The following is a 288,358-nucleotide window of genomic DNA, read 5'->3' as shown; positions in this document are numbered from 1 at the left end:
GTCACAGAGTTCCCTTTGTAGTGTGAAAACTTGCAGTTTAGCAGTTCAACTTGAAGCATTGTGGTAACAAGTTTCAGAGCTCTCAGTATTTTGATGTTTTACATGTTGGATTGTTCTTTTCGTTTTTATATTGCGTATTTGTTTTCAAAAGTCGCAACCCTAAATTTGTTGACATTATTTTGTATTGTACAACCTATGTATACGTGTAAGTGATGTGCATTTATTTATTTATTTTTATTGATGTGCCGCGTTTCTCAACTATATCATATATTTTTTTTCATTTCAACCAATTGATTAGAATTGAAACTGTATTGCAATTGGTTCGGTTATTTGCCCGTCATCTTGGCGGTTTACAATTTTCGGTATTATTTACTTGTTTCTGTGTTCTACAAGAAAAACACAATATTGAAACAGTAGTGTTGTCTGAATCGTGCTTACTCAATGTCATCCAATTAAATATCGGATTATTTGTTTTTCACCATGTCGCTAAACACGTCTCACGGAATACCAGTGGCATACATGATGCAAAGGTATCCGACACCAGAACTCTCTTTATTCGCGTAATAAGTAATCTAAAAGCTCACCTAGTAATCCCGGATCAAGTCAATGTATGCCAGGAAATGAGACAAGGGCGCTTTGATATCTGATCCGAAATTCACGAAATTCGGGATAGAATCAGATAGAATAAGATCCACCCATACAGAATCCTCCTAATTTGCCATCGATTCTTTCTGCCGAATGAATGAAACCCGTCGAAGACTTAGCAGAGATGGATTGCAATCGTATTGTGCGGGCGGTGCCTAATCCGATACCAGATTTAAAAATAAGATAGGTGTTTATCGAACGGGGAACTTTGATGTTGTACAACTTATAAAGTTAGCGGATGGCACGCGACGTCGCCGGGTTGCTTATTACTGTTTGCACCCGTAATAGATTTTGCTGTTGTGGTGATATTAACAAACAATTGTGCGATGTGACTTTTGTGATGGGATTGGGAACGGCGTGGACGCATTTTCAGGCATACGATTCAAGTATGTCATTGGGTGCAGTTTAACTTATACGAGAAAGAAAGATATATGGCATTATTATAGCGCGATTTAACGAAATTATTATTGGGGCTCGCAGCAGACAACTCAAGGCATAGTTATGATAATAATTGTGCTATGCAACATAATTCAACGTTCCTATTCATAATTATAAATGTCACCCGAAGGTGTATTCACAAGTTTTATGGAAATATAAAACGCATCGAATAAAACAACATCAGAAATTAATAGTGCTTACGGCTAATAAGGAGAATTAAAGGACGGGCGCGACGCCGAGCCGAGCTACACTCGGTTAGGCTCGTTCAGTGACACCGGTAACGTGGATGAAATCGCTTTTATCGAACCCGAGCGCCGACTGATTACTTTTAACGAATGCCTCATGTTCTATCTAAAGCGAAAAAAAATGAAAAGTTACATTTATTTTAACCTAAAAAAGTATAAATAATTTCAACTGGGAAAAGGAACGATGCATATTAATACGGTAACATCATCGACGAGCTTTATATTCCTATGTAGGCGACGACTAATTACAATTTTTCATCTTTTCTTGAAATTACCTTCTTTCTACAATAATTACGGCCCAGAGGCGTCGATGTCGTCGACTATTTTCTGGCGGGATGATTTATCACCCATCCATGCGATGTGATGCTTATGAGGTGATCCGGTTCACACTTACGCAAGCAGTATCGAAAATAGTTCGCCAATCTATGAAATCTTTTTAATTCTTGGAAGTTGTGGTTGTTCTTTGTTGTTTTTGTCTTTTTTGTTGAGAATCGGATGCAACTTTTGATCGAAACCTAAAACGAGTTTAAAATCAACTTTGGAATAATTACACGAGCGTGGCAACCAAAACAACACGCATACGCTTGTGTCCGCGAAACGCATGTAAGAGGGAAACCGCAAGCTGGACACGTGACCCTGGTGACGAAACTAACTAAATACAGTGTTCTTCTTCTCGTTAATTTGACCCAAAACGGTTTAGTTAATATCTCCAATTACACGTCGATGAGCAGACAATTTGAGGATGATTACACCGCTAGCAGCGTTTTTCACCTTTCCCACCATATTTCGGATTATATGAGTTTTCTTTGAGTCACCGAATCTGATGCGATTTACAGTCGGTCCGTTTGACAACTATCGGTAAACGAATTGAGCTTTACATGCCACGATACGTCTAAAAACGAATCTATTTTCCTCAAGATTGTAGAAGTACAATTTACACACAACACAGGAGTCGTTTACGGCAAATCCAGTCAATTGACGAACATCTGAAATTGTACGGATTTATTACGTTGTACAGTACAATCCCTCCTAAATTACTAATATGATCACGTGGTTAAATGAAAAATGCCAATTATCACGATAGAAACTTATTTTTTTTCTCACAACAACGTAATCATAGTTAATGGAACTGATTACCTCCCGATACAGTGTTCGTGGTAGTTCGTTTAGAGTGTTGGACGGTTACCATGGATACACGCTTTGGTACAAATGTTTGTTGGGCGGCCTCAACATTATCCCGGTAATGCAACTTATTTATTTATTTATTTATTGTTTAGATTTGCACTGCTAGAAAGATGAATATAATCGTCAATAATCTATTAGATTCTTTGTATATTGAATAATGGATAATTATCGACACGTTCGCATTAATAGAAATCCGGAGATGTTTGAAGACGCCGCCAACGTTGTATAAAAATGTGTTGAGAATCGTGCGATTACTGCAATTTGTCAAGCTAGTAGTAGACTGCCAGTAAAACCATATAGAGAGTCGGCAAGGAGTATTTTCGTAAGCTGTAATTAATTGTGTTTTTTTTCGTAATAACTTAATTTAAATAAATAAAAAACGTAAATTCGAAGACATGGGCAAGGTATAAAATGTAATCAGCTATATAATTCGTCCGTAATTTGTACAAAGATATTATATTTTGTAAGCCTATAAAGCATTTTCCGAATTAAATGTAGTAATTCCTATGCAATTTCCAATTTTAATTCTAAAACACAAATTATCAAAAATATTATAAAAATGTAAAATGTAATTAGGAATTTGCTTTATCTGAAGAGTGTAAAAAACAATTTTTTACTGTAAATGGAACTTTCATTTTATTTCCTGTAAAAACGTAAAATGCCTTTTTTATTTTCTGTAACCTGTACCAGCTAACCCCCCTTGCCCAACTCCCATGTATCATCAAAATAAAACATACTGGAAATGTAGAGCTGCATCCGGGTTACATTTCTCATTCACCATCGTAACGTGGCGGCACATGAAGTATTTAAGGTTTCAATTAATTCATTTTTGAGCAGCTGAAAAAAAAGCAAAAAAAAAAAAAAAACAACAACAAAAAACGGAAACTGTCGGACTTGATGTCCGAACGGAACAACACCGTGCAGGCGGACGATGGACTTGATGAGACTTTTTAGTTTATTCATTTTGGCGGATTGTCTATACTGCTACATGCTAGTTCCATGATCTACCCTGGATCACGTGATCCAATAATTGATGATAATGGTGATGTCATCGTTCTCTTTGAGAGCTAGCTGCTAGGATGTTTGGCTCGAGTGGTTCGTAAAATGATCTTGTTAATTGGCTGACCAATTTCAATACATCAACGGAAAGCATCGTATCATTCATCATATCGACATGGAACAAATGATAGAAATGTCAAATATTAAATATGAGTGATGGATACCGCTGTTGAAACTTGGAAAGCATGTGATATCCCTTAAGAGTGGTGGTCGTCGCGCCGCGTCCTGTTCGATACGGGTCTCATAGCGATGTATACAAAGCGTGTAGAATACATTGTTTGTTTACATGAAATTCGAACACGCGCTGCGCGGCGACCACCGCGCTTTAAACCTACCACTGGCAGGCAGTAAGTCCGCAAATTTTGCGTTTGAAGTTCCTCCCTCTCAATATTTTGCACGGACATGCCAGGTGCAGATTCGTCGACAATTCCACATATTGGAGAATACTTTATATAAATACACCCCATTGTGTGTAACATTTGTATTGCACGCAGGCCACTTGCCCCGGGTGAGATATGGTATGTCGGACATTGCGTGCTGTCCTGTGCCACCCCAGATGACGTCCAGACATTAGCACTACATGCTACGCTCGTATCCAGCCTACTGGCCAGAGGTGAGGTAGTGTGTGTCAGATAGTGTTATCATTACATGGTGTACCTCATCTGTTTCCAGGTGGGGTATGGTGTCCTGAGATTTGTATTTCATGCTGTCCACGACACTGTCCCATATAAAGTATGCTACTATATTGCTGCAAACCCCTTGGTCGTATAAAATTGTTTGAAAGCGACCGCTTGACAATGGTCGCCATTCGAAGGCCATCGACCAATGAGACAATTCGTCTTATTCCGATTACAACCAATCAGCATTATGTAAATAACAGTACACCAATCAGAAATCTATATTCAAATTAGAAAGCCAAACATTTCACGAACATCTCTCTCTTAGACCTAGACCGTAATTGCATATTTCAGGTATGCACGTGACTCCCGGGCATCACCAGTTCTTGTGTTGAGTATTATTCATTAACGTAATAATCGTGTGAATACATTGTCAGAACATCAGACAGTAAAGTGAATATATTTTACATCCAATTACGGTATCACTTTTTCGGTGCATATTTTTGGACATATTTTCATTTTATGTCAGACCAAAGAGTGACATATGAACCCCGAACGCGTCCCCAGGGAAGGCAAATACCTTGAAAGGGGCTGACAACTTGAGTATTGTCAAACGGGTAAAAGGCGGTTAATCTGCATAATTGCGTTCTAATTTCAGCATGTTTCATTTCCCGCCAACAGAAATATATCATGTATATTTCATCAACGGTTATTAGAATTATGACCTGGTGATATGTATCGGATTTCGTCTCGGAAATGTACATCTTATTTAGCTAGAGTGTATTTCATAAATTAATTCCTTGTAATTGTTTAATGTAAATAACCAATCAATCATGCGTGTACTTTAGAAGTCAGTCGTCTAATTTACCATGATGCAACGCGTTACTCCAAAACTGATATATTATTCTCAGAGACTAAACATGAACATTTGATGCATTAGAGAAAGTTTCAAAATGAAGACATTGTTGGGATCGCCGAGTATCATAAGATTTATTCATATTGAGTATGCAAATACAACTGAAAAATAAAAATACTGGAATCAATAAATACCATGGAAAACAGAAAACAGAAACTGCTTTTGTTTTCAAAATTATGAAACAAAATATAGAAAAGAACTTAAATATATTTTCTATTTATTTTGAGTATCATTGAAATGTCAGGGCGAGCACTTAACTTAGCACGATATATAGATATGTACTCTAGGCCTAGGTGTAGATAATAGTGTATGGTTCTGGGTATTGTTGATAGCAATGTTCGTAACGGCGAAGTGCCAAGGTCTTGACGGTACAATATCGTATTGTTTGATCGTGACACAGAACAGGGTATTGTATAACAAGGCTATCAATTTTAGTCACACTTTATTATTTATATTTAATTGTTCATTTGCAGTCATTAATTATGCAAAACTTACGAAAATCGCGTGAAATCGCTAAAATTCAAACGATTGTCTGTGATGAGATGTGGTTTCAAATACTACTTTAATCTAAAGATTACGTACAAAAATTTAACAGATTTGATTTGATCGTCAAGTGAAATTGACAATTTATTGGCTTTGTTATGCTTGAGGTTTGGTAACACTCTTATATTATTAATCTCATTCCCATGTATTGCGATATCCCTCAGACAACTAATATTTTTTAGTTGTCTGAGGATATCCAGATGACCTAGTCCTACCATTGTAGTTTCTCACGGCAATACACCGTCTGAGAGGGGAGAGTGAGGGGTAGAACCAATATTTGGACTTGATTGATACATTTCGCCTTCATCAAGTTGAATCAGAGGGTCAATAAAGGGTAAAGAAAGTTTATGCCATGTGCTTTTCAACGAACTGGCCCGATCATGTTTTTTAAGAATCAGACGGCGGCATCATCTATAAAGTTACAGTGATGAATAAAACCCAATTTGGTTCCCAGCTAGGACGCTATTATTGTAAAGCCGCCCTTTTCCCCCGGAGGTCAAAGATCAAGAACGCTTTAATTTCGTTTAGTCACGGTTCCATTTGCTGGGATGCGGCATTTTAGACGTTTGATTTTCGACAGAGATTAAAAAACATTATTCCGTAGAAGCTTTATTAGGAAAAGCATGCCCTTATGATCGTTGCCAGAGTTAAAGAAATACCCCTGTAACGCCACACGGCATCAAAGTTATGCGAGTTATTTATAATTAGAATTGTTCCAACAATTAATTAAATACTGGCACTTTTCATCCAATATCTCCGTCCGTTTTAATTTATTCCGTATCGGCAATCTACGCGTTTTAATCATGCGATGTGAACGAAATTCGTGCATGCGAACACCACTCGTGCTGTCTGATGAGTCGGCCTGGTGGTTTGTATTTAACGCTAAGTGATGAGTGATTGCCAACAACTGAACCCATGGTGGCTTCAACCGATCGGCAGCCGGTTTCTCTCTGTGTGATCATTGATACTGTGAACATATTTACCACTTATTGTGTTTGAAAATCTGCTCGAATTGTTGCCATGTTAATACTAGTAAGTTGAGTCTTCTACTAGTAAGTTGAGTGAAAATATTTATTTTCACTTGCATTTTAATTTCACTATTTAGATGTTTTGATAAAGTACAATGGGTCGTACATGGCAGAGAAACAAAAGTCCTATTGTAAAATATTACATGTTCACGAAAATAGTGAAATTACAAACTAGCAAATAATTAATACATTTACAGTATACTTTATTTACATAAAAGTTTCCATAAATTGATTTGAAGCGCCCCCATCAGTTCTTGTGAACGTCGTATTATCGAAACGTTTCAACATATACATTGTAAGCCACAATGAGACGGTAAACAAACAAACAAACAAACAAATCAGGTTTTCGTAGCTTTTAGGAAGATTGTACAATATACCGGGATTTAGTGAGACATTAGGGGCGTGTAAACAAGCTTTGCGGACTCTTTTTATTTGCCACTTTCCTTTGCCAGCGTATTTATTATGTCCAATGTGGAATTAATTGTTTCTTGAACAAATCGAAAGAATATGCTTGAATGACCCCCCAAGGACAATAGTATACTGTGCGTATATAGAGAGATTTATAATAGCGATGACGTTGTACTACGCCATATAGTAATCATCCACAGGGCGGATCACTTATCCAATACTTGATTTCACGCAAACTATTGTACACATTGCGACGCACTATGAAGGACACTGCAGTGATCTGAAAAAAACAACGGAGTTGCCCCTTAATATTATATTGACTTCTATAACACGGGGCCCCGTCAACGTCAAGTCAAGTTGATGGCGAAATGGAGTTGATTACAAATCTTTACAAGTAGTCCTGTAGCACAGTACGTTTACACATAGAATGTGTTTTCCAAAATCAAAGGACAAAAGTTCAATATGTTGCATGGTCAGTGAGTCGGAAATTATAATGTTTTCAATTTAGAATTTATTTATATTATATGTATATTTATTTATGATAAACGTAACCTTAAAAACCAACGAGCAGGTAAAGCAGCCTTCTTGCAGTGCATTTCGATCAACTGGAAAAACGGTGTCTATTTCCAAAGGCAAACTGATATCTTAAACATAGTGCACTCGAGATCTAACCACGCCGCTTGATTTAATTCCGTCGCGGTTTTTCATTAACTCAATTATTTTGTTTTCTCTGTCCCACTGAGTAAGCATATTATCAGACATATATTCCACCGCTAATTAGTTTTCTTTTCTAATTTGAATTATTCTTGGATTTACCCAGTTTTCACAATTTCTCCAATTATCCAGATTTCAAATTTTGCCGACGATAATCGATAATTCAAGTGTTACATTTTCAATATTTCTGAGTCTACAAGAACATGAATTCCAGTGTCGATCGAACGGTTAGAATTACATGTTATTTGTGTCGAATTGTTTCGATTGTGCGAAGAATAATAAAGTTTACTTCAATTAAAGAAAAATATCAGCTTCATCTAAGACAGCGGCCAAACTTTGAATAATCACAATGCGGCGGAATAAAAAAAACGGAAAATTTGACAGATGAGAGGAAAGATGAAACGTGTCAGAGGGTCGACACGACAAAGGCCCCCTTTCGATCGTATGTTTTTTATCTGTACCCAGAATATCTGCTACTGTTATTTCACACTATTATTTACTCACAATTGTCTTACAGTACTGTAATTGGATTTCCTCTATCTCGTCCCGTTGCCAGGCAACCAATGGGATGATGCAGATTCGGTGGGATTTCGGTGCTAAGTAATCACCGTTTTGTCGGCAGTGTCATTACCTAGAACATCATTATGTTGACTCAAAAAGGTTAATAAGTAGTCCTAGGAGACATCCCAACCTTCCAAAGAGAGACAGAGGAACCGACGCGAAAAGGAAACGCCGTTCAGTCGGATGTAGGGTGAAGATGGAAATATATTTAACGACTGTTTTTTTTTTTTTACATTTCTGTATTTATACGTGATGGACCGTACCACAAGTGGTGGTTTTTATTTAACTGTCGTAGACTTTCGTTACATTTAATAGTATTGCCCATTTAATTGAATAAGTGATATGATATTGTTCTATCAAACAGCATGGGAACCGTGGCATGGGCAGTACGATTATAATTAACAGGGGTGTCAGGAGTAACCTAATACCTGCTTCACAAGTGTACTTCCGCGCGGGGGACTTTATTTCTCCAACTCATGTTTCACATATATTTCACGTATTTAATTGGATTGCTTTGGCGTCATTCCCTTTTTTAATGTTTGTCGTTTTAATGAAAATCATTACCGTGAATTGCGTGGCCTGCGTCAAAATGAGTGTCAGTTGGCTTGTATTTGACGTTGATGGAGTTGTTATGGTTTCTCTTCGCTTCAATGGGTCTCGCTGCGCAAATTGCAGTCTCTATTGCGCGCTTCTGGAGATCGGTGACACCTTTTATCAGCGGACCAGTTCCGTAATGCAACCTCTAGTAATACAACCTTGCGATGAAGTTGGACTTAACAAATGAAATTAGACTAGCTGCGCTCGGGTTTCCCCTCCAATTTGCGGCCAGTCATTGTAGACACATTCTGCTTTCTAGTGGTATACTAGTGTGGTGAATACCGAGAATGTATTCAAATGTCAAGGGGTTTGGGGCAGCAAGAAAATCCGTATGTAAATTCTCCGCCAATGTCATCACTACTAGTATATAATCAACACACTTTATTCGCTGGTTTAAAAAAAAAATCGAATTTTAAAGATGACATTGATGTTTAGAATAAACAAACTTGGGCAGCGTGATAGTCAATAAGCCATGACTAATGTTTTAAAGCAAATTACATACAATATACGCGACTCCCTGGCATCGGACGTTCGTCCTAGGCGTACTTTCTTTCAGATTTTCACACTAATAATGTTCCGGTGATATTTGAAACGAACACGTGACACGTTATCTGGTACTATCTAAGAATCACATTGCCCACGCAACTCGACATGTGTTCATACACGTGCCATCAACCATAAGACCTCCTTTATAGTTACGTCAATTTACCAGATTATGAAGCAGCGCCAAAGAAGGCCTCAGTGAGATTTAGTGCTCTGCTTTGCGTGACTGTCTGTCTGAGTACAAATAGATATGTGCATTTATCGCGTCTCCGTCTTTGTGATGTCAAGCCACTCAGCCCTAAAATTCTAAAAGTTCAGTTTATTCTTCGCATTTGTTTATTTTATCGGCTTTTATAAACTGTAGAATTATATTAACTTGAGCGGGCACAATTCCTGAAATATACAGCCAATATAAGTCAATATGTTGATATAAAATGCAAATTTGCGTTTCGTTAATATTCGCCAATTGTAAACTAAAATAACTAGTGCAACGTAATTAAAATAATTAAATGCATGAAATATATATTAATTAATGGGTAAATTATTAAATTAAAATATCAATCAATTAATTTGTAAATATTTTCTTGTGACGAGTTTTGTGATTTATAACCAAGAGTGAAAATTGTCGTTGGTGAGAGACTGAGACCTTGCTGTTTCATTAGTACGTTACTGTACTATCAGTGGTGTTATGCATTTACATTGACCCTGTAAACAGATTAATTAACGCACGATGAACACGTGACAAACGAGCTATGCTATGTGTCATCACGTGACTGGCGAAATATAATAGTAGTAGTCCCGCTAATCATCGTGTTTCCTTCGGTGTAGAACTCGTTTGCTGTAAACGAACATATAGCTACTACACATTCGCAAAAACGCAAAACAACCACTGCGTTGTTTGTAACTATAGTAATTAGGAATTGTTCATTCAAGTTAGAGAGGAGGTTGGAGTGGGTGCGAGCACAGGAGGGACTGTGGTGCGGGTAACGGTGTCCCGTTGGAGTGGGATCGGGGTCCCGAGAGCGACTGTATCTCTAGAGTTGAATACGTGTTATACAACTGAAAATTTGGTGTATGTTTGCGCACCGTATGCGCCGTAATAATTAATTACAACCTAAGTAGTACAGTACAATTTACAACTCGTTAAATTTTGGTGTATCATCATGATGGAAAAACGAGTTTTGTAAAAAAAAAATCACCCATCAGATATGATCCCACTAAAACTTCGCATCGCATCACCGTTGTGACGACACGGCTCGTGATAAAAATGGGTCCCATTACAATTCCACCCGCAGCGGGAACGAAAGCGATTAGTTATTAATGACGAAATACACGGCATGTAATACTATTAAAATGTGTGAAGAAAACAGTGTGTATAGCGTCAATGTACAAGATGGATACGTTTCACTGTTGGCGGGAAATCGTTAAAACGAATAATAAATGAATGTGGGAAAGGTAACGTTTTAATAATCGGTCGGTCAAAAAAAAAGTATCGGGGTGATGGGTGACCAGCTCCCTCTAGAGGGGGAGAAATGTCATTATACAATTTCAATTATTCTCGGTACTATTACAGTCTTCGCTACCAGGGCTTGGCCGCTGACAATGAAATATCGAGTGCACCTTTTTACATTTCCTGTGACTCTCTAGTAATTTCAACGATAACCTAACACTATTGAAATGATTTGATAGTTTTGGTCAACATTTGGAAACGTAAACATTTTTTTTAGGATTGTCGCGCAGTGAAGGCTCAAAGCTTAGATAGAGGAAACGGTCACTATATGAACGTGTTACTATTTGTACTAGTCCACCCAATAACAAACCCCAGCGACCCCCACAGCTGAATAGTTTAATCCTTAATAAATATAAAAAAAACACAGGTGTGGTCATTTTCGCTATTCCCACTATTTTCTTTCCATTCTCAATGATTTTAATTTCCTGTTTTACTTATTTGCTCTGTGTTTTTGCTTCTGCAATTACAGTGACTTTTAGTTTTATTTCATTGGCGTAATTCAAGCTTGCAGACGATAATTTGTGGTTTATAACATTTACATTTTCCCGCCAAGCTGGAAGACCGGGCGGTAGTTTTAGCACGTTTCTGGCGTTGACGTCGACGTTGCACAAGCTGTTTTAATATTGAACAATACGACTCCGTAGTCGCCTGTAACATTGCAAATAAAAGTAATGTTGGCAAAGAAGATGAAAGAAAATATATAAATATAGATCAACTACGCATGCGCGTGGTCAATATAACAATATGCCGATAGTTTTAGAGATGCGAAGAATAACTTTCGACCAAAGCCAAATCACGCGAGATACTACTACATCTCAGCATCTCTGTTAGTAAACAATCATATATTTTAAACGATTTGAGATTGGTATATGTCTTAATTTAGCTGAAGTGCAGTTATGATTAAAACTAAGACATGACGTTAAAGAAAATCAAAACAATAATGAGGCTACGAATATTCGAATCATTCGAGAATATTTTATTTTTTCAATGTCCGTTATTTTCCAGTGTATGACTTTAGAGACAAGTTGTGTAAAATTTGAATTGGTGTCTCCCCATTAAAAATAATGGCCCGTCCCTTAACAGTCATAAATTACACATGTATCATTACATGTACTACAACACCTTTTAAAAATATTAGTACTATTCCCACTACTGCGATATATTATAAACTCATTTTGTTCTGTTCATATCATTTTTATGAGAGTTTTACATAATATTAGGTGACGTCACACTTGTCATGATAATGCAGTGCATTTCATCTGTACGCTGATTCGCCCATACCATGGTCCTAAAAAGTACTCCACACCAAATCGAGTGTTGTATATGATGTCATTTACTTGTCTCCATTTTCAATGTTTTCCCTTCCCAGACTATGACAACAATTACATACTTTGTCATATACATTTATCATTTTCAAAATATGACGAATTGTTTCTTTTTTCTCGGATATTTTTTTTCTTCACATTTTCAATTTCCGTTGAATGTTTCATTTCCGCTATGGGCAGTGTAGGTATCTTGCGCGTATATAACTCGGGTGATGTTTCAGTATCGTTTTCAATGGCGGGAAACGCATATTTTGTTACCGACGTGTATATGACAGTATTTACTCCGCTGCGTCACATCTGTATAAATAAATTAGAAAACAACAACATTCACAAGACATTGAATGCAATACACATAGCAATGGTGCCTAGAGTAAATCACGTGATGTAAGACTGAGTGAAATTCGATATGATTGGCTGGCAAGAATTAGATCACTCCATTATTTTGTAGGAGTGAAAAGACACGCCGAATTTATGCTTTGCCGCAGTTGAATATATCGTTTGTTTGTCATTATACATATACAACAACGTATTGGATTATTAGACAACCCTGGTGATTACAATAGTATCCTGCGCAAGGTGTTGGCACGCATAGGTTTAGTTGGGGGTTGTGGTGATTACGTGGGTATACTAGACTTGCAAACAGTCTCTTGTTTATTTTTTGGTGTTTTTGGTGTGTTTTTTTTAAATAAAAAAAATATGGGTATAAACCTGACTTTTGGCATTTACATACTTCTATGATACATTATCTTATTGAAAAACACCCAAAAATAAAGAAGAGGCTGTATGCGAGCCCAGGAATTTATGTATACGGTCTGGCATGATGGGTCGATGAAACTAAAATATGGTTATAACCCCACGCTGGGCCACAAATCAACTTGATCTCTAGTATATGATGACGTCACAGAGTGAACTGACCACTAATCCGCAAACATAATTCGCGGCAATGATTTTATTTCATTTTTTTTTGTTAATCTGAATATTAATCCCCTATACGATTGATATATTAAAATTGCGAGTCAGTCCTTAATACAATGGCATACGTGAGACACCAATTGATAATACGCGGTGGAAATGATCATCTGAATGAAGCCCTGGAGTTGCCGAGTAGATAACATTACATCGGTCAAATACCAAAAAATTTGATTAAATACGCTTCGGGCTAAACGCGTCTTATGAAATCTATAAAATAAAGTTATTAAAGAATGTTAATATAGTCTCTCAGTCGATAACGCGGATACTAGCAAATAAAGAGAATTCGGCAAAGTGTCAGTTCTCGCCTTTTACGGTATATATCAACAGCACGGCGCATTAATCAGCAGTCACGCAGATTGCGTTAATTGGGCAGCTTGTTACGTGACGTCATTTCACTTCCGTGGTGCGATTTATCCGGTGTATGTGGAGTGATGATAAAGTGAAAGTAAAAGCAATGCCAACCAAATATTTTATTCATAATAAAGTATATTTATTTATCAAAAATGTATCATATATACACTTTAGCGATTGAGAAAGGAAGACATACCCAGTCTGAAACACCCTTAGAAAGTAGAATTTGTAAACAATGCTCGCTAAATTTGATTGGAGATGAATCACACTTGTTACTGCTTTGTCCAAAGTATCATTTAAACCAACAAAAAATTCTGACAGATATTGCATTCCCTGATAAAATCACTAATTCATTCCAGAAACTTGTATATCTACTTGAAAATAGAGATGATGAAATAATCAAAAGCATCGGAAGTTTTGTAAACAGAAGCTTCACAGGACGAAATGAGATTGTAAATTTTTTCTTGTGATATTGCTTTTTAGTTTGCGTTACCTATATATTTATTGCTAACAAATGTTGGAAATGTTTTTTTGTCAGAAGATGCATTAAAATGTTATTGTTACTGTTGTTCACATTCGTTTGACGAGCTAGCAGTCTATGAGGGCGCTGTTTCGAAAAACGCCACGAGTATTCACGCTGCATGGAGCTGTCGGCCGAGGAGGGGTGTTAACAACACCCTCTCCCATGCCACGGCGCACGCTTTGTCTATACTCAATTTAATTGGTCGCTAGGTGGCGCTGTAACCGCACGTGTCGGAACATTGACGAAGCCGAGTCGGTACCGATGGGAATACGTGACAAAGATGAATTAGATAACCCAGGCACAATTCATTCGAAATAAATTAATACGCATCGATTTGACCATTCAACTGGAAATTGTGGAGTTTTTTGTGAAATTACAATATGAAATGCTTCAAAGCTGCTCGCCGCCACGAGGTCCAGGCCATTTAGTGAGTCATAATTAAAAATACATGGAATAGTGCCCATAAGAATACCAAGTACCTATTAAATATATTTTTCATTTCTTGTTTCATTACAAATGTTAATAATTTCTCACTCTAATCATAACATCATCTTTTAAAATCACGTTTTACGGAAAATACTGGTCATCAAATTACATAAGTTGTATGGTCATGTGACTGAGTTTATTACTGTTTCCCGTGGGAATACATTCCGAAATAATACACTGGCGAGGAATGAAAACAAAAACGTAATATTTTAATATCGAAGAATGGCATTCCTTATGCTGTAATTGCAGAGTTTGAAATTCTAAAACCGGAGTCAAGGATGGATACGGGGGGCGGGATGACATTAAGACACAACTCAATGTCACTATCGTAAAGGTTTGCAAATAAAGTTGTAACTAAACTGTTCGCATTGCGCGTCGCTCGTCGATGTTTATCGCTTTGAAATGATTCACAGACTAGGATATTTAAATTAGAGATTCCTAGCTAACCTGGAAATGAACACGGGTTAATAGCTCGGCAACATGGTACGGTCAGCGTCTTTCCACTTTCATCACGTACCGAGTACATTTCAAAGGAAATGTCACATCAATAGGTAGTTGAATTCAGTCAAACGCTGTTATCTGATCGCGTCTGCAATATCCTACTTCATGTCCCCCTTGTTTGGCATATTTCACTTTTTCTCTCTCCCGTTATTTTCTCTTAATTACCACGGGCTCCCCGTGGCCTTGCCAACCAGCGACGAGCACGCTTTCAAGAACGCTTTCAGCCAGTCCGACGGCAATTTGAAAGCAGCGCACATGCAACCAGACACGGTTTCAAAGCTGTCCGTGGAAATTGGAATGATGTTGTTTTGGGGTCAATATTGCAATATTTCACAGATGTTTGTGTTTCAGACGCACTTATTACGCCTGACTACATTACTTCGGTAATTAGGTATTTATGTAATACAATAACCAGTGTAATGGTTCCTATTCACCGGCACAGTACGTCAGATCGTATTTATGTCAGCACCGATAACTTATTACCGACACAATGTCGATTTCGGCGCCATTCTTATAAACTCAAAGTTTTTTCCGTGGCATTCACTCAGACGGACTATTATTTAGAATCCCCGGGGCATTGGTATCGACCCACATATAAAACATTTAAACGTTATAGTTTCTCAACACCAGAAGTAGAATCCCACCACGTAGATACAATATATGTACAGTGCGATGTGCTTTATGAATGTTTTAAAAGATCAATGCCTCTTTGGAACACTTTGCATTTACTTTACATGGTAATTGTTTCTTTTATTCAAAATACGCGTGATTTATCATCTTTCTCACACACACACACAAACACATAATTCATAATGTTTATTTCACACTACATCCACTAGGATATAATGGATTATTTTATTTGCAGCCTGCACGTTATAGGTTGTATATAGTCCAATGAGCAGGAAGAAAATCAAAATAAATAAACTAAAAAAATTCTAAAATATTAAAAACAAACTGCACTCAATTATTATGTATTATTATATGTTGCTTCCACGGAGAACATATTGATCCCGCGATCACCAATATGATCATAAGCTCTGTCGTTATCACAGGCAATATTATTGTAATTACTAAAATTATGATACATTAAATTGTATGTTTGTTGTTGTTTAGCTCGTGGCATGACCTCATACCATCATGTAAGCCGTTTTGTCTCCGTGTGTCGCACTCTGAACCCCAGTGATCGACCTCTGACATACAAGATATCGTGTAAATGTATCTACTAGTATTCATACAAGGCACGTCCAAATTATCGATTACAACATTGTCCTTGGTAAAGCTAATTAAATAAACAACGATGTGCGCGTTAGTACTGTACAAAGTAAGTATACCCGGGTCAAGGTATGTACATGAGAGATGGGACGGGGAAAAAATGGAAGAAATAATTTGTTACTCAAAATTTTTACTTTGACTTTTGCCCTTGATAGTGAGTGACGTCAGTGTATATAGCAGTGTCATGATCAGACTACGGAAAGAACTTACGGATAATTTATCAGCAAAACAAAGCCTTGAATCATACTAGTAGTAGTCCCTGGACTAGCGCCCTCACACATAATAGTCTGAAAACGAATGTATGCATTGCCTCTTATTGACGGGAATTCAACTTCATTCACACACGGACCCCTCTCCTTACAGACAGTAGCACGCTCTCACATATATTACAACATTTGGGATAATGCAATTTGTAAATTGGAATACAGTGAATAGTCGGTATGACTTAAAAGAAAACAGCATCTAGTGACGGATGAGAGTTGGTAAGGTACATTTCAGTTCACGGCGTCTCGGGGGAAATTCCCGCCTTTATCGGACACTATCATTTAATTCCGTTGTAGAGAGTCGCAGTTGATTCACTTTTTTGGTTTAAGGGACGTTACAACAACTTTTCAGAGTCATGCTTTTGGTTTAAGGGACGCTACAATAATATTTCAGAGTCATGTTTTAAGTTTTTGAAAACAATGTACGTATTGGGAACTACTTTTATAATGCAATCTACTACATTTCCAGCTAAAATGTCGGCACACATACTGATAGATTTATTTTTTATTTTATCGAGTTTCAATGCTAATTTTTTTCTAATAAAATACACAGAATATGATATTTCTTAGAAATTCTGATCAAGGATTTTAAAACTGTAATCGACCTCTTGTATGTACAGAAGTACATTTGAAACAGACCTATTTGGCAGACGATTACAAAAATTGATGATTACATTAATATGAAGTAAACAAACAAGGCAGTTCACACACTTTGTATACATCACAAGGATTACCACGCGATGTTACACTTTAACAATGGTTTTACCCAATTAATAATTATGTTTTTAAAATTTCTGTGATAATTTTGAACCGACTAGACGTATTTTCTATTAACTATAGATTATGTTAACAATTAAAAATGGAAATACTTCTGCGGGCCCATTCTGTGAATGGCCACAAGTTATAACATTGGGATTCAAAGGGTACTAACGAGGGAGGGAGGAGGTCATTGCTTTTTTAGTTACTGCAGTCAGTACGGCATTGGGAAACACAAAGGTAAAATCACGATATCAATCACAATCACAGTCCATTGTGTAAGAAAAAAAATAATAGTCATTATTACATAACCGATACTCCCACAACCCTTTCTGCCTATTTTTTGCAATTTACATTATCTGTGGTTGGGGAATTAATTGATTGTGTGACAAACATTATCGTAAATTATCTGTTCGAAAAAGCGTCAGAGTGATTATTCGCGTCGCTACACTTTCCTTACCAGCGTCTTATTGACGTTTTAACGCACAGTTTCTCTATCAGATAGAGGGACTGTGGTTTAACTTACTAAATAAAACGGCACTCATACATGATAATAATGAATAAATCGTTGTGTTCATGGCAATTTCATTCAACTCGTACTATTGAACGTACTTGTGAAATAAAAAGAAATAGAAAGAGCTCAACAAACTTTCGCATGAGAAATATAACCCCAAACGCGTACGTAGATATACGGAATTTACCGAAAGACAAACATCTTCCATTGTTCAAAATTTCAGAAAAAAAAAAAACAGTTTGTTTTTACGTTTTATAGCGAAAACAATAAATGGTATTGCAGTTGACCTGCATGAAAGTGACATACTCGCCGCGCCGTATCTCGTACAACCGCGACATGCTGTTAACACTAATAGCAAAAAACGGGCATCGCATCGACTGCGGCGATTTAAAGCGCGGTGGTCGTCGTGCAACGCGTGTTTGAATTTCATGTAAATAAACATTGTATTTTACACGCGTTGTATACGTCGCTATGAGTCCCATATAACAGGACGCGGTACGACGACTGCCGCCCTTTAAACTTTATGGAAACTTAAAGCACATTTAATGAATTATTAAACAGCAATATATACCACTTATTGAAACATTTTTATCGTACATACAATTAAAACTGTCAGCTTTCAACATATAACACGAATCTAATCTTACCCATTCTGTGTAATATATTGTCCCTTCATTAGTACTTGCCACAATATTGCGATTGGAACGTCCCTACTATTCATCAGGGATCAGGCAAACGAGGTTGATTTTATCTGATTGCTGTATGTAAATGAGTTCACTTCCTAAAAGCTTTATGTTCTGTTTAATCTATTGACCCCGTACATTTAACGAATTTGAACTTGGGAGACAATTACATTAATTAGGCAAATAGCAACCAAGCCAGCAATGAATTGTATAGCAGATATTTTATTTATTTGTGACACTACCAATTTTACCGCAAAATAAGATTGACATTACCAGTGCAGAATGCGTTGGGTGCAAACCTTTTGGAACAGGGGATCACTACCGGTAATTCAAAGTCCATGTTCATAACATAAAATTAAAAAAAAAGAAAACATGATTATTTGGCTCAAAGCAATAACATGAGTCAATAAGAGAAGTCTTATGACTTCTTTGCACAGTAATCAATTGTGCTATCACTCTTTCAATCACTTTTTTTTATTTGCCTCGTTCAAACTCTTAATCACATGCTCAATCTTCTGTGGAAAATGCACTCAAGTCTCCGTCTTCCATCCAGTTTCCGTTTGTACAGTCCCTCTATCAGACAGAGGGACTGTGCCATCTGTAACAATCAAGGTATCAGGAGAGATATGACATCAGAGGCCAGTAACAAACAAAATGACATCATATGCAAGAAATACACAAGGAGTATTTATCACATGCATGTGACCATTTTTGACCAATCACGTTGTCTGTTGACAAAATATTGTCCTCAAAGTCGATGTTATTTCCCCAAGAAAGAACAATGATGCAGCAAGTGAGGTTTGCATGGTGTTGAATAATATTAATGGCACAATTTTTTACAGATGTACCAAATATGATCTGTTGTATCATTGGGTAATGATTGAAACACAGAGAATGATTAAAAGATATGTAAATGAGACAAGTGATATACATCAGGTCTGTAGATTGAGCAACAATTTTATTCATTAAAATCATAGAATCAATAAATATATTTCAAGCATAAATCATACAAGATTATTAAGTACATGCATACAGGTTATTTTATAGGTTACTTCATAACTCACTCCATAAACAAGTTGTTTTCTGATTGGCTAGCTGATTAAGATTGAATAGCCAATTAAAAGCCCCCTTGCAAGGTACTTCAAACTCACTCCATAAATGATGCATCACTCATGATACAAAGCAGGAGTGTCCTGATTGGCTAACAAGTTGAATCAAGTAGCCAATGAAGAGCCTTATTACAAGTCATGTCTAAGGACGATTAATTCTTGTAAAAGATGTTGTAAAAATCTAGTTTTATTCCTGTCCAGCTTTTACTCATGGCAGTAATTGTTTGGCAGTATTCAAACTTTTCATATTCAGTAATCTTTCACAAAACAGACTACCGTAAAAACCCGCAAATAAGCGCCACCCTCAATTAAGAGCCACTCAGTGAAAATTTGTTACATTTGACCCTCCATTAAGAGCCACCAAGAGTTGAGTGGTTTTGTCAATAAGAACCCTGAAATAAGCGCCAGCCGCCAGGTTGTTTACAATCAGGCAGACACCGAGCTTGTCGTGCCTCACTTCCACCCTGCATTGTTTATTGCCCCATAGAAGGTGTGAGACAAATAAAGATTATCCCCATAATTTGCCTGATGTCCTGTGTAATTGAGAACGGAAGAATGATAGACGAAAGAAATGAACTGAGAGCGTGAATGTGACTGTCAACTTGTCCATTTTATATTTCTGACACACAATCGACCAATTCACAAACTATTCTTAGTAACTACTAGTATGTTTTTTGCCGAAACACCGAAGGATCACGTTGAGATATTCCATGGAGCTAAAAAAAGATTTTTTTTTAGCTCCATGGATATTCATTGTCAATGTTGTCTTTATAACCAAGTAAAGAACGTCACGATTTTAGAACGCCTTTATCGGAAAATCGGAGGTATCGAAAATACATTCTCACAGACGGACCGGAACAGGAAGTCAGCAGAAAACAAAAGATTTTTTCCTTAGCGTGGGGGAAAACAGAGGTGTTAATCCGGTCCTGGCAACGTTTGAGGGATCGTGACGTAGCTCCGACCAGGGAGCTGTAATGCTCCGACTGTGAGAATGTAATGATTACGCAGCCCACTCTCGCTGATCGTGATTTTGGGTTATTTTTTGCATTTCATTTGAGACGTTCGTTTTGGGGTGATTCGAGACAAAAACTTCAGGGAAGTAACAAAATAACTGGCATTAGTTTGGAGAGGACTCTCTTGCCGAAAATAATCAAAATTGAAGTCGAATGGATTAGTTCCACAAACTTGCGCGATCAACTTGTCTTACAGCAAAGTGAAGTCTACGTGACCCGCTGACCCAAATATTTAAATTAGCTATTTGTGAGAATTGAAAATAATCTGAACTTGTACCAATCAGAAAATGCCTTGTAACAGGCCTGGGCTTTCGTGAATGATTTCGTCTCTCCGATTGGTCACAGGAAATTATTTTTAATACATGTAATTGTTACTTTCTCGGTATCGTTTCGTATTTGGTTATATATGGGTGGGGCTATAGTTTGACCCCGTTTGCGTGGACTGTGAAGTACGTGAATATCATTAACATATCATTATAAGCTGGCTTGATTATGAAACAGGAAATATAAACCAAAGCTGTACTGTCAGACGTCTAGCGCAATTAAAACAATGCCCAAGTACCCAAGCTGTAAAAATCTATAGAAAAACGTGTTTTTATTTATTGTTTTTGCCATAAATACAAGTGATTGGGCATCATTTTCTTCATTCATTCCATGCTTGCTTTGCAAGTATGTCTTCTCCTGTCGCTGCTGGTCAGATCAATTCTATCCGAAACTATTTTATATCGTCACCAAATCAACCACAACGCCAGCCACAGCCACCCAAGTTATTCCCAGTTTTCAAGAAAAAAGTTTGCCGTTCCAAACTTGGTAAACAATTGTACAACGGAGGTACAAGTGATCCGAGTGTAGGGTCAGACACTGAAAGTGCTACCAAATCCGACTTCAGGCATTGCTACACATTATCGATGAAACGTCGAATCGTCGTATTTATTTGACATTTGTTATTCCCATAACAGTATTTTTACAGAATAAATTAATTGCAATGATACATCATTAATAATTACTTGTCTATTTTGGTTGTGTGTGTGTGTTTGCCTATCCCTTTCCCTATTTCACAATGAACAAGTTTGATGACCCTGGTTTAAGAGCCACTGGCTACAAAGTTGTCAACATGTTACCTCAAATAAGCACCACCCAGAAATGAAAGTGTTACAAAGTGGCTCTTATTTGAGGGTTTTTACGGTACATTATTTTATTTAACAACAAAAGGTTTTAAAAATAAAAAAAAAAGTCAAAAATATATATTTTTTGTAACAAAAGTTTTCATTGAAAATAGAAAATTTTCATTATCATCACAAAATGAATAATTCTGTAGAGGTTCACCGAAGGCGTCTGCACAACAAACATCAGCACTATGTCAGAAAAAAAGTCATTTGACAAATTTTTCATAATTTTTGTTTGGTAACTTGTCATACACCAAAAACCAGGTCAAATAGTATTAATGTTTTTTGAGAAGTCATTCACAGATGGACACAGAGCCATCCCTATAGCAAATGCTCCAATGTTTTATATGTTTTTTTTTGCGAGCCAAACCTTAAACTGCGGCTCTGGGTGTATAATAGAAAAGACCATCTGGTCGGAGTGCTCCATGAAATCACTCTTCTTGATAATGAGAATGTGTGAAGTTTTTTTTTTCTTTTCTGTTGAAGACAATCAGGAAGTTTTGTAGGTTTTATCATTCCAAGTTTGACATGATTATAGAATAATTCTAGCCTAAATATTGATGAGAAGGCATGATTAAAACCGACAAGATAATCAACAAGAAATGATTATTCAAGTAAAAGTTTTTATCTAAACATGACAATTTCACAATAGTGTACATTATATGATAGTACATAGGTGTAACCAATCCAGTAACGTTTATATACATAGTAAACGATGAAGGGCCATTCAAGTTACATTTCCCATGATGCATTTGTGCAGAGCAAAATGTTTAGATCTTTAAGATTTAACAGAGAAAGAATTTCCACAGCAAAGAATTTTCATTTTCCTGACTAGGAAAATTATATTTCTCATGAACTGTTATCCCTGTGCAAATATAAGCCAAGGTCAATGTATTTTGTGCCTGTAATTAAAAAATACTGACACCAGCAAAAAGACAACTTAATTACATTGTTAAGTAGGTCTTCCAAATCCCTTACTGAATTTGACATAGATTGTTCAACTATAAAGGGAAAAGGCCATCAGAAAGAACGGTTTTGAAAAGCACTTGATGCCTTAATAGCTTGTATCGATGTGTTTCTGTAAAGTGGTTTCTACTTGAATTCTGAAGGTTTTTTTAGTGTTCTATTATATTTTCTTGGGCATAAAATCAACTCTGGAGCCTTAAAACATGCATTTAAATTTCTACGGCTGAAATTGTTTGCATGAAATATTTTAAAGATGTTTGACACTGATGGGATGTGACAGAAGGCAATGTAAATGAAATCGTGATATCACTGTTTGTTGTTTTTATTGCTTTTCACAAAACGGAGTACAATTTTTTTACTTTGATTATAACAAAATGTAATTTCGCATTTCAATAGTTGCGATTATAAATGCTGGGCTAAATTGATTTTTTTTTCATATGTAGTGAGATCTCATCACACAGTATTGGTATCAGTATAGAAATTGCAGGCCCTTTTTAATTTACCCTTGGCGATATCTCTAATGGACAATTAAGGTGTCTATAACTGACTGTTTCCGAAATTCCCTAAAATCAAAATATATTTAAGCTTTGGAAACTTGTATGATTGTACTGTACATAATTTGAACTATGACATTTGAACTATGACACTGAAGTGAGAGTCTTTGCCATTCCCAAATTAAATAGAATGGATTTGAGATTAAGAGAAAGGAAAGGATTGTCTGGACCGATGGTTCTCTGCATTTCCTGGATTATGTTGTTTAGAGAATAAACTTCAAAGTATCGTTTGTTGACTCTGAAGAAGTAAAAAGAAGCATAGGAGAAAATTAAAAAATTAATTATTTTATCAGAAAAAAAAAATAATTAAATTTTTTAACAGCACATTTGTAACTACTGCAAAAATAATGTAAAACATTTGTTTTGGTGAATTTCAACTGAAAAAAAAAAAAATTTACATAATTCTGGAGCAGTACGGCAAGTCACTGAGATTAATCCCTCAAAAGAATACAACTGTTCGATCATAAATGAAAACAAAACCAATTTCAAAAGAAAGAACATAATTTAATTATAGAGGGCAGTATATAATCAGAATAAAATCAGCATTATTCAACACCAGAGGGCAGCATATCGTCAAAGACTGCACTAAAGGCCGATAACATATTAGTGAAATCTATATGATTTCCTAAAATAAATATTTAGCAGCCAAGGTATGACTTTGTTGGGGAGTCACAGAACCATGTGATTTAGAAATTACTTACTTTAACTTGGAGAGTTTCTGCAGAATAATACTGAGTTTTTCCAGCATTTTGATATTCAAATTTGGAGTTTTCAACAACAGAGAGCATGTCCTAAACCATATTTCAGTGCTGCAGCTTTCAAGAAACTGCGGCAAAATAACTGAGGACAAAATAAAAAAAAAATTCTTGTGAAAACAACATTAAAGCTCAATTTTCAGTGAAATGTAATATGGATGATAATGATGACTCCTTTATTCATGTGATAACCATGGCACATAACCTTGGGTTTGACCTACCTGATTCCATAGACATCTGGAGGAAGGAATCTACAACGTTTCCAACCAATGCTTTGTTGGTGCCTTTCATATATGGCAAAATCACTGCTGTACCTTGGTAGTGGGTGAACAACTCCTTAGTTGTGTCATTTTTCAGATCATTCTTCAAGACATCAAATACGTGTGCTAGGTAGTCAACTGGTAAAAGAAAACAAAGAAATCGGCCATAGTCAGGGTTCTTCCTTTCTGGAAGCAGGGAGACCAGTGCAGTGCAAACAGAACACTTGATTTGGCAATGTTTTAAACCTGATTAGTATCTTCTTTTCTCCATATGGTATATTTAGCAACATTTATTTCTAATACTGTAGGTGAAAGAATCCCACTTAGCTTGGCTATGTTCATGATTGAGTCGTTTTGAAAAACTCAGATTACCATATAATAACAGAGTGATGATTACCTTGCGTTAATGTCTTGAGTATAATTAATGAAGACAGCAATCTTATATGTAAAATACTACTATTGAAAAATAATCCTGTTTTACTCTTCTCTGGCTGTGTGACTGTCTTCACACTACCCCCGGGACTCCTTTCAACTTCTACAAATTTAACAAGAGTTGGTTTGTAAAGTTCTTCACCGAGGTGCCGGTAAGTTGATGACATGGCAGTTTTCTGAAAGTAACCAGACAAACAAGTCATCAGACCCATCCATGGCATTGTAGAGGTTAAGTGTATTTGCTTCATGTGTGGAAGATTGAGAGCTACATTACATGCCCCAGGAAATAACCTTGCTGTACAATGGACTTGGACATAAATAATCTAAGACTTGTACTATTACTGTACCTGTGATCACTGTACATAATATAGACCAGTAGATATATTGTAGACATGGTAAATGTAATGAAAGACCCATGTTATTACTGTACCTGTGTTCCCTGTACATATTCTAATGATAATATAGACCAGTAGATATATTGTAGACATGGTAGATGTAATGAAAGACCCATGTTATTACTGTACCTGTGTTCCCTGTACATATTCTAATGATAATATAGACCAGTAGATATATTGTAGACATGGTAAATGTAATGAAAGACCCATGTTATTACTGTACCTGTGTTCCCTGTACATACTCTAATGATAATATAGACCAGTAGATATATTGTAGACATGGTAAATGTAATGAAAGACCTATGTTATTACTGTACCTGTGTTCCCTGTACATATTCTAATGATAATATAGACCAGTAGATATATTGTAGACATGGTAAATGTAATGAAAGACCCATGTTATTACTGTACCTGTGTTCCCTGTACATATTCTAATGATAATATAGACCAGTAGATATATTGTAGACATGGTAAATGTAATGAAAGACCCATGTTATTACTGTACCTGTGTTCCCTGTGTTCTCATGATAATATAGACCAGTAGATATATTGTAGACATGGTAGATGTAATGAATGACCCATGTTATTACTGTACCTGTGTTCCCTGTACATATTCTAATGATAATATAGACCAATAGATATATTGTAGACATGATAGATGTAATGAATGACCTATGTTAATACTGTACCTGTGTTTCTTGTACATATTCTAATGATAATATAGACCAGTAGATATATTGTAGACATAGTAGATGTAATGAAAGACCCATGTTATTACTGTACCTGTGTTCCCTGTACATATTCTAATGATAATATAGACCAGTAGATATATTGTAGACATGGTAGATGTAATGAAAGACCCATGTTATTACTGTACCTGTGTTCCTTGTACGTGTTCTAATGATAATATAGACCAGTAGATATATTGTAGACATGGTAGATATAATGAAAGACCCATGTTATTACTGTACCTGTGTTTCTTGTACGTGTTCTCATGATAATATAGACCAGTAGATATATTGTAGACATGGTAGATGTAATGAAAGACCCATGTTATTACTGTACCTGTGTTCCTTGTACATATTCTAATGATAATATAGACCAGTAGATGTATTGTAGACATGGTAGATGTAATGAAAGATCCATGTTATTACTGTACCTGTGTTCCCTGTACATATTCTAATGATAATATAGACCAGTAGATATATTGTCGACATGGTAGATGTAATAAAAGATCCATGTTATTACTGTACCTGTGATCACTGTACGTGTTCTAATGATAATATAGACCAGTAGATATATTGTAGACATGGTAGATGTAATGAATGACCCATGTTTATACTGTACCTGTGTTCCCTGTACATATTCTAATGATAATATAGACCAGTAGATATATTGTAGATGTGGTAGATGTAATGAAAGACCCATGTTATTACTGTACCTGTGATCCCTGTATGTGTTCCAATAATATAGACCAGTAGATATATTGTAGACGTGGTAGATGTAATGAAAGACCCATGTTATTACAGTACCTGTGTTCTCTGTACATGTTCTATTGATAATATAGACCAGTAGATATATTGTAGACGTGGTAGATGTAATGAAAGACCCATGTTATTACTGTACCTGTGTTCCCTGTACATATTCTAATGATAATATAGACCAGTAGATATATTGTAGACATGGTAAATGTAATGAAAGACCCATGTTATTACTGTACTTGTGTTCCTTGTACATGTTCTAATGATAATATAGACCAGTAGATATATTGTAGACATGATAGATGTAATGAATGACCCATGTTAATACTGTACCTATGTTCCCTGTACATATTCTAATGATAATATAGACCAGTAGATATATTGTAGACGTGGTAGATGTAATGAAAGACCCATGTTATTACTGTACCTGTGTTCCCTGTACATATTCTAATGATAATATAGACCAGTAGATATATTGTAGACGTGGTAGATGTAATGACAGACCCATGTTATTACTGTACCTGTGTTCCCTGTACATATTCTAATGATAATATAGACCAGTAGATATATTGTAGACGTGGTAGATGTAATGAAAGACCCATGTTAATAATAATACATGTGTTTCCTGTACATATTCTAATGATAATATAGACCAGTAGATATATTGTAGACGTGGTAGATGTAATGAAAGACCCATGTTAATACTGTACCTGTGTTCCCTGTACATATTCTAATGATAATATAGACCAGTAGACATATTGTAGACGTGGTAGATGTAATGAAAGACCCATGTTATTACTGTACCTGTGTTCCCTGTACGTGTTCCAATGATAATATAGACCAGTATATATATTGTAGACATGGTAGATGAATCTTTGTATGTGATGCTGGTAGACAATGTAGTATCTCAACTAGTGGTGGAAGTATCTATTTAAAAAAATAGTAAAAACTTATATTAACCATTATGGTTAACATGGTTAGTCTGAATCTAGCAAATTATATTCGGCACTAGAAGACCTGTGATCCCCTGGCCCCGAAACTGAATAAACTGGTTCAAATATTTAACTGAATATAGATCGCATGACAGTGAGCTCTGATCATAGTGCTGGTACAAGTACTAATACTAATTATTATTGCAAAAAATGATAATATATTGCATATTTAGTAGGGAAAACTCCCCATGAGGCATCGCTGCATAGCATCTGAATCAAACACATGACATCATCAATGATTTTTTAGAGTATTTTCTGTGCGAGCATGTTATAATGAGATTATAAATGATACGTTTGGGTGTTTGGTAGCAGATACAAGATCTCTCTGGGTAAAATTAGCATATTTGGTGGGAGATAATAACCTCACTTACATTCAGTTATTGTCTCTCATCAGTGTCAGAGATGTTAGAGAGCACACATCTGTTGACTGATAATTCCATGTTAGTACTTACTTTGAGACATCTTTCCTGAGTGACTGCTATATCAGCTGGCAGTGCGTCTAATGATTTTGTCAAATCGGTAGATACACGTCTGAGATGAACTTCACTGACCCACTCTAGTAAGATAGCAAGTACGTCATACGCTGCATTCGGGTACTATAAAATGACAAGGAATAATTGAATATTAATGCTTGCTATAAGGTGCACACTACAAGAATTGGTAACCTGACAGGAACTCAAACTATTTGTTTTCCTTGCTTGATTAGTATTTCCACAAATATATATCTGTCTCGCAAGATTTTATGAACACTGGGATTGTCAGCACATGTCAATTGTGTCACTGGCGTGATATATATTAGGAATGAAAGAAAAACTAGATTTTTATGAAAATCTTTGTGAGTTGTTTTGCCACTTTCTGAACTTAGCTTTCCAAGAATTCTGAAACAATTACAAAGTATCTATTACCTATTAAAATGACCATAAAGTACATGTACTAATATTTTCAATCACTGATTACAAACCTTTGGCTGTTTACCAGTTGTTGATTTACCAGAATCACTCAGAGTGTCCTTATCCTGTTTCCTAGGTTTTACAAGTGGAATATTTTCAATGTCTCTGTTTCTATCAGAGAATTCATGTTTCCGTTGTAGATTTAACAATCTGCTGTTAGCACTACTTGCTTGGCTTTCAAGTTTCTTGTTTTGTTCCTGCAGATCTGCAACCTTTGTAATAACATGAAAAGAATTAAAGACTGTACCCAACTGGGTTGTACTCTGCAGCCATATAATGAAGTCTGTACCCAAATGGGTTGTACTCTGCAGCCATATAATGAAGTCTGTACCCAAATGGGTTGTACTTTGCAGCCATATAATGGAGCCTGTACCCAAATGGGTTGTACTTTGCAGCCATATAATGGAGCCTGTACCCGAATGGGCTGTACTCTGCAGCCATACAATGAAGTCTGTACCCAATTTGGTTGTACTCTGCAGCCATATAATGGAGACTGTACCAAAATGGGTTGTACTTTGCAGCCATATAATGGAGACTGTACCCAAATGGGTTGTACTTTGCAGCCATATAATGGAGACTGTACCCAAATGGGTTGTACTTTGCAGCCATATAATGGAGACTGTACCAAAATGGGTTGTACTTTGCAGCCATATAATGGAGACTGTACCCAAATGGGTTGTACTTTGCAGCCATATAATGGAGCCTTTACCTAAATGGGTTGTACTTTGCAGCCATATAATGGAGCCTGTACCCAAATGGGTTGTACTTTGCAGCCATATAATGGAGACTGTACCCAAATAGGTTGTACTATGCAGCCATATAATGAAGTCTGTACCCAAATGGGTTGTACTCTGCAGCCATATAATGAAGTCTGTACCAAAATGGGTTGTACTTTACAGCCATATAATGGAGCCTGTACCCAAATGGGTTGTACTCTGCAGCCATACAATGAAGTTTGTACCCAAATGGGTTGTACTCTGCAGCCATATAATGGAGACTGTACCAAAATGGGTTGTACTCTGCAGCCATATAATGGAGACTGTACCAAAATGGGTTGTACTTTGCAGCCATATAATGGAGACTGTACCAAAATGGGTTGTACTTTGCAGCCATATAATGGAGACTGTACCCAAATGGGTTGTACTTTGCAGCCATATAATGGAGCCTGTACCTAAATGGGTTGTACTTTGCAGCCATATAATGGAGCCTGTACCCAACTGGGTTGTACTTTGCAGCCATATAATGGAGACTGTACCCAAATGGTTTGTACTATGCAGCCATATAATGGAGACTGTACCCAAATGGGTTGTACTTTGCAGCTATATAATGAAGACTGTACCCAAATGGGTTGTACTTTGCAGCCATATAATGGAGCCTGTACCCAAATAGGTTGTACTTTGCAGCCATATAATGGAGACTGTACCCAAATGGGTTGTACTCTGCAGCCATATAATGGAGACTGTACCCAAATGGGCTGTACTTTGCAGCCATATAATGGAGACTACCCAAATGGGTTGTACTCTGTAGCCATACAACAGAGTCTGAACTCTAATGGGTTGTACTCTGTAGCCATACAACATAGTCTGTACTTTAATGGGTTGTACTTTGCAGCCATATAATGGGGTCTGTACCCAAATGGGTTGTACATTGCAGCCATATAATGGAGACTGTACCAAAATGGGTTGTACTTTGCAGTCGTATAATGGAGCCATATACCGTACTAGACCGCGTAAGCGTCCAGGGGCCTCAACTCAAAAAATCACGATTTTTTAGGAGTGGGCGCTTACCCGAGCACCCCCCTCGAAAAAGAGTGCAAATGAAAAATTTGATTCATCAAGTGACAGATTACGTCTTTGAGGGAAAATCAAATTACGAAATTAGTTGAGTCGTCAATGATTTTCACAAGGAAGAAACAAAAATAATCACAAAAATATGCACATTTTATTACCAGAATTTATGAAATTAAAAACATTTGAGTCTGTTGGAACACAGTCGAAGTCAAAATTGTCATATTATCTCCACTGACGAAGGTGTTGGATCGTACGCAAACTCTCAATGAAAATCACTTTCCGCCATGATGCATTTGCATTTGACCTGCAGCAGCATCCTTTGACCTAATGAGTCAAGTTGGTTATTTACCAATCAGAATGCCGTGTTGCACTGACGCAATTCTTCGGAAATTCCCAAAGACTTTCCGGTAACGCAATGCGGAAGTGAATTATCGATGTCGAAGTACGATCTGTTGGAATTTATTTCAGCGAATAAACGACATGGTTTTTCAAAAAAACTAGTAGCTAGCCATTTTTGAGAGGTAAACTGAATATGGCATGAAATATTTACCGCATTTTACTTGTATTAACAGGTCATTGTCGAAGCGTAGTTTACGCACGGTTACCGTGTTCTACGCATTCACAACATGTTCACAGCGGTCGATATCCACGCTGTATCATATAAAAACGATTACCAAGATTCGTTACGCAAGACCAAGTTTTCAATTAGTTGCATTTTGAAGGGGTGGGCGCTTTGCCGAATGTGACCCCAAATATAAAAATTGTGCAAAAGTGGGGGGTGGGCGCTTGCCCGGGCATGGGCGCTAACGCGGTCGAGTACGGTAATAGGAAGTTGTCAATCCCAGGAATTTAACTATGGAATCATAGGACATCATTCTCTACATTTTTAATATGTCTTTCTATCGTAAGGGTGGTGATCATGCTTGTGAAACCATACAAATATAACAAATACATTTAACCTTATGTGACTACAGCTAATAACATGTTAAAAAATTAATATGGTACTGTGAATAAACAAATTGTTTCAACTTACTTGCTTCCTTAAAGAATCATTTGATTTTTTCACAATATCAAAATTACTTGTCACTCGTTTCGACTCTCGAATTTTATTTTTCAATACTTCTTCCATGTGTTCAATCTCGGCTTTATGCTCCTGAAATATGTACAATGATTATTAACAATTTGGACAGAGTAACAAAAAAACTTCAGTTTATAGTACACCAAGTTTGAAGTGATCAGTACCACACACACTGCATATAGCTTGTCAAAATGACCACCTCACTTTTTGAACTTTTTTCATCTAATCCTATTCAGTCATATTATTTGGATTCTCAATTTAAACCAAAAATAAGATTCACAGAAAAAAAAAATTGTTTTACAATTTTTTTGTTATCATGCACTGAAATTGTTTGATGTAATATACGATGGCTCAGCAAGTCATACATACACACAAACATCATTCAAAGAATCGATATATTGTTCGGAAGTACCTCTTCTAATATCATCCATCGTCTATTGACTTCTTGTTGTGCATTTTTCAACATTAAAGCTTGTTCTGTTTTACTAGATTGTTCTAACTCTTCAAGAGCCTGTTCCCGTTCGTCTAACTGTAGTTCTCGTTCACGCAAGACAGCACTTTCTCTCTGTGAAAGACAAAGACAACATGATTAGAAAATGTCCATCATAGCATAGTTTCCATGATTATATACATGGAGACATGAAAGCTAAATTAATAAAGTACTGGTATAAAAGATAGAAAAAAATAGATCCTAAATGTATAGGAGAACTTTAAGGTGGAAACCATACATTTGTTTGTTTGTAAATTTCTATGCCAATGAAAAGTGATACAATGACTACAATGCCACAGAATGCCAACCAGGAATGCCAACCAGGAATACCAACCAGGAATGCCAACCAGGAATGCCAACTATGTACTGAGTAATACTTAAGTTATCGACATCCAAACATATTTCTACATGCTCACTATACTTTTAAAAATGTGCAAAACCATTTACAGAATGTTTACGGGACTTTTGATTTGAAAATAAGTAAACATTAGCATCCATTGTATTTTCAGAAAAATGGAATAAGATCGTGATCAGAAAGAGTACATGATGTCCTCACATTATTCCTGACAAAAATGAGACATTCCCTGTAATGACAAGAGTCCAAAACAAAAATATATCTTACTTGTAACTTTTTATGGATATTCATCAACTCTGCATGTATCTCTTGTACTGGTACTTTAGGTTCATCTCTGTCAATGTTATTCCTTTTTAGTCTACCACTATGATCATCACTAAAATCATCTTCAATTTTCCTCCGACGATGTTTGCTACCGTACATCTCAATAAGTCTGGGTGAGATTCCTGTCAATTGGATATCACTCTCGTATTGCATGGTTTCACTGTCGTCTTCATTGTCGACTAAAGTGTCTTCAATATCTGCGATTAAACAAAGAAACTCTATCTGTCAACAGAAAATATATGCCACCATCTTGTTCTTGAGGTATTTATAAACAAAAACGTTGTTTCATTGGTAAAACTAGCTTTCATCATGTACCAGTGCTGTAGGTTCATTTTTCGGCCACAGGAAAGGTATTTATGAACGCTAGATTGAGATTGCATGAAAGACTCTCCGCCATAAATTTGTAGCTGGGTGTTCCCCGGTCTATACGACTTCTCAGGACTGTTGAGGCCGAATGATCAGCCGAAGGAGGCCAGCCTACTTGACTGTAATCAGGGCTACAACTCCACAGATTAGAACAAATGATTTCCAGATCAAATAGTGATGTGGAAGCATGGCACTCTACTGCATGAGCTAAGCGGGTGAATTGTGATGGAATGCAGTGATACACTATGATACATACATTGTATCGGGTGTGGCGTGTACATAGGAATGATCTTTCAATGACAGTATTATGACAGTTAAAATTCACATACATTCATCTAATTTTTTAATGCTTATTTCAAACTCCAAGTGCCTGTTTATTGAAAGATTATTTAATGGTTAACAATTTACAAAGTTATTTGGTAAAAATTGAAAAAGAATTTTGATTTTTACGTTCAGTATCCATGTTCCCTGTTCTAATTTATAGCTATAACTAAGTTGCATTTACTTTTACCCCAGGCTCTCAGTATCCGACATATTCTACATATACCGGCCGGGTTTTTCTGTCCCATGTATGCTGTGACAACACATAAACCACATTGGAACTGCAGAAAGGCCTCTAAAACTCATCAAATTCACAGGATAACTTTGTTAATGTTCCCCTCTACATACATTAACACATTGCCGTTTTCCCCAATTATTTTGGCTATCCATAGAGGCCTTCAGCAGGCGGTGTGTTAGTAGGAATTAATATCTACTTTCAGAGCCTTGGTCATGTAAACATTTGTTGTAATGAGTACCGTACATTGTAAATGCAACCAATGTGTAAAAGTCATTTGTACTGAAAAGTAGTTACAGGAAAATGTACATTACCTCCACTCAGGTCCAATTCAGTTGTTTTCAAGGATTTCAATCTCTTCTTCAACTGATGTTCGGAGATTTCTAATTTCTTGCTACTCAGCTGGACTATTTTATAAAGTTCTTTTAACGCTCTGTTATAATGTTTTCTTTCTTCATTATTCAGATCTTCAGACGGCGATATAGTCGATACCCTACTGGGAGAACTCTTTGGTGTATCGCTTACTGAAACAAGAAAGTTATCACAAATTTAAACAAAAATCCACAGCATGTACAACAATTGTAAACTGATATTTTGGAGATTTTCTATAGAAGATGATCAATTTGACTACAGGTCTGAACAATCTATTATTTATTCTGATAATCACAACAATAAAGATGGATAAAGCCTCAGGAATATAATTGTATTCTAGTAGATTATTTTCCCATGTCTGACCGCACTGTAAACCGCTTAATTTCCAGTGCTCGAAATGTTTGCGATTTCAAAATTGCCCAACACTGTCATTAAGAGACTGTCTTTGAAAGTCATTGAGACAACACATTGTAGGACCTCAGGGAAATTTTCAATGCTATTTAATTTTGTGATTTTCACTGACTCTCGAAAATTTGATTCTTGCGAAATTAGAGCGGTTCACAGTTTACAGTATTTACTCACTTGTTAGTGTTCAATATTACAACTGTCACTTACCCAACAAAATTTGACAGAAAACATCAGATAGGGAAAAAGATGTTAATATTGTCGGAATATTAAGCAGGTAATATTGCAAGTAGAAGGAAGAAAGAAAAAACAGAAGAAATTATTATCGCTTACTTACACTGAATACTTCTTGTTGCAGTAGGGAGATCTAAGGTGGCTGTTTCCAAACTAGAATGCTTTGTTGTTCCCTAAAAGTAAAACCAAAATACAGTGTTTACACACAATGTTGTGACTATTTTCAGAATTAAATTCAACCAAAGTATTTACTACAACATGATTATTTGATTGATCTATCAAAAGTGAATAGAAAATCGTCAAGCTTCGAAAGTACTAGTACCTCTGATATTTCAGGGCTGCCACTTGTATAGAGTGACATTTTGAGTATCTTCGGTGGGCTCCCCATGTCCATGACATCTCCGTCTTCCTGGTGCGGCGAATAAGCCTGAATTTCACGAATGAATTGTTCCATATTTTGGCGAATAACGCGACCGAAACTTTTCTACGTATCACGTAACTGGTTTCAATCGTTGATATATATACACGGTCAAATCAAACTTGAATTTTAAAAACTGAACCACGATCCAACGTGCCGAAACACGTCAATACGAAGCCGGCGGGCTTTTGTTTTCTAGTCAGTTTTAGATTTGAAAGAATACAAGAGAACTCACGTGTGAGTATTTGTTATTGTGTAGGACTTCATCGCTCATAGGTGTTCATAAAGCGGCAACTTAAAGACAATGGCGCAATGACTTACTAGTAGTTGATTCATTTACGTTAATTGTTGACGACAAATCATTGAACCAAATAGGTTGTGATATCTGACAGCAATCACGATCAGCAACCCCGGAACTTTGAAGTTGTAATAAAGTTGAGCGATATGCAATACAAGCACGAATTAACACTTACCAAAGAATATAATCCACGACTCGCAGTTTCAGATTCATCTCCGCTTGATCCGTACATGTTAAAAAAATGTCCGAAGATCAGAGGCTATCAAAATGCAGGCACCCAACTATTAGCACAACATAAACACTTCTCCAAAGTCCACCATTTTAAATTTTCGAGCCCCCCCCCCCCCCCGACACACAACTAAGTTCTCGCGAGAAGATGTGATATCCAGAAAATAAAAAGTTTTATAGTACAAAATATACTTATAACCATTTAGAATACATAAATTATCTGGGAGCCACTAATATTTATTTCAACATCTGAATGCCAGCTCTTGAATGTAAATAGCAGACAAGGAAATATATTTCTGGAGTAGAGACTTACTAAACTAACATCCATGTACGAACCGCGAGCGTGAAGCTGGGAAGGATTCAGTTTTACGTCAGATTCGCATCAGACTCGTGTCAGATTCATCTATGCATGAACCTACATGTCCGTGTTTGTGTGGCTCAGTTGTTATCTTGACATTAAAAAACAATAATTTTAACTCGTATAAATCAATGAAATTTTTTTTTGTATTTTACAGATGAGAAATAAAAACATTACAAAAAAACGACCACTGACAAACACCGAGACAAGGTTACAGGTTCTGGGCGAGGAAAAACACAAATATTTGTCAACAAGACAATGTTTACAACTTATCAACCTTAAAACAATTCCACTTTTTGTTAAATCGTGCAATGGTATCAGTGTTAAAAGCAATTTCTTTTTTTATTAAATAAGCATTTTTCATCTGGTATTTTACGCTTTAATATCACGTCTGCCTCACATTTTTTACTCCGAGCAAAATAAATATGCTGTTTGCACATCAAAATAAAATGATTCAGAAGAAGACAATCCTTTATTTTATAAAGACCCAAACTTCTATCTCTATCTGATAATAGTACATGTTTGTTTGTCCAGCTTTTCCATAATCACAAACATTTACCCTACAATTCTCTCGTTTTTTGACACGTGATGAAAAGATGTTCAACTGTTTCTGTATCCGCATTGCAAAAAGTACATAAAGAACAGTCTACTACTTGCCATAAACATAAAGTGTTGTTGGTATAAATGATTCTGTGCAAATACCTAAACTGAAAAGCACGTAGTCTCGTATCGACAGTACAATGGTTATACAAGTTATGTGGCAGATTTTAACCATGCGACCAGCCAAACGCTGCAGTCGTTGGTACGATCGCGTGATTACCAGGGATGTAAATACGTGATACAACACGTAAACAATCTACTTATAAAATTTCTGTAATATATGTTTATAATCTCCACCCTAAACATGCAATTTGCTGAAGTTGTTGATTCTAATTTTAAAGCGGGGGAGTCGTCACCTGCGCATGCGCCAGATGGCCATAGCGTGTCATTGTCGGTGCATTGTTTACAAACGAGCGTCTACCCACGAGCCTTTGCGTTTTTAGCGTGTGTTGTTATCGTCGCTTGGGACTCAATTCCCGCTCGTGAGCAGGCGACAACCCTCCCGCTTTAAACAATAGTCTAACAGCGTGTGAACCGAATGTGCGAACGTGTAGTCGCTATCATAACATTATACATGTGAACAAATTCTCTATATTTAATATACACATCGTCGGGGACGGCTGTATACCGACGATGTGTATATAATTGAAGCAGAATACCTTCCCGGACCAAAAACGCCGAAAAACCACTGCTATATTCAATCCACCCTGAATAATGAAATGTTAATATAATCATAAATATCGGTCATGATAATGTGCAGTTACAAAAAAAACAAAACAACATGTTTTGGCCAAATTGTGTAATAAAAATAGGGCAGTTGTACTACTACTACTACTACTACTATTAATAATAATAATATAAACGAGTGATGGTCTATAAATCGAATCTGTCCTGAGTCTGATACGAACATGACGTTAATCTTTTCACGCTCTTGTAGTATAGAAAGTAAACAGTCTAATCAATTTCCCAGGCAGAGTTCTATTACGAATATAACCGCAAGGAACTTTAGGAAGGAGAATGCAGGCTAATCTGTCGTGATTCTTACACGAATATGACGTGAATCTATCACCAACCTCACGCTCATGTAGTGCGCTACCGGCGGTCAAAAGTCGAGTGGTGTTTACCCAGAAGTTTGCCGGTTTCAAAACTAAGTTGATGTCACTGCTAAATTCGACCAATCTTTTGACCAGCCGATATATTGTCTTTTTCCTCCGTCGAGCAAACACCACTCTTGTTTATAAAAGAAACATGTTCTCTCTACAAAACATGTTTTTGTGGATGTCAGCGAGATCACGGATGGTTCCTATAGGTGAGAATAATGATAGTTTTATAATATTGTAGAATTGACATCAAGGGATAGACCATTTGAAATCATGGGGATGGCTGGAAGATCAGTTAAGTGAATTTGCAAGTTATACAAATGTGTTGGCACATCAAGATAACACTTTTACAAGTGATACACTGTCACAGGGAGGGGGTGCAGTCACCCTCCCATAATTTCAAATGTTTGACCCTTAAATTTCCAGATTTAGATGTGACCTGACATGACGCCAGACACAACTATTGTTTTATTTATCTGCAACATATACAATGGTTCTTCTAAGCATTAAATCACCCCTACACATTAATAGGAACGACCCAAGCCCACACAATTTCAGAATATAGTCATAATAGCACTACCAGAAACGTACCAACCATCACCATGTCTGGGGTATCACTTTTTTGTGCACAACATAAACTGCACATACCAGGTCAGTGTGGATCTTTTCATTATGCTATAAATTCCCATTGTTATTCTTGGAGTATGTTTTTTTTTATTAATCATCCCTGTATGTACATATTGAAAGTGGTTAAAATGCTGTACAACGTACCAGTAAAAAAATTATCAGTATTCGTGTAATGTCTGAAAATATCATTTGAGAAAAAATCATGGAAAATATTTGTAAAATAATAATTAACAGAATATGACATATTGCAAAGTCTGCTTCAAGATTATACAGTAAAAATTACATGGATTTCTGTGTGAAAAAATGTATAAATTATTGGAAAATAAGTATGTGCTGTAATAGAATACAATCCTAACATTTTATTGTGATCATTTTTCTATTTTTACAAAATGAGTCACTAAGCAACAGTGTTTCCTCTAATAGTCTAGGGGCTGATTCCTGATATGGCTCACATAAGCTATTTTGTGCAACCGTTATTACATTAAAATGGTTGAATAGGCCTTCTAAAACAACCCCAGTTAGTATGTGGTTCAAAAGTTATTTTCAATATTGGTAATTATACTTAAAATCTTAAATAAAAAAACTTGATCTCACTATTTCAAACCATATACTACATGGAGGTGTTTTAGTAGGCCATTTCAGTAAAGCCATAGATGGATGCGCTGGTGTCCTATGTTTAGGTTTGTAGTGTTCCTGGACTATAAGCTTTGTTTTTGCCTGATTTGTCCTAGTGAACTGCCCTTATTTATTCAGCATTCTTTCTATTTACCTCATCCATTTTCTATTCTAATACACCTATGTCAAATTTTTTTAAAGATGAAATGAAATGAAAATTTGCTAAAAGGGAACACTGGTGCGCAAGAATGTTTGCCATGTGTACATAGCAGGGAAAACCAACATTACATTGATAATTTTAGCAAACATGTGGGTATAGCTGAAATAATAATAATAATAATAAGTATGCACTTATATAGCGCCATATATCCAAAATAAATGTTCATAGGCGCTTTACAAGACAAAAAATAAATAAAAATATTAAATCATGAATAAAACATTAATAGCAACAACAAAGAAAAACTACTGAGTTTCAAAAGTCTGTTTAAAAAGATGAGTTTTAAGTTTCTTCTTAAAAATGTCAATATTGTCAGATAGTTTGATATGTAGAGGTAGTTCATTCCATAAGGCAGGTGCAGCATGGCAGATGGCGCGTTGACCGTAAAATTTAGTATTAATTTTCGGAACGTTCAGGAGAAGATTATTAGTGGAGCGTAGACTGCGGGTAGGTTTGTAAGATGCAAACAGTTCACAAATGTATGATGGTAGGGTGTTGTGAATTGCACGAAAGGCGATTAACATGATCTTGAAATTAATGCGTTGTTGAACAGGAAGCCAGTGTAAGTTGTAAAGAACTTCAGTGATATGGTCAAATTTCTTGGTCCTTGTGATGAGGCGTGCCGCAGTATTTTGAACGAGTTGGAGCTTACGAATGTTCGTCTGGGCAATGCCGAAGAGGAGACTGTTTCCATGGTCAATCCTTAATGTAACAAATGAATGTACTAAATGTTTTGTGGTTACATTAGTTAGGTACTTCCTGATGGAACTAATATTGCGTATATGAAAGTATGATGATTTACAAATACTATTCACACGATTTTCCATGGTCATATGCTTGTCGAACTCAATGCCAAGATCACGAGCAGAAATCAAAGAAATATCATCAACAATTTTGACTTTTAATTTATACACCATAAATGTACATAATTTATTGATTCAACACTATTTTTTGCTAAAGTTAAAGCTTCTTCCATTATCCACAGCTTACAAAAAAAAAAAAAATTAAAATGCAGTTTAGTGATCATTCAGTGATGGCATTTAAGCCATGTTTTATATATCTTTGGTATACCCTATTTTTGCTCTTTTACGCTGGGGTAATATGTTCACATTGGTTTTCCCTTACAAAATTAAGTTGTAACAGGATGCAAAAGACTAAATGTAAATAAGCTAAACAACAATGATTGATTAATTAAAGCACAACAAATAATTATTTTTCCTATAATTTTAACATTTTTTATTCAAAACGACACCATATTTATATTTCATTCTTATCAATAGGAAACCTTGGAAAAACTAGGTCTGCTACAACACTGACAGATCCAGGTGCTTTTACTGAGATGGTGAAGTCAGTCATACCACCATTAACCTTTGACAAACATAAAGGCCAAGCTGGAAGAGTTGCTACAATTGGTGGATCATCATCCTATACTGGTGCCCCATTTTTTTCGGCCATGTCAGCTCTTCGACTGGTTAGTATCTCAAGTCAAATAAATACACATACTGTATGTGTATGGTAACTCAGACTTACCCAAACTAATTAAAAATAAGATCATAATATTGGAATTTTTTAACCTTGATCTTGGACATGTTTTTATTCAGATCGGTAAGTGCTGTGCAAATGGTGAAAATCAAGGCATTCATACATTTATGTGAATTTTTTTTATACGGGGTAAACTACTCGTCTCCAACAGAATTATTGTTACATTTGAACACTTTTTTTGTTTATTTATATTTGATGCAGAAGCGCTAAACATGTCACATATGAAGGGAATAGTGCAATTGTTGTTGTTGCCATTTCAGGCTGTTGTTTTCTCTCATTAAAATACTACTAGCAATAAGATGTTTATTAATTAGGTTTTCGTGAGAATACCGCAAAATATGTACTTAAGCAGTACAATGTTGCAGGTTGCACGACCTCCACTACACATTTGTTCATACAATTGCCGTATTGTCTTTGTGCATTATTTGCGGTATTCTTATGATAACTCATATTACAACAGAAATAAATATTTTGATATTTGGTGTCTTCTATACTCATTATAATGGTATTCAATTCAATCTATTGTGAATTATCATCAATATTGTTTGTGTTCTGAATATAATACTAACCATTGTTTAAATTTGTTACAACTTTTATTTTTCATCCTATGTGAGTGACTTGTATGTGTGTACAGTTGATTGTTGATATACTCAACTACTAAGCCTATACACCCCTGTTCTTGAAATGGTTGAGACCTCATATTTGCTGCATATTGTTAGAAAAGAAAAAATAGTGATTATCAAATTTATACATAGTTTAATTTTAATGCATTTTTGTGATTTTCTAGGGTTGTGATTTATCCATTGTGTTCTGTACCCCGGACTCTTCTGTAGCAATAAAGTCGTACAGTCCTGAGATTATTGTGCATCCTTTTCTGTAAGTATCTTTCTCAAATCTAAGTGAAAGTTTATACTGAGTTTTGAAGACCCATGCCAACTGTGGCTGAAACAAACCATTATCTAAAAAATAACAAATTAACTATTGGGCACAGTGGCTAATAACAAATTAACTATTATCCATTGTGATTTAGGGGAGAGTAGGAAATCAAACGGGCGGTGTACCGCGGTCATTACCGCGGTGGTGGTGGGTACTCGCCGGTCGACCGCATTTTATGCAAATTTATGCATAGATTCCATGATGCCGGCTGACCGCGGTCTTCCGCGGTGGGCTCGCACAGCAATTCACACTTATTGTCAAGACCATAAAGGAACACAAAGAACTGGGAAATTAAAAGGATCACAAAGTTCTAATGAAAAATTAAGCCAATTTGACTGAGCCAAAAGCTAGGAAACTAGTCTATAATAGTTAACATTATTTTATTTGCCTGAGCCTTGGAATAAAATTACAAAACGACCCAGAAAGACGTAGGGATCAACATAGTATAAAATATGATCGCATTATTTTGTGAATATATATCAGCATGGTCTCAGAAATTGTTCAAAGTGTTTTAATACATTGGTGAGAGGTCGCATTTACGTGAACAAGAACATGCACTAAGAAGGAAAAGTAAGCCAAAGTCGAAACTGGGTGTATCATGGACTTGGTACAACATGCGCTGCGACAATTGAGTGATTGTCGACATCATTTTGGAACACAGTTGAACTTCAAGTACGTTGCGAAACTTGCTACGCGACGATGCTAACATCAAGTGTGTGTTGACCGAAGTTTGACCCCATGACACGCACTGGACTGGCGCATTACCTTAGCAACCCTTTTCTTTCTTGGTCCGCGCTTCGATCTCGTAAATTTGTTATTATATCCGGCGGTACTGTAATAACACAACTTGTATCCAACTCTATAATGGCTTTGAATATTTCAACATCGTTTACTTAGTGTGCTGCTTTTCTAATAACGCAAATCTGTTTACAGTATTGCACGGGCTCTAAATATTTCAACTTTGCAATGTATTGCTTTTATAATAATTACGCAAACTAAGTTATTTTTATTATTGTTGGGACACTAACCTGGGCTATTGGGTTCTGTGAATATTTCAATATTACCGACTTGATAATTCGTTGCATTCGTAATTATTACGCAAATATAGACATGGGTGCATTTAAATCATTGAAAAAGATAGTCAGGTCCAGGAGCCAGGTGTCTAACGAAAGTCGAGAAAATATTTTAAATACTTGTGACTCATCGGTGAATTATTTTATTCAAAATAAAGTGAATATGTAATATTAACCATACAATAACATACAATATCATGCGTAATGTTAAATTTTTCTATAATAAACTCACAGCGCACTTCGATCGCATTACTCGCGTACATTCGACTGAACTCTAATAACCATGTGTTTGAATTACGTGCGGCAATTGGCAATGACCTCAATGAGTTCACACACTGACATTTAAATTCGGGCCACCCAGTTTGACGCAAAACGATATAGTTACTTAACATTTGTTCAAAAAATCGGTAAACTCTCGCGAAGAGTTAACTGAAAGGCAACGTCGTTTTTGACCAAAAAAAAAACACGTCAATACAAGATTATGTGTGCAAGGTTAGATTTATAGAACGTACATGACCGCTTAACTCTGTTTTTTTTTTAATAATCATGTCGCACGTGAAACACAGGAGACATTTTAGTTCGTCCATTTCTTGTTTACCGATCTTGAACTTTTTGTCTGAAATGCGATACAAGTAAAGAATAAACATTTATGATACCCACCGTTGTAAAATCAACAAGAGGCTCGAATCAGGAAGGCTCGGCTATTTAAAACTTCGTAAATAACATTCTTTTCATGTGGTAGACTTTATTCAAGTGTAACAAACGTAAGTGAAATGTATGGACGAGTCATAATACTTGTACCTTCGAAAGTTACGACTTTTACTCTTGGAATTGGTGATAAATACATGCATAAAATACAACATTGTTTCACGCAACAACAATTCGTATACAGCATTGGACTTAGTATTTCCATGCCAGGGATGCTCGTAACCTGCTCGATTTAAAAACAGCTATTTGAAACAAAGACTCATTGAATCACAAAGGAAACTCTTAAGTATGTATTTCACACCTTTCCTACGACCGCGGTTGTAACCGGTACCGGTGGCCACCGCGATTGAGACCCCTAATTATAAGCAGTCCGCGGCTCTCCCCGGTGTATCGCGGAGAGCCGCGGTGATTACCGCGGTGAACCGCCCGTTTGATTTCCTACTCTCCCCTTATACAAAGTAAATAGTAACGAATTTGACTAATGACAAATTTATTATTATCCACTGTGCAAATTAAATATTAGCCACTGTGATTAATATAAGTTAAATATTATCCAATGTGGTTAATAATATAATAGCTATTATCCACTATAGCTAATAATAAATTAACAATTATCCACTATGGCTAAATTGGAAATGGTGAGTTTCTTTGAGCAGCAACACTCTGGGTTCATTGATTTCCAGATCAACAGGTTGCATGGCTGCAGGTGAGCTAAGTGAGCTTAGCAGAGGCAGCAATATCTACATGTCTTTGGCCAATTGTCCTATAAAAAATGAGTAACGTAACACATGTATGTGTAACAACATGCAGCCTGTGATGGCCATGCAGACGGAAAACACCGGAACTTTCCAAATTTGCAGTATATTTTATAACACAGTATAAGAGAGTAATATTACTCGGCTATAATCATTAATTATATTTAATTCTGTTTTATGCTGGTAAAATGATGGATGTTATAATATATAGAAAGTTTGTTAAATGAGAAAGTCACTGAGTAAAGGGAATCAGTACAAGCCAGTAGGCTGGTTGGCGATCCGCTCCGCTCAAAAACAAGCAACATGTTTTTTGGCTGTTTCCATGGTGACATAAACGTGAAGCTGACGTCGGTTTATAACTAATACGAAGTTCGCAAACACCATTCAGTCTTTAGAAGTCACTTAGTTTAGTAGTAGGACCACAGTTACTCTCTCCTAGTAGAGTGACTGTGCTAGGACGTATTCTGCTGTTACATTTATTATTTCCAACCGTTTTGCGATAGCATTTTTTTAGAATGAAGCGTTTCCCGGAAATGCTGGAAAGCGAAATAACGAAATGGTAAATATTTACCTAAATTGCAGTGTGTTGACCTTCATAACAATATACTTCATAATGCAAAACACTAGTCACAGTGAGTAATTTAAATATACGACTCCTAATCGAAAAATATGACCACAGTCCAGAATTTCAGACGGATATTAAGCAACCTAAGAGCATATCAGAAGCATTTACTCTAAAATATAAAAAAAGAACTGCAGTCAAAAGTCAAGAATGCCAGCAAATAAAGGACTCTGTCCCACAATCCTTTGTGCGCGTTATTACGGGCACGCGCAAAACTGTACCATGCTTGTCAAATCTGGGTCAAATATACAGTACGCTACTATCTTGCCACAGATTGTTTAGTAGTGGAGTGTTCGGTGACCATTGAATTAGCCCGTGATTCATATTTTATGTGTATTTTTTTATTCATCAATTTTCGTGACTGACAGTACTGCCCAAATTTTAGTCAAAAAACGCAACTGGTGAAACAGAAGAGCATCGCCAGGCGATGGACGCAGGGCTCTTTGGCAACGACCGCATAGAGGTCAAAATACGCGTTCTATTTTTACGCATTAAATTTGGCTCTTCCCTTTCACCCCCTCCGGAATGTTCTACTTTTGCAGCCTAATAGCAGGTTTTTCGAAAAACGTCTAAAAAACACAAGAATTAGTAGAAATGTTCCTGTTTTGGGCGGATTATTGATAGAGAATAATGTCTTTATTACAAAAATGCTGAAAAACCGTGAGTTGTTGCTTTAGTTATTTTTTTATTGGCGAAAAACTGCGAACTCGGCAAATTTGGTTGCACAACTTCCCTTTATCATATACATCCAGCGACACCGATGCCAGCTGACTGTGTACAAAACTGGTAGGAGGTAATACATTTGGGGCGAAAGTATTCAAAAATCAGTTTTTGGATGTTGCAATGGCAGTGGTGGGCCAGGATTTTTTTCCAATTAGTGACGGCACGACCTACCTGTGAAGTATGAACAAAACCAGCCGAGCCGTTGCTGGTGAAAAGTTACCCCAACTTTGGGGTCAAATTTCTCAGTAATGAAAACAGATATCAAAAATTCAAATGGTAACTTTGTGCCCACACTCAAGCTGAGTAGAATGAGCTATGTTTGAAGTATTTTATCCCAAATTTGTAGGAGGAGATACATTTGGCGCGAAGCTATCCAAAAATCAGTTTTTTGGCTGTTGCTATGGCAACGGTGGGCCAAAAAAATTTTCCAGATTTTTCCTTATAACTAGGGTTAAGGTGTGACCTACCTGCCAAGTTTGAACGAAATCGGCCAAGCCAAAAAAATCACAGAAGAAATAATACGTGAACACTGGAACACTGGAAATGTACACACACAGACACACACACACACACAAAACGACAAAAGTGATTATAAGGGCAATCCTAGCGGAGCGGATCGCCAATAATAGTCAGTCATCTACACTGGTTTGCTCTAATGAGCATCAATGCTGTCAACAAGTTCACTAAGCCTGTGTAATGTAGTGGTGCATAAAATGCTCTTTAGGTAACTGATATTTTCTAAAAATAGGTTTATTATGATAATATACTACTACTTTGTATTGCACAATTCACTTCACATATCTACTCACCTATGGTTCCTGCATGTATGTCATGAATTTTTCAATATCTTGTAGTATATGGTATCTTGTGGTATATCAGGGTTATTGCTTAATTGACTGTTTTGGTATGATTCCTTGGAACTGCACCCTTTCAAATTCTCACCAGACTTTGTATATGCTTTGTTTTATTTAGTAATACTAGTAATGGCTTAGAACAGATTACTAGTATGTTGAATAAATTCCATGCTACAATTATTGGTCCAGGACTTGGAAGAGATGACTCATTGTTACCAACAATCAAGGTAATGATTGCAACTATTGGTAAAAGTAAACAAATAAACAACAAACAAACAAACAGTTTTATTCTGTTCTGCCTAATTCTCAAAATTATGTCATATCATAATAAACTTATTATTATAAGACATCTTTACACTGGTCAAGGTGAAGAAAAATAGCGGAGAATATTTGCATTGTTTTTTTTTTACACATTTTCTATGTTGGAAATATTGCTTAATTTTTTTTCTTATTTGCATTTCCTACTAAGGTAGGCTGAAGACTACAAAATGATGGGAATACACTGCATAATAACTATTAATAATTTCATTTATTTCTTTTTTCAGAGCATAATTAATAAATGCAGAGATCTTGATATGCCATTAGTGATTGATGCAGTAAGTATGTACGTGATACATTGGTGATCCCTTACCATGTGGGATTAATAGTACATACTTATTATACTCGTCCAACTAGACAAACAAATTTGCGTAATTTTTAAAAGAATGGGCACTTAGTTGAGCAATGGTGCTAAGTCAGATGCATGTGGTATATGCTCACCAATCAATAACTAAAATAATGAGATTTCCATCAAGTTAGAATCGTGTATTGTAATTTATAGTCTACAAGGGCAATAGTTCCACTATGTTTTTTCCATAGGATGGTGTATTCTTTGTATCCCAAGATCCTGATATGATTAAAAATTATAACAAGGCCATCTTAACACCAAACGTGGTAGAATTCAAACATCTTTTCCAAAATGTGGTAAGTAGTGTTGTTTATCGCCATTAGGCGATGATTTATGAGTTTTATTTTGGGTTGTCACTGGATTGTTCATATTCATGATTTGCTGGTTTATAGAATTTTGTAAACGTCACTGACTCCCTGTTTAAGAGATTCTAAATTTAATGTCCACTGTACGTAACTTTCCTTCTTAAAGACCCATGTTCGTATTGTCCACTGCTACAATATTAAGCAGTGCTTGAATAGTATGTTTATGCACCAATCAAAGTTTTATTTTTCCAGGTCGGGGAGGATCCTAATCCAGATGAGCCAATTCACGATGTCATGGTGTTGGCACGTGCTCTAGGAAATGTTACAATTGTTAGGAAAGGTCTGAATGACATCATTGCAGATGGCAATAAAAGTAAGTGTTAGAACATCAAGTTACTGGCATCCATATAAATGACAGGTATGCAAGGACTTTATGAAAAAGAATAAGATGCAATATTTGCTCTGTCTACTGATTCAGCAAGTCCCGGCCACTCATCAAGTTTCAATGTACATAGATGCTTTTGGAAAACCTGCAAACCTGATATATGTTCCACACATATATCGAAAACATATTTAAAGGAAACTTACTTAATAGATGGTCTGGGATAATACCTGGTTGGAATTCTGGTTTGTAATCATCTATGACCACAGCCCTCATGCAAAAAATTAAAAAATTTGCATTAGTCCTCTTGTTTGACCACAATGATATATAAAAGCGCGGGCAAAAAATTCCAACTTTTAATGATTTGTTTACCACATTGGTGAAGTTTGACTTGTAGCTTCTATGATTAGATTAGAAATAAATTGGTTCACTTACATGGTGCAAAATTCAGTATTTTGCTCATCATATTATCATAGCAGCGACTTTACCTCGAAATCAAATGTAACAAACATTTTCAAAACCTGTGAGTTGACTGCAGTCTTGTTCTCATTATAATTGATCACTCACAGCTTTAATTTTGTTTATTTTTAAGTATTACCATTTTGTTATTCATTTATGTGTAATAGTTACTTTTTTGTCTGATCGCGAAAACTCTATAAAGAACTGACCAGCTTGAATAGGAAATATTCTAAACTATTTCAAAACCAGCTTTCAATCATATTGCTTCCGTGTTTACAAATCATTGTTTATCTTTACGTTAACAGTACTAGTGTGTTGTGGTGAGGGAAGTCCACGGCGATGCGGTGGTCAGGGCGATATTCTGTCAGGAACCATGGGAACCTTTACATGCTGGGCAAATATGGTATTTTCCAAGGAATCTCAAGTTCAAAAGTAAGGCTGATTCTTATCACTAATGAGATCATCTAATATGAAACGTCTTTGCAAAGACAGGACAACAATTAAACTAAGGCCATCAACATTCAATCAACATTTTAGATAAACTGAAAGGCAGTTCTAGTTTGATAATCATATTGACCAATGCCTAGGTTGATGCAATCCTGTAACTGCCTGAGTGTTTACTTTGCGGTATATTCTAATGATATTCTTATTATTGTAAAACTTTTGAATATAACAGCATGAAAGGCCAGCAAATTAAAGTAAAGTAATTTACTTCCACTCGTAATAATACAATAAATAATACATCTTTACATGAGTTTAACAAACTAAATACAGAGTGGGGGAAATCAAAAAGAGCAACATTGCCCCTGTCAACTAGATTCCCCTGTGAAAATAAAGTAATACAAAACTAATAGTCCTGAATAACAAAATCTATATTCTAACAGTATGAATCAATTCATTGATTTAAGAGTATTGGTTTAACAGTTATGTTTTAAATGCAGCTTTAAATCTCTCAACACTGCGCAGGTCTTTCACTGTGTTCTCAATTTCATTCCAAAGTTGTGGACCTGAGAATAATATACATTTTGCTCAGTTTAGGAAGTTTAAATTTATTTTTATTTCTTGTGTCATATAAATGACACTGTGAGTGCTTGGTAAATATATCATGGAAGACTGGGGGTAGGGAATCATTTACATATTTAGTAGCAAGTTCGTATTTGTACATATCAAAGATATTGAGTACTTTGAATTTTTTGAAAAGTATTCATGCCTATGCCATTGTTTGTGTTCAGTGATGTGACTATATTTCAGTTGTGTGCTACATTGTTTGCTGCATCTGATGAAACAAAGAAAATGTGACGTAAATGTGATGCACATTTTCCCAATAAAAAATATCTCTGTAGCACTCATGACTTTTAAGGACATGTGAATTCTATTGTTTTCGGTTTTGGATGTATAATAATGTGCAATTTCAAGCCAGTGACACTTGAATTACTGTAACAATAAAAGGACAATCTTTACTTTACTTTACCCCAGTACATATATATGGTAGGATTTATATAATGAAATTTTTTTTACTGTATGTATTTATATTTATATTTACTTAATATTCGCAGCACAATGCTACAGACGTATGGTCCTAATATATGTGCTGCATATGGGGCATGTTTGCTGACAAGACAGTGTGCAAAACAAGCATTTGCACAAATGGGTAGGCAGATGACAACTACTGATATGATGGCTGAACTTCATAGAGCATTTGTATATCTTTACGAATGACGCCAGATGGAAAGCAAGTTGTGACTAATACCCACATCAAAACCACAACCACAAACAACTACAACAGGTTTTTAGCCCCACCAGACACAGATGTGTCAGAACATGGGCCTATAACTTTAGTTCCATACAAACAAACAAACAAACAAACAAACATAATCTGGAGTTATTTTCAACCTTAATTAGCAGAACACAGCTAAATGTGTTTCTGTCTGTATGTATATTATTTCCCAGAGATAGCACACTAACTAATTAAAGGAGAAAATATTTATGAGTACAACAATTATTATATTTTGCCAAGTTAAAAACTACAAAAATTATATATTTGTAGTGTTTTTTTTTCATGAAATTATAGTAGTTTACACATGTTTACATTTACATATCTGTTGTAAATAATATTTCTTGTCTGTGTATCTGTAAACATCAGTAATTCATAGCTGTTGTACATTTCTTTGTGTCTGTTCATTCAATTGAGCTCCAATCTCAACATTTTCGTTGTTTTTTTGAAAATTTTGTTTAGGACTTGTAGGCAGTTGAAGATTCTGTCAATTTGGATAAAAATCAATAAATTTCAATAGGAAAAATATTCAAGAATTAAGAAAGTACTGATTTAAGGTAACCATGGCGACTCATGTTAGTGTATTTTGAGAGTGCTCTCTATAATATTCTATAATAATGTGCTCTAATTTTGATTGAAATTCAAAATAAAATTTTGAAGGTCAGCACGAGGTTAGTTAAAAACAAAAGATTTGGAAATATGAGCCATATCATTGCTGGCGCTTTTGAATACACAGCAGAATAATATTCTCAGTAGATCAATATTTACCCTCTTAAAATGTGTAGTCATGAGTCTCATTATTAGTTATCGTGAGTTTATCAATTCTTAAAGTGTGAAACAATATTTGTTGTTAAATCTGTAAATATAGATGTTTTATATAAATTTTATTGAATGTAATATTACAAAATTAATTTTTTTCATTGTAAGAGTAACTTTGTTACCAAACCAAAACACTTTTGTTGGGTGGTTAACCACATTTTGTCTTATAGGCATGCATTATGTGATTTGGTTATCACAATGTTTCTGTAGCAGAGCTATTTCATTTGGCTGATAAAGCAGAAACATGCTGACATTGACCTATGGATCAATGATATGATTGCAATTTTCAATAGATAAATGTATTAACCCTAAGTGTGTCAGCCCCATGTACTTGACATTGACTTTGACATTGACCATATACAGGTTATCATGAAATATTCTCTCAATTAATGGGTGATGTATCCCGTTTGAAAGTTCATGGTCAAATAATAAGGTCACATGAATAAGCGATGTTATTCGAATAATCATGACTAAACCTGTGAATGTAGATCAACAATTTTGATAGAAGACCTGTGACAAATGGGAAGTGATATCCATTTGGGTCAAAACTAACAAAAGAATTTCAAACTATTTTAAAATGCACAAATGTAACGGCAACATTCTGATTCCTTATGTGTAGATTGTAGTTTTCCAGTTAAGAGCTTCCATTGTATCTCCAATAGAATACTTATACATGTATAAGTCAAAGATTGAAAACAGGCTATACTACTGTAGGTATAGATTATAAATCGCAGAGAATCAAGTAGATCATATTATTTATCATGAAATATTTTTTTTTTAAAATATAAATCAAAGTTTTTAATTTCCACGAAGTTGTCATTACTGTATTTACATAACCAGTAGGCCAATAAAAGCGTTATCTACGAAAGATAAATAAACTTAACTAGCTGTGGTGGATAATACTACTGTAAAATGACTAATTTTCACTGGGTTTAAATTTCGTTGATTTACCATTTCAGGCATATTCAGTGGGTTTTAATTTCACTGTTTTATCATTTAGACAATGTGTTCTATGCTAAATTTTACATATTCACTGGGTTTTAATTTAGCGCATTTCTCAGTCAGCGAAATAAGCAAAATTAAAACCCAGTGAATAATTAACCCTTTTACAGTACATTGTATTTACAGACAATTGCCCTTTGCTGGCTAACAACTCATGGTAAGAGGTAGCCTACCATGCATCCTGTTGTGGTGTCTGGTCACCTGGCGGAGGACCCTACCATGCATCCTGTTGTGGTGTCTGGTCACCTGGCGGAGGGACCCTACCATGTGTCCTGTTGTGGTATCTGGTCACCTGGCAGAGGACCCTACCATGCATCCTGTTGTGGTGTCTGGTCACCTGGTATGTGACCCTACCATGCATCCTGTTGTGGTGTCTGGTCACCTGGTATGTGACCCTACCATGCATCCTGTTGTGGTGTCTGGTCACCTGGTATGTGACCCTACCATGCATCCTGTTGTGGTGTCTGGTCACCTGGCGGAGGACCCTTCCATGCATCCTGTTGTGGTGTCTGGTCACCTGGCGGAGGACCCTACCATGCATCCTGTTGTGGTGTCTGGTCACCTGGCAGAGGACCCTACCATGCATCCTGTTGTGGTGTCTGGTCACCTGGTATGTGACCCTACCATGCATCCTGTTGTGGTGTCTGGTCACCTGGTATGTGACCCTACCATGCATCCTGTTGTGGTGTCTGGTCACCTGGTATGTGACCCTACCATGCATCCTGTTGTGGTGTCTGGTCACCTGGTGTGTGACCCTCCTTTGTTTCATGTGGTGGTATCTGGTCACCTGGTGTGTGACCCTCCTATGCATTATGTGTGGTATCTGGTCACCTGGTGTGTGACCCTCCTATGCTTTATGTGTGGTATCTGGTCACTTGGTGTGTGACCCTCCTATGCTTTATGTGTGTCATCTGGTCACCTGGTGTGTGACCATCCTGTCATATCTGGTCACCTGATTCTACTATGCTTCATGTGGTGGTATCTGGTCACCTGGTGTATGACTCTCCTTTGCGTTATGTGTGGTATCTGGTCACCTGGCGTACGACCTTCCTATGCTTCATGTGGTGGTATCTGGTCACCTGGTGTGTGACCCTCCCATGCATCTTGTTGTATCTGGTCACCTGGTGTGTGACCCTCCCATGCATCTTGTTGTATCTGGTCACCTGGTGTGTGACCCTCCCATGCATCTTGTTGTATCTGGTCACCTGGTGTGTGACCCTCCCACACATCCTGTGGTGGTATCTGGTCATCTGGCATATGACCCTCCCATGCATCTTGTTGTATCTGGTCATCTGGTGCATGACCCTCTTACTCTTCATGTGATCGTGTCTGATCACCTGTTGTAGGACCCTCCCATGCTTTATGTGTGGTATATGGTTACCTGGTGTGTGACCCTCCCACACATCCTGTTGTGGTGTCTGGTCACCTGGTGCATGACCCTCCTACTCTTCATGTGATAGTGTCTGGTCACCTGGCATTTGACCCTCCTATGCTTCATGTGGTGGTACTGGTTTCTGGTCATATTGTGTATGACACTCGTATGCCTCATGAGTGATATACATACAGTACTAACATTTTAAGGTTGAACAGCAGGCCCATCATATTGTTTACAGTCAAATATCGCTGTTTAACTTTGTATAGTTGCTCTGTGCCAAATTTGCCAAGATACATTTGTGGATCTAAATTTGATTTTTTTAAATGCATTGTCAAATATGTTCAGTAATGTTAGTCTTATTCATTTAGATGCTAGACTCGTGTCACCAGATTTTAAGAACAGCGCCAACAATGATGTGGCTCATATTTCCAAATCGTTCGTTTTTAACTAACCTCGTGCTGACCTTCAAAGCTTATTGACAACACGATCAATTTTTATGGTGTGGAAAAATAACACTGGAAGACATCGCAATCTACATCAAAATGACAGTCATTACGTAATAGTGACTCAAGGATTAATTGCCTTGTCTTGAATCTAAGCTTGAATGTTGAAATAGATTAATGCGTCCTTGTCCAATGTATGTTCGACGTAATTGCCCCGAGTTTATTTCGAACGATCGTTGTATAATAGACCGTGTTTTAGGTTGTATTAAATTATGCCACACAGAGTAAATAATTCATGTGCGTGAATAATGACCTATGGCAGCCCGAATAACATAAACACATATTCTGGCCTGATTTTCTGTTTTGTAGATTTCAAAATTCGGCCAAGTAAATAAATTGTACAGACTTTCCTGCACATCGCGTTGCACACAACATACTTTGCGAAATATGATCGAGTTAGGGGGTCCAACATACATGTGTTAGAGGGCCATCCCATCTGTGGCGAGTAAACACCATCCATTGACTACACCACTGCGTACCTGGTTCCTCTGGTCTCATTGTCCCAAGTTACCGGTACGTATATACTGGGCAGATTTGTTTTATGATGTTTTGGTCTGTAATTGGGAACTGTGAGTTGCAATAGTTTGTCGATAATCTGAACGTAACTAAAATCGTGGATTTATTTGAGGTAAGTGTAAACGCGAACGCAAAAGTTAATGATTTACAGAAAATCGCTTGATCTCTCTTAAGTGAGTAAAATTATATTCAAAGGGTTAAATGTTATAACATAGTCAACATTTTCCTGCGTTTATTTTCAAAAATAAGATAAAATGTATATTTAGTTTTTGTCACAGCTTTTGTCACTTTAGAATTTGATGCACAATTTATGATCACGAGTTTGAACAAAATTGACACGATAATAATTATAAATTTAGTCTAGTTAGACTAACCACACTGTATGGTAACTGGTGTCTGTGGGATTTCAGAATCATCGTTATCCGGGCGAACGTCCCTGCTAACGACCCCGAATGCAACCAAGCTATTGAACACCAGGGATCATGTTTGTGTCAAACGAACTTTGACCCCGTGTTTGACTCCATTCTCTTCATCGTCCAACGTCACGATAAAAACAGCTTCAGTTCGTCGTCTGCTTTACTTTATGATTTATTGTTTGCCGCCTAAGTTAGTTAAACAAGATAACGCGAGGTCCGTAAACAATATTCAAATTAATAATTAACATATAAGCCATTGTTGGGTCGTGGCATTGTGATCCGTCCGTAACTCGAGATGCGTGGCGTGATGTGAACAACAAGAATTTACGAAAACAACCTTGAGTTCCCCCTTGTTTCACAAAAGTTCTCCCTCGTTTCATAAATATTTCTCCCTGCATGGTTAACTATGGAAACATTGTTGTTGTTTTGTTGTTTTTTTTTGTTTTTTTTTTTGTTTTTTTGGGGTGGGGGCTTTACTAAATAGTATCGATGAGAAACGTATCTTTGGTTTAAGTTGTATAAAACTCTGATTAAAAATGAAATTAGGGGAGTTATTTATAATTGACTACCAGAAAAATAAGATAATTATAAAACTGCTTTTCTTTCTCGACGTTTTCAGATTACCATATATAACTAGTAACCTATGACAACGTTATTGACCGGATCCGAAAATGTGGCGATATGCGTATAGGCGTCTCAATTGACATGATTAAACGTTACAGTGTTTCCAAAGCCTCCCAAAAAATTAAAATCAGGAAAGAAACCTCAAGGTTCTCACTAAAGTGCAAATGTTGCTCTATGAAAGAGAATATCTCTTCTGAAAACTTCTTGAAGGTTATGCCACGGACATGCGCACTGTATAGTAGTAATCTAGGCTTACTAAGTCCATCTTATTGTTCCCCCTTTTCTCGTTTCAGTTGGTCAGCTAAACAGTTTCACACACAATGGCAAGCAGAAAACTGGTAGTACGGGGGATGCGCCTTGTACTTGCGCTAATGGGGATTCTCGTCTTTGTACTTCTATTTCGGCACGTGATCAAACCGGATACCCCGGAGTTTGAAGAGGAGGAAACGCGCAAGGATTTTGTTGCCGGGGCACTGTCACGTAGTCGTCCAAAGGATGACAAGTTGAGTGATATGGTGATGCCACAGTCCGACACAATAGTTGTTCCGAAAGTAGTCCACTTTATTTGGTTGGAAGAGAGATCCTTTAAATTCCATCATCTGCTGTCGATCAAGTCGGCGTTTCGCCACATTCGCCCCAAAGAAATATGGTTTCACACCAACGTGAGGGATATGGAAAAACACACAGATGCAGATTCAGTTCAGTATTGGAAAGAAGCCAAGACCATCCCCAATTTCAAAATTGTGCCTTGGGATGGACCTAAATATCGCTCGGAACGAGACTACCAAAGTAAACACTATTTGAAACTCGCTGTCATGATGGAAATGCTTCGGGACCACGGTGGAATATATTTGGATCTTGACGTCATTGTTTTGAAATCATTCGAATTGTTGTGTCATTTTGAGTTTGTGATAGGAAGAGAAGACTACGGTCTTAGCACCGCAGTTGTCTTAGCTCGACCCAAAGCTCCGTTCTTGGAAAAATGGTATCAATGGTCTCACGAGCCGGACTCCAACCGATTTGAGCCAGAAGATGCGCTTTTCGACGTTGCCATGCAATATCCCGAACTTGTGCACGTCGAAGAGAACGGATTTCGTCGCAGAGATGCTTGGAAGGGTCCCGAAGATTACGGAAATCTGTTTCACGGGGAAATTGACCTTAGCGATAACTACGCGGTAAAGCTGCATTACGGTATGGTTGAGAAAGAATACAACCCAGAAGAGATCAAATCACTACGCTCATCGTTTGGGGCAATGGCACGCTTGTCTTACTACGCCAGCCCGACTCTCGGTGTAACGGATTGGCGGCCACCGCGCGGCGCTAAAAAAGTAGTACCGAATATAATCCACTATGTCTGGTTCACGCCTCACGAATTTCGCTACCACCACTTCTTAGGAGTGAAGAGCGTCGTTCACATCCAGAAAGCAGACCGGATACTGTTTCATACCGACGCCGAACCAGCTGGTCAGTTCTGGTGGGAGGAGATCAAACGAATCGCCGGTCCAATACTTGAAGTGGTCCACTGTGATCAGCCCAATGAAGTTTTTGGTCATGGCGTTGGAAACATCCCACATAAATCGGACATCTCCCGTATGCAAATTTTACTGCAGCATGGTGGTATATATCTTGATTCGGACACTATGATAGTTAAAAACATGGAGCCATTGTTGTACTACCCTTACTCCATGGGAATGGAAATCGTGGGACTCAACAACGGAATTATCCTCTCGGCTCCGAACTCGACGTTTTTGAACATTTACTACAACTCTTACAAGTTCTTCGACGACGCTCAATGGAACTGGAACTCCGTGATGGAGCCGTATCGTCTGGCAGCCGAACACCCCGATCACATCCATATTGAGACATCTGGGATATCGCGCCCCCATTGGACAGACTGGTGGGACATGAGAAGAGCCTGGCGACATGAGGGAAAACTCGATTGGTCACACGCTTTCGCGTTTCACTGGATTTACAGTTACCATGGAAATGAGCATAATCCAGAGGAAATTAGATGTTTCGATGACACTTTTGGCGAAGTTGCGAGATGGATTTACTATGGCTCGCCTGAATTAATGTGCGATCCATTGTTGACGTTTAATTCATAGCTATGGGCGTAGCTATACTGACAAATTTACCATGTATTTGTAGATAATAAATACCAAATTTAGCGACCAAGCAATTATGGCTGGCACGAGTACCAACTATTTATATCTCACCCCAAGAAAATATTGTTTCTGCTTTATGTGGGTCTCATAACAATCTACTCAACGCATGGAACGATGACGATGTAGATAAAAAAACATATATTTCGTAGGTTCTGAGATAGGTTTTACATTCCCTGGCCAGTCGGGACACGTAGTGTTAGTCAGGCCCGTATTACTGGAGAGGTTTCATGTTCACCAGTGAAACAGGAGTACCACTTGTTATCTGAACTGGTGGCGCGACCAGTGCTACTGTTTTTCCCATGGCAACGTCGGAATGCTTATCAGATCTATCATGACAAAAACGTAACCTACGACGATTTACATACACATGTACGTACATGACGTGGTAGTCCGCACAGTGATCGAACATTTTAGTATCAATGATTTATATTTAGTATAACTTTAGGAAACTGAAATATTTATTTTCAGTAAAAATCTAAGAGAGTGTTACCAGCAATAATTAAGATTAATTAATATGTTTTATCAATTAATTGATCTCATACTCTCAACGCTTTGAAAACATTTCCTTCATCTTCATCAATATTTATACATTTCAATTCAAACTAAAACGAGAAGTTTCAAATGGCTGATTGAATAACGTTGAAAGATTGTAATTTATAAATATTTATAAAGATGAAGGGATGCTTTTATTGCGTTGAGAGTAACTATTCTTGATGTTAATTATACGAATGGGATGATGTATTTGCTGTCCATGTTAGAAAATGATTTTTTAAAGATTATGTCGAACTGAGATTGTTACCCGATATTAAAATTAAATTTGTCAATGCGCATTGTGTTGTTTTTTGTCACTATATGCTATTGTGTGAAATGGAAACAACGATCATTAAAATGTTTGAAACCCAAGTGGTGTATAAATGATTAAACAAAATATACTGTAAGATTAATTTTTGTTGAGATTGAATATCACCATTTTTACCTATTTCGAGCATATTCACGGAGACTTTTAAATTACGCATTTGGAAATGAAACAAGGAGCGATATTACAATTGTACATAGGTTTATTTTAGCCAATATTTCCTGTTAATGAAAATAGCAAAATTAAAACCCATTGGATAATTAACGCATTTACAAAATTGAGGTTCGGTGATTTGATTTCATGCAAAGTCCCGGTCCCAGCCGCCCCGTGTATAAACGTGACACGTGCGTGATCACCGAATGGCTCGACTCTCTGACCTCAATGAGTATGTAAACACATGTACATGAAAACATGTTTGTCTTTTTTCCACTATACATTGCATCATCGTGAAGTCAACTTGTTTACCAGGAGAGTTTTCTGCTCTTTAACCCCATGTTTATGAAATTGTATTTTGTTATTCATAAAGAGAAATAACCCCCCCCTCCTCTATCTCATCCAAAGTTATGGATTATTTCATATTTCTACGTACGAGTCCAAATTTTGTTATGTTAAGCTGCCGTCCACGCAACAAAATATTCACGAAACCTGTGTCAATGTCTCGATTTTGCCTACCCAACCTCCGTGATAGACCTGTAGACCATTTCACCTAGGCCCCAGAGGATGAAGCCACCTTTCACATGCCGTGGACAATTATAGTTATACGTCATCTATCGTATACTATGGTCACCGTTGAGTCCCATAATCTGATGACCTGTTGCCCCACAGTCTGGCGACCTCTTGCCCCGACCCAGATTGTAATGGTCAGACATTGACGGCGTGTTCCACCTGAAATCATCCCCACTTGGAATCGCCAACCACGTGGTACAGTGAAAGTTACCGCTAACGTGTTACAAACACATTCCTAACCTTTTAGTTCCATAAACGTCGTCAATTCTGTAAAAGACTTTGAAATAGCTAAATACATTTTTAGCAAACTTGGTTCAATCAATGCATGTATCCACAGAATCTCAATTTAGCCAAGTTCCAACAATCTCATTGGGAGAATATACTTTATTTTAAATTAACGAAATCTTGAATTAGCGAAATTACATATACTAGTTAAAGTTATACCCATGGACATTATATGGGGCAGTCTGCGGTATAGCCATAGCGAATAATTTTGTCAAAAAGAGAAAGTAATCTTTTTATTAGCTCCGCTGTCGACTTTGTCGAGCGGAGCTTATCATATGAGTGATTGTCCGTCGTTGTCCGTCGTCGTCTGTCGTCCGTCGTCCTGCGTCCGTCATCCGTGTCAATGTTTTACCTTTTCGACTTCTTCTTGAAAACTACAAGCCTGAATGCTTTGATACTTGGTGTATATGTACCTTGGGTAGACCTCTCTCGGATTTGTTCATTTCATGATCTTATCTTCAATTCTCTAATTTTGGTGAATATTTTTGTTATTTTTGGTAAAAAGTGATATTTTCAATTTCTTGTTAAAAACCACAAGCCTGATTGCTTTTATATTACATATATAGGTACTACATGTGGACCTCTCTCAGATTTGTTCATTTTGTAATGATATCTTCAATTCTCTAATTTTGGTGAATATTTTTGTCATTTTTGGTAAAAAGTGTTATTTTCAACTTCTTGTTAAAAGCCGCAAGTCCAATTGCTTTGATATTACATATATACCCCCGGTAGGTACTACGTGTGTACCTATTTCAGATGTGTTCATTTCGTGATGATATCTTTAATTTTCTAATTTTAGTGAATATTTTTGTAATTTTTGGTAAAAGTGGTAAAAATTTTGGTAAAAATTTTCGACTTCTTGTTAAAAACCACAAGCCTGATTGCTTTTATATTACATATATAGGTACTACATGTGGACCTCTCTCAGATTTGTTCATTTCGTGATGATATCTTCAATTCTCTAATTTTGATGAATATTTTTGGTAAAAAGTGATATTTTCGACTTCTTGTTAAAAACCACAAGTCTGATTGCTTTTATATTACATATATAGATACTACATGTGGACCTCTTTCAGATTTGTTACTTTCGTAGTGATATCTTCAATTATCTAATTTTGATGATTATTTTTGTCATTTTTGGTGAGAAGTGATATTTTTCTTGTTGAAAATAGCAAGTCTACATATTGTTCATTTTCTTAATGATATCTTCTGTTTTTTAATTGAAATGTGCATTGCTAACAGCGGAGCTATCTCAGCCGACTGGCTGCTTGTGTTTTATTTATATCACAGTTTATCTTCTATATAGTTGCTTTGAATTTTTAATTTGGATGATTAATTAAATTAATTACTCTCCATTAAATAATTTACATTTTTGTGACGTTAATTTATTTTCTATCGAAGAAAAAATATTGTTATTCTGCGGTCTGTTTAATCAATTAAAAACCACTGCATACTTTTTCCTTTTTGTGTTTAATTGTTGCGTTGTTGAGAGTTGGTTTAGGCTAAATTGTAGGCCACTCTCTGATTACGAAAGGATAACAGTATCTATAGCATACAGAATGTTGGCAGGTTGCATGCATTTGAATTATCCAATTCTGGGATATCCTTTTTAAGGAGGTTAAAAAGTGTGTGACCTAGGTTACAGCCTTGTTCAACTCCTAAATTAGATTGAAAAGATTCTGTGTTATATAGCTTACCTGTAACTCCAAAATCCAGTTATTTTAATAGATGTAGACCTTCGTGTTCTACACTATCAAACGCATTTCCTTAGGACAAGAAAACAGTTTTTGTATATATTATATATTACTCTCCATTAACTAATTTACATTTTTGTGACGTTAATTTATTTTCTATCGACGAAAAAATATTGTTATTCTGCGGTCTGTTTAATCAATTAAAAACCACTGCATACTTTTTCCTTTTTGTGTTTAATTGTTGCGTTGTTGAGAGTTGGTTTAGGCTAAATTGTAGGCCACTCTCTGATTACGAAAGGATAACAGTATCTATAGCATACAGAATGTTGGCAGGTTGCATATATTTGAATTATCTAATTCTGGGATATCCTTTTTAAGGAGGTTAAAAAGTGTGTGACCTAGGTTACAGCCTTGTTCAACTCCTAAATTAGATTGAAAAGATTCTGTGTTATATAGCTTACCTGTAACTCCAAAATTCAGTTATTTTAATAGATGTAGACCTTCGTGTTCTACACTATCAAACGCATTTCCTTAGGACAAGAAAACAGTTTTTGTTTGTATATATATATATATATATATATATATATATATATATATATATATATATATATATATATATATATATATATATATATATATATATATATATATATATATATATATATATATATATATATATATATATATATATATATATATATATATATATATATATATATATATATATATATATATATATATATATATATATATATATATATATATATATATATATATAAATAAGTCGTTTCTCATTCTGTCGTCTGCTGGTGCCTCATTTTTTTGAGTGATCAAATTGATATTTTAATTTCATTTTAAATTTTGTCCAAGATTTGTTTCCTTCTCATTTATGGCTTCATTAATGTCAGAGTCATTTTGAGAATTGATTAAATTATTCAGAAATACGTATTAAGGTCACTTAAAATGTGTCAGTAGGACGATAGATCCTATTTTGAGATTTCAAGATCATTCAGTCCGAGTTTATTTATTCCGAACTGTTCTTGGGGGACGTTTAACGCACGCACGAACACATAATGGTATTTAGCCCATCATATTCAGAACACCCTTTATGGGAGGAAGGAACAGAGCAAAATTTCAACACCAGCTGTATTTGTTTTTTCCCAAAAGTACGTTTTGCTCCTTTTCGGGGATGAAAATTTTACATGTTTAGTCAACTTCCCCCTTCTGGTAGCAAAAAGTTATATTTATTTGTGTAGTCATAAAAACCAAAAGCCAGAATTAATGGCATACAAAAGATATGTAAAATATTTCCTGGACAGAATAGGTTGACCTCTCATAATAAAAAAATGGGGATATTTTGTGAAAAATGTTTTCAAGCCCACTTCACAATTATATGTAACGTAATTTGTAATGTACAAACCAGGTATGTAAGATGTTAATTTTAACGCAAATTTCAATGAAAGTTTATAAATACAAAACAAATAACGTTTTGCAATGTATGACCAGAATGTCAACTTAATTTACTTTTGGCGAAAAACAATTTATAGAGATGCTAAACTTGCTGTAAATTATTTAGGAATATAATCACTGACATTCAAGGTGATGGGGATTATATACTATGACTATATACTGTTGACAAAAAAACTACTATTCTTTTAAATTACTCCGCAATTTGGAGATTAAAGAAGAAAAATGAATACATAAAAGTCGAACATGTATTTGTTTGTACAAACCACATGATTTGGGTAATCTCTAAAGCGCAATGTGCTCTCTAATTGGTTGGCATTTTCCTGATTCACGCGTTCGTACGTACAAGCGTTCGTTCAATTTAAGATGGTCGAATGGCGGCCATTTTATTGCTAAAAAAATTCATCAAATTCAAGAATTTCTGCGATTCCGGTAGGTATTTTTTTCAGATTGGTTTGAAAATGACCGATTGGCGGCCCTTTTTTTATCAAATGCAATTCCACGCAAACATGCAAACAAGTGGGCATACTTGTTTACAAAATCGTCAACTTGAAACAACGTCACTTTATGTATATTCCACGTAAACTATTCTACACAGTTGTCACGGATTTGTAAACAATATTTGAGTTAATACAAAATTGATCATTAATAATTAATAATTGAATGTTCATTTCTGCATACGTAGACAGTGGTCACGGTAATTTTAAATTATTGCTACTATGGGCAGGCTACGCTATATTATTACTCCTCGTTCACCACACAGAAAGGTACAATGGCCGAATTAATTTTATAGTGTTTTCATATTTATTTATTTGTATAAACAACGTTGTATTCTCTAGAAGACATTATCTTTATATTATGAGCAAAACTTGCACGACAGTGTTAATATTTCTTATGCTAGAACCGGTACGGGTTCAACATAATACAACGAATTCAATATACATGTACCCGGGCCCGATCAAATCACTGCCGGAAAAAAATTTCAGTAATATATTTGTTGCTTCCTCATTACAAAACAATCGTCTTGACCTTCAATTTGACCTATACATGGTAGGGTACACAGTGCGTAACTTGATAAGATAGACCGTTTCAAGGACGTCCAGTTTACGGAAAAAAACACACAATCGATGGCATTTCAATGCACTTTAGGCCCCTCAACTTGCATTCGATTGTTACATTGTGGGAAGCAGTAAACACACCGAGGTCACGCCGTGGACTCAAGATTGGTTAATAGTTAACTCTATACGCCACATAACGTGCTGTCGTGTTACAAATGGCGGACGCAGTACGTAGCTAGCGATGTGAAGCTTTAAAACATTTCCATATCGACAAGAATTAGCTATAACAGCAGGTAAGACCACTGTTTATTTGAGATTTCTAACTTTTATAGTAGCCGCTACACTTTAACGAACCCCCCCCCCCCCCAACAATCAATATGCTTTATGTACGGTAATGTCGCTGCCTTTGGCCTCGCTGTTCAGTAGTGAAGTTTAAGCATCTAATTTGGGTGGTTGTGCATAGGTGGCGATACACGACCCTGGGGATGGCCGAAATTCAAGTTTATCAGTGCAGTTGAAACACCAGTTATATTTGCATCTCCCAGTGATTTACGTAAGCGACGGACACCGTACACGCCTCCTTGGAATCAAAGCACTGATTATGACCAACTTACGTCTATGGACTCAGTAATGTTGACTCAGTTCACACGATGGTTATACTGGTGCTGATAGTAACACATATAAAGCATCATTTTAATAAGCGGCGGACAGTTGTACCCTGTAGTTTAGATATAATTGTGGGGAGGGAGGATAAATATACACATATCCTAGCTCAAAAGTGTATTTAAGGCACGCGTAGACGTAGGGCCATTCACTGGCAGGATAGTTAGTGACAACATCCCGAAAACTAAACGACAGACTCATCGGGAGGGAGTCCTCTAAATCGGCTACGGTCGAGGAGATTACATTTTTACTGTCTCAACTTCTCAAGTGAGTTAAAGAAATATTTCCGCTAAATACCCCATTCGGCGCGACATCCCCAATCACCGTGATTTGTTTAAATTGAAAATTACACCAATGTTTTAAAAAGAATCGTCCCGACTGCTACTAGTCTTGGAGTCCTCACCAATCTTCTGTTTTAGACTTCTTACATAGTCAATAAACAACAGAACAACGACAGCTGACGCATGGGCCTGTGTGGACGTGAGTTGTCAGCAGAGGGCGCTGTTTGCATTAGTCGCAATTCGTTTCCCACTGTTCTATGCATGTCATCAATAGTAAATCTGACGCAGACTTATTAGCGCTAGCAATAACAGAATCATATAACGAGCTATGAAATTCAGTTTTACAAGAAAAAATTAAAACTATCTTGTTTTTATTATGTTATTCCATTGATAGACGTGTTTTAATGAGTGCTGTTGGGTAGTCATATTTGTAATGTTTGTCATGGAACTATATGCTAATATGACCTTACACTGAAAACGGACTGGGACTGTTTCATGCTTTGACTTGTATGATTAGAAATTTTCTTGAAAATCAATTATTTTAAAATCACATTTTACGAGTTATCAACAATCGTGTGTAGATTTCTGTTGAAATATGTATTCTTAATTTACCAGCTGTTATTTGTTTCCTCCACTCAGATAACCAAACATGTCGTCCCAGAGTTATGGACTATGGATGGGGTTGATTCTAATAACAGCGGCATTGGGGATGTACTTCACTTTCAGTGGAAGTGTTCCTCATCTCGGTAAGCTTGAGAAGGAAAAAATGAGCGAGACACAAAGAGACAATACTCGTCAACTCCAGCAGGCGGGACGTGAACGCGAGACGCAGTATGAAAACCACAAAAAAGGTGAATTCGCTGACGAGTTGCAGCCCTATCAAGAAAACGTTGTTCCTAACATAGTACATTATATTTGGATAGGACAAAGACCGTTTCAATTTCACAATTTAGTTAGTCTAGCGAGTGCTAAGAGATTTCTGAAACCAGAAAAGATCATGTTTCATACCAACGTACAATTAATGATCAATACTGATAATATGGATTTTCAGGAAGGAGTGGGAAGCGGCGGAATGTGGAAAGAGGCCAAAAGCATTCCAGGCCTGGAGGTTGTACATTTCACCCCTACTGAATCAATCAATAATCTGACGCTAGATCGAAAATCGCAACACTATTTGTCACGTATTCAAATACTCAAACAATACGGTGGCATCTACTTGGACGATGATGTCATCGTCATTGATTCGTTCGACCCGCTTCGTAAGTACGCGTGCGTGATTGGTCGGGAGAAAACCGGGCTCAACACAGGGGTAATGCTCGCCAAAGGCAAGACCGTGTTTCTGGATGAATGGGAGAAAACCTTTGAAAAGTACGGCTCGGATCGGAGATCTGCAGAAGATAATCTGTATTGGCTTATTTCTAAACACCCGGAAACTATTCATGTCGAAGCGCAAAAGTTTCGTCGCCATGACAACTTTCAGAATGACGACTATAGTAATAATATCTTCTTGGCAAAAATTGATCACTTCGGAAACTATGCAGTTAAACTTTACTATGAACTATACTATCATGAAAATACAGGACAAAACATAAAATACGTGAATTCGTCATATGGTGCATTGGCTCGATATGCTTACTATGGGGCACCAGAATTCAAACAAGACTGGCCACCCAAGGAAACAAAACCCTTAGTTGTTCCCAATATTGTTCATTACGTTTGGTTCTCTGATCACGATTTTCTGTTCCACCACTTCCTCAGTATAAAGAGCGCCCTTCACATACAGAAAGCAGAATCAATAATGTTTCACACGGATGCTGAACCACGTGGTAAATGGTGGGACAAGGCTAAAAAAATGGCGGGTGACAAACTCAGCGTCATGTACAAAGAACAGCCGACAGAGGCATTCGGCCGAGCACTGCCGAAGCTTCACCATCGTTCCGATATTGCCCGATTACACGCATTGCTCAAGTATGGCGGAATTTTCATAGAAGAGGATACTTTAATTGTGAAAAGCCTCGACACCATCCGTCATTTCCCGTTCACCATGGGGATGGATGTATATGGGTTGAATAATGGGGTGATTTTATCTGAACAGAATGCTGAATTTCTTCGATTTTATCACGACTCGTATCAGTTCTTTAATGATGCAGAAGAACACTTCAACTCGGCTATGGAACCTTACCACATCGGTGCTGATCACCCAGACAGTCTTAACGTCGAAGAAATCCGTCTAACTCGGCCTGATTGGACAGACTTTTTCGACATGGCTAGATTGTGGAGAGAGAACGGGAAGAGGGATTGGTCTCACTCCCTGACGATACAGCTTAAATGGATCTATCACGACAAGACATACGAGCCAGAAGATATATTGGACATGGATACAACGTTTGGAGAGATAGCGCGACTAGTGTACTTCGGTAGTCCGGAAATCATCACAGAGGGCGTTGACATAGAACAATTCGAGAAAGGATTCTACAAAGAAGATGGACATGAACATCGTCTTGAAAAGGATGGTGGGAAAAAAGAGAAGTTGGCAGATGAAGAAATGGCAGCTAGAAAAGATGAGAATTATATTCGTGAAGTGGGTCATCCACATGATAAGCATGCGAATAACGAAGTAGTTCAAGAAATAGATTTGGGTAGAAAAGGCGAAGAGAATGAAAAAGAAGACATTCGCGAGGTAGATGGAGAGAAAACTGAGGATGTGGAGGTTCGAGGAGAAGGGGAAACAGAGATTGCCAAGCAGAGATCCGAGGAGGAGGATGAACAAGCGAAAGGCGAAGAAGAAATAGCGATGGAAAAGAAATTAGCACAAGATGATGCAGAAATCAGAGATAAAGAGAAAAAAATGGACGAAGCAGCTCAAGCCGATCCAATAAAAGATGAAGAAAAAACGCACGATGATACAGACATCAGGGACAACGAGAAAATGGTGGATGAGGCAGATAAGCCGAATACAATTAATGACGTACAGGAGAAAATAGTCTAGGTGTATAGTCACGACAGATGTAGAAATGCACGACGAAGAGCAGGGGGTAAATTTGAAATAATGTTGAAATGATACATTTTAAACTACAACACCAACTTTCTGTAATAAGCATTCCGTTTGCCAACACTGTTCTCACGTTATATGCTCTTGATATTCAATAATTCAAGAAATTCTAATAAAAAACACAAATAGATAGTCACTAAGGTATCAGAAAAAGTGTAGATACTTACATCAGTTGTAGTAACTCCGTCCTGGTTGCTTTCAAGTCTGTTACAACTTTTGTATTTGCTACTTTGTGAATAACACAGTAGAACCACTGTCATTTGATCTTTGGATTTGTTTTATCAGGGCTCATGCGTTATGTTACATTTACACACTGCACTCGACACTTCCATTCGTCCTGATCTAAGACTTCCTGTAATCAAAACGGAGTTACCGCAATGAATGTATATATTAGTAGTACTCATTTTTATGACCTTCTTTGAATTGGCTGGAAATATTTAGACACCTGTAACTGGCCTATCAGCCAGGATCTTGTGATATTTATAAATACATACATTAGTTATAATGAAGCGTGGTTATATTCGAGTGGTCGTGTGTAAACTATTATCCATGGTAACATAACAAGTTCATATACCATTCTGTCCGGAGTGGTATATGAACATTTACAAATACTTTTGACTTGAATATTAGGATTATGTCAAATCAAAACATATGCACAAAGATAGCCATATTCAAGTCAAGAGTATTTGTAAATGTTTTAGACGTGTACAAAGTAGAATTAAATCAAGAGAAAACAACTATTCAAATTCGTTTCTAAAACCTGACCTACTGGGCATTTGTTTTCCTTTTATCTGATGTATTGCAGCATTTTAAAACTTTCACTCAAATGTATTTATTACAATATGGGAAATAATGAAACAATATTGTTAAAATTTTCATTTAATTTTGTGTGTGTATGTGACACACACAAAAATAAATAGAAATTTTAACATTTTAATTATTCTCAATCTTACAGAATATTCAGTGATGTCATGATTCAAAATTGTTTGCGCAATTGTCATTGTTTTCACTACTTAGTAGAGCTTCAAGAATGTGACTGAATATCGTTTTTTGTTTTATGTCATTTAACTGTCATTTAAGTGCGTCCGCTTTGGTGATGCAAGACATGACGTAAAGCGGCGTTTGTCTAAATATATATGGCAAATAAAACACTCCCAGTTGATAATACTTTTAGTGTGACGTCATGTTTTAATTAGTAGGTGCACGTAATTCAATATTCTTGATACAGGTTAGATAAATAAATGTTTTTGAAGAGTCAATAAGTGTTTTTAGACAAATAGACAATATATTTTTCAATTTTTTAGGAATTTCATCTTACTTCAGAAAATTTCAGAAGTTGATCTGTTCACACTGGCCTGTATTTTACAATACTGTTTGAAGAGGGGGGATTTGTTCGAAGGACCGAAAAGACGTTCTTTGAACTGGTAAAATGGTTGCACCAGTTTAACTTGTAAACTTACTGTACAATGATATGATGTAATCTCGTTTCGAATGTACAAATCTTACAAAGTACTGCTACCCGAGATAAACGATGAAGTGATTTTAAAAATAAATTATAATCTGATGACCTTTATTGTTCCGTCGTATCTTTGTATCTCATGTGTCGACGTGTAATGTTTGATAGTGTCCTTGGCAAATCCGTGACCCTCTAAAATATATATGCTGGCGCCACCTAGAGGTCTACTTGTAAAGTCACTATTACCAACAGAGGGCGTGCTCGAAGGTTTTTCATCGTGTGGCCACGTTTGCCTGCTTATCACTGGTGACAATAATTTCTGTGACACGGATTAAATGTAAAACGCCATTTCCACTTTAAAAACATACACGCGCGCAAAACAGAAATGTATTTGACAATGCATACGTTTTAGACAATTTTAGTTCATTGGTATAACTCCATGAACGACCAGTTGCCGGACACGCATACACAACATATAGGTGGCGCATGTCTAAAAAACGGTTTAAAGTCTAACGCCCGTTAGACCCAATGACCCAATGAATATTTAAACCCAAACCATGCCACTATCTGTACTGGGCAAAGATCAGTTCATCGGCCTATAATGGTGCTTGACCGCAAAAAAAGTTGCTAGAATCTTTTCTGTCGGAGGGAAAGATCGTAATATTTGGCGTCTTCTCAATGAGCTCATTGTGGTGCCCATGTGTCAAGGTTACTAAATCACAATGATGTGACACTCACTGTCCTAGTCGTCACTTTATGGACTTGCTCGCCACGTCAACAGATCTAGCTAAGTCAGCAACCCCCTGGTGAACTGGCTATGATATGTAAACCTATATATAGGACACATAACGACATTTTTTCACGGTTGACGTAATCCAGAGGTGAGTGTTGATATTTTCAATAATTAATACATTTTACTGACCGCTCTAGATACTATAAGTATATCCTAGTTTATTGCATCCCGAGGTTAACCATGAGGGCGTCATCGACAACGAATGACATGTCTTAAGGTAGAAGCCTACTCATGATTTCAAATACCCGGAATTTACCCATTTTCCAATAAATTTATAAGTTTCGGGCAATATAATGGTATTGGCTTAAAGAATGTTTGGGGTCACCAGCTCAATTTTCGAGAAAATGATGTTTGTATTTTAGTTAATAGTAGCTATTTTGTCAGTATTATAACGCTTTAACTATGGGTTCCTATGGCACAGATAATATGTCATGGTGACATCATACATTGTTTTTTCAATACACAAAATAGTTTTCATTAAAACACTAACACTCGTGCCTGTGTACCAATCATGATTGTTAGTGTACGTACAAATCAGCGTACGTGCGATTTAATCAGCATTTTCAACGTTTGAACGAGCAAATATTAAATAAAGTAACGCAAAACAACGATGTTTATTTCACTCAAACTATAATCCAATGTATTCACCAATAAACAGCATGAATCCATATTGCATGCGTAAACAACAATCATTGCAAATTTGTTTCTTTCTTTTTTTTCATTGGTCAGAGAAAGATGAAGATAACGTGTGGTGGGAGGAGATGTATCGTGTTGTCAGTGGTGATCTTACTGATGATTGTGGTACCACTCTGGTTTACCATCGACTACGCCATTATTGAGCTTCTACAGAAAAACGAAATGGCAGACATCCTACAGAGGGCGCAAATGATTAGGGAACGAGGGCGTTCAAAGATGGCCGCGATGGCAGAGCCCCGGGAATCTATGGTGGTTCCAAATGTCGTTCATTATATTTGGTACGGTGAGAAGGAGTTCAAACTTCACCATTTTCTTAGCTTGCTGAGTGTTAAGAGATTTATAAAACCCGATAAAATACTTCTTCATACCGACAAAGACAGGATTTCCGAACATTTAGGACCATTCTCTTACCAGTATTGGGATCAAGCAAAAGAGCTAACAGAATTCGAAATTGTAGAGTCCGATCCACCATCGGAAGTGTTCGGGAAAACGATAACACACCCAAGAGACCAAGCGATTCTCGCGAGAATCACAACTCTCCTGAAGTATGGCGGGATCTATCTGGACAGTGACGTCATTGTAATAAAAAACTTCGACTTTCTTCGTCGGTACGACTTCGTCATTGGTCGAGAAAACATGGGACTCAATCCCGGCATAATGTTGGCCCGGGAAAACGATGAATTTCTACAGAAATGGTGGGGAACCTTTGAAAATTATAACGAAACTACTGGCGTTAACCTAATGACGCTAGCGCAACTATGCAAAACACACTCAAAATTAGTTTATATAGAAAATAAGAAATTTCGTCGTCGGGACCAAATCGATGGTGACGAGACCTCGGAAAATATATTTTTTGGTCACGTGAACCATCGACATAATTTAGCAATTAAACTTTATTATGAATATTTTAATAAAGAATACAGCGAGTATGAAATTCAATATTTAAATACTACTTTTGGGGAATTAGCAAGAAACGCATATTTTGGAAGCCCAAAATTGCGAATTATGGATTGGCCGTCTAAACCCAATGCGACTAGAACTCTCATCGTGCCCAACATCGTGCACTACGTCTGGTTCACCAAAGAAGAATTCAAGTTTCACAATTTCTTGAGCGTGAAAAGCGCCATCACGGTTCAAAACGCGGAAAGTATAATTTTTCACTGCGATCCCGAACCGAATGGAAAGTGGTGGGAAATCACAAAAGAGATGGCCGAAACACGCGGGAAAACAATTCTCCGAGTGGTTCACCGAGAACAGCCAAAGGAAATTTTCGGAAACGCGATTGAAGATATTCACCATAGGTCTGATATCGCGAGAATACAAGTTTTACTGGAATATGGCGGGATTTATTTGAACCCAGACGCTATAGTAGTGAACAATTTGAACCCCCTACGAAGCGAGCAATGCACCATGGGATTGGATATATACGGCCTGAACAATGGTGTCGTGCTGGCAGCACCAAACTCGAAATTTATGAAACTTTACCATGATACCTACGAATTCTACGACGGCTCACAAATGTACTTGAACTCTAGAGAGATGCCGTATGAAATAGCAAGTGAAAATATTGACCTAATACACATTGAAGGGATTTGTTTGACACGACCAGAATGGACAGACTGGTGGGACATGGGTAAACTCTGGAAGAATGGTTGCCGACGCGACTGGTCACATATGCACGTTATACAGCTGGGGTATGGTTACCATAACAACGAATACGACGCGGAAAGCATCAAAACGCTGGACAACACATTCGGAGAAATTGCTAGATATATCTACTACGGCTCCACCGAGAAGATTAAGTGATTGTAGTAACAAAAAAAAGCAGATTTTAATTATACAATGTAACACATTTTTTCTACTGTTCTTGAGAAGCTAATTCGCAACAATAACGTCAGCTTGGCCAGATGTGACGTATGCGAGGAACCAATATTTCCATTCCAGAAAACGAAAAGACACAATTTGGAAAAAAGAAAATAGAATAAAAAAAGAAAGTGGTAGATAAGTAAATTGCGCAAGGCATTAGGCCTGCCCTAAAAACTTGGATAATGCAACTGAAATATTATACAAATTAATCATTCGTAGAAATTATATTTAATGAATTGCCAATCAACAACTTTACCTAACTACAGGGTAAATTCAACCAGGAAAATATCGTTGTGCATTCTGTGTAAGACTTTTCGTTGTTATGGCATTTATCGAATTAGGTCAAAGGGATTTGAAAACGAGGATGCACTGTTTAGTTTACAATTACTAAACCTCTTAATAGTTATTAATTGATGATCGACACAAATGTGCTCCCCATTGTGTTATTGTATACTGGGTGTACTGAGAATATTGTAAGACAGTCCCATAGTGTGACTGTAACTTATGTCATTTGTATTACTCAAACATTAATATTAAATGCAACATGTATTCACTTCTGATATTAAAACAACACTTCTTCCGAATAATAGCTGTAATAAAATGTTGTACATTATATCTTGATCTGAGATGACGGGATTAACCAACCATGTATTGTGGGTTGAGAGGCAAATCCAATGGGCACTGACGTGTAGTGGGTGGTTCACAATGTGTAACCAGTCACGTGTTGTGAGTTGACAGGCCAATCATAAATGGTTACCAAAACATACGTTGTGGTTAATAACAATGGTTGTGGAAGTTGTATCTACCAAACCACATAATGGATACAATATAGTATATGATTATGGAATCAATAAATGTCTTGGAGTGATCTAAAGTTTAAGAACGTTGACCCAGCATCTACATATCAATGGCGTGTAATATGCATTTTGTAAAATTGCTTGGTCAACCAAATATTGATGAAGTTCTAAAATTAGAAAGTTCACTGGTCAAATAAATATGGATGGGATTGGACCAGTTGGTAAATTAGGAAGTTCACTGGTCAAATAAATATGGATGGGATTGGACCAATTGGTAAAATAGAAAGTTCACTGGTCAACTATATATGGATGCGATTGGCTCCTGTTGGTAAATCAGAAGGTTCATTGGTCAAATAAATATGGATGGGATTGGGCCAGTTGGTAAATTAAAAAAATTCATTGGTCAAATAAATATGGATGGGATTGGACCAGTTGGTAAATTAGAAAGTTCATTGGTCAAGTAATTATGGATGGGATTGAACGAGTTGGTAAATTAGAAAGTTCATTGGTCAAATAAATATAGATGGGATTGGACCAGTTGGTAAATTAGAAAGTTCATTGGTCAAATAAATATGGATAGGATTGGACCAGTTGGTAAATTACAATGTTCACTGGTCAACTGAATATGGATGGAATTGGACCAGATGGTAAATTAGAAAGTTCATTGGTCAGCTAAATTTGGCTGCGATTGGACCAGTTGGTAAATTAGAATGTGCACTGGTCAAATAAATATGGATGGAATTGGACCAGTTTGTAAAATCAAAAAGTTCATTGGTCAAATAAATTTGGATGGGATTGGACCAGTTGGTAAATTAGAATGTGCACTGGTCAAATAAATATGGATGGAATTGGACCAGTTGGTAAAATAAAAAAGTTCATTGGTCAAATAAATATGGAATTGGACCAGTTGGTAAATTAGAAAGTTCATTGGTCAAATAAATATGGATAGGATTGGCTTTATTGGTAAATTAGAAAGTTCACTGGTTAACTAAATTTGGCTGCGATTGGACCAGTTGGTAAATTAGGAAGTTCATTGGTCAAATAAATATGGATGGGATTGGACGAGTTGGTAAATTAGAGAGTTCATTGGTCAAATAAATATGAATGGGATTGGACCAGTTGGTAAATTAGAAGGTTCATTGGTCAACTAAATATGGATAGGATTGGCCCAGTTGGTAAATTAGAAAGTTCACTGGTCAAATAAATTTGGAAGGGATTAGACCAGTTGGTAAATTAGAATGTGCACTGGTCAAATAAATATGGATGGAATTGGACCAGTTGGTAAAATCAAAAAGTTCATTGGTCAAATAAATATGGATGGGATTGGACCAATTGGTAAAATAAAAAAGTTCATTGGTCAAATAAATATGGATGGGATTGGACCAGTTGGTAAATTAGAAAGTTCATTGGTCAACTAAATATGGATAGGATTGGCCCAGTTGGTAAATTAGAAAGTTCACTGGTCAAATAAATTTGGAAGGGATTAGACCAGTTGGTAAATTAGAATGTGCACTGGTCAAATAAATAAATATGGATGGAATTGGACTAGTTGGTAAATTAGAAAGTTTATTGGTCAAATAAATATGGCTGGAATTGGACCAATTGGTAAAATCAAAAAGTTCATTGGTCAAATAAATATGGATGGGATTGGACCAGTTGGTAAATTAGAAAGTTCATTGGTCAAATAAATATGGATGGGATTGGACCAATTGGTAAAATCAAAAAGTTCATTGTTCAAATGAATATGGATGGAATTGGACCAGTTGGTAAATTAGAAAGTTCATTGGTCAAATAAATATGGATAGGATTAGACCAGTTGATAAATTAGAAAAGTTACTGGTCAACTAAATGTGGATGGAATTGGACCAGTTGGTAAATTACAATGTTCACTGGTCAACTGAATATGGATGGAATTGGACCAGATGGTAAATTAGAAAGTTCATTGGTCAAATAAATTTGGAAGGGATTAGACCAGTTGGTAAATTAGAATGTGCACTGGTCAAATAAATATGGATGGAATTGGACCAGTTGGTAAAATCAAAAAGTTCATTGGTCAAATACATTTGGATGGGATTGGACCAGTTGGTAAATTAGAATGTGCACTGGTCAAATAAATATGGAAGGGATTAGACCAGTTGGTAAATTAGAATGTGCACTGGTCAAATAAATATGGATGGAATTGGACCAGTTGGTAAAATCAAAAAGTTCATTGGTCAAATAAATATGGATGGGATTGGACCAATTGGTAAAATAAAAAAGTTCATTGGTCAAATAAATATGGATGGGATTGGACCAGTTGGTAAATTAGAAAGTTCATTGGTCAAATAAATATGGATAGGATTGGCTCTGTTATTAAATTAGAAAGTTCACCGGTTAACTAAATTTGGCTGCGATTGGACCAGTTGGTAAATTAGAAAGTTCATTGGTCAAATAAATATGGATGGGATTGGACGAGTTGGTAAATTAGAGAGTTCATTGGTCAAATAAATATGAATGGGATTGGACGAGTTGGTAAATTAGAGAGTTCATTGGTCAAATAAATATGAATGGGATTGGACCAGTTGGTAAATTAGAAGGTTCATTGGTCAACTAAATATGGATAGGATTGGCCCAGTTGGTAAATTAGAAAGTTCACTGGTCAACTAAATTTTGTTGCGATTGGACCAGTTGGTAAATTAGAAAGTTCATTGGTCAAATAAATATGGATGGGATTGGACCAGTTGGTAAATTAGAAAGTTCATTGGTCAAATTAATATGGATGCGATTGGACGAGTTGGTAAATTAGAAAGTTCATTGGTCAAATAAATATGGATAGGATTGGCTCTGTTTGTAAATTAGAAAGTTCACTGGTCAACTAAATTTGGCTACGATTGGGCCAGTTGTTAAATTAGAAAGTTCATTGGTCAAATAAGTATGGATGCGATTGGACGAGTTGGAAATTAGAAAGTTCATTGGTCAAATAAATATGGATGGGATTGGACCAGTTGGAGAACTAGGAAGTTCACTGGTCAAATAAATATGGATGGGATTGGACGAGTTGATAAATTAGAAAGTTCATTGGTCATCTAAAAATGGGTGCGATTGGACCAGTTGGTAAATTAGAAAGTTCATTGGTCAAATAAATATGGATGGGATTGGACGAGTTGGAAATTAGAAAGTTCATTGGTCAAATAAATATGGATGGGATTGGACCAGTTGGTGAACTAGAAAGTTCACTGGTCAAATAAATATAAATGGGATTGGACGAGTTGATAAATTAGAAAGTTCACTGGTCAACTAAATGTGGGTGTGATTGGACCAGTTGGTAAATTAGAAAGTTTATTGGTCATCTAAATATGGATGGGATTGGACCAGGTGGTAAATTAGAAAGTTCATTGGTCAAATAAATATGGATGGGATTGGAAGTGTTGGTAAATTAGAAAGTTCATTGGTCAAATAAAATTTGGATGGAATTACCCCAGTTGCATTGGTAAATTAGAAAGTTCACTGGTCAACTAAACGTGGATGGAATTGGACCATTTGGTAAATTACAAAGTTCAGTGGTGCACTGAATTTGGGTGCGATTGAACCAGTTGGTAAATTAGAAAGTTCATTGGTCATCTAAATATGGATAGGATTGGACCAGTTGGTAAATTAGAAAGTTCATTGATCAAATAAATATGGATGGGATTGGACCAGTTGGTAAATTAGAAAGTTCATTGGTCATCTAAATATGGATGGGATTAGACGAGTTGGTAAATTAGAAAGTTCACTGGTCAACTAAATTTGGGTGCGATTGGACCAGTTGGTAAATTAGAAAGTTCATTGGTCATATAAATATGGATAGGATTGGACCAGTTGGTAAATTAGAAGGTTCATTGGTCAACTAAATATGGATAGGATTGGCCCAGTTGGTAAATTAGAAAGTTCACTGGTCAACTAAATTTGGTTGCGATTAGACCAGTTGGTAAATTAGAAAGTTCACTGGTCATCTAAATTTGGGTGCGATTGAACCCGTTGGTAAATTAGAAAGTTCATTGGTCATCTAAATATGGATGGAATTGGACCAGTTGGTAAATTAGAAAGTCCATTGGTCATCTAAATATGGATCGGATTGGACCAGGTGGTAAATTAAAAAGTTCATTGGTCAAATACATTTGGACCAGTTGGTAAATTAGAAAGTTCATTGATCAAATAAATATGGATGGGATTGGACCAGTTGGTAAATTAGAAAGTTCATTGGTCATCTAAATATGGATGGGATTAGACGAGTTGGTAAATTAGAAAGTTCACTGGTCAACTAAATTTGGGTGCGATTGGACCAGTTGGTAAATTAGAAAGTTCATTGGTCATATAAATATGGATAGGATTGGACCAGTTGGTAAATTAGAAGGTTCATTGGTCAACTAAATATGGATAGGATTGGCCCAGTTGGTAAATTAGAAAGTTCACTGGTCAACTAAATTTGGTTGCGATTAGACCAGTTGGTAAATTAGAAAGTTCACTGGTCATCTAAATTTGGGTGCGATTGAACCAGTTGGTAAATTAGAAAGTTCATTGGTCATCTAAATATGGATGGAATTGGACCAGATGGTAAATTAGAAAGTTCATTGGTCATCTCAATATGGATCGGATTGGACCAGGTGGTAAATTAAAAAGTTCATTGGTCAAATACATTTGGACCAGTTGGTAAATTAGAAAGTTCATTGGTCAACTAAATGTGGATGGAATTGGACCAGTTGGTAAAGTAGAAAGTTCATTGGTCAAATAAATTTGGATGGGATTAGACCAGTTGGTAAATTAGAATGTGCACTGGTCAAATAAATATGGATAGAATTGGACCAGTTGGTAAAATCAAAAAGTTCATTGGTCAAATAAATATGGAATTGGACCAGTTGGTAAATTAGAAAGTTCATTGGTCAAATAAATATGGAAAGGATTGGCTCTGTTGGTAAATTAGAAAGTTCACTGGTCAGCTAAATTTGGCTGCGATTGGACCAGTTGGTAAATTAGAAAGTTCATTGGTCAAATAAATATGGATGGTATTGGACCAGTTCGTAAATTAGAGAGTTCATTGGTCAAATAAATATGGATAGGATTGGCTCTGTTGGTAAATTAGAAAGTTCACTGGTTAACTAAATTTGGCTGCGATTGGACCAGTTGGTAAATTAGAAAGTTCATTGGTCAAATAAATATGGATGGGATTGGACGAGTTGGTAAATTAGAGAGTTCATTGGTCAAATAAATATGAATGGGATTGGACCAGTTGGTAAATTAGAAAGTTCACTGGTCAACTAAATTTTGTTGCGATTGGACCAGTTGGTAAATTAGAAAGTTCATTGGTCAAATAAATATGGATGGGATTGGACCAGTTGGTAAATTAGAAAGTTCATTGGTCAAATTAATATGGATGCGATTGGACGAGTTGGTAAATTAGAAAGTTCATTGGTCAAATAAATATGGATAGGATTGGCTCTGTTTGTAAATTAGAAAGTTCACTGGTCAACTAAATTTGGCTACGATTGGGCCAGTTGTTAAATTAGAAAGTTCATTGGTCAAATAAGTATGGATGCGATTGGACGAGTTGGAAATTAGAAAGTTCATTGGTCAAATAAATATGGATGGGATTGGACCAGTTGGAGAACTAGGAAGTTCACTGGTCAAATAAATATGGATGGGATTGGACGAGTTGATAAATTAGAAAGTTCATTGGTCATCTAAAAATGGGTGCGATTGGACGAGTTGGAAATTAGAAAGTTCATTGGTCAAATAAATATGGATGGGATTGGACCAGTTGGTGAACTAGAAAGTTCACTGGTCAAATAAATATAAATGGGATTGGACGAGTTGATAAATTAGAAAGTTCACTGGTCAACTAAATGTGGGTGTGATTGGACCAGTTGGTAAATTAGAAAGTTTATTGGTCATCTAAATATGGATGGGATTGGACCAGGTGGTAAATTAGAAAGTTCATTGGTCAAATAAATATGGATGGGATTGGAAGTGTTGGTAAATTAGAAAGTTCATTGGTCAAATAAAATTTGGATGGAATTACCCCAGTTGCATTGGTAAATTAGAAAGTTCACTGGTCAACTAAACGTGGATGGAATTGGACCATTTGGTAAATTACAAAGTTCAGTGGTCCACTGAATTTGGGTGCGATTGAATCAGTTGGTAAATTAGAAAGTTCATTGGTCATCTAAATATGGATAGGATTGGACCAGTTGGTAAAATCAAAAAGTTCATTGGTAAAATAAATATGGCTGGGATTGGACCAGTTGGTAAATTAGAAAGTTCATTGATCAAATAAATATGGATGGGATTGGACCAGTTGGTAAATTAGAAAGTTCATTGGTCATCTAAATATGGATGGGATTAGACGAGTTGGTAAATTAGAAAGTTCACTGGTCAACTAAATTTGGGTGCGATTGGACCAGTTGGTAAATTAGAAAGTTCATTGGTCATATAAATATGGATAGGATTGGACCAGTTGGTAAATTAGAAGGTTCATTGGTCAACTAAATATGGATAGGATTGGCCCAGTTGGTAAATTAGAAAGTTCACTGGTCAACTAAATTTGGTTGCGATTAGACCAGTTGGTAAATTAGAAAGTTCACTGGTCATCTAAATTTGGGTGCGATTGAACCAGTTGGTAAATTAGAAAGTTCATTGGTCATCTAAATATGGATGGAATTGGACCAGTTGGTAAATTAGAAAGTCCATTGGTCAAATACATTTGGACCAGTTGGTAAATTAGAAAGTTCATTGATCAAAAATATGGATGGGATTGGACCAGTTGGTAAATTAGAAAGTTCATTGGTCATCTAAATATGGATGGGATTAGACGAGTTGGTAAATTAGAAAGTTCACTGGTCAACTAAATTTGGGTGCGATTGGACCAGTTGGTAAATTAGAAAGTTCATTGGTCATATAAATATGGATAGGATTGGACCAGTTGGTAAATTAGAAGGTTCATTGGTCAACTAAATATGGATAGGATTGGCCCAGTTGGTAAATTAGAAAGTTCACTGGTCAACTAAATTTGGTTGCGATTAGACCAGTTGGTAAATTAGAAAGTTCACTGGTCATCTAAATTTGGGTGCTATTGAACCAGTTGGTAAATTAGAAAGTTCATTGGTCATCTAAATATGGATGGAATTGGACCAGATGGTAAATTAGAAAGTTCATTGGTCATCTAAATATGGATCGGATTGGACCAGGTGGTAAATTAAAAAGTTCATTGGTCAAATACATTTGGACCAGTTGGTAAATTAGAAAGTTCATTGGTCAACTAAATGTGGATGGAATTGGACCAGTTGGTAAAGTAGAAAGTTCATTGGTCAAATAAATTTGGATGGGATTAGACCAGTTGGTAAATTAGAATGTGCACTGGTCAAATAAATATGGATAGAATTGGACCAGTTGGTAAAATCAAAAAGTTCATTGGTCAAATAAATATGGAATTGGACCAGTTGGTAAATTAGAAAGTTCATTGGTCAAATAAATATGGATAGGATTGGCTCTGTTGGTAAATTAGAAAGTTCACTGGTCAGCTAAATTTGGCTGCGATTGGACCAGTTGGTAAATTAGAAAGTTCATTGGTCAAATAAATATGGATGGTATTGGACGAGTTGGTAAATTAGAGAGTTCATTGGTCAAATAAATATGAATGGGATTGGACCAGTTGGTAAATTAGAAAGTTCATTGGTCAAATAAATATGGATGGGATTGGACGAGTTGGTAAATTAGAGAGTTCATTGGTCAAATAAATATGAATGGGATTGTACCAGTTGGTAAATTAGAAGGTTCATTGGTCAACTAAATATGGATAGGATTGGCCCAGTTGGTAAATTAGAAAGTTCACTGGTCAACTAAATTTTGTTGCGATTGGACCAGCTGGTAAATTAGAAAGTTCATTGGTCAAATAAATATGGATGGGATTGGACCAGTTGGTAAATTAGAAAGTTCATTGGTCAAATTAATATGGATGCGATTGGACGAGTTGGTAAATTAGAGAGTTCATTGGTCAAATAAATATGAATGGGATTGTACCAGTTGGTAAATTAGAAGGTTCATTGGTCAACTAAATATGGATAGGATTGGCCCAGTTGGTAAATTAGAAAGTTCACTGGTCAACTAAATTTTGTTGCGATTGGACCAGCTGGTAAATTAGAAAGTTCATTGGTCAAATAAATATGGATGGGATTGGACCAGTTGGTAAATTAGAAAGTTCATTGGTCAAATTAATATGGATGCGATTGGACGAGTTGGTAAATTAGAAAGTTCACCGGTCTTCTAAATTTGGGTGCGATTGGACCAGTTGGTAAATTAGAAAGTTCACTGGTCAACTAACTAAATTTGGGTGCGATTGAACCAGTTAGTAAATTAGAAAGTTCATTGGTCATCTAAATATGGATACGATTGGACCAGGTGGTAAATTAAAAAGTACATTGGTCAAATACATTTGGACGCGATTGGACTGGTTGGTAAATTAGAGAGTTCATTGGTCAAATAAATATGGATAGGATTGGCTCTGTTGGTAAATTAGAAAGTTCACTGGTTAACTAAATTTGGCTGCGATTGGACCAGTTGGTAAATTAGAAAGTTCATTGGTCAAATAAATATGAATGGGATTGGACGAGTTGGTAAATTAGAAAGTTCATTGGTCAACTAAATATGGATAGGATTGGCCCAGTTGGTAAATTAGAAAGTTCACTGGTCAACTAAATTTTGTTGCGATTGGACCAGTTGGTAAATTAGAAACTTCATTGGTCAAATAAATATGGATGGGATTGGACCAGTTGGTAAATTAGAAAGTTCATTGGTCAAATAAATATGGATGGGATTGGACGAGTTGGTAAATTAGAGTTCATTGGTCAAATAAATATGAATGCGATTGAACCAGTTGGTAAATTAGAAAGTTCATTGGTCATCTAAATATGGATACGATTGAACCAGGTGGTAAATTAAAAAGTTCATTGGTCAAATATATTTGGACCAGTTGGTAAATTAGAAAGTTCATTGGTCAAATAAATTTGGATGGGATTAGACCAGTTGGTAAATTAGAAAGTTTACTGATCAACTAGATGTGGATGGAATTGGACCAGTTGGTAAATTATAAAGTTCATTGGTCAAATAAATATGGATGGAATTGGACCAGTTGATAAATTAGAAAGTTTACTGGTCAACTAGATGTGGATGGAATTGAACCAGTTGGTAAATTAAAAAGTTCATTGGTCAAATACATTTGGACCAGTTGGTAAATTAGAAAGTTCATTGGTCAAATAAATTTGGATGGGATTAGACCAGTTGGTAAATTAGAAGGTTTACTGGTCAACTAGATGTGGATGGAATTGGACCAGTTGGTAAATTAGAAAGTTCATTGGTCAAATAAATATGGATGGGATTGGACCAATTAGTAAAATCAAAAAGTTCATTGGTCAAATAAATATGGATGGAATTGGACCAGTTGGTAAATTAGAAAGTTCATTGGTCAAATAAATATGGATAGGATTGGCTCTGTTGGTAAATTAGAAAGTTCACTGGTCAACTAAATTTGGCTGTTATTGGACCGGTTGGTAAATTAGAAAGTTCATTGGTCAAATAAATATGGATGGGACTGAACGAGTTGGTAAATTAGAAAGTTCACTGGTCAACTAAATGTGGGTGCGATTGGACCAGTTGGTAAATTAGAAAGTTCATTGGTCATCTAAATAGGGATTGGATTGGACCAGGTGGTAAATTACAAAATTAATTGGTCAAATAAATATGGATGGGATTGGACCAGGTGGTAAATTAGAGAGTTCATTGGTCAAATAAATATGGATAGGATTGGCCCAGTTTGTGAATTAGAAAGTTCACTGGTCAACTAAATGTGGGTGCGATTGGACCAGTTGGTAAATTAGAAAGTTCATTGGTCATCTAAATAGGGATTGGATTGGACCAGTTGGTGAATTAAAAAGTTCATTGGTCAAATAAATATGGATGGGATTGGACGAGTTGGTAAATTAGAAAGTTCATTAGTCAAATAAAATTTGGATGGAATTACCCCAGTTGGTAAATTAGAAAGTTTACTGGTCAACTAGATGTGGATGGAATTGAACCAGTTGGTAAATTAAAAAGTTCATTGGTCAAATACATTTGGACCAGTTGGTAAATTAGAAAGTTCATTGGTCAAATAAATATGGATAGGATTGGCCCAGTTTGTGAATTAGAAAGTTCACTGGTCAACTAAATGTGGGTGCGATTGGACCAGTTGGTAAATTAGAAAGTTCATTGGTCATCTAAATAGGGATGGGATTGGACCAGTTGGTAAATTAAAAAGTTTACTGATCAACTAGATGTGGATGGAATTGGACCAGTTGGTAAATTAGAAAGTTCATTGGTCATCTAAATAGGGATGGGATTGGACCAGTTGGTAAATTAGAAAGTTTACTGGTCAACTAGATGTGAATGGAATTGAACCAGTTGGTAAATTAAAAAGTTCATTGGTCAAATACATTTGGACCAGTTGGTAAATTAGAAAGTTCATTGGTCAAATAAATTTGGATGGGATTAGACCAGTTGGTAAATTAGAAGGTTTACTGGTCAACTAGATGTGGATGGAATTGGACCAGTTGGTAAATTAGAAAGTTCATTGGTCAAATAAATATGGATGGGATTGGACCAATTGGTAAAATCAAAAAGTTCATTGGTCAAATAAATATGGATGGAATTGGACCAGTTGGTAAATTAGAAAGTTCATTGGTCAAATAAATATGGATAGGATTGGCTCTGTTGGTAAATTAGAAAGTTCACTGGTCAACTAAATTTGGCTGTTATTGGACCGGTTGGTAAATTAGAAAGTTCATTGGTCAAATAAATATGGATGTGACTGGACGAGTTGGTAAATTAGAAAGTTCACTGGTGAACTAAATGTGGGTGCGATTGGACCAGTTGGTAAATTAGAAAGTTCATTGGTCATCTAAATAGGGATTGGATTGGACCAGGTGGTAAATTACAAAATTCATTGGTCAAATAAATTAGAAAGTTCATTGGTCATCTAAATAGGGATTGGATTGGACCAGTTGGTAAATTAAAAAGTTAATTGGTCAAATAAATATGGATGGGATTGGACGAGTTGGTAAATTAGAAAGTTCATTAGTCAAATAAAATTTGGATGGAATTACCCCAGTTGCATTGGTAAATTAGAAAGTTCACTGGTCAACTGAATGTGGATGGAATTGGACCAGTTGGTAAATTACAAAGTTCACTGGTCAACTGAATTTGGGTGCGATTGAACCAGTTGGTAAAGTAGAATGTTTATCGGTCAAATAAATTTGAATGCGATTGGACCAGTTTGTAAATTAGAAATTTCATTGGTCAAATAAATATGGATGGGATTGGACCAGTTGGTAAATTAGAAAGTTCATTGGTCATCTAAATATGGATGGGATTAGACGAGTTGGTAAATTAGAAAGTTCACTGGTCAACTAAATTTGGGTGCGATTGGACCAGTTGGTAAATTAGAAAGTTCATTGGTCATATAAATATGGATAGGATTGGACCAGTTGGTAAATTAGAAGGTTCATTGGTCAACTAAATATGGATAGGATTGGCCCAGTTGGTAAATTAGAAAGTTCACTAGTCAAGTAAATTTGGTTGCAATTGGACCAGTTGGTAAATTAGAAAGTTCATTGGTCAAATAAATATGGATGGGATTGGACCAGTTGGTGAATTAGAAAATTCATTGGTCAAATTAATATGGATGCGATTGAACGAGTTGGTAAATTAGAAAGTTCACTGGTCAAATAAATTTAGATGGGATTAGACCAGTTGGTAAATTAGAAAGTTAATTGTTGAATAAATATGGATAATATTGACCCAGTTGGTACAGTACAATATATATTGTTATCTTGGCATTTGACAATACAGTCCTTAAGATATTGTGTGCCAAGTCTAAAGGCAATGGTTATCTTTCCCTTGTAAATATATTGTACATACATACTAAAAAATTGTGACCTCTGGGCCGAACTTTGTGTAATGATAATGACTATTTTTTATCAGAACTGTGTATCAGAACAGACATACATGTATGCCAATTTTAAAGATACTAATTATTAACTGCATGTACAATGTAGTTACACACCCACACCCACACCCCAGCAAACCCCCACACCACGCCCCACACCCACCCACACGCTGAAATTGACCTTTTGTTCCTGAAATTGTCATGGCTTGTAGGTTACACATGTTCAACATAAGATTGCAATACCTAGATACTCTCCTTGCATTTAACTGTATACTGAACATACACAAAATGTACATAATGTGAGATGCATTAGGAACATGTTTGAAGGCTCTAGCTATTTCCCTTTTGTACAAGAAACATACATATATTCATAGTATAATCTGGAAAAAATGCATGTGTGATCTTGACCTTTGTTTCTGAAATATTATCATTTGGGTGACATTGAGAATGTGTGTGCCAAGTTTGAAGTTTCTACTCATTTTCCCCTTTGAGTTAATTATATTGTACAAACACATGCTGTGACCTTACTAAACCTGAATTATGTGTCCAGTTATCAAACGAACATACATATACCTGCATAGTGCTTTGTGATGGTGCATGTAATTAACTCACAATACAAAGAGTAAAAATGCAAGTTTATTTTTTAAGCACTTGTATATTATATCCCTTCCTCATATACATACATTAATTCTCTCCTCATATATTGAGGAGTATACTAAGTTTGGTGTAATAGGAAATATTACACTAAATAACATCATAAACCTTTAGAAAACCATTGTATTTCTATCTTTCATGTATGGACTACATTATTAAATTATCAAGTTGCTGCCATATTGTTTCCAACACCAAAACAACAACATTGCCAGCTGAGATGCTGGAAATCGTTATGTGATTGGAACAAGTTGGGTCAAATCAACAGCAAAAAGAGTAGGTAAAACTAATAGTATGGGACAGGGATATGTTGAATACAAATATTTTATGAATTGCTATATGACAATAGCAAAGTTATCCAAAAGTATACACTAGCAGAGTCACTGGTGTGTTTAGGGCTTGGCATAATGCTAGTCAATATGTACATTTAGCCAAATAGTGCACCCTTCTGAAAATGGTTTGATCTAACATGTTTTTATCACTTAACAATATTGAGACATGTTTTGCTAATTAGTCAGCAGCTCAGCTGGCAATGTTTTGGTGTTGGAAAAAATATAGAGATGACAATAAATATAAAAAAACAAACAAATATGTACATGTCCACACGTACAATAATACACTTGGTTTGTATTAGTATGGCTGCCTTTAGTCAGAATTTGTATGATCCAATTTTTTTATATTTAGACAATCATGATTGTATTTAAACAAAACAAAACTAGAAATTTAATGTTTTCTGATGAATAATTGTTGACAACTTAAGAATAATCTGTAATCCAAGTTGATATAAACTAATTTCAGATTAGCCATAACCAAAAAAAATATGTTATTTTACAATAAACCATCATTATATCATATCACATGAAATTACTGATATAGCTTCTAAAACGCATTTCTTCACAATAATGTTTGTGTAAAATGTTGCAAGTATTTATTTTATGCAACGTCTTTAATGATTTTGTTTGGCTGCAAGTTCTGATCAAAATAAAAATAAAATATGAGTTTTATTTGGTGAAAGGTAGCTTTCTCTGGATACATGTATATACAAATAGATATAGAGATGTATCTCCATGGAATATAATCTTAAAGAGCTGAAGTGTTACGCACATAAAATACTGTAATTTGGTATTCCAGCTCAGGGCAGTGATTAATAATCATGTGACAAAAAAAACAAGCAGCCTCTCGGCTGAGATAGCTCCGCTGTTAGCAATGCACATTTCAATTAAAGAACAGAAGATATCATTAGAAAATGAACAAGTCATTGTCAATGACACGTCCCCGTTCCGTTCATATTTGAGTGACATATACATTCAAAGCAGATCATGACCGAAATGCACCTGCATATGTACAACACATTGTGCTAAATCTGAACAAAATCCATCCATGCATGACTGAGATCCGGTTCTGGAATTGTGAAAATATGTGATTTTGATGCATTTTCGGCCTTAAAATGGCCATCATTCCGCTATTGTTAAGCAGATCATGAAACAAATGCACATATCTATTTGTGACATGATGTACCATGTGTGTGTGAAGTTTGAACTTGATCAATCCAGACATGTCTTGGATACGGATCCAGAACTGAATTCTTTAACAAAATGGCCGCCAGTCGGCCATTTCGAATTTGATCCGAAAAAAAAAAAGACGTGCATCAAGGTCCTATTATGTTTAATGTATGTACCAAATTTGAACAAAATCCATCCATGCATAACTGAGATACGGGTCCGGAATGGTGAAAATGTGCGATTTCAATGCATTTTCGGCCTTAAAGCGGCCCCCATTTGGCTATCGTTAATGAGATCATGAAACAAATGCACATACATATTTGTGACATGATGTACCTTGTGTGTGTGAAGTTTGAACTTGATCAATCCAGACATGTCTCGGATACGGATCCAGAACTGAATTCTTTAAAACAAAATGGCCGCCAGTCGGCTATTTCGAACTTGATCCGGAAAAAAAAATGACGTGCATCAAGGTCCTATTATGTTTAATGTATGTACCAAATTTGAATGAAATCCGTCCATGCATAACTGAGATCCGGGTCCGGAATGGTGAAAATGTGCGATTTCAATGCATTTTCGGCCTTAAAGCGACCGCCATTTGGCTATCGTTAATGAGATCATGAAACAAATGCACATACATATTTGTGACATGATGTACCTTGTGTGTGTGAAGTTTGAACTCGATCAATCCAAGCATGTCTCAGATACGGATCCAGAACTGAATTCTTTAAAACAAAATGGCCGCCAGTCGGCCATTTGGAACCCGATCCAAAAAAAAAAATGACGTGCATCAAGGTCCTATTATGTTTAATGTATGTACCAAATTTGAACAAAATCCGTCCATGCATAACTGAGATCCGGGTCCGGAATGGTGAAAATGTGCGATTTTGATGCATTTTCGGCCTTAAAATGGCCGCTATTCGGCTATCGTTAATGAGATCATGAAACAAATGCACATACATATTTGTGACATGATGTACCTTGTGTGTGTGAAGTTTGAACTTGATCAATCCAGACATGTCTCGGATACGGATCCAGAACTGAATTCTTTAAAACAAAATGGCCGCCAGTCGGCCATTTCGAACCCGATCCAAAAAAAAAAATGACGTGCATCAAGGTCCTATTATGTTTAATGTATGTACCAAATTTGAACAAAATCCGTCCATGCATAACTGAGATCCGGGTCCGGAATGGTGAAAATGTGCGATTTTGATGCATTTTCGGCCTTAAAATGGCCGCTATTCGGCTATCGTTAATCGGATCATGAAAAAAATGCATGTGCATATGTCCCATATAAGGTGTGATGTATGAGTGAAGTTTGAACTTAATCGGTCCATGCATGTTCAAGATACAGGTGATCACGGACGCACGGACGCACGGACGCACACAGGGCAAAACATAAGTCCCCGTTTTCGGACTGCGTCCGAACGGGGACTAATAATATGCATAGTATCAATGCAATGGGACTTGCTGTTTCAAAAATATCATTTTTCACCATAAATGATTGTGGTTTTTAACAAGAAGAAAATATCACTTTTTACCAAAAATGACAAAAATATTCACCAAAATTAGAGAACTAAAGATATCATTACAAAATGAACAAATCTGAGAGAGATCCACATGTAGTACCTATATATGTAATATCAAAGCAATTGGACTTGTGGTTTTTAACAAGAAGTTGAAAATATCACTTTTTACCAAAAATGACAAAAATATTCACCAAAATTAGAGAATTAAAGATACCATTGCAAAATGAACAAATCTGAGAGAGGTCCACACGTAGTACCTATATATGTAATATCAAAGCAATTGGACTTGCGGTTTTTAACAAGAAGTCGTAAATATCACTTTTTACCAAAAATGACAAAAGTATTCACCAAAATTAGAGAATTGAAGATATGATCATGAAATGAACAAATCTGAGAGAGGTCTACCCATAATACATATACACCAAGTATCAAAGCATTCAGGCTTGTAGTTTTCAAGAAAAAGTCGAAAAAGTAAAACATTGACACGGACGACGACGACGGACAATCACTCATATGATAAGCTCTGCTCGACAAAGTCGACAGCGGAGCTAAAAAGTGTATTTGAAAAATTAGTGAATGTTAGGCTATTGAAGTTGATTTGCATATTCATTATTGTGTTATTATATTTAATAAATACAGCTTAAACTGGAGAATGTGGCCTCTTATTCGTGAAATAAAACCTGTATATCAAAAATGAGGTTTAATATACAAGCACTGTAGTTAGAAGCAGTTCTATAATTACAGAACAGGTTACACTTGAGAGTTAGTCACACTATAGTACAAATCCCCTGATTGGTTCATTACAAGTAGAGTTAGTCACACTATAGTACAAATCCCCTGATTGGTTCATTACAAGTAGAGTTAGTCACACTATAGTACAAATCCCCTGATTGGTTCATTACAAGTAGAGTTAGTCACACTATAGTATCATTCCACTGATTGGTTCATTACAAGTGAGTGAATATACCATGTTGCACAGTGTATAGTATGTAATGCATTGAGATTTCTGGTACTTATAACTTTAAATAACTCTCATAAAATTTAATGGCACAGGTTGAATTTAATGACATAGAAACAAAAACTAGACACCAAGGAATTCACAGGAGCAAACATCCAACCATTTTCACTGCCGAGCTGGCAACTGTTGAAAATATGGTCAAAAACTCTCAGAAAACTGTATTTTGGGCTAGTTATTGAGACTCTCCTGAACAGTGTAACAAGAACACCCCTACATGTTTAAAAAAATTCAATTTGGTTATTCAGAATTGCCTCAAGTTGAGTTTGTGCTGTTTTCTCGACTTTAGCTTTTTTTTTGATCAACGTTCCACAGCAGCTTGCACACAGCCAATAGGAATACATAGTACAGAAATGCACATCCAAACAACATAAAACGATCTGTGATGATAGCTTCATCCACAAGAATAAATACCACAACTGTGTTATGTACAGGTTACATATATACATCAAGTAAAAGTGAACCATATATAATAGGCTAAGATTTCTTGTGTTATTTCAGTGTCAAAATATCTTAGATTTAGAGAAATATAAATATTTTGACAGTCTTATATTATAGTGTATCTATGCACATTCATTGAATGATCATATAAGCTGCAGACATACTTGTACTATCATGTTTCTATTCACCAAATGTTGTGCTACGAATATAGCATTGATACTAATACATAACTAATTTATACATGAAGTGTAGCCATTATGAGAAAAATTATGCAACTTTTTTTTATCAACATTTCCGATTTTTTGCAGAATTTTGATACGCAATTTCTTTAATATATACATATATATAAACAGTTCAGAAAAGTCATTTTTTCCTCTGCTGTCGTAATACAACTTCATTCCCTCTCCCCTTGCTGTTTTAATACAACAGTTTTTTCCTTCGCTGTCATAATACAACAGGTTTTTTCCAACAAAGTCTACTAACACTGCAGAGAAGAATACAAAATTTGTTTTCATACTAGGGTGAAAATACTACTGATTTTCCCTTCACTGATCTAATACAACAGCAGAAGTCTACTTCACTGCAGAGAAGAATACAACATTTTTTTTCATACTAGGGTGAAAAAAGCTAATGCTGTTATTTGGGCGTTCATGTTAAGTTTAATACTCCGTAGTTGTGGCCATAGAAATGGGCAGAGTACATGAAAGTAGATGAACTGTCAGAAACGAAGCTGTTGTCGCCATAGGAACAGTCAGAATCATGCAACTGCGTAAGTTTATGTAGGCCCTGCGATCAGAACATTATTAAGAAAGTGTAGCCCAGCAATATGGATTATATATTATTTGGTTTTCATAGCAGTACACCCTGCTGCACAGCACAGACAGCAACAACAGAATGCTAACATGATGTAAGTAGCATTGGTCAACCAGAAGGCAAATTTATAGAGCGGTTCATAGCAGTAATATGGAGAGGTGACATCCTCAAAGTTTGGTTGATATGATCTGTATATCCACACGTTACCTGAAAAAACAAAATGTACAGCATGAAGGGGATACTGAAACAGATATGCTTATACAGTAAAACTTGTCTCAGTGCCTTGGTGTTTTGTTTAGAAAGGTTTCACTGTAAGAACTCTAAAAACACCTCTGTAAAACGAACAATTTTCTCAGTCCATTTGGTGTTTGGTTTAGAAAGCTTTCACTGTAAAACCTCTGTAAACTGAATCAATCTGAAAACTGAACAATATTCTCTATATTTAATGGTGGAGAAGTTTTGCAGGTTTAATCAACTTATCAACAGAGGGCACTGTGCAGTGGTGAAATAAGTGAAAAATCTGCCCATTCTTTTACTGTTGGTGTGAATACTGACCAGAAACTTAATTTTTTCAGGCATAATACATTGAGTGATGTAAACATTAGTACAGTGCCCTCTATAACTCACCTGCTGTAAACAGTGTTCATATAGCGCCCTCTATATCTCACATGCGACTATAATTCCCCAGGAATAAACCCTTATTATACCATTTTCTGATACTGTTGAAATGACTATTATTCCAATAGTCCAACAGTGTTCTTACCTGCTATAAACCAGGCAAGGAGAAAGCAATTCAATAATGAATTGAAAGGATCGGATCTCACATTATCCTCTTGATCTCCGTCATCATCTTGATGTCGTTTAGCTCTCTGACCTAACGATACTAAATTCTTCAGTACGCCAAAGCAACCACCAACTATCAGATATATCGGTATATAAGGTTCTATTGTGCAGTCATGTAAATATAATGATCCTGAATAAAAACAAGAGAACAAAATAGTGAAAATAGCATGACAATTTAACTTTAAGTTGGAGCTCAATTGAGCACTATATTTTTCTGTACATTTTTCATTTTGATTCAAATGGACAAAAATGTTTAAATGACAAAAGTGGACTTTGGTGTATACAAACTCTAGTCATCATAAGAAGTTAAACAAGAGCAAATCCTTCTAGACAATAACAAATTTGCAACAAAATAAAACCTGACATTTTAGGAGCTCAAACTCGTTCAAAAATACAAATAAAAGATATGTTATGCAACCATATAAACCAGGGCAATTGAAGGCCAACCTGACTGCTTTGATTCCCTAATATGCTTTACTGCACAGTTTAAATGATACCCATTCTCCAAGCCTTGACTATTTACCATCATTGGTATCCAGAATCACGTTGATTTTTATATAAAAACATTTCCTCAAGCCAAATTTGATAACTAGCTATGGAAACGCTGACACACACAAGAAGTATGCCCACTCCTGGTTACAATGCCATGAAGGAGCAATAATTGTTCTTTCTGTGGAACGTTCAGCGTGAAAAATGTGTTAAAAAGTGATTAGTGGTGTATATTCAGTATAAACTTTGAGTTCATAATGATCTGTTCGTCTTTCTACTGTTTTGGGGTATCACTATACTGTAAAATACTTTATTTCAGCTGGAATTAATTTTCGCTGAAAAGACTTTTTGGGTGTTTTGAATGGAATTTATTTTTACTGATTTTTGATGAGTTGAATGTAAAATATAGGAAAAAAAAGGTATATTCGCTGGATTTTATTTCACTGAATCACTCCTTCAGCAAAAATTAATTACAAGCAAAAATAAAGTGTTTCACAGTATATAAATGTTCAACTGTTCATCATACGTTCATGCTGCTTGGCCCTTACTCTCATATAACAATACGCCACATCTTACATGTACAGGTTGATATTTTGGTTCAAAAATGAAGAATTTCAAGTCGAGCTGAAATGTGTACCTACAAGTGTCCATTTTCCAGTGTTGCCTTAAAACAGATACTGGGTCAGCCTGAAAAATCTAGGCAATGTCGAGTTACTAGAAACGTACATTTTAGCAGGTATTTTATGGGCTTATTAGAAACAATGTGCAATGACCATTTTAATACAAAAACTAGGTATATAAATGATACATTACGAGTGTCTGCGAGCACTCTCCTAGAAGACTATCTAATTGTGTCATTCCGACTGTCTGAGAATCAAACGGAATTAAAAAGTACATTAAATGGTAAATTATTGATAAAATCTTCAAAAAAACTTCAATATTCTCAGTCAACTTAACAGCAGGGATGAGTGAAGAAATCGATACATAATGTCAAAAAAACAACTCTTTGTAGCTTCAGATTTAAGATATGTAGATACTGAATCTAAGTCTTCAATTGAACATAATTTGTATAATGTAAGTTATGAATTCTTACTACTGTAAAATACTTTATTTTCGCTGAAATTAATTTTCGTTGAAAAGACTTTATTGGTGTTTTATATGGAATTTATTTTCACTGATTTTTGATGAGTTGAATGTAAAATATAGAAAAAAAGGTATATTTGCTGGATTTTATTTTCACTGAATCATTCCTTGAACGAAAATAGGGAAACTTATTTCCAAGCGAAAATAAAGTATTTTACAGTATTCTATCTCAACTACTGTGGAATTGCATGACAACTAAGTTTGAGCACCTTTGAGAACCATATGTTTTTGTACTTTTCTATTTTGATTCAATAAACATAATTTTCTAGAAAAATTATGAAAAAATGTACTTATAGTGACAAAAGTTGAATTTGGCGATCAGTCAAAAGGTTAAAGGTCACATAAATTTGAGAATTTACTTTCACTTAGTATTACTGTATTTGGCTACCCATTGCATTTTTTTTTATATTGGAACAATAAACTATGATTAAAGTGCTACTAATAATAGAACAAAAGCATTGTATGTTTTTTTTCTTTAAAAAGACATTGTGATAATATTCCCCCAAGCCCAGCATGGTGAACAAGAGATGTAATTTGGATAATTTTTCGTGGGTGGTAAAATATGGGTTCAATTTTAAGCCAAAAAAAAATCATCTTCTCTAAGGTAGTCCTTGAGTATAAGCCCAGAAGTGCGGAGAAGTATGGTACCTTATAAGACAAATATATAATCAATCAGACCAAAAACAAAAAAAATAGTGAAAAAAACATTACAGATTTATATCAAGAATAATAGTAAAAAACAATATAACAACCCGGTATATAGATTGTACCAGAATTTAATGGAAACGCGTCAGAGTTATCTAGAATATCTATCTACAAATTTGTAGTATCCAGATTCAGCAGCAACACATTTTTGTTCTACTCCTTATTTTTTTAGAAAGGCATTGTGAAAATTCCTCATAGATAATAACAGTAGTGAAGTTATGTCTGTACTGAACCAGATTTCAAAGTTTATTGTTGTTTTTGTTTTAATAAATGCAAATAATTCGTCATCTACGGTACATTTCTCTAAGGTGCAATGCATGAAAGGCGGTGAAACTGTTCCCAGAATTCTACATCTTACAAGAATCGTATAAAAAAGATTGCTTGTGGAGAAAATATCCCTAGGTATTGTGATAAAATTAAAGTTTTACTATTACATGACGACAGCACATACTAATTCTGCTGCAAATAACCAGCACTGAAACTAACTTCAGTCTTATTACCTATCACCTTTATAGAAAGCCTTTCCAAATAATATAAATTAAACAGATTTAATCAAGAAATCATTTCAAAAAAGCTCTCTGTCTTAACTGATGACAAATATAGTTATTAATAAATACTTACTTAGTATTTAATTTTATATTTTCTCACCAAGAGATTTATGCATTTTATTTTTATATTTACTACTTGCATATAGCTATAACTTAGATCACTGAAAATAATTTGGTCTGTATAATTTGCATACTGAACCAGATTAGTTAGTTCATAGTTCAAGATTTGATTTGAGTTCATGAACTCTGGTCATTACATTTGCCATGCCAGAATAGTTTTCAGTTTGCTACAACAATAGAGCAACAATTTTTTAACAATTACCAACATGTTATTTTTCTTCTATACCGTAGAATACTTTATTTTCGCTTGAAATTAATTTTCGCTGAAAGAATGATTCAGTGAAAATACCTCTATACCTTTTTCCTATATTTTACATTAAACTTGTTTATAATCAGTGAAAATAAAATTCCATACAAAACAGCCAAAAAGTCGTTTCAGTAAAAATTTATTCCAACTAAAATAAAGTATTTTACAGTACCGGTATATAAATTTATGACTGTAAATTATTAATTTTAAATTATATTATTATGACGTAGCTGAATTAGAAAAAAACATATAATACAAACAAAAACAATGCATAAATACTTTGTTGTAATAAAAAAAATTTTGAAATCATTTTCAATGTGGACTTCTCAGTTTTGGGCCAAATTTCACACTAAACCAAATATCTGCCATATATTCACTTTGAATGATATACTTACCCATCACGATCATGGCTATCGGTATCGCCATAACAACGCCAATGGCTATGGTACAACCCACTAGAAAATAGAACAGAAAAATTGATCATATAAAATCTTCAACAAGATTGACTGGTAATTACCAGACACACGCACTTCAAACTAAGGTCTACATGTGCTTGTGTTTAACAAGTTAATTATATTGTCATTATGACACAACCCTCTTCTTTTTTTCTACGAATTGCAGTTTTATGGTATATCCTCACTGAAAAGCAATAGCACTGTTTCTTAATGGAGCAGTGCAACATATGGCAAGCTCCAGAGGCTACCGGTAATTCTTGGTCCTTGTTATTCATACCGGTAATGTATCTACATGATATAACACTTAGTATTCCTGGTAAATCTTTAATGCATGCTTAATCAGTAAATTGTTTTAACTTACAGTCCGCTATTTATGAATTTGTATCATGGTCCTAGTGTTGGTGTATGGATCTGAATCCAACTATTAATATGCGTTAATCTTGAAGGGGTTAACGAATTGTGTACGGTTATCAAATTGTTGATGCAGCCTTGATGTGATTATGGATTCTAAACTGTCATTTAGTAATCAGATGTGATAACTCGCTTAGTTGGGCTCATTGACCGCAGTTTTTGCATAATCAATAATTTGTTCTCATCTATCTATTTGTGGCTTTAGTTTCTCCCATTGTGGAGTACAACACATTTATTTTTAATTCTATTGATGTAATGCTATCAAATCACATGAAATCAAAACAAGAAGACAATCTTAGTTACATTCATGTAATGCGTGGATTTCTTAAGAAGAGCGGTGTTTGGTGTGATTGCTATTATGTTGGTCTGTCTGTCTTAGTGCACTGTTGGCAAGTAAATACACCATACATGCAATCCGATTAAAATCTGATGTAGTGTACGGGCTTTAATTATTTTGGCTATAAACTTATTTTAATTTTATGTTTTATTACTTTTGTTATTAATGCCTTTTTATTTTATTATTTTACTTTGATTTTGATTTTGTGATTTTTTTTAAATTCCGCCCTACATACATCTGAGCCGATGCTGATGTAACGAGATTTCAACGAGACCCACTGTCGACGATTTTAGTCAACGAATCACAGACCTTCTTCTATAGCGCACATGATGACGTCACTGGGCAGAGTCAGGTGGCAAACACACTCAAATAAAATGGCGGATTATAGTGACGTTAGCGACCGAGAAGAACACGGCTTTTCGGTAAGTTTATCATTGTCAAATGCAACGAAAGTCATTTTTTTATGTTTATATTGTGGCTCGAATGGTTCGAGTTTAGATCGTTATTTTGCGTAGTTATTCTGGGAGTGACGATTTTGTTTCCACCGGTTCGACCGAACACGACGGGTGATGTTTTGTTGACGATCGGGTCAAAACCGTCTACGGTATTGAAGCCGTAGCTGTAAATAATCATCAAAATGTATCAACATTTTGTACATTATACAATAACTCTTTATTAAAGTAATTGAGCTGATTTGGACTGGAATAAAATATTTTTTATTTGGAACACATCGCAATTGATCAGGAAATATTTTTTTGCTCCAATTTTCTGCGTCGATGCCGTGGGCCGGTGACCGTTATACAATTTAAAATTTGCATTGTTTACTATAGCTGTTTACAGTGTTCTAATCATTACGATTTACTTATTTTTTTGCTTTCATTCTAGATAATTATGCTCAGTGATGTAAAATTGAAGCGATGACTGAATAAACGAACCTTGGCTGGCGAAGATGTATCAGGAAGTGTACACATTTGTTGGAAGTGAACAAAATATTCAATGTAATGACAAACATTGTAAAATGCTGTGGAATTTCTTTTGTAAATAAAAATATACTAGCAATTTTCTATTAATGGTTTATTCAAGTGGGCAAAATATAATGTACAGAAAGATTGCCTGTAGAGTATCGCTACACTGAAAAGTAAGCAACCGACAGCCTGTATAAAAGGGGGCCTGTGATTGGCTGTTACTTACGCAAGATTTGAACGGGACTTACGTAGGCGTCGGATCAGATGTATGTAGGGCGGAATTAAAAAAAATCAAAATCAAAGTAAAATAATAAAATAAAAAGGCATTAATAACAAAAGTAATAAAAAATAAAATTAAAATAAGTTTATAGCCAAAATAATTAAAGCTCGTACACTACATCAGATTTTAATCAGATTGACCATACATGGTACAATCCCTGATACTTATCAAATTTAGGATATATTATATTTTTGTTTATAATAATATACAATCATGTAGTTAGAACATAAACATGTCAGAGATATGGATCCAGAAGATGATGCTTAGATTATGGTGATTTGTTAACATTAAAATGATTGACATTCAGTCATCTTGTATCTGATCATCACATGTGTACTTGCCCATATTGAGAGATATTGCTCTGGAACAGCATTAATTTAAACAAAATGGCTACTTGTCTGCCATTTTGAATACATCTCTATATCTATGACGTGATGTATAATGAATACATAAACTTTGAATATAATCAGTCAAAGCATCTCAGATATGGCTGTAGAATCACATTTATTAAAACAAAATGGCGACCAGTTAGCCATTTTGAATCCGATCTGAAAAAACAAAATGACATACATCAAGGACCAATAATGTCTAATGCATTTACCCAAGTTTGAACAAGATCCATTTATAAACCACCAAGATTTGGTTCCTGAATGCCAGAAATGCTTGATTTTTGATGATTTTTACCCAAAACTAATCACATCTGTGTATTAGTCCAGAGCATCTATGTACTAAGTTTCATCAAAATCTAATGAATGGCTCTTTAGATATCAGTGGAACAGTCAAGGAACAGCTAAAAATTATCTAATTATCATGCAAATCAGGTAATTAATATGTATGGATTTCAACCAAAATCTAATCAAATCTGCGCATTAGCCCAGAGCATCTATACACCAAGTTTCATTAAAAAACAACATACGGTTCTTGAGATATCAGTGGTACGGACAACACACACACACACATACACATACAGACAGGGTAACTGCAAAAACTCCCATTGTGTGCTTCGCACACGGGAGTCAAAAAAGAAAAAAAAAATTTTTAAAATGTTTAGAAATTTCAGGAAGAGGCTCATGCAGATCTTTAGAATATCACATGACCTTATATGGAATACACCGACACATCTCTAGAATATCACATGACCTAATATGAACATGAAGTTCAGCAATTCAACTCAACACAAGATAAGACCACCTGCAACTTTATCAACCTGCACAGAAGTCCAGCAAAACACAAGACAAGACAACCTGTCACCTCATTGGCACTGCATGCAGAGACATACAACACAATACGAGACAAAGTGAGGTGCCATGCACCTAAACAACAGTGCATAGGAGTCCAGCAACAAAGTACAAGACAAGACAACCAGCCACCTAACCATACAACACTGCACAATAGCTTAATTAGATATGAACAGATCGTGCCATTACAGAAACTATCTAACCGGCAGCACTCTACTTAAATTGTAATTTAAATGCATGCTTTGACTCGCAACCCTAGGGGAGTATGCATGATCATAGAAATTGCCTTCATTTGCAGGAAATTTAGCTTTTTACATTTGGGCCAATTTATTTGCACTGTTTCTGTCTGATCCATTTATTTGCACTGTTTCTGTCTAATCCATTTATTAAATGCACTGCATCGTATGTATAAAAAGTAACAAACACTGAATATAGATGAGGAATGACTTGTAACCGTGTTTTATATGTACGAACTGTATAATTTCATATCAACTCTTGTCACTGTTAGATAGAGCTCTCTGGGGAAATCAGAGTGAAGTCAAATGACAGTGGACAATATCAATGACCTGATTTCAGCACACGCCATTGGGCATTCATTGCCTGATTTGAAGCGTACTTCCTCCGGTTCTCGGCACAGGAAACATCGCTGTTTAGAATTTACTCCATGGTAAATGTAACATGTAAGTTGGCACTTTGCGAGAGAATGGGACACTAACAAATGATGTAAATCAGCATTGCAGATGGTGTTGCCATGGCAACATCGCACAATTGTTTTTAGAATACGACTGAAAGGAGTTTAATTGTCAGTGACAGGTGCAAATGTTTTTTTTCTGTCAGCTTGCATTAATGGGTTGGGTTCCTCAATTTGTAAGGCTTTTTTTCGCAAGCAAAGTAACGCATTACCAACACAGACTCAACAAATTATTTATTTCAAAGTTATAGCTGCAAGGTTGAGTTTAATAGTGGAGTGATTTTCTCTCTCTAAAGAAGTGCATGATAGAATTATTATGAGAATAATCAATGAAGGCACATATATATATATATAGATACAGTGGCGGATCTAGGGGGGGGGGATTCTTGGGGTCCGGACCCCTCCATTGAAAAAATTATTCAATTTGTTTTTGTATAATATAAAAAAATCATTAACTTAGTCTGGCGATTTTAAAGTTTGGACCCACCCCCCCATAAAAAATTCCTGTATCCGTCCCCTGAAATAGCAGAGCAAATTACATGCGTGTACATGTATACTTTCCTATGCAACTTTACAGATTTCTCATATTTCAAAAGTGGTTTAAATGAATTGTCTAGATAGACGTTCAAGATAGAAATGATACACTAGATACAGCTTAGGACATAATGCAGACTTATTGACAGAAAAAAAAAAAATAGATTTTGCTTGACAGCTTGATTTAATCATCTGTAAAAACCCAATCTCTCAAAAGTAACACAGATGGCAATTAAAGTGTTTATCAATACAAACTTGGTCGATTGTGCTTTGTATTGACAGCCAATGCTAAATCTAGTCACACACAGTACAGTTCCATCATTCCAATAGAGTTACAAGCAAAGAATTAAGCTTAGAAAAGCACCTAAGTACCAAGTATAATTCAAAACCTAATGAGTGGAACTTCAGACATATGTGGAACAGCCAAAAATAGGCTATTTTATGCAAATTAGATAATTAATATTCACAGATTGCAACTAAAAACTCATGTGAATTATCCAGAAAATCTGTTTCTTATGGGTATTCTTGGGAAAAAAACTGAAAATTGGCTGAATAATATGCAAATGAGGTAGTTAATTAATAAGCATCGCAGCCAAATAACTAATCTAGTAGACACATTATTAAAGAGCATCTACACACCAAGTTGTATTAAAATCTGTCAGGTGGTTCCTGAGTAAACAAGAAAGGAAGTTTAAAATTGCTAAATATTATGCAAATTAGATAATTAATATGTACAGATTGCAAAAAAAAAAATAGTCAGGCTGGTACATTATCCCAGACCATTTATGTTCCTTATTATATTGAAATGTTATGATTGGTTTTGAGATAGTGGAGCAGACAGAAAATTAACATTAAGGTATCAAACATGTATTTCATAGCACATCACAAAATTTAAAGGTTATATAACAATAAACCTAACAAAATGTTCATATCATGTTTAATATGCAAAGTGTAAAATAACATGTGGTACACTGAAACAACCCAGTCAAATGTTACTATAGCAACCACCCAGTGTACTTAGAGAAGTCGTCCTTAATATGTTACCACAAAATATAAGTCGTGATGATAGACTTGATAAACATAATTCATTTCATAGAAACTTTTATTTGTAGCATAATTGATAGTTTCATACTAGTGTTTTAGAGAACACTAAAACATTGTCTAGCGCCCTCATGCGATTTACTTGGCTCTGAATAATTTAATGTGGGTTTATATCTGTAAACTCAAACCATCTCATGGTGTTTGTAATAAATATACAGTGGCTACAGTAATAGTTGGATAGAGTTGATGCTTGTGATGCACCAAACTCTGCATTCTGTCCGGTGACTCTGGTGATGTCTGGCTGTGCTATCGAGGACGTTGGTTGCTGCACACATCACGAATGGTCAAAGCAAGAAACAAGTCATTGTTAATGACACAGTTTCCATAGCAATTAGGAACATATTATTTTGGAGAAAGCTACCACTGACTCAGGTAGTCAAATGATCAGTGCTAGGAAAACACATTAAGACATAATACATTTAAGTTATGATCAAATGCAGATTAAATTTCCTTGGCAAGCACCACCTTTCATTGACTCAAGTGTAATTTGATACTGTAAAAGAATTAATTATTAAGTTTGAGTTTTAATTTTGCTTATTTCGCTGACTGGAAAATGCGCTAAATTAAAACCAGTGAATATGTAAAATTTAGCATAGAACACATTATCTAAATGATAAAACCGTGAATTTAAAACCCACTGATTATACCTGAAATGGTAAATCAGCGAAATTTAAAATCCAGTGAAAATTAGTCATTTTACAGTAATCAACTAGCGTACGTCTCTGCATGAATTAGTATGAATAGTTTCTCAAATAAACTCCCACAAAACAATAATTAAGTACAGGAATTATTTTTGTTCCTTTTTATGAGACAGGTGGCATGTGTTCCTTACATGGTTCACTCTACAAAAAATCCCAGTTTCATACTATGTGGATTTACCAAATGCATCAGGTATATCTACACTGTAGACCATCCACTATAGTCATCCACAACACGTACATTTCAATCATTTTCATTTCACTCTATTAGTGGTTGAGTAAGCAACTTGTCGCCTTGAGCAACTACGCAATTGACAAGGATAAAATTGACTTCACCATGTTGTAGATACTAGATTCCGACGATATCAAAACAAGAGAAGACGAATCATTAAAGAACACACAAATAGCATTTTAAACACCGCATCCATGTACTCAGTAAACACCTGAGGCCAAGACTGAAAACTATATATATTTATGAGTTTCGTACCCACAACTTTATTATCCAAGAAGTTGAACGGTTTTATGCGAGAGATACAAAGAATGCCGAAATCACAATTTTATAATTACACGCATGAGCCGAAGGGAAAACAGGAAGAGATTGAAAACTTTCTTTAATTGAGTTGAGAGATCATTTTTAATACCCACAATTTTGTTTATGACAAATGGGGATAAGGGACTGGAGAATACTGTCCATAATAATATTAAGGTGCACCTTGATATTGACCTAGCGTACATTTGTGAAATAACTCCCAGTAATAAATGGACTTATTAGCCAAACAATGTTTTTTTGGGTTGAAGACAGAAGACAAAATGGACAGACAATCTTGTCAACATAGCTAAACTGTAGTGCTTATTGACATCTTTCAGAGGTGCCCATTTGAAAAGAGGGGATAGCTGGAAAATCATGAAAAGATAAATTTACATAATTATTAGTAACGAACAAATCATTGTTAATGACACAGTCCCCGTTGCAATTAAGAGAAATGTTATTCATGCCTTGGTAAAGTAATATGGCCGCATGTATCACTACAATTCAGCCAGACAGCCACCTTTAATCAAATTACAATATGAACATCTATCTATTTACTGCACATGCTAAATATCAATGCAAACTGTAAATAGATGAAAAAGATATATAGTAGTATATTTTGACCCTTGCAAGGGTCCCCTTGCTATTAATATTAATAATGAGCATTAATTTCGATGATGTCACAAAGTTGATGGGCAAGATGGCTGTGAATAGTGGGCATACGATTGTTAGAACGCCAACAAAAAACAAGCTGTTGTATCACCAAGAACTGGGGAATGCATCTATATTGTATGTTGGGTCAAAGATAGAAAAATTGGATAACAGTAGAAGTCTGTTCAAAGCTGGCCAGAAGATACTTGGCTGTCAAGAAATTGAGTTGCCAGTTGGTGATTTGAAAATCGCGATCAGACGTGTATGCAACGGAGACCTCTCGGTATTTTCAAAGCCATGCATAGCCTTGTATCCTGGTAGTTTTGCAATGTCATCATACGAAAATCTCACAGAATAATGTGAAATGCAAGCTTGCAAAATTTCAGTTTCGGCATGGTTTCTAATAAACTAGACGAGTCTCACTCCAATTTTGACCTTAACACTGATTGGTGGAATATTAATGAGACCGCCAATCATTGCATCAAGCACTGAACCCAGATCGGTGACAATCATCACCGATGTCACAAGAGGGGTTCGACAAAGGTCACAAGTCCTTTGTTTATTTTGTGGTAACCTGGCATTTTATTTTAGTGAAAAACACAAAAAAGAGACTGCATGCAAGTCTATCCTAACATGTATAATTTGAAGAAAAAAACATGTCAATGATAAATTTTCAAAAAAACAAGCCATGCATGGCACAGTCCCCGTTTGTTATCAAATTTAAGATATAAAGTTTTGTTTATAGTAATATAGCTGGAATATAAACATGTCAGGAATATGATGATTGTTTAACATTTAAATGATTGACATTTGTATCTGATCGTCAAATGAGTATTGAGAGATATTGCTCTGGAACAGCATTAATTAAAACAAAATCAGCCATTATGAATATATGTATAATGAATATATAAAATTTGAACATAGTCAGTCAAAGCATGTCAGAGATATGGCTCTAGAAGCCCATTCATTAAAACAAAATGGCCACTAGTCAGCCATTCAGAATCCGATCTAAAAAATAAAACACGTTTTTTAGCACAAAAATAGCCACCATTAGGCCACTTTGAAAAGGATCGTCAAACCAATATATCCGTATATCTGTGACATGATGTATAATGAATATTAAAAATTTAAACATAATCAGTCAAAACAAGTCAGACATATGGGTCTGGAAACCCATTCATTAAAACAAAATGGCCACTGGACAGCCATTTTGAGTCTGATCTGAAAAATAAAATGACGTGCATCAGGAACCCGTAATGTCTAATGTATGTACCAAGTTTGAACAAAATCCATCCATAAATGCCAGAAATGCTTGATATTTGATGATGTGTTTTAGCACAAAAATGACCACCATTCGGCCACTTTGAAAAGGATCGTCAAACCAATATATCCGTATATCTGTGACATGATGTATAATGAATATTTAAAATTTGAACATAATCAGTCAAAACAAGTTGGAATTATGGGTCTAGAAGCCCATTCATTAAAACAAAATGGCCACCAGTCGGTCATTTTGAATGTTATCTGAAAAACAAAATTATTTGCATCAAGGTCCCATAATGTCTAATGTATATATCAAGTTTGAAAAAAATCCATCTGTAAACAGCTGAGAAATGCTTGATTTTTATGATTTGTTAGCACAAAAATGGCCGCCACTCGGCCATCTTGAATCAGATCGTAAAACAAAATGATGTTCATCAAGGTCCTATAATGTCCAACGTACAAATGTATATACAAGGTTTGAACAAAATCCATCTGTAAACAGCCGGGAAATGCTTGATTTTGATGATTTTTAGTACAAAAATGGCCGCCATTCGGCCATCTTGAATCAGATCGTGAAACAAAATGATGTTCATCAAGGTCCTATAATGTCCAACGTACAAATGTATATACAAGGTTTGAACAAAATCAATCTGTAAACAGCCGGGAAATGCTTGATTTTGATGATTTTTAGTACAAAAATGGCGGCCATTCGGCCATCTTGAATCATATCGTGAAACAAATTGACGTGCATATGTATGATATCATGTATGATGTATGTGTGAAGTTTGATTGTGATTGGTCCAGGCAGACGTCCGAAAACGGGGACTAAAAAACAAGATGGCTGCCAATCGGTCATTTGGACCAAATTGTTAAACAAATAATGATCAAAAAGTGACAAAGCATGTCCAAATATATCAAAATTAAAAAAAAACATGCTGCCAGCTGGCCATCTTTGATCTGATTATGAAACAAACTGACATGGACAAGTATCTTAACATGTATAATGTATAACTAAATTTGAATGAAAACTGACAAAGTACTGTATGTCAAAAAACAAAATGCCTGCCAGTCAGCCATCTTGTATCAAATAACTTGTATGTATGTGTCCCGCATAAAGTACTGTACAATACTAATTAAAAATATTTTAACTATTGCTGAAGGGATGACTAGGCAAAAATAAAATTCAAAGAATACTACCTTTTTTCCAGTAATTTACATTTAACTCGTTAGAAACCAGCGAAGTCACCCAACAAGTCATTTCATCAAAAATGTATTCCAGCTAACATACTTTACAGCACTAAACATATGCAAATAAATAAACAGATTCGACCCAGCATCCAGGTATGTGTGAGACTCTGTCCAGTGATTTCTGCAATATAACTCCGGTCAGACACGTGAATGGAGGATGAATTATAAGTCCCTGTTTTTGAACCTCATCAGAAACTCACTGGAAGAGCATTTATGAGAACATAATGATGTACACAATATACCATAATATCTATGTATGTACCAAGTGTAAATAACATTGTTCATGTTTCTATTCATGATCAAAATGCTTGATTTTTGGTGAATATTTACCACTGAAATGGCCACCAATCAGCCATCTTAAAACACGGTGGTCGTCGTGCAGCGTGTGTTTGAATTTCATATAAATAAACAATGTATTTTACACACGTTGTATCGGTCGCTATGAGTCCTATATACGCAGCACAAAGACTCTCGCCCTTTAAAATTAGAATAAGTAGATTAACTGGTCGTCAGTTTGAGTGAAATCAGTCCAGGATTGTCTAAGAAATGATTCAGAAAGAAGAACCCACAGTGCTTGAACTTCATTACGACTGAGAAGCTAATTAAAATAAACACATCTAAATTATACCTTTAAGGTTTTCAACAAGTTAGAAATAACATGACATTTTTGAAGACCGGTATAAAAATGATTCAACTGATACCGCTTTTGGCAGGTTATAAACTAAATAGAATTATGTGCTCTGTAAGTCTGCAGTATTAGATTGTTATCTAATTTGCCATACATCGAATATCTTCAAATTGAATATGCACTCACTCTGCACTGACCCTGATTGCTGATCAAAATACAAGATTGGGGTTGGTTGGAAATAAGATTAGAAGGCATATAACACAACCCCTGCCAAGGATATAAAACATAGTATAACTATCACAACCTTGCCCAGGCAGCAAATACTAGTAAGCCTATAACGGAGTAGTGAATTGACACAACCCCTGCCAAGGATATAAAACATAGTATAACTATCACAACCTTGCCCAGACAGCAAATACGAGTAAGCCTATAACGGAGTAGTGAATTGACACAACCCCTGCCAAGGATATAAAACATAGTATAACTATCACAACCTTGCCCAGGCAGCAAATACGAGTAAGCCTATAACGGAGTAGTGAATTGACACAACCCCTGCCAAGGATATAAAACATAGTATAACTATCACAACCTTGCCCAGACAGCAAATACGAGTAAGCCTATAACGGAGTAGTGAATTGACACAACCCCTGCCAAGGATATAAAACATAGTATAACTATCACAACCTTGCCCAGACAGCAAATACTAGTAAGCCTATAACGGAGTAGTGAATTGACACAACCCCTGCCAAGGATATAAAACATAGTATAACTATCACAACCTTGCCCAGGCAGCAAATACGAGTAAGCCTATAACGGAGTAGTGAATTGACACAACCCCTGCCAAGGATATAAAACATAGTATAACTATCACAACCTTGCCCAGACAGCAAATACTAGTAAGCCTTTACATAAAATGTCTTCCTTAATGAGAAAATCTACATTGGAAAATCTGCACAATGCAAAACGTTTTTTGTTGTTGCTATTTTGGACTCATTTTTCATTAAATTATTACTATTATAATAAAGTTATCACGAGAATACTGCAAAGTATGCATTCAGGCAGTACGGGATTGCATCGGCATACTGCCTTCAAGAATGTTTTACAGATGTATACACGTTGGTCACTTAGTGATGAACAACATGCTATTAATATAACTATATTTGACCCGCTAAGCCAACTGCATCTAGTTTTTGACCTTGCAGTGTTCAATTTTGAGTTTACAACAGCCCAATCGGGAAACTATTTTGTTCAGTTATAAGATCATACTTCTCAATGGCTCAAATTTGGTTGTCATACTTTGTTTAAATGAAGGTGATTTAATATGATTCCCTAACATCACCTGATGCTTGAAACCGCATTCACATTTCTGTGTTTAATTTGCTAATTACACGGAATCACTAAGAATCATGACATAATCTACTTCAGCCTACCTAGCATTGCTGTTAAATATAATAACATTTTGCTAATTTTGGAGACGTAGAGAAAATTACAAGTACCTCATGCGTTCATACATGAAAAAAACAGCGACATTAGTAAGCTAAACACGCACCTCACAACCATATCATATGCTACCTGCTTGTATACATGCATGATATCGATTTCATTACATTTACGTGCATTTTATAATCAACAGTAAAATGAATCAAAGTGAATGTGTATCACATTTTACACATACGGTTCGATGGATTAAATAGCTCTTATAACATTATGTGCGACAGTGTCTTGCATACATACACTGACAAGTCGATATCTCAGATCACCAAGTGGCCAATGCCTTGCATACAAACACATTTACATGTCCCGACTAATCACAACAAGAGATCTAATCACAAATACATGTAATCCTCTAGGTTTCCACATCATAAATTCTAATAATACTTTCTTGTGAATTAAAATCAATTCCTATCAAGAATTCTAGAGGACTGATATTAACTAACAAGATGACTTGGAGGATTTCGAAAAATATACTTTTCATTTGTTCTTATCACATCATGAGGAGACTTAATGGTTATCGCGCAGCGGTGATTTCATCAATTTTACATTTTTTCTCAAATATCTATAACACATATTCGAGAAATTAATTCAACGATGGAATTGTTTTCCACTTCAAAAACATTGATAGAAATTTATGTTCTGCATTTTGATTTGATATTTATTTTGGACGAAACAAACATTCTTTATAGGTTTAACAAATCATCTGCTGATGTTGTTTTCTCCAATTGTTTTTGGCATTCTGTTGAGGGTTTTAGTAAGCAATGTGTTAACATATCATACACAGTATTCACAGACAATTATTATTGTACGCACACACGTCTGCTATGTCTATTGCAATAAACATTGACTACAACAATCCAGGGTTAATATTGTAGTAATAAAAGTCTGCAAAATGCGTACGTTTCTCAGCAATAAAATAAATTCCCAAGTCCCTACAACATGAAATGTACAAACAGAGATAAATATAATTATAGTCCATTTGATGCCTTCTTGGCCGATAGTTTACAGTGTAGTATTTTAGGATCTTAAAGTCCCCCCAAAAAAACTGTCAAGTAGCTAAACTAATAGAAAAGTGATGTATATTTGCAAATATTCCAGATTAAAATACTGTCAACCGAGGGCAAAGAGTAAACGTGATTTTATTGAAGTTTTCAAACAAGTTATGAATTACGCATGAATAGATCAGTAAATATGACTCTTGGTTAAATATTGAAGCAAATAATTTTTTACAGTTGCTTCAGGCAATTCTCAGACTGCATAAAAGAGGACTATTACATTTGATGTTATTACTGAGAGTTAACTAGGTCTTGGATATTTTAAAACTGAGGTATATATGGAACATGTTAGAGAGAATCTTTCATCACCTTTTCGAATTATTTTTCTGAAAACTACTGCATTGATGTTTTTTTTTTTGTTCAAGAGAATGTACCTCGACTAGACTGTGTGAATAAACTTATAAATGGTTTCTTTGTAATGTTTTATAAAATGTGATTAATGTTGTTCGTTTTTACCATCAGTCATTTGGAAATTAAGTAATGATTTTGACTTGTGCATATATATGTCTTTTGTTATGTTAATTGTGTGACAAAACAAAAAGTGTATTGGATGTAAAAAGATGGTAAGACTGTCACAGACAAGACTGGTATGGTAATTTTATACACAAGATATGGTGTATGCTAACTGACACTTGCAGCCGACTTGTCAATTTCATGCAAGAAACAGGAATGACGCAATTATCTCATCAACGAGTCTAATCCCCGACCTAAACCTTCTGCATCTATGCAGGTACAATTAAGTGACAGAATGACTTTTCATTTACTTACAGGTTCCCAAAATGACAGCCAGAAGCTTCTTGAAGAAATCTGTGACTCCAGACGATTTTCTCTTAGCATCTTGCATTTGCCCAAATATGGACTGGTAGGAAGGAGGAGCATCTGGAAAACATGATTCATTAAAAAAAGGTTAAAGTCAATCAGCTATTAAAATAGAAACTGCTTTTGTTACAAGTCAACTTGCATATTTCCATATTTTTTTCAACAAATTTAATCAATATGAGTAAGCAATGTGCAATAAGGTCTACATTTGACCAAAATTAGTGTATTTATTGATGAAGACTTTGAGCATACAACCTTCTGTGGTTTGTTATAAAGTTAGTAATATATAAAATATACGAAATGTTTATCAGTGTTATTAATTTTAATATATAATTGGTCTGCTATGAGAAAGTTTGTGCCAAATTCAAATTGTGGCATCTACTAGCTGTACAGATGGAACATGGTTGACACGAAAGAATTTTTTTTGTATACAAGGGAAAGTACCATCTCATTCAAAACATTTATTCAATATTGCAGCAAAAAGATGCACCATGTCAAGGTTGTTCAAAACATATCAAAATACTTGATTTTAATACTAAAATGGCTGTCAGATGGCCTATTTAATCCTTACACTAAGTTTTGGGAAAATTGGACAACACATCCTGAGATTTGGTTCCAGACATGTCAAAAGTCCTTGTTTGGAACATCGTCTGAATGACCGGGAACTAAAAATCGTATACGAAATGATGCACCAAAAATTCAAAATGTTAACACTGTACGTGGAAGTGGTGACACTTAAAATCAGGACGAGGAGTGGTGACACTTTTACGATTCAAAATAAGATTAGCTTTTAATACCCAAACAGAAATAAAGTGAATAATGCAGCGATTAAGCAATCAAAGATTCTAAATATGTATAATAACGACAATATCTAGATAAAGATCAAGAAGCATGACGGCTAAGATCAATCCTTTCTGACGGGCTTGTATTTTCTACGCATTTTGTTTGTGATCTGTAGAAGTATGCAGGTAATGGACAAGGATAGATGTGTCACTGGAAGGTCACTGTAATCGATCACGTTGCGTTCATCAAACTTATTACGTGTATTTTTAGTGATCTTTGAATCATTTCACCAAATTCAATTAATACATATGCTTATCAAAACCTATATTTTAGTTATGAGAATAGACACATCTGGTGGTGATGCAATCATTCCCAAATCACTATTATTATAGTTTGTCCTTACTGCATAATTTTACGACAGACGCATTTTTACGCATCAAGGAACATGATGAAATTTTGTAGCAGTGAAGATTTCATTGAGGAAAAATTGATGGTTGTAGTAACTAATTAGAATTTTGATAAAGACTTACCATAGTTTTAATAATTTTTAGATATAACTAGGCTCATTTACCTACATGTATATGTATTTCATATTTACATTATGTTTCCATATAAAATAAAATGCAGCAGAAATATTGCAAAGAATGCAGTCTCGTATATTTGTAGATAATATTATTTCCAGTTTTGTAATTATCATACACATTTATACTGAGTGGCCTGCAGTACTTATTTGTTATCACTATGCACATTAAAAAACTCAACCACAGTGCATTTTGATGTTGTTCTCACAACTGTTTATTTCCAGTGATCAACAACTGTATATTTCATGTATTTGGCATATTCTTGCTGGCATTCCATGGTAGACTGAAAACCAGTAATGCAATGGAAAACACAGCAGTTTTACAGAGTTGAAGATTTGATAATGCAAAATACCACATATCGTTTGTAATGCAATGATACATCTAGCAGGGAATCTAATATTCTGAATGAATTAACATAATCCGCTACAAAAACATCATTTGTATATATTTGTCCCACACTACATATGGATGGATTGTTGTGTACATGTAACAACCTCCAAGTAATTCCCCAGTCTGATGTGGTATTGACATTTAATGCTATATAAAATTACTGAACACGAAGAAACAAAAGCCACTGTATTTCTACATGACGACAACACCTAATATGGCAGGACCCATAATGAACATGACAGTGACACTGAACATGATGGTGACACCAAACATGACGGTGACACCAAACATGACAGTGACACCAAATAAGATAGAACCATATGGAACATGAAAGTGACACCAAACATGATGGTGACATCAAACATGACGGTGACACCAAACATGACGGTGACACCAAATATGCCGGTGACACCAAACATGACAGTGACACCAAAATGCGTGAAACCAAACATAACGGTGACACCAAATATGAATTGAACCATATAGAACATGATAGTGACATTGAACATGACAGTGACACCAAACATGACAGTGACATTGACAGCAAACATGATATAATCATATGGAACATGACAGTGACACCAAACATGACAGTGACACCAAACATGATAGAATCATATAGAACTTGACAGTGACACCGAACATAATGGTGACACCAAACATGACAGTGACACCAAACATGATAGAACCATATGGAACATGAAGGTGACACCGAACATGATGGTGACATCAAACATGATGGCGATACCAAACATGATGGCGATACCAAACATGATGGCGATACCAAACATGACGGTGACACCAAACATGCCGGTGACACCAAACATGACAGTGACACCAAATATGACAGTCACACCAAACATGACAGTGACATTGACAGTGGCAGCATACATGATATAATCATATGGAACATGACAGTGACACCAAACATGATAGAATCATATAGAACATGACAGTGACACCGAACATAATGGTGACACCAAACATGACAGTGACACCAAACATGATAGAACCATATGGAACATGAAGGTGACACCGAACATGATGGTGACATCAAACATGACGGTGACACCAAACATGACGGTGACACCAAACATTCCAGTGACACCAAACATTCCGGTGACACCAAACATGACAGTGACACCAAAATGCGTGAAACCAAACATAACGGTGACACCAAATAGGAATCGAACCATATAGAACATGATAGTGACATTGAACATGACAGTGACACCAAACATGAGAGTGACACCAAACATGATAGAATCATATAGAACATGTCAGTGACACCGAACATAATGGTGACACCAAACATGACAGTGACACCTAACATGATAGAATCATATGGAACATGATAGTGACACTGAACATGACAGCGACATTAAACATGACAGTGACATCAAATATGATGGTGACATCAAATATGATGGTGAAATCAAACATGACGGTGACACCAAACATGACAGTGACACCAAAATGCGTGAAACCAAACATAACGGTGACACCAAATAGGAATCGAAATATATGGAACATGATAGTGACATTGAACATGACAGTGGCACCAAACATGACATTGACAGTGGCAGCAAACATGATATAATCATATGGTACATGACAGTGACACCAAACATGGTAGTGACACCAAACATGATAGAATCATATAGAACATGACAGTGACACCGAACATGACAGTGACACCAAACATGATAGAATCATATGGAACATGATAGTGACACTGAACATGACAGTGACATTGAACATGACAGTGACACCAAACATGATAGAATCATATGGAACATGACAGGGACACCAAACATGATAGAATCATATAGAACATAACAGTGACACCGAACATAACAGTGACACCAAACATGACAGTGACACCAAACATCATAGAATCATATGGAACATGACAGTGACACTGAACATGACAGTTACACCGAACATGATAGAATCATATAGAACATAACAGTGACACCAAACATAACAGTGACACCAAACATGACAGTGACACCAAACATCATAGAATCATATAGAACATGACAGTGACACTGAACATGACAGTGACACCGAACATGACAGTGACACCAAACATGACATTGGCACTGAATATGATAGAACCATATGGAATATGACAGTGACACCAAACATGACAGTGACACTGAACATGACATTGGCACTAAATGTGATAGAACCACATGAAATATGACTGTGGCACCAAATATGACAGTGACACCAAATATGACAGTGACACCAAATATGACAGTGACAGCAAACATGACAGTGACAGCAAACATGACAGTGACACCAAACATGACAGTAACACCAAACATGACAGTGACACCAAACATGATAGAATCATATGGAACATGATAGTGACACCAAACATGACAGTGACACCAAATATGACAGTGACACCAAACATGACAGTGACACCAAACATGACAGTGACACCAAACATGACAGTGACACCAAACATGACAGTGACACCAAATATGAGAGTCACACCAAACATGACAGTGACATTGACAGTGGCAGCATACATGATATAATCATATGGAACATGACAGTGACACCAAACATGACAGTGACACCAAACATGATAGAATCATATAGAACATGACAGTGACACCGAACATAATGGTGACACCAAACGTGACAGTGACACCAAACATGATAGAATCATATGGAACATGATAGTGACACTGAACATGACAGTGACATTGAACATGGCAGTGACACCAAACATGATGGTGACATCAAATATGATGGTGACATCAAATATGATGGTGACATCAAATATGATGGTGACATCAAACATGACGGTGACACCAAACATGACGGTGACACCAAACATGCCGGTGACACCAAACATGACAGTGACACGAAAATGCGTGAAACCAAACATAACTGTGACACCAAATAGGAATCGAACCATATGGAACATGATAGTGACATTGAACATGACAGTGACACCAAACATGACAATGACATTGACAGTGGCAGCAAACATGATATGATCATATGGAACATGACAGTGACACCAAACATGATAGAATCATATGGAACATGATAGTGACACTGAACATGACAGTGACACTGAACATGGCAGTGACACCAAACATGATGGTGACATCAAATATGATGGTGACATCAAATATGATGGTGACATCAAACATGACGGTGACACCAAACATGACGATAACACCAAACATGACAGTGACACGAAAATGCGTGAAACCAAACATAACGGTGACACCAAATAGGAATCGAACCATATGGAACATGATAGTGACATTGAACATGACAGTGACACCAAACATGACAGTGACATTGACAGTGGCAGCAAACATGATAGAATCATATGGAACATGACAGTGACACTGAACATGAGTGATACCAAACATGACATTGGCACTGAATATGATAGAACCATATGGAATATGACAGTGACACCAAACATGACAGTGACAGCAAACATGACAGTGACACCAAATATGACAGTGACACCAAATATGACAGTGACACCAAACATGACAGTGACACCAAACATGACAGACACCAAATATGACAGTGACACCAAACATGACAGTGACACCAAACATGACAGTGACACCAAATATGACAGTGACACCAAACATAACGGTGACACCAAACATGACAGTGACACCAAACATGACAGTGACACCAAATATGACAGTGACACCAAACATGACAGTGACACCAAACATGACAGTGACACCAAACATGACAGTGACACCAAACATGACAGTGACACCAAACATGACAGTGACACCAAATATGACAGTGACACCAAATATGACAGGACCCATACTGAACATGAGACTGTGAATGTGCACGGCGCTTTCAACAGATTCAGACCAGAATAAAAATAAACATTTAACATGAGTTTTCAATGAAATACTATGTCCAGTATATGCAATGGAAATTGTCTCCCATAATGCATTGCTGTATGCTATGATATTCACTTCAATTCAGCTTGGTGTATGAAAACAAAGAAGTGGAACCAATCAGGCTGCTGGAGAGTTAATGAGCACTGGTAACCCGATCCACTGCCTTATATCTGAATTGCATTTACTTTTACTTCAATTAGATGAGCCAAACAAGGCAGATGCCTTAATACTTTGGGCCAAGTTGGACAGGCTCAGCTTCATTTACATAATTCTTTTTAGTACTAATTATTAAATCATTAGTGTCTCAATTATCTAATTATTATCCAATCAGAAAGTCTGAGACATTCTGATTATCAAATCAAATCCATGGTTACATATTTTGCATCCAATCAAAACAGACATATACTAAAATACATCCCGTATTCCAGTGACACTTAACCAACCTCAAAGTCAATTTTAGCAGACCCACAAGTTCAGCACAGGTAAGCGGATTTCCAATATTCGTCAAAGTAAGGAATGAAGTTCACCTGTCGTCAATTTATCAAATCCTGAATTTCAATTTTCTTGACTGCAAATTAGATTAATTTGACATATTCCGTTAATTTAGAAATGACTTCCTTGCTATATAAATGCATGTCACACTGACATACATCCGATGACTAACCCATTTTGCATCAAGGATGATCACGTCAGTGCGTTGCCGGGTATTTACCGATCCTGATCAATAGCTGTATGTGGTTATAATCAGTGAAAAAGAGACAGGTTGACAGAGACCTGATATTGCACATAATATAGAATAATATCACTTGAAGACAAAAAAGATACAATTGATTATAACATTTTTTTTATATTTATTGGAGATGAACATTTTCTGTGTTCATGCAGAATGAATTCTATCCATACATGTACATTGTAGGTAAATTATCTTTATTAGATGGTTTTAAATTTAATTAGAAATAATTAATCAATGTCAACTATATTCAACTTGAATGCACCACTAGCTTCCAGTTTCACAGTAGAGAGCTCTAAGTCTTACACCAATTGCTGACTTAGTCACCGAGTAATCTAACCCAGGGGAAATAATTTATCATTACGCAGTGTAACTTTAATACTGTCTATTCTGTGATGAGGAATTAATTAAGCAAATTATTAAGTTGAGGATCGTGATAGGCACTTGAAATTTTAAAGGACACCAAATCCCGTCTCCTCTAAAAATTGGACCAACTAATTATTTGACAGATTCTCATAATTTATTGGACTTTAAAATTTTGAAAAATCACATGATTATGCATTTTTTGGTTCTCTAAAATCAAGAATTTTTTTCTTGGATGAGAATTGTAATTTTTCTTGGTTTGACTTGAATTTAGGCTTTACCAATTAATGAGAATTTATTAAACTCCATTGAGTGGTGGTACATGTGGGTAATCATATGAAATTTTTGCAACAAACAAACAAATATTTCATTGGTGTTTGTGAGCTCTTGTGTGATTGTTCAATGCATGGACAGCTCTTCCAATTCTGTGTTTTACTCCCTATCAATTTGGACCCTGTTTAACGCCCGGGTTGCGTCCAGACGCAACTCTCTTGACTGGAGATCTGTGTTGAAAAGTAATCTTTTGTTGTTACGATGAACAACTCGTGTTTTTTAACATCACTTCACCTATTAACAATTCACCCCTAGACGTGATAATTTCATTTCAATAGTAAAAATTCGTTGTCAAAAATCTGAATAATCACAACCTGATCGAAATCCATTTCTAGTCTTACCCACAAGCCACACCCAGACCATTCATCAAAACGAGTGGTCTGGGGCATACTAGTAGTAGTACTCTGACCCATGTCGAGGACTTCCTGTTTGCTATATGATAAATCAGACCATGGAGGTAGAAAAAAGAAGGAGTGAGGATGCTTATGTTTCTGCTGGTTTCATGATGCTTTGCATTTATTTACTCAGTACACATTGTAATTATTTGGCAAACACGCTGTCAAGTGTCACCGTTAATCGGTTTACGTGTCTCGGCTGTATTCGGAAGCTTCACAAAGATTCTCGACACACTGCGCATGCCCAAACAGATAACAATAATACAAAATGCAGCGAAAGACGTACACTGAGTGTACTCAATACCTCAAATCTATTGCAACAAAAGGCGCGATTTTCAACATCTGCACAGTTCTGCACACCGATGAAAAATGCCCAGTCAAAACATCTTGTTTTAAACTGATCATGTATCTTTAAATTTCACTGCGGAAATTTGCGGGATTTTTTTAATCAATGTCCAAAGTTGGAAGACTATTTCGATGAAAAATATCAGAAAAGAAGTAATCACACATCTTGGAAGCGTCTGTATGCAGAATTTCCAGTACCCACAAGTGTGAAATGACCTTTGTGACCCGATAAAGATCATTGCGCCTGCACAATTCTTTTATTTATGTTTTGCGCCTTCAATTTTATAGACGATGTTCAAACAGAATTCATTTTATTCAGTTCTACTCTCGTTTTCTTGTGTAAATAAGCGGCTATCATCATGTATATAAAACGACTTCTAAACAAAAACAATAAGTGGCTTAACCAGAGCGAAGACAAGTCCTCACTCCTTCTCTTTTCTACCTCCATGATCAGACTAAATATCATGTAAAACCAAATAAAAATCATTCTAAAATAACGTACTTTTACCCAAATGATTTTGGATTCATTGACCAGGAAGAAAGAAATGGCATTTGCAATAATAATCGTCGAGCAGGTCCGGGTTGTAACGTTTGGTTGAAGAAATAGACGATACAACATTACTGATTCAGTTGGACCTACATGAATGCTAATCAATTTCACATAACCAATTGTTGTTTTTTTTGCTTTTTCCGATTTTTAATATGTCAGACATTATCTTCGGTAATAACTCCGAAAGTGAAGTCTGGTATCTTCGACAGAACGTAGCCGTTAAAACTAGTCTGTTTTGATCAATCATCGCTTAAGCAGCATACATTTGGCTCATTTAAAAAATACGAACGGTGTCAATATTCAAAACTGCATTTTTTCTGTCTTTGGCATGCTTCAGAATGATAGATCTTGGCAGATCGTATTTATCACAAAGGACCTGAATGTACAGCATTAATTTCACCCAACCTCCTGCTCGCTTCTGCTTTTTGATCATTTGTTTTGCAACCACTTGTTCAATAATTTCCACTTTATTTTTCGACGGTGCAAACCCAGAAATATCGCCCATCTGCTCGCTCAAATTTTAAATACATGGTCGTGGCATCTTTTTTTTGGGGGGGGGGCACATCAATATTTTCCCGATTTCTCTGCTCTCTGACCTAAGGAGTTAGCATTGCCTGTATCACGTAAATGTCTCGATATTCATATTGTTGCCCTGGATTCAAATAGAACACAGTCCCGATCTATCAGTTTGTTGTGGAACATTCACGTAACAAGAGGTCATAAGTTGCATTCGTGAACGATACACAGTGTGATGGATTGGAAGTGTCGTTCGGAATTAAATAATGGTTAATACTCATTGAATCCTCAAACTTTAGCATTAAAACAACGATTTCAACAACTCATGTGCCAGTGATCAGTGTTTGTACAAGCGGCCAGTATTTTTAATACGAGAGTGAGAAAAGAAAGGGATAAAAATATGGTCGTTAGCGGTCGGAAATTAAGCGATATGCGGTTGATTGAAATGCAATAAAAGCGGGAGATTAGGTGAAATGAGTACTGTTGCCCGTTTATAGCTTGACCATCACCAGAAATGGATGGACAAGATGGCTGACTTCCACCCGTGGCCAGTGCTCCCCTGTCAAATAAACATCACAGGATGTGCCATAGAAAATGCATTGCATAAACATATATTAAAAAAAATTTAATTTTGAGTTATAATTTTAATTTTTTCACTTTTGTATGCTTTGTAATAGACAGGTGACGATATGTTATAGATGTTACCATTAAAACTCCACCATTAAATGTCCAACTTGCCGTAAATCCTACACTGGCACAGTGTATTACCAATGGACAATGTGTATTTGTGTGCCAGACTCTATTATTTTAAAACAGGAAAATTACGTAACGTATGTGACTCTTCAAGTTTGTTCGATGCGTCACCAAGTGAGGACATGGTAGGAGTTGGTAGTACTAGTATACGCGGGGAGGGAGTCCAGAGAAGGAACAGCCAGCATTCCTTTTTCGGGGAAAAACGTGAAATCTCAACGGATTGTTTTGTTCTTACATGTAATATTAGGTTTTGAGGGCTTCTGAGTTTAAAAATGATGACTAAATGAACCAAAAAGCATGCGTTTAAAGACAAACCTATGCAGAAGTTGGTTTGTCAGTACTTAATCCATTTTTAACACCAAGGCTACTCTATTGACATAGGCTGTTTATTTCATGGATTTGGCACTTGAGATAAGCCGTGTCGAAAACTGTGCACAGAATATACATTATATACATTACCTTTGAATATTTGTAAGAATATTTCTGATAATTTGACTAGTTTATAATTAGGGTAGGGACATGATGTTTTACTAGCTCTTTGTGAGATATTTATCATGTTCCACACCATAATGACAAAGGATTATGTATTTAGCAAGTACCCAATTGTATTTACTTTATGGTGAAATAAAATATACAAATACAAATATATACAAATGACCATTTTGTGCATGTTTTCGACACGGATTAAAAACCAGTTGTAAGCAGATATTCTCATATGAGTGTTAGGGATAGTCGAAAAATCCCAAATTCTCAAGATTGTTCAACTAGGCTAGGACGTACACACGTACATGTACCGTGGGTAAAGCAAAATACACACATAATTTGTGCATCTAACAGCAGTACCTATCATGTTTTGATACAAAAAATGTAATTATCTTTGGTTTACTATGAAATATTGTAAGCTCATTCTATAATGAGCAAATGTGATGGAGCGGTACAAAGTTGAGATTTGCTGTGTTGTTTTTAGGCAGGAGATGACCTGCCATAATGTTCATGACCTAATACTGTAAGTCAAGAATTTAATTAACCAATCACAACGGTGTGTGGTACTATGGACGGTTTCAGACATCCTCCGAATAATGGCAAACACATTTTGGAAGAAAATTTCATTATAAAAAAGAAGCAATTAAAACAAGTTTTGAAAAACTTTTCATAATGATAACCGATAAAATGTTTCTTACCTATTCGCACAATAAACATTGCAAGTATTGAGGTAGACTTTTCATAATGATAACCTGACAGTATATTTCAAGTGACTGTCTATTACATTTACATTGTTTTCTGTAACAAATGATGCTCTGTACAATGTTTTTATCATCTAACATTTTTATAACCACTAATTTTTACTCTGAAAAAAAAAATTGGCTAGTCAAGATTATAATGTATAGTTTTATAAATAATTATCAGCATAATCTTTTTTCTTGCATCAATTCTTCTAATGTATATGCTACAAGACTGGCATGACAAGAAAGAGAACATATTATCCCTTTCACCACCAGTTCCCTCTTTTCATCACAAACTCACAAAATAGTTCTGTTTATAGTCTGCACTCTCCTTCAGAAGATTGAGACAAAAATAGCCACATTTTTAAAATAAAATCTGAAAATTGACATAAATTTTGTTTGTTGGCTCCAAAATTTCCAGAAAAATTGAAGAATATAAGAAAAAAATGCAGAATAATTATGGTGAGAAAGTCTGTTGGTGAAATGGTTAAAATGTGCATTCTCATTACAGTACATGTACATGTAGAAATCAAAGGGTTTAAATCCAATCTAAGGAAACATGTTGATCGTTCCATATTGTGTATACGTATTAGTTGCTGCACAATTCTCAATGGGTCAAACATTTTCACATTAGACAAATGTATTGACAACCAATGAGGAATATATTTGCTGCACAATTCTCAATGGGTCAAACATTTTCACATTAGACAAATGTATTGACAACCAATGAGGAATATATTTGCTGCACAATTCTATATGGGTCAAACATTTTCACATTAGACAAATGTATTGACAACCAATGAGGAATATATTTGCTGCACAATTCTCAATGGGTCAAACATTTTCACATTAGACAAATGTATTGGCGACCAATGTGGAATATATTTGCTGCACAATTCTATATGGGTCAAACATTTTCACATTAGACAAATGTATTGACAACCAATGAGGAATATATTTGCTGCACAATTCTCAATGGGTCAAACATTTTCACATTAGACAAATGTATTGGCGACCAATGTGGAATATATTTGCTGCACAATTCTATATGGGTCAAACATTTTCACATTAGACAAATGTATTGACAACCAATGAGGAACATATTTGCTGCACAATTCTCAATGGGTCAAACATTTTCACATTAGAAAAATGTATTGGCGACCAATGAGGAATATATTTGCTGCACAATTCTCAATGGGTCAAACATTTTCACATTAGACAAATGTATTGACAACCAATGAGGAATATATTTGCTGCACAATTCTCAATGGGTCAAACATTTTCACATTAGACAAATGTATTGACAACCAATGAGGAATATATTTGCTGCACAATTCTCAATGGGTCAAACATTTTCACATTAGACAAATGTATTGGCGACCAATGAGGAATATATTTGCTGCACAATTCTCAATGGGTCAAACATTTTCACATTAGACAAATGTATTGGCAACCAATGAGGAATATATTTGCTGCACAATTCTCAATGGGTCAAACATTTTCACATTAGACAAATGTATTGACAACCAATGAGGAATATATTTGCTGCACAATTCTCAATGGGTCAAACATTTTCACATTAGACAAATGTATTGGCGACCAATGAGGAATATATTTGCTGCACAATTCTCAATGGGTCAAACATTTTCACATTAGACAAATGTATTGGCAACCAATGAGGAATATATTTGCTGCACAATTCTCAATGGGTCAAACATTTTCACATTAGACAAATGTATTGGCGACCAATGAGGAATATATTTGCTGCAGGAATTCTGAAAGCAGTTTTTAGTTTTATTCATACATTTGAGAATTTTTAAAAACCTAAAAGTAACCAATATAGTCAATGATGCAGATCACTGTTTATAGGCAAAATTAGTACATTTTGCAATAAAATGGATTTTCCAATACATGGTTTTTACCTCTGCTGGCTTCTTCATAGGTCGGAGGTGCATTTTCTTCCTGGTATAAAGGGGGAGGTGTGCCGTAGGTGGGTGGTCCATCTATCCCTGATGATGCTGTAACACCAGTTTCTTCGTCCTGATATCAAACAAATGTGTAATAAGATAAGATACATATGTACAATATCACATGTTGCTCTGGTTGAACAGAAATTACAAAAGTTATTCCACCCTGGATGCTATATGACATTGAAACCTGCGTTTATGTGCATGGTAACTTTATATTTTAACAGAATTCATATTTTCGAAATAAAAGATAACAAGTCATTGAAAATGACACAGTCCCCGTTAAATTTTTGAAAGTTCTCTTTGTGCTCGTCATATTAAAGCGGAGGATTGTCACAAGCTTGTCCTTGAAACTTGAGTTCCAAGTGGCGTATACAACAGATTGTTTATTTACATCAAAACACGTGTTGCATGTAGTAGTAATATGGTCAAAATAAAAACAGCCGTTATTCGGCCATCTTTGATTTGATTATAAAACACACTGATGTGTATGTTGTATGTGCCAAATACGAATGAAAATGGTACATAAATTGTAGAAATATAGTAGTAAGGCCAAAAAGTCAGATGGCTGTCAATCGGCCATCCTTGACCAGATTTTGAAGCAAATTGTCATGGACATGCATCCTAACATGTATAAAGTACATGTATGTGCCAAATTTGAATGAAAACTGACAGAGCACGTCCAAGATACCGCATAAAAAAACAAACAAACAAGATGCCTGCCAGTCGATCATCTTTGACCCAATTGCTAAACCACTGCATGTGCATATGTCCTACATAAGGTACTAGGTACATGCAGAGAATGAATGGAATCGGTCCACAGGATTCTGAAATATGACTCTGGACAGACTGACGCACGGACGGACGAACACACGAACGAATGGACAGACTCAGAAACTCTCGGACAGTCGAGGACATGTAGCCTAATATGTATGATCTATGTACTAAATTTGAATGAAAACTGACAAAGCATGTCCAAAATACAACATTTTCAAAAAACAAGATGGCTGCCAGTCGGCCATTTCGAATCAAATCGCTAAACCACTGCATGTGCATATGTCCCACATAAAGTACTAGGCACATGCGAAGAATGAACAGAATCGGTCCAAGGGATTCTGAGATATGTCTTCGGACAGACGCACGAACACACTGACGCACAGACGGAGACAGAATTATAAGTTCCCGTTTTCGGACTTCCTCCGAACAGGGACTAATAATAACAATAGTAATTATAATAATATCTTTAAAACATTCATATTGTTTTATTTTCATTATTCTTCATTATGGCTATCATTTTTTCTTCATCTGTGTTTGACAGTGATATTTTTGACTCAGTGTTTAGCAGATATAACAGTTTTTTTTTTTAAGTGTGGTGACAGAAAATTAAAATTTACAATTTTGATTGTAAAGTAGTTTTAATGTACATTAACATCCCAGTGAGTCATTGGTGTACTGAAACATTGTGTCTAACCTTTGGGAAAATATGCAGTATAGATGCACCACAAGCACTGGAGACGCAATGGTTGATTCCTAAGTTTAGTAACTCAATTTCAAATAGTGTGTCTGAATAATAACACCATATTGGTTATGTTTACTACATGTATATACATTTTTCTTGTCATTAGACTATGCAATTTTTTCTAGAGCATGGATCATTGCCTTGCTAAATTGTTAGTATTGTTCATTTGTCAGGCTGTCAAAATAGGTGAATGAAAATTGCTGTAACTGGTGCATTCTACAAAGTATATTCTTGAAATGTCAATCTATAACAAGTTCTTAATATTATGTTACATAAAATCTATGTCATTTATTTACACACAAGGTTGGAGATGTTGATCACCTAACAAAACAAAGTTTCGAAAAAAAAAAAAAAAAAAAAAAATGAGAAACAAACAATTGGCTAGTGCATGGCATAATATTATTGGTCCATAGTATTTTAGTATATACGACACATGCATAAATATGCAGAGATAATGTAAGTGCTAACCACAAAATAGTTTCATTTATAGTCTGCACTTTCTTTCAGAAGATTGGGACAAAAATGGACAAATTTTTTGAGTAAAAACTGAAAATTGATTCAAATTTTGTCTGCTGGCTTCAAAATTAGGGTACATTACCAGAAATTTTTAAGAATATAAAAACAAAAGTGCAGAAAAAATTGGACGAGAAAGTCTGGTGGTAAAAAGGTTAAAGTGATTGAACACTAGCCACAATGCAGGTTCATAATTTGTGATATTTCTGCACAACTTCTTAAACACACATGTACATGACCACAACAGTGTTTGTTAGCGCATAAGCATGGTTACCTAGACTGCAGAGTGTGGCAACCATTTTGTGTAAGAGTTTGATTTACATGTAACTTAAACAATTTAATATAAAGAACAGGAAAATTTATGCTACTTATACATTTGTAAGAATGTATAGCTAAAAGTCACAACCTGCCAAGATTTCCCCCCGGGCTTTTACCGTGATATATACGCAATAAAAATGAGATAGGCTGGAGGTCACAACAATACTTTCTTTTTACTGACAACTTTATACAAATAACTATAACATTCATCGTCAGATTTCTAAATTTCCATCAAGCTGGTGGACTAGAGCACATCACTAACAGGAAGTTACAGAACAATAGTTACCGTAGAAACAAGCATGAAGACAATTAACCTTCAGTGATAAAGTAATACAGAAATAGAAGTGGGTTTTCAATTTTCCCATATATAATTATTTTGTCATTATAATTCTCACAACCATGCAATTACATTCCCAGAAACAAGTAATCATTTGACTTGAAATATACGTGTTCACCCTGCCCACTGCGTGATGTATAGTAACAGTCACATCTGTAACCTGACTTCATCTATCTCAAGTATTCACTCTGGTTTAACATTGTAAATTATCATTAACTTCTATCAGCAAGGGATCAGAAATTGACGACAATCTTGATAGCTAAGTAAGCATGCACGTTAAAGCCTCAAGACTTATTACTCATATCAAATGGATATAGCCTGGGATGAAAAAAAAAGAAACACATTACAGAAATTTTCAAAAGCAGGCTTTATCTTAAAAGGTAAGCCATCATTATATAATATGTAGGTCAGGTACACATAGTAGGTGTATTGTATTTTATTACCTAGATCAAGGGCCTGTATTCACAGACCTTGAAACCTCTGATATATAATAGAAGTTAGCTAAAATACTAAAATTTGAATAAAAAAGGCAATACTGTTCAGTGAATCAGTAAACTTTTGCAAAATAATAGTGGTTTTATTACTAGCAGTTAAAGCAATGTGAGTTAACACAGCAATGTGAGTTAACACAGCACTGTGGGTGAACACAGCACTGTGGGTGAACACAGAACTGTGAGTTTACACAGCATTGTGAGTTAACACATCATGTGAGTTAACACAGCATTGTGAGTTAACACAGCACTGTGAGTTTACACAACACTGTGAGTGCACACAACACTGAGTTTCCTCAGCACTGTGAGTTAACACATCACTGTGAGTTAGCACAGCACTGTGAGTTAACACAGCACTGTGAGTAAACACAGCAGTGTGAGTTAACACAGCAGTGTGAGTTAACACAGCACTGTGAGTTAACACAGCACTGTGAGTTAACACAGCACTGTGAGTTAACACAGCACTGTGAGTTAACACAGCATTACAGTGTGAGTTAACACAGCATTACAGTGTGAGTTAACACAGCATTACAGTGTGAGTTAACACAGCATTACAGTGTGAGTTAATACAGCATTACAGTGTGAGTTAACACAGCATTACAGTGTAAGTTAACACAGCACTGTGAGTTAACACAGCATTACAGTGTGAGTTAACACAGCATTACAGTGTGAGTTAACACAGCATTACAGTGTGAGTTAACACAGCATTACAGTGTGAGTTAACACAGCATTACAGTGTAAGTTAACACAGCACTGTGAGTTAACACAGCATTACAGTGTGAGTTAACACAGCATTACAGTGTGAGTTAACACAGCATTACAGTGTGAGTTAACACAGCATTACAGTGTGAGTTAACACAGCACTGTGAGTTAATACAACCTTGTGAGTTAACACAGCATTGTGAGTTAATTAACACAACATTGTGAGTCAATTAACACAACATTTTGATCTAGTTATCACAGGTATATCGTACTAAATTATTCAGACGTTTTTTAATGAAATACTCTGTTAAAAGCGAGATTTAAACTCAAGATCATCTAATCAAATCGCCTCAAGAAATAATAACCTCAGAGTATACCAGTTCAATCAGTTATTTTCATTTTCAATGGTCGGCAATTGACCTCTTGTTTTCTAAGCTTGTACTTTTGAGTGGCACTTCATGATTTATACAATGAAATTATTAATCAGTGAAACACATATCAGTGAATTATCATAGAATACAAATAACTACATTAATAACTCTATATTATTTAAATGTAAGCTATATGCGGCTATTAATGTAATATCACAGTCAATATAATAAACAGAATACGGCATTCCATCTGAGCAATCACGATCACAGTCTCAGTCATCTCTGCATCAAAAGTGATGCTTATGTACTCTGACACATGCAGAGCAATTCAGTAACCTCTGACCCTGACAGCAGAAAACAATCCCACAATGTCATTTTCACAGATATTTTCAAACCACAATCAGATAAATGAGTAATTAGTGAACTGAAAACAGGACGCGATCCCCCCGAAGGCTATCAGATGTGATATACGATATACGCCATGGAGGCTACGTTATTAGACGTAGATTTTTAGGTTTTAGGCTAAAACTAACATGCATTATCTTCAAATCACTCAGGGGCTTTTACGATATATCAGTTCTGAACACCTGCACTGTAGAGAATGTGGTCGTTATTAAAGCCAATAAATAACCTTCATACACACACGTTTGCAAAATATTTAAAATGACGAATCCAACTAGTGCAAGTAGCATTTTAAATGTCTGATAAGGGTAAATCATCCATTTAGATTTTGCATGCATAATTATTAAACGACCTGCATTACAAAAATAAATTGTATATGCGTTCGTTCAGGCGTTTTAAGTGTTTCCTAATGGTGGATATAAAAATGCAATTGGTGCGTTCTTCGGTGCCCAGTAACTTTTTCAGCATGTGTCTAAAGTGAGATTTATTTTTAATATGACTGAAGTGCAATAAGCTGTCCTTCAATTAAGTATTCAGTACTAGCACATTAGTATTTAATATATTGCTGTGTGACTGCGTACCATTAATAATTTACTAAACTAATTCGTGCTGTTTTGAGTCTCAGAAAAAAGCATTACATTTGATGGCATATATGGTACATCCTTTGTTGTAAGAAAGCAAAATTTCCGTCAAAACACATTTTATGTGCAATGTTTCATGGCCAAAAAAATGAAAGAAAGCTTAGAAAGAACTCCTATGTGCTGAGTATTGGAGGCATCTTTAAAATCATTTCAATGTGGGTTATCCCAGATCATCTGTGTTTCAATGAAATGTTGGTATTATTCATAATATGCAAATTAGGTAATTAATTAGAAAACTAATCAAGTGTATGCATTGTCCCCAGACTTCTATGTAACAAGTTTTATTAGAATGTTATGATTAATTTCTTAATTCCTAAAAAAAAAAATGTTGGAAAAGCCAATAATTAAATTATGATGCAACTACAGACTGAATTAATATTTGCATATTTTACTCAAAAACTAATCAGGTCTTAGCAATGTCCCGAAGCATCTATGTACCAAGTTTCAAAGAATTGTGATGATTAGTACATATTATACTGACAGAAAAGTTGAATAATGACATATTATGCAAATTAGGCAATTAATATGAATGAATTTTAACCCCAAACTAATCAGGACAGTGCATTGTCCCAGAGTATCTATGTACCAAGTTTCAATGAATTGTGATAATTAGTACATACATGTATGATAGTGACAGAAAAGTTGAATAATGACATATTATGCAAATTAGGTAATTAATATGCATGAATTTTAACCCCAAACTAATCAGGACAGTGCATTGTCCCAGAGTATCTATGTACCAAGTTTCAATGAATTGTGATAATTAGTACATACATGTATGATAGTGACAGAAAAGTTAAATAATGACATATTATGCAAATTAGGTAATTAATATGAATGAATTTTAACCCCAAACTAATCAGGACAGTGCATTGTCCGAGAGTATCTATGTACCAAGTTTCAATGAAATGTGATGATTAGTACATATGATAGTGACAGAAAAGTTGAATAATGACAAATTATGCAAATTAGGTAATTAATATGAATGAATTTTAACCCCAAACTAATCAGGACAGTGCATTGTCCCAGAGTATCTATGTACCAAGTTTCATTGAAATGTGATAATTAGTACATATGATAGTGACAGAAAAGTTGAATAATGACATATTATGCTAATTAAGTAATTAATATGAATGAATTTTACCCCCAAACTAATCAATGATGATTGGTATTTTATAAAACATGAAATAAATACAATACCATAATCTTTACAGATTTCACTGAGAAGGAAGTTCACAAGGCGATTTAAAAGCAGACACACCAAACGAATAGATAACCAATTAGTAAGAAGAAATTAACATAAATGTACAGTAAAATTTGAAAGAATTCAGAGATACTGTAAAATACTTTATTTTCACTTGGAATAAATTTTCACTTTTTCGCTGAAAGAATAATTCAGTGAAAATAAAATCAAGCGAATATTCTTTTTTTCCTGTATTTTACATTTAAATCATCAAAAATCAGTGAAAATAAAATCCATACAAAACACCCAAAAAGTTTTTTAGCGAATATTAATTCCAGTATTTCACAGTATTAACATGAAATTAAAAAATCTGAATCAGAAAATAACTTAAGCATCTTAAAAACAAATGTGAAACCCTTAAAATCAAAAATAAGTTTTAACCAAAAATGAACAAAATAGCAGTAATAGTGGTATCCAATCCAGATATGACTGCAAGCTGTGACTATTGTAACAGTTAACAAAATTATTGTCATCAGGTTTTCATACTTGTGAATTAAAAATAGATATATTCAGGATAAAATTGACAGTAAATCAACTGTTTATGTTTGAATTACATAAATAAATTGCAATTCTGTATTCTGTATTTTTTCACACAATACCAGTCAAAACTAAGAGCAGCTAAAAAATGTGCAGGCACAAACATATCAACCAACAAAACATGTCATTAGGGTCACCCTGACACTGTGAATCCCCTAAAAAATTAACACTAAATTCATCATTTTATTTTCAAATAAAACATAGTTTTGAGTTAACAACAACAATTACTTTTTTCTAATTTAAGTAGGCATATTAAGATACAGTCAAGGGGCTTATTAATTTTCAGCATAGATGGTACATGTATAGTCTACTAAGGTGTTCCCGAGTTCTCAACACATAAGGTATATTCTACGTTGTATTTTCAATTCTCACTACTGGGTAGTAAAGTCTATCATACAACGAAATGCCCACTCCTACAGTCTGCCACATCTCAACTGGATTTCATCTGACTGACTTGAGTTAAATTGTCAGACAATTACTAAGTAATTGATGCGCTGATTAGTACATATGATGCAGGGCTAGATAGGTTGAAGAATGAAGTTTACCTGATTGACCAACACAACGTTTCTCATGACGTAGGCTTAGAATAATCACAAATGTTGTGATATCAACGGTATGTAGACATCGAGTGATCCAAAACAAAAATGAAAAGTCATGCAAATAAATACTGGTATGTGGGTTATTTATGTTGTTTGATGTAAATTGTAGTTATTTGCATATCAGTAACATGTCAAGAGATAAAATATCATGAGAAGGAAGTTCACAAAGCGATTTAAAAACAGACACACCAAACGAATAGATAACCAATTAGTAAGAAGAAATTAACATAAATGTACAGTAAAATTTGAAAGAATTCAGAGATACTGTAAAATACTTTATTTTCACTTGGAATAAATTTTCACTTTTTTGCTGAAAGAATGATTCAGTGAAAATAAAATCAAGCGAATATAATTTTTTACATATATATATTTTTTTCCCTGTATTTTACATTTAAATCATCAAAAATCAGTGAAAATAAAATCCATACAAAACACCCAAAAAGTCTTTTTAGCGAATATTAATTCCAGTATTTCACAGTATTAACATGAAATTAAGAAATCTGAGTCAGAAAATAACTTAAGCATCTAAAAAACAAATGTGAAACCATTAAAATGAAAAATAAGTTTTAACCAAAAATGAACAAAATAGCAGTAATAGTGGTATCCAATCCAGATATGACTGCAAGCTGTGGCTATTGTAACAGTTAACAAAATTATTGTCATCAGGTTTTCATACTTGTGAATTAAAAATAGATATATTCAGGATAAAATTGACACTAAATCAACTGTTTATATTTGAATTACATAAATAAATTGCAATTCTGTATTCTGTATTTTTTCACACAACACCAGTCAAAACTAAGAGCAGCTAAAAAATGTGCAGGCACAAACATATCAACCAACAAAACATGTCATTAGGGTCACCCTGACACTGTGAATCCCCTAAAAAATTAACACTAAATTCATCATTTTATTTTCAAATAAAATATAGTTTTGAGTTAACAACAACAATTACTTTTTTCTAATTTAAGTAGGCATATTAAGATACAGTCAAGGGGCTTATTAATTTTCAGCATAGATGGTACATGTATAGTCTACTAAGGTGTTCCCGAGTTCTCAACACATAAGGTATATTCTACGTTGTATTTTCAATTCTCACTACCGGGTAGTAAAGTCTATCATACAACGAAATGCCCACTCCTACAGTCTGCCACATCTCAACTGGATTTCATCTGACTGACTTGAGTTAAATTGTCAGACAATTACTAAGTAATTGATGCGCTGATTAGCACATATGATGCAGGGCTAGATAGGTTGAAGAATGAAGTTTACCTGATTGACCAACACAACGTTTCTCATGACGTAGGCTTAGAATAATCACAAATGTTGTGATATCAACGGTATGTAGACATCGACTGATCCAAAACAAAAATGAAAAGTCATGCAAATAAATACTGGTATGTGGGTTATTTATGTTGTTTGATGTAAATTGTAGTTATTTGCATATCAGTAACATGTCAAGAGATAAAATATCATGAGAAGGAAGTTCACAAAGCGATTTAAAAACAGACACACCAAACGAATAGATAACCAATTAGTAAGAAGAAATTAACATAAATGTACAGTAAAATTTGAAAGAATTCAGAGATACTGTAAAATACTTTATTTTCACTTGGAATAAATTTTCACTTTTTTGCTGAAAGAATGATTCAGTGAAAATAAAATCAAGCGAATATAATTTTTTACATATATATATTTTTTTCCCTGTATTTTACATTTAAATCATCAAAAATCAGTGAAAATAAAATCCATACAAAACACCCAAAAAGTCTTTTTAGCGAATATTAATTCCAGTATTTCACAGTATTAACATGAAATTTATGACACGAGATCTCATATACGTTAAAGCTTATTTATTGGCAAAAAAAGGGGGGCTCGACCAAAACCACAGAGCTGTTTGCTAATACAATATTAACCTATGGTCCTGGTGCGGCCCCCATAATGCGACTGCAAAGATATAGAAAAAATACACGACTGATAGAAAAATACACGACTGATTAGGAATAAATTCAAAACAACAGAGTTAGTACAAAGAACGTATAAAAGTTATAGCAGGCTGTGCTGCTGTGAAGTTAGTAATGAGATGACAGAGGCAGCGTGACTGCGACTGTTTGAAACATCTAGAGCGATGTGGTTGTTTATTGCGATGTTGATACCGCGTGAAGTTATTTAATTGATTATAGGTAGTTTCAGCTTGGCAACTACCCAGTAATGATGACAAGGTTACTGAAAAGTTATTAAAATACATACTTGAAAGAAAAATTATGTCTGGAGATATCTTGGGGGTATATGAGCATATAGCAATAGCGAAGTACCCCCCCCCCCCCCCCCACATGAGCGCATCCTACTAGTGAGGTACCGGTGGTGAACGGGGTTGGTGGTGGGTTTGCCTCAAAGAGAAACCGGCAAGTCTATCTGAATGCACCGCTTAAGACAATGGCGGGAGATATGACCCCCTGCATTGGTATGAGAAAGCGTGAGATCTCGTGGCATAAATACTGTAAAATGATACTCACTTAACATACATTTATGACACGAGATCTCATATACGTTAAAGCTTATTTATTGGCAAAAAAAGGGGGGCTCGACCAAAACCACAGAGCTGTTTGCTAATACAATATTAACCTATGGTCCTGGTGCGGCCCCCATAATGCGACTGCAAAGATATAGAAAAAATACACGACTGATAGAAAAATACACGACTGATTAGGAATAAATTCAAAACAACAGAGTTAGTACAAAGAACGTATAAAAGTTATAGCAGGCTGTGCTGCTGTGAAGTTAGTAATGAGATGACAGAGGCAGCGTGACTGCGACTGTTTGAAACATCTAGAGCGATGTGGTTGTTTATTGCGATGTTGATACCGCGTGAAGTTATTTAATTGATTATAGGTAGTTTCAGCTTGGCAACTACCCAGTAATGATGACAAGGTTACTGAAAAGTTATTAAAATACATACTTGAAAGAAAAATTATGTCTGGAGATATCTTGGGGGTATATGAGCATATAGCAATAGCGAAGTACCCAAAATGGAACTAAATGAAATTGTGGAATGACACCCAAGATATAAATAGAAATGAAGTACGGTAGTATATTATTTAACTTAAGTCAATAAACAAAGTAATATAGATAACTGATGTATTACAATAAAAATATAAATTAAAAGAAACAAAATGAGGTAGAAAGTCAAACCCAATACCCGGATTACATGCTATAAGCTAAGGCGGATTGTGCTCCGTAGATGGAGTCATCTGCTACTCTGATATACCTGTTGTAGGTATCTGAGGTCCAGCGACCTAGAGTTTTAATCATATGGTCCTGAATTCCCGCATGTGCTGCTGACGAGGCTGCACCAATGCGGAACGAGTGACCCGAGTACTTAGAGGAGTCTACCCCTATTGTGTTTAGTAAGGAGCGTAGTAAATGCAGAAAGCATGCACGTGTTAAAGGTAGACCATCTTCTGAAATAAACAGAGGGTCACTTGGTCCGTTATGGTAATTGCTACGCTTACGGGCAGCAATATACTGCTGCAATGCAGTAACAGGACAAAAACGGTTATTCTTAAAAAGTGTGAGGACTGTCCCTTTCCGTAACGGATCTGTTTTTGATGTTTTTAACTTCAGAAGAACTTTATCCGAACTACAAAAACTTACATCTTCAAGACATAAATTGACATTTTTGTCAAATTGTGCGTTCTCTGTGGTGAACTCACCACACCTCAAAAAACCAATAAAGGCCACTGAGACTACCGCTTGAAGCAAAACATCTGTAAAAGGTGTGAATATTCCTTTGCTTAGAGCTGAACACATTTTAGCAACAATGTTTGCAGTAAAAGGGAGACGGGGCTGTCGGTGTTGGCCCATTTTGCGTGTCAGCCCCTTTAATACCAAATTTAACCTTTCTAACGGGGCCCCACAGGCCGACTTCATGGGGTTTGAAAAGCCGGCCTTTAGATATGCATACCTGATGCCCGCTAAGTATAACCTAATTGTGGATCCCTTTAACTGCAAACTGTTGCTACAGTAGGTTACAAATAAAATCAACAGGTTCTCTGAAATGGGAGGTAGGTTAGATATAGAGCATTGCACATTGTGCACACTAGCAAAGGTTAAAAACTGTGAGAGTGCAGTACTGTAAGCCTGCTTGGTTTTCTTGGCTACCGCTGCACTATATAGTACCTCCACTTCCTCAGCTAGATCTGGGTCACTTCGCAATATAGTGGACACTGCGTTCTGAGCTGCTGTGCGGCTGGAGCCAACTGCCTGAACTTCTGGAAATGGAAACGTGATAATGAATCAGCTATCCCGTTATGAACCCCTGGGAGAAAGCGTGCAAGAATTATAAAATTATAGCGCATTGCCAACAAGGTTACCCCATGCCAGGGCACGACCGATGGGTGAAGTGGAACTTGTTTAAATGCATCCATGATATCAAATTTACACATAAATGCACTGCTACCCACTCTTTTCAATTCCACAGTAGCATCATCAATACGTATGTATGACATTGAAAAAGCCTCCTTGTCTATGAGTTCGTTAAGGCTTGGAACTCCTGGTTTGTCATGGGGGGCTGAAAGATCAACAATAAGACGTTTCTTTCCCGAATACTTGCCCTCAGCTAAACCTAAGGGGCTTATACGAAAAACTGAAAAAGGCGGTGTATCGAAGGGTCCTATCACATAGCCTTTGTCAATTTCTGACTGCAAAAGTCTACTAACAGAAGCTGGGTCTGCCCTAGCTGTTAGGTTATTGGTACATTCATATGAAAGCGCTGGGACATTTTCAATCCCTGTCATAAAACCCTCCCTTAGACCTGAGCATAATTGGGATGTAAAAGTTTTATCTGGATGTTCAAATAAAAGTTCTTCCAATTTATCAATGTTTATTGGTGTACAAGCCATGAGTTGTTGTCACTGGGCAAGTGCCACTGGTGTGGCATTGGCATTAGATTTGGTACACCTTCGGCCTGGGTGGCCGCCTTTGCATGTGGAGCATGCATGCATATACTCGCATGGGTTTCGTCTACATCCCTCTTCTGTGTTGTAATTGTTGCAGATTTCCTTTCCATTATAAAAAATCCTCTTGCGCCCTCTCCCGTCTGTAGATCCCTGTTGTTGGTAGGTGCGTGGTGGCCCAAAACCTCTCTTTTGAGGGCAGAAGTCTTGCATGTGCAGTGTGCTGCTACAAATAATACATGCAGCGGCCTTCTGGTTTGCAACAACCTTATTGAGCAAAGAATGATTTACTACAGACCAGTCCACTTTAATTTTTTCAAGCTGAAGCCAAGTGGCAGCAGTCATTGCAAATTGCACGTGATAGTCATAAAATCTTGAACCCCAACTATTATGTATGTCCACAATGTCTGCTTGATATTCATCCAGTTCTTCCCGACGTTCTGGATGAGCACTACACATGACAGACTTATATCTGTTAAAAGCCACACAGAATTCTGATAATGTCAAAGATTTATTAAGGCGTGGATCATTGTTACCTTTAATTTTTATTTCATTGCCGTCAACATCCATTATAGATCGATTGTCGGACATTTCCTGGGCAGGTATTAATAAAGCAGCAAGATTTACATATCTACCTTTAATGATGTTGTCCCTCATTGTCGGTGACACGTTAACGATCCTTGGCAAACTTTCCGCCGCTATTCCGTATTTCCTTCGTTCAAATGAGACGTTAGAATTAATTGATGGGTCATTTACAGAGTTGCCTTGTGTTACAAAACCGTCAATGGTAGGTAATTGGCTTGTTGTCAGCAGCGTCGATGTCACCGCTGACCTAGGGTCCGCCATATTGTTGTGACCACTCGCCCTACAATGCACTGCGGCTGTTGACCTTTGACTCTCTTCCTGTTCAGGCACCGATGTCGCCGAAGGTGAAATCGATACGCCTGTAGCCATACTGGAATTGTTAATTAAAGAGGTTACTGTTTGCCTTAAGTCAGAAATATCACGGCGAATACTTGCTACAACATCGCCGGATAGAACATTTGAGGCTGTTTGCGTATCTCCCTCGTTATCGTCCAGACTGTCGATCTCGGCCGCCTCTGGCCCCATGTCTGCTGTTGACGTTTGGATGGTCGAACTACGATGATTTGGTCTATTCATTTCATATATGCGTATATAGGAATTCCGGGCTAAATTAGTCGGTAAATTAAAGCCCATGTCTTTCAATTCCAATCTTAACTTAGCATTAGTCCAATTAGCGGGGTTACTATAGTCCAGATTTCTCCTATTTCGGGATGTACTAGCCGCGGGACGTCCTCTCTTCGGGCGGTTAGGCAGTTGAGTTTCCAACACTACAGAAGTAGTCGCGATTTCCGTCCCGTTCTCCTCAGCCGTGCGTTTTCTACTCTGCATCCGAGTACCCATAGTGCGTAGATTATTCATAATTAAACTTTCTAGACGTGTTTGATTGACAATTATGAAATAAAACTGATAATATTTGCCTCAAAGAGAAACCGGCAAGTCTATCTGAATGCACCGCTTAAGACAATGGCGGGAGATATGACCCCCTGCATTGGTATGAGAAAGCGTGAGATCTCGTGGCATAAATACTGTAAAATGATACTCACTTAACATACATTAAGAAATCTGAGTCAGAAAATAACTTAAGCATCTAAAAAACAAATGTGAAACCATTAAAATGAAAAATAAGTTTTAACCAAAAATGAACAAAATAGCAGTAATAGTGGTATCCAATCCAGATATGACTGCAAGCTGTGGCTATTGTAACAGTTAACAAAATTATTGTCATCAGGTTTTCATACTTGTGAATTAAAAATAGATATATTCAGGATAAAATTGACACTAAATCAACTGTTTATATTTGAATTACATAAATAAATTGCAATTCTGTATTCTGTATTTTTTCACACAACACCAGTCAAAACTAAGAGCAGCTAAAAAATGTGCAGGCACAAACATATCAACCAACAAAACATGTCATTAGGGTCACCCTGACACTGTGAATCCCCTAAAAAATTAACACTAAATTCATCATTTTATTTTCAAATAAAATATAGTTTTGAGTTAACAACAACAATTACTTTTTTCTAATTTAAGTAGGCATATTAAGATACAGTCAAGGGGCTTATTAATTTTCAGCATAGATGGTACATGTATAGTCTACTAAGGTGTTCCCGAGTTCTCAACACATAAGGTATATTCTACGTTGTATTTTCAATTCTCACTACCGGGTAGTAAAGTCTATCATACAACGAAATGCCCACTCCTACAGTCTGCCACATCTCAACTGGATTTCATCTGACTGACTTGAGTTAAATTGTCAGACAATTACTAAGTAATTGATGCGCTGATTAGCACATATGATGCAGGGCTAGATAGGTTGAAGAATGAAGTTTACCTGATTGACCAACACAACGTTTCTCATGACGTAGGCTTAGAATAATCACAAATGTTGTGATATCAACGGTATGTAGACATCGACTGATCCAAAACCAAAATGAAAAGTCATGCAAATAAATACTGGTATGTGGGTTATTTATGTTGTTTGATGTAAATTGTAGTTATTTGCATATCATTAACATGTCAAGAGATAAAATATCATGACAAAATTCATTTTAAATGAATCAAGTATGATCAAAGTCAGTATTTTTTATGAGATACAAATAAACTAATTTTGCACATTTGCTCAATAACTGCAATTAATGATCCTGCAGAAAGATGCAAGTTAAATGGACTGCAAGTGGCTACAAGTTATAGAAATATATATACAAAAAAAAATGTTAATTCGTGGAAGAAATTTTAGATGATCGAGCGTCAAAACGGGTCACCAGACTTGAACTCTGAACTTTATGTGAACTCTGAACTTTTTGAAGGTATTATGAAAGAGATGATTAGGTATTTTCATGAGTCGATCGTCTTGCATTGAGAAAAGAAATTACACTCTGGGAGGGGAAGTAGTAGGAGAACTGAATCAGGGGTTGACCATTATAAACTCTGGGTGGGGAAGCAGTAAGAAAACTGAATAAGGGGCTGACCATTAAAAAATCTGAGAGGGGAAACAGTAAGAAAACTCATATGTTGGCTAATAACTCTGGAAGATGAGAATGTTGAAAAACTGATCAAATAATTGATTACCTTCATAGATATATTTTTGTTTCAGGACAATGCTGCAGTTTGCATTCCTCTATCAAATGTGGTTCAAAAATGTGTTTTTTTTTTAAATATTTCTTTTTCTGTGATTTTCAATGTAAGATAATTTTTTTCCAATCTGTCACCAGTGCCCTGTCCAACCAAATCTACCACCCATCCCTAATGGTTAACTTACTAGGCGTATAAAGGTGGAAGTTACTGAACTATTCAATACTGATTAACACCTGTAGCCATTGGGAAATCATGTCCATATGAAAAAAAAGGTATTATAGTAAAAGTACAAAAAAAAAAAGAGTTGCAGTAACATTTAAAAAAAATGACAACAATTCATACTGAAATAAAAAAAAACATAGTAGTGATCGAAACAGTGATGAAGATTTATGATGAGCCCTACTTCAAATCCATTTGCTTGAGATCTATTCTTAGCGTAAGTGTTCATAGAATATTTGTGTACAGTCCATGTTTATCAAATAGACCATTTTACGCTCACTGCGAGATCCCACATTATGTGTGAAATCAAACGTAAAAACAAGACAAAGAAAGGCCATAGCATCGTAGTGGCAACAAACATTGCGTGGGATTCGACAAACATGAAAGTATTTAGGGGGTATTTCCATGCTTAATAATCTGCTGTACACATTTGATGATGGTCAAGTTCAATGAAGTAAGGGTATTCAAATGCAATATTCCCCTGTCAAAGATCAGCCTTTTGATGTGAGCTACGAAATAAAGAAATTTGAGTTCAAATCATTCAATTTTTGCGGCAGACTTTCGGTGTGCGTCTTTCACACAACTCGCGAGATCTGGCTGTTGAACAGAAAAACACCTATTCAACCTTATGTTTCTGATCATTTTACAAGTTGTGTATTCTGTGGGAAAATCTGGCATGTACAGGATCAAATTATGGCAAGAAGATTAGAAAGTTGGGAATTGCATGGAAACGGATAAAGGTGGATTAGTTGTGAGTGACACAATGAGAGAGGCTGAAGAGTGTAACGACAGAACTGCTCACATTGCCTAATCAAACGGATTTACAATACTTGGGAAACTTCCTCCCTCTGTGGAGTATTCTACTTGAATACTAAATGAGGTGCCCGCCATCACTATTTTTAGTCTGCAGCTTTTAGTCTCTTGCCTGTTTGTTGCAATTGCACATGTCATTGTTAATGACATAGTCCCTGTTGGAATTAGAGGAAATGTAATTCATGCCAAAAATAAAGTAATGTGGACCAAAAGCATAGTTAACAATTTAGAGTGAATAATTGGCTGGTCTAGTATCAATAGATGTATTAAATGACTCTTTCAAAATTATATGGTCAGGATATGCTATTCATGAATTTGTTGTATCCAAACTGAATTTCATTTGTCCAGGCTCATGTACAGAGATACAAAACATGAAACAAATCATCATAGACATGTATCTCCGCATGTATAATGTTTGTATCAAAAATCGACAAGATACCACATTTTCAAAAACGCATTTCGATCATTATTGATCTGATTAAGAAACAAACTGACATGGACATGTATTTAATGACTCTTCAATATGAATGATATATATGTGCCAAATATGAATGAAAATGGTCCCTAAGCTTTGGACATATACATATTGTTACAGTAGTAGTATGGTCAAAAAACAAGATGCCCCTAGTAATTAAGCTATCTTTGATCTGATTGTAAAACAAACTGTCATGATCATGTCATCTAAAATATACAATGTAACCAAATTTGAACAATAACTGACAAAACATGCATAAGATACCACATTTTCAAAAAAACTAAATGGCTGCCAGACAGCCCTCTTGGATTGAATCAGTAAACCACTGCATGTATGTGCATATGCCCCATATGAAGTACTAGGCACATGCAAAGAATGAACAGATTTGGTCTACAGGGTTCTGAAATATGACTCTGGATGAATGAACGGACAGACAGAAACCAAACTATAAGTCCTCGTTTCGAACTTCGACTGAAAATTAGTATCTGATTAAGAATAAACTGTGAATTGAAATACATTTTAATGTTTTGTGAAAATCATGATTCAATGAACAAGCAGCCTGTCGGCTGAGATAGCTCCGCTGTTAGCAATGCACATTGCAATTAAAGAACAGAAGATATTAGAAAATGAACAATATGTATAGTATCAAAGCAATGGGACTTGCTGTTTTCAACAAGAATTAAAAAATATCACTTTTCACCAAAAAAGACAAAAATAATCATCAAAATTTAGATAATTGAAGATATCACCACGCAATTAACAAATCTGAAAGAGGTCCACATGTAGTACCTATATATGTAATAACATAGTTGAACTCTGGTGACCTTGCCCTTTGTTATGTAATATAATTCCCTTTAACATTTTTTGTTTCAATATAAATATGCATTGTCATAATTAATTTTGAGTACAAACAAGTTTTGGGGTTGAACCAACAGTGGGAAATCAGTCTACCGAATGTCCTTAAAAGATGTAAATATCTTACAAAAACATTGGTGCCTTATTTGTTTAATTATTTTAAGGGACATAATTTCCAGCTTTATTCAAAGTAATTCAGATATTTTAGTATAAAAACAAACGCCTCAACGCAAACGCAAAAAAAAAAGTGCTGCATTTAGACGTGAATAGATTCATAAAACATGCAAGATAACAGAAAATCTTAGCTGGCTTTTATCCAAGTATTTTGTACAGGTGTCTGTCAAAAATTAATGATTCACTGAGACAAATATGAACTGCCTCATTGTGTGACTACTACTGTATTATATGAAAAGTAAAAAAAAAAAACACCCTTTATGAATAGCTATCATATTGCAAGCTCTGCTTTGTATGCAAATCAACTTAAATAGTTAGTTGGTGTCCAGTGGAGGGAGAAGTCAACAGTACTGTTGCCTCCTGAAAATCTACATCTTCAAACACTGCAATCTTTGAAGTGTGTTTTTAAACCAGTATTATAAAAACTCTATCATTCTGTTCTAATAGCTGAAACATATTCCTGTGAGTTTTCATTTGTCGAATGAACTGTTTGTCAAATACAGAATACATATATTTTAGAACAATTTTCTTTTTAAAATGTGGATGAAATGTTTTGCTTTTTATGTATTTTTTTATGTATTGTTTTTGATTTGATAACTTTGAACTAAACAGATTTTCTATTAGCTTCAGATCTTGATCAAAGTTTGGCACCCAGTTCATATGAGTGCTTATATTGATTTTCTGACATCTTGTTTTCTGTAAAGATTTTATTGGTAGGTTTGCAAATGTGTATCAGACTGTGCAATCTCTCCATGAGTTGGTTTTGAAACCCAGTAAGGGATTCTGAGATACATTACCAAGGATATTATTACAAGTTAAATCATTTGCTTCATTGAACGCCTACAACAATGCATATTTCCACTGAGATCAGTGACCTTTGATGTGTATCACCAGTGATCAGTCAAGTAGAAACAGTCAAAATATTTCATCAGATTTTCTCAATTTTTGCATGATATTTTCATACAGGACATCTGTTGTTCAAACTCAGGGAAGACTTTATACTGATGAATAAGGTGACCAAGTTTGATGAAGTTTGGAATAGAATTAGTAAAGTTATTATGCACACAATAACAATTATTAACGATGACGACAACGACAACGCTGGACAACATTTTTCCCTTAATATACCCTTCCCTTCCATCTTTGATGGTACGGGCAAGGTAATAAAAGCAATCGGACTTGCGCTTTTCAACAAGAAGTCAAAAATATCACTTTTTACCAAAAATGACAAAAATATTCACCAAAATGAGAGAATTGAAGATGAACAAATCATGAAATGAACAAATCTGAGAGGTCTGCCCAAGGTACATATACACCAAGTATCAAAGCATTCAGGCTTGTAGTTTTCAAGAAGAAGTCAAAAAAGTAAAACATTGACACAGACGACGACGGACAATCACTCATATGATAAGCTCCACTCGACAAAGTCGACAGCAGAGCTAATAAAAATTGTGAAGAAAATCTAGCAGTCAAAGACAAACTTATTTTTAATTGTAATAAAAGCATGACCATTCATTTTTATACAGACTATAGCTTCATTTGAAAAATTTTCTATGACTGGAATTTCAATATCATAAAAGAAAATAACTAATCAGTGCTTGTTTTAGAACAAGGGAGTTGAAAGTTAGCTTCTGCAAAAGAGCCATGGTGATTGGTGACTTTACAAGCTACTCAAAAACTACAATTATGGCATATAATTTACAATTGCTTTCTTGTTGTAACTACCAATTAAATGCTGCGAAAAGAGTGAGGTTCTACAACGAGGAAAGGAATTAGCGGAATAAAGGAAGAATTGTTACTTTTTAAGAAGAAGATAATAAAAAAGAACATATAAAATTGAAAAAGTGAGAAATATTTCATCGAGAAAAACTTGAAGCGAGAAATGAAGTTGAAGAAAAAAATAAGACTGACAATTTTGCTATATATTGATCAATTAAAGAATACTATTGGCCACAATTAAAAATATATACTGTATTTTCGTTCTTACAATATTATTTTTAACACATCACCATTAGAAAGCCTTCCTTAATAGCAGCCATCATTTATATTTGGCGTCATCTCCACAGCAAATGCTTTTTTAGTGCAACTGTTAACAATGAGAATAGGTTATGCACAAATGTTGAGTTGCTTTATAAGTAAAGCAGGGGGTTTTACTACCTTATCTATATGCATGCATGACTTAACTGGATTATTATACGATAGCATGATAACATCATAATGTATTTTCACAAGAACGCACTGTTTCACTGAGAAGTACCTTGTGACATGAACTCAGCAAACTACAGCTGGTCACATGAGGTCACTGTTACATTGTAGCTGAACACTGCTACAGCATCTTCAGTTTAATATATTTTTTTGGTAATTTTCATCGCAAAATCAGCGATAAACATCAGAAATCAAACATGAAATCAAACAGAAATTAACAGAGGTCACACTTGATCAAACATCAGGTCACACAGAGGTCAAATAAAACATGACAAAATGATTTTATTAAATATTCATTTATTAACCTTGGGGTCCATAAAAGAAAAAAAAATGCTCATGATATCTATACAGTGAAATAAGTGTATTTATAGACAGATTTAACAATTAGGTTAGGTATGGTTCGCGCATTACCTCATAGTTATAGATTTCCATGCTTTCCTCAAATGGACTTGGAAACTAGGGCAATCAATGCACAGCAGCCTTATTAAATGGTTATTGTTCGATTCCAATCAAAACACAACTTTACATTTTTACATTTATTTGCTCACATAAGAATGTAATCAACTGTATTTAGTAAAAATACTGTGAAATAATATAATTATTAATAAAACAATTTATTGTAGCAGGGAATGAGAGGTATTAAACTAGTGTGCATGCGCATATGTAAATGACAAAGGTGTGTCTATGCTTGGTTATAATAAGTTTTAATTTTAATGATCCAGTATACAGTTAATTGTTGTACATTGATTAGAGTTATAGTAACGTTGCTAATAGAACTGACACACTACATATAAATATGCATACTGTACACATGGTAGGTTCGTTACACATAAACTAATGGAAAAACAACGACGACGTTATTTTCCACTCTCTTAAAGATCAATGATACATTCTCAGTGATCAAATTACGATTGAAATCAGCTTTTGCAAAACCAACCAGAAATTGTAAGAGATTCCATTATTTCATTACTCGCAATACTGCTGGACAAAATGTATATATACTGTAAGGTTAATAGCTAAGAGACCTCAGACATGTAACACAAATATAGAAGATTCTTTTATTATTACGAGGGTTTAAACAACGTTGATAGAATTCATTTACTACATAATGCATGAGGGTTGAGTAATTCAATGGCTGTTAATGAATTTTTGTGTAATCTTGGGATGTGGGTGAAAAGTTTTAAACAACCTCTTTTCATGGTTAATATCTGAGTGAAATATAAAATAAAATGCCAATAGCAATCGACAAATTTCACTGATCATATTAAAATTTAATTAAATATCACAATATCGTTATATGAACTCAAAATGCATGGAATACCATTTTGTGTGTCGGCTGAGACCTGTTACATCTATATCCTGAGTGAAAGATGGTATCTTATATGTACATGTATATAGTTAAAACAAAATATTAATTAGCAACTAAAATTGGTGGAAAAATGACACAAGATTAATAAACGTATATTACAAGTTCAAAGTGTTCCTGCTATATACACAGAAATGTATGATAATATCGGTATGCAACTTCATTCAAAACCATTCTGCCACACCTAATGTTAACCATATGAGAGAACCATTAAAGGCCACATGCATTATTAGCCAAATATGGACCCAATTCTACCACAGCCATGACAATACTCACATAGAAATCATCTTGTAAACACTGACATGCATGGCTATAACCACATGGAAATCTATCTATGCACTAGTTTATACAGATGTATAAAATAGTCACTACCATATAGCTGCATAAAAATCATGCTTTTCACATCTACAAGCAATGTTAAGAATATGAGAGGAGTGAGGGGGTGAGGGGTGGGGGTAGGCGTTAGGGCAATGATGTGGAATTACATTCTATTTCTGGAGATTATAATATAAGCCTCAGTAAGTATTTTAATGGTTTCCACTAAAAGCAACACAGTAGGTTAAGACATACATGTTACTTATTTGATGTTTCAGGCATGTTCACCTGCTTTTTAAGTTCTTACATATATGTCTGTCGTAAGTTCTGAGTTAATAATTTCAATTTTAATTAAAAAAATTATTCAAAACTTAAATCCAACAAAGCATGTTCTTTTAGTCATTTAGAGCAGATTGAACATTAAAATATCTTCAACTGTATGAAAATTTGTCCAGCAGAACAATATAATATAATATTAATTAATTAATTATAATATTAATTAATTTGTATACAGTTATTGAGGAAAGTTAAAACAATTTTCTTCCAATTTATGTTAATTTGCATATTAGCTTAACAATTTAATTAACAAATGTGAGCTTAAATAAAGTCTCTATCTGTAAGTGATCATTAATCCTGTCCAAAAGATACATGTAATAATGAACAGTTGTTTTAATGATTCATTATACAACACATGTAATTTTAGATTTATATCCAATTGGAGATGCGCTACTAATAGAGCAAATACAGTACATTATTCTGCTTGTAATGTTAGCAATATACAGACCCTATCGTATAAAAACCCCTTGATGATAATCCACCTGACAAACTGTATTCTGCATAGTTGTCATAGAAACCTTCCTGCCCACATCCTGCGTTTGGAAACTTTCAGATTATATAAAGACATTTAATTTGTGAAGATACCATATCATTTCTATGTTCAGTTCTTGCATATAAATTATCTTAGGATGATACATGTAAATTAACCAATGATTGACATGACTCAGTCTCCGTAGTAAACAATAGTAAACAAAACTGAAACCAATCAGCCATTTTAAAACAGAAGCTGACTATTATAAGTTATGTGTAATGGTTGATTTGATTTGTGGATGCCATCCAACCATCTTCAATGGGATATCATAAAATAAATATATATATATATATATATATATATATATATATATATATATATATATATATATATATATATATATATATATATATATATATATATATATATATATATATATATATATATATATATATATATATATATATATATATATATATATAAAGTGTGATATAACATACATGTATGGTGTATTTGTGAAGTTTCAACATAATTGGTCAATGAATGTCAGAGATGTCTGTACATCAGCATTTGCTGCAACTAAATGGCCACCAAATGGCCATTTTTGATTTTGATAACATATATTGAATTGGATTGTAAAACACATGTTTAAATGTGATCAGCCCAGCAAGTCAGAGACACAATCACAGAGATGAAGTCCCTGTTTTCACACTTCAACTGATCAAGGACAAACAAATAATAAATAATCCTATGTGATTAGCAGAATAAAGAAAATAAGACAATCTAAAGAAACGTTATTTCATTAACCCTTTCAATGCTGATATTCATTTGCCTCCAAATGTCTGTATAAAACTATAAATCTGCCTCTATTGAAAATAATTCATTAATTTTTCATATTATACTGATAATACAAGTTCTAATTTGCACGCTTGAGTACACTGTCTGGGCCTTATCTTTGTATGCAATAACCTATACATGCATCTTGAATCAAAAAGGCAAAATTATGAATGCGTGAAACTGAAATTGTTAAAAACCTTTTTATAAGCAGCAAAATAGTTTTGACACACAGATGAAAAATAAATAATGAAAGTTTAACAATATATGAATGCCAAGGAACCCACTTTGTCAGTCAGTAGGAATAAATAATCAGCATATAGCTGAACATTCAGGTATTGACTTACTGAATCAGAATACATGAAGCGATATAGGACAACTTACTTGTATGCAGCATACGTTGGGGACTAAATTGTATGTTACATTGCTTTTGTAATTTGCTGGATCTATTAGGCAAGAATGCAGCTGAAATCACAATGGAGTGAATAATTCACAAACAAACGCAAATAGGGAATGACCAGCATGTTGTTGAGTGTATATTTCATGATGGTTGATATCACAGAAATGAGTGTGCGGGTATACAACATTTAAGACAAAATGAGACGTGATGACATTATAAATATCAAGTAAATTGTAATTTATGAGACTGAATTATATACAGAGACCTAGCTTCGAGAAGCATTCATGAATTGTTAATGAACATTAAATGGAAGAGTGACTTTTGGTCATAATAAAATACTTACATGCTTGAATAATGTGGATTTAACCACTTTGGCCGAAAGACCATAAATTGCAAATTTAAACATAGTAGTGAAAACACAAACTAATTCACTTTATTGAGTTTGACTTTATAATGTCTATCTAGTACACATACAGACTAAAGTACATAACCAAGAAGAGATGATGTATTTTACAAGTAATACATTTTAGCTAATTACTTTGATCAAGCAAACAGTGTTTTATCTTTTGTGAATGATATACCGGGTAAATTAAACGTATAGTTTCTAATTCTCTTTAATGGCAATGTATTAAAATTAATTGAACACTTCAAAAATGTATATTAAATATTCACAGAATATACAAGGCTTTTTTTGGAAAATTGCAAATCATTGGATATGTTGTTATTTTTATATTACAGACAAAAAATACTCCAAGCTACATCTGTATTATTAATATTTTAATATTAATATATAGATAAGAAAAGGCTAACATATATGTTTTGATTCAATAAAAGAAATCTAATATGAATCAAGCGATGTAATTCCCACTGAGTTAATGGAATAATTAAATCATAAAGATATCACTGTATTACAGTTTATGTATTGCATTCTTACAATGTACTGTCAACATTAAAACTAATATATGTAGCAGTATTTTTTATTGTTGTTTTTGTTTATTTATTGATATTAATTTTGTATTACATGCTATTGTTAAATGTTTTATACAATGTACAGGACCAGGATGCGATCTTAACAAATAGTAAAAAATAACAATAAAAAAAAATACACATAAAAAAAATATATTGCATATCAACTAACTATGAGATTGGTTCAACCATGTAGTTACTAATTAATACTCTCTAATAGAATCACAAAAAAATAATTGTCTTTTTAAATGTACACTTGATAAGTCTAATATCACTTTTTATATTTGCCGGTACGTACATGTACAACTTTCACTTACAATATATATAACCACACGCACTACTATTTGAATAGTTTTGGATGTCCTTCAACCACAAAGTCAGAATAACCAATAACTAATAAATTACTATAATACCGGTAATTATTCACTCACACGGGTAAAATCTCACTTCATAAAAGCCATCTGCATAAAATATATACTAGATCAGTCCAATATTGTACAGAGAATTCCAAAATCAGACTGAATACCTGCACAGTAATGTACTTAGTGCAGCTCTGACCTGTGATAATTGATTCTGTCTTTGACTGAAAAAATTGCCTTAATCCAATTGAACCCACCTATAGAGTTCATTAATGTTATTTATACACTCCTATTGATTACTTGATGCAGACTTCATGGTGCATTTAAATGCATTACTAGCAGCAAATGAGATGGCTCCTGTTTTAACAACTCTTTTTCGGCCAAGAGTTCAATAATCAGCTTTTCATGACAAATAAACGAAAGAGATGTCAATCAAAGGCAAGTTGTAAGACATATACTATGTTCGTTTTATTTATAATTATACTATTATGGTTTTTCAAATTAGTCTTTCGGGATTTCATTTTAAAATATTGTCAATGAAATGGTGTTAGAGACAGGATAATTGGGTTTGTAATTAATGAATTTGAGTCAGGTGTCACACCATCCATGAAATCTTTCATATGAAATCAACATTAACATGTGATCTTTTGGCATCTATATCCTTTTTAAGTAACGGCTAGATTACAATTATGTCAGCATGTTTGCAGTTTTTAGATGGCTAAAATGATGGTTTCAATGTGACTAGCAGTGTGAGGAAAATGCAGGATGGTTTCAATGTGACTAGCAGTGTGAGGAAAATGCAGGATGGTTTCAATGTGACTAGCAGTGTGAGGAAAATGCAGGATGGTTTCAATGTGACTAGCAGTGTGAGGAAAATGCAGGATGGTTTCAATGTGACTAGCAGTGTGAGGAAAATGCAGGATGGTTTTTATGTTAGTAGCAGTGTGGGGAATGTGGCTATATGGAAAATGCATAATGCAGTATGGGCAGAATGGTATTAGTGTGGGCAGGATGGTTTTTATATGGTAGTAGTATGGGCAGGATGATTTTTATATGGTAGTAGTATGGGCAGGATGGTTTTTATATGGTAGTAGTATGGACAGGATGGTTTTTATATGGTAGTAGTATGGGCAGAATGGTTTTTATATGGTAGTGGTGTGGGCAGGACGGTTTTTATATGGTAGTAGTGTGGGCAGGATGGTTTTTATATGGTAGTAGTATGGGCAGAATGGTTTTTATATGGTAGTGGTGTGGGCAGGATTGTTTTTATATGGTAGTAGTGTGGGCAGGATGGATTTTATATGGTAGTAGTATGGGCAGGATGGTTTTTATATGGTAGTAGAGTGGGCAGGATGGTTTTTATATGGTAGTAGTATGGGCAGGATGGTTTTTATATGGTAGTAGAGTGGGCAGGATGGTTTTTATATGGTAGTAGTATGGGCAGGATGGATTTTATATGTAGTACTGTGGGCAGGATGGTTTATATATGGTAGTAGTATGGGCAGGATGGTTTTTATATGGTAGTAGTGTGGGCAGGATGGATTTTATATGGTAGTACTGTGGGCAGGATGGTTTATATCAATCTGATTAAAATCTGATGTAGTGTACGGGCTTTAATTATTTTGGCTATAAAGTTATTTTAATTTTAATTTTTATTACTTTTGTTATTAATGCCTTTTTATTTTATTTTATTTTATTATTTTACTTTGATTTTGATTTTGTGATTTTTTTAATTCCGCCCTACCTACATCTGAGCCGATGCCTATGTAACGAGATTTCAACGAGACCCACTATCGACGATTTTAGTCAACGAATCACATACCTCCTTCTATAGCGCACATGATGACGTCACCGGGCGGAGTCGGGTGGCAAACACACTCAAATAAAATGGCGGATTATACCGACGTTAGCGACCGAGAATAACACGGCTTTTCGGTAAGTTTATCATTGTCAAATGCAACAAAAGTCATTTTTATGTTAATATTGTGGCTCGAATGATTCGACTTTAAATCGTTATTTTGCATAGTTATTCTGGGAGTGACGATTTTGTTTCCGCCGTTTCGACCGAACACCAGTGTCTTTTTCCAGTCGCCTGCCCTGGAGACGGGTGATGTTTTGTTGAAGATCGGGCCAACATCGTCTACGGTATTGAAACCGTAGCCGTAAATATTCATCAAATTGTATCATCATTTTGTACATTATACAATAACTCTTTATTAAAGTAATTGAGCTGATTTGGAATAAAATATTTTTTATTGGAACACATCGCAATTGATCAGGAAATATTTTTTTGCTCCAATTTTCTGCGTCGATGCCGTGGGCCGGTGACCGTCATACAATTTAAAATCAGTTTGCATTGTTTACTATAGCTGTTTACAGTGTTCTAATCATTACGATTTACTTATTTTTTTGCTTCCATTCTAGATAATTATGCTCAGTGATGTAAAATTGAAGCGATGACTGAATGAACGAACCTTGGCTGGTGAAGATGTATCTGGAAGTGTACACATTTGTTGGAAGTGAAAAAAATATTAAATGTAATGACAAAAATTGTAAAATGCTGTGGAATTTCTTTTGCAAATAAAAATATACTAGCAATTTTCTATTAATGGTTTATTCAAGTGGGCAAAATATAATGTACAGAAAGATTGCCCGTAGTATCGCTACACTGAAAAGTAAGCAACCGACAGCCTGTATAAAAGGGGGGCTGTGATTGGTTGTTACTTATGCGAGATTTGAACGGGACTTACATAGGCGTCGGATCAGATGTAGGTAGGGCAGAATTAAAAAAAAAATCACAAAATCAAAATCAAAGTAAAATAATAAAATAAAAGGGCATTAATAACAAAAGTAATAAAAAATAAAATTATAGCCACAATAATTAAAGCCCGTACACTACATCAGATTTTAATCAGATTGGGTTTATATATGGTAGTAGTATGGGCAGAATGGTTTTTATATGGTAGTAGTATGGCAGGATGGTTTTTATATGGTAGTAGTATGGGCAGGATGGTTTATATATGGTAGTAGTGTGGGCAGAATGGTTTTTATATGGTAGTAGTGTGGGCAAGGTGGTTTTTATATGGTAGTAGAGTGGGCAGGATGGTTTTTATATGGTAGTAGTGTGGGCAGGATGGTTTTTATATGGTAGTAGTATGGGCAGGATGTTTTTTATATGGTAGTAGTATGGGCAGGATGGTTTTTATATGGTAGTAGTGTGGGCAGGATGGTTTTTATATGGTAGTAGTATGGGCAGGATGGTTTTTATATGGTAGTAGTGTGGGCAGGATGGTTTTTATATGGTAGTAGTATGGGCAGGATGGTTTTTATATGGTAGTAGAGTGGGCAGGATGGTTTTTATATGGTAGTAGTGTGGGCAGGATGGTTTTTATATGGTAGTAGTGCGGGCTGGATGGTTTTTATATGGTAGTAGTATGGGCAGGATGGATTTTATATGTAGTACTGTGGGCAGGATGGTTTATATATGGTAGTAGTATGGGCAGGATGGTTTTTATATGGTAGTAGTGTGGGCAGGATGGATTTTATATGGTAGTACTGTGGCAGGATGGTTTATATATGGTATTAGTGTGGGTAGGATGGATTTTATATGGTAGTAGAGTGAGCAGGATGGTTTATATATGGTAGTAGTATGGGCAGAATGGTTTTTATATGGTAGTAGTATGGGCAGGATGGTTTTTATATGGTAGTAGTGTGGGCAGGATGGTTTTTATATGGTAGTAGTATGGGCAGGATGGTTTTTATATGGTAGTAGTGTGGGCAGGATGGTTTTTATATGGTAGTAGTATGGGCAGGATGGTTTTTATATGGTAGTAGAGTGGGCAGGATGGTTTTTATATGGTAGTAGTGTGGGCAGGATGGTTTTTATATGGTAGTAGTGCGGGCTGGATGGTTTTTATATGGTAGTAGTATGGGCAGGATGGATTTTATATGTAGTACTGTGGGCAGGATGGTTTATATATGGTAGTAGTATGGGCAGGATGGTTTTTGTATGGTAGTAGTGTGGGCAGGATGGATTTTATATGGTAGTACTGTGGCAGGATGGTTTATATATGGTATTAGTGTGGGCAGGATGGATTTTATATGGTAATAGAGTGAGCAGGATGGTTTATATATGGTAGTAGTATGGGCAGAATGGTTTTTATATGGTAGTAGTATGGGCAGGATGGTTTTTATATGGTAGTACTGTGGGCAGGATGGTTTATATATGGTATTAGTGTGGGCAGAATGGTTTTTATATGGTAGTAGTGTGGGCAAGGTGGTTTTTATATGGTAGTAGTATGGGCAGGATGGTTTTTATATGGTAGTAGTATGGGCAGGATGGTTTTTATATGGTAGTAGTGTGGGCAGGATGGTTTTTATATGGTAGTAGTGTGGGCAGGATGTCGGCAGGATTGATGGTTTCAATAAAACAGTGTGAGCAGGATTGTTTGTATATGGTAGTAGTGTGGGCAGGATGGTTTTGTATATGGTAGTAGTATGGGCATGGTGGTTTTTATATGGTAGTAGTATGGGCAGGATGGTTTTTATATGGTAGTAGTGTGGGCAGGATGGATTTAATATGCTAGTAGTGTGGGCAGGATGGTTTTTATATGGTAGTAGTGTGAGCAGGATGTCGGCAGGATTGATGGTTTCAATAAAACAGTGTGAGCAATATTTTTATATACATGTAGTAACAGTGTGAGGGAATTAAGTGGGCAGAATGGTTTCTATATTTCTGTATTGTAACAGTGTGATGCAGACATATCTAGGTTCATCTATATTTTATCCAAAAGTTCAATTAGTTTTACGCATACATTTAAAATAGACAAATTTGTGAAAGAGCTGCTGCACATTCCATAATCATTCAAAGCAACATTATGAAAGTTAACACACATAAGACAAGCCTGGGAACATTTGAATGTCATTTTGGCATTATAATAACAGAGTACAATACATCAAGAGTGACATTTAAATTTTGCAGTAGCAATATGCTTTTATATCCTGAAGTCAATAGAAATCATACTACCTTAAAGTAATGTTTACAAGTGGGAATTTCCATGCCTCTCAAGTATCCAATACTTTGAATAATCAGGTAAAATTATTATTACTTCAAGGACAAACATTACAATGTACACACAAGTATATGAAAATTAGTTATGCGATTAGGTTGTGTTGCAAATTAATATTAAATTGTTATCACCAGAGATTTTCATGAAAATTGGTGATCATGATCAAAATGGGTGTAATTTTTAAAAGCAATTCACCTAATAATATCTTTGACAAGACTTACTAGACCACAATTATTGGCAGATTATCAATGACAACTTTTTTAAATGCAGATTTTAATCACTGGTAACTTCTATTGTACATGTATGTGTTAGTAAACTTTGATATTACCGGTATTTTGAAAGTTTGATTTGATTTGATTTGATTTAAACTTTATTCAAACTCAAAAATTATTATTATTTTTTCATTTTTATTATCTGTTTCTAACAAAAATCAAATCTATAATTCAAGTCACTGCTTGGTAAAGTGTAGCAAGATGATGTGTGTCAGTATCATTGTTCAAATTTCAATCATGGATAAATTTTAAGGAAAAAAAAACATTGTGATATTCACAAATGAAATACAACACACACACAGAAGAAAGTCATAACTGCAGCTCACCACAAGTTTAGAATTACAAATCTCAAATTCACAATAAAGAAAAACTGATGCAACATTTTTGTTATAATAATAAACTGAAGATGGAATGCATAGCTGTACTGATGAAAATGCATCAACCAGAAGAGGTGTTCTAATAGTTATAGCACCGGTATATGCATGTAACATCCTTTTCTCCATAGACTGCTATGAGGGAATTCATTGTAAATGTAAAAGTATTCAAAACATAAGCATTATACACTATATTGATCAATAAACTATGGAAATATTTTAACATTCCAATCACTGCTATTAATAGGCAGAGAAAGGAGAAAGCTGGACCATTAATTTGATTCATAATAAATCAAATTCAAACTAATGAGAAAGGCAATTTGCCAAACAAATAATGAAGAGCATCAGAACATTTGTATTTACTCAGCTGGTCGCACTGTGATCTAAAATACTGCATTTCCTACATTAGCTGAAAATGGGTTAATCGACCTAAAGAAACCAACGTGCGGTCTATCAATCATACTAAATATGTTATGATTGCCCCCAATTTACAGAACCTCGAATATGCGTTTGTCTTGCAAATACGTGTGTAATTATCACGCTGCTCGTACATTGCATTATGGGAAAAAGGTGAGACAGACGTCAGTTCAGATCATACTATAGTATTAACATACTCTCTGCTGTAAGCCTGCACGGAAAGCCGAAATGAACGCTGTAAAACAACATCAGCCAGTAGTGTGAAACAAAGCACAAAATAACGCAGAACACAAATGTTTGTTTTTTTTAAATAACTTTGAAGTAATTTACCGCTGAGATCTCTTTGAGAGTTAGAGAGCTACAAAAAATGTTTTTTCACCATCAAATAGGGTGTTATTCTTTCCTGTCATTGCATTAGCTTTTTACAATTTTTTATCAAAACCAAAGAATTTTCATGAAAACATGCCAAGACTATTTTGTAGATGTTGATAAAAGGTTGATCGTGACAGTGACATGATTGATGCCATTAATCATACCTACAGGAGTATCTCTACTTAAGATAATCTGCAAATAAAACTACATGTAAACCCCGAGTATGGTGAATTGAACACTGTGTGCACTATCTACTGGTGATCAATTATACAAATTGATAACAACTGAGATACACACATTAATCTGTAGTGCATGGCTTCTCAGTGACTGTACGAGTACAAGTAAGTCAGCAATGGTCATGCAGGCAAACAATATACAAAGTTGAACTGCATATCCTATTACAAATTGTTCCAAAACAGCAACATTGCCAGCTAAGTCTCAAGATCATTAGAACTGGTGTTAGGAGTGTGTGCCATTCAGCTGAATACGCGCATTTACGGACACACTACAGCGACTACGTCTCGACATTTCAGACTGCGACAGTACATACATTTTGTTTGGATAACTTTGCTATTTATTATATAGCAATTTACAAATTGGAATAAATAAATTGAAAGGCAATCGCATCCTGATCTTCTACCCTGGTATATATATTCAATATGTCTGAGTCCCCCACTATAAGTTTGACGTCTCCTGTTGAAGTTGGTTTGACCAAACTTGTTAATTTTAACAATACAACGATCTCCAGGCATGCATAGCAAACTAGTCAGCAACTTAGCTTTATAGCTTAACTTACCAGTATTGCTGTTTTAGTATTCAGAACAAAATATCAGTGACAGTGAAAAGACTGATGCAAATTTTGAGAAAGTCGCTGTGACTGCATTCTAAAAAAGGGCCGATACATTTTGTGATTAATTCTGACTTGTAAAAAAGTATAATTTAAAAATCCATGTGTAATTTGGATGGGCCACCGAGAATAGGAAGATACCGATAATTACTGGTCAGGAATGATTTTAGTGTCAGGGCTAGTTAATTAAGTCGCAGGCCAACAAGAACTAGAAGTTCCTGATAATTACTGGAATGCTCGTTATCATTAAGCAAAAATGTGAAGCAGTGTCATGTTTATTCAGCCTCAATTATCATGAGACAGAAATTAATCAATGAAAGCATGGTTTTATTTTGCGATACACCTGAATGGCAATACCATGAAAAGGCAAAAATAGAAAAGATTACTTTGGCATATCTTTTACAAATTACAAACATGTATATTTGAATAGCCATTCAGCTCACAAATAATGAGCAGTTATATTTCTCATGGCACAATGTAATGGAAAATATAATACAATGTTGTCAAGTTGACAAGCATGTGCTAGCATTTCAGTTTGTATTTCTACACAGAAATTGAACAGTTTATCATAAATGAAATCGGAAAGAAACGGTAAACATCTCAAAGTTGAGTGGTTTATGTTCCCGTATGACAGTTAACGAGCCAAACAAACATGACGACAGTAATTTGGTTTCGGAAGTTAAATTAAAAGTAAATTCAAATATATTTCTGATGAATTTAAATCAACCAAGCATAAACATTTTTTTTTTCATCGTCATGGCAACATTTTAAAGTTTGCATTGTACACTTTGACAATAACCAGACATGGTAGGCTTCACTTCATTTCATTCTCACTCTCTCTAAAGTGAAATTATGTGGAACACCATTTATGTTTAATTTACTTGTCATAAAATTGATGTACCAAAAATGATTCAAAATGAAAGTGTATTGTCTATTTTGTCATGTACTGTGAAATACTTCATTTTCGCTTGGAATTAATTTTCGTTATTTTCACTGAAGAAATGATTCAGTGAAAATAAAATCCAACGATTTTTTCCTACATTTTACGTTCAGCTCGCCAAAAATCAGTGAACATCCAAAAAGTCTTTTCAGCGAAAATTAATTCCAGCTAAAATAAAGTATTTTACAGTACATTTGGGAAAGAATGGAAAAAAATCTCAAACTGTTATTAAAACTGTACACTATTTTTTCTGGCCTAATTTTTTTTTACCAAATTTTCTTTTAGTTAAATTGTGGAATAGATATAATTTCAGAATGCAATGTCTTTAAGTTTTAATAATAATATTAATAATTGATATTTATTAAGAAAATGATACATAAAAAGTTCAGATATGATAAATATGATTATATATAAATGAAACTTTTTTAGAAAATGGTATTACAAGTTATGTTATATGTTATGTGTGTTATGAAATTGGTATCATTGTCTGACATTATGAACTGAGAATCTGAGGTCTGTATTGTCTCAAATAATCACATTCTTACTAAGTGCATTGTACACTGTATTGAGAAAATATGGTACTGTAGTGATGTTAACCAATGCTACAGCAAGTATGCAAAATTATACCAATACTCAAATAAAAAGAGGAAAAAAGACAACTTTATAATCTGTGTGCATTCAAATGATATTTTAACTTGATAAATTACCTAAATAAATGAGAGGTCATCAACTCATAACTTTAGTGAAATGGCCAGTACTGACATGCAGTCAGCTGTACTTGATGTGATAGTGGAAGGCATGTCAGTCCACCAGATCTGGGATTGATAAAACATTATACGAGATCTAGGCTGTGTCCATGTACAGACTTTTAATGTAAATGTTCCTTGTATACACCAATGCATCTGGATATGACAGTATAAAGCTAATGAAATAATATATTCATCATATTTGATGGTGATATCGCTTTGAAACAAATATCATACATGTATTTCATGCAATACTGAAACCAAGTTTTGATAATTTTGTCACGGTCGAAGAAAATCATAAAATTTTGTAGCAGTGGGTATTTCACTAGGGTCATAGGAAGTCGAGGAACATTTCACTGGGGTCCAAGGAAGCCACAGTAAATATTTCACTGGGGTCCTAAGGGGTACCCTTGTACAATTTACAGGGGTCCTTGGGACTCAAGTGTCACTGCAAACATTTCACCGGGATTTGAGGAATCCACAATAAACTTTTCACTGTGCCTGAAAGAATCACAGTGAATATTTCACTAGAGTTGTTGAGACAGAGAGTCACAGTGAATATTTCACTGGAGTCGTTGAGACAGAGTCACAGTGAATATTTCACTGGAGTCATTGAGACAGAGTCACAGTGAATATTCCACTGGAGTCGTTGAGACAGAGAGTCACAGTGAATATTTCACTGGAGTCATCGAGACAGAGAGTCACAGTGAATATTTCACTGATGTCATTGAGACAGAGAGTCACAGTGAATATTTCACTGGAGTCATTGAGACAGAGAGTCACAGTGAATATTTCACTGGAGTCATTGAGACAGAGAGTCACAGTAAATATTTCACTGGAGTCATTGAGACAGAGAGTCACAGTAAATATTTCACTGGGGTCTTTGAGACAGAGAGTCACAGTGAATATTTCACTCGAGTCATCGAGACAGAGAGTCACAGTGAATATTTCACTGATGTCATTGAGACAGAGAGTCACAGTGAATATTTCACTGGAGTCATTGAGACAGAGAGTCACAGTGAATATTTCACTGGAGTCATTGAGACAGAGAGTCACAGTGAATATTTCACTGGAGTTGTTGAGACAGATAGTCACAGTGAATATTTCACTGGAGTCGTTGAGACAGAGAGTCACAGTGAATATTTCACTAGAGTCATTGAGACAGAGAGTCACAGTGAATATTTCACTGGAGTCATTGAGACAGAGAGTCACAGTGAATATTTCACTAGAGTCATTGAGACAGAGAGTCACAGTGAATATTTCACTGGAGTCATTGAGACAGAGTCACAGTGAATATTTCACTGGAGTCATTGAGACAGAGAGTCACAGTGAATATTTCACTGGAGTCATTGAGACAGAGAGTCACAGTGAATATTTCACTAGAGTCATTGAGACAGAGAGTCACAGTGAATATTTCACTGGAGTCATTGAGACAGAGAGTCACAGTGAATATTTCACTGGAGTCATTGAGACAGAGAGTCACAGTGATTATTTCACTGGAGTCGTTGAGACAGAGAGTCACAGTGAATATTTCACTAGAGTCATTGAGACAGAGAGTCACAGTGAATATTTCACTGGGGTCTTTGAGACAGCGAGTCACAGTAAATATTTCACTGGGGTCTGTGAGACAGAGAGTCACAGTAAATATTTCACTAGGGTCTTTGAGACAGAGAGTCACAGTGAATATTTCACTGGGGTCTTTGAGACAGCGAGTCACAGTAAATATTTCACTGGGGTCTGTGAGACAGAGAGTCACAGTAAATATTTCACTAGGGTCTTTGAGACAGAGAGTCACAGTAAATATTTCACTAGGGTCTTTGAGACAGAGAGTCACAGTAAATATTTCACTAGGGTCATTGAGACAGAGAGTCACAGTGAATATTTCACTGGGGTCTTTGAGACAGAGAGTCACAGTGATTATTTCACTAGGGTCTTTGAGACAGAGAGTCACAGTAAATATTTCACTGGGGTCTTTGAGACAGAGAGTCACAGTAAATATTTCACTGGGGTCATTGAGACAGAGAGTCACAGTAAATATTTCACTGGGGTCTTTGAGACAGAGAGTCACAGTGAATATTTCACTGGGGTCTTTGAGACAGAGAGTCACAGTGAATATTTCACTGGGGTCGTTGAGACAGGGAGTCACAGTGAATATTTCACTGGGGTCTTTGAGACAGAGAGTCACAGTAAATATTTCACTAGGGTCTTTGAGACAGAGAGTCACAGTAAATATTTCACTGGGGTCTTTGAGACAGAGAGTCACAGTAAATATTTCACTAGAGTCATTGAGACAGAGAGTCACAGTGAATATTTCACTGGGTCTTTGAGACAGAGAGTCACAGTGAATATTTCACTGGAGTCATTGAGACAGAGAGTCACAGTAAATATTTCACTGGGGTCTTTGAGACAGAGAGTCACAGTAAATATTTCACTAGAGTCATTGAGACAGAGAGTCACAGTGAATATTTCACTGGGGTCTTTGAGACAGAGAGTCACAGTGAATATTTCACTGGAGTCATTGAGACAGAGAGTCACAGTAAATATTTCACTGGAGTCATTGAGACAGAGAGTCACAGTGAATATTTCACTAGAGTCATTGAGACAGAGAGTCACAGTAAATATTTCACTGGGGTCTTTGAGACAGAGAGTCACAGTAAATATTTCACTGGGGTCTTTGAGACAGAGAGTCACAGTAAATATTTCACTGGGGTCACTAAGAATTCAAAAATATCACTTTTCACCAAAAATGACAAAAATATTCACTAAAATTAGAGAATTGAAGATATCATCACAAAAACAAATCTGAGAGAGGTCCACACGTAGTACCTATATATGCAATATAATTGAAGATATCATCATGAAATGAACTAATCTAAGAGAGGTCTACCCAAGGTACATATACACCAAGTATCAAAGTATTCAGGCTTGTAGTTTTCAAGAAGAAATCGAAAAAGTAAAACATTGACTCAGACGACGGCAGACAATCACTCGTATGATAAGCTTCACTCGTAAAAATCAACAGCGGAGCTAAAAAATCATCAAATTGAAAAAATACCTATCAATAAAAATAAACAATACATAAAATATAGATGGATGACGAGATAAATTAATGGACAGGTGGATAAAAAAACAACCTAATGCATATGCATTTCAAGAGTAAGAACTAAGCAACTGCTTTGAAAATTTAACATAAAATGCTCTCCCTACACACACACACAAAAATAATAATAAAGAAATATATTCATAATACTGATAATAATTCAAGCTATTCACTGACAAGTGATCGTAATCAAGACTCTCTTGTCAAAATTTTGAAACTGAGAATGACAGTACTATACCACGCAACGTGTGATCAAACAGTGAAGTGGGATGCATGGCCTATACAAAACATTCAGGGCTCAGAAATAAAAGTAGCCCAAGACACAGACTGCCATATCTTGACCTGGGGGTACCATTTTCCAAAAACAGTGGCCCACTTAGACTAATAGAAATTTAAGTAAACCAATTGTTCTTCAAAGCTATGGAAACCCTGCACAAATTGAGCAATGTGACATGTATATATTTATATTCACACATTTCTACATGGCACTAAGTACGTTAAAAACCAGATGAATTACCATATATTAATATGGGACTACCAGCTTTTAAAATTTGAAGCTTGTTGGACTTCCAAGAAATGTTGTTAATTTCCAACTCTGTCATTACATGATCACCTGATCAAAAAATTTGACAACACATTTCAAATTAGTTAGCGTGAAGATGATAAATTGGAATGAGTACATTGCACTGTATTGACATAATGTGCTGAGCTTTACAATAAGAATGATAATATTGCAATACATTAAGTTTGCAGTTTTATGGTGTCAATATGAGAGAGGGTTATACCTACACTTAGTTTTACATCATAGCGCAGATCCAGAAGTAAACTGAACAGGAATGTTATCATGTTGGCTGCTGATGTTATTCCTAGAAGTCATTGTAATTTATCTTGAGCACGGAATAACGCAACAAAGACAACGCAGCTATAGTACAGTAACCTCACATCCTGGTTTTTTTGAGTTAAACAGACTTTTAAACCAATACATCAAGGTGAAGTCTTGGAATTCGTGAGTGGGTTTCAACTCGGCATACGTCTTACAATTGATGTGACGGGTTCCCCCAGACTGACAAAGCAATATCCTTTAGCAGTAGACGCAGACGTTGAAATGAACAATGTTGTCAGACTAAGATAACAGGGATTGACTGCGCTATTATAGTACATGTATCAGAACTGCTTGATTCCATCACGGATAAGCCAGATCAGATTTTTTAAAAATAAAGCCTTCGTCAAATGCCACTTTAAGAGGGTATGAACGATAATGAACACACACAATCCATGTGAATGGAATTTACCACCTCCGTATACTCTATCACCCCTGTTAGGAAAATGGATTGTTCCAATATTCAGATTGAAATCGTGATTCTGTTAAGTTGGTGTTAGACGATACAAGACAAAGCAAATGAGATCTGGTGCATACTTAACGAAACAGGTGTGTATATACTGTATTCAAATATTCTCAACCATTTGAACCATTCCATTGAGTCACTTTTTTTAAAAAACAGAAAAATGGTTTTAGCCACTTATTTTTGAAAAAAACATCACTAGTACTTTAGAAAAAAACGACTTTAAGTGATATGATAGATACAAGGCTACTTTAATGCATAATTTTTGCTAACTCTCTATCGTGAATACCAAATAGTTTTTTTTTTATTTCCGGCTTTTGCTAAACTGACCGATTAATCAAGGCTACATTTGTGACCTAAGTCAGAGATTTGTTTAAGGACACGATGTCTTCACAAAAAACACATACAGTAATATGGTTGAAGCAATCACGGCTACTATCATTCAATAGTAACAACTGACAATTCACAGTGTAAATTATACTTTCAACCTCACAGCTTGCAAATGCTTTGGAGATATGTTGAGCTTGTGAACTCGTTGTCGCACAACAAAGTAATAATTTGGGAATTATCGGCTATTATGAAGACGTTAGTTTTTTCAACTTGGAGGTCAGCCCCTCACAATTTTAAACAAATTTTGTTTAAATTTAATATTTGGGCTAGAACCTACCAGCTTAGTTTTGTCTAAACTTTACCAAACAGAAACTGTGAATAATATTTAAAAAATAAAAAAAAAAATAAAAACTGTCTTCTTATAGTAATATTTTTTATGACAATTTTAATTAATTACTTTTTCACACTTGTCATTTTTAAAATTATAAGTGCATTTTTAAAAGTTCATTTATAAATGTTTAATAGAACAACTAAAAAAATAAGAACAAGAACTTCATTTGACAAATGTAACTGATAATATGTGATCAGCAATGTGTATGAACACTACCAAATCATAAAAATGTTTTTTAATTATTATCTACATCATGATATATTAGTATTCTGTTTAGTTGAAAAGATTAGTATGCATGAAATCAATTAATATTACCATAATGAAAATTAATATTCAAAACGTGTTAAAATCTATGTAATTACTGTACATTGTTGGTGACATTTACAAACACGAGTTTGATACATTCATGTCACACTAAAGTGATCACAAGTGATGCATGATGCAGTTAACCATCACGATTCTAATAATGTATATCGACTCATAAAATAATTGAAATCCATGACCATTATAATATCCAAATCATTGATGAGATTAATAGAAAGTGACAAGTTGATTAAAAAACTAGCTTGCATTTTCAATAAAAACAAATCACTAGGGGTGTGGAGCAACATTGATGGAGAGTAGCCAAATAACCTGTCTACAAATCAGAAATTGTTATAAAAAACAAATGAATTGACAACGTGTGTCAGTGAGGGCAGTGTACCATCCATGCTGCAAGGCCAGAAGGGGAATTGGGTAAAATGAATAGAGGCTATAGGGTGTTTTGTTGCTAAATTATATAATAAATTACCATAATCATACTGCCAATCATGTATGATTCGATAATGAAATAGTTATGACAGCTGACGTCCTATATTAAATTTATAGGTTTATAAAACACACTATTTGCTTAATTTTATAATTCAATCATCGAGGCAGTTAAGTTTATAAAATACAGTATTTGCTTTATTTTATGATTGAATTATCGCAGCGGTCAGGGATTTACGGTTGATTGATATGCTTCTGTAATTTTTCAATTTTTGTCTGTCTGTGACGTTTTCTGAGAGGGTTTATAACTTTGTTGAGTGTACACTTAACTGAAGTTTTTATGTCCGTGACACTGATGAAGCGTTTTATGGATGATCTAGTATATATTACATGTATTTTGCATGTTTTATGTACTTTAACATCATAATTTGTTTGTTTATTTTGGACAAAATGAACACAGAAGACTTTATTAACATTTTTGAAATAAATTCATTTGGTAAAATTTTTTTCAAAAACTGACCGAGGGCATTCAAAATGTTAAAAATTTGATTTTAGTTTATTCGTATATTACTATACTTTGTAGTTGTTAACAGTTAGTTCAGTGCTTAGCAGGTTCACCAGGGAGGTTCTGAGTTTGATTCCCAGAGCCAACTGTTTACTAAGTAGTATAAATCAGAGTATAGTTTGCCATCCATTTGCAATTGAAATGCAACTCATCACTTGTACAAATCATAATCACAAATTCAAAGGCCAACAAAATGATTCAACATAAACTACATTAAATAAAATTCAAATTTGATCTCCTACAATATAAAACTAAATTAAATTTTGATTAAAAATTGGATTTGAAAAACAAAATATTTTCCTCTAAGTTCACTATGCCAAAAAAAACTTCGCTGAATGTAAATAAAGACATAAACATTATATTGTAGCCATTTATGGAGCAAAAATGAAAAAAAAAAAATAAACAGACAAACCAGCATCATTCGGCCATTTTGCAAAACACAATATACGTGTTCTTAAGACCTGAATGTTAACACCTACAAAATTTTCTGATTTCCTGAAAGTCCTTAAAATAGGTGCTTTACAGTATTTTATTGATAATAAGAATTGGATAAAAATACAATCATTCACATACACATAATCAATAAATATGAATTATTAGATCTACAATATCAGCCTCTATTTAGCTATAATATATTCAAGACTTGACGTAAAACAACGGACGAAGAAATGAATAAGGAGGACAGCTTATAGGCATTCAATTTGATATCTGTACGATCTAGATGCTATAATAATTTAAGGATCCTCATATTAGATAACATTTGATGTATTGTTGGGTGATATTTTGATGGTCCCATATTAGATCATATATGAAATGTGTTCTTATATTCATGAGGTGTAGCCGTAAAAGCTAAAATTAGTTTCTAGAATTACAAAGTGCTTAGCAGCTGGAGATTTGTGTTTGTTTTGTGAAAACGTGGCTGTCAGTTTAAAAGCTGTAGGACATATCCAGTTAACATGATGACGACCATCAAAATAATAGTGATATACGGTAAGTCATTATAGATGACAGTCCCCGTCTGGTTTTTAAATGATCGGAGAATTATTATTTCAAAAATGAAGTATATACAGAGTTTGCTAAATGGCACGTTCTAGTGTACTACAATTATTCTCATATCGTATAAAACAACTTGGACATTTTAAAAACACATCACAACACAAAACATCATACATGTTGTTCCAACCAAGTATGAATAAAACTGGCACGGTCATGCCCAGAAACGATTGAGAACATGTTCAGAGGCCAGTTAAATGTATGTGTGAGTTTTTACATGTCCAAGAGAGATCCAGGTGCAAACATAAAGACACATGCTTGGATGCACACTGGGAAATAATAAGGCAATGTTTACGGACTTTGTTCAAACGGGGAATAATGATACATTTTTGATGTGAAACTGTTGTCAATGATGTAAATGGTTCAGATAATAAGAAAAATGTAAGCATTGAATGAGAAGTATAAAACACTTTTATTGAATTATAGCTATAATTGTTCTGTTAAATCAAACTGTATAATTTTATACAATTACTGTTACTGTATCTCTAATACACAACATGTTAGTTTGATTTGACAACTGCCACATAACATTTTGGAGTCGACCGATTTGGTATTCTATTATTCAAATTGTGCTTTGATTATTTTGTTAGAAAAAGATTGAGAAAATAGAAAGAGTTTAAAAATCAGATTTATGACACAAACACAGATACAAAGTAGGTACATGAAAAAAAAAGTTTATCACTTTGGCAAAACAGGGGGGCACACAACGAAATCCATTGGCTTACAAGAAATATACCAGGATGGACATGTCATGAGCGCCCATCTTGTGAATGCAAGAACTCTGAAATAATACACAACTCAAAAAATCTGTGTTAGTAATGAAGCTTCAGCCGCTGGGGCTGTAGTGTAATGAGAAATTGCAGCGTGACTGCAATTTGAGGTATAGACAGCGAAGGCTGCGGCTATACTGTGGAGGAGCAGCGTTGGCTGCAAGAAGTTAGTAGTTATGGTAGATGCAGCATGGCTGCGAACTACTGTGGTTAGCTGTTTGAAGCAGCATGGCTGCAAATGGATGGTTAATGAGGTATTAATAAAATACATAAATCTCTATCTAGATAAAAGTACAACTATAGATAACAGTATAACTAAGTAAAAATATTATCTTGGGGGGGGGGGATATGACCCCATAAAACTATGGCGAAACATCAGACATAACCAGACACAATAAAAGTTGAAATTGTATGATAGTCTATTCGATATCACATTGTATTTACAAATGATCTCAGTAATCTGATGAGTTACAAAGCAATGGGTTAAAATACTACGTTCACAAGTAAAATGGTGTGGTACCACAGAATTGTTATAAGTTCTTCATCATACATGGTTTTATGATCTATATGTGTTAAATCATTCAAATCTGAGAAATGACTCAAAAGGTGTAAAATCAAGAAACAAAATGGCTACCAGTCAGCCATTTTGATTCAAAATGAAAAAGAAGAGTGTACAGTAACTGAGCATGTTCACCCAGCATACCAAATTTAAAGAAATGTGGATTTTAAACATTTGAGCATTTTAAACATTTTATACCAAACTTGAAACAAATCAGTCTAAGCATGATCAAAAAAAAGTGCATCACAAAATCAATGCATGTGTGTGTGTCCCAAATTTGAAGAGAATCGGTGCAGGGTTGTCCAAAATACAGGTTCGAACATACGCATGCTGCAAAACTAAACCATAAGTCTCTGTTTTCGGACTTTGTCTGAATGGGGTTGCTTGGGATATATACACAAAAGGATGTTATTTTAAGCAAGACATACAAAGAGATGTTGGGTTTAATTCAGTGATAAGAAAGGAATGCATTGGGAGTTTGCCCATTCGTTGTCAGCATGTACGAGTTTCCAGAGAGCAAGAGAACATACATAAATGTTGTGATGTCATAGTAGACTCCCCTAAATATTTCCATTCTTCTACAAAATTGTCCATTTCTGAACCTTGTGTACCAATTATAAGTACAAAAAAATTGCATTTTGATTCAATCCTAATGAACATCCTCCTTTTTTTTATACAACACAAAAATCACTAACATTGCCAAATCCTCTATACTAAAGGCTCTACCTTGTCTTCACGGTCAGTAATTTAATCAATTCATTTATGTGTTTTTTTTTCTCTAATCCCTTAATCTCTGCACATTAGTACGCTGAATACCAACGCAATATGCGTAAAGAGTACAGACGTCGGTCTTCATCAGTCAGAGTAGCAGGGTTATTGAAGCAGGAAACCAATGATAGGAACGTCTGTCTCGGCATCAATATGGCACCAATAAACCGCAAACAATTCTGAACGCATTGTAACTTTAGGAGGAAATGAAACGTCTCAACCGTAAAAGTTTGATTGATTATATTACTATATTTAACGCACAGTTAGACGAGTTAGGAATAAAATTCAGTTTTAGGCGGTTAATTACAAATAATATTACCTTAAGAAGCTTCAAGCTGGTACGATGTAATTTTTCACGCTGATGTCACTTTAAATATGGACTCTACTTAGTAATCAGGTTTATGGCTTGACCCAACACTACTTTAAACTGTAAAAATTTAGCAATATACATTTTCATAATTGGATCATTCAAGGTCATTAACTCGGTCTTAATTAAGGACCCCAGTAAAACATTTACTACTAAAGACTTTAACGATGTGATGAGAAAAATGGAAATATATGTACTGGACCTCTGCCTTTTATTAGCCTTAGCAAAAAATATCAACAATTTGTGATTTATTTTTTAAAGTTTATTGAAGTAAAATTGACAAATACTTAAATTCTACTAAAATTTATGTTAAATTCTGCTCAAAAATTTACCAAAAAATCAGCAGGAAATAAAAAAAAAATTCAATTGGATACAAAATTCAAGGTAGGAAAATATCAGGCAGATTGTAGTCCCTGACAGACAATAAGTAGATTTATTAAATCATTGAAAATGCAGGAGATGAACCTGAAACAGGACCCGAACCTTAAAGTGACAGTCATGCATAAAATGGGGAAATGAGTTCTCATACTAAAGCCGACTGAAATGCAAAGCGAAGCAAGCTGTGGAATTTCAAACAGGATGATGAATCAAAATGCAATATTTTCTAGAATGAAAAAGTCAAGAAAGCAGCCACCGCAGTAGACACAGCAAATGCAAGAAATACGTCACAAGTGTGGGAAATGCAATAACATTTTATATCTAAAACGAGTATACTTGGAACTAATACGACATGTGGGATTACTAATTATCTGTGAACAGGTGCACACTGTTGTACAAAGTGATATCGTAAAGAGGACATTGAAGTGACAGTTTGCATAATAATTAGTAGAGAAGACGATATGCCGCGATACAAGCTTTCGACAGAAGGTGACTGTAATAATAAATGTGTTCAAAATTGAATATGTACAAAATGCAATTGTTCGCACATGAACATATGCGACGCATATTGAAAACACGTAGTGATGCAATCACTAATTTTTCAACTATAAAAATAAAACATTATTAAGGTAGCGAGACTATTATTTGCATACTTGTTTTCATCTTCTAATTGTGACTAAATGACTACAAATAGACTCGGGAAAGTATATATTTTTAGAATCGCCAGACTTCAAGCTTTTCACAAGTGTATTTTGCATGCCCGTATCTGCATTCTACGACGCGTTACTCAATCAAAGGTGAAAAATTACTTTTTCTGTAAAAAAAATAATTACGCATTTACGCTGGCGATACGAAGTATTTTTTTCACTTTTCCTAGTTGTTCAATATTCTGGTAAATTGAATGTGTCTGGTCAGTTTTATTCAAGCAACGCGTTTTAAAAAATAGTGTGCTGAATTTCAATTACTGTTTTAGTCACATTGCCCCCAACTCAAATCACAACTCGTTGGTAAATAATCGATGAAATAGTTTGTCTGGACACATTCAAGTTCCTCTCATTGTCACCTTAAAGCTGTGAAAATTTGGTGTTAATCCGACGACAATAAGTATACGTTATTTTTTGTTAAAGACCTTGTATTTTGAAAAACATAAACTCCTAGAAAACGTCCATGAAGTAACAGCAAATATTTTCAAGCTTGTTTATCGGCACAATCAATTTGTTTTCCCATCAAGGTCTGTTTTACCATGTGTAGGGGCATCCAAATGTGTAAGGCTATTAGAAACCAAAAAAAATAAAGGAATGGGATAGCTATAATTGGATAAATTCGGCATATGAAAACACCAAAATCAATGATTTTTTTCAGTGGCTGTGTGACCTTGTGTCTGACACATTCATATGCAAATGACTAATCTGTGAAACAAACAGGGGCGGAGACAAACCACTGGAATGTTTGGAAACACTCATTCTGTGTCAGATAGCTACTGATAACACATCCTAACATTGCTTTGTCTTGAGTTTATCTTTGAAACTTATAGGCACACAGATTTAACCTGTATTGTTGATTTTGGAAAACACTACTGAGGCTGCCTTGCTTCCCTACAGAAAATATACATTTTAACCAACTTACATGACATTCTATGTTATGTTGACTTTATCATATGAAAGTTTATAGTGCATTTCATCAATTAATAAATAAATGTGAAAATTGTAATTTTCAACACAAATAATAGTCTCGCTACCTTAAATATAGTTATTATAATTAAAGCAAATAAAGGAGCCTAAGGACAAGTGGAAAATTGGGCCCCTGTCTCAGATTATTTAGGACCCTAATTTATTGGGTTATACGCTACAAGTATTCTTACTACACTAGCGCAACCAAAGAAATTTCTCATATAACGTAGTTATCCGAGTAAGCAGGCAAACGCCCACCTCCCAATTTTGATACAATATAGAAATTGAGGTCATGTCGGGCATACGCCCAGGGGGTCTTTTTCTACACTTGTATAAATCTATTTTGTATTAACAACTGACTTGCATAAAACAAAGGGTGAACACGAAATAGCCGTGACAGGAAAATAGGTTGTTTCATATTCTGCCTTCAGGGCAGTTTACGTAATTTACATTTATGTTTCAAGAATGTTAATTTTCGCTTTTTTGCAGGGCAACTTTCTATGTTCAGGACCCTGGAGGCTTACCCGGACAACTATGGTAATAACACCCAATTAAGCTGCTGTCAGATTTTAAGTGTGTTCTAACAGTTGATACTATAAATACGATCAATATCCTTAACTTTGAGGTTCGTCATATCAGCAATAATTACGGTAGTGACACTGACTGATGAATGCCAGGACAATAGGCCGACGAACTGTGATGTCATATTTTTGCTAACCAGTATGCGAAAGTGTGATAACAAATATCAATACAAAATGTAATTGATCAACACATTGCCTATAAGTTGTCTTATTAATAGGAACACATATATGTATATTTTATCATTGGGATTGAGGACTGGTTTCTGCCAACCAGTTACTGCACACAGGCATGCATGCATGCAGAATGTAAATATGTGCGAATACCTTTAATGTGGCTCATTTGAATGCTGGTAGGAAAATCTAATAATGGCGATTTGAGACAAGATGACATTGTGGGGTTATGATTCATGACTGGGTTATATTCAAAATAAGTAAGAAATGCCAGGCTATGTAATCAAATCAATCACTAGAAAACGTATGCATAAGTAATAAACATGTAGAATTACGTCAATACAGTACATCCACTGATATACCGGAGAATTTACCAGAAAGTTAGTAATACATGAACAGAAAGAATACAAGAGTTAAACACAACAACGCGGTAAAGACTGGCACTAAAATAGTTGCACGTCCTGTTTATAGTAGGATACTGAACTCTAGGTGAAAATGTCCCTAATTGGTCGAAAGTTATAGAGCTAAGTAATAAAGTGGTGTTTTCTATCACGTTCGCACTTACGTCAACAACATGTCTATTTATAAACATGGTTTAAAGCAAACAATTGTGCGTATATCAAACATGTAAAAAATACTCAAACACAGTACTTAAAGAAAACTAGAATAATACAATAATTAATGTTTTTGAATGATAAAGATCAAAATGCTTAACACGACAGACACTGCATTAGAACAGACATAGTTTGATTGTGGTAATGACAAACTAAATTTGTTAGAAAATCATCACAGATGATCAAAACTTACTCTAGTATCTAGAATGTTGGAAAAATTGGGAAAGCTTCACATCCTTATTCAGCAAGATATGTGCAAATGATGAAGCACATGTTATCGTGTTTATATACATGTTTTTTTTTTGACTAATAGAAGCAATTAGATATAATTTCACAGTGAGCAGGTACCTCTTCTAACATTTCTTTATAGAAAACAAGCTACAATAAATCCTCTTCTACATAGATTGGGTTTTTGTATCACCCAGATTTACTATGTTACTCTGTTAAGTTCATTAAAAAAAAAAGACAACGCTCCCAGTTGTGCTGGAAAAGTTTACATCATGCCACTAGAGGGCGCTGTACAAGTTTTGCCTGATGCAAGCACTTTCAACTCGCACAAAATTGCATTAAATGCTGCATTAATATGTACTGAGACATGATGCATCTGCGATATCATTTACTGTAGAATTTTTGCTATTTTAGTGGTAAATCAGTGAAAATTAAATCCTTTTTTTTCCCATGAGTTGTAATTAATTACAAATGATATGTACCGTAAAATCTGTATTAGAAGCTGCATCCCTAATAGAAGTCGCACCCATTCTTTTTGAATAATTGAGAACCAAAAAATCATCATTTCTCATATGTGTAGATGCTCTAATAGAAGCCGCATCCCCTCTATTGCATTGTACCATTTTGATAGAAGCCGCGGTTTCTAATACAGATTTTACAGTAGCATCTTTATTTCCTAGTACTATAAAGAATAAAGTAATTCAGAGTTTGTGTGCTTCATACAATTTTAAAAATTCAATGAAAACATACATAGATGACTACAAATTGGCCTCATGCTTATATTTCTGCAGTTTGAGTATTCCTCTAGCATATGAAGTGTACCATTTGGGACAGCTTAAAACACTAAGTGCTTGCATGTATAAGTATCTGATTTAACTGATTAGTGTTTAATCAAAACAAAGTAGATTAACAGCCCAGTTCTATTGTAATCCTTGAATGTGTTTTCTCATGGGGAGATTATATGCATGCAATGAAAATCCCCTTGAAATAATACAGTGTGATATTTAAAATGAGTGGATTGAGTATTCAGTTGGGATTTGAATAAAGTATGTAACTGTAAAATAAATGAGAATTTGAAAATATTCTGACATTAGAATTAGAATCTAAATCTGAATAAGAAATAAACTTTTGTTTTTGTTTTGTTTTTTGTTTTCTCAACTAGTTTCACAATCTAAGGTTAGAGGCAATTTTGAGATTATTTGTCAAAATTTGTAGTTATAATTTTATTACTATGGGTTAATTAAATTCGGAATACAAAAATGAAGAAAACAATTTTAGAATCACTGAACAATTTTTCAATAAACAATAGTTTTGAAAATGTCATGGGAATTGATAAAAATTTGCATTAATTTTTGCACTGGTTTCTATGGTAAAATTTTTTCTTCTTTCTCAAAATTATTATTGATATGAATCTTAATAATATGAGATTATTACAAACAGTACAGTACAGAGACAGTAGAGCTTACAGATCCTAAATTTGCTCTTGAATCCGGCCTAACCAGCAAAAGAATTCTCATCAATCACGACTGATGTGATGCAGTCAACTGTAGAGGGCGCTATGACCATACAAATAATTTTAACCCGCACATCAATTTCAAAGAGGAACTAAATAGAGCCTAATTTGGTGTTTGTATTTATCAAGTTATGTATATTGATTATATATTTGAAAAAAAAATAAAAAAAAATGATTATCTTCAGAGTTATGATGATTTAAATATGAGAAACCATAAACCTGCGAAGGACTTCTGTTTGTGCCATCTTGCCATAAAAAACGCTCTCATGAGGTATAAACAGAAAAGGTAATGTTATTTACAAGCATATCAACATACAAACATTGTGGATGTGCAATTGATCGAGACAGGCATTTTGTTTTGTCTAACTGTCTAATAAATGCTGTTTTCAGTACTGCACTGTGCGTGCAAATTATTTCAAAGTCTGGATGCTGGAGTACGCAATCTTGAGTTCGTAGGGTGGTGGTGAAAACATTTTCGTCTATGTATTCACAGGGCTGCACTGGCAAATCATGGGACAATTGTCACAGGAACACCAAGCAGATTGTTCACAGACTTCCGTCTAATTTGAAATAAAACTATCATTTGAACAAGGGGCATTGTCGACGATATACTCTCATCTCTCACACTGGACTGATCTGAATCTTCACAGTATACCGTACTTCCCTGATTATAAGCCCGGAGGCATGAACATGTAAGGGAAAAGTAAGGGATGAGCTTATACTCAAGGACCAACTCAGAAAAGATGATTTTGTTTTAAACACAGTAACCATCTTCCCAACAACGAAAAATTATCCAAAAAAATTATTCGTTCACCACGCCGGGCTCGGGAAAATAATATTTATTTTTGAAAAAAAATGCGTCATTGATTTCCAAGACAAACATGTTCATAAAAAACACATACATTTTATTACAATACGATTTTCATACCGTCTGAATTTACGGTGAAATATTGGGTAGGGTCTGTGGGGAAACAGTCAAAGGCATTTATCATTATCTTCATGCCAAATAACCGGTACACGACTTAACGATCACATTTTTGGCTTTTTGAAAGCTACTACTGAAAGAAATATGGATTACTCCAGAATTGCAACATCGGGGTTCATCCAGAGTAAATGACAGAATAGAAAGGATGCGAACCACGTTGTGTACGTTCGCCATGCACTCTGAAATTAATGCAAATTTTCTCATAAAAGCACGAACCAAACTACCATGCCAATCACGATTATTATGAAATGAAACACACTTTTTACACGCATATTTTAAAGAATATCGTTGATGCCCAGTAAAAACACTCTGGGTTTATAATCGTAAATGCCCTCAACTCAATAAATACCTAGTAAAAAAGGAGGGATGGGCTTCATATTCGGGAGGGGCTTATGATCGGGTAAAGTACGGTACTTTAACGCAATTGAGCTTCCACTCTCAGAATACTGTGGTTCAAACGCATAAGACTCTAACCCAAGTTCTGAAAAGCACATTGTGCATATAAAAATTAAGTTTATACTAGTAGTACACAATGCTTGGCAGCATGAACGGCTATGTACAATGGCGTATACGAATGCGATCAGATACTAAAACGTCATAGCTTTGAAAAGTACCCGAATGTTAAATATGTTTGTTCCTTATTTATTCCCCTCCATGAATGGCCTCCATGGTGTTAAATTGTAAGCACTTCAAATGCCTATCCAAGCTACAGTTATAATTAAAACAAAATTAAACCACTGCAATATTATTTCGAATACAGTTTAAAAAATACACAACCATAAATTAAGGCCGCATTTAGGTTCGCTTTAATTACCGATAGCACAATTCAGTCATTAGCAAGTAAAATAAAAATATCAGCTAGATACACAGTTTTGAAAGAAATTTATTTTTTAGGTGAGATTGACTACAATAAAAATAATCGAGGTATAATTTGTTTTAACCAGCTAAATTTCCCTTTCTGTAGAACTGTTCGATAAATAACTACATGCGCCAACAAAATTTGGCACTTGGAAGCCTGTGATATTACGGTAAGTAATTATGCAAGGGTTAATTAACTTTTATGCAAGACATGAGTTCCCTTTTAACAATCATGAATACATTCACTGAATTATCATCACAAAATTATTTTCACAAATTCGTCACTTATTTCAACGTTTTCCTCTATTTTTTGATTAATTTTTATTTCCCATTATAGGCAGAAAATGCTATCAGTACTTTTGTATTTATTCTGAAATCTTTACCATTTTTGTTTTGATAAAAAGAGTTCCTTTTTATTTTATTTTTTTTCATTTTTGTGTAATTATTATGTTTTGTGGTTTCACAACTTCTCATTCGAAACCACAAGTCAATTGTTGGGCACAGTGAGTGTATAGGGAACAGAAAGTGAAAGCCTCCCTAGCTTTGTGAAAAATCTCATAGTAGGTATGAATAGAATGACAATCACATGCCATGGTAACATATGTTGTCCTTCATGTATTTCCACGGAAACATGTAATATTTCAGTATTATTTTGAATTTCTGCAAATGATGTACTATCTTGATGATCAAAATATACCAATTAACCCTTTGACTGCCTGATATTTTTCCCGCCCAAATTCAGAGCATATATTTTTCTTTTTGTAAACAAAATTTCATCATCATTTTGATCCATGTGGACAATTTCAATATTGCTTTCAGTTATTGTATAATTTGTGAACCCCACAACAGATAGGCATTCTGGTATGCAAGCTTTTAATTCCGTTAAAATACCTGAAAAGCAAAGAATCAAAAATAATTGAAGGTTTTTTAAAATAAATATTTACTAACAAAGTTTAGGTTCATGCGTTGATTTCATAAATTTAAATTATGATTTGCATAATCATTGACAAGCATTTTTACTTCATTATATTCAAATCAGGTACACACAAGGGAGATGGAAGTTCATTTCAACATGTCATCTGCTTAAAACCTCTACAGAAAGAGACGCAGGCGATGGGTTAAATGCATGTACATATAATTAGCACAATGTTTGAAATGTATTTGAGAACTTGAAGAGAATTCCCATGATACCACTCTGCACATATTAAATTTCGCTAACTTTGCTGTTAACTACTTCTCATTGTGTGCGAGATAGATTCTGGTCATGTCTCTGGTTTGTACGTGCACGTTATTCACAACACTAATCAATAGACATGCTACACTGTCTGATTACGGCCGGCATATGCTTCGTTTCACATCCCAAGCAATCAAGTGTAAAAAGATAGCAATAGAGAACAAGTGCAGGTGAACTAAATGAAGAAATAAGAGCTCTCATACATCTCACAAATTCTAGAAATATATATCTGACAAATTTAAGAAATAAATACCTGGCAAATTCTAGAAATATATATCTGACAAATTTAAGAAATAAATACCTGGCAAATTCTAGAAATATATATCTGACAAATTTAAGGAATAAATACCTGGCAAATTCTAGAAATATATATCTGACAAATTAAGAAATAAATACCTGGCAAATTCTAGAAATATATATCTGACAAATTGAAGAAATAAATACCTGGCAAATTCTAAGAATATATATCTGACAAATTGAAGAAATAAATACCTGGCAAATTCTAGAAATATATATCTGACAAATTGAGAAAATAAATACCTTGCAAATTCTAGAAATATATATCTGACAAATTGAAGAAATAAATACTTGGCAATTATTGAAATATATATCTGACAAATTGAAGAAATAAATACCGGGCAAATTCTAGAAATATATATCTGACAAATTGAAGAAATAAATACCTGGCAAATTCTAGAAATATATATATCTGACAAATTGAAGAAATAAATACCTGGCAAATTCTAAGAATATATATCTGACAAATTGAAGAAATAAATACCTGGCAAATTCTAGAAATATATATCTGACAAATTGAGAAAATAAATACCTTGCAAATTCTAGAAATATATATCTGACAAATTGAAGAAATAAATACCTGGCAATTATTGAAATATATATCTGACAAATTGAAGAAATAAATACCGGGCAAATTCTAGAAATATATATCTGACAAATTGAAGAAATAAATACCTGGCAAATTCTAGAAATATATATATCTGACAAATTGAAGAAATAAATACCTGGCAAATTCTAGAAATATATATTTGACAATTTTGAAAAAATAAATACCTGGCAAATTCTAGAAATATATATCTGGCAAATTCTAGAAATATATATCTGACAAATTGAAGAAATAAATACCTGGAAAATTCTAGAAATATATATCTGACAAATTGAAGAAATAAATACCTGGCAAATTCTAGAAATATATATCTGACAAATTGAAGAAATAAATACCTTGCAAATTCTAGAAATATATATCTGACAAATTAATGAAATAAATACCTGGCAAATTCTAGAAATATATATCTGGACAATTATTAAAATATATAACTGGCAAATCAAAGAAAGATGATGTGTAAAACTAGAATGAAATGCAAGGCCTTTACTCGGTGTAAGATCCTCATTACTAGGTCTCTCAAGCCTGAAACATTATCTCATTGAAATGCATGTAATTTGAGGAAAAATAAAGAATTTAACACAGACATTGATTAGAAATTTAGTCACTTTACCACTTAATTAAAATTGTCAATTGCAATCAGAACAGGTGCTAAAAGCGAGGCTCATTAAACATAACTGTCAAACACTCTAGAAAGGAGGGCGCAACTACATTTGACTAAAGTACATTGAACTGCAATTTTCAAATCACTGGGGTTCTTACAACTATCACATTTCGACAAAACAACTATGGCAATTAATTTTGGTTATACATTGAAAATATACTAGTGTAATCCAAGACAGATTAATTTACAAACAAAATAGTCTACATTCACCCTGTCCTTTTCAAACAACACAACAACATAATTAATAATTTCACCTCATCATTCACATGTTGATGTTACAATTCTAAATACACATTGCATTATACATTGTACCATCATCAGAATATTAAAAAAGACATGCAGTCATGTAGTTTTTTTATTTATAGTTTTTTAACACGTAATATTAATAAAGTACCAGCATAATGAATGTATTACTTTTACATCCAAACACATAACAATTAACACCCAAAAGACGACTCACAGTGACAAAAAGTCACTGGTACTTATTTTTATTATTACTTGAAAATTCATTTGAATCAATAATATTTTTTCCTAATTTTTCATCAGGATTTCATCATCAAATACTGTAGAATACTTTATTTTAGCTGGATTTAATTTTCGCTGAAAAGACTTTTTGTGTGTTTTGTATGGAATTTAATTTCACTGTTCAATGTAAAATATAGGAAAAAAGGTACATTTGCTGGATTTTATTTTCACTGAATCATTCTTTCAGCGAAAAATCAATTGCAAGCGAAAAAGAAACTACTTTTAAATACTTTAGTTTAGATGGTTGGAATTAATTTTCGCTGAAAACAACTTTTGGGTGTTTTGTATGGAATTTATTTTCACTAATTTTTGACGAGTTCAATGTAAAATATATAGGTAAAAAGGTATATTCCCTGAACAAGTTGTGAAACACGGCACCGAGTAAATCGACACCCTGTCGGTTTCAAATGTCGATTTCTTACCTTAAAATGCGAAACAAAAAGTGCAGAGGGGATCAGGTGTTATGTTAATAACCATTGTTCGTAATCGCTAACTTGGTTTTATTCAAAACTGTACAAATCGCGAGTTTTCTGGTGATATCCGACAATTTCATGATCGAAAATGGCCAGCAGCCAGAATCAAGGGGGATTCGCACAGAGTTCTGGGTAAATCAAGTGCGCATACTCATTTTCAGCCAATCAGGCGTGCCGTAACAGCGAGTATTTCCTTGATTTACCCAGAACTCTATGCGAATCCCCCTTGATTCTGGCTGCTGGCCATTTTCGTTCATGAAATCGTCGGATATCATCAGAAAACGCGGGATTTGTGCAGTTTTGAATAAAACCAAGTTAGCGATTATGAACAATGGTTATTAACGTAACACCTGATCCCCTCTAAAATTTTTGTTTCGCATTTTAAGGTAAGAAATCGACATTTGAAACCGACAGGGTGTCGATTTACTCGGTGCCGTGTTTCACAACTTGTTTATTTATATACGTATAGCGTATGATTTTTATTGAAAATTAGTATTTATTGATTTTCAGCCCCCAAGTGACTGTGTGTCGCGATCCATTTACGTCACGGTCTTCAAATTGCTGTTAATGTTCACAACATGGTACAAGACTTCCCCAAACACCGAGGTCCACAACAATTTACAGCTGTGGTCTCGTGAGTCTGACGACACGCGGATTTACCGATGAAGTTGTGTGTCGCTGTTTGAAACAGAATAAACATAACATTGTTCGTAATAAATGTCGGTCATTTGCGTCACCCTAGTTAATAACAAAATGCACACGACGGCGGTTGCCGCCCAGATACACGGAAACGGAAGAATGCGCAAAGCCGATATACACCGAGTACAAACGCAACACGGAGCTAACATACACATGTCAATGAGGATGCATGGCCACACGTACCTGGAGTGGTTGCTTCGTTGTTTCGTCGGCCATTTTGGGAGTAAATAAGAGACAACCAATATGCGACTCCCCAGGTTGTCGATAATCAGTATGATGGCGGATAACGAGTTCACAGTTTTGGGGCTATTGTATATAACCCCGAGCCGTTAAGGCAGCAACAAAGGAAACAAAGGCACAGATCAAGAAGCCGTACCTACACACGAATTGGTGACGTCAAAAAATACCTGACCTTCAATCGGCGGCGTTTCCTCGGTATATACGAATTGGTATATACAAATTACAACAAGAGAACTGGTGATGGTTGTAGAACCATAACTGCCTCAGTTCAAAGATTGTTATGTAATACAAGGGAATGTGAAGGGAAATGTAATATAGTGTTACCTCTGTGTAATTTACAATATATCTGCATTAACCTTCACTGTGAAGGACAATATGGGACTGGTAGAAGCAAGGCTGGTTAAATTTTGCAAAATAGTAGTTAGAATTTCCAGATACGCAATCGACACATTGTGTGATATCAAAATATGGATGATAAACAGCAAGTGATATTTCCAGAGATGTAGTTGGAATTGAAGCAAATGAGTGGCCTATTTATCCATGAAACATACTCGCACATATTCGTACATATCATCCTGTCTTATTGTGTGTGGGCAAAGCTGTCATGCACATAATCGGAAAAATATGTTATTACTGTAAATAATTATGAACAATAAAAACTGAAATTTAAAAAAACTATGAAATATTAATAAGAAAAATGTGCGATTTGCTGTACAGTTCCCAGAAAATTATTACAAGTCCCAGAATTACACACGAGTCGTCAAAACGTACAGTTTGGTGACAGTTGGAAATGATACCAAGATTTAAAGCGCGGTGGTCGTCGCGCAGCACGTGTTCGAATTTCATGTAAATAAACAATGTATTTTACACGCGTTGTATACGTCGCTATGAGCACCATATCGAACAGGACGCGGCACGATGACTGCCGCCCTTTAACAATTCCATGAGAATATCGCAACGTTCTTTTAACACATGAAACAGATGTGCATTGGTCGAATTTTGTATAGTTTCAATAGGCATACAAGCACCTGTATATATTTTGACAATAAACCCCTCATTCACATTGTGCAAATACAAACAAGACATTAAACCTTCTTGATAGTAACAAGTAAGTGTTGTATAAACCCGAATGAAAAGTCTGGAATCACGGCGAATACTAGCGAGTCACCCCTCTAAAAACGTCATTACTGTGCCAATGACATTAAACTTTGCTCTTCCATAAAGCAGCAGTTTCTATCTTCAAATAATCAAAATAACCTTGATACCCTGGCGAGCATGTCCATTGTTTCACATCGGCTGTCCCAAGGGATTTTCGTCTTCTCAATTTCTCAAGATAAACGTCCCAAGGTTGTTTTGTTTACTACTATGTCTTTTGGCAGAATTTCTTGTATTAATTTCTATTGCACAAACAAGTAGCAAATATTGTTACTGAAGCACAGAATTTGCATGATTTTTTCTCCCCGGACATTCACACAAACTGCAAACGAAGTCTTTCACCTTTCCAGTTGTTGACACTTTGCAACCGCCTTGATGGATGTATTTTGACCCCGGATTCTGACCTTGCATTCCGGCTAAATTTACTGCCCTTTCATACCAGTTCAATTTCCTTTAATTATTACATCCAAATTTCATGATATTTAATATTTAAAACCAACCTTTATTTCACAGTCGCTTTAGTTTTCACTTTTCTAAAATTATTTTACAGATCCAAAGACTTTTCACTCCCATCATGCAATCTCCCATAGTACTTCCGCAGACACAGTGGCGATCGCCAACATATCTACAAATAACCTCGCTCTCAGGAGCTGAGGAATAAAGATACTTAATACATTACACATAAGGTAAAACAAATCACGTGACAATATAATGATAATTTATATAACTTTATTACACTACTAAAAACCTTCAGAGGGTTTTTGTATGGTAAGGAACATAAATACAATGAAAATAAAAACATACAATACATAAGAGATAAAAATAAAATGTTAGTAAAATAAAAGAAAAAAATAAATTAATTACTTTCTGTGGTTTTAAAAATTGTGCTCTTTAAGTATTTTGTTAAAGCTATATTATTCTCCATAATCTTTTTAAATATGGAATTCACATCCATTGTGTAAATATTTATTGCACACTCATCAAACAGTTTTTTTCTTTGTTCTATATAGCCAGTACTAAATAGCAGGAAATGTTTTTCATCTCCTAATGCTTTAGTGTTACATTTATTACAGTGTCTATTTTCTAATTCTATTTTGGGCTTTGTTCTTCTACCTAATTCTATTTCTAAGTTGTGGTCACTCAGACGGAATTTTGAAAGCATTTTCCTGAGGCCGAAATTTGAAATGTTTTGCAAATAATTTTCCATATTATAACTTACTTTGAATAGTTTGTATGTTCTCAGTTTTGTTCCCCTATTTTCATTGGTTTCACTGAAATTTAGTTCTTCTCTCCATCTTTGAATATAAATATCAGATAGTCTGAGTTTTACTTTTTTTAGTATTTGATTCCAATTTTCCATATTGTGATCATTTTTTATTTTAATTAGATCATGTCCCAGTGTAGCATTAATAGTCCTTACCCAGTTTGAATTAATTTTTATCATTTCATCCAGGGCTAATTTTAAAATGTGATTATCTAGCAGACTATATAGTCTATGCCAGTATTTAATTTGAGCCAAATTAATTTTTAATTTTACTGGTAACCTACCAAGTTCTGCTTTCAAACCACTAATTGGCGTCATTTTACTCACTCCTAGGAGAAACCTGTAAAAATGACTGCAAACTTGCTCTAAACTGTTACTGTCAGTTGTGATTTCATTGGCCCAGATTTCTGCACCATACATGAATATAGGTGAAATTAATTGGTCGAAAATTTTCAAACTAAGTGTTGGTGAGATTATTTTGTGGTTTAAGACTGTTTGGCTGATGCTGAAAAGAGCCTTTATTGATTTATTTTTTAACATAGATAAGTTTGTTTTAAATTTGCCATTTGGAGTAAATATTGCCCATAAATAGCAAAACTCGCTAACAGCTGTTATGTCTTGGTTGTTGATTTTAAAATTCAGGTTTTTAATCAGTCTGTTGCTGCAATTAAATACCATGACTTTAATTTTCTTTACGTTTACTTCTAAATTCCAATTTATACAATAGTCATTTAATTTGTTCAAACAGCTTTGTAGGCCGTCTTCCGTTTCTGAAATAAGTGCAAGGTCATCTGCATATTGGATGCAACTTATAGGTTTCTCGCCCATTAGAACTGGTTTATCAATTTGATCCCCAAATAATTCTGGCAGATCGTTCAGAAAAATGTTAAATAAAGTTGGTGATAAATTGCAGCCTTGTCTAACTCCACAGGTAGACTGAAATCCATCAGTTATACCCTCTGACAATTTAATTTTATATTTAATATCCTTATAAATAGATTTTATTACTAAAGTAAGAGTGCATCCCTTGAGATTCTGTCGAAAGCTTTTCTAAAGTCAACAAAACATGTGTATAACCGTGAAGAAGACATCATTAAACACTCTCAAAATCACAATAAATCGGGGAAGTAGTTGGATATTACGGCGTAGCCAACATGGGAAATAAAAAACGCCCAATACAAACGACATGGGTTTGAATCTCACTAGAAACACACTCACCAGAACCGAAGCAATCAGAAACCAGCAGTCGTTTTGGCTTTTCCGTTCAACTCATCGGAACACTGGTGTAGTTAGAAAAATGAACACCACTTAACGACCAACGTCGTGGCGTGGTACACAAGCGTGCCATCAAAATAAAACAAAATTAGCTTAAACAAGACCAGAGTCAAGGTAAGTTTTGTTTTAAAGTGTCGATGGCGTTCCCTATATTACGAAAACAATTCAGGCAACAGACGAATATCTTCTGTGGTGTTGTGGAATTTATACTGTGTCTGCGGAATTGTTGATTGAGGGTTCGAAGCCAGCAGTTAACATTTTGTTAGAAAATTTCACAATTAAATCAAATATCCAATGTTACCAGGATATTTATTTCATTATTTTAACAACTTGCAATGGTGGAAGTTGGTCAAACACGAGTTCTTACACCTAAATAAGTATCAAATATTTGTCGACACATTTATTCTCTCAATTTAACAACCTTGTAGAGGTGGAAATTAATTAAACAACAGGTATTTACTCACAAATATAATGGTCAATATTTGTCCATACATTCATTCTGTCAATTTAAAAACTTGTAATTGTTGGAATTAATCAAATGAGAGTTGTCTACACCAAAATAAGTTTCAAATACTTGTCCATACATTTATTCTCTCAATTTAACAACTTGTAATGGTGTAAAACTATTAAATGAGAGTTGTCTACACCAAAATAAGTCTCAAATATTTGTCCACACATTTATTCTCTCAATTTAACAATTTGTAATTTGTGGAAGTAAATTGAATGCAACTTTTCTACACCAAAATAAGTCTAAAATATGTGTCCACACATTTAGTCTCAATTTAACAACTTGTAATGGTGTAAAATAATAAACGAGAGCTGTCTACACCAAAATAGGTCTAAAATATTTGTCCGCACATTTATTCTTTCAATTTAACAACCTGTAATTGTGGGAATTAATCAAACGTGAGTTGTTTACACCAAACTAAGTATTAAATATTTGTTGAGACATTTATTCTCTCAATTTAACAACTTGTAATGGTGTAAAATAATTAAACGAGAGTTGTCTACACCAAAATTAATCTCAAATATTTGTCCACACATTTATTGTCACAATTTAGCCACTTGTTAATAGTGGGTCGGTATAACAAAATATCTTTCCTTTATTTCTAAGCACCAGCATCTAGGAAACAGTTTGAACTTTTAATACTCGTTTGTAATTTCCAGGTTTTTTTTAACACCCTGAAATTCCCAAAATATAGCTGAATCCTGTTACACAAGGAAGATTGTTATGGTAAGACTTATATAAACACTTTGCTATTAATTACTCTGTTTAGAGTAATCATATTTTAATATAGTTAAAACAAGTCATATGCAAGTCTTTGAATGACTTTCAATCATAATAAATTGCTCAGTTTGTAAAGTCAATGTGACTTTTATCATCACGTGATTTCCTTATATGGCAACCAGACGAACCTTAAGTAGCACAAGATTATGTCGCAATTCTTTTGCTTGAACACTTTCAGACTTTCTGAATGCAAACACTGACCACTTTTACCAAGATTTGAAGGCCTTGTTTGTACTAAACGCGTCTTGTTTATGCTTGTGATAAATTTAGATTTGCGCGTCCCTGAATTGAAACATTGCAACAACAAAACTCAAGATCCACGAAGATGAGTGGGTGCAACAGGTGCAAGCCAGCCTTCTAAGCATCAGCAATTTTACATGATTTCTACTGTCATGCAAAGAATGAAGACCCTGAATCCGAAAGAAATCGGCTCATTAAAACGGCTGCACAACTTATTAAAAAATATATAAAATCGTCCAGCACGACTAGTCATTTATACCGAAACACAGAAGAAATGCAATGCACCGAGAAAGCCATTGAGTACCTTCCATCCGCCCTGAAAGTTTTACTTCAAGATATGTTTGTTAGAAAAGACACTGATGTTAAGGTAGCCCTGCGTACAGTGCTGTGTGTACGGGACGCGTTCGGTTGATAGATGTCCCTAGACTGGCGCAGTCGGGGCGATTAATTTGTTTTTGTAGTTTAAATAAAATAATAAAAAAAAAAAATTGCGAAATAGAGGTGTTAGCGCAAAATCCCTGTGACTGCGGTTCGCGCTAACACCTCCATTTGGCGATTTTTTTTTATTTTATTTAAATTACAAAACAAATTAATCGCCCCGACTGCGCCTGTCTAAGATGTCCCCACCACAGCCCTGCGTACCTCCATAGACAAAGTCCGGGAGCGCACCGTAATTGGTGCGCAAGTTAAAAATAAGTAGTTTCCCAGCCGAAATCGGTTGAAATGACGATAGTTATCCGTAACAACCATTACAAAGTTATCTGAAACTGAAATGTCTTTAAAAAGCGACTAGTAAAGACGGACAAAATGTAAACGCGTAGGTACCGGAGAAATTATCCACCAAGCGCCGCCATTTTTAATTTCATTCACGCAAGATAATGTGTTTGTTTTAATAGGGCAAAGTAGCCGATTTCATCCACAATTGGACTCCGAACTGGGAGTTCTGGATATATCTGGTGATCGATCATCATGTTTGGTACCTGGGCATGTTATTTCATTAAAAAAATTATATTTTTCAAAGTCCCGGACTTTGTTTATATAGGTACGCAGGGCTGTGGTGGGGACATCTATCAATAGAACGCGTCCCCGTACACACAGCACTGTATGCAGGGCTAATGTTATGGTGGCATCCATAGGGCAGGCCATCATGCAGTCAGTTCGCCCACGAGTTATAGTGACTCCACTACAAATAGAACTTGTTGTTCAAATCATCGCCAGTTTGGCTCACGATTTCTCATTGATTCTCTCCATAGTCATGGGTTTAGTTCATCATATGCAGAGGTACAGAAGTTTGAACGTAGTGCCACCTTGCACCAAGGAACTGACATTCCTGATTTCACACCTGTACATTTTATACAACATGTAGCTGATAATGTTTACCATAATGATCGGACCATTGACAGGCTGAACACGTTTCATGATATGGGCATAATAACAACCATAACACCAAGGATATTGTAGAACAACACCATACCTAAAGTTCATGTCACATCCGAGGATATAGTTTTTTTTTTGCAAAAGTCAATATTAAATATTATGAGCAGGGCATGGCCAAATTAAAGTATGCCCAGTTACCCAGTTTGATAGCAGGTAACATTGAATGTGAATCTTCTGTGGAAAATTTCTTGGTTGTTACATCCATCTAGACCATCTTGGAATGGTTTTATGCAAATGGTACATCAATGTCCTCACCCTGGGGTCTCATCTATAGTGTTCATGCCAATGATCGATATGAAATCAACTGATGGACCATGTATCTTCTCAACTATGTGCTTCAACAGTGAACAAGCCAAGAAGTAACACCAGTGCTCACCTCTGACCAGCCTTTGTGGTGGAAATCACTCAGACATGCTTCCATACTTTGCTGCATCTGGTCATAATCTTTATGCAAAGTGAGTTTACATATATCTTCAGATTATGTCAAAACTACCAGAAAGTAATGCTGACGTATTTCGATCATTCCTGAATAGTGAATACCATGTGGTTAGGCGAACAGACAGGTACTGGGCAGGTATATCGACTGATCTTGCAATTGAACAAGTGTTCATGAGGAGTGTCAAAACAAGTGGTGGGATGACAAGGGGTAGAGGTATGTCAGAAATGGAACATATCGTTTGGCTACTCTCAACACCTGTATGTACAGAAGTCAACCGTGCAATGCAAGAGTTCACTGGTGTTTTTTACATCACAAATGAGCAACACAAAGAGAGTGCAAAGACCAAGCAAATTAGAGATCATAATGACCTAATGGAGTTGGTTCAGTTTCTTCATGCAAGAAATCCATTCACGAACAACTCTTCTCTATGTAGTATAGCTACTGGAGTTGTTGCTGATGACACAGTAAATGTCGATAATGCTAGGTCTATTGGTGCTGAAATAATAAAGTCTATGATTAGAAAAAGCGCGAGTGATTTTTCATTCACTAAAAAAGAACAGGCTAAAACATTAAGTGTGAAAACATCATTAAAGCTTGATGTAGATTAAGTACAAGTTGATCCCCAGTTGTTATTTCAAAGACTTGTTTCCATTGCAAGGGGAATTGTATCAACAGACGAGTTGTCCAGTCTTTTCACCTATGAGCTGTGTACTCATCCACCAGCATTGTTTGCCTCTGATGGACTGATGTGGGAAGCAAACAAGCCAGCTTTAGCCGAAGCAGTCTGGAAACGTGTTGGTCCCATTACTAGTAACATGTCCATTGAGGTTAAACATGTTATTGATGGAGGTTCACTTTTACAGAGAGTTCCATGGCCCCGAGGACTAACATATAAGGGCACCTGCAAACTTAACCTTGATTACACTGACCGCAAATATGGTAAAGAATCAACAATTGTTTTGATGGCTATCCAGATAGACCATCAACAAAAGACACAACTCATCTTAGGCGTTCAATAGGGAAAATGTCTACTAGTGTTAACTTTGATTCTGACATGGTTATGAATATGAAGAAACAACAGCTCCTTGCAAATGCAGCAAATAAGCAGCGCTTCATTAATATCCTGGGAACTTAACTGAAGGTGAAGGGAATCAAGGTTCGACATGCTGAAAAGATGCTGTAGACTCTGCTGTCAATGCACCAGTAGTTGTAGGTGAGGACACAGACTTGTTAGTGTTAAATAGTCACAAACTGTATTTAAAACCAGAGGCACGGCGAAATACAAAAAAGGAAGTCAAAGCGTGGGACATAAAACAAACTAGGACCACTTGCTTGCAAAAAACATATTATTTATACATGCTGTCTTAGGCTGTGATACCACATCAAGGATATATGGCTTAGGAAAGGGTCTGTCCTTGAAAAAATTCCAAACCAACAAGCAGTTTCAATGTCATGCTTCAGTGTTTGACCAAGATGATGCTTCAAAAGACGACATTGTGAAGTCAGGAGAAAAAACGTTGGTCCTTTTATATGGTGGCAAGTCCGATGAAACATTGGATTCACTCAGAATGTGAATTTTTTTCAGAAAGTTGCTACAAGCGTTACATGTGTAGGGCCTGAGAATATTCCACTAACATCTGCAGCTGTAGGTTACAATAGTCAACGGGTATACCACCAGGTTCTGATGTGGAAAGGGCAAACTCATGTTAATCCAGAAGAATGGGCTGGAAAGTGAAGAAGGGAAAATTGCTTGCTATCCAAACTGACAAGCCTTCTGCACCTGACAAATTACTAAAAGTTATCAGATGTACATGTAAAGCAGACTGTTGAACGAGACGTTGCACATGTAGAAAACATGGACTAGAATGCTCCCCCATGTGTGATGAATATACAGGTGTAAGCTGTAGAAAGTCACCCAATCTGGATCTTGATGATGATGATCAACTATAATATTATAAACTTAGAATTATACTATCCTGATTTGATGATTGGCCAACCAACCAACCTATTTTCATACCAATCCCAAACAGAATGAAGGTATGACAAAACACAACACACATTCTACCACCACCAACTTTGACATATTTATTGATATAATCGATACCTCACAAGTCTTGACAATCACTCTTTTGGTATTACCACATCAAACCATGATATAAGCCCCCTTCATTATGTGATCATTCCACATACCTGTAACTGTGAAATGTCCTTCATATATATTACCATTGTATCACCAATCTTTACATGATACAATCACATATACTTTGATAAACACGATTTGTTTGTATGTTTTTATGCAGATGTATAATTTGTGGGAGGTGTGAGTTATGGAGACCGACTGCAGCAAAGTACATTTGCATTTGCATATAGAGGGCGCTATTTGCTTCACAATGCGCAAACAATTTTTGGCTGACTAAATATGATAAGTGTGATAAATAAGTGGATATATTGAACATTATTATCCCATATGCATTTATATATGTACGTCTTACTGCATCAATAAAATGGCTTAATATTTCCATTATATGGACAATATATTCCCTTTGTCCGATTTTGGTAGACTTTTGATATGTTGTTTATAGATGTTTGATTTGTTGCTAAATCTGCAAAGAAACTTTCTGTTGCAATTTTATCTGGGTTGACCTAAAAATCAAATTAGATTGACTGGACTACTAGCTTTTAAAGGACATCGGCTTCACAAGGTCGACGAACTTCTGACGTCAGCAATATATATGACGTCATCATGCATGTTGCAGTGATCTGTTACAGATGCAGATTTATATTTCATTCATTGTTTTTAAAATATTGTTGCTATACAGTAATACATTTCAATGGTAATTAAAGGTTATTGCATGGTTGGATATCTGCGGTAGGTAAAATCAGTGCTTAAAAACAATAAATCTTCAACATGCTCTAAAAAAATTGCCCAACGGTTTAGGTCTTGGGTTTTTTTTGGTCATTCTCAATGACCTTAGCTAACGTTTGAAACAACATTCGCTAATGTACTATTTTATTCCGGATCAAACCCTAAATCCACTTGACTAGAAGCTTCCAGGCTGGAAGTTGTCGACATGTTGCAGGGTAAGGGTGAAAAAGTTTACTTATCATTTACAACTGTATGTTTTTTTATTTCGCTTGCATGCTGGAAGCGTCTACGTCTTGTCTGTGTTTTTTTTTAGTTTGCGAGGCTATTTGATAGCGCTTGAGGTAAGCAAACAGGGTCCGGGACAGGAAGTCACACACCGCCGCACCGTAACTGAGGCCAGCAATATAACATCAACAGTGACTTGAAAATCAAAGAGCAACGTAAACAAACTTTCGGGACTTTTAATCACATACGCGTGCCTCGGTTCCCTATAATTGTTTTTTGAGTATGTTCCAGCATGGGTTTATAGTTCCATGGTTCCAGCATCGACAATACTTCGAAATTTTAACACTACTTAGCCAAAACTGTCTGGGTAAGAAGAAGCAGAATAAAAATTCACTCCTAGTGCCCACGAACCTGCATCTGTACCTTAATAATAATTGTATAACCATTAGTGTAACCAGTAGTGATAAGTTTGACTAGAAACCCTGTATAATCATGTAGCAATCTGACATTGGGGTTTCAAGTTTCAAGACCAATAATATACATATTGTAACATATTTACCTAACACCTGCGCACGCGCGGGAATTGAGTACCAGGCGACGATAACAACACACGCTAAAAACGCAAAGACTCATGGGTAGATGTTTGTTTGTAAACAATGACACGCTTTGGCCACCTGACGCATGCGCTGGTGACGACTCCCCAATGTCCAGCATTATAATACCATGGACAGAGCATCGTGGGTATTATCAGAGGTACATTACTTGGAGTTTGAAACTCCGGTGACATGATACCAAGATCCCGTTTCAATCTCGCTCTCGCATAAGCGTTCCAACTCAGAAAAATGCGAATGCGCATGCCCGAAGTAACTAGGGTACTGGGTGGATCAGATCAAAATACCTGCTCACGATATGACGCTATCTACGAGATGAGACTTGAATGGGATCTTGACATAATGTCACCACACAGTACTATGCGCGTTGCAAACCCCAAGTAATGTACCTCTGGTATTATCTAGTGAACTGTGTATAAACTCCAAAATGGCGAGTGGCTATGTTCACATGTATTTTACTTTAAAAAATATTCGCATTATAGCGTTCATAATACAGAAAACAGCAAAATATATAATGAAGCAGAACATCGTCTTTCACCGACGATTTAACACAAACAGTGAATAACATCGAAATGTTATTATATGATGTACACTACATAATGTCTTCGTTTTTTTTTCATTTTCTGTAATCACTATTTCTTTTGACTAATGAATAGTCAGCAATAATGTAACACACTTTATCCTAGTAGCCACCATGAAAGTTATAATAGTCATATATTGTGTTTTTTTCAAAATAAAAACAAGTGAATTATTATAATCTATAGCCGAATGAATTTGTTAAGATGATACATTGCCACATATGCATGCTGGTTTAATACATACATGATTATTTTATATATATCGTTCATCAATGCTTCAAGTGCTTCATGTGTAGATGATGTGGATCGCATAGTGCGCATGACGCAAGAAAATTCCTATTGAAAATATTAGTTGTAGAAAAAGAATAAACATAGGACAAAGGTATGTCTGTAATAAATTGCGGTGGCAGATTTTGAATGTAATATTGATTGAAAGCATTTTCTAGGCAACTTACTTACATCTGTAACTGTACTAATGCAATGTTCAAAATAAAAAATACCAAGAACTTGCGTGAAAAGGTAACTTACAAGTGTACCTGGGTCTAGAGAACGTCCCATCTTTATTCGTCTGGTAGGATGTGATATGGTTATGTGGGTTGTGACGCCACTAAATAATCTACATATTTGTGTTCTTTATACCAGTAGAAAATGTGGATATTCATAATATTCGGATGAAATCTTGTACATAATTAAAGAAAACAATTTTGGTCTTTGTTTTTGAATTTTGAATTAAATTAAACATTTTTGTTATTTAAGTTCTGAAATGCAGAGTATGAATGGAGATTCGTTAGAAGTACTATTTGAAACCTCTGACAATTTGAACAGTCACATGATTATTGTGATGTTATTTTAGCTCATAAGTCATATATCGTTTTAACTGCTTGAAAAAAAAAGTTAAAAAATACTACAAATCATTTTCATAATTATGACACAAATTAGCATTCTGTCAATAAATTGGCATTATTGAAAATTGCGTAAAGGTATTGCCAAGCTATAGTATAAGTCATGTGACCTGATGTATTAATCTGTTTTTAGCAATGAAGTTTCAATTATAACCTATCCTCGGGGGCGGACATCCGGGCATTTTCACCGCCTGGCAATCCGCGGCGGTGAAAACAAAGGCCCAAAACTCGCAGAAAACGGTACTTTGGGATGATTGTTGAGATTCCTCTGAACAGTGTAACAAGATTAGCCCTACGTGCGTAACATATATAAATTTGGTTGTTCGGGATTACTTCAAAGTTGAGTTTGTATTGTTTTCTCGAATTTTCACCGACTCGACCGTCGTTCCACAGCAGCGCGCACAGAGCCCATAGAAATGCATGTACAGTGGTGCGCGCCGTAGCAACGTAGAACGTCCGTGACGTAGCTCCGCCCCCGAGCATATACCAACGATGTTGTTTATAACACTGCCATAAAGACTTTCCGTTTTCGGCGTTGTGAAATTCTTTCGTTTTTATCGTATTCATAATTCAAGACAAATAAAAGACACAAACATAGAGAATATAGCCTGAGCACATTACATTTTCTGTAGTATACTTGTGTAATCGGTAATTATGAAAAGTGTTATGGGTGCACAGGAAATAAATTTTGTTATGAATTGTTTTTAGTATAAATCCTGAATTATCTTGTCAAACTTGTTAGGCCCCGCCCCAAAGACGAAATAATGTCGAAAACGGTAAGTTTTATCGTAGTGTGTTATGACCATTTAAGTTTTCATTAGCCAGGGGGCAGGTAAACTGAATTTGTTGTTTCGACAATAACAAGTCCTTCAAGCAATCAGAAAGACACATTGTAAGTATGTATACCAGGTACGTCATGCAAACCAGCTTCTAATTTCCCGCATCTACATCACAGAGAGATGAGGTGAATATTAGCATACTGAATTAACCATTCACATATTGAATTTAGAAAGCACAATTCCCCGATTTACAGATGTAGCCTTTGAAAGGGCGTTGAGGTTCAACTGTTGCAGCTATCAAATGATGTTTTTTTTTGTGTTTTTTTGTTCAACAGAGCCACTTGTTAGTCTAAATAATATTTTTCTCAATGTAGTAAATAGCATGCGCATACAACATGTAATATCTATTTTTTTCATAATTATATATTACAAGACAGTGTACAATTATTTAAATTCTGCATGAGATTTAGAATTTAAACGTTTTTGTGAGTTAAAAAAATAAGGAAATCAGTTGATTTGGCAACAAACATTTTATTGTTGTAATCATTTAAGACTACTTTTTTTATTTTATCTAAATTCGGTTCGAGGATTCTGTTGGATATTATTTCTCACGAACTGTTTGCGAATTTTGTTTACTACTTGTTTCTGGTTGTTGTATTTGTGTGTCAGTAGTTGGTGTACCACTACCGTATTATTGTTCAGAAAATCCTGACCTATCCACAATTTCTGACATACTAGTAAATAATGGGATTTCACCCATCGGGCCCCCATTATCAACATTGTATTATCCAAAAAAACAACAACAAAAAACAAACAATAACACATGAAACATAGTAAACAATGGTGGAAAATGTCGCTCTACAACAGAGCTGGCACTTTTCTCTCAAGTTATTACATCAATATCTTGTAATTGGAACGCATTCTTGTTAGATTTTTTTTAAATTTTTCTTCTAATATTTAAAAAAATACTATATATCAGTGGAACAGTACATCTGTACACGGAGGCCCACACAGAAACAGTGTATCCATATATCACGTGATCTTCGTCGTCACCAGGACGGATAGTGGAAAGTAATATTTCGTCTTTCTTTCCATTTCTGAAAAACCTCTTTTTCTGTGATGTATCTATGGCCTCCCATCATCTTGTACTCTTGGCTTTTATACATCGTGCATTCATCGAGTCCGTTAGGATCGTAGTAATGGAAGGGAATTGTATCGTTGTCGGCAGTTTGGGGATTTCTGTAATAAAAATATATAAGTCAGTTTTGTTAAAGGGCGGAAGTCGTCGTGCCGCGTCCTGTTCGATATGGGACTCATAGCGACGTATACAACGCGTGTAAAATACAATGTTTATTTACATGAAATTCGAACACGCGCTGCGCGACGACCACCGCGCTTTAATCATTTGATGGCCAGGACACTATATCATACACAGTTTTCTGAAACTAGGGTTTACTTTGAGTCCGCGGCAGTAACCATGACATTCGTTTGAGTAAAAGGTATCCAGCAAATTGTCCGTCATCGTGATTCGTTCAAACCAAATCTGCCAATCGCCATACCAATTGTATGATTGTATTTTTATCACATCTATGTCTGGAAATGGCTATGAATATATTAACATTGATTATTATACGAGATTTGACACTTGTCACAAAAACACCTGAAATAACTTTATACAAGGAATATGTTAGCATTGATTATTATACAAATTTTAGCTCTCGGTACAAAGACAAACGAAAGAGTTCTATCGTGAATATCTTATCATTAAATATTACACAAGATTTGACATGCGTTACAAGAACATCTGAATATCGGTCGGCCTTTCAAATATATATAATCTGGCAATGGGGCACGTGAGTCGCGCCCTCAACGGCAGCGATGGCATATATTTTCTTTCTTCTGGTATGTATTAACTAGGAGATCGTAATTGTTGTTATTCAGTACTTTTACTAGTATACTAGTATATGAGACTTTTTGGTGATTATTTTTTTACGCAACGTTTTTAGAGCATGTTTTTATTTACACGCAGTTGATGCAAGACGCCCAAGTAGTTGCTGGAGGATTATCACTCTACACCCACAAATGAAATGCAGAAATGATGACGTAACAGATGACACCTTACTGGCAATGTTGAGGCGATACCATTCCGTACATATGGATTTCATCACACAGATGGAACGCAAGAACTAAACTGTAAAATCCGGTAGAAATCCACGATCCAGAACCATGCCTGAAATAGAAATAGACCAAACGTAACTGAGATGGTCTTCCAAGCAATGTGATTATTTACGCTTACATACAAGGGCGTCGTTAGACCTAAATTTCTGAGAAAATTCAAGATACGAAAAAAGGACCCTAACATATACAATGTTTTCACTCATGAAACAAAATTTCAACGATCGGAGCCAATTGAAAAAACGTTCTAATACTGACAATAGTAGCGCGTGTGTAGATTTACGATAACAAATACACAATATTTATTTGAGATGAGCCAGACTTGTTTTGGTTTTGATATTCATTAATAATTAATAAAATATTAATTAATTAAATTTTGTCCAATTACACGTGTTCAAGCATATACAAAACATATTATGAATCAGAAGGATTAAACAAACGAAGTAAAATATTACCTGCTTTTACCAGTTTCCCTTTCAAATAACAACTCTACAAAATCCATTTCCCGTTCTGTCAGAGAATACACAGCAATGTCGGGGTTGTTTTTAACAATATTCATCAATTGCCCATACGTCCGACCTTTCCCCATATTATCGTCGTCGGATACGGTGAGTAAAATGGACGGTGCCCATACTACCATGACTTTAGGTCTTCCAGGTCCGTGTAAGAGATATCCCATGGTACGTAGGAAGTCTATTGCTTTAAACGACATCACCCTGATTGTAGTTCGTTGGCCTACGTATCGCTCGTATCCTTGTATAGGGGAAGTGTTCATACGAATTACGCACGTTGCGTTGTCTATTTCTTTGCCGCTCTCTTGGTAAAGTAAGCGACCCGCAGACGACACGAGTGCGCATGTCTGACAGCGGAAGTTTATTGGCTGAAACAAGAAGACGATAACATACAGTTTTGTAGGTAATATATTTCAAATTGTGGATATTCAGTGTGTAAATCGTATTGGTCCAAATTTCGCAAATATAACTTTCACTGATTTTGGGCGGGAAAATATATGTCGGTGAGAGAAAAAAGTGTTCCCGAAACCACAACCGGGCATACAGATATACTTACATTTTTGTCAGGTACGGAAATGTATTCATGCGGGTCAAGGTCTAATGGGTCACCTTCGTATCCTCTGATGTCGTCTGCCATATTTTTTTGGAATTTATCAAAATAGTTCTTCTTGTCAACCTGAGGAATATGTCCTTTGTCTGACGATTCTGTCCTTGGCGAATGACTTCTAAAGTTATTTTCACCTTCATATTGGTCCATACTAATGAACATTTTAAGTTTAGCTCGAACTATATAGATGAATAAGAATGCGAATTGAAGAACGAGTAATACCAGCAAACCACCAATGACTTGGTGCCGAACAGAAACATTCCTCAGAGCCATGACGTCACAAGTCTATAATATCTTCAGAACTGAATGGTAATAATTATTCCCTGCATCACGTGACGTTGAACGTTGAATCGTATGACAGCATATGTTATCTGACGGTGTACACAAATAACATTCTGAAATTAACTACAGACAGGAAAAGATATCACATAGCGGATCGTCACTAGTGTAAGGGTGATATTTATAGACAGTCATAGACTATGGTTTTAATCTACAAACGAAATGTACGGAAATGACAATAAAGCACATCCACTCTCTATACCTAGACGATAGTACTAACAAAACATGCAAATACTATTTTAATAACATAAAAATAAACTAATCACAATATACTTGTAATAATTACTGAGTTTAAACCATCTGTATTACTGCATTTAGCTTAACCAAAAACAAGTTTTAACATAAATTGAATAAAATCATATATGTGGTATAGAAAACATGAGAGATAATACATTTGAATGCAAAATAGTATTCACCATCTGCGGGAAAGTTATATGGGTCGTGCATGTACAGAGGATGTTAGAAGCTAATTTACACGTTTCATGTTTATTTATATATGTGCATGTAATTTCGTTTGACAAATTTGTTCCAGAGAGAGAGAGAGAGAGTGTGTGTAACTGGGTAGGGTGTTGTGACCATTATTTTACTAGGTTTTAATTATGTGCAGAATTATATTATGCAAGTTATTTGTGACGTCAGAGATTCGAATTGCGCATGCCCATCACTGTCGGTACGCATTCACTGCACGCTATTTCAAGTTGTCTTTTGCGTTGCAGTGTAAACGAGGGCGCTTCTTTACAGTGGCGATGTGGATTTGCCGAGTTAAAAGTTCGAATCCCAAGTTGATGAGTATATGTTAGTATACGTGTCTGTAAATTTATATTATCCTCGGGGGCGGAGCTACGTCACAGACGTTCCACGTTGCTAAGACGCGCACCACTGTACATGCATTTCTATGGGCTCTGTGCGCGCTGCTGTGGAACGCCGGTCGAGCCGGTGAAAATTTGAGAAAACAACACAAACTCAACTTTGAAGTAATTCCGAACAACCAAATTTATATATGTTACACACGTAGGGCTAATCTTGTTGCACTGTTCAGAGGAGTCTCAACAACCATCCCAAAGTACCGTTTTCTGCGAGTTTTGGGCCTTTGTTTTCACCGCCGCGGGTTGCCAGGCGGTGAAAATGACCGGATGTCCGCCCCCGAGGATAGATGAATCTTCACCTGAAAAGTGTTCCTTCTTTATTGCTAGTTCAGATTGTCACAAGGAGGTCTTGTCTGAGTCACCACTAAATTATTCTACTTATAGAGGTGTGGGGCAACACGTATCTTCATCATTCAAATACTTATAAACCGTACCAGGATATTCAAGTTTTCCTCGAGCACTCAGCCCCCTTATTTGCACATTTGATATCTATAAATTGCATCAATCTGATTAAAATAAGATCCTACATGTATTTTTGACTTTTTTAATTTTTTTTTCTAATTTATACAAAATAATTAAAATAAAATAGTAAAAATAAAATAAAATAAAATACACGCCGTACAATACATCAGATTGTAATCAGATTGTAAATTGCACAAACTCGCTATAGGATCTTTCATTCACGATCTAATCCGTAACTGTCCAGCTTATTGTCTATCTCAATATTTCCAATTTATTAATCACCATGATTATACTACAGAACAGCGCCACCATAGTTACCTTTATGTAAACTATGCCAATAATACATCCGGGTAGTTTACAATATCTCACTCAGGTCCCAATATTATTATTTAACACATCCACCCTTAATACACTCAAACGGACCCATTCTTATATGAAAAAAAAATACCAAAACTTTTTCACAGGTGGCTTTTCAGCATGGGCCCGAATAACTTCGATTCTAGTATTTGAAATACTTAACACTGTATCAGGGATTACTCAGTAACTAGGTATAATCAGGAAAAAGATGACAAACGAGTGAAAAATGTCAAGCCTGGTGTCAAGCAAATTCTGGACATTAAAGCGGGGGGGGGGGGTCGTCACCTGCGCATGCGTCAGATGGCCATAGCGTGTCATTGCTTGCAAACAAGTGTTGTTATCGTCGCTTGGGACTCAATTCCCGTCCCGCTTTAATCCAGCTGAACAAGTCAAAGAATGAAATTGTCAAATATTGTTTGATACCAGAGTTATACACCCTTCCCCAGTGAACGACGTAGTCCAAGAAGAGAACAACACAAAAGCGCGAGTAAAAGTTAGTTTACAAAAGGCAATAAATATTGACTAGTTTTACACCACGTGATTGACAACACGAGTACGGTAACCAATCAGCGAACGTGTTGCAGCTGGTGATTTCTTGCATTTTCTGTAGTAAAATATGTGCTGCCTTTTGTATATATCAATTTCTTTGCCGTATTATTTTACTAGTGTAAACAGATGATGGGAATTAAGAGAATGATTCGTTAATGAGGAAAATATGTTGATCTTGCCTAGTATTACAAATTGAATTAAAATAGCCAGTGTGTAGCTAACGTAGCTAACAGCACAGGACACCAGTAAGCTGTTTTGGACTATGTCCTCACACCAACAACATAACATGTAAAAATACGAAGCATGAAGCGCAATATGCCGCGCAACTAGCGTGCAATCTGGAGCACCACTAGGATCATGATGAACAGATAACCATGGCGACAGACACAGCCGGGGAGTATGGTAGTCACGCCCGGAAATAACTCGTCATAAATAAATAAAACAAATGTTATTGAATTCACCTGCCATAACGAACATACTGTCTAAAAACACGTCATAGTTTCAGCTTACATAAATAATAGGAAATTACCGTAAAACGTTCATATATATTAAAAAAGTAAATTATTAAAATATAAGCATGACTCACCTGGTCACACAGGAACAAAGATAAATGGCTGAGTAACATTTATAATTGACGGCAACAGCGAACTAGCAGGGTTGACCAGTAACAACTCTATGTGCCTACGTACAAGCTTGGAGTCAGGTTTGTGTCGTTTTCACGGGGAGTGGGGGGGGGGTGAACAGAGAAAGGGGCAGCCCGAAACGGGAGTAGGAAATTCACTGTAGAATTTTCACAATTATGAAGTATTTGTCATTTTTGTAGAGGCATGGGTGACTGGATAGTAAATATTTTAACAATCAACACATCAGGGACGCTGCAAATTGGACTTTGATCCCAGATACTGGCAACAGCTGCACCACTCGGACAATTCGGGCGCCCTCTATGTCAACATTCTCCAGATCTACAATGATAAACTACACTGTACACTGTACACATTTGTGATTTGCGAACGCATTTACATAGTCACGATTAATTTACCGATATTTATATATGGGACCCGCCTTCTTGAATACAAATCTGAATCATATTCAATAAGTCGGCACTCAAATAGTAAATATTTTTTTTATTTTGTTGAAAACAGTACAGATAGTTTTCACGATAAATATCTTTGTATCCTCGGGGGCGGACATCCGGGCATTTTCACCGTCTGGCAACCCGCGGCGGTGAAAACAAAGGCCCAAAACTCGCAGAAAACGGTACATTGGGATGACTGTTGAGACTCCTCTGAACAGTATAACAAGATTAGCCCTACGTGTGTAACATATATAAATTTGGTTGTTTGGGATTACTTCAAAGTTGAGTTTGTGTTGTTTTCTCGAATTTTCACCGGCTCGACCGGCGTTCCACAGCAGCGCACACAGAGCCCATAGAAATGCATGTACAGTGGTGCGCGTCTTAGCAACGTGGAACGTCTTGTGACGTAGCTCCGCCCCCGAGCATATAAATGTCAGAATTCACAAATGATGATGGTTGTCAGAAGTTCATGTCAATCTTGATTTTAACAGTACGTCAGCCACAACGTCATACACGCGTCGCAAGCATGCGAAGATTTGTCACATGCTATTTTATTACATAACCAGGTTACATCTTTTCCCACTAAATCGGTTTCTTTTTCCCATGATTCTGGGCCATGAATGGTGTTCTTTTATCTTTTCGGTGCAAATCCCAGGATGGGTGATGGAACGTTGTGTTATAAACTCTGGCCCATTTCTTGAACACGTATTTTTCGGTGAAAAATCGATGGGTATAACGTTGTCCGTGTTCTTGGCTCCTGGAAAAGTCACATTCTTTCGGACCGTTTACCTCATAGTAATGTTGCAGCGTATCTTTTGAACTCGAAGGCTGAATTCTGAATCGAATCAAATCGAATTAGGAATATATGATACATTACAAGAAACGGCACTACAATGATAATAACACGATGATTTTGTATGAATTTTGCTTACTTGTAGCAATGATCCGACTCAATAAAGCCGTACATGTTTAAACGGTCACATATCTTCAACGCTAGTAACATGGTGTACCACCCAGTACTCAGCCATGTACCTGATGACTTTCTGCAAACATATAATAATTCGGAATAAAATATGGATGATTGTGTGGCCTCTCTGTAAATGTCATATATACACGCACCACACTGGTGTTACAGTAATGGTTTGTTCGTTTGTCACATTTAAAGAGGTAATAACCTTAAAAGGCGGTAGTCGTCGTGCCGCGCATGTGCGACATTTGTGTTGATAAACATTGATTTTCCCACAATCCAGTGCGCTCTTCTATTGGAAATCATAAGTACGGGTTTTGATCTTGGCGCAACGTTAACTAATTACCGCCTCCAATCACCGAATAAATTTCGTAGTTAAAGCTTGGTATCAGTTTGTACTCGTTGCTCTGCGCAACAGTCAAATACGCCATCTTTGTTCATACGAGTCCCATATCTCGCGCACGGGTGGCGCGATGACCACCGCCCTTTAAGTATTTTTGGCTTGTTTAAATTTTCTGTTTCGAAATTGCATTTTGAAAAAAACATTAGTAAATGATTTATCGGGAATTTAACTGAAACCCCTTGCGTCAGCAAAATTTGCCCCTCAAAATGCAGGAAATAGCGTTTCAGAGTCTAGATTTCAATTTTTTTAAGAGGGAGCATGCGAGGAATGATGAGCAGATCTCGCCCCTCCACGCAAAATTTCGTGCCACCACCTCTGAGATACAAGACCAAATATCAAATGTTATCGAGATTACTTGTTTAAACATTATTATGTCATATTTAAGCAATTTTTTCCTGCATGAGCAGAAAGAAAAGAACAGAATATCACCTCTCTTTTCCAGTTTCCAGTTTCCAGACAAGATCGGAATAATCAATTTGTTTTACTGTTGTTATATACGGGTCTAGTGTTGGGTATTGCCTCCTCAACCGCATGGTTTCCCCTCTCACCAAAGAGCGTACAGTTTTGTGATTGCTAATCCAGAGAACCAACGTCTCTGACATTCCACCATCCTGCATGAGTCCTTGTCGTTCAAACATTCTGTACAACACCATGTCAAAACTGGCCAAACGTAAAGTTGTCTTCGTTCCAACATCTTGTTCGTAACCACGAGTCGGGGATGTATTCATTCTGATAACACATGTATTGTTGTCGATTTCAGCTCCGGCACCCGAACCCAAAATCTGACCCGAGGAGGACACGAGGGCACATACATCGCAGTGGAGGTCCAACACCTGAATAAAGAACAGATTTTGGATACCATTGGTTGAAACTGAAGTCGTCTTATGTTTAGCAAGAGAGATAAGTGTGCGTGTCAATTACATATGTTCAAAGGATGACAAGATAGTTTGCAGTAACGCAGGCCTGAAATGGCTACTAAGTATTTATAATTGGCTGTAACGTTTCCCGTATATGATGACTTGACCTTACCTCACTTTCATTTCGCATCCTGACATAGCCTATAGGATCCTTTGAAAACATGTCAATGACTCGTTTCTTCAGCAATACATCTTTATTTGCTGCTACTTTCATCATATGATATTTGCCCACGTCCTCTGCGGACAGTCGCTTTGTTTCCATTTTTGTTATAGCCTCTTGAAGATCTGACCATCTTTCACCACACAAAAATTGGTCTTGCGCTTCTGAATCGCTGTTAGTTGTGAGTCTGCCACGAGAAATGCAGGGAAGTGTCCGGCCCTCTACGTCAAGATAGACTAATTTATGCGTTTCATCTGAAGTTTCTCGATGAAGTTTATCATTCGATGCGTAATAAATTACGCAAATAAAGATAACTGCAGAAACAACTAAAATAATTCTACGATTTCTAGCCATTTTTGCATTATCTGAAAAAGAATTACAATTTTATCTTTACTAATTGTTGAATAAATCCCATATATCTCATAATAAATGAATATCTATAAGAATTTAGTATAAAACGAGGAAGTTTTGTGAAATAAGATGTGCGTATCGTGACGCCAATTATGTTTTAAATATTATTAAACATATGCCAAGCCACACACAACCACATGTCGTTGTGCCAAGCCACACACAACCACATGATGTTGTGCCAAGCCACACGTAACCACATGTCGTTGTGCCAAGCCACACACAACCACATGACGTTGTGCCAAGCCACACGTAACCACATGTCGTTGTGCCAGGCCACACACAAACATATGTCATTATGCCAAGCCACACGTAACCACATGTCGTTGTGCCAAGCCACTCACAACCACACGTCGTTGTGCCAAGCCACACACAACCACATGACATTGTGCCAAGCCACATTTAACCACATGCCGTTGTGCCAGGCCACACACAACCACATGTCATTATGCCAAGCCACACGTAACCGACATGTCGTTGTGTCAAGCCACACCCAACCACACGTCGTTATGCCAAGCCACACCCAACCACATGTCGTTGTGCCAAGCCACACGTAACCACATGACATTGTGCCAAGCCACACGTAACAACATGTCGTGCCAGGCCACACACAACCATATGTCATTGTGCCAAGCCACACATAACCACATGTCGTTGTGCCAAGCCACACACAACCACATGTCGTTGTGCCAAGCCACACATAACCACATGTCGTTGTGCCAAGCCACACACAACCACATGTCGTTGTGCCAAGCCACACGTAACCACATGTCGTTGTGCCAAGCAACACATAACCACATGTTGTTGCGCCAAGACACACACAACCACATGTCGTTGTGCCAAGCCACACACAACTGCATGTCGTTGTGCCAAGCCACACACAACCACATGCCGTTATGCCAAGCCACACACAACCGCATGTCATTGTGCCAAGCAACACAAAACCCCATGTCGTTGTGCCAAGCAACACAAACGCATGTCGTTGTGCCAAGCCACACACAACCACATGTCCGTTTTGCCAAGCCACACACAATCACATGTCGTTGTGCCAAGCAACACACAACCACATGTCGTTGTGCCAAGCCACACACAACTGCATGTCGTTGTGCCAAGCCACACACAACCACATATCGTTATGCCAAGCCACACACACCCGCATGTAATTATGCCAATGCAAAACTAATATGCTTATATCGTTGCTCATTTGTCTAATCACAGTCCCTCTATAAATTATCGTGAATAAATCATAGATTTTACACTGGGACCTGTCTTGCTGGATAAGACAATTGGCTTGAATGTACCACTCAGTGACGAACAGGAACTATGTGAGTGGTGAGTGGATCCCAGTTTTTCAATCAATGAAACCCACTAGGAGAAATTACGAAAGCCACCTGTGGGACCCTTGTTAGGCCTCCGTACCTTGGACACTGAATACAAGCCATACATTTAATTGAAGGCCATCTGCGAGATTATCAGGCTGAAATCATTGACATAACCCCTGCAAACGAACACGACACCATGGAATCATTGACATAACCTCATTCATTTTAACAACTTGAAAAAAAAGTAAATTATTAAACAGCGTTACTGAACCACTACTCACCTTTAGGGCTATGTTCGAGGGATTTTATCTAGAAACAGCTAAAGACATCAGAAGTCCCCTCTAATATTACAAGAGTAACTGTTAAGAAGTGTACCCGGAATTATAACAGGACTATTATCAATATCATGGTGTATGCGGACGTTCACATACGCCACTCACACTCACATAGCAAGTATCATGTGCATGGAGCATGCGTACTTTGAGCTAAATTATAAAGAAGGGCACTCTCGATATTACTATTTTTTAACTCAAATCAATAAATGAATTAACATAGCAATCAGACATTGGTAATTTATATTTACTTTCAAGGCTAAAAACAATACCGAAAAGCTCGAAATCAGAGAAATCAAATCAATCAACGAATTATTATCAATTATGTCGTTGTGCCAAGCCACACACAACCACATGTCCGTTGTGCCAAGCCACACACAACCACATGTCCGTTGTGCCAAGCCACACACAACCACATATCGTTGTGCCAAGCCACACACAACCACATGACATTGTGCAAAGCCACACGTAACCACATGCAGTTGTGCCAGGCAACACACAACCACATGTCATTATGCCAAGCCACACGTAACCACATGTCGTTGTGCCAATCCACATCCAACCACACGTCGTTATGCCAGGCCACACACAACTACATGTCGTTGTGCCAAGCCACACGTAACCACATGACGTTGTGCCAAGCCACACACAACCACATGTTGTTGTGCCAAGCCACACGTAACCACCTGACATTGTGCCAAGCCACACATAACATGTCGTGCCAGGCCACACACAACCATATGTCATTTTGCCAAGCTACACATAACCACATGTCGTTGTGCCAAGCCACACACAACCACATGTCGTTGTGCCAAGCCACACATAACCACATGTCGTTGTGCCAAGCCACACACAACCACTTGTCGTTGTGCCAAGCCACACGTAACCACATGTCATTATGCCAAGCCACACACAACCACATGTCCGTTGTGCCAAGCCACACACAACCACATGTCCGTTGTGCCAGGCCACACACAACCACATGTCGTTATGCCAAGCCACACATAACCACATGTCCGTTGTGCCAAGCCACACACAACCACATGTCCGTTGTGCCAAGCCACACACAATCACATGACGTTGTGCTAGGACACACACAACCACATGCCGTTACGCCAAACCACACATAACCACATGTCCGTTGTGCCAAGCCACACACAACCACATGACGTTGTGCCAGACCACACACAACCACATGACGTTGTGCCAAGCCACACACAACCACATGTCGTTATGCCAAGCCACACATAATCACATGTCCGTTGTGCCAAGCCACACACAACCACATGTCAGTTGTACCAACCCACACACAACCACATGTCGTTATGCCAAGCCACACATAACCACATGTCCGTTGTGCCAAGCCACACACAACCACATGTCCGTTGTGCCAAGCCACACACAACCACATGCCCGTTGTGCCAAGCCACACATAACCACATGATGGTGTGCCAGGCCACACACAATCACATGTCGTTATGCCAAGCCACACATAACCACATGTCCGTTGTGCCAGGCCACACACAACTGCATGTCGCTGTGCCAAGCCACACACAACCACATGCCGTTATGCCAAGCCACACACAACCGCATGTCGTTGTGCCAAGCAACACAAAACCCCATGTCGTTGTGCCAAGCCACACACAACCACATGTTCGTTGTGCCAAGCCACACACAATCACATGTCGTTGTGCCAAGCAACACACAACCACATGTCGTTGTGCCAAGCCACACACAACCGCATGTCGTTGTGCCAAGCCACACACAACCACATATCGTTATGCCAAGCCACACACACCCGCATGTAATTATGCCAATGCAAAACCAATATGCTTATATCGTTGCTCATTTGTCTAATCACAGTCCCTCTATAAATTATCGTGAATAAATCATAGATTTTACACTGGGACCTGTCTTGCTGGATAAGACAATTGGCTTGAATGTACCACTCAGTGATGAACAGGAACCATGTGAGTGGTGAGTGGATCCCAGTTTTTCAATCAATGAAACCCACTAGGAGAAATTACGAAAGCCACCTGTGAGACCCTTGTTAGGCCTCCGTACCTTGGACACTGAATACAAGCCATAAATTTAATTGAAGGCCATCTGCGAGATTATCAGGCTGAAATCATTGACATAACCCCTGCAAACGAACACGACACCATGGAATCATTGACATAACCTCATTCATTTTAACAACTTGAAAAAAAAAGTAAATTATTAAACAGCGTTACTGAACCACTACTCACCTTTAGGGCTATGTTCGAAGGATTTTAGCTAGAAACAGCTAAATACATCAGAAGTCCCCTCTCTAAACAACATGATTGCCAATATTACAAGAGTAACTGTTAAGAAGTGTACCCGTAATTATAACAGGACAATTATCAATATCATGGTGTATGCGGACGTTCACATACGCCACTCACACTCGCATAGCAAGTATCATGTGCATGGAGCATGCGTACTTTGAGCTAAATTATAAAGAAGGGCACTCTCGATATTACTAATTTTTAACTCAAATCAATAAATGAATTAACATAGCAATCAGACATTGGTAATTTATATTTACTTTCAAGGCTAAAAACAGTTCGAAATCAGAGAAATCAAATCAATCAACGAATCATTATCAATGGTATTCGGGTTTAAATCCGTCATTTTTATGAAGCATCACAAATAAATAAATTTACTGCTCTGTAATACCAATTGTAACTTTATTACAACAATCAGAACCCCTATAGAATTACAATTTAAATAAAAGAATATTGTCTTAACAAGATATACACATACAAATAAAATAAAATTGTAAATCAGCATTGTAATCACGGGTTATCATTGCAGACGCCCAGTCCTATGCAGCAGGAACCTTGTTTCATTATCTTCATGATCTAAGTCCCAAGACGGGTGATGAAACGTAATGTTAAAAACCCTAGCCCACTTCTTGAAGATGTATTTTTCAGTATGGAAACGATGACCCTCACGAAGACCGTATTCATGTAATCGAGAGAAGACGCATTCTTTTGGACCCGACGCATCAAAGTAGTGGTGAGGCATATCGTTTATAAGCGTAACACTGAAAACACACAATAACAAAAATATTATTAATAACTCTGTGAAATCACAATCCAAACACGCACAGTTATGCCAAGCCACAATAGCCACATCCCGTTATGCCAAGCCACACATAACCACACTCCGTTATGCCAAGCCACACATAACCACACTCCGTTATGCCAAGCCACACATAACCACACTCCGTTATGCCAAGCCACACATAACCACACTCCGTTATGCCAAGCCACACATAACCACACTCCGTTATGCCAAGCCACACATAACCACATCCCGTTATGCCAAGCCACACATAACCACACTCCGTTATGCCAAGCCACACATAACCACACTCCGTTATGCCAAGCCACACATAACCACATCCCGTTATGCCAAGCCACACATAACCACACTCCGTTGTGCCAAGCCACACATAACCACACTCCGTTGTGCCAAGTCACACATAACCACACTCCGTTATGCCAAGCTACACATAACCACACTCTGTTATGCCAAGCCACACATAACCACACTCCGTTATGCCAAGCCCCAATAGCCACACTCCGTTATGCCAAGCCTCGCATAACCACACTCCGTTATGCCAAGCCATACATAACCACATTCCGTTATGCCAAACCACACATAACCACACTCCGTTATGCCAAGCCACACATAACCACATCCCGTTATGCCAAGCCACACATAACCACACTCCGTTATGCCAAGCCACACATAACCACATCCCGTTATGCCAAGCCACACATAACCACACTCCGTTGCGCCAAACCACACATAACCACACTCCGTTGTGCCAAGTCACACATAACCACACTCTGTTATGCCAAGCTACACATAACCACTCTCTGTTATGCCAAGCCACACATAACCACACTCCGTTATGCCAAGCAACAATAGCCACACTCCGTTATGCCAAGCCTCGCATAACCACACTCTGTTATGCCAAGCCATACATAACCACATCCCGTTATGCCAAGCCATACATACCACATTCAGTTATGCCAAACCACACATAACCACACTCCGTTATGCCAAGTCTCAATAGCCACACTCTGTTATGCCAAGCCTCGCATAACCACACTCCGTTATGCCAAGCCACACATAACCACACTCCATTATGCCAAGCCTCAATAGCCACACTCCGTTATACCAAGCCTCGCATAACCACACTCCGTTATGCCAAGCCTCGCATAACCACACTCCGTTATGCCAAGCCATACATAACCACATCCCGTTATGCCAAGCCACACATAACCACACTACGTTATGCCAAGCCACAATAGCCACACTGCGTTATGCCAAGCCATACATAACCACATCCCGTTATGCCAAGCCACACATAACTACATCTTGTTATGTCAAGCCTCACATAACCACATCTCGTTATGCCAAGCCACACATAACCACATCCCGTTATGCCAAGTCTCACATAACCACATCCCGTTATGCCAAGCCACAATAGACACACGCCGTTATGCAAAGCCACACATAACCACACTCCGTTATGCCAAGTCACACCTAACCACACCCCGTTATGCCAAGCCTCACATAACCACATCCCGTTATGCCAAGTCGCAATAGACACACGCCGTTATGCAAAGCCACAATAGCCACACGCCGTTATGACAACTACACATAACCACATGTCATTGAACAGTGATTAAAACAATGTCACCTTCTGAAGAGAATGTCCAGATTGAGTGGTAATCGTGTATTAATTACTACTGCTTCTCAAAATATTGTTGCCCGCTCTCCTCTATTTTAGTAGAAACTAAAAACCAAAACAGGTCTTGGAAAACTACAACAATTCATTACACGCAACTAATAATAATAATAATAATAATAATAATAATAATAATAATAATAATAATAATAATAATAATAATAATAAACCTCTGGTGGCAGCCATGTTTCTTTTTATTATTAGAGGACGCTTACGCGCGTAATCGTTCCATATTTGGAATTCGCATTTCCTAATATGGTAGAATGAAAATACCCCGTTAAATACCGCAAAATTACGGCACGCTGTAACCTATGGCGTTACGGTGACAGATGTATAATAATAATAATAATAATAATAATAATAATAATAATAATAATAATAATAATAATAATAATAATAATAATAATAATAATAATAATAAGATCAATACTGTGAATGTAAATATATTTAAAATATCCCGTAAAATGCAAGAACATATACGTCCCTAACAACGAGAGTGTATATTACTGTAAAGAGGTTAATTATTCACTTAGTTTTAATTTTGCTTATTTCTCTGACTAGAAAATGCGCTAAATTAAAACCCAGTGAAAATTAGTCATTTTACAGTATTCTCATTCGTAGTGGGCATGGTTATTGGTGGTTGCATAAATAATAGTGCAATTCGACATAGTGACAGTAATTATCAGAACAATCTTTTGATTCCTGGTCTTCATGACGTCACAGTAACAACAAAAAAACACTTGATTTTTGGCCTTCACTATTCGCTCGGTCAATAAAAAACAGAGTACAATTACAATTCAAAACAACTATACGACAAACATGTTAACGACTCTTAAGCGAAAGATCGGACCTTACAATTGCATTTTCAGTGTTCTCACCATGCTTTTTATCCAGAAATATTTTTTTCGAAATCCTGGATAAAAAGCAAAAAGCGAAAAAAAAGTATTTATGATATACTATTAAAAATACATACACAGGACAGTTTATCCTCGTCAATATACCACTCATTTGCATAGGGTCTTTCGTAAGTTTGGTGTGTATACTTGAAAAGTTCATCAGATAAAAGTTCGTTAAATTAACTGCAATTTACATGAGCTGACTCATGGATAACTGATATAAAATATACATACATTTATGTTTGGAGTCATTGTTCTGTGTTTATTAAAATATTTCACCATGTCAGATCACACATTAAAGCGCGGTATTCGTTGCGCTGCGCATGTGCGAAATTTGTGTTGATTAACATTGATTTTCCCACAATCCAATGCGCACTTCAAATGGAAATCACAAGTACAAGGTTTGATCTGGGCGCGTTACATTGTTATGCACTGTTTACCACCGGTAACTCTTTCGATACCTTCCAATCACATGAAAATTACCTAATTAAAGCTTGGAAACGTCTCAGTTCGTACTCGTTGATCAACGCAATAGTCAAAGTCGGCATTTTTATTTATATAAAACCCATATATCTCGCACATGCGCAGAGCGACGACTACCGCACTTTAAACAACTTAAATTGATCTTCACTTAACCCCTGATTAAATGTTGAAAATAATTTCTGATTTTTCATCGAATGCAACATTCTGTGTTTCACCTACATTGTACTTGTCACCGATCTGTGACGATTTCGCTAAATATTTCAGCGTGTTTGAAAGAATACTGACATGACGCGCACCTAAATATACACCGTATTGCAAGTAGTCGTGTGTATGTATATCAATTTGAGAAATTCGTCAATTATGTATTTTGATCGGTTGCTGTCCTCGCTATGATGTACCTAATTTAAAAGGTTGCTTGTTTTATACGACATTTTCCTGTCAGCCACGCGTCGCGAATAGCAGATAACGTTAAAACGGCGACACCGTTCACAGCAATATCGCATACACCTACAGAAATTCCACCATAATAATGCCACCCCTTCGTCGAGCAATGTACTCGCTTTCGGCCGGAAAATACAATTTAGATACATAGATTGTGCAGGATTTGAAAATAAATATCCAACAGACAAGTTAGATGCAGTAGCCAAACAACACCTAGGGGATATGTTAATATTTAATATCTTGAAAACTAGTGTGGAGTTTGTCGTCACTTAACTGATAACATACAGGTGAAGGTAACGTAGTTATTTCACAGTCTTTCTCCATGTCTGTTCCAACACTGTAAATGTGAATGACTCGTATATCACTAGAATATAATGCCAGACTCAAATATATATCGACGCTTTTAGAATAATTATATAATAGATGATTGTACTTCTTCAAAAGATATTAAAAGCAGAGTGGGTGAAATAACAAAAGTATGATGTAGTGAAAGACATGAATATTTTTAACATTTTCTTAACAGAACATTTTGTATTGTAAACCATTTAGAGAACACACTGTTACACTATTATCGAATGTAGTGGAGGGTGTTAATGTAATGTACAAGTCTATAGACAGGTAGAAGGTGGCATCCGAAGCTTAACTGAATTTATAGTAAGTACATATCTATTTGGCCGCGTCAATTTTAAAACGATGGACAGGTAATCAGTGTAAGACGCCAACAATCGAACGAACCCGTATTGATTATCGCTGATAGTATTATGAAAATGTCTATAAATTTGTGAAAAAACAACTTACTTGAAATGTGTTTATTTAATATGAGAAGCAGAGAATTTGGACGGTAGTTACAGACCTATTGAAGGTTATTTTAGAGGCAAAGCAAGCTCTATGTAAAAACAACTTTGCCAACAAAGTGCGAATGGTTTCTCATGTAGTTAGCTGGAATTTGAGAATAGCATTCGTACCCACATTACACTCTACATTAGTTGGATTAAACCTGAATTAAAAAAAAAGTTTCGTACATATGACATTTAATTAAGCCATCCTTATTTTACGTAACACCTCTAAAATGGCATGTATGATAATGTCCCAATGCTACAATGAGGTAATACCACGTTGTAACAAACAACCAAACCAAAGCATGCAAAAATATCATACACATTGCTTATGTATTACTAATTGAAATATCATGACAACAATCAGAACCGCCGTGGGGTTACAATTTAAATAAAAGAATATTATTAAACACAAATTAAACTCCAATTTAAACTGTTTAAATCAGCAGTGTAACCACGTGTTACCACCGCAAACGCCCAGTCCTATGCAGCAGGAACCTTGTTTTATTATCTTCATGATCTAAGTCCCAAGACGGGTGATGAAACGTAATGTTTAAAACCCTAGCCCACTTCTTGAAGATGTATTTTTCAGTATGGAAACGATGTCCCTCAAGAAGACCGTATTCATGTAATCGAGAGAAGACACATTCTTTGGGACCTGACGCGTCAAAGTAGTGGTAAGGCATATCGTTTATAAGCGTAACACTGAAAACACACAATAACAAAAATATTATTAATAACCTTACACTGCCATGCCAAGCTAAACATAACCACACACCGTCATACCAAGCCAAACATAACCATACACCGTCATGCCAAGCTAAACATAACCACACACCGTCATGCCAAGCCAAACATAACCACACACCGTCATGCCAAGCTAAACATAACCACACACCGTCATGCCAAACCAAACATAACCACACACCGTCATGCCAAGCCAAACATAACCACACACCGTCATGCCAAGCCAAACATAACCACACACCATCATGCCAAGCCAAACATAACCACACACCGTCATGCCAAGCCAAACATAACCACACACCGTCATGCCAAGCCAAACATAACCACACACCGTCATGCCAAGCCAAACATAACCACACACCGTCATGCCAAGCTAAACATAACCACACACCGTCATGCCAAGCTAAACATAACCACACACCGTCATGCCAAGCCAAACATAACCACACACCGTCATGCCAAGCCAAACATAACCATACACCGTCATGCCAAGCCAAACATAACCACACACCGTCATGCCAAGCTAAACATAACCACACACCGTCATGCCAAGCCAAACATAACCACACACTGTCATGCCAAGCCAAACATAACCACACACCGCCATGCCAAGCCAAACATAACCATACATCGTCATGTCAAGCCACACAGAACCACACACCATCATGCCAATCCAAGTATAATCGCACACCGTAATGCCAAGCTAAACATAACCACACACCGTCATGCCAAGCCAAACATAACCACACACCGTCATGCCAAGCCAAATATAACCACACACCGTCATGCCAGGCCAAACATAACCACACATCGTCATGCCAGGCCAAACATAACCACACACCGCCATGCCAGGCCAAACATAACCACACATCGTCATGCCAGGCCAAACATAACCACACACCGCCATGCCAAATATAACCACACACCGCCATGCCAGGCCAAACATAACCACACATCGTCATGCCAGGCCAAACATAACCACACACCGCCATGCCAGGCCAAACATAACCACACATCGTCATGCCAGGCCAAACATAACCATACACCGCCATGCCAAGCCAAATATAACCACACACCGCCATGCCAGGCCAAACATAACCACACACCGTCATGCCAAGCCAAACATAACTACACACCGTCATGCCAAGCCAAACATAACCACACACCGCCATGCCAAGCCAAACATAACCATACATCGTCATGCCAAGCCACACAGAACCACACACCATCATGCCAATCCAAGCATAATCACACATCGTAATGCCAAGCTAAACATAACCACACACCGTCATGCCAAGCCAAACATAACCACACACCGCCATGCCAGGCCAAACACAACCACACATCGTCATGCCAGGCCAAACATAACCACACACCGCCATGCCAAGCCAAATATAACCACACACCGCCATGCCAGGCCAAACATAACCACACACCGTCATGCCAGGCCAAACATAACCACACACCGCCATGCCAGGCCAAACATAACCACACACCGTCATGCCAGGCCAAACATAACCACACACCGCCATGCCAGGCCAAACATAACCACACATCGCCATGCCAAGTAACACATGACTATGAGTAGGACATTACTGAGACTATCAGGTAGAAATAATGGGGATGAATGCATATACAAAATGTACTTCAGCGTATCTTTATTCAAGCAGTGTTTTGAGAATTGACGTATAGATAATTATTGTGTGTCTTACTTGTGACAATAGTCCGACTCTACCATCCCATATACTTTCACATGTTCGCACATTGTCAAAGCCAGTAACAACGTATACCAACCAGTACTCAACCATGACCCGGATGCAGCTCTGTATATTGATATAAATGGTGACCGATTAGATCTCAATACGAACACAACAAAATCTAGTGAAGATCTGAGATAAACCTACATCTTTGAAGATAATGTGTGGAATCCAGAAGTATCCCTACTACAAAGTCGAATTTTTGAGCAAATAATGTATCTATTTCAGCAGTTAGAGGCAATTTCTGTTATGCAGTTGGATAGCCGCGAGTCATTTTTCGTGCGCCCTATGTTTATATCCAAAATTATAATATTATATTGTGCGGTACAGACGATGTGCTTAACATGTAAACATAAGTCCCCGTTTCGGATTCGGTACTAATTACTACCTATCCTGTCCTGTTTCTTGTCGAAAAACCCGGTCAGCAAAATCCATCTGTTCGAATGATGAAATATATAGATCCAGACTTGGGTATTGCTTCAATAATCTAAGGCTTTCTTCCTCTACCATGCTAAGTATTTCTTTAACAGTAGTACTCCATATTACAAACGTTCCTGTTATTCCTTCCTGTTCAAAGAACTGCTCTTTTTCGAATAGTTGTTGCTGTAAATTGACAAAACTGAACATCCTTAGTGTGGTCTTCGTGCCCACGTCTTTCTCATATCCACGAGTAGGTGCTGTATTCATTCTAATGACGCAGGTATTCTTATCGATTTCGGCACCAGCACCTGAGCCCAACAACTGACCCGACGAGGTCACAATGGCACATATGTCGCAGTGAAGATTCAACACCTGAGAAAAATGATAATAATATATCAGATCATCTACATTAATAGTGTATCAACTCCAATATTTTAGTGAAAAAAAACAACATCTGGATCTAGTCCCTCGAGTGTTTCTTATCGCAAGTTCATTGAGTTGAGCTTACCTCACTTTCATTCTTCATTCTCACAAATCCAAATGAATTATTGGAAAACATTTTTGTAATTCTTTCTTTTTCTATTTGATTAACTTCAATAAACCGGTATTTGTGCACTTCTTTTTCATATGCTACGTTCGCTTCATGTTGATTGGTTGTGGTATAAATAACTGCGCATGTAATTACAGTGGCAGCAAGTACACGAACAATAATCTGTTTCTTGATCTTCATAGCGTTGCGTTTTATACTTCAACATTCAAGAAAAAATAAACAGAATATCTGGTCATTCGGTGGTTCGGAACTCATATAACTTTCAATTGTCTGAGTTCAGGAGTTGAATAGATTCACAAGTGTTCGAACGTTATATATACTGACATAACTTTCTTAAATTTAGGTCAATTTCGATAATATTTATAATAAACCCCAAATGATCACAACAATAATTAGACCATGAAAACAATAAACAATCATAATGTAAGAAATATACAAACAATCACAGACATAATTCGGTGTCGATTTGTTGGCATATTTTTTTGTATTATTTACCACAAATATTAACGAATGTAGACACGAACAATATGTTGTAACTGTTTTAGCATGTTTTACACGTACAGACGTATACTAACAAGAATCAGATTATCGCATTATATACGTAATAATAACTACCTCGTTTTAACACGATATAAACAATCTCTGAAAAGTTGTGGGTTGCTTAGCCGGAATTTCAAGCGCATGGGTGGGGTGGGGTAGGGATGATTTTATCACCCCCCAAAAGTAATAACACTTTTGTTGTTGGTGATTTTAATACGGTTGCTAATACGTTTGGAAGAAAACAACAAAAGTGACTTTTTCAAATTTGAAAAAATGATACTCGTAATTCTGTATTTACATAGATTGTTTAAAAAACCGGAGAGGCTACGTCGGCTTAATTGATCACTGGCGCGAAAACTACCGAGACATACAATCATATTTAATTTCGGGAAGAAATTTCTACCCCAAAATCGTCGTGTGTGCCAGAAATCTGGTAGACACACTAGCATTCTGTAAGTACAAACTTAAGAAAAAAAACTTTCCTCGATTTCTGGAGTTATAGCAAGCTGGAATATTGAGAGAAAACCGTTTAACTAAATAAATAATTACAGCGGACGCAAAATATTTGTCACACAACTACCTCCCGCACCTGATTATCGGGGACACTTACCGAGACACTTAAGTGGCCTTTGTAGACGCGATATGGTTTCCGTACCCACCTACGTGAATCAACAGACCGTTTGAGATAGATTCAATATTACAACTTGTAAGCGTTCAGTCAAAAATGTTTTATTCATTTTTGTTACCGGAAACTTTATCAGTTTATGCATACATATGCTCGTTCATTTAATAAATAAATAAATTCTATTTGAATTTCAAAATAATAAACCTCGTTGAACCAATAATTTTAAAAAAAACATATGGAATTGCCTAAATTACCTTCGTGAGAATAGTTTAGTTTTAAATACATTTTCTGGTTTTGAACACATGGTTGATTATGTCAAAACGTGTAGAAAAAAACACCCAGAAGGAGATTATGTTTGTTATATATATATACGTGTAACACAGGAATATATTGTTTTACCTACAAAGCAGTGGAATAGTCTAACTACGCCGCCCCTCAGGGGCCACGCAACAAAGGCATACTCAAGGGCTGCGTCCGGTGTTTTGGTATCGGCTAATAAAGTGTCCAGTGTTTTGAGGATGTTACAAAGTTCTTCGTTAATATCCTACTAGGTGAAGGAGTTAGATGTATGTAAATCATCTTGCACCCGCTGTAAGTCTATTTTCAGTATTTTGTCGTATATTGGAAGTTTTGTCAGTAATGTGTATTATTTCGTCATGTATGCAAATATATTTTCATATCATATCATATCATATATCATATGTCTTGTGCTTTATTAATCACTGACAATAGTAAATACATAAAAGTTTCTAACCAAAAATGTACTCTATAACGAATCAAAATGACCCCTAGGGTACTTGTACGTTGCGCTTTTGTTATTGGTTTGTATATACATTTGTAAGCGTGAATGTACGTGCATTCCAATAATATTTAAAAACATAATTCTCCGTGGAGTTTCCGTATTGTATTTACGGGCTAATGGGTAAATTGTGCAAAACTACACTCATTCGCAGAGTTTAGTTCTAAACTACAAATTAGGAACATAGTAAGTCAGACGCGGCATTGGACAGGAACAGTCGCTTACACGACATTGGCGACACAGTCGTCAACAGCTGTGTAGTGCACACTTCAGTTTGCTCCTAGTACATGGACTTATACTGCTATCTAATGTTCCACTAGGAATCTTAATAATTCATCGAATATCAAAACAGATTGACAGTACGTTATTAATGTAGACTCACTTTCTTCTTGTCACATCACATGCTCGTTCAAAGGTTGCACTGGTCCTTACAGATCCACGTCGCCATGTTGTAGAACCGTGGGATTCTGACATGTGTCATATCATGTACCAACAAGCGGGGCCTATTTTAATCAGTAACGTTGAGTCTACTAGATTAACATACAGTGAGTGACGTCATAAGTGTGAGATATATGTCATTTATTTATTTTGTTTCAGGGACATTCACGTGGACGTTTTGCTGACCCTTTGACCGATTCGACAGTACGAGCTGTTGCTAAAGATACAATTCCTATGAATACACAGCGACGCAGCATGTGGACACTTCGTGCATTCAACGAATGATCCATGCACAGTCAGCTGTCGAGAACGGGGGTGGGGGTCGGTATCCTCGCCATGCAAGATATCTATCTCCTTCAAAATATCGCCCCAATACGTGGTCATTCTCGAAAATACCACCCACCTTTTCTATTGTTTGAATCAGTGCGAAGTATGTATTTCTAGCTGAAGGTCACAGAACATTTGCACGGGAACTACCATTCCAGAGTATCATTTCTACGACACTATAACGCATCGCGAGGCTACACTTGAATATATCAGACCCCATGCGAACAGGAAGTCTCACACTGAAGTTGGAATTACAACTGATTACAACTGATTACACAATTGTTGAATAATATACTAGTATTCAAATTTATTGCTTAACAACACACAATACAAAGTGCAGTATGGCATTAATATAAAACAAAAATAACTGAACTTCCGTGGGGGTGAATATACAAAATTTTAATTACTTTTTATAAAATCACTATATATAAAAATAAATTGTTAATAATTTCTGTAATTTGTGGCGTACAACAGATAATTTTCCTACTTAAATTTGGTTTAGGTGGGTGCCAAGAGTTCACTCAACATTATTGCTGGCTGTAACTAAAGGCGTTGTGAGTGGTGATACAAACAGTATTTTACGTTAGTCGTATCCGTTGCTATGGACCCATGTGAAACAGGCCGCAGCGACACGACCACCGCATTTCAAAATTGTAACTTAGACTGAGATGTGACGATGCTTCACCATCTCGCAGGTCCAGAGTAACTTCTTCTATGGGTATTTTCAGAAAGCAGGAAAATTGTTTTTCCATCATCTTGATCTAAGTCCCAGGACGGGTGGTGAAACGTAATGTTGAAAACCCTGGCCCACTTCTTGAAGATGTATTTTTCAGTATGGAAACGATGTCCACCACGAAGACCGGATTCGTGTAAGCGAGTGAACGCACATTCTTTGGGACCCGTTGGCTCGAAGTAATGATGAGGCCTATCTTCGAAATACCGAATACTGAAATAACACAGAAAAACATTTATTCTTATTAGTTAGTGAAATCATTATTTTCCCCTGTTTCCCTGGATCACCATAATAAGAAATGTAGAAATGTCAACTCCCTGAATGGTTATTGACATAACCACATGATTTTACATGCCGCATCTATACACGTATAATAATGGCGAGTATGTGGTACAACCTACGAGGATTCCAGGCTATATAGTCGTTTGAATAGAGCACATTGTCACAGCGAACATGTATAGCGGCCATGACAGTGTGTTGGAAGTAATGAATGCCTATATTAGTGGATATTGTCATTACACCTAATCTGATAAATTACCCATAATGCAGCTTTTCAAGTAACCTTCTCAATTTATACAACAATATACAAACAAATAATGCAATGAGAAGAGGATTTGGATACAATTTACAAATTATCTTATCCTAAATCCATCTTTCAGTATAAATTGTTTTTTTCCTTACGTGCTACAATGGCCCGATTCAATCATCCCGAATATCTTCACATGTTCACACATCTTCAAAGCCATTATCAGCGTGAACCAACCAGTAGTCAACCAGGAACCTGATGCATCTCTGTACACACAAAACAAAATGACATCACATTTACACATAATAACACGGTAATATTTAACAGTTTAGTATGTAATGGTTTATCGTTGCAAGTTTTAGCTTGCCAGGATGATTTGTTGATATAATTGTAATTAGGTGGTGAATATTATTTGTTTATTCCAATCACTAACGAATTCATTTATTTATTCGCCTATATATAAATACAACAGGCGACCCACATGTGATTTGCAGTAAACGTGGTCTGACATGTACCTTTCCTGCCCCGTTTCCAATAGAAATAGTAGATCGGCATAGTCCATCAGTTCAAATGTTGAAATATACGGATCTAGATCTGGATGCCTCTTCATTAGTCTCCTAGCTTCACTGGTCACCACACTACGTATTTCTTTGGTATTGCTACTCCATATTACAAATGTGCCTGTTACTCCTTCCTTCTCGAACAACTCTTCTTTGTCGAATAATCGCCACTGCACATTGACGAAACTTGTCATGCGCAATGTTGTCCTCGTGCCCACGTCTTTCTCGTATCCACGTGTAGGTGCTGTGTTCATTCTAATGACGCAAGTAGCATTGTCGATTTCGTCACCAGCACCTGAGCCCAACATCTGACCCGAGGCGGACACGAGAGCACACACATCACAGTGAAGATTCAACTGCTGGGTAATTGAGACAAAATTGAGAAATTGGTAAAATAATGACACAATCGAATCCACGACAATATAATAATGTCTGGTGATACGAAGTGTTCAGTTGCAGCTGCTGCTTTTACACATTGCGTTTCTAAGATGAGATATGAAGTTGAACTTCCTTACTCTCATCTACCTTTATATAATTGATGAATAGTAGTTGACCCTGACAATGTCAGTTTTTGAACGGTTGCAGTTTCGAACTTCAACAATAAAATACGCCAAATCAACAGATCCAGGAAATGAAATCCCTACTCCTAAATATGTTTTAAATATGTTTATTTATTGGGTAAGCGGATAACTTACTGTAGAATACTTTATTTTCGCTTGGAATTTATTTTCGCTATTTTCGCTGAAGGGATGATTCCGTGAAAATAAAATCCAGCGAATATACTTTTTTCCTATATTTCACATTAAACTCATCAAAAAACAGTGAAAACAAATTCCATACAAACTGCCCAAAAAGCCTTTTCAGTGAAAATTAATTCCAGCGAAAATAAAGTATTCCACAGTAATATATGATAAGCGTTTTCGTTGGTACGTGAATGGGCATCGTCCGCCTGCACGGTGTTGTTCCGTTCGAACATTCCTCCCTCTACAACACCGTGCGGTAATACCATTCATAACCGTGTATGTCACGTGGTTGCGCGATAGAAAGTTTACCGACCAATAGAAAGCTTTGTTACAAAGACTGGCAGAAAGCGCTCGGAGCTCTGCATTTCTGATGTTTTCGGCTTCATTACTGCTGATATGTGTTGCAGTGATATCACGAGCTTTTGGGTATAACACCTACTCTTCTATAACAGTCAACAGTGGTGACAACACTATTATTAAGTAAAGCTTGAATAGCTTTGGTCTTGAATATCAGTGAGTTGTATGATGTATGGATATTGTCGCTGTATCGCCTCGACATCCAAGCCACCACAGCTTTAGCTGTGCTCAGCGACATTTATTCTCGGGTCAGGCATTTTCACCGCCTGGCAATCATCATGGTGAAACAAAGACCAATAAATTCTCAGAAAACGGTATTTTTGGAATGGTTGTTGTCACCCCTACATCATGTAAAACATATTTAAATTTGGTTGGATTTCTTCAAAGTTAAGTTTGTGCTGTTTTCTCGATTTTAGCTATTTTCACCGGCTTTTTGGTCAGTGCACAGCAGCTCGCGCAGAGTCCATAGAAATACATGGTAGAGTGGTGCGCGTTTTGTGACTTAGCTCCGCCTCGAAGATTTTGATAGCTTGGCCAAGCGCGTTGAAGAAAGAAGTTATATGATTGGCTGTGTTGTTAAACTGATTCTAAACTGTGAGGGCATTGTCACATACACATAGTCCTAATGAAATACTTCAAGGTGATAGTGGAGTGCTTCGCCGGAACATTCACCTTGAAAATTCAAGATGGTGAATGGGTGTAATGACTTATGTTTCAAAACCCAGACAAAAACATTGAACAGTGTTACATTCATTCAGTTGGCAAACACAGAATCTCCAGTGAACCGGTACTAGTATTTGCACAACACTTAGTAGAATATGTGCACACATTCGAAACTAAATAATAAAATGGTAGCTTCTGTATTGTTTATCATATATGGTATACTGCTTATTTATAAAAATCCAAGAACTGACATTAAACAACAACTACAAACATGACTTTAATGTCTGATTGATATATAATCACGTTATACGCGGAGATCCGTGCAGATGTTCTACGTCAACACTATGGAATATAACTGAACGCTGAGGCCATTTATCTCAGTAACTTTTGAATGCAATTGCGTTTTTATTTCATCTGGATTATCCCAAGATCATATTAAAAGATAATATGACAAAGTAAGCGAGTCCAACTTTTAAACATCAAAAACTGCCATCAACAGTTCAATTGTTACATTTTTGCGAATGGTACTATTATTTCCAAATCAAAGTTAAGGATGGGCACTATGGAAGTTGCCTTTAATACTGCACTAGTTATCATCAAGCATGGTATGTGCTACTGTAGTCGTATATTCATTAACTGGCGCAGTATATGTGTGCAGGTGTGTCTGATACTACAGCATTAGTCAATAACTGTCATAGTGCGTGTAGTTGTGTCTCAAACTGCAGTTGCCACCAGCAAGCATTGTGCGTGTAGTTGTCTCTGATAGAAGGGGGCAAGGCGGGATAGCTGGTACAGGTTACAGAAAATAACAAATGCATTTTACGTTTTTACAGGAAATAAAATTAAAAAAAATCCATTCACAGTAAAAAATGGAGTTTTTACACTTTACAAATAAAGCAAATTCCTAATTACATTTTACATTTTTATAAATAAATATACTTGATAATTTGAGAACCAAAATTTGAAATTGGGCACGAATTACGACACTTGATATAGAAAATTCTTTATATGCTTACACAAAATAAGATCTGTGTACAAATTACAGACGAATAAAAAGTCTGAATACATTTTACATCTTTCCCATGTCTATGAATTTACGTTTTTTATTTATTTAAGTTACATTATTACGAAAATAAAAACAATTGATTAAAGCTTAGGAAAATACCCCTTGTCGACCTCCTGATACTATAGTAATCACCAAATGATTATCTCTCTGTAACATCACATGTAATATTCATTGAACTTACCTCCTTTTCATTCTGCATTCTAACAAATCCAGAGGGATTGTGGGAAAACATTTTCCTAATTCTCTCTTTCTCCATTTCGTCCTTATTTCCTACAGCTTCCACCAAACGGTATTTGTGCATGTCATCTTCAGACACAGTGTCTATTTCCACTCTATCCAGAGCTCTTTTGAGACTATCCTCATTATCACCGCACAAAAAATTGACAAGTTTCTCAGTGTTGTTCAAATTACCTCGTGAAATGCATGAAAGTATACTGCCCCCAACGTCGAGATTGTATATTGTTCTCATTATTGGTATCGTTGCATGGTGATTGGTTGTTGCATAAAAAATGGCACAAGTTAATACAGTGGCAGCAGCAATCAGAATAATCTTTCGCTTCCTGGTCTTCATTGCACAACATCAACTATAAATGGATTTGGTGTTCCAATATTCAACTGTAAACACACTGAATCTACAGAATACAAGTTTACATATTAAAGCGGGGAAGTCTTCACCTGCGCATGCGTCAGATGGCCATAGCGTGTCATTGTTTACAGACAAGCGTCTACCCATGAGCCTTTGCGTTTCCAGTGTGTGTTGTTATCCTCGCTTGGGACTCATTTTCCGCGCGTGCGTAGGTGTCGACCCTCCCGCTTTAATACAGCTGAACAAGTCAAAGGATGAAATTGTCAAATATTGTTTGATGCCAGAGTTATACAACCTTCCCCAGTGGACGACGTAGTCCAAGAAAAGAACAACACAAAAGCACGAGTAAAAGTTAGTTTACAAAACCCAAGTGTTAGTGTAAGTGTAATTGGGAAAAAAACAGCACACTTAGGTAAGGCCGATAATCAAAGAGTCTAAAATGAAATGTCTGAAATGGTGGGAAAATTGTTTAATCATCGATCAGACCCGAACTCCATTATGCAGTTGGGTCAGTAAATTAGGCTAAGTGCTCCGAGTCACTCTCATAATTTTTCATTCTGGCAATGACAATGTCATTGTCCTGGCAATAATAAATATTGTCAAAATATTGTAGTATGTGACATATGTAATTTTAAGTACTGCTAAAATTGACGAACTGTTCCGGGCGTCACAAGTTGAAGCCCGGCACCCTACGCGAAGGACGAAATAATGTGTTTCCTGTCAAGCAACTTTCCAAATGAAAACATCAACGCGCCAAACAGAAAATCAAAACTCGAAGAGCCAGCCGATTTATTTGAATCACACCGTCCTATTTTTGTTCTTAATTTACTTCAACTGTGCGTTTAATTTTTCACATTGCAAAGAGAGAAGCGTGGGCGAGTAAATTGGCTTTTTCCCCGAAACTCAATAGGAAATATTTCAAACCGTGGCAACCGCATCAGAAAAAATATATAATGCATTTGTACAGGAAATAATAATTATGTTGAACCAGAACAAATCAAACTCTAAAAAGGTTGCAAGCACCCTCAAATATAATATAATATTATCGCATGAACACATGAACAGCGTACACCGCCATCGACGTATATTTTCTCTTTGGCCAAACAAAACTAAATTATTTTTTACGCGACTGTTATGTTAATTGGTAATATCGGTCATTATGCTCCATTTTAAATCATATATATATTGTTTATTAGTATTGTATTGCCTTGAGGCAACTAGGATAGGATAATCCAGTACACACATTACGCTAGTCATTCTGGTAGGCCACAGGGAGCCCAGGAACTATAATTAATTCACACATTCTGAACAGGCCACGCCCCCAACTGTGCCGTGCGTTAGTTATTCATAAATGGAGTCAATTTGTGTAGTTTTATTGATTTATTCTGCAGATATAGGTAAAATATAGGTAAGGCTTTGGCGAAATTTAAAAGAGCAACTAATATTCTTCAACCTGGTATTTTTCATAGATTTTATTTTTCGTTCTGTTCGTCTGTTTTTTTTCGAGTTTAAAAATTATGAGCTCGCTGGAGCCTTCATCCCTTATCTATTTCTTACACTATATATCAACTGATAGCCCCCCCCGCTCATAGAGGCTGCGTACAGTTGATTATAGTTCCTGGCTCCCTGTGGGTAGACTGTATAATAGGATATCTTTGAAAGTATATTTCCTTCATTACATCATAATATTTATTTCATAAAACATGATCAAATTATTAAAATAAGTTCACAGTAATTTCATTTGCCAAATTATATAATTTTCACTAAGATCTATGATTTTGAGGAAAATTGCCAAATCCCGTAGAACTACATTGAATGCGTTTGCCATTACGTCTTTAAGCACATGAAATGTTACTGACACCACCGTTAATAATTGCCATCATGTCTTCATGCACATGAAATGTTACTTACACCACCGGTAATGTTTGCCAGCATGTCTTCATGCACATGAAATGTTACTGACACCACCGTTGATGTTTGCCATCATGTCTTCATGCACATGAAATGTTACTGACACCACCGTTAATGTTTGCCATCATGTCTTCATGCACATGAAATGTTACTGACACCACCGTTAATGTTTGCCATCATGTCTTCATGCACATGAGATGTTGCTGACACTACCGTTAATGTTTGCCATCACGTCTTCATGCACATGAAATGTTACTTACACCACCGGTAATGTTTGCTATCCTGTCTTCATGCACATAAACTTTTACTGACACCACCGTTAATGTTTGCCATCATATCTTCATGCACATGAAATGTTACTTACACCACCGGTAATGTTTGCCAGCATGTCTTCATGCACATGAAATGTTACTGACACCACCGTTGATGTTTGCCATCATGTCTTCATGCACATGAAATGTTACTGACACCACCGTTAATGTTTGCCATCATGTCTTCATGCACATGAAATGTTACTGACACTACCGTTAATGTTTGCCATCATGTCTTCATGCACATGAAATGTTGCTTACACCACCGGTAATGTTTGCCATCATGTCTTCATGCACATAAAATGTTACTGACACCACCGTCAATGTGTTTGCCATCATGTCTTCATGCACATGAAATGTTACTTACACCACCGTTAATGTTTGCCATAATGTCTTCATGCACATGGAATGTTACTTACACCACCGTTGATGTTTTCCATCATGTCTTCATGTACATGAAATGTTACTGACACCGCCGTTAATGTTTGCCATCATGTCTTCATGCACATGAAATGTTACTGACACCACCGTTAATGTTTGCCATCATGTCTTCATGCACATGAAATGTTACTGACACCACCGTTAATGTTTGCCATCATGTCTTCATGCACATGAAATGTTACTGACACCACCGTCAATGTGTTTGCCATCATGTCTTTATGCACATGAAATGTTACTTACACCACCGTTAATGTTTGCCATGTCTTCATGCACATGGAATGTTACTTACACCACCGTTGATGTTTGCCATCATGTCTTCATGCACATAAAATGTTACTTACACCACCGTTATTGTTTGCCATCATGTCTTCATGCACATGAAATGTTACTGACACCGCCGTTAATGTTTGCTATCATGTCTTCATGCACATGAAATGTTACTGACACCGCCATTAATGTTTGCCATCATGTCTTCATGCACATGAAATGTTACTGACACCACCATTAATGTTTGCCATCATGTCTTCATGCACATGAAATGTTACTGACACCACCGTTAATGTTTGCCATCATGTCTTCATGCACATGAAATGTTACTGCCACCACCGTTAATGTTTGCCATCATGTTTCCTGGCACGTGAAATGTTTCCGACGTCACCGAAAATACGTTTGCCATTGTCTTCAAGCACATGGAATGTGGACGCCATCTTTAATGTTTGCTATCGTGCCTTCAAGCACATATAATGTTACTGACGTCATTGTGAATGTTTTTTCCATGGTCCGCTCATGTTGGCACTATTTGGTCCGCTCATGTTGGCACTATTTGGTCCGCTCATGTTGGCACTATTTGGTCCGCTCATGTTGGCACTATTTGGTCCGCTCATGTTGGCACTATTTGGTCCGCTCATGTTTGCACTATTTGGTCCGCTCATGTTGGCACTATTTGGTCCGCTCATGTTGGCACTATTTGGTCCGCTCATGTTGGCACTATTTGGTCCGCTCATGTTGGCACTATTTGGTCCGCTCATGTTGGCACTATTTGGTCCGCTCATGTTGGCACTATTTGGTCCGCTCATGTTGGCACTATTTGGTCCGCTCATGTTGGCACTATTTGGTCCGTTCATGTTGGCACTATTTGATCCGCTCATGTTGGCACTATTTGGTCCGCTCATGTTGGCACTATTTGGTCCGCTCATGTTGGCACTATTTGGTCTGCTCATGTTGGCACTATTTGGTCCGCTCATGTTGGCACTATTTGGTCCGCTCATGTTGGCACTATTGTGACAAAAGCATACAAAGTGCTAGGTCTAATATAAAGCGCACATGTAGACAATTTACCAGTATTACATGTCTACGCAGTTTGTATATTTCGCTAATTAGAAGTCGTCTTGAATACTGTACTCAAATCTGGTCACCACATCGAAAATACCTGGTTGGTAAAGTTGAGCGGGTCCAACAAAAGTTTGTCAAACACTTATGTTATTTTACTTCTCGCTCATTTGGATCATCACAGTATCATGAATTATGCATTCGTTTCAATTTACTGTCACCTGAGAATCGTAGAAATTTTCTTGACTCCGTCTTTTTGAATAAATGACTTAATAATACTGTTGATTCGCCCTACACTATTTACAGCATTCTTTTTCATGCTCCCTCCAGAAATCTCCGCTCTGTATATCCCTTCAAACTATCTCTTTGTCACAGTAATCTTAGAAAATATTTTTTTATCCCTCGATGTCTTGACTTTTTAAATTGTATTTATATTGCTGATTCAGTAGACATTTTTATGAGTCTATCTTCTTTTAAGAGATCTGTTTTAAATGCCATAAGTTGAGCTTTGGGTCTTTCTTTTTATTTTATATTATTTCTGTAAATATTTTTGTATTAGTATTTTATGAGTGCCTGTAATTGGGGAAACCTGTTGGAATCTCAAATAAATAAATAAATGTCTTCATCCACTCGACATGTTAATGATACCACCGTTAATGTGTTTGCCAAAATGTTTCCTGGCGCATGAAGTATTATTACTGTTAACGCCAATGTGTTTGCCATCATGTTTCCAGACACATGATAGTTACCGACGTCACTGTTAATGTACAACACCCATAATGATTGTCTAATAACGTTATCAATGTACACAATTGGTATCACTTTTATTGGGTCACAGATCATCATACGGACTGGGCCACACATGGTAGGAAAGGCCAGTAGTGCACACTTGCAATACGACTGAATATTTGCCAAACATTCTAAAACGACCTCATGTATTACAGGGAGTGGTAACCTCGTGCATGTACATCTTACATAAATTCTAACAAGAAAGCCATAATCGTACTTAGTATTAGAATAATTAGTGCATGCTTACCTTGGAAAATAGATCAATGGATTCACAGAGATTGGAAATGAACATGTCGCGGGCAGGTTAAATACGGTTCATAGACCTTTGTTAGCAAAACATGGCGAAACAAGTTTTTAATATTTAACTTGTTGGAGGTCTCTGTCGACTGAGTAGTCACCTGATATAACACGTGACACCAATATGTTAGAGGGTTACACCACGGTTAATAGGCAGATTCACACATTTTAACAATAACGTTTCCTAACCGTCTTTTTTTTAGTAACAGTGGTTACACTATTGATTTGTCAGTCTGAAAGGAATATACGTCATTTCATACTATTGGTTCAAGTTATCGAAATGGGTGACACAAAAAACAAATAATCTTACATTTTCATGACACAATAGTAATGCTAAAAATATCTTGTGTAACACTGTTTCTTTATTGATTTTCCTTGAAAAATATGAACCACACATCTTCAACGCTGTCACAGGTGAAAACATGAATTCTGCGCAAACCACGTAGTTTTAAACATTCTGTTATAGTTTCGTACTGGCCCAATGTTTGAAATGTACAAGTTTAACCGCCACAGAATACACAACATAAGTGCACGGGTGACAAGCACTCTAGTTAAAAATGTGATGTAGGCATAGGCTTATTTTTTATTGCTATTTCTGTTTATTTATGACAATTTTGTAAGGTTTTATTTGACGTTATTAAGTTTTATATCGCATCTCAGTCGTCTTATTATAAAAAGTGGAGCCTATAATTACATCGAATTTTAATCTGTTTAATTTTACATATACTTCTGAAGTTAGGGTAGTATCAGGGGTAAAATTCTCCTCCACGGGGTTCTCCACACTTGTCAGGAGGGAATCTCGTCTCGTCTCTATATCGCGTCCCCTTGAGGTACGGGATCGGGAAAGTCACTTTAACTTTACAGTCAAATAAGACACACACAACGAAATACGTTTCAACTATCGTCTTAGTCGATCTTTTGGAGCACTCTATAAGACACAGCGCCCAGGGGAAAAGTCCCCAAGACCCTCACAAGGCTGAACCAAGACTCGCCCAAGACTGGACTGCGTCAAGGCTCGCCCCAAGACTCTCCAGGACTGCACTCTCTCTCTTCTCTACTGCGTCTGTCGTGGAATATTCTTCAAGACCAACTCAAACTCTCTTTATTCATTTTCAAAACTCTAACCAATTACAAAGCAGTAAAAAGACTCTAGGGCGTAACCTTCAATCATAAAGCCAATCACACTAAGTACTGAATACGTCATATCTTTTGATTAATCGTTCACTACATTAATAACTACGGATGTCAGATTAGCGACGGTATCTTGTAATTTGTTGTGTCTGAGCATTAATAGTATAAACATATACCGTACTTTGCATGGCCATATTCCCGCCATCAGTTGGGTTGCTTAGCAACAGATGGGATTCTGGGACAGGGCTGCCATCTTTGTGAGTTCCGTTAGTTATTACACACAAGTAAACCTTGCTTGTATACCGAACCTGTTGTCTGCGTGTTTATTGGGCCCGACACCACATTTTGGCGACGAGGATGGCTGAATTTCATCTCCCACCACCAACACCTTTCTTAGCTAGTCCAGGTGAACCAGCGATTTCATGGCTGAGGTGGTATTCCGGGTTTAAAACTTATATGACTGCCACCAATCTAGACAGTGATGACGTTGCTGACGGCAGAAAACGTGCAGTACTACTACATTGTTTAGGGATCGAGGGACAGCGAATCTTCCAGTCTCTTGGTGATTGCCCTACGTATAAGGATGTTGTGGATAAACTCGAGTCGCACTTTGGTCCTCGAAAATCCGTTATCCTGGAAAGGCATCGGTTTCGTCAGCGCGGACAGCGTCCTGGTGAGTCAATATCGAGTTATGTTGCTACTTTGAACGAACATGCTGCCAAATGTAATTTTGGTACACTCACAGATGAAATGATCAGAGATCAGCTGATTGAGAAAACGCATACTCCACGTATTAGAGAAAGATTACTAATGGAGCCAGACACGTTAACTTTGCATAAAGCCACAACCTTAGCTGAACAAATTGAAAATGCTTTATCTGATTCACATGTGATTGCGTCTGACACGATGTCACTCGAACCAAACCCAGTAAAAGTAAAACTGGAAGAAAAACCCAAAATACAAGGTATCAACAAGAGACAGTACAACAGAAATCGTACTCAAAACTACCGTAATAGAAATCGGGCCACACAAAATAAACTTTCAGGTTGTCGCAACTGTGGTTCCAATAACCATGATACACGTCACTCAGACTGCCCAGCCAACAGACAAGAGTGCAGAAACTGTCATAAAATTGGTCACTTTGCACGAATGTGTAGAAGCTCTGCAACTACAAAGGTTAAACAAGTGGATACACCCAATAAGGACTCAGACATTGAACAAGTGTTAATATATACTGTTTCTGAAGTTAACGCAATTGACAATAGTTTCAAAACTTGTGCTGTGACAATAAATGGGATTAGACTCAACCTAGTACTAGACCTTGGTGCTAAGGTTTCCATCTTGAATGAGGAATTGTACAAACAACACTTCAAAGCTATACCACTGCTACCAACTAGACAAATGTTAACCAGCTACAATGGAGGTAACATTCCGGTTATTGGTGTAGTACGTCTTCCAGTGCAGTATGATGAACAGACTGTGCAGAACTTTAAGTTTTATGTCACAAAAAATGGTAGTAATCTCATGGGAATTGATTTATTCAACCAACTTGGATTTCAGATAAGTAGACATGGTACAATTGTCAACTCAGTGGATGCTGTTGACAACTTTCCTGAATTATTTTCTGGATTTGGGAAAATTACTACTTTTGCGCACCGACCACGGGTTGATCCAAGCATTTCCCCAGTGTCACAGAAACTTCGACGATTACCGCTAACAGTACGCGAGGAAGTTTCAAAGGAATTGAGTCGTCTTGAGAATTTGGACATTATTGAACGCATTGATAATTCTCCGTGGATTTCAAATTTAGTTGTTGCACGCAGAAAGACCGGCGATATTAGACTTTGTGTAGACTTGCGAGATGTAAACAAAGCCATTATACCTGATAAGTATCCCCTACCTGACCTTGGTGAACTCACCTCCGAATTTCATGGATCCAGAGTATTCACGAAATTGGATTTGCGTCGCAGCTACCTACAAGTACCACTTGCGGAAGACAGTCGGAACCTCACAGCATTCATAACACATGAGGGCGTCTTCCAGTATAAGCGCATGCCATATGGACTTTCATCAGCACCAAGCGCCTTCCAAAAGATACTTGCTTCTGTTCTTAGCGACTGTGAGGGAGCTGTACACCTGATTGACGATGTTGCAATCCATGGTGCAAACCAAGCAGAACATGACCAGCGTCTTAACACAGTGCTAAACAAACTGAGAAAGTACAATTTAACACTCAATAGAGATAAGTGTGAGTTTTCGAAACATGAGATTGGTTTTGTTGGCTACAGAGTATCCGCGTCTGGTGTGTTACCATTACAGTCCAATACGAAAGCAATTATGGATCTCCCCGAGCCTGCCAATGTCAAGGAATTGCAATCATTTCTTGGTACGACAAACTTCTATTTAAAGTTTGTACCATATTACGCAGACATAGCTGAACCCCTACGTTAAACTGTTACGCAAAGATGAGCCATGGGAATGGACTAAGGATCAGCAGTGCGCATTCGACAAACTCAAGAACCAGATTTCGTCACCACCGGTTCTCGCACACTTCAACCCTGATGCTAAAACATATGTTACTACAGATGCTTCGGGATATGCAATCGGAGCAGTTTTGTCGCAAATAGTTAATGATGAAGAGAAGCCAGTTGCATTCACTTCTCGGACATTGTCTCCAACCGAGCGTAAATACTCAACAAGCGAACGTGAAGCTTTAGCGTGTGTGTATGCTTCAGAACATTGGCATATTGTACTCTACGGTAGGAAATACACACTACGCACTGACCATGAAGCGCTCAAATCAATTCTGTCAACAGTAGGCTCCGGTCATAAACCACTACGTATCTATAGATGGACTGATCGTCTTTTGCAGTACAACTTTGATGTCGAGCACATGCAAGGTAGTAAGAACTTTGTCGCAGATATGCTAAGTCGTCTTGTACGCACTACGGACAACACAGAAACTGAAAATGACATTCTCGAAATTAACTTAGATGGGTTAGTCACAGCTAGCGAACTCCAAACACAGTCTCGTGATGATCCGCTGCTTCAACGAGTTGCCACATATGTTCAAAATGGTTGGCCAAAAAGTGTGCCACCAAATCTCAAAGTATTCGCTAACCTCCGCGATGAGCTTACAGTATGGAATGAATACTCTATTGCCCGTAGTTCACGTGCAGTTATTCCTGAAGCCCTGCAGGAACGAGTCCTACGAATGGCCCATGACGGACATCCAGGTATAGTTCGTATGAAACAGCGATGTCGTGAAACAGTATGGTGGCCAGGTATGGACTCTCAGATCGAAGATTACGTCCGCAATTGTGAGCCTTGCGCTATCAGTGGCAAGTCAGCTAGACCAAAACAACCACCACTTCAACCAACGCCATGGCCGACAGAACCATGGAACTCTATACAAATGGACATATTTGGTGAGATAGCCATAGCACCACATAGTCAACGTTTCTTAGTTGTAGTACACGACCTACATTCCAAATGGCCTGAAGTGGCAACAACAGGAACGGTCACATCTACAGCAGTTATTAAGATTCTTGAAGAACTTTTCACTCGATGGGGATTTCCAGAAGTGATCACTACTGACAACGGACCTCAGTTTACCTCAGACGAGTTTGAAAATTATCTACAATCACATGGTATCAAACATAATCTAACATCATTATATAACCCCCAAAGCAACGGTGGGGTGGAACGATTCAATAAATGCCTGAAAGAGGGTTTGAAAACGAATTTGTCGGAGGGAAAGACATTCGCAGATTCAGTTCGTACAATACTACAGAACTATAGAGCTACACCACATGCTCTTACTCAAAAGTCACCTTCACAACTTATGCTCAATCGTCAAATGCGTCTACCACTTGATAAACTAAAACCACCTACTACCAGCGTCGGTAATGCACAAACAGACATTCCAGCTATGAAGTCAGAAATAGAACAACGTCAAGCCAGAATCAAGTCCTACACAGATCAACGACAGCACGCTAGATCCACCAATCTGAATGTAGGAGACTGGGTGAGAGTTAAACGTCCAAATCGCAGCCACAAGCTCTCCCCTACATTTTCTGAGCCGCATCGCATTGTTAAGAAGCTTGGTAAGTCTTCGTTTAGACTTGACGACGGTACAGCATGGAGTGCCAGAAGATGTGTACGTTCGCATAGACATGATTCATCTGTACTCCCACCTGAACTCCCTAACGAACACTTAATGATAAACCAAGAACATCATCCAGTAGTTACAAATGCTAATAGCTTACCTACACGCGAAAGTCGTCCAGTACGAATAACACGTATGCCAGCATATTTGAGAGACTATGTACTTTCATAAGCATAAGAACTGTATCTATAGAACATTAGTTTGTTAATGCAGTTAAAAGGATTTCAACTGTTGCATGTTTGAGATTTTGGACTCTTATCGAACTTTAATATCCCATCCTCGTCGCCAAAATGTGGTGTCGGGCCCAATAAACACGCAGACAACAGGTTCGGTATACAAGCAAGGTTTACTTGTGTGTAATAACTAACGGAACTCACAAAGATGGCAGCCCTGTCCCAGAATCCCATCTGTTGCTAAGCAACCCAACTGATGGCGGGAATATGGCCATGCAAAGTACGGTATATGTTTATACTATTAATGCTCAGACACAACATAATTCCCCCTCACGGAAAGGATGCATAATCCTAAGTATAAACATACAATGAATGAAAGAACGATATTAAAGTTCGATAAGAGTTCAAAATCTCAAACATGCAACAGTTGAAATCCTTTTAACTGCATTAACAAACTAATGTTCTATAGATACAGTTCTTATGCTTATGAAAGTACATAGTCTCTCAAATATGCTGGCATACGTGTTATTCGTACTGGACGACTTTCGCGTGTAGGTAAGCTATTAGCATTTGTAACTACTGGATGATGTTCTTGGTTTATCATTAAGTGTTCGTTGGTGAGTTCCGTTAGTTATTACACACAAGTAAACCTTGCTTGTATACCGAACCTGTTGTCTGCGTGTTTATTGGGCCCGACACCACATAATTAGTTCCAAACCACTGAGCCAAGTTCCGTCCAAAACTTCAAATAGGCCTACACGATGACAGACATAACACAGCAATTCGCTAATAATCAGTTAATTAAGTCGGTCAACAGATACGCAAAAACAAATTCATGACAGTAGTTTAAAGGTGGCGGTACAAACTGGGATGTTACCAAGCTTTAGATAACTTCATTGATGATTGGAAAGTATCGAGGGAGTCACCGGCGGTAATTAGTGGCGTCCAGGTCAAAACTTGCACTTTTGGATTGTGGGTAATTTAATGTTTATTAAGAACACAAATGTCGCACATGCGCGGTGCGACGATCACCGCCCTTTAATCACTAATGTGATTGTTGTCAAACCCGCAGACTTGGTGTCGTGCTAACATTATCAACGATTTATCGTCTTCTGGTGTGATTGAGTACACTATCAGTTTAATATTTCAATCATCCAGAAACACGAGGGAATATTTATGTTCTATACAGATAAAAAATAGTCCTTTTTCTGGTCAAACCCAAGATGTGTAATAGCCTGGTGTATGATCACATTACTTGGAGCCATGCCGACAGTACTGACATTTTCGTCGGCATACTCACTGGTTATTTTTATTTTGTAAAATTTGGCGTAGTACTGTATGAAATGACTTAACTTTGGATATTCTGCTTTAAAATCAACTATTTCACTTCCTAACTGCCAGTCAATATCAGAATCTGGCAAATTGCGTACGCTGTGGACTGCATATGTAATCTGCGCGAACGATTTTTCCGCTTAAAAACAATGTCCACAATTTACCAGCGAGTTCCGTGTTGAGTTGCCAGTTCTTGTCACAGGGGGCTGAAAACATGGCTAACAGGATCTAGTAAAAAACGTCTCACAGCTTAGTCATCTATTTGGAGTCAAAATATTGCTCAGAAATTATAAAAAAAACACCTAAATGCTGCTACTGGTATTTTTGTCGGGTCGGTGTACAGTAGAAAATTAACATCGAATTCTATAGTTTTGAAAAACCTCAATGTTTAAGTGAATGTCTTATAATTCTCGGTAAAACGCCACTTTTTCGCCCAAATCGCCATTAGCAGTTTTCCGCGACAAATTTCACGTGTTGGCAGGTTGTACGCATGCGTACACTTCGCAAATAACTTAACCGTTCGTCCCTGTGGTGGCATTTTAGTAATTTCTGAACATTTTGTGGCATTAAATTTGTTATTAGGGGTCCAAGCCCTTTCATTGTTATCGCTAGATTTTTTATTTTCTTCATCTTCTTCTTCTTTCCGTCGTGTTTTTCGTCAGCCCGTTTGAGAAAATGGCTGAACAAAATGATTTCAAACCTGCTGCCAGTGTGCTGATTGATTGTGATGTGAACTTGTGCACTGACCTTTCAAAATTTGTTATTGGTTAACTTTCAATGGCCGCTATCGAGGGTCAAACTGTCAGCGGTCACGTGACTTTTTCTGTCATGTCCATTAAAATAAATGCAAACTCAGCATCCCCCCCATAAAAATCTCTTTTTCTCCTGAACAACATGGCCGGTCGCTATGAAACTCAGCATAGAGCTTCTACTAACCTATATCTACTTGGTTCGAAAAACAAAATTTTATTGGTGCATTAATTTGTTTGCCATCTTGAATATAGTGAAAACCGAAAGCGGCCATTTTGACTACTTTGTGGCGGTCTAGAAGTCCCAATTTTTGCTGTGTTGCAACTGTAGCCCATACCTATCCTTAATGAGGTAAAAGAACATTAGAGGTCACGTGACTTTTGCCGCTATTTAGTTTTTTTTCGAAAACGAGGCTTAATCCTTTAAAAATCTTCTTCTCATAAAGTTGCCGACCGATTGACATGGAATTTGCGATAATCCATCTGCATGCATAGCTCTTTCAAGTTCGAGCCCAAAAAGTTGATTGGTCACTTGGTTTGGCCGCCATTTTGTATTATTAACAAAAATTACCAAAAGTTTAAGCATTTCTTTCTCATTGGTGCTTCAACCAATTAACTGCCGATTTTGTATATAACATGTCTGGTCATAGCTGCATATGAGAAAAATAATATATTTTCGATCAGAACAATAAAAACGACCAGCGGGAAAATAAAAAAGCACTAATAAGTAAAGTAAAAAACAGGACGTTTCGAGTTCAACTCTTCCTCAGCAAGTGGACACTAGACTGAAAAACACCTCACTATAAAGCATACAAAAACAAGGAGCCAATCAAGGCAAAGGAAATGAGGTGAATTGACAATTAATGCCAGCTGGACTGAGTGTGCTAATTTTGAATATTAATGATTGCTCACACCTGAACAGAGAGGAATCCCAACCATTTATATGTACTGTAAAATACCAGTAACAGTCATATCAGAGACACCATCACCAGGGGGGGGGGGTGAATTATGTTGGATGACGTACATGTAAACGAACTTTTAATGTGTAAAGTTTTTAAAGGACCTTTTATGGTCGACAACACGGAACAAATGGACATGTATAACATTTACCTTGACCACACGAATGTGTACCAGGTCGCTGATTCAAGTCTACCAATGCTGTACGAACCAATTTATCTTTAATATTGGTGCCACGACTGTACGCCATAATAGGAGGTGAGGGGTAAATATCTTGGGTATTATTAGAGGAAGATAGTGAATCAAATTCTTCAAAAATAATTTTACGAATATGTTGACTGAAAGGGTGGTAGCTAAGAACCAAGGGGATGCGAGTAGACCGTAAAGTGGGGGTTGGTGTTAATGCATCATCCTGGCTTAATTGCTGAACACGATGGGTGGCACTGTCAATGACAGATTGTAGGTATCCCCGTGACTAAAACCATAAACCCGTTTTATTAATTTGATATTCAAAATCAGTTTATTCAGAACAAACCGGACGGACTCGTAAAAACTGAGAGAATGGCATAGAGTCTTTACAACGTTTAAGATGACATGAATCATACAAAACGTATGAATGTGAATCAGTCGGTTTATAAAACATGGAGGTGAATAGACCATCTTCATAGACTGTTAATGAGATATCTAAAAAAAGAATACTGTTGCTGGAAACAAAGACACTAGAAAAAGATCCTTCTAACGGCCACCAACATACGTGAGATCAATAAAAACACTGCAGTTGCACGTTCCTCTTTTTCTAGTGTCTTTGCTGGAAACAATGGAAGTGAACGCGGCTCAGTCTTTTCCCCGAAACGAAACGAAACAAAACGAAATCCTAACACTAACCTTAAATTTTGAACGAATTCAAACATCGCCACGTCACAGAAATAAATTTGTCGAGAATATTTAGTTTCCACCTCTTTTCCGCTCGATTTGTGCTGACATAACGTGACAGCCATTTTGGAATTGTTGAATACTGATGGCGCTATTCATTTGCCCATATGGGTGCCCATAGCAACGCCCCATCTTCATAGACTGTTAATGAGATATCTAAAAAAAGAATACTGTTGCTGGAAACAAAGACACTAGAAAAAGATCCTTCTAACGGCCACCAACATACGTGAGATCAATAAAAACACTGCAGTTGCACGTTCCTCTTTTTCTAGTGTCTTTGCTGGAAACAATGGAAGTGAACGCGGCTCAGTCTTTTCCCCGAAACGAAACGAAACAAAACGAAATCCTAACACTAACCTTAAATTTTGAACGAATTCAAACATCGCCACGTCACAGAAATAAATTTGTCGAGAATATTTAGTTTCCACCTCTTTTCCGCTCGATTTGTGCTGACATAACGTGACAGCCATTTTGGAATTGTTGAATACTGATGGCGCTATTCATTTGCCCATATGGGTGCCCATAGCAACGCCCCGAACTTGAGTATAAAACTCATTGTTAAATGAAAAACAATTTATAGTTAAAACGAGATCTGAAAGGCACACCAAAGCGCTGGTAGGGAAATTTTGACTGGCACGTTGATTTAGAAATCAAAGAAAGCTTAGAAAGAACTCCCATGTGCTGAGAGTATTGGAGACACATTAAATATAATTCGAAATTACTTAGCTGAAAACTAATTATGCAAATCAGAAAATTAATATGACCAGATTTGAGTGTAAAACTAATGAGGTCTGCGCAATGTAACAGAAAATCTATGTCTCCAAGTTTAATTGAAATGTGATTAGAACCAAAAAATTATGAATTATTATGCTTATTAGGGAATTAATATGAACAGATTTTTACCCCAAACTAATTAGGTTTGTACATTGTCCTAGAGCATCTTTGTACTAAGTTTCATTGAAATGGAATAATTAGTACCGTGAAAACTCCAAAATTTCGACCCCTCTAAAAATTCGGCCACCTATTTATTTGACGGGTTTCGGTGTTTTGTTTACCTCCAAATTTTCGACTCCACTAAAAATTGCCGACTCATTCTTATTCGAAAATTGCGACCAGTTTTAGTTTTCCCCCAAACGAAAAAAAACAAAACGATGTGAGCGTTCAAACGGGACCTTCCTCGAAGGCATGAATCCGGGTTTCTGATTGACTGAGAGATTTTTATTTTATTGGTAACGAAAATATATTCTAAATAAACGAAGTTTCAAATAAAAACGAACACAAAAATCTCGGCATGCTGCGTTTCTGAATTGTTGATTATTACTGTACTCAGTAGTGATTATAATAATGTACACAAAATAAATTTGTTGAATGGTTATGAAATACAAATAAAAGTCAACTTAGTTTCATCGTAAGCGAATGATTCCGGTCTCGTATAAACGTTTGATGCTGTAGGATATCCGCCATGTTCTCTTAGATCAAATAGGTCAAATCGCTAATTAACCAATCAAAAAGCTGGATGATGCCAACGTGTTCAAATTACCATAGCTTATTTAAATATGTTAATGTTATTGAACGCAATGCGGAAGAGATTGATGTTGTAGTACGATATTTTGGCTTGGATTTTGATGCGAAAACGGCATGATTTTTTTTAAATAAAAAAATTAGTTGTTTTTAAAAAATAAACTGGTCATCTGAAGAATAATTTAACATTGTTCACAGTGATAACAGCTCATTCTCGAAAGGAAGCTTACCCGCTCACGCTAGTCACGATAAAAATCATACACGTGTACTCTTGAATAGACAAACGTCAATGACTACGGTAAAACTTAGACTCTATTTTAGCCGGCAGGGTTGATTGAATTGTCCAAAAAATGACGCCAAAATACACCTTAAAAGTCCCATTTTATTTTCTTAAATCCCATTTTATTTTTTAATCCAAGGGCGAATTTACGGCAGAATTTGGTCCCTCAAATAAGGGACACGTGAGCTTTGATTCTAACCGGATACATTGCACTGGGTCGGGGAGATAGTTTGCTAAACTTCCATGCATCTTTTGTCCAATGGGCACCTGTACTTCGAACATTCGCAAGTTTTTCTAGGTAGTGCGAGACAGCTTTGTCTTTTGACCTATTAGTTTTGTGCTGACCTCTTCTCCGCGTCTTGATGTTTTGTTTTGCTTGTCATAATACTCACTGATTGATGACTTTGTTTAGATTTTGAGTTACAACTCGGCCACGACCTTTGCTTTTACCGTGAAACATGAGGAAGTTTACGTCAATTGACGGACATTGCATTTTTTAAAAACTAATGAAGCACACTGTCTATCATCCCCATTTTTTCATTTGCTGATTTCTATTCTGAAAAATTCGACCGTCCGAAAATGCACCTTAATTTTGACTCTAAAAACACGTCACATATCTAACACCAATTATTTAAAACCGGTCGAAATTTTGGAGTTTTTACGGTACTTTAGATATCAGTGTGAAAGCTTAAAATTGGTTAATTATGCAAATTAGGTAATTAATTTGTACAGATTTTAACCCACAATTATTCAGGTCTGTCTATTGTCCTACAGCATCCATGTACATTCATTGATATGTGATGTATAGTACCTGAGATATCAGTGTGAAAGTTGGTTAATTGTGCAAATTAGGTGATTAATATGCACAAATATTTACCGGAAACTAATTGGGTCTGCATAATTCTAGATTCATTGAAATGTGATGATTAGTACTTTAGATATCAGTAGAAAAGCTGAAAATTAATTATGCAAATTAGGTAATTAATATGCACAATTATTTACCCTAAAACTAATCAGGTCTCTGCATAGTCCTAAAGGATCTATGTACCAAGTTTCATTGAAATGCGATGATTAGTACTTGAGATACCCGTGGAAAAGCTGAAAATTAACTAATTATGCAAATTAGGTGATTAATATGCACAAATATTTATCGAAAACAATCAATCTCTGCATAGTCCTTGAGTATGTAAGTACCAAGTTTCATTGAAATGTAATGCTAACTACTTATATCAAATGCTGAAAATTAATTAATTATGCAAATTAGGTAATTAATATGTACTGATATTACCATAAAAACTATCAGGTCTGTGCAGTGTTGTATGACATCTATGTACCAAGTTTCATTGAAATGTGATGATTAGTACTTGAGATATTAGTGGAAAAACCGAAAATTGACTAATCATTATGCAAATTAGGTAATTAGTATCCACGGATTATTACCAAAAACTAATCAAAACCTAGCATTAGTTCAGCGCATCTATGTACCAAGTTTCATCAAAATCCAATGAGTGGTTGTTTAGATATCAGTGGAACAGTCATGGAACCACTAAAAAATAGCTAATTATCATGCAAATTAGGTAATTAATATGCACGGATTTTTACCAAAAATTAATCAAATCTGCGCATATGTTCAGAGCATCTATGTACCAAGTTTCATCAAAATCCAATGAGTGATTCTTTAGATATCAGTGGAACAGTCATAGAACAGCTAAAAATTAGCTAATTATCATGCAAATTAGGTAATTAACGAGCATGGATTTTTACCAAAACCTAATCAAATCTGCGCATTGGCCCAGAGCATCTATGCACCAAGTTTCATCAAAAACCGATGTATGGTTCTTGAGATAGCAGTGGAACAGTCGGACACACATACACACACACACACACACACACACACACACACACACACACACACACACACACACACACACACACACACACACACACACACACACACAGACACACTAACTGCAAAGACTCCCATTTTGTGCTTCGCACATGGGAGTCAAAAATGACAATGCTTTGAGGCCATCAGCATGAGGGATAGAAGTGTACAATGCTTTGACGTCCAGTGTAAAAATAAAACAATGTATACCGGTATATTTGATTCACATTCATACGTTTTTGTATGATTCATGTCATCTTAAACGTTGTAAAGACTCTATGCCATTCTCTCAGTTTTTACGAGTCCGTCCGGTTTGTTCTGAATAAACTGATTTTGAATATCAAATTAATAAAAAGGGTTTATGGTTTTTGTCACGGGGATACCTACAATCTGTTATTGACAGTGCCACACATCGTGTTCAGCAATTAAGCCAGGATGATGCATTAACACCAACCCCTACTTTTCAGTCTTCTCGCACCCCTTTGGTTCTTACCTACCACCCTTTCAGTCAACATATTCGTAAAATTATTTTTGAAAAATCTGATTTACTATGTTCCTCTTAAAATACCCAAGATATTTATCCGTCACCCCCTATTATGGCGTGGCACCAATATTAAAGATAATTTGGTTCGTACAGCATTGTCAGAGTCGAATCAGCGACCTGGTACACATTCGTGTGGTCGAGGTAAATGTTGTTCATGCCCATTTGTTCTGTGTTGTCCGACCATGAAAGACCCTTTAAAAACTATACACATTAAAGATTCGTTTACATGTACGTCATCCAACATAATTTACTGTATTAAGTGTAAAAGGTGTAATATGCTGTACTTGGGTGAGACTAAAAGACGATTTGGTGATCGTTTTGTTGAACATTTGCGTACTGTCAAAGACAACAAGATCGCATATCCCGTGGCCAAGCATTTTTGTAACCTCATTAATATGCATAACTGTTATATCTCAAGCACTGTTGCAGTTAGGAAGATGAATCCTGTGTTATTATGACAACGTTGAACAAGAGATTTGATTAAAATATCAGATGACCATATATGGTCATGTGAGCTCATTAATATGCATAACTGTTATATCTCAAGCACTGTTGCAGTTAGGAAGATGAATCGTGTGTTAATATGACAACGTTGAACAAGAGATTTGATTAAAATATCAGATGAACGTATATGGTCATGTGAGCTCATTAATATGCATACCTGTTATATCTCAAGCACTGTTGCAATTAGGAAGATGAATCCTGTGTTATTATGACAACGTTGAACAAGAGATTTGATTAAAATATCAGATGACCATATATGGTCATGTGAGCTCATTAATATGCATAACTGTTATATCTCAAGCACTGTTGCAGTTAGGAAGATGAATCGTGTTAATATGACAACGTTGAACAAGAGATTTGATTAAAATATCAGATGAACATATATGGTCATGTGAGCTCATTAATATGCATAACTGTTATATCTCAAGCACTGTTGCAGTTAGGAAGATAAATCCGTGTTATTATGACAATGTTGAACAAGAGATTTGATTAAAATAACAGATGACCATATATGGTCATGTGAGCTCATTAATATGCATAACTGTTATATCTCAAGCACTGTTGCAGTTAGGAAGATAAATCCTGTGTTATTATGACAACGTTGAACAAGAGATTTGATTAAAATTACAGATGACCATATATGGTCATGTGAGCTCATTAATATGCATAACTGTTATATCTCAAGCACTGTTACAGTTAGGAAGATAAATCCTGTGTTATGACGTTGAACAAAAGATTTGATTAAAATAACAGATGACCATATATGGTCATGTGAGCTCATTAATATGCATAACTGTTATATCTCAAGCACTGTTGCAGTTAGGAAGATAAATCCTGTGTTATTATAACAATGTTGAACAAGAGATTTGATTAAAATAACAGATGACCATATATGGTCATGTGAGCTCATTAATATGCATAACTGTTATATCTCAAGCACTGTTGCAGTTAGGAAGATAAATCCTGTGTTATGATAATGTTGAACAAGAGATTTGATTAAAATAACAGATGACCGTATATGGTCATGTGAGCTAGCTCATTAACATGCATAACTGTCATATCTGTAACACTGTCGCAGAACAGAACATACAGTCAGTGCCATAATGAAGGCATCAAACAAAAGATGCAACTAACATAAGAAATGGCCATATATGAATATAAATAAATATGCATAAGCAATACACCCAAATTGTTATCAGTCACATGGTTATGCTGATGTTGAATAAAAAGAAATATTTAACATGTTTACACTTCATTATGCAGGAATATTGGTGTCAACACCCCATTTCAATGAGTATCTGCGGATAACTTTTCTGACAATTCTTCTTGAACCCTGCCAATGCTGCTTTAATTTTCAGATATTATGATTTTTACCCACATAGAAGGGCTATGGTACCTCCCACAGACTTGAGTAACAAAAACATGCGACGACGCCAAATGGCATCACAAATAAAAGTAGACTTAACAAGTGGCCTGTAATGACACAAAGTATGACTACTAATATTAATGTTACTTCTGTCAGTCATGCGACTCATTAATACAGGTCTGCTAAAGTGACACGATTCCTGTCAAAGCAAACTGTCATTACCATGGTAATAGTCGGGCCAAACAACATTTGCTCACAGATACACGATGATGATGTGCTGATATATCAAATACAAATATTACAATTTGACATTGTCATGGAAACCATATAGGTTGTTAAATAGCTACATTACCACGGAAATGAGATTGTCAATAAGAATGGTGTTATACTGTAAAAATGTCATCATGATTCTTGAAACTTAACTGCTTGCAAAAGAACAAACTTCATTTCAGTCAAGTAGACTCAACACTAGAAGCCACAATCATCTCAACCAGTGTCATGATCTCATTCGCTTGTTCCCAGCGTCCCTTGCGTTTGGCTTGGTGCGTCATAATACTAGAGGCTGCATTCAGCCAAACTGATCTCAGTCGTTATCTGTCTTAAAGATCACGACTAGTGACCTGTGTAGCTTTGAAAATACCATCAATGACACCTTCAGGCACAGAGTACGATACCTCAACTACACAAGACATATTTATATAGTCCACAGTACATGTTGACATGTGCCAACCATGTGAAAACAAATCTCCAGTGTATACTACACCCACCAAGTTCTGAAAGTGTGATCTGATGTGTATCTATTAATACCTGTGGACAATTTTAATATTGCGGAAGAGATGCGGTCATGGTTTGATTAAAGGGTCCATGGTGTAGAAACTATCTCAAATATCCTTAATATACTGTAAAATACTTAATTTTCGCTTGTAATTTATTTTCGCTTTAGAAATGATTCAGTGAAAATAAAATCCAGCGAATATACTTTTTTTTCCTATGTTTTAAATTCAACTCGTCCAAAATCAGTGAAATTAAACTCCATACAAAACACTCAAAAATTAGCGACTCCAGCTAAAATAAAGTATTTCACAGTACATTACCTGACCTCAAAAAGAACATTCATCCACAAGAGAATATGACCTGAATCTTTCAACAAGGCTAAGTTATGTTTATATATTTGCTAATCCGAATCACTGTGTATAAAAAAACAACCATTTATTTAAAATCCACTCAACATGTGACTCAACAGACACACCCAAAATATTACACATAAAATTTGATAAAATATTGATTAAGGTTAAAATGTTTTGAGTGAGAATACATTTGTGAATGTCATAATTTGAACACAGTGAAAAAATCCGTGAATGGATTATCAACTGATGCATATTTGCATATTTATTAAAATACTGTTTGGGTTTTATGGACAACACAGTGTTGCTATCATCTCCTTTTATGGACAACACAGTGTTGCTATCATCTCCTTTTATGGACAACACAGTGTTGCTATCATCTCCTTTTATGGACAACACAGTGTTGCTATCATATCCTTTTATGGACAACACAGTGTTGCTATCATCTCCTTTTATGGACAACACAGTGTTGCTATCATATCCTTTTATGGACAACACAGTGTTGCTATCATCTCCTTTTATGGACAACACAGTGTTGCTATCATCTCCCTTTATGGACAACAGTGTTGCTATCATCTCCCTTTATGGACAACACAGTGTTGCTATCATCTCCCTTTATGGACAACAGTGTTGCTATCATCTCCCTTTATGGACAACACAGTGTTGCTATCATCTCCTTTTATGCTTTTATGGACAACACAGTGTTGCTATCATCTCCTTTTATGGACTACAGTGTTGCTATCATCTCCTTTTATGGACAACACAGTGTTGCTATCATCTCCTTTTATGGACAACACAGAGTTGCTATCATCTCCTTGTATGGACAACACAGTGTTGTTAATGTTGCCTTTTCCTGCTGCCAGTATTTTTCCCAAACCTATCAGTCGATGATTTTATAAAAAACGGCTCGTCACCGATCTGATGTGAAACGTTCCATGATGGATAATGAAAGGTAATATTTGCAGATTCTGCCCACTTCCTAAAGATATATTTTTCAGTTATAAAACGGTGGCCACCACTTCTTTTGTTTTCCATACTCTTGTAAACTTTACACTCTGTGAGACCCTCAGGCTCATAGTAATGATATGGAACATCAACAGCCAGGCTACAACAAAAAGAACAAGTGGAAAAATCATATACAGATACATTTTTTATTGTGCCTCATGTTCAACTCCTTTCAGTCTTACTAACTGCCCTTAACTCGAATGAGTTTCACCTTCCGGCATGATTGTTTGCTTCTAGTTATACATTAGGTTGCTATCTATAAGATACAACCATTACATCCTTTAACTTTACAAGATGTAACCATTATACCCTGCAACATTACAAAAAGTAACCATTATACCCTGTAACTTTACACGATGTAACCATTATACCCTGTAACATTACAAAATGTAACCATTATACCCTGTAACTTTACACGATGTAACCATTATACCCTGTAACATTACAAAATGTAACCATTATACCCTGTAACTTTACACGATGTAACCATTATAACTTGTAACATTACAAAATGTAACCATTATATTCTGTAACTTTACACGATGTAACCATTATACCCTGTAACACTTCAAAATGTAACCATTATACCCTGTAACTTCACACGATGTAACCATTATACCCTGTAACATTACAAAATGTAACCATTATACCCTGTAACTTTACACGATGTAACCATTATACCCTGTAACATTACACGATGCAACCATTATACTCTGTAACACTACAAAATGTAACCATTATACCCTGTAACTTCACACGATGTAACCATTATACCCTGCAACATTACAAAATGTAACCATTATACCCTGTAACTTTACACGATGTAACCATTATACCCTGTAACACTACAAAATGTAATCATTATACCCTGTAACACTACAAAATGTAACAATTATACCCTGTAACACTACAAAATGTAACTATTATACCCTGTAACACTACAAAATGTAACAATTATACCCTGTAACACTACAAAATGTAACTATTATACCCTGTAACACTACAAAATGTAACAATTATACCCTGTAACACTACAAAATGTAACTATTATACCCTGTAACACTACAAAATGTAACCATTATACCCTGTAACACTACAAAATGTAACTATTATACCCTGTAAGGATTCAAAATGTAACCATTACACCCTGTAACATTACAAGATGTAGCCATTACACCCTGTAACTCTACATTATACCCCTTTCAATGCCACCTTCATCACCATCCTCACCAACCTTGATCTTGAATACACTTAGTAGTTACTTACTTGTCACAGTGATCAGACTCAACCATACCATATATTCTTATTTCATCACAGGAATACAAAAGTAATGTCACAGTGAACCAACCAGTCGACAGCCATGATCCACTTCCAATCCTGCAGAATAAGTTACCTTTAATGAATTAACCACAGTTTAATCTTAGATGTTTTGATACAAAATTAGTATGTTTTGACTTTTGACCATGCTGGCTCAATATACAACCACAAACACAATCACTCTGCCATTAACGAACAGACAGTCGTCATATACATGTTTATGCAAATTAGATACTTATTTTAATTCCGCATATTTTTTTAACAGCTATTTTAAGTGTCACATAACTTGTAAACTAAACCTTGTTTGTATGCTGTTCGAAAATGGGAATTTACAGATTGATCTCCGTATGTTTTTGGAATAGAGGGATAGAAAGAATGTGTTTGGTGATGAAGGTACCAAGTACGTTAGTACCCACCAGTGTTTCTGGCATATCACATTTTTACTATCACAGAAGAATTAAAACATATTAGCCTGCGAGCGTGAAGATGGAACAGCTTCTGCATCACAGACACATGTCTATTCTGATGACTGGTTGTACTGTGAAATATTCCGTGGCATGACAATGTCCTTGTGAATCTCAGCAGTCTTATAGCACAATACTCAATTTCCAATTCCCGAATTACCGTCAGACGCGATGTAATTCTATTTGCGCATGAGTAACCTACCTAGCAACGAACGATATAAAAATATAAAAAGTCAAAAGAGCACTGCTAGACATGCAACCCGAAAGGAGCTAGTAGCATATTTGAGACAGCATTTTTAAAGATAGCAGAGTGAGTGAGTATGGGTACAAACGAGGGCAGCTAGAAGAACTATTTAAGACAGCTGAGAAACATGGATTTCCAGTTGAAAAAATATATTTTTCAAAGGAAATAAACTGAAATATGGCGAGATGAGATGGTACATGCGTGTTTCACAGAGTAAAACATGGCCTTGACATAGTTTTTCAACTCCCAAAATATTACGCTCTAGCGAAAGATAATTTGCATGCTCTTTATCCTTGCTTAGGCTAAACACCGGGTAGTGTGCACATTTTCTGGTATGAGTTTGTTAAAATATGATGGCAGTTTTATATCAGGGGAATTTTTACCGATGATGGAAACCGATCTTCAGTGCACTGCGGCACACCTGTTAGGAATGTTCAAAATCTGTCCTACCTTCCAGTTTTTTGACCCCAGGTCATGCGATATGCCCAAGCACACAAACGATGAACGCATAAATGCTATCAATTCGGGAACCCCCAATTGTTGAGACCTCTATTCACCTTACATGTGTGTTGTAAACTAGAGTTCCTGTCATCATACGGTACACCAGGCTTCACTTTGATAATCTTAATAACAATGAGACTGTTCTGTCACTGCCTGGCTTAACTCTGATTTAGACACTACTACTCTTATACTAATTTATACATCGCACTAATTCAGACATCAATTTAATTTAGGTATAACTCTAATTTAGGTACCACTCTAATTTAGACGTCACTCTCATTTGGACACCACTCTAATTTAGACACTACTTTAATTTAGACATCACTGTAATTTAGACATCACTCTAATTTAAATATCACTCTAATTTTAAACACCACACTAATTTAGACATCACTGTAATTTAGACATCACTGTAATTTAGACATCACTCTAATTTTAAACACCACACTAATTTAGACATCACTGTAATTTAGACATCACTCTAATTTAAATTTAGGCGAGGATTCTCCGAACCCGCCTATTCACATAGTTCATACCCACCATAGACTCCGGTCAGTCAAAATGACTATTTTGAAATGTAGGCATTAATCAGTGATTCTGCCAGAGACGGAGAGATAGAATCCAGGTCAGGGGAAGCCCCATGACCTCAAGATTCTTTTACCCCTTACGTCACGAACCCACGTGACCGAGGCCACCTGGCAGCGCCACAGGTAGCCGTCCATGACTCTGGTTCCTTTCTCTCCGCCTCGAGGACTTAGACCAACGCGACGGAAAGAGTGGGAAGGTTGGGGGGGGGGGAACCTGGAGTCTATGGTGGGTATGAACTATGTGAATAGGCGGGTTCAAAGAACCCTCGCCTAAATTCACTACGTTCAATTACCCACCATAGACTCCGGTCAGTCAAAATGACTATTTTGAACTGTAGGCAGAGTCAGACACCGATAGATGGCGGGTTTTTCCAAGCAAACAGAAAAAAAAGGAGAATGATGAAAGACTTTCCCCCAGTCCGGGATGAAAAACAAACCCAAAAACCTAAGTTAAGACCCAAGAAGGGTGGTGTCTTACCTTGCCTGTGCTGTCCCCGAAGCAAGAAGCCAATGCTGCTGTGGTGACAGGGTTCGGTGTGCCCGAGAACGCTAGACCCAAGCCGAATTCGGGAGTGATAAGCTTGAAGTAGGACCGAAACAGTTCGCATGAGGGCGTAGGTCGACAGAAGCGAAACCTGGGAGCTTCCAGGAAATGCAAGGCCTGACCCGCTACGACAGGGCCTAACCTGAAGAGACCCTGCTCAATAGATTGGGTGTCTCTTAGGTAGTAGTTGATGAAGACGTTCTGCGTTCTCCAGAAGCCTGCCCTCAGAATGTGTTTGAGGGGGGCACCTGACGCTAGCGCTAGTGAGTTAGCAATCGCACAGACCTCATGTTCTCGTACTTGGTGTCTCTGCAAGGTCTGTGTTGAGGAGGATAGTGTATTATAGACCTCCAGTACAGTCGCAGTAATCCACCTGGCGATGGAAGTCGGCTTATCCTGTTTGCCAGAGCCGTAACACAAAAACATGTGTTTGGTTCCCCGTCTAGAAAACCTGGTATGGTTCTCGTAGCAACTCAGCGCTCGGACCGGGCAGAGAAGCAATTCCTCCTGATCCTCCGGACTGACAATATTTGCCAGCCGGGGGATGACGGTCGGTTGAGGATCGTGTCCTCGGATTTGGTTCTTGGCGAGAAACCTGATTCGTGTTTTTAGTACAACTTGATCGTCCATAAAAGCGGCACAACCGTCTGCGAAGGACAGTGCGCGCCTAGCTCTGACCGGCACCTACCTGAGGCAAGGGCCAGTAGGAAGACTATTTTCCACATCAAAAATTTGAGTGGTGCTGATTGGAGCGGCTCAAAGGGCGGTCTGCTTAAAGCAGACAACACAGTCAACGAGTCCCAGTTGTGTTCTGCCTCCAAGGTCTCCAGAGTGCTGGTCACGCATAATAATGTGCTCAAGCAACTCTGCCATCAGGGCTGGATGGGTCGTCTTCAATGGCAAAGACACCCATGGAACGCGGCTATCCCACTTTGCCCGGTTTGCCAAATTCGTGGTACCTGGGTCTGGGGAAGGAGCCTTGGAATTCGATTGGGGGCGTTTTGGTCTCATCCCATGCTATGGGGTCTGATCCCGAAACCACACCGACCGGGTAGCGTTTGGTCCAGTGGGAAGTGTTGCCTAATGTTATTCCCACCCGGGGGCCTTAAGCATTACATCCTCCGCGGCTGACCAACGCCGCACATCAACACCGTTTGCCTGCTCTGCGCCCCACTCCGCACTCAGGCGGACAGGGAGAGACTTGCCGACGGGGTTGCTTTGGATCCCGACGCCCGTGATCCCATAAGCGTTGAAGCAACCTTAGGTGGTCGCTTTAGGATCAAGGGTGGGGGTATATACATCGTATCACTGGGATCGATGATACTCCGCCTCACCCCAAAAGTGTGGCTCACCGAGTCATACAGATGGAAGACTCTGAGGGACCGCCCGGAGTACGGGCTGTATCCGACGCGAGCGAACTGCATCTCCTTTCACTTTAAATATGTGAGAGGGAGCGTGTTCGGCTGTGCGTCTCATGACAGGGTCGGTTCCCTCTGGGGACGCCCGTGGGTCGGTAAGAAAGGAGTCAAAACCCACAGCGGGGACCAGACACAAGGAAAATTCGTTACCGTTGTATCGTTACCGCGTGACGAACCCTAGGTGGCTGAAAGTAGGGGGGGTCAACGTGTGCCCTGCCCTGAAAGCCCTGTCCCGAGATCGGAGACTTGGCTGCCAGCACCCCGTTGGCATTCAGTGCCCGAGGATCCAGAAAAGGACCGGTGCAATTAGCCTGAGCCTCGGCCACAACCCAAAATAGTGGGAGAGCCGTGCCTGGGAACGGGGGTTCCCCGGAAGAGACGTGTTTGAATGCAAACATGCTTTCGTGTCTCTTCCTGCTTGCCCCCCGGGGGGACACAGTGGAGACAGCTCGCTCCGACTGCGTCTTATCTACCCAGCCTGCCAGGGACGCAATTGCCCCGACAGTCCTTCGACCAAAGCCCTCAACTCGAAGGCAAACCCGGCTTCGTGCGAGGAAGGATCCACAAAGAGACCCGCAATGGGCCCCATAGGAGTAAAGCCTCCAGGGGCACAGCCTCGCTGCAGCTGGTAAAATCGGGTAAAACACGACCTGAAAAAACAGACTGTGAGGATGCCCTCCGATCAGCGGGGGAGACCAAGAAAAATATCTACCTATGCCGTCGGGCATCTTACTCGACGTCCCGGTACATGAAGTACCGCTAGCCGAGCGCGAGGACTTTCCACTCATGCAAAACACGCAACTCACTTTAACCGATTTGTTTACTGGACGCGCGACCTTGCTGTGACGCGGTCAGTCTCAGCGATTTTGATGGCTCTGAAAGAAAATCTCAGGCCTCAGAACTCCAGTGAAAAAGACACGCTTTCACGCAAAAAACCCATAACCCGCACGTAGCTACGACAAAGTATCTCGGATGCGGGTTCTATGCTGGTAAATTCTGAATATAACCACGGTCGACTCGAAACACGAGGAGACCAGAAAGAAAATGGCAGCGAGCCCTGGTGCTGTCATTACATCTATATATTGCTAAATACAGATGGAAGACTCTGAGGGACCGCCCGGAGTACGGGCTGTATCCGACGCGAGCGAACTGCATCTCCTTTCACTTTAAATATGTGAGAGGGAGCGTGTTCGGCTGTGCGTCTCATGACAGGGTCGGTTCCCTCTGGGGACGCCCGTGGGTCGGTAAGAAAGGAGTCAAAACCCACAGCGGGGACCAGACACAAGGAAAATTCGTTACCGTTGTATCGTTACCGCGTGACGAACCCTAGGTGGCTGAAAGTAGGGGGGGTCAACGTGTGCCCTGCCCTGAAAGCCCTGTCCCGAGATCGGAGACTTGGCTGCCAGCACCCCGTTGGCATTCAGTGCCCGAGGATCCAGAAAAGGACCGGTGCAATTAGCCTGAGCCTCGGCCACAACCCAAAATAGTGGGAGAGCCGTGCCTGGGAACGGGGGTTCCCCGGAAGAGACGTGTTTGAATGCAAACATGCTTTCGTGTCTCTTCCTGCTTGCCCCCCGGGGGGACACAGTGGAGACAGCTCGCTCCGACTGCGTCTTATCTACCCAGCCTGCCAGGGACGCAATTGCCCCGACAGTCCTTCGACCAAAGCCCTCAACTCGAAGGCAAACCCGGCTTCGTGCGAGGAAGGATCCACAAAGAGACCCGCAATGGGCCCCATAGGAGTAAAGCCTCCAGGGGCACAGCCTCGCTGCAGCTGGTAAAATCGGGTAAAACACGACCTGAAAAAACAGACTGTGAGGATGCCCTCCGATCAGCGGGGGAGACCAAGAAAAATATCTACCTATGCCGTCGGGCATCTTACTCGACGTCCCGGTACATGAAGTACCGCTAGCCGAGCGCGAGGACTTTCCACTCATGCAAAACACGCAACTCACTTTAACCGATTTGTTTACTGGACGCGCGACCTTGCTGTGACGCGGTCAGTCTCAGCGATTTTGATGGCTCTGAAAGAAAATCTCAGGCCTCAGAACTCCAGTGAAAAAGACACGCTTTCACGCAAAAAACCCATAACCCGCACGTAGCTACGACAAAGTATCTCGGATGCGGGTTCTATGCTGGTAAATTCTGAATATAACCACGGTCGACTCGAAACACGAGGAGACCAGAAAGAAAATGGCAGCGAGCCCTGGTGCTGTCATTACATCTATATATTGCTAAATACATTGAAAATAAAAGACGACATGCATGAGGGAAACGAATTACAGTTGTAAAAGGTGCCGCCATGAAAACCAACTGGTTACGTAGTGGCGCTGGATTTTAATTTCTTTGTTGTGAAAAATAATACACACAAAGGGGAAAACGACACGAGGGTAAAAATGACAAGGAAAACTTATCCTACCAGCTACAATGTCGGATGCCGTGCAGCGGCAACAACCCAAGCTATAAATCCGGACAGGAAAAAAAAAGCAGGCGATCCAGCAGAGCTCGCTAGATTTCATCTTCACTCGAGGCGGAGAGAAAATAAAAGTGATGGACGGCGACCTGTGGCGCTGCCAGGTGGCCTCGGTCACATGGGTTCATGACGTAAGGGGTAAAAGAATCTTGAGGTCATGGGGCTTCCCCTGACCTGGATTCTATCTCTCCGTCACTGGCAGAATCGCTGATTAATGCCTACAGTTCAAAATAGTCATTTTGACTGACCGGAGTCTATGGTGGGTAATTGAACGTAGTGAATATCACTCTAATTTTAAACACCATACTAATTTAGACATCACTCTAATTTAGACATCAATCTAATTTAGACATCACTCTAATTTAGACACCACACTAATTTAGACACCACACTAATTTAGACACCACTCTAAATTAGGCACCACACTAATTTAGACACCACACTAATTTAGACACCACTCTAATTTAGACACCACACTAATTTAGACACTACTCCAATTTAGACACTACTCCAATTTAGACACTACTCCAATTTAGACACCACTCTTATTTAGACACACCACTCTATTTAGACACCACTCTATTTAGACACCACTCTAATTTAGATACTACTCTGATTTAGACATCAATCTAATTTAAATATCACTCTAATTTTAAACACCATACTAATTTAGACATCACTCTAATTTAGACAGACACCACACTAATTTAGACATCACTCTGATTTAGACATCACTCTAATTTAGACACTACTCTAATTTAGACACCACTCTAATTTAGACACTACTCTAATTTAGACACTACTCTAATTTAGACACCACTCTAATTTAGGCACCAAACTAATTTAGACATCACTCTAATTTAGACACTACTCCAATTTAGACACTACTCCAATTTAGACACTACTCCAATTTAGACACTACTCCAATTTAGACACTACTCCAATTTAGACACTACTCCAATTTAGACACCACTCCAATTTAGACACACCACTCTATTTAGACACCACTCTAATTTAGATACCACTCTAATTTAGACACTACTCTAATTTAGACATCACTCTAATTTAGACATCACTCTAATTTAGACAAGACTTTAATTTAGACACCACTCTAATTTATACACCACACTACTTTAGACACTACTCGAATTTAGACACTACTCGAATTTAGACACTACTCGAATTTATACAGACAACTCTATTTAGACACACAACTCTATTTAGACACCACTCTAGTTTAGACACCACTCTAATTTAGACACTACTCGAATTTAAACACTACTCCAATTTAGACACCACACTAATTTAGACACCACACTAATTTAGACACCACTCTAAATTAGGCACCACACTAATTTAGACACCACACTAATTTAGACACCACTCTAATTTAGACACTACTCCAATTTAGACACTACTCCAATTTAGACACTACTCCAATTTAGACACCACTCTTATTTAGACACACCACTCTATTTAGACACCACTCTATTTAGACACCACTCTAATTTAGATACTACTCTGATTTAGACATCAATCTAATTTAAATATCACTCTAATTTTAAACACCATACTAATTTAGACATCACTCTAATTTAGACAGACACCACACTAATTTAGACATCACTCTGATTTAGACATCACTCTAATTTAGACACTACTCGAATTTAGACACTACTCGAATTTAGACACTACTCGAATTTATACAGACAACTCTATTTAGACACACAACTCTATTTAGACACCACTCTAGTTTAGACACCACTCTAATTTAGACACTACTCGAATTTAAACACTACTCCAATTTAGACACTACTCTAATTTAGACACTACTCTAATTTAGACACTACTCTAATTTAGACACTACTCTAATTTAGACACTACTCTAATTTAGACATTACTCTAATTTAGACACCACACAAATTTAGACACTACTCTAATTTAGACATCACTCTAATTTAGACACTACTCTAATTTAGACACCACACAAATTTAGACACTACTCTAATTTAGACACTACTCTAATTTAGACACCACACAAATTTAGACACTACTCGAATATAAGTTTCACTTTTATTACATGTAAACTACAGTGAAACCTAAATTGGAGTGATGTCTGAGTTTGGATGATGTCTAAATTAGAGTACTAGATAGATACTCTAATGAATACTAATTACAGTAACAGTGAATTGATCACCATTAATAGTTTGTTGTGTGCAGTTATCATGTGATATTGTTTTATACAATTTCATACCTAGGGAATAAAGCTTTATATGACAATTACAGATTATTGAAACATTGGGTTAATCAATAATTCAGGATAATTAATCCAATGTTTAATTAATCTGTAATTATCACAGTCTTAAGACTGAAATAAATGTATACTTACCGGTACTTATATGTAATTTCATATTTACAGTGACCACACAAAACAGTTATTACCTTAAACCCTGACCACACAAAACAGTTATTACCTTAAACCCTGACCACACAAAACAGTTATTACCTTAAACCCTGACCACACAAAACAGTTATTACCTTAAACCCTGACCACACAATCAGTTATTACCTTAAACCCTGACCACACAAACAGTTATTACCTTTAACAGTGACCACATAATAAGATAACTCACCGTTTTTTCCCAGTCTCTCTCTCAAACAGACTGTCCGTGTACTCAACTTGTTTATCACTGACATAATAAAAATCTATATTTGTGTAGTTTTTACTTAAAATACGATAAGACTCCATAACTTTAGAGTACACATCCTTTTTCAAAGTAGGCCACAACACTATTTTTTCTGGGCTGCTGTCCTCAAGTATGCTTCTCTTGATTAATCCCTTGGAGTTCAACGTAATAAAGGAAACCATCCTAAGCGTGGTCCGTGTGCCGACGTCCTGCTCATAACCCTTGACCGGGGAAGCATTCATTCTGACGACACAAGTTGCATTGTCTATTTCTCTTCCAGCACCTGTACCTAATATATGTCCGGAGGTAGAAACTAGAGCACACACATCACAGTGGAAGTCCATTTTCTGCAAAGAGGTTACCAAAAATAAGAAATAAGATAGAAGCCTACCCATAAACGAAAATACCCAGAATTTATTCATTTTGCAATAAATAAATAATGGGGTCGCCAGCTTAATTTTTCATAAAATGAGGCTTGTATTTCAGTGGATAGTTGCCATTTTGGCAGTATTGTTAATGCTTTTACCATAAGATTCTATGGCAGAGATATTATGCCACATTTTAAATTGTAGGCTGGTGACAGAATGAAAAAAATAATATATTTTTTGTTTTCTGAAATTATTTAAAAAACCTGGGTTTTAAAATGTGTAAAAAAATGCAATTTTCTTTAACATTATTCCATGGAAGTGTGAAAAGTGATTTTATGTCTTAGAACTAGTACAATATTGCATAGAAATTTGCTATTTATTTGAAATTTCTTAGAAAAGCAAAGCACTAAGCCAAGCCAGTACGATATTGTTGACAATTAAATAGATGTTGTAGAGTACCAGTAGATAGATATACCATGTATATTAATAACTAGAAGATAAACAAGTAGAGCACGAAAGGTTGCTAAGGTAAGCCTGTTCCGTGCAAGACCTACATACTTTTGTGTCCATTCATGGTCTAGACAATAAGGTGTGAATTGCTATGCAAGCCTACCACACAAAGTTGCAGGCATTGCCGTACCTAGCCCATGGAGCGCCATGGGTTAGATTTCCTACCTGACACCTTAAATGTACAGTTGGCACCAGTATCTTACCATGCTCTGAACTTTCAACCAATTTGAAGTACTGCTTTAGAAGGTATAGATGAAATCATATTTTTTTTCAATTTTTCACAACAGTGGCTATGATGTCATGCCTTACCCATAATCCTTTGCTGGAGAATCAAGATGGCGGGACTACAAAATACTGGTGAAAAGTTGAATATCTAGATAATGGAAAGTGATATAAAAAAATGTAAATTGCATTCTTCTGCTTTTGTGAAGCTCTTTCAATCTTGTAGCATTATATTGTTAGCCTAGATGTACACAAGAACCCATGTAGAATATAATAATAAATTGTATTAAGGTAGAGATGCAGGTTCGTGAGCACTTGGGAGTGAAATTTTTATTTTTGCTTTTTATTATCCAAACAGTCTTGGCTATAGACTGTTGAAATTTTGTAGAATTATAAATAGTGGTACATACTCAAGACGATTTTAAAATATAGATAACTAGTACAAACATTCTCTCTTTTGAATGTTTTAATAGCAAGATTTAGCAAGGCTGTACATAAATAATAAAAACATGGTGAAAAAAAGAAATGACGGGATCTCCATATTATGCACTATATTTAACTTTTTACAAAACGATAATACATTTAAATTTGGAACTGTTACAGCCATTTTAATTATAAGCATTAGCAAACTTCTTACTGAGTGAATGGTTATGCAAATTAGCAATTATCTCAACTTCTTTTTAGTGCACATCCCAGAACTTTAAAAAAAATAGCTCCTAGACATTTTGACCTTTTGTTTTGAAATTTTCACAAATGATTCACAATGTGTTTATCTTTAAAACGCCGTCGGGGCATTGTTTCTGGCTGAACAGTTTTACAACACTGAGCTGTTGCCCTGCAAAATTGACAACTGGTAGACAGTTTTCAAGACGACACTTTCTTCACAGTAAACAGATGTACCCGTAAACAAATTTTGACAGAAACAGAAGCATGGTTTAGTAGCTAATTTTTTTTAAATCACTTTTGACCAAAAAAGCACATTTATGTGCATATTTCAAACTACAGTGTCCATAAAAAAAATACCAACAAAATTACAAAATTCATACAATAAGCTTTCTGAAAATATATAGTTTTGTGGACAAGGGAGGTCATCTTGGTTTCCTAATTAACTAATTAGAATACCTGTCAGGTAAACTGCATCTCTACCTTAAAGTTCCCAAACAATACAACAATAAATCCAAACAACATTTGGTGAGGAGCTCAAATCATAAGTCCCTGTTTCAGGCTATTCCCAAAGGAGACTAATTAAAACAGTCTACAGTATTACCTAGTGAAATGGGCAACATTCTTTCCTTGAAACAGAAGCTATGGGTGACCTGTAAGGCCATCACTGATTGGCTCCCATGGTTGCATGAATGATGATTTTGGTTTCAAATACCCCAGGAATTTTTGGATTTGTTCACAAATAGTACTGCAAAATTCAGCAAGGTTCTTATCTTCCCATTGCAGATATAACTTTGGCTCCTGATCAGATTCGTTTCGTTTATAGCATGAATTTCAAATATCGTCATTTAATCACTAATAATATTTTAACGCTTATCACGCTTATTCCAGAAATTATATTTTTTTAACATTTTAAACAAATTATTCTGCTTCATTAACACATTAGCTTCAGTAGAATGGGATGTAAGACATGTGTATTCTCAGTATAAATACAGTCCTACTACACGTTTGACTCGTTGATTTATGACGTACCCAGACAGGTCACATACACTTATTTATGCATGTATGATTTAAACTGTATGATTTATAGTAACTGTGTAACAGTTAATCCCCATGCTGACAATCCACAGGACAGGAAACCTACTAGTTGTAATGTGTCTAAAATATAATGCCTCAAAATAATATGATGATAAAGACACATCATAAACAAAATAATTAAAATTTTGCAAAATAAAACATGATTGGATATATAATTTGTTAAGTTTCAATCGTAACATGTAGACATTTTTTTTTTATGTTTATTGTAAAACCCTAATTAATTTGTGGTTGTGAAAATAATTGTTTTTCCACAAGAGGGCGAATTAATAGTACATGTATACAGTACAAATGGCAATTATTTTCATTTTGTGTGCAAATTAAAATGATAAAATAATGACGGATTCAAAAAATATTGATTCAATTGTTTTGATAAAAACAGTATAAATTTTGCTTGATATTTAATCTAGCATTTGCAGGTTTAGTGAGAAGTTTAACCACTGAGTTGTGCTACATGTAATAATGCAATGGAGCTCCACAGACAGTATACAACTCTGCCATAAAATAACAATGTGACATTACACCAAAGATAGACATTGAAAAAACTAAGTACTGGTACTCTTGTTCAAAATACTGATGATTTTTTTTAGAATAAAAACAATTAGCACAAATTTTGAATTAGGACAGACTTTTTTTATTCCTTGTTTCTCGAGTTTTTATAAGGCAAATTTTTTGAGGAGGGCGGGAAAAAAAATAAAATTAATTTTTTTTTTCCCATTAGATTTGTATGATTCTCAAAGGATTGTAAGTGAGATCATTGATCGGAGAGAAAAAAAATGAAATAAAATTTTATTCCATGTATAATTTTGTTCCTCATCTGAGCGAGACTTTGGTACTTTGATCATGATACTCCCATGAAAATGCAACTGGGATTTGTTATGCGGCGGGCGGAAAAAAATGAACATAAAAATAATTTTTTAGTAATTTTTTGCACTTACAATTCGGCCGGCGCGAGAAATTACGCTGAAATAAAATTTTATTTTTATTTCATTTTCGGCTCCTGTTCATTCGGCGGGTCCGCGAAACAAGGGATAATAAAAGTCAGGCCTTAATATTTGATCTAGCATCGGCAAGTTTATGCCAAAGACAGACATTTAAAAAAACTAGGTACTTTTGTTCTCCAAAAAATATGATTCAAGTTCAGAATAATTTACATTATTGTTATTGTTATTCAAATTAGCTAATTTATATGCAAGAATTTTTACTGAAAACTATTAGGTCTGCAGATTATCTCAGTGCATCTATGTACCAATATGTCATTGATATTGAATGAACAGTTCTTGGCAACAGACATACGTGTACATGCATATGGAGGGCTTAAATGGTGGTGGTCATCGCGCAGTATGTGTTTGAATTTCATGTAAGCAAACAATGTATTTCACACACGTTGTGTATAACAGGACGCGATACAACCATCGCCCTTTAATAATTAGCTGGATTTTATTTTCGATTATTTCGCTGATAGCTAAACACGCTGAATTGCAACCTGTCCAATATGTAATATGTTAACAATATAATGTGATATTTTCTTCACAAGCTAGTGAATTTAAACCATGGCAGTAAATGTCTCTACGACATCAAACCTGCTAAAATCAAACCAAGTGAATAATTCTTCTTGTACAGAACTCATTTCTCTCAACAGTTCTACTACTATTGATGACTTATATCGCTCAATTTCAATGTACTGTGCTGAAGGTTTGATGATCAAAATCATTGCTTCAATGGTGAAGTTTGAGGATACAGCGAGCATTAGCTATGTTCTGGTGTACGTATTTCTGGAAAATTACATGGAGCTGAATTCTGAATGCAGACTGCTTCAAATCATTTGATATAATACCCATAATTGTTTGCAAACAATACTTGAACTTTGAACTTCTGTTAATCATTTATATACAATGTACACATTTTATTATATGGATAGACAAAATGTACACGAAGTAAGCAAAACAAGAAGTTTCACTAATAATAGACAAGTAAATCGGTGTTGAGTGTTGTGGGCGAGCCTTACATACCGAACAGTCTGTGCATGCAAGTTCCCGTGCTAATGTACTGAAGTCATGGGGACAGCCAAGCAGTGATGACACAGTATTCTGTGTCGACTACATACATTATAGTCACCAGACCATGATTCCAATGGAATCCGGGACTGTTACTTTTAATGATAATTATTGAGAAAGTTATGTATAAAAGCAATACTGACTTCTTTGAACAAAGAGCAGATAAATGAGGAGAAAATGTTATGATGTACAAAAATGCTTGAATTGAAAATGCTGAACAAGACACGAGTCACAAAACTACTGGTATATTTGGCTAAATATTACCCATGGTTCCCTGTGATAGGACACCACCTACTTTTTAGACCATTTTAGCACTGTAGTTGTACAAATAATATGGACAAATTAATGGAATAAAGATTACTAAGAATTGATATTAACGTATTTCTCTAGCATTTTTATTTTAAAAAATGGATAGTTGAAATCAATACATGCATCAATCTCAAAGCGACCGTGTTTCACCCTAACTACCGGTACTTAAGTCATTTCATTTAACCAGGAAAACTAATAAAAAATACATAATAAATTACAAAGTACAGATTGTGCAAGCTTCCCATAAATTCCAGTCATTGTTTGTGTCTCAGGTAATCTGGTTGAAATCACAGATGTTGGAAATCGACTTTGTCCAAAACTCAGTATGGCAAAAACCAGTGAAAAAAATGCCGACTGACATTTCAAAATAAATAAATTACCAAGATACGACTGATTGGCACGTATTGCCAAGCATGGATACTTTGCTGGAAAACTACTATTATTATCACATATGGACAGCACATATGTACCTGACAATACATAATTTGTAGGAAAATATTATTACAGTAATTATTGTCAATATGGATGCCGACTATCCGACAATAGATTTGTATGGTTATAATGTGGTAATTACATATCATGAACACGAACGCCAACTATCTGACAATAAATTTGTATGGGTATAATGTGGTAATTATTTTATCAATATGGACTCCAACTATATATCCGACAATAGTTTGTATATGCAGTTTTGAGTTAATTATTAGAATAGGTAGTTGATGGAAAATAATAACACACATAATATATGTATGTATGTATCAGAAAGGCTTAAGCTAGCTTTCAGCCAGATAAAAGCTAGTTAAATGTTAAGTTTGGCTTGGAGTGCACTGTATACAGTACATGTACATGTACAGTATAGGAAATTTAGTTTTTTAACATCGCCAATCTTTCTGTTGGTGATACAAGTACCAAACTTGGTACATACATGTATATTGTCCAAACATACATGTAGTTGAATAAATAGAGCATGTTAGCCACCAGAAAAAATCAATATGGCAGCAATTTCTAAGATGGCGGTGAACTACACTAAAAAATTGCAAGGGTAATTGGGCAATTGTTACTTAATAATGTTAAATGAATGATCGGGCTAGGATTATGGGTAAAATTACCATGAACCTACTTGTATCCCATATCTCAAGATAATTTAAGTTGGTAAAAGGATAAACCCTCTGCCTTAAATATTGTCTGTTTCTAGATTACAAAAAGTCAATATTCCAAAAAACTGTCCGAATTTCATGAGAGACAATATGAACAAAACAGAACTGTTCAATTTTCTAGCTATGAAAGTGATAGAACTTTGCACAACAAATGATGTTTACGTTACAAGAGAAGACAGTGTTGTTTGCAACAGGCCAGTGAATTTTGTAAGTCCCTCAAAATGTAATCATGAGGATACACAACTTTTTGTACATGCTAGACATGCTGCAGTAGAAGGAAGAAAACCCATCATGATTAAAGCTAATGACACAGATGTTTTGGTTATTGGCGTGAATGTCTTGTCTGATCTTATCAGAATAGGACTACAAACACTTTGGATAGAGTTTGGTCAAGGGAAGAGTTTACGATGGATTCCAATCAACAAAATCCATAAGAAAATACGTGCTGAGAAATCAGACAATTTGTTATTCTTCTATGCATTCCTGGGATATGATTCTGTCTCCGCCTTTCGAGGTAAGAGGAAAAAAACTGCATGGCAGACATGGGATGTTTGTCCCGATGTTGAAGATGTGTTCTCAAAGTTTAGCTCCACTACCAGTGATAAGCGAACACGATCAGAATGTATTGGAAATGTTTGTGATTATGAGGTATGATAGATCAAGTCTGACTGCAAGTATTGATGAAGCACGACTCAATTTATTTGCTCGAAAGCAGAGGTCCTATGAGTCTATTCTTTCAACCCGCGGAGCACTGATTGAGCATTGTGGTTTATCAAGCAGGATGTATTAGGGGTCAAGCCACGATCTGCAATATAGAAAATGAAAGTCATGGCGATTGGGGCTGAAAGAAAAATGCTGATATGTGGATGATTATTTGGACAACATTGTCGCATGAAATCGAACGTAAAAACAGGACAAACAAAGGTCATAGCGTCGTAGTGGCGTCAAACATCGCGTGGGATTCGACAAACGCGAAAATATTTTGGGGTCATTTCCATGCTTAATAATGTGCTGTACACATTTGATGATAGACAATTTTGATTAAGTGATGGTATTCGAAAGCAATACTCCTCTGTCGAAGATCGGCCAGTCGATGTGAGCTACGAAATTCGAGTTCAAAATCGAATCATTCGATTTTTGCGGCAGACGTTCAACGCGCGTCTTTCATGCATCTCGCGAGATCTCGCAGTTGAACAGAAAATCACCTATTGCTGAAAGCTGCCAACAGTTGCCAAAGTGAGGATGTAAAGCTGAGTGTTATGGAAGGTGAAAATGCTTCCAGCTTACCCTGCCCTGCATCGCACTATCTTATGTAATTGTGATCATCAAATTGCTTTGGAAGGTGATTGTCACGGGGGTCTAGAGAGGGTAAAAAAAAGGGCGCGTGCAGGGAGAAGGGAGGCCTCAATCCACACAGGCAGGATTTATTTGTGCATACTGTAATTACTACTACCTTTTTGTAGTTTTGACCCGTTTTGGTGTCCATTTGTGTGCATTTTTACATGTTAAATGTGGGATTTTCAGTTTTAAATTCAAGAATATCGTATGGTCGCCAACTTGAAAAAAATGGCGACCATTTCTAGATTATAGGTGGCTAACATGTTTTTTTTTGATAAAATAGTGCCTAAGGATGTTTCATACCAAATTTCATGCTTGCATCACCTACTGAAAGATTTTGAGGGTAATCTGCTTAGCTTAGGCTGTTTTTACAATATGTGCAATGCGTTTGTAATCACAGACCACATTGCATAGCTTTCTAAATTGCTACATCATTCAATTGTTTCGTTTATCATCCAGACCACTACAGTCATATGCTACGTTCACGTTACGGGATCGCGGCACGTGTCGAGAATCATTTGTGTTTGCAGAGGGATTAAAGCGCGGTGGTCGACGCGCAGTGTGTGTTCGAATTTCATATAAATAAACAATGTATTCTACACACGTTGTATAAGTCGCTATGAGTCCCATATCGAACAGGACGCGGCACGACAACTGTCGTCATGTAATATAACGTTCACGTTAGTCGGACCCACTTGGGACCCACTCAGCTTATGCAGAAATCATGCCCTCATTCATCAATCTGTTATTTGAACCAAACATATGCATATGATGATGATAATAATAATTGCTATATTGAAATTCTATCGATTTGTTGTTATGGTATTTGTTGTTATTGTGCACATGAACAGCAAAGAAGATTCAAAAACCAATTATTTTTCCATGTTAATGTTCATTGCAAGAAAATACCGGTTGCAGCAGTAGCATATGTCTCGCTGACGACGGTTTGCATTCATTTCATACATTACTACAGCATCCGACCATATATATCTGCATTTCCATTCAATGTCATATCATATATGTACTACTGGTAGTATAAATCAGCATGTGTTCTCTTAAATTTACTGAGGTTGTGATTTCAGACAGCAAATCTCGGCATATGCCAAGTTTCGGTACCAAGCATGTATCAGGACTGTGATAAATTTTTTTTGGCACCTGTCGACTTGGTCTCGACGGTTCACACAGAAGTTATGGCACGTGCCGACTTGACCGAGATCTCTAACATGAACACCACTATAGTTTTAAATTCCTAGTTTACAATGTTTAATCTTTACAAACCATGCATGACACAGTCCCTGTTAGTTATCGAATTTAAGATATATAGTTTTGTTTATACTAATATAGCTGGAATATAACATTAAAATGATTGACATTTGGATCTGATCGTCAAATGAGTACTTGTCCACATTGAGAGATATTGTTCTGGAACAGCCTTAATTAAAACAAAATCAGCCATTTTGAATACATGTATATATCTATAACATGATGTATAATGAATATTTAAAATTTGAACATAATCAGTCAAAGCAAGTCAGAGATGACCCTAGAAGCCCATTCATTAAAACAAAATGGCCGCCAGTCAGCCATTTTGAATCAAATCTGAAAAATAAAATGACGTGCATCAGGAATCCGTAATGTCTAACAGATGTACCTAAAGTTTGAACAAAATCTATCTATAAATGCCAGAAATGCTTGATATTTGATGATTTTTCAGCACAAAAATGGCCACCATTCAGCCATTTTTAATAGAATCATCAAACCAATATATCTGTATATCAATGACATGATCTATAATGAATATTTAAAATTTGAACATAATCAGTCAAAGCAAGTCAGAGATGGCCCTAGAAGCCCATTCATTAAAACAAAATGGATGCCAGTCAGCCATTTTGAATCTTATCTGAAAAAACAAAATGATGTGCATCAAGGTCCTATAATGTCCAAACTATATACCAAGTTTGAACAAAACCCATCTGTAAATATCGAATAAATGCTTAATTTTGATGATTTTTCAAAACAAAAATGGCTGCAATTCGGCCATCTTAAATCAGATCGTGAAGCAAATTGATGTGCATATGTATAATGTCATGTATGATGTATGTGTGAAGTTTGATTGTGATTGGTCCAGGCATGTCTAAGATACAGGTTCGGATGCACACACGCACGGACACACGGAGGTCAAAACATAAGTCCCGTTTTCGGACTGCGCCGGAACGGGGTCTAAAAATGTGAGTGCAAAGTAAACAATGCACAACCAGATATTGATTGACTCTATTGACATTATATACGGGTTATTTGTTTAACTTCACACCATGGAACCACGGAAACAGCACTATGCCCTATTTTTCCCAGTCTCTCATTGCAAGTAGTGAAGCAGCAAGAGATTGGGCGGAGTTATCATCATACAAGTACTTTAAATGTGCGTAACTAAACACAATTTTGGGTTAAATGTGTACTACCCGGTAGTATAATGAAACGTTTTTGTTTCAGGAACCAATGGTAAATTGCTCAAAATTGCCATTTTAGCAAAAAGTATTTCATAGCCATAATTGTACGTTTCGGCTTTTTTTTGTACGACAGAATAAACCACATTACATGTATAAAGGACACGACATGTGACAATGAGTTTCATGAATCATCAATGCAGGTCACTTTATTTACTTGTGAATTGCAGCAGGATATACCGATTGCAATACACAGTGAGCAGATTTATTGTTTATTGTTTTGGAAGGCTGTAGAAAATGCAACTCCATGTAGCTATGGTGGTGTTTGCATTGCACATGTACAAGCACATAGCTGGTTTGTATTCTGCAGCGCAGTCTACACAACGAATGAATATTTGGTTTCACTTCCCTGCAAAGGACAACCAAACATAATACTACACTTTTTTTTTTATATTTATTTATTGTTATTTCACACACAAATAAAATAATGGGGGGGGGGGGGATACATATGTTCACAATAGCTGATCTAATAAACTCCAATATAATCTGAAAGACTTTGATTTTACATTGTATATCCTTATTTTGTACATATCTATTTTCTTTTGGTATGCTAAATAATTACATAAATTTACAAAAGATGGCTTTACTTTATTGTACCTACAGTACATTTATCAGTATCAAGTATATTACGTATTTTTAAAAACTTGTTAGTAGTGGTAATTCTATTAATCAGTCTGTATTGAAAATTTCTGAGTGATACATCATCAGTAGTAATGAAAGGTAGTTTGAAATAATATTCAAAATTTAGATTTGTGCCAAATAACCACTTTTCAACACAGGTTTGAGTTTTTAGGTTTAACTTATATACTCTCTCTACGATTTCTGAGTAAGCTCTTTTAATATGGATAAGGGTAGATTCATTTGCATTATCTCTGCTATTCAAGGAAACTAACCAATTTCCAGGAATAGCATCAATAAGACCAAAATACTTTAATAAAAATTGATTTGATGATATGTTATATTTGTCCGAGAAAGTTTTTAAAGGTGAGGAAATTGCCACTATCATCCAGTACATCCGATAGAAATACAATACCACTCTGGTACCAACCTCTATAGAAAATAGTTCGCTTATTAATTAAGATATCTGGGTTAAACCAAATGCATTGCTTTGAGTAAGGGATTGTACATGTAATTGTTTTAGACCAACTCAGAAAAGCATGGTACCAAAATAAGTTTGACTTTAACCTTTTTTCAGCAAAGTTGGCGGCTTGTTTCTGATTGAAAACTTTAAAACATGAGCAATCCATATAAGTATAAGCTTGAAATAGCCGTTTCCAGCCACTTTCGTCATATTGGCTAGATAATAGCTTATCTACCCAGGAGACATGAAGCGATTCGATAAAAGATGGTAAATGAGTTAGGCTCAAACCGCCATTGTGGTATTCACAACAGAAACAAAGTCTTTTAATTTTGTCTTGTTTTTTATTCCAAATAAATTCATAAAAAGCGTCCATAATAGATTTTGACTGTTTTTCTGGCATAGGAGACAACACAGATAATATGTGTACCATTTTCGACAATGCTAATGTCTTCACTACTGTCACCTTCTTGCCACACAATGTCAAAGGTCTCCAAGCCCAGTTTGACAGGAGTGACTTAACTTGCAAGGTTTTATCATCAAAAGTAATTTTCTCACACAGAATTAAATCCACGTCAAAATGTACACCTAATAATGTAAAAGGCTTGTCAGACCAATTTAAATTTAGGTGCGGAAGCATAGTTTCTCCACAGTGGCGTTTTGATCCTATCCAAATTACTCTTGATTTATCGTGATTTATCTGGAGACCTGAAATGTACGCAAATTGTTCAAGTATCAAAAATAAACTTTTTAGAGACGATTCTGAACCATCAAGAAAGGTAAATGTGTCATCTGCGTATTGACCTAAAAAAATTTCTTGTGTCCATAAGGTCACCCCACTAATGTCTGAGCAGTGACGTATTTTATGGTCAAAGGAACACAAAGAATAAAAATACATGGAGATAGAGGGTCACCCTGTCGCACCCCCCTATGTAATTGAAAAAAATCAGAAAAATTACCATTGTTAATTACGCAACTTGAGGCACTGGAATAAAAGATTTCAACCCACTTTCTAAATGGTTCCCTAAAGTTTAGAAAATCTAGCGTTTTGTCAATAAAATTCCAAGAAAGAGTATCCAACGCTTTTGTAAAATCAAGCAGAACAAGCATGCCCGGAATCTCTTTTACAATAGACCCACGCAATACAATGAATACATCATAAACTAAACACGTATTTTCACCAATATTCCATCCTTTTAGAAAACCCTTTCAATCACTATGAATAATACTAGGCAACACTTTCCTCATTCTACCTGACAAAACATCTGATGCAATTTTATATTCTGTATTTAACAGTGAGATTAGGCGCCAGTTTAATAATAATAACTTTATTACACTACTAAAAAACCTTCAGAGGGTTTTTGTATGGTAAGGAACATAAATACATACAATACATAAGAGATAAAAAAATAAAATGTTAGTAAAATAAAATAAATTAATTACTTTCTGTGGTTTTAAAAATTGTGCTCTTTAAGTATTTTGCTAAAGCTATATTATTCTCCATAATCTTTTTAAATATGGAATTCACATCCATTGTGTAAATATTTATTGAACACTCATCAAACAGTTTTTTTCTTTGTTCTATATAGCCAGTACAAAATAGCAGGAAATGTTTTTCATCTCCTAATGCTTTAGTGTTACATTTATTACAGTGTCTATTTTCTAATTCTATTTTGGGCTTTGTTCTTCTACCTAATTCTATTTCTAAGTTGTGGTCACTCAGACGGAATTTTGAAAGCATTTTCCTGAGACTGAAATTTGAAATGTTTTGCAAATAATTTTCCATATTATAGCTTACTTTGAATAGTTTGTATGTTCTCAGTTTTGTTCCCCTATTTTCATTGGTTTCACTGAAATTTAGTTTTTCTCTCCATCTTTGAATATAAAACTCAGATAGTCTGAGTTTTACTTTTTTTAGTATTTGATTCCAATTTTCCATATTGTGATCATTTTTTATTTTAATTAGATCATGTCCCAGTGTAGCATTAATAGTCCTTACCCAGTTTGAATTAATTTTTATCATTTCATCCAGGGCTAATTTTAAAATGTGATTATCTGGCAGACTATATAGTCTATGGCAGTATTTAATTTGAGCCAAATTAATTTTTAATTTTACTGGTAACCTACCAAGTTCTGCTTTCAAACCACTAATTGGCGTCATTTTACTCACTCCTAGGATAAACCTGTAAAAATGACTGCAAACTTGCTCTAAACTGTTACTGTCAGTTGTGATTTCATTGGCCCAGATTTCTGCACCATACATGAGTATAGGTGAAATTAATTGGTCGAAAATTTTCAAACTAAGTGCTGGTGAAATTATTTTGTGGTTTAAGACTGTTTGTCTGATGCTGAAAAGAGCCTTCAATGATTTATTTTTTAACATAGATAAGTTTGTTTTAAATTTCCCATTTGGAGTAAATATTGCCCCTAAATAGCAAAACTCGCTAACAGCTGTTATGTCTTGGTTGTTGATTTTAAAATTCATGTTTTTAATCAGTCTGTTGCTGCAATTAAATACCATGACTTTAGTTTTCTTTACGTTTACTTCTAAATTCCAATTTATACAATAGTCATTTAATTTGTTCAGACAGCTTTGTAGGCCGTCTTCCGTTTCTGAAATAAGTGCAAGGTCATCTGCATATTGGATGCAATTTATAGGTTTCTCGCCCATTAGAACTGGTTTATCAATTTGATCCCCAAATAATTCTGGCAGATCGTTCAGAAAAATGTTAAATAAAGTTGGTGATAAATTGCAGCCTTGCTTAACTCCACAGGTAGACTGAAATCCATCAGTTATACCCTCTGACAATTTAATTTTATATTTAATATCCTTATACATAGATTTTATTATTTCATAAAAGTTCCCCGTGATACCACTGTTTTGTAACTTCAGAAAGAGTGCATCCCTCCAGATGCTGTCGAAAGCCTTTCTAAAGTCAACAAAACATGTGTATAACCGTCTTCCAGAACTGCTGCTTTTATTTTTATTATAAATTGTTTTTTCAACTGCTGTTTTTAACAGGAAAATTGCGTCTGTCGTTCTCCTGTCTTTCCTAAAGCCAAACTGCATGTCGGTAAATAAATTATTTTCTTCCAAGTATGTGGTCAATCTTTGATTCATTATGCCAGTAAATAGTTTTGAGAGACAACTTGTTAATGCAATAGCTCTATAATTACCAAGATTTAATTTGTCGCCTGATTTGTGTAGTGGAACAAGAATCGTAGATTTCCAGGTTGCAGGAAATTTTCCACTATCTACAATACAGTTGAAAAGTTTCTGTAAACATCTTATCATTAACTTATTTTTGGTTTTCAACATTTCATTGGCAATGCTGTCATCAGCAGCTGATTTATTGTTTTTTAGTTTGCTAACAGCGCTAAGAATTTCTTTGTATGTGATATTTGAGTTTAGATATTGGTTGGGAATTTGTCGCATTTCTTTTTCTATAAGATTATTTTGTAACTCATGATTTTTAATGTTTGTTTTATTATAGAGTTTTGAAAAATGATCAATCCAATTTTTTCCGGATATTGTTGTGTCTTGATTTTTGGTCTTTTGATTACGTAGGCTTTTCAGCACAGACCAGTACTCATTTTGGTTGGCACTGTCCATATGTTCAAGTTTGGACACCAACATGTTTTTATATTCTCTTTTTTTATATTTTATAAGTTTTGTATAATGCTTTTTAAGAGTATAATATTGGTGTTTGATATACGGGTTGGTTGGTTGTTTTGTTAGCAACTTAGAGGTACTAATTAATTCCCTTTTTAGTGTAGAACACGACTTATCAAACCATTGTTGTTGTTTTGGTTGTTTATAGTTTTTATTATTTATTGTTCTTTTATTGGTTACTTTTTTAAGGCAATTATCTGCTGCATTAATTAATATTTTGTTGAATTGATCTGTTGGTTCATTGACATCACTGTCTTTGAAATCATTGGCAAGGTAGTTTTTGAACATTGTTTCAAAATTTGAATTTTGTAACATGATTTTGTACTTTTGCTTTGCCTCAACGTCCCAAATGAATTTTTTACAGTGCGGTTTCAATTTATTCACAAGCTTTGTGTTCTTGGTGTGATTGTAATTTACAGTTAGTGAGAAACCAATAGGACAATGATCTGACAAGTAATTAATATCATGAATTTTAAGATAATCAATATGTCTGTGTAAATCCTTTGTGCTAATGCAGTAATCAACTGTACTTGAACCGACCGGATTATGACAGGTAAAGTTTCCATTTAAATCACCTATCTTCCTACCATTGGCTATTAAAAGATTATTTATAGTACAAAGATCGACTAATTGTTTGCCAAACTTATTGTTAGTTTTATCTTGGGTGTGCCTTTTTTCAAAATTTTCTAAAGTGTAATTATTTGGAGTGGGTACATGAATGTTATCTCCAAAAGCAATGTAATCAATTAGATTTCCAGTGCGACTATTGAAATCACCTGTTATAATTACCTGGCCCTGATTGGAGAAAACTGTTATTTCTTTTTCTAAAATGCCAAAGTAGTCAACATCTAAGTGATAAACCGAATTTTCGGGTGGAATGTATATACAACCCAAATAAATATCATTTTCTAATGAGAAAAATTCCTTGTCCAATTTACACCAAAGGAAGTCGTTAATTTCAGACTTTATTTCCCTCAGCCCTCCCCTCAACCCTGATTTAAACAAAATTGCCACTCCCCCAGAGTTCCTCCTACTTCTAGCTGATTTGCATTTTCTGTCTGTTTTAAAATAACTATAACTATCTAATACATCTAATGAACTACTATTACTACCTAGACTACCTAACCACGTCTCTTGTAAGCACAAAATATCAAATTTCTTTAAAATAGAAGTAAAATCAGATTCTACACACTTAGCACCAAGGCCGTGAATGTTCCAACTACCTACATTAAGATTAGTCTGCCTAATACTGTTGACAGTTGTTGTTTTCATCATTATTCTATTCTCCACGATACGGGGTTGCAGGCCACAAATTTTTGTTTTTTAAATGAAAAGTAATAAAAAAATTTAAAGTAAAATATAATGACATTGATAATTACTTAATGTTGTGATGATGATCTGCTGGAATATTGAAGTTAAATATTAGTAGTTGTAGTAGTCATGGTTTATAATTCTATTGTTTGTCTGCCTCTCTGATCGTTGAATGTATTTGTTGTCTGTATGTTGATAGCTCTTGTTTACATGGTCATCTTCATAACCTCCACTGTGATAGTAAAATTGGTCAGTAGCTGCAGGACTGTAGTGAGAATCTTGATGATCATTATCATATCGTCGATGTGAATGATGTTTCTTGGAATGATCATAGTAATATGCACTGTCGTAATGGCTATTATGGTCATAGTAGTTTTCACGATTGTTGTGTCTGCTATGGTACTGAATGGGACGATTGTATTGTTCATCATGATGTTGTATGTAAGCCTGGGTATACTGATACTGATCATGGTTTTGGTTTCTGGAATTATTATTCCAATCTGATCTTGGTTGATAAGACTTGTGTTTGTCATATTTGTGATACTGTTGTTGATCATGACTACCAGAATTTCTCGTTTTCTGGTATTGAGGGTGAGTATTTCTCTGGACATGAGCAGCTGTGCGTTTGATGTCAGCTACTAGTAGACTGGTGCCTTTAATGTTAATATGGATTCCATCACTGGAATACATATCCTTAGCACTGCTTAGCTTCCTATGTTCCACAAATAAACAGTTCATAGTGTTATTGCATTTAAGTCTGGTTGTACTGTTTATATCATCTATCACTGTGTTTATGTTAGCTTTATCGTTGAACTGTGGTAGAATACATGACACTGCTGTCAGCCCACTAAACTTTCCAGTGGCACAGTCAATTAAACAGTTCATTTGTTGACCAACTGACTCTGCACTTGTTTTCTCGGATACATCATTAGTTCCAACATGTAATATCACCATTTTAATCTGCTCCTGGTTTGTGACATTGGATATATAGCTGGATGCCTCAGAGATGGTTGATGTGCGAATTTTCTTCACCTTTTTATATTTATACATCTGATTAGGGTTGATGTGTTTTGTCATGGAATCTCCAATAATTAATATGTCAACACCCTCTAAATTATGATGGGTATGTTGTTTCAACTTGGCCACATCATTTTGTTTGTCCTTGATAACAATTACTTCTGAGGTAGTAGGGACATAGTGTTTTATTTCAGCTTGTAGGTCAGTAGAGGAAGTGTTTTCGTCATTAGCACCCTGTAAGCAGGCATACCGATTTTGAGTTTCAATTGGCTCTGGTTGAATATTCTTAACATCTGATGGTTGAATATTCTTAATATCTGATTTTACCTTATCCATTTCCTGCTTCCATTCCTTAGAAAGTGCAACTTGTCGACTTTTTGCTTCTATTTCCATTCCAGTTTGAGCTTTCACCAAATCGTCACGCCACTTTTCTCTAATATTAAGCAATTGTTGTTTAAGTTCGTTAATCTCTGTCGCCATGGCTGTGTTTTTGACCTTGAGTGTGCTTATCTCTGCCTCAAGTTTGTTTTCCTTAACCTTTGTAACGTTCTGGAATTTCTCAAAATCGGCTGATTTTTGCTTTAGATTAAGCTCCAACTCGGCAAATCTATTTGATAAAGTGATGTGTTTATCCTCAATACTGTCGATCATGATTTCAAACTGTGACATTTCTAGATTTCTTCGATGAGAAATGGGAGTACTTGTTGCCCTGTTTACTGTTTCCGTTTTTTCAAGATGGCGGCTTGTTGTTGATCTATCGCATGTAGTCGATTGTTGGTAGTTGTCTTTGGTGTGATTTTTGTTGTCTTCATAACCACAGTCATTATTATTATTTGAATTCAATAGCGACTTGATCATAGTAATAGAATTGTCTTTATCGGATTCTACGTAACTTACGTTTGACGTGATTTCCGGGCTGTTGTTCCCATTAATTATGCCATCGGTGTCAGTTCCGTACATTTGAATATACTGTTCTGCGTCTTCTAATGTATCGTAGCCCTTAAAACAGTTGCCTGGATAACCATTCGTCAGTCGATGACATTCTTTCCAAGTAGTCACGATCCCCGTCTTCCGTCCAATTACCACTGCATAGAACTTCATTTTCTTTCCTTTCGGTGTTTTCTTTGATTTCCTTTGTTTTGAATCGGCCATTTCTATGTCGGCACATAATTGATCCAACTCGTCGGAGTCGTAGGCAAAACTTTTGGTTCTGGTGTTCCGTGCGGATCTTCTAGTCATGATTAACGTAATCCAAGCTTTCTTTATATATTTAGTGGTTGATCTACGTTGATTTCAAAAAGGTAATGAACCTGCAACCGCCGTATCGATTTGATTTTGAAGAGCTCACTCACACACGTGTTGACAGTACGACGCCATTAATAATTCATTAATTAATTCATTAATAACTACAATTAGAAATGAGCAGAATTTTACGAGTTTGTGTGGAAGTCTCCCAGTTAGCAGAACAAGTCTATACCATAGATTTATCACAAGTACTGATATAGTTGATGAATTAAATTAGTTAACATAAATAAAATTAACATGTTTACAGTCCTCACATGGACAAATACAGTACATGCGTCCCTATTAGAAATGTACATCTAATAGATGAAATACGGTTGGCTGATTCACAGGCATGAGGTGGGTGGGTAGTATTGTAAGTCGACCATGCTAGGGGGCTACTAGATACATTGTAGAATGAATCTCCACTGTATGGTAATAGTTAGGCTGGATTATCAGCTACAACCTGCTGGCATAATTTTGAAAAACACTCTACTCCATCTCATACTTATGAACGAGTTGAAAAATCTAAATTTTATAGTTTTGACATTAGTGACCATAGAAGTTAGGTTATATAAAGATAAAATATGTTTTATTCCAATCGTTTAGAAAATTTATCTTTCTAATTTGGTTACATTCAAAATAACGTTAATGAAAATACAATACGGTTTCAATAATAATATAATGAGATAACTGATAAGGTAATAACTAATTATTTTGTTTAAATCCTGTTAAAAGATGTCAGGTAGTATGATAATGCAACTATAATATAGTGTTTAAATTTGATTATAAATTGAAATTGTTCTTTAGTATCAAAATTTGTGAATTTACTGTTTATTGAGTTAATTGTGTTGAATAGCATGTTTTGTTCTTTGTTGAATAATTTACAGTTTATCAAAAGGTGTATTTCATCTTTTATTAAATGGAAATGAGAGCAAATTCGGTACTATATAAGTATGCATTGTTATCATGTGAAAACGATGTGATGTAGATTTGCGATACAAACGTAATGGAAAAGTCAATAAATCCCCCCCCCAATTAATCGGCAATGCCGTAATGATAATACGGCAACACAATTGAAATAATACGTGTCTCTAATTCATGAATACACAAATGTGCAAACAATGATACGTTACATGAATACTGTACTATTCAAAACATGATTATTTATTAATAACATCCTACTATAATAAAAATATTGGAAATTGCTTTTGCGGTATCTTCAATAGTCAGTGTACTGTATTTGCAATAATAATAATAACATTTCTGGAGAAGATGAAAATGGTCATACACAACCAAAAAAATAAAGAAAAAACAACAACGAAAACACAAAGCTCCCAACTCATTCAAGACACAGTCACTGTCTGGTATTACGACTGGTCTAAATGAACTGAGCTATGGGAAGTGACATATGTTTGTTGCTCATAATGGAAATAAATTTATCACTCTCACTACTGGTTCTAAAATTATCAATATGAATTTCTGCTTTGTTAAATAAATGCACTCTATGTGCCCTATATGCTTGGCAATTCATAACAAAGTGTTTTTCATCTTCAAATGTTTTATCATGTGTATATTGGTAACATGTTGGAAGCACTTCTCCAACTGAATAGCACCAGTGTACCATATTTGCTCTATTAGAAGTACATCTCCAATAGCATCAATGTACTGCATTTTCTCTATTGAAGCACACCTCCAATTTAGCACATTTTTCGATGACGAGGTATTACTAAAACAAACGAATAATTTTGACCATTCCAAAATATATATAATTAAACAATACTTGGCTTAGGGTTTGGCATGTTTTTATTTTCGTAATAATGTAGTTTAAATAAATAAAAACTGTAAATTCATAGACATGGGCAAGATGTAAAATGTAATCAATTATTTTATTCGTCTGTAATTTGTACAGAGACCTTACTTTTTGTAAATGTATAAAGCATTTTCCACATTAAATGTTGTAATTCTTATGCAATTTCCAATTTTGATTCTTAAACACAAAGTATCAAATATATTATAAAAATGTAAAATGGAATTTGCTTTATCTGTAAAGTGTAAAAAACTATTTTTTACTGTAAATGGAACTTTCATTTTATTTTCTGTTAAAACGTAAAATGTCTTTTATTTCCTGTAACCTGTACCACCTATCCTCTTTTGCCCTTCTTGGGTATGCAATGAGATTTTTTGTCACTATATGTACCATGGAAGGTACTGCTTTACACAAACAAGATACTCACCTCATCGACACTCTTGTTGTTAATTGAAAGGTATTCATTTGGAAAACCTTCCAAAACAGCCCCCAGGTCGGAAGGATCCGATAACTGTAGATTTTCAAATTGACTGCCCATCATATGACTATTTATCACAGAGTTTTCATTCTCCCCGCACAGCATAGTGAAGGTTTCCGAGTCAATGGATTCGTTTTCCGTCGGTATACACAGCACCTCTTTACCGCGAACGTTAACACGAAGCCAACGTTTAGAGATCTGCGATGTTGCCGTCAGATCAGCCAGTCTGTAGAATCGTAGGTATAAAAATAAAACAACTGCCTGGATACCGATGAACAGAGCGATGTACGGCCGGTACTTCCACACCGACAACATGACTACAAGTGTACGCACCATCAGATCAACATATGGTGCAATAAATTCGCAATTAAATCACATGCGTGCAACACTTTCGAGCTAAACTCGAACGATTTCTTGAAAGTAAGCCGGTTCACTTTTCTACTTTTCACCACGACTGCCACGACGTTAGTACGATCATGGAACTATAAAAAAATGGGGTTTATAGTTCCATGGTACGATACTACCGTCAGGCTCGTTCCAGGCTTTATTTGTAATGAAGAACAGCGAGATTAGTTTTTTGTTTCCTCGGCAATATTCAGTAACACCCACAGACACATAAACGTTGTACTATTTTTGTGCCAACGCAGTGTTGTAAGGTGCGGGTTACTATCATGATTGTTCGTTTTTTCGCATTTTTTTCTTGGAGGTCAGAGCCAATCCTCGGGGGCGAAGCTACGTCATAAGACGTTCCACGTTGCTGAGACGCGTACCACTGTACACAGTCAGATCGCCAAAGCCTCATTAACATATCATTTACATATTTATACTTTGAACTTTGTGACGGTTGAGGTCGCCATATTGCAGTTGCGGTAAATTGTTCGTCGTTGAAGTGCGTTCTTTACTTATACAATTGCTACACTCATCAGCGAAAGGTTAAGGATTTAAAACATTTTTCAAAAAGGTAAGCACCATAGTTTTATTGTGGGTAGTTTTAATTGGCAATTATGATCAAAATTTTGCGATATTGTAAACTTTTCAGTATGAATGACATTATTCACGACGCTCTGCATCTGCGTAATGAAAGTTTCGTCTGAGTGTTTCGCATATATGTTGATACCGTTAGAAGGTGGCAACATAAAATATAAATGTTATTTTGACTCTGTACGTGTTTTTGTGAATGTCCAATAATCAAATCTCGTTTTACGGCTGGTGTAAAATGCCTCTTTTTCTGCGGTCTTTGCGGGGTTTTCCGGGGTCAAGCATGAAGTGACCTCATTATAATATTTGGCGGGTTTGTCAGATCTAGGTCGCCACATTGCCGGCGTTGCAGTGTCTTCATTTCGCACAACATTACATTAAAGGGAATTTTGAAATACTAGTATGGTGCAGATAAGGAATTTTATCACAGTTGAAAAAAAAAATAGTGTGCACATGTCAGTTGTGTAACACAACTGTTAATGTTATGGTATGAATACATGTTAACCACAGAATTGTGTCCCCTCAAAAACTTATTCATTTAATTAGGTATACAGTTGTAGAGAACATTGACCTTGCCTATCCATTTGTCATTCTCCCTAATAATACTTGTAATTTAAACCTAAATTCTAATTATTTTCTCTTTTTTTCTTATCTTTCAGAAATCAAGTGCCAGAAGTGGAAATGGAGAATCTTTATTTTATTTGCTTTGGACTGCTATCAGGATTATCTTTTAATGTTATTTTTTTATTTGTGTACCCAATGAAAGCACAATGTTATCGACTTCTCTCAGTTCATACAATAAACTACCTGTTCGTCACAGTGAATTGTATGGTGTGTGGTTTGATATTATTTGGACTATGTTCCTCTTGTTTTTGCCCTTTCTAATATTTGTTTTGCTTCTTGTTTTAATTGTCTTTCTGTTTTCCTTTATGAGTTGTGTTAAACTGGTTGTTAAAATGCTGCATATGTATTTCTTTCCTTGCGATTATTTTGTTTGTCAAAACATGTATCATGATGAGATGCTTCATCATAGGAGGTTGATGTTGAAATTGTTTGGTAATGGTTCAACAGATGAAAAACGTGGATGGGTTGTTGACCCATATATCATGTATGTTGTCTGTTTGGTTACTCTGTTTGTTGTCTTTGGATCATCATATATCCCTGTTAAATATGGCTGGTTGATTGAAGAAATTGTTGTTCTATTCTGTTGTCTACATCACTTGTACTTTACAATGCCTATTGTAAAAATGGATTATTACAACCTTGATTTCTGTTGGTTATTTAATTCTTTCAACATTTGTCTGCCTGTGGCGGTTTTACGTCAAAAAACAAACTTCATGCATACAGAAATAAAGAAGGAAAAGTATGGACCACCAACACATCTAATCAGTAGTTTGCATGCAAAAGATGCAGGAAAAGCACATGTTGATGCTGTTGTAAACAAAGTAATGACAAAACCTATTACTGATGTAATAAAGCACACTGCAAGAAAACAAAATATTGATGTAAACAAAGTGATACCAACAAAAGTTGTAGTGTGCTGCATTGTTTTGATGTTTGGTTGTGTAATATTATTCGTGGGTCATCCTACCCATTTGTTTGTAAGTGCTGGGAACAGACAGGTTCTTGTTAAAAACACACCCGTATTCCCCAGTGCCAAATATGTCAAAAATAGGTTACAGGAATCTGGTGTTAATGATGGGTCAACACTAATTGCTGATGGTCAGTGACTGCAAGACTCTGATTTGATCTCAGCAGAGTATCAGAACTTGCAATTATTATTCCATGGCAAAGGTGGAGCACATGGCCAGAAAAGTAAATGTCATCCACATACAAATTGCACATCTTGCAAGCACTGTGGTAGGACAGGTGAATCACGATACAATCATGCAATTGATTGGGCCAGTGATCTCAAAATGTTTTTAATAGATAATTACAACATTATTATACAACAAATATACGTTTATGAACTCTGCCAAAAAACCTAATTAATAAGCACGGAATTGCAACAAAATCTATTCAGCACATGTATTTATAATATATCAGCTGCGTGCCAAAATTGTCGGGACAGATTCACATCAATAACACAAAACCTCCCTTGTGTGCTGAAAATATTAATAAGCTGCAGATTGGTAATCTGTAAATTGAAAACAGCCAATCCCAAATATTGTTTGATCCCAGTTTTTTGTGTGCTCCCCCTAAAAAATACACTGCTAACACAGATTTGGTAACTTTTCAATTTTTATTATTTATCATTGTTGTACATTTCATGAATGATGTTCTAATCAATATGAAAGTCTTGCCCGTGACCACAATCCCATGAGAATCTGATATTTATACCATTTTACAACATATGTGGAATACTCCCAATTTTTGTGTAAATGTAAAATAAAGTGTGCTGGGAATAATCATTTCTTTCAAGCCATATGACAAGTAAATGTGTTTCACTCGTATATTATACTATAAAGAATGTCCTTTAAAATCTTTTTAAAAATTACAATACAAATTGTTCCTGGCTGTAAATAAAATAGAAATGAATTTTGACATCTAAACACACTGAAATATTCCAAGCAAGAAGTTCAAAAGAAAACTGTCTGAACATAAATACGAATGCAGTTGTAATTTCAGTGCTTTCTGACAGTCAACAAACAATATTAGATCGATATTTTACACAAAAATGTTAGGTTAAATAAATAATACCTCTGACTGTACGTCTTGTATGGCGTTCTATCCTCTATTTGTCCGGGGGTTCTTTCAATTGACCCACGGAAGGTACCGTTAGTACCTTCCATGATTGACCTTATGTATGTGACCTCAAATCCACTTCCGGGTCAGCAAACTGTTCTCAGGTGCGTTTTAATTTAATCCTAGTGTTTCGCACACAGAAAATAATAAAATATTATTTTACTTTTGATGATAATCACACTAGTTATGTACTTGTAAATTTTGAACTGTGTCCGACGTATTGATCACGTCTTCACAGATGATTGAATTACGGCTTCTGTTGTGACCTTTACGTAGGTCTAGAAAAACAGCTTCGCTAGTTGTAATTTCTCTTACCATGTCTAAAAAGTTATAGCCATTTGAAACAAAAAGGTTCAGTTAAGGTTGTCATGTAAAGAGAAAATTTCTGTTTTTGTTCATTTTTCATAAAATAGCACACAGAAAAACATCCTCGCAGATGTCATTTTATCGCAGTTTAAATAGTAACGGACGCGCGCAGAAAGTATTTTCATATGCAAATGAGGCTTTGGCGATCTGACTGTACATGCATTTCTACTGCTGATCAGCACTGGCTCGGAAGATGAATTCTGATTGGCTAAAAAAACAAAAGACTTGTAGCCCCATTTCTATGGGCTCTGTGCGCGCTGCTGTGGAACGCCGATCGAGCCGGTGAAAATTCGAGAAAACAACACAAACTCAACTTTGAAGTAATCCCGAACAACCAAATTTATATATGTTACACACGTAGGGCTAATCTTGTTACACTGTTCAGAGGAGTCTCAACAATCATCCCAAAGTACCGTTTTCTGCGAGTTTTGGGCCTTTGTTTTCACCGCCACTGGTTGCCGGGCGGTGAAAATACCCGGATGTCCGCCCCCCCCGAGGATAGAGATGAACAGTATAGCGCCCGCTGCTCCAAACAGCTGACAAGTCCAATGAAAAGGGTGAGTGGCGATTGTAAAGAAGAAAGTTAATTTCATCTCTACCGTAAGCGACCGCATGCGGTTGGGCCACTGCACTTCCAGTTTATCGGAACAGAGAACGAGTTATGGTAAAAACGACCCGAAAAAAAGTTTGACGGACATGTGTCATCCCATGCCGAATGTTCACACAAAAGTACTTTGTCGAGATGTTTTTCACAATAAATTACATTTTCATTTTCAAATTTATTCGTTTATTTTGTATATTGTATTAATCTGTCAAATCAGTTTGAGACTATTTTCTTCAGCTTGCAAACAGCTAAATTATACCGATGCCACAAACACATTCTATAGATGCCGCTAAATCATATTCTATGATCGAAACACATTCTTTCGATGCCAATTACGCCAAATATTCCAATTACGCCGATCTGAAACGGAAATAAAATCGAGGGCGTTAAATGAGATTTAATACGGATAAATATCTTGCATATAGTTTAGTTAAAAGGTCGTCAATGTGTCCTAAAAACGTGATAGTACGTGGTCAGAGTGGAGTAGATGCCAGTTTGACTAGACTGTGACGTCTGCATCACAGGCTCGGGGGGGGGGGGGGCAGTTGATACATAGCTGGGTGGGGAGGTGCTCTTGAGTGCTCAAAAGTGTGACCATTTTTATACCTGGATAGTTGCAAAATCTATACCCATATTTATACCAAAGTAACATTTCTGTCACCACTGTTTATTCCAAATAAAACAGTTACCGTATTTGCTCTATTAGAAGAGCATCTCCAATAGAAGACCATGTAAACCAATTCACCGAGGAATGTGCGCCCTCTTCTATTTCGTGTTAAATCTCCGTTTAAATGTTGATTGTCTTGTTTAATTTCCGGGTTGATGTATATATGGATCCGAGACCCATTTCAGGGGCACGTCCCCATTAGACAAGTTCTATGTATCCCCCCTGGGAGCACAGGATCCGCTCATTGGTCCGACCATGGAAGGTACTAATGTTAGTACCCATTCTCCTTCCCAGAGTTCTTTGCGGTTAGATCACCGACAGTTATTCGAAGAAATAGAACTCTGCCTGGGAGATTGGTTAGTACCTTCCACTACAAAATAATTCAACCCACAATCGGTCTGCACTGAGATTTCCTGAAATGCATACTAATTAGGTAACTTTTCACTGGTATAAGATGATGAGTTATAATTATTGAAAAAAATTGCGCAATTCTGAACAAAAGGGAAATATCAACGAGTCTATGCATTCTTCGTGAATTTCGTAACTTGATCACCTTAAAGAAAAAGAAAACAATAATTTTGTTACTTTCAACAGTTTGCTGGTCTCTAAATCAGTTTTTCGATTATTATTTTTTTTCAGTTCGTAACGGTAGACTCATTCAATTTAGAACTACATGCATGTTGGCTATCGGAAAACATTTTGGAAATTGTCTGGTCGAATTCAACAAGCGGTCACAAAAGCGATCGAAAAAAAAAGCGATTGGAAAGCGGAAGCGAGCGGGAGGTTGGGCGAAATGAGTACTGTTCTATGGGTGCTCAAATGATCTAAAAAAACACGAGAAACGACAACGCTCTTCAAAAATATAAACCACACACTGCAGTACTCAATGAACTCACTATGGCTGTCCCTCAACTGAACCTAGCCTAAAACGTCACAGAAATGCCCGGATGTAGTATGTTAGTATGTTAATTCTTAGCTATTGTTCGTTGTTTCTTACCTCCATGAACGGCGTCCATGGGCTAATTCAAGACATGTTTAAAAGTCACCCACAACCACAAGAATAATGAGAAAAAATTAACATAGCTACAAAGCTGTTGGAAATGGTTATTAAGATCTATACAGCCCACAATTTCTGTCACCTTGACCTACACTTTAAATTTGAAAAAAACGGCTCATAAATATAAATTTTTGCAAGTGACTACATTTCTTAGCCATTTTCATTTTTTTATTGTCGAAAAAAACACAATAAGACTTATAAGCAAGTCTGGGGATTCACGTCTAGTATCATTATCAAAAATAAGATTATCATGGCGACCTTGAATAAACGGGGGTCCACAAAACATATACGAAAATTGACACGAGTGTTTACTATGTACCGGTATTTAGATGACTTGGGTGGAGGCAATATCTAATGGCCCATACTGGGACAATCGCTCACAACTGAATTACAAACATAAAAAAGATGAAATGTTGTGACACGCACATTTTAAAATTACGAACGCGCGCGGCCACCAAAAATATAAATACTAGTATTTGTTTATCATTTCGGACTGACCTTCGCCAAAGTGAGCACGTGCGTTCCCTCATGAAATGCCTGAGCCGATCAAATTCAAATTTCACACGTACACCTTAGGATATATATGAATGACAATTTTTTTGTTTCATATTTTTAAATTTCTGTTAGAATATTTTGTTTAAATTTTGATTATTTCTGTTTTCGAAAAATAGTTGAGTAAAACACAAAACAGTTAACTAGTATTCAATTACACAATCAACACGTTATTATGCCTACACACATACATTCACATGTTTATATTTCATTTCTTTCATATGGTTACGACGTAATGGTCTGTTACTTGTTCTGCAGTTAACCAGGTGGCGTACTGAACGTAACTATTTCAACTTCGGCAACACGTCTGAAAAATAAACGACATGTGGTTCATTGTGCAATATATACCGTTGAGGGCAGTATACCACATACTTTTTGAAAATCGACACCGACAGCGCTCGAAATGGTGTATCCATTAATTGTCGTTAAATGTGTGGATCATTCTAATTTGTACATGGTTATAAATATTTATGTCGACTGTTTATACGGGAGTGCCTAAAACTCGTTCTTTATTTATTGTATACGCTTTATCATTGGTTTATATATTGTGATATATCTAGTAATTGTTATCTGGTGAATTGGGATAAGACAATTATATTTCGTGATTGGTAACGTATATTTTGTTATCCTGGATTATTGAAAATGAATCCGAATTTTTAAAAACTTACAAAAATGTAATTCAATCAAAGACATATCTTGGTTTCACCAAGTGAAGTGGTTCATCGCCGACGCCAGGTGGCGCCATATACCAATATTTGCTTGCTCTGTTCACACGTTGAACCCACTACCAACTGAACAATATTTCGACAATGACGCTTCGGGTTTACTACATTTGTTTTGCCTTCTTAAAACATTTTATTTTGTTAAAAAAAAAGAACAAAAAGGAAACCGAATGTAAAGCAAGTCGAACACCGTGAAGTTTTGTTTCGATGATTTAAGTTCTATGAAACATACTAAGCACTTCGTAAGTCAGAGTTTTTTCGTGCGAAGTGTTGTTTGTTAGAATCATTGTTTGTGCTCGTTTCATTTGGGACCGGTTATAGATCTATAATCAGAACACTGTTTTGACGGCATTTCAACCATCAGCGCCACCAACGTTTTCAGAGTGGATGTTTCAGCTGAGTCGGCTGGTGATTTTTGTTGCGCAATTTTAAAGTAATTGGATTATCTCAAACTGAGATAATTAAATTCATTTTCTTGATTGATCGTACCACTTGTCAGTAGAGACGTACATACAAATGCAGAGCCAAGAAGTTATACAAGTATCTTTGTGGTATATGCAATAAACCCCGTTAAATGTATTCAATGTTCAATTTGCGATGTTTGGCATGTAGCAATCAGAGGAGAAGTCGTTTGTTTGTCATCTCTCATTTTCACACAGCAAATGGTATTTCTACGAAAAGAACGTAGTGTGGCAGACAACTATTACGCTAGAGTTACAAGTTTTGGTCCAGGGGAGTACACATTACTACACTACAGATAATCCTGCGTTATTGCTCGTCAGTCACACACCAAGTTGCCAGGCATCTAGATTCCAACTGCCTAACTCAGATTACACCCTTGTTAAATATCTAGGCATATGTTTTATGTAATCCACCAATAGCTGCAATCCATTGACGGATTAGGTAGTTTCTAGGTGTCCACTCGCAATGGTAAATATCCTTCCAAACGCTTAACACAGTATATTTATATAATGTGTTTACTATTACGTAGGATATACTCCTATAATATGCTCAACACTTGTGTATCTATTTTGGACTGTTGTTCATTCATTCATTGTGTAGATTTCACTTAGTTCAAAAACTTTCAAATCCAATAAATACGGCTGAAACAAATTGTATTTAACTATTCTTTGCTGCTATAGCTTTCTAAAATTCAATTTTGGACGACAATTAACAAATGCACAAAACCCAAAATAGATACACAAGTGTTGCTTGCTGATGACGATTCATTTTTTTCACAAAACATCGTAGGAAAGCAACATATACGCGACTCTCTATCAACACGGTGACAGTATACTAAGTATTTACTTCAGTGCATATTTCCTAATGTTGGCATACCTAAGTAGCTGCAATTGTACTTATATTTGTTTGATCTCCCAAGCCCGTATCTCGATATATTCGTCTGTACATACATCTGTCTCTGTACTTCGTGTATGTTTGATATCTGTAAAACAGCATCAGTAACTTTGATGTGTAGTGAAACTATTCTACTCGATAACAACTTGCAACCTTGACTTATCTCTAACATACTCCACTTATCAACTAAAAGGGGTCGTGAACACAGTTTTTCCATCTTTAAAAACTTGTGTATAATTTGTCTATTAAATATAACAGAGGATCACATAACATTAGCGAAATTATGTCTTTGTTCGTGTATTAGTTAATTTTGGATAGTGCTAATGGTAGAATTTCGCTCAATAGGTTATGCATTACCGGAAATACCAAATTTGTTCTCAGATTTTAATGTGTATTTAAACCGATGTTTTATTAATGCTTAGTTATTTATCGATGACGAATTGTTATTCCATATAATATGCAAATGAGTTCTAATCGATCACTTTATGTAATAACTTAATAGTTTATTACAGGTCGTGAACCCAAATAATTTTACTACATAGTTAATAATAAAAAAAACAAAACCGGAAACACATTTTTTAATACATTCTTTACGTATAGGCAGATAATTTGAAAACCCCAATATTGGATATTTGTCACTAATTGATGGGGTTTTAGATATTTGCGCTAGCTACCAACTTGCCATTCATGCATTAGATGTAATACGAAGGCGATACACGTGCACAATGATATATGTATATACTAGTTTGAGTGGATGCATCTTCACACACAAAAGTGTTCATAGTTTTCTTTAGCCAGCACCCATTATTCAATTGACGTCTATACGCATTGATGCAATATCTCTCGCCAAGATAATACCGTAATTTTAAAACAGATCCTGAAGAAAAAAAGGTTTATGATTGATTTCTTGACAATGTAAATGTAGTATGGCATTCACTGGCGGATCCAGTAATTCGGTAAAGGAGTGGGCTGGGTTTGTCAATTGATTTGTCATTCTTTTTTGGTGGGCTGAAGGGAGGGGGCGCCTGGCGTGTTGTTGATGTGCAGAAAGTAGTGCTTCAATGTCTAATTTTATCGAAACATTACTTCGAATTTTATTGATGAAATATACAATGACATGACAGGAAAGTGTTCGTCAAAATCTAGGGTTACTGGCGATACCAATCGATCAAAATATTACCTGGAAAGTGGAAAGCTCACATCAATATTTTTTTTTAAATAATTGCATCGAAAAATAGAATCATTTCACAGCTTCAACTTTCAAGTTCACAACATATAACCCATTGTCTTGAAGTCTTAGGCAGTACACATACAACTTTACGTGAACCCATCTTACTCAGGCAAAAAAAAAATGTACGATTGATCCCATACACTGACTTCCGTCCCCACGCTGCTCTTCGTTAAAAAAAAAACCGCATTCGATTATCTTGACACAATACCCCATACATATGCAATACGTCTCGGCAGAAAACTTCTATCTCCCTGAAGTCAATCTTACATTAAATCTCCGTAATCTGAAAATGCTTACCAACAAAACTCCGGAATTCACTCCCCGAATCAGTGAAACTATTAACTAACAGACGCAGATTAAAAAAAACTATTATTTGACCATCTTTTTAACAATTAATTTACCCGTTGAATTGTCGAAACTTTAAAACATCAGGAAACTTGTCAATAGTATTCGATCGGATCAAAATTTTGTTTAAATTCCTCCACTTTTAGTGTGTTATATAATAGTAATTTTAGAGGCAGCTGAATGCAGTATTTGCATGCTGGGAATTTACGGTTTATAACGTTGTATCAAAAAAGAACAAACATTCTGTATAATGCTGTTTAAGAAATACGCATTAGCAAGGAATATGAGAAATTGTGATTCGATTTTACAAGGTTTACCTCATTAATATGCATAAACAAGATATATGTCAAAGTTAAATGATCAATATTTGAGTGAGGGCTTAGATAGACGCGTCCCTACACAACCACAGCCACATTCCTAGCAACAGGCATAAAACCTTACATGTCTTTAAAAGCGATTATAACATATTTTCATTTTGGTGACAATATTCCTATGGGCGTGAACTACATGCATTTATATAGCAACCGTATAGATGAAATCATTTTAGAAAGAAAATATTGTAAAATATTCCATAATAATAATAATCAAATTCTTTGTTGAAATTGATTGCAGGATTAGAAGTACAAGTACATGGTAATTCATAAGCCTGATTTTTATGGAGTAATTTTCAGTATCTGTCATGCCCTTGCTTTCTTTGAGTTGACGTGTTGTCGTCAGAGTTACATATCAAGTATTCTGAACTTGAAATTGAGTGTTGTTATCACGTGACGAAACGGGATAAAACCCTCAACCGTCAGGGCCAAGCCTTCGGAGACGCCAAATGTGATCTTAGCTGAGACGACTTCTCGTAACCCGCAATGATTTATATGGTTTATTTGAAAACGGAAATGTGACATAACTCGTTTAAAGAGACGACAGTTTGAAGGCTACTAAATTGCAGCGTCTGTAGGCGTTCGATGATTGTTTTCTACGATATGTTGTAATTAATTGTGGCATCAGATGTAATGAATTTTCTGTCCATTCGTTATTACACGAGGATTGCGCAATCGTTTGGTTCTTGATTGTCATCATTACGGACGCATACCACAATAGACGTGGTCTCATGACAGCTAGGGGCTGAGCAGTATTTCAGGCCTAAACATTTCACCACAAACAACGCCATTATAACTTGATACGCTCTAGTAATCATCGACATAAACCCCGCCCTCTATAGTTACATTAGCAAATCACATAAAAATGACTCATTCTATTCTGAACACTAAACCAATTTAAAACAGTTGTTACTCAATAGTTATGTATTTCTGAAAAGACACGACCAGGGCAGCAAAAGCCGTTATCCAGTCTATAAAAGTTTTATCATATACCTTATAAGTATAATTACAATACACGACGTAATTTAGAATGACGCGTTTTATTTTGATTCGTCGTATTATTGCAGTCGATTCGCCGAGATGCGTACGGTTGATTTAATTGTACATTTTTTTTCTTTTCTTTTTTTTTCAATTTATTTAAGTCCTGAATATGGAATATGAAACTACGAAGCCACATACCCCATGGCAGTCATATACTTTTGAATATATTATCTATGTATATGTTGCTATGTTGTTACACTACGTAATGAAATGTAACGTAACACGGCGTATTTGTTTCCAATTGTAAAATGGTTAGGAACATGATACATATTCAGAAACAGAGGATGGTCGGTTGTTGGGCACATGTTTCTACTCACAAAGATAAGTGCGAATTGATAAGACCACAATCCAAATCCACAATGCGGGACATATATTCTTGAACCTAAAC

General features: G+C 36.1%; 11 protein-coding genes and 5 long non-coding RNA genes across 22 annotated transcripts; 9 read left to right on the top strand and 7 right to left on the bottom strand.

Moving 5' to 3' along the window:
* Positions 1 to 23,215: 23,215 nt before the first annotated feature.
* Positions 23,216 to 35,745, bottom strand: LOC100371694 (coiled-coil domain-containing protein 138-like). Of its 2 annotated transcripts, none has more exons than XM_085497694.1 (13): positions 35,590 to 35,745; positions 34,802 to 34,871; positions 34,002 to 34,211; positions 32,709 to 32,962; positions 32,009 to 32,161; positions 31,552 to 31,671; positions 28,740 to 28,940; positions 28,231 to 28,374; positions 27,591 to 27,713; positions 24,876 to 25,086; positions 24,440 to 24,616; positions 24,165 to 24,303; positions 23,216 to 23,701 (listed from the first exon to the last, which is right to left on the bottom strand). In XM_085497694.1, exons 1-13 carry the CDS (start codon positions 35,644 to 35,646, stop codon positions 23,548 to 23,550), a joined length of 2,013 nt encoding a protein of 670 aa, XP_085353820.1. In that variant the 5' UTR covers positions 35,647 to 35,745; the 3' UTR covers positions 23,216 to 23,547. The 2 variants fall into 2 exon arrangements, with proteins under 2 accessions (XP_085353820.1, XP_006824873.1); XM_006824810.3 differs by lacking the exon at positions 35,590 to 35,745 and adding an exon at positions 35,021 to 35,228.
* A 1,976-nt stretch (positions 35,746 to 37,721) lies between these two features.
* On the top strand, positions 37,722 to 51,661 carry LOC100371541 (ATP-dependent (S)-NAD(P)H-hydrate dehydratase-like). 2 transcript variants are annotated; one of them, XM_002741340.4, is made up of 9 exons: positions 37,722 to 37,909; positions 40,440 to 40,630; positions 41,489 to 41,577; positions 46,491 to 46,599; positions 46,918 to 46,968; positions 47,231 to 47,335; positions 47,597 to 47,717; positions 48,491 to 48,617; positions 49,742 to 51,661. In XM_002741340.4, the coding sequence occupies exons 1-9, from the start codon at positions 37,756 to 37,758 to the stop codon at positions 49,902 to 49,904; spliced, it is 1,110 nt and encodes a 369-aa protein (XP_002741386.1). In that variant the 5' UTR covers positions 37,722 to 37,755; the 3' UTR covers positions 49,905 to 51,661. The 2 variants fall into 2 exon arrangements, with proteins under 2 accessions (XP_002741386.1, XP_085353818.1); XM_085497692.1 differs by lacking the exon at positions 37,722 to 37,909 and adding an exon at positions 38,264 to 38,351.
* A 2,402-nt stretch (positions 51,662 to 54,063) lies between these two features.
* On the top strand, positions 54,064 to 57,720 carry LOC100371385 (uncharacterized). 2 transcript variants are annotated; one of them, XM_006824809.3, is made up of 2 exons: positions 54,064 to 54,171; positions 55,508 to 57,720. In XM_006824809.3, the coding sequence occupies exon 2, from the start codon at positions 55,535 to 55,537 to the stop codon at positions 57,317 to 57,319; it is 1,785 nt and encodes a 594-aa protein (XP_006824872.1). In that variant the 5' UTR covers positions 54,064 to 54,171; positions 55,508 to 55,534; the 3' UTR covers positions 57,320 to 57,720. The 2 variants fall into 2 exon arrangements, with proteins under 2 accessions (XP_006824872.1, XP_006824871.1); XM_006824808.3 differs by having other exon boundaries at positions 54,124 to 54,286.
* A 5,872-nt stretch (positions 57,721 to 63,592) lies between these two features.
* LOC102808330 (uncharacterized) lies at positions 63,593 to 67,966 on the top strand. Its single transcript, XM_006824807.2, has 2 exons — positions 63,593 to 63,758; positions 65,049 to 67,966. Exon 2 carries the CDS (start codon positions 65,059 to 65,061, stop codon positions 67,396 to 67,398), a length of 2,340 nt encoding a protein of 779 aa, XP_006824870.1. The 5' UTR covers positions 63,593 to 63,758; positions 65,049 to 65,058; the 3' UTR covers positions 67,399 to 67,966.
* Positions 67,967 to 70,445: 2,479 nt separating this feature from the next.
* LOC144342836 (uncharacterized) lies at positions 70,446 to 72,859 on the top strand. Its single transcript, XM_078005704.2, has one exon. It carries the CDS (start codon positions 70,446 to 70,448, stop codon positions 72,210 to 72,212), a length of 1,767 nt encoding a protein of 588 aa, XP_077861830.1. The 3' UTR covers positions 72,213 to 72,859.
* Positions 72,860 to 89,780: 16,921 nt separating this feature from the next.
* Positions 89,781 to 178,696, bottom strand: LOC102800690 (transmembrane protein 272-like). 3 transcript variants are annotated; one of them, XM_006824820.3, is made up of 6 exons: positions 178,631 to 178,696; positions 122,300 to 122,417; positions 109,451 to 109,561; positions 95,500 to 95,559; positions 91,773 to 91,982; positions 89,781 to 91,216 (listed from the first exon to the last, which is right to left on the bottom strand). In XM_006824820.3, the coding sequence occupies exons 1-6, from the start codon at positions 178,661 to 178,663 to the stop codon at positions 91,035 to 91,037; spliced, it is 714 nt and encodes a 237-aa protein (XP_006824883.1). In that variant the 5' UTR covers positions 178,664 to 178,696; the 3' UTR covers positions 89,781 to 91,034. The 3 variants fall into 3 exon arrangements, with proteins under 3 accessions (XP_006824883.1, XP_085353815.1, XP_085353816.1); XM_085497689.1 differs by lacking the exon at positions 178,631 to 178,696 and adding an exon at positions 160,850 to 161,171; XM_085497690.1 differs by lacking the exon at positions 178,631 to 178,696 and adding an exon at positions 129,964 to 130,388.
* LOC146746249 (uncharacterized) lies at positions 96,675 to 97,371 on the top strand. The gene is made up of 2 exons (XR_014929145.1): positions 96,675 to 96,729; positions 97,193 to 97,371. It is a non-coding gene; the product is annotated as an uncharacterized LOC146746249 (long non-coding RNA).
* On the bottom strand, positions 132,565 to 137,470 carry LOC102806526 (uncharacterized). The gene is made up of 2 exons (XM_085497691.1): positions 137,392 to 137,470; positions 132,565 to 134,288 (listed from the first exon to the last, which is right to left on the bottom strand). Exon 2 carries the CDS (start codon positions 133,945 to 133,947, stop codon positions 133,222 to 133,224), a length of 726 nt encoding a protein of 241 aa, XP_085353817.1. The 5' UTR covers positions 133,948 to 134,288; positions 137,392 to 137,470; the 3' UTR covers positions 132,565 to 133,221.
* Positions 149,636 to 150,521, top strand: LOC144349523 (uncharacterized). Its single transcript, XR_013419991.2, has 2 exons — positions 149,636 to 149,858; positions 150,348 to 150,521. It is a non-coding gene; the product is annotated as an uncharacterized LOC144349523 (long non-coding RNA).
* Positions 161,424 to 169,770, top strand: LOC146746248 (uncharacterized). Its single transcript, XR_014929144.1, has 2 exons — positions 161,424 to 161,489; positions 169,491 to 169,770. It is a non-coding gene; the product is annotated as an uncharacterized LOC146746248 (long non-coding RNA).
* A 13,561-nt stretch (positions 178,697 to 192,257) lies between the features above and the next one.
* On the bottom strand, positions 192,258 to 198,544 carry LOC100371233 (alpha-N-acetyl-neuraminyl-2,3-beta-galactosyl-1,3-N-acetyl-galactosaminide alpha-2,6-sialyltransferase-like). Its single transcript, XM_002741338.3, has 5 exons — positions 198,200 to 198,544; positions 194,990 to 195,445; positions 194,377 to 194,801; positions 193,869 to 193,976; positions 192,258 to 192,985 (listed from the first exon to the last, which is right to left on the bottom strand). Exons 2-5 carry the CDS (start codon positions 195,311 to 195,313, stop codon positions 192,796 to 192,798), a joined length of 1,047 nt encoding a protein of 348 aa, XP_002741384.3. The 5' UTR covers positions 195,314 to 195,445; positions 198,200 to 198,544; the 3' UTR covers positions 192,258 to 192,795.
* Positions 198,545 to 199,200: 656 nt separating this feature from the next.
* Positions 199,201 to 201,489, bottom strand: LOC102800465 (alpha-N-acetyl-neuraminyl-2,3-beta-galactosyl-1,3-N-acetyl-galactosaminide alpha-2,6-sialyltransferase-like). Its single transcript, XM_006824819.3, has 4 exons — positions 201,088 to 201,489; positions 200,488 to 200,891; positions 199,621 to 199,731; positions 199,201 to 199,523 (listed from the first exon to the last, which is right to left on the bottom strand). The coding sequence occupies exons 1-4, from the start codon at positions 201,487 to 201,489 to the stop codon at positions 199,271 to 199,273; spliced, it is 1,170 nt and encodes a 389-aa protein (XP_006824882.1). The 3' UTR covers positions 199,201 to 199,270.
* Positions 201,490 to 205,889: 4,400 nt separating this feature from the next.
* Positions 205,890 to 216,605, bottom strand: LOC102810239 (alpha-N-acetylgalactosaminide alpha-2,6-sialyltransferase 3-like). Of its 2 annotated transcripts, none has more exons than XM_078005696.1 (5): positions 216,463 to 216,605; positions 214,075 to 214,312; positions 213,535 to 213,938; positions 213,102 to 213,212; positions 205,890 to 206,267 (listed from the first exon to the last, which is right to left on the bottom strand). In XM_078005696.1, the coding sequence occupies exons 1-5, from the start codon at positions 216,552 to 216,554 to the stop codon at positions 206,027 to 206,029; spliced, it is 1,086 nt and encodes a 361-aa protein (XP_077861822.1). In that variant the 5' UTR covers positions 216,555 to 216,605; the 3' UTR covers positions 205,890 to 206,026. The 2 variants fall into 2 exon arrangements, with proteins under 2 accessions (XP_077861822.1, XP_085354582.1); XM_085498456.1 differs by lacking the exon at positions 205,890 to 206,267 and adding an exon at positions 210,821 to 211,347.
* LOC146746247 (uncharacterized) lies at positions 215,733 to 217,302 on the top strand. Its single transcript, XR_014929143.1, has 2 exons — positions 215,733 to 215,872; positions 216,678 to 217,302. It is a non-coding gene; the product is annotated as an uncharacterized LOC146746247 (long non-coding RNA).
* A 26,539-nt stretch (positions 217,303 to 243,841) lies between these two features.
* Positions 243,842 to 276,826, bottom strand: LOC102810005 (alpha-N-acetylgalactosaminide alpha-2,6-sialyltransferase 3-like). The gene is made up of 4 exons (XM_085497688.1): positions 275,885 to 276,826; positions 255,011 to 255,411; positions 246,096 to 246,206; positions 243,842 to 244,929 (listed from the first exon to the last, which is right to left on the bottom strand). The coding sequence occupies exons 1-4, from the start codon at positions 276,269 to 276,271 to the stop codon at positions 244,662 to 244,664; spliced, it is 1,167 nt and encodes a 388-aa protein (XP_085353814.1). The 5' UTR covers positions 276,272 to 276,826; the 3' UTR covers positions 243,842 to 244,661.
* Positions 276,638 to 277,737, top strand: LOC144342833 (uncharacterized). The gene is made up of 2 exons (XR_013418831.1): positions 276,638 to 276,896; positions 277,573 to 277,737. It is a non-coding gene; the product is annotated as an uncharacterized LOC144342833 (long non-coding RNA).
* Positions 277,738 to 288,358: the final 10,621 nt, after the last annotated feature.

The sequence above is a fragment of the Saccoglossus kowalevskii genome, chromosome 4 (assembly GCF_978046115.1).
Source record: "Saccoglossus kowalevskii chromosome 4, keSacKowa6.1, whole genome shotgun sequence".
NCBI lineage: Eukaryota > Metazoa > Hemichordata > Enteropneusta > Harrimaniidae > Saccoglossus > Saccoglossus kowalevskii.
This window is presented reverse-complemented; position numbering and strand designations above follow the sequence as displayed.

What these genes read in the sequence shown, in the direction of transcription:
- LOC100371694 (XM_006824810.3), bottom strand. Translation starts at nt 35,152, where the DNA reads ATGGAACAATTCATTCGTGAAATTCAGGCTTATTCGCCGCACCAGGAA. An exon ending in ACTCAAGACATTAACGCAAG is followed by an intron (nt 24,617 to 24,875) that starts GTAATCATCACT and finishes TTCTTTTACCAG; the next exon opens with TTGACTACCTAGCACACGTA. An exon ending in CCAGATGTCTATGGAATCAG is followed by an intron (nt 24,304 to 24,439) that starts GTAGGTCAAACC and finishes TTTTGTCCTCAG; the next exon opens with TTATTTTGCCGCAGTTTCTT.
- LOC100371541 (XM_002741340.4), top strand. Translation starts at nt 37,756, where the DNA reads ATGTCACTGCTAAATTCGACCAATCTTTTGACCAGCCGATATATTGTC. An exon ending in ATCACGGATGGTTCCTATAG is followed by an intron (nt 37,910 to 40,439) that starts GTGAGAATAATG and finishes TCTTATCAATAG; the next exon opens with GAAACCTTGGAAAAACTAGG. An exon ending in AACATCTTTTCCAAAATGTG is followed by an intron (nt 47,336 to 47,596) that starts GTAAGTAGTGTT and finishes TTATTTTTCCAG; the next exon opens with GTCGGGGAGGATCCTAATCC.
- LOC100371385 (XM_006824809.3), top strand. Translation starts at nt 55,535, where the DNA reads ATGGCAAGCAGAAAACTGGTAGTACGGGGGATGCGCCTTGTACTTGCG.
- LOC102808330 (XM_006824807.2), top strand. Translation starts at nt 65,059, where the DNA reads ATGTCGTCCCAGAGTTATGGACTATGGATGGGGTTGATTCTAATAACA.
- LOC144342836 (XM_078005704.2), top strand. Translation starts at nt 70,446, where the DNA reads ATGAAGATAACGTGTGGTGGGAGGAGATGTATCGTGTTGTCAGTGGTG.
- LOC102806526 (XM_085497691.1), bottom strand. Translation starts at nt 133,947, where the DNA reads ATGAAGTCGGCCTGTGGGGCCCCGTTAGAAAGGTTAAATTTGGTATTA.
- LOC102800690 (XM_085497689.1), bottom strand. Translation starts at nt 160,906, where the DNA reads ATGATAACATTCCTGTTCAGTTTACTTCTGGATCTGCGCTATGATGTA. An exon ending in GCTATGATGTAAAACTAAGT is followed by an intron (nt 122,418 to 160,849) that starts GTAGGTATAACC and finishes GTTTGATATCAG; the next exon opens with GACGAAGAAACTGGTGTTAC. An exon ending in GATAGCCATGATCGTGATGG is followed by an intron (nt 91,983 to 95,499) that starts GTAAGTATATCA and finishes GTTTTTATTCAG; the next exon opens with GATCATTATATTTACATGAC.
- LOC100371233 (XM_002741338.3), bottom strand. Translation starts at nt 195,313, where the DNA reads ATGGCTCTGAGGAATGTTTCTGTTCGGCACCAAGTCATTGGTGGTTTG. An exon ending in TTTCCGTACCTGACAAAAAT is followed by an intron (nt 194,802 to 194,989) that starts GTAAGTATATCT and finishes TTCTTGTTTCAG; the next exon opens with CCAATAAACTTCCGCTGTCA. An exon ending in AGGGAAACTGGTAAAAGCAG is followed by an intron (nt 193,977 to 194,376) that starts GTAATATTTTAC and finishes TTTCTATTTCAG; the next exon opens with GCATGGTTCTGGATCGTGGA.
- LOC102800465 (XM_006824819.3), bottom strand. Translation starts at nt 201,489, where the DNA reads ATGGCTAGAAATCGTAGAATTATTTTAGTTGTTTCTGCAGTTATCTTT. An exon ending in GGATGCGAAATGAAAGTGAG is followed by an intron (nt 200,892 to 201,087) that starts GTAAGGTCAAGT and finishes TTCTTTATTCAG; the next exon opens with GTGTTGGACCTCCACTGCGA. An exon ending in CTGGAAACTGGAAAAGAGAG is followed by an intron (nt 199,732 to 200,487) that starts GTGATATTCTGT and finishes ATATGTTTGCAG; the next exon opens with AAAGTCATCAGGTACATGGC.
- LOC102810239 (XM_085498456.1), bottom strand. Translation starts at nt 216,554, where the DNA reads ATGTCAGAATCCCACGGTTCTACAACATGGCGACGTGGATCTGTAAGG. An exon ending in TGTGATGTGACAAGAAGAAA is followed by an intron (nt 214,313 to 216,462) that starts GTGAGTCTACAT and finishes TGAATGTTGAAG; the next exon opens with TATAAAACGCAACGCTATGA. An exon ending in CAAGAAACAGGACAGGATAG is followed by an intron (nt 213,213 to 213,534) that starts GTAGTAATTAGT and finishes ATCAATATACAG; the next exon opens with AGCTGCATCCGGGTCATGGT.
- LOC102810005 (XM_085497688.1), bottom strand. Translation starts at nt 276,271, where the DNA reads ATGGTGCGTACACTTGTAGTCATGTTGTCGGTGTGGAAGTACCGGCCG. An exon ending in ACAACAAGAGTGTCGATGAG is followed by an intron (nt 255,412 to 275,884) that starts GTGAGTATCTTG and finishes ACCTCTTTGCAG; the next exon opens with AAAATGGACTTCCACTGTGA. An exon ending in GAGTCTGATCACTGTGACAA is followed by an intron (nt 244,930 to 246,095) that starts GTAAGTAACTAC and finishes TTTTTGTTGTAG; the next exon opens with CCTGGCTGTTGATGTTCCAT.